This window comes from Pseudochaenichthys georgianus, chromosome 10, assembly GCF_902827115.2.
Source record: "Pseudochaenichthys georgianus chromosome 10, fPseGeo1.2, whole genome shotgun sequence".
NCBI lineage: Eukaryota > Metazoa > Chordata > Actinopteri > Perciformes > Channichthyidae > Pseudochaenichthys > Pseudochaenichthys georgianus.
This window is the reverse complement of record NC_047512.1, coordinates 8,858,527-9,128,380: the sequence shown is the minus strand read 5'-3', so window position 1 is coordinate 9,128,380 and position 269,854 is coordinate 8,858,527. Positions and strand designations below refer to the sequence as shown.

The window sequence follows — 269,854 nt, the reverse complement described above, 5'->3', positions numbered from 1 at the left end:
TTTAGGCTCCAGTCTCTCAGGAGGCGTGGGTTCAAATCCCACCACTGCCATTATATATACAATAATCAAGTTATATTTGGAAACCACACTCAACCTGAAGACATTTAAAAAAAAAACTCAGTCTTGAGTTGGGTGTGACTCAACTTGAAGATCAGTGTGCTTTGGGATGAGTTGCCAAATGTTGGAGAATGTGGGCTCTTGACTTCTTGTCACTGCCTGACGGGCTAATTTGATTCCTGTAGTTTTGGTTGCTATCAAGCTCATTCTTCGTTGATTTTTTTATTAGGTCTATTTACTCATTGACAACAGGTAGTGTGGCCGAGCGGTCTAAGGCGCTGGATTAAGGCTCCAGTCTCTCAGGAGGCGTGGGTTCAAATCCCACCACTGCCATTATATATATAAGAATCAAGTTATATTTGGAAACCACACCCAACCTGAAGACATTTAAAAAAAAAAACTCAGTCTTGAGTTGGGTGTGACTCAACTTGAAGATCAGTGTGCTTTGGGATGAGTTGCCAAATGTTGGAGAATGTGGGCTCTTGACTTCTTGTCACTGCCTGACGGGCTAATTTGATTTATGTCATTTTGGTTGCTATCAAGCTCATTCTTCTGTGATTTTTTTATTAGGTCTATTTACTCATTGACAACAGGTAGTGTGGCCGAGCGGTCTAAGGCGCTGGATTAAGGCTCCAGTCTCTCAGGAGGCGTGGGTTCAAATCCCACCACTGCCATTATATATACAAGAATCAAGTGATATTTGGAAACCACACCCAACCTGAAGACAGTCTTAAAAAAAAAACTTCAGTCTTGAGTTGGGTGTGACTCAACTTCAAAATCAGTGTGCTTTGGGATGAGTTGCCAAATGGCGCTGGATTTAGGCTCCAGTCTCTCAGGAGGCGTGGGTTCAAATCCCACCACTGCCATTATATATATAAGAATCAAGTGATATTTGGAAACCACACCCAACCTGAAGACAGTCTAAAAAAAACTCAGTCTTGAGTTGAGTGTGACTCAACTTCAAAATCAGTGTGCTTTGGGATGAGTTGCCAAATGGCGCTGGATTTAGGCTCCAGTCTCTCAGGAGGCGTGGGTTCAAATCCCACCACTGCCATTATATATACAATAATCAAGTTATATTTGGAAACCACACTCAACCTGAAGACATTTAAAAAAAAAACTCAGTCTTGAGTTGGGTGTGACTCAACTTGAAGATCAGTGTGCTTTGGGATGAGTTGCTAAATGTTGGAGAATTTGGACTCTTGACTTCTTGTCACTGCCTGACGGGCTAATTTGATTCCTGTAGTTTTGGTTGCTATCAAGCTCATTCTTCGTTGATTTTTTTATTAGGTCTATTTACTCATTGACAACAGGTAGTGTGGCCGAGCGGTCTAAGGCGCTGGATTAAGGCTCCAGTCTCTCAGGAGGCGTGGGTTCAAATCCCACCACTGCCATTATATATATAAGAATCAAGTGATATTTGGAAACCACACCCAACCTGAAGACATTTAAAAAAAAAACTCAGTCTTGAGTTGGGTGTGACTCAACTTCAAAATCAGTGTGCTTTGGGATGAGTTGCCAAATGGCGCTGGATTTAGGCACCAGTCTCTCAGGAGGCGTGGGTTCAAATCCCACCACTGCCATTATATATATAAGAATCAAGTGATATTTGGAAACCACACCCAACCTGAAGACAGTCTAAAAAAAACTCAGTCTTGAGTTGGGTGTGACTCAACTTGAAGATCAGTGTGCTTTGGGATGAGTTGCCAAATGTTGGAGAATGTGGGCTCTTGACTTCTTGTCACTGCCTGACGGGCTAATTTGATTTATGTCATTTTGGTTGCTATCAAGCTCGTTCTTCTGTGATTTTTTTATTAGGTCTATTTACTCATTGACAACAGGTAGTGTGGCCGAGCGGTCTAAGGCGCTGGATTAAGGCTCCAGTCTCTCAGGAGGCGTGGGTTCAAATCCCACCACTGCCATTATATATATAAGAATCAAGTGATATTTGGAAACCACACCCAACCTGAAGACATTTAAAAAAAAAAAGTCAGTCTTGAGTTGGGTGTGACTCAACTTCAAAATCAGTGTGCTTTGGGATGAGTTGCCAAATGGCGCTGGATTTAGGCTCCAGTCTCTCAGGAGGCGTGGGTTCAAATCCCACCACTGCCATTATATATATAAGAATCAAGTGATATTTGGAAACCACACCCAACCTGAAGACATTTAAAAAAAAAACTCAGTCTTGAGTTGGGTGTGACTCAACTTCAAAATCAGTGTGCTTTGGGATGAGTTGCCAAATGGCGCTGGATTTAGGCTCCAGTCTCTCAGGAGGCGTGGGTTCAAATCCCACCACTGCCATTATATATATAAGAATCAAGTGATATTTGGAAACCACACCCAACCTGAAGACAGTCTAAAAAAAAAAACTCAGTCTTGAGTTGGGTGTGACTCAACTTGAAGATCAGTGTGCTTTGGGATGAGTTGCCAAATGTTGGAGAATGTGGGCTCTTGACTTCTTGTCACTGCCTGACGGGCTAATTTGATTTATGTCATTTTGGTTGCTATCAAGCTCATTCTTCTGTGATTTTTTTATTAGGTCTATTTACTCATTGACAACAGGTAGTGTGGCCGAGCGGTCTAAGGCGCTGGATTAAGGCTCCAGTCTCTCAGGAGGCGTGGGTTCAAATCCCACCACTGCCATTATATATATAAGAATCAAGTGATATTTGGAAACCACACCCAACCTGAAGACATTTAAAAAAAAAAAGTCAGTCTTGAGTTGGGTGTGACTCAACTTCAAAATCAGTGTGCTTTGGGATGAGTTGCCAAATGGCGCTGGATTTAGGCTCCAGTCTCTCAGGAGGCGTGGGTTCAAATCCCACCACTGCCATTATATATATAAGAATCAAGTGATATTTGGAAACCACACCCAACCTGAAGACAGTCTAAAAAAAACTCAGTCTTGAGTTGAGTGTGACTCAACTTCAAAATCAGTGTGCTTTGGGATGAGTTGCCAAATGGCGCTGGATTAAGGCTCCAGTCTCTCAGGAGGCGTGGGTTCAAATCCCACCACTGCCATTATATATATAAGAATCAAGTTATATTTGGAAACCACACCCAACCTGAAGACATTTAAAAAAAAAACTCAGTCTTGAGTTGGGTGTGACTCAACTTGAAGATCAGTGTGCTTTGGGATGAGTTGCCAAATGTTGGAGAATGTGGGCTCTTGACTTCTTGTCACTGCCTGACGGGCTAATTTGATTTATGTCATTTTGGTTGCTATCAAGCTCATTCTTCTGTGATTTTTTTATTAGGTCTATTTACTCATTGACAACAGGTAGTGTGGCCGAGCGGTCTAAGGCGCTGGATTAAGGCTCCAGTCTCTCAGGAGGCGTGGGTTCAAATCCCACCACTGCCATTATATATATAAGAATCAAGTGATATTTGGAAACCACACCCAACCTGAAGACAGTCTAAAAAAAAACTCAGTCTTGAGTTGGGTGTGACTCAACTTCAAAATCAGTGTGCTTTGGGATGAGTTGCCAAATGGCGCTGGATTTAGGCTCCAGTCTCTCAGGAGGCGTGGGTTCAAATCCCACCACTGCCATTATATATATAAGAATCAAGTGATATTTGGAAACCACACCCAACCTGAAGACAGTCTAAAAAAAACTCAGTCTTGAGTTGGGTGTGACTCAACTTCAAAATCAGTGTGCTTTGGGATGAGTTGCCAAATGGCGCTGGATTTAGGCTCCAGTCTCTCAGGATGCGTGGGTTCAAATCCCACCACTGCCATTATATATATAAGAATCAAGTGATATTTGGAAACCACACCCAACCTGAAGACAGTCTAAAAAAAAACTCAGTCTTGAGTTGAGTGTGACTCAACTTCAAAATCAGTGTGCTTTGGGATGAGTTGCCAAATGGCGCTGGATTTAGGCTCCAGTCTCTCAGGAGGCGTGGGTTCAAATCCCACCACTGCCATTATATATACAATAATCAAGTTATATTTGGAAACCACACTCAACCTGAAGACATTTAAAAAAAAAACTCAGTCTTGAGTTGGGTGTGACTCAACTTGAAGATCAGTGTGCTTTGGGATGAGTTGCTAAATGTTGGAGAATTTGGACTCTTGACTTCTTGTCACTGCCTGATGGGCTAATTTGATTCCTGTAGTTTTGGTTGCTATCAAGCTCATTCTTCGTTGATTTTTTTATTAGGTCTATTTACTCATTGACAACAGGTAGTGTGGCCGAGCGGTCTAAGGCGCTGGATTAAGGCTCCAGTCTCTCAGGAGGCGTGGGTTCAAATCCCACCACTGCCATTATATATATAAGAATCAAGTGATATTTGGAAACCACACCCAACCTGAAGACATTTAAAAAAAAAACTCAGTCTTGAGTTGGTGTGACTCAACTTCAAAATCAGTGTGCTTTGGGATGAGTTGCCAAATGGCGCTGGATTTAGGCTCCAGTCTCTCAGGAGGCGTGGGTTCAAATCCCACCACTGCCATTATATATATAAGAATCAAGTGATATTTGGAAACCACACCCAACCTGAAGACAGTCTAAAAAAAACTCAGTCTTGAGTTGAGTGTGACTCAACTTCAAAATCAGTGTGCTTTGGGATGAGTTGCCAAATGGCGCTGGATTTAGGCTCCAGTCTCTCAGGAGGCGTGGGTTCAAATCCCACCACTGCCATTATATATATAATAATCAAGTGATATTTGGAAACCACACCCAACCTGAAGACATTTAAAAAAAAACTCAGTCTTGAGTTGGGTGTGACTCAACTTGAAGATCAGTGTGCTTTGGGATGAGTTGCCAAATGTTGGAGAATGTGGGCTCTTGACTTCTTGTCACTGCCTGACGGGCTAATTTGATTTATGTCATTTTGGTTGCTATCAAGCTCATTCTTCTGTGATTTTTTTATTAGGTCTATTTACTCATTGACAACAGGTAGTGTGGCCGAGCGGTCTAAGGCGCTGGATTAAGGCTCCAGTCTCTCAGGAGGCGTGGGTTCAAATCCCACCACTGCCATTATATATATAAGAATCAAGTTATATTTGGAAACCACACCCAACCTGAAGACATTTAAAAAAAAAAACTCAGTCTTGAGTTGGGTGTGACTCAACTTCAAAATCAGTGTGCTTTGGGATGAGTTGCCAAATGGAGCTGGATTTAGGCTCCAGTCTCTCAGGAGGCGTGGGTTCAAATCCCACCACTGCCATTATATATATAAGAATCAAGTGATATTTGGAAACCACACCCAACCTGAAGACAGTCTAAAAAAAACTCAGTCTTGAGTTGGGTGTGACTCAACTTCAAAATCAGTGTGCTTTGGGATGAGTTGCCAAATGGCGCTGGATTTAGGCTCCAGTCTCTCAGGAGGCGTGGGTTCAAATCCCACCACTGCCATTATATATATAAGAATCAAGTGATATTTGGAAACCACACCCAACCTGAAGACAGTCTAAAAAAAACTCAGTCTTGAGTTGGGTGTGACTCAACTTCAAAATCAGTGTGCTTTGGGATGAGTTGCCAAATGGCGCTGGATTTAGGCTCCAGTCTCTCAGGATGCGTGGGTTCAAATCCCACCACTGCCATTATATATATAAGAATCAAGTGATATTTGGAAACCACACCCAACCTGAAGACAGTCTAAAAAAAACTCAGTCTTGAGTTGAGTGTGACTCAACTTCAAAATCAGTGTGCTTTGGGATGAGTTGCCAAATGGCGCTGGATTTAGGCTCCAGTCTCTCAGGAGGCGTGGGTTCAAATCCCACCACTGCCATTATATATACAATAATCAAGTTATATTTGGAAACCACACTCAACCTGAAGACATTTAAAAAAAAAACTCAGTCTTGAGTTGGGTGTGACTCAACTTGAAGATCAGTGTGCTTTGGGATGAGTTGCTAAATGTTGGAGAATTTGGACTCTTGACTTCTTGTCACTGCCTGATGGGCTAATTTGATTCCTGTAGTTTTGGTTGCTATCAAGCTCATTCTTCGTTGATTTTTTTATTAGGTCTATTTACTCATTGACAACAGGTAGTGTGGCCGAGCGGTCTAAGGCGCTGGATTAAGGCTCCAGTCTCTCAGGAGGCGTGGGTTCAAATCCCACCACTGCCATTATATATATAAGAATCAAGTGATATTTGGAAACCACACCCAACCTGAAGACATTTAAAAAAAAAAACTCAGTCTTGAGTTGGTGTGACTCAACTTCAAAATCAGTGTGCTTTGGGATGAGTTGCCAAATGGCGCTGGATTTAGGCTCCAGTCTCTCAGGAGGCGTGGGTTCAAATCCCACCACTGCCATTATATATATAAGAATCAAGTGATATTTGGAAACCACACCCAACCTGAAGACAGTCTAAAAAAAACTCAGTCTTGAGTTGAGTGTGACTCAACTTCAAAATCAGTGTGCTTTGGGATGAGTTGCCAAATGGCGCTGGATTTAGGCTCCAGTCTCTCAGGAGGCGTGGGTTCAAATCCCACCACTGCCATTATATATATAAGAATCAAGTGATATTTGGAAACCACACCCAACCTGAAGACAGTCTAAAAAAAAACTCAGTCTTGAGTTGGGTGTGACTCAACTTGAAGATCAGTGTGCTTTGGGATGAGTTGCCAAATGTTGGAGAATGTGGGCTCTTGACTTCTTGTCACTGCCTGACGGGCTAATTTGATTTATGTCATTTTGGTTGCTATCAAGCTCATTCTTCTGTGATTTTGTTATTAGGTCTATTTACTCATTGACAACAGGTAGTGTGGCCGAGCGGTCTAAGGCGCTGGATTAAGGCTCCAGTCTCTCAGGAGGCGTGGGTTCATATCCCACCACTGCCATTATATATATAAGAATCAAGTGATATTTGGAAACCACACCCAACCTGAAGACATTTAAAAAAAAAAGTCAGTCTTGAGTTGGGTGTGACTCAACTTCAAAATCAGTGTGCTTTGGGATGAGTTGCCAAATGGAGCTGGATTTAGGCTCCAGTCTCTCAGGAGGCGTGGGTTCAAATCCCACCACTGCCATTATATATATAAGAATCAAGTGATATTTGGAAACCACACCCAACCTGAAGACAGTCTAAAAAAAACTCAGTCTTGAGTTGAGTGTGACTCAACTTCAAAATCAGTGTGCTTTGGGATGAGTTGCCAAATGGCGCTGGATTTAGGCTCCAGTCTCTCAGGAGGCGTGGGTTCAAATCCCACCACTCCCATTAAATATACACGAATCAAGTTATATTTGGAAACCACACCCAACCGGAAGACAGTCTAAAAAAAACTCAGTCTTGAGTTGAGTGTGACTCAACTTCAAAATCAGTGTGCTTTGGGATGAGTTGCCAAATGGCGCTGGATTTAGGCTCCAGTCTCTCAGGAGGCGTGGGTTCAAATCCCACCACTGCCATTATATATATAAGAATCAAGTGATATTTGGAAACCACACCCAACCTGAAGACAGTCTAAAAAAAACTCAGTCTTGAGTTGGGTGTGACTCAACTTGAAGATCAGTGTGCTTTGGGATGAGTTGCCAAATGTTGGAGAATGTGGGCTCTTGACTTCTTGTCACTGCCTGACGGGCTAATTTGATTTATGTCATTTTGGTTGCTATCAAGCTCATTCTTCTGTGATTTTGTTATTAGGTCTATTTACTCATTGACAACAGGTAGTGTGGCCGAGCGGTCTAAGGCGCTGGATTAAGGCTCCAGTCTCTCAGGAGGCGTGGGTTCATATCCCACCACTGCCATTATATATATAAGAATCAAGTGATATTTGGAAACCACACCCAACCTGAAGACATTTAAAAAAAAAAAGTCAGTCTTGAGTTGGGTGTGACTCAACTTCAAAATCAGTGTGCTTTGGGATGAGTTGCCAAATGGAGCTGGATTTAGGCTCCAGTCTCTCAGGAGGCGTGGGTTCAAATCCCACCACTGCCATTATATATATAAGAATCAAGTGATATTTGGAAACCACACCCAACCTGAAGACAGTCTAAAAAAAACTCAGTCTTGAGTTGAGTGTGACTCAACTTCAAAATCAGTGTGCTTTGGGATGAGTTGCCAAATGGCGCTGGATTTAGGCTCCAGTCTCTCAGGAGGCGTGGGTTCAAATCCCACCACTGCCATTATATATACAAGAATCAAGTTATATTTGGAAACCACACCCAACCTGAAGACATTTAAAAAAAACCTCAGTCTTGAGTTGGGTGTGACTCAACTTGAAGATCAGTGTGCTTTGGGATGAGTTGCCAAATGTTGGAGAATTTGGGCTCTTGACTTCTTGTCACTGCCTGACGGGCTAATTTGATTTATGTAGTTTTGGTTGCTATCAAGCTCATTCTTCTGTGATTTTTTTATTAGGTGCTATTTACTCATTGACAACAGGTAGTGTGGCCGAGCGGTCTAAGGCGCTGGATTAAGGCTCCAGTCTCTCAGGAGGCGTGGGTTCAAATCCCACCACTGCCATTATATATATAAGAATCAAGTGATATTTGGAAACCACACCCAACCTGAAGACATTTAAAAAAAACCTCAGTCTTGAGTTTTGTTTGACTCAACTTGATGATCAGTGTGCTTTGGGATGAGTTGCCAAATGTTGGAGAATTTGGACTCTTGACTTCTTGTCACTGCCTGACGGGCTAATTTGATTCCTGTAGTTTTGGTTGCTATCAAGCTCATTCTTCTGTGATTTTTTTATTAGGTCTATTTACTCATTGACAACAGGTAGTGTGGCCGAGCGGTCTAAGGCGCTGGATTAAGGCTCCAGTCTCTCAGGAGGCGTGGGTTCAAATCCCACCACTGCCATTATATATATAAGAATCAAGTGATATTTGGAAACCACACCCAACCTGAAGACATTTAAAAAAAAAAAGTCAGTCTTGAGTTGGGTGTGACTCAACTTCAAAATCAGTGTGCTTTGGGATGAGTTGCCAAATGGCGCTGGATTTAGGCTCCAGTCTCTCAGGAGGCGTGGGTTCAAATCCCACCACTGCCATTATATATATAAGAATCAAGTGATATTTGGAAACCACACCCAACCTGAAGACATTTAAAAAAAAACCTCAGTCTTGAGTTGGGTGTGACTCAACTTGAAGATCAGTGTGCTTTGGGATGAGTTGCCAAATGTTGGAGAATTTGGACTCTTGACTTCTTGTCACTGCCTGACGGGCTAATTTGATTATGTAGTTTTGGTTGCTATCAAGCTCATTCTTCTGTGATTTTTTTATTAGGTGCTATTTACTCATTGACAACAGGTAGTGTGGCCGAGCGGTCTAAGGCGCTGGATTAAGGCTCCAGTCTCTCAGGAGGCGTGGGTTCAAATCCCACCACTGCCATTATATATATAAGAATCAAGTGATATTTGGAAACCACACCCAACCTGAAGACATTTAAAAAAAAACTCAGTCTTGAGTTGGGTGTGACTCAACTTGAAGATCAGTGTGCTTTGGGATGAGTTGCCAAATGTTGGAGAATTTGGACTCTTGACTTCTTGTCACTGCCTGACGGGCTAATTTGATTTATGTAGTTTTGGTTGCTATCAAGCTCATTCTTCTGTGATTTTTTTATTAGGTCTATTTACTCATTGACAACAGGTAGTGTGGCCGAGCGGTCTAAGGCGCTGGATTAAGGCTCCAGTCTCTCAGGAGGCGTGGGTTCAAATCCCACCACTGCCATTATATATATAAGAATCAAGTGATATTTGGAAACCACACCCAACCTGAAGACATTTAAAAAAAAACTCAGTCTTGAGTTGGGTGTGACTCAACTTGAAGATCAGTGTGCTTTGGGATGAGTTGCCAAATGTTGGAGAATTTGGGCTCTTGACTTCTTGTCACTGCCTGACGGGCTAATTTGATTTATGTAGTTTTGGTTGCTATCAAGCTCATTCTTCTGTGATTTTTTTATTAGGTCTATTTACTCATTGACAACAGGTAGTGTGGCCGAGCGGTCTAAGGCGCTGGATTAAGGCTCCAGTCTCTCAGGAGGCGTGGGTTCAAATCCCACCACTGCCATTATATATATAAGAATCAAGTGATATTTGGAAACCACACCCAACCTGAAGACATTTAAAAAAAACCTCAGTCTTGAGTTGGGTGTGACTCAACTTGAAGATCAGTGTGCTTTGGGATGAGTTGCCAAATGTTGGAGAATTTGGACTCTTGACTTCTTGTCACTGCCTGACGGGCTAATTTGATTTATGTAGTTTTGGTTGCTATCAAGCTCATTCTTCTTCTTTTTTTTTATTAGGTCTATTTACTTATTGACAACAGGTAGTGTGGCCGAGCGGTCTAAGGCGCTGGATTAAGGCTCCAGTCTCTCAGGAGGCGTGGGTTCAAATCCCACCACTGCCATTATATATATAAGAATCAAGTGATATTTGGAAACCACACCCAACCTGAAGACATTTAAAAAAAAACTCAGCCTTGAGTTGGGTGTGACTCAACTTGAAGATCAGTGTGCTTTGGGATGAGTTGCCAAATGTTGGAGAATTTGGACTCTTGACTTCTTGTCACTGCCTGACGGGCTAATTTGATTTATGTAGTTTTGGTTGCTATCAAGCTCATTCTTCTGTGATTTTTTTATTAGGTCTATTTACTCATTGACAACAGGTAGTGTGGCCGAGCGGTCTAAGGCGCTGGATTAAGGCTCCAGTCTCTCAGGAGGCGTGGGTTCAAATCCCACCACTGCCATTATATATATAAGAATCAAGTGATATTTGGAAACCACACCCAACCTGAAGACATTTAAAAAAAAACCTCAGTCTTGAGTTGGGTGTGACTCAACTTGAAGATCAGTGTGCTTTGGGATGAGTTGCCAAATGTTGGAGAATTTGGACTCTTGACTTCTTGTCACTGCCTGACGGGCTAATTTGATTTATGTAGTTTTGGTTGCTATCAAGCTCATTCTTCTGTGATTTTTTTATTAGGTGCATTTTCTCATTGAAAACAGGTAGTGTGGCCGAGCGGTCTAAGGCGCTGGATTAAGGCTCCAGTCTCTCAGGAGGCGTGGGTTCAAATCCCACCACTGCCATTATATATATAAGAATCAAGTGATATTTGGAAACCACACCCAACCTGAAGACATTTAAAAAAAACCTCAGTCTTGAGTTGGGTGTGACTCAACTTGAAGATCAGTGTGCTTTGGGATGAGTTGCCAAATGTTGGAGAATTTGGACTCTTGACTTCTTGTCACTGCCTGACGGGCTAATTTGATTTATGTAGTTTTGGTTGCTATCAAGCTCATTCTTCTGTGATTTTTTTATTAGGTCTATTTACTCATTGACAACAGGTAGTGTGGCCGAGCGGTCTAAGGCGCTGGATTAAGGCTCCAGTCTCTCAGGAGGCGTGGGTTCAAATCCCACCACTGCCATTATATATATAAGAATCAAGTGATATTTGGAAACCACACCCAACCTGAAGACATTTAAAAAAAACTCAGTCTTGAGTTGGGTGTGACTCAACTTGAAGATCAGTGTGCTTTGGGATGAGTTGCCAAATGTTGGAGAATTTGGACTCTTGACTTCTTGTCACTGCCTGACGGGCTAATTTGATTTATGTAGTTTTGGTTGCTATCAAGCTCATTCTTCTGTGATTTTTTTATTAGGTGCATTTTCTCATTGAAAACAGGTAGTGTGGCCGAGCGGTCTAAGGCGCTGGATTAAGGCTCCAGTCTCTCAGGAGGCGTGGGTTCAAATCCCACCACTGCCATTATATATATAAGAATCAAGTGATATTTGGAAACCACACCCAACCTGAAGACATTTAAAAAAAAACCTCAGTCTTGAGTTGGGTGTGACTCAACTTGAAGATCAGTGTGCTTTGGGATGAGTTGCCAAATGTTGGAGAATTTGGACTCTTGACTTCTTGTCACTGCCTGACGGGCTAATTTGATTTATGTAGTTTTGGTTGCTATCAAGCTCATTCTTCTGTGATTTTTTTATTAGGTGCATTTTACTCATTGACAACAGGTAGTGTGGCCGAGCGGTCTAAGGCGCTGGATTAAGGCTCCAGTCTCTCAGGAGGCGTGGGTTCAAATCCCACCACTGCCATTATATATATAAGAATCAAGTGATATTTGGAAACCACACCCAACCTGAAGACATTTAAAAAAAACTCAGTCTTGAGTTGGGTGTGACTCAACTTGAAGATCAGTGTGCTTTGGGATGAGTTGCCAAATGTTGGAGAATTTGGACTCTTGACTTCTTGTCACTGCCTGACGGGCTAATTTGATTTATGTAGTTTTGGTTGCTATCAAGCTCATTCTTCTGTGATTTTTTTATTAGGTGCATTTTCTCATTGACAACAGGTAGTGTGGCCGAGCGGTCTAAGGCGCTGGATTAAGGCTCCAGTCTCTCAGGAGGCGTGGGTTCAAATCCCACCACTGCCATTATATATATAAGAATCAAGTGATATTTGGAAACCACACCCAACCTGAAGACATTTAAAAAAAAAACTCAGCCTTGAGTTGGGTGTGACTCAACTTGAAGATCAGTGTGCTTTGGGATGAGTTGCCAAATGTTGGAGAATTTGGACTCTTGACTTCTTGTCACTGCCTGACGGGCTAATTTGATTATGTAGTTTTGGTTGCTATCAAGCTCATTCTTCTGTGATTTTTTTATTAGGTGCTATTTACTCATTGACAACAGGTAGTGTGGCCGAGCGGTCTAAGGCGCTGGATTAAGGCTCCAGTCTCTCAGGAGGCGTGGGTTCAAATCCCACCACTGCCATTATATATATAAGAATCAAGTGATATTTGGAAACCACACCCAACCTGAAGACATTTAAAAAAAAACTCAGCCTTGAGTTGGGTGTGACTCAACTTGAAGATCAGTGTGCTTTGGGATGAGTTGCCAAATGTTGGAGAATTTGGACTCTTGACTTCTTGTCACTGCCTGACGGGCTAATTTGATTTATGTAGTTTTGGTTGCTATCAAGCTCATTCTTCTGTGATTTTTTTATTAGGTGCTATTTACTCATTGACAACAGGTAGTGTGGCCGAGCGGTCTAAGGCGCTGGATTAAGGCTCCAGTCTCTCAGGAGGCGTGGGTTCAAATCCCACCACTGCCATTATATATATAAGAATCAAGTGATATTTGGAAACCACACCCAACCTGAAGACATTTAAAAAAAACTCAGTCTTGAGTTGGGTGTGACTCAACTTCAAAATCAGTTCGCTTTGGGATGATTTGCCAAATGTTGGAGAATTTGGGCTCTTGACTTCTTGTCACTGCCTGACGGGCTAATTTGATTCATGTAGTTTTGGTTGCTATCAAGCTCATTCTTCTGTGATTTTTTTATTAGGTCTATTTACTCATTGACAAGAGGTAGTGTGGCCGAGCGGTCTAAGGCGCTGGATTTAGGCTCCAGTCTCTCAGGAGGCGTGGGTTCAAATCTCACCACTGCCATTATATATAAGAATCAAGTGATATTTGGAAACCACACCCAACCTGAAGACATTTAAAAAAAACCTCAGTCTTGAGTTGGGTGTGACTCAACTTGAAGATCAGTGTGCTTTGGGATGAGTTGCCAAATGTTGGAGAATTTGGGCTCTTGACTTCTTGTCACTGCCTGACGGGCTAATTTGATTTATGTAGTTTTGGTTGCTATCAAGCTCATTCTTCTGTGATTTTTTTATTAGGTCTATTTACTCATTGACAAGAGGTAGTGTGGCCTAAGGCGCTGGATTTAGGCTCCAGTCTCTCAGGAGGCGTGGGTTCAAATCTCACCACTGCCATTATATATAAGAATCAAGTGATATTTGGAAACCACACCCAACCTGAAGACATTTAAAAAAAACCTCAGTCTTGAGTTGGGTGTGACTCAACTTGAAGATCAGTGTGCTTTGGGATGAGTTGCCAAATGTTGGAGAATTTGGACTCTTGACTTCTTGTCACTGCCTGACGGGCTAATTTGATTTATGTAGTTTTGGTTGCTATCAAGCTCATTCTTCTGTGATTTTTTTATTAGGTCTATTTACTCATTGACAACAGGTAGTGTGGCCGAGCGGTCTAAGGCGCTGGATTAAGGCTCCAGTCTCTCAGGAGGCGTGGGTTCAAATCCCACCACTGCCATTATATATATAAGAATCAAGTGATATTTGGAAACCACACCCAACCTGAAGACATTTAAAAAAAACTCAGTCTTGAGTTGGGTGTGACTCAACTTCAAAATCAGTTTGCTTTGGGATGATTTGCCAAATGTTGGAGAATTTGGGCTCTTGACTTCTTGTCACTGCCTGACGGGCTAATTTGATTTATGTAGTTTTGGTTGCTATCAAGCTCATTCTTCTGTGATTTTTTTATTAGGTCTATTTACTCATTGACAACAGGTAGTGTGGCCGAGCGGTCTAAGGCGCTGGATTAAGGCTCCAGTCTCTCAGGAGGCGTGGGTTCAAATCCCACCACTGCCATTATATATATAAGAATCAAGTGATATTTGGAAACCACACCCAACCTGAAGACATTTAAAAAAAAACCTCAGTCTTGAGTTGGGTGTGACTCAACTTGAAGATCAGTGTGCTTTGGGATGAGTTGCCAAATGTTGGAGAATTTGGGCTCTTGACTTCTTGTCACTGCCTGACGGGCTAATTTGATTCATGTAGTTTTGGTTGCTATCAAGCTCATTCTTCTGTGATTTTTTTATTAGGTGCATTTACTCATTGACAACAGGTAGTGTGGCCGAGCGGTCTAAGGCGCTGGATTAAGGCTCCAGTCTCTCAGGAGGCGTGGGTTCAAATCCCACCACTGCCATTATATATATAAGAATCAAGTTATATTTGGAAACCACACCCAACCTGAAGACAGTCTAAAAAAAACCTCAGTCTTGAGTTGGGTGTGACTCAACTTGAAGATCAGTGTGCTTTGGGATGAGTTGCCAAATGTTGGAGAATTTGGGCTCTTGACTTCTTGTCACTGCCTGACGGGCTAATTTGATTTATGTAGTTTTGGTTGCTATCAAGCTCATTCTTCTGTGATTTTTTTATTAGGTCTATTTACTCATTGACAACAGGTAGTGTGGCCGAGCGGTCTAAGGCGCTGGATTAAGGCTCCAGTCTCTCAGGAGGCGTGGGTTCAAATCCCACCACTGCCATTATATATATAAGAATCAAGTGATATTTGGAAACCACACCCAACCTGAAGACATTTAAAAAAAACTCAGTCTTGAGTTGGGTGTGACTCAACTTGAAGATCAGTGTGCTTTGGGATGAGTTGCCAAATGTTGGAGAATTTGGACTCTTGACTTCTTGTCACTGCCTGACGGGCTAATTTGATTTATGTAGTTTTGGTTGCTATCAAGCTCATTCTTCTGTGATTTTTTTATTAGGTGCATTTTCTCATTGACAACAGGTAGTGTGGCCGAGCGGTCTAAGGCGCTGGATTAAGGCTCCAGTCTCTCAGGAGGCGTGGGTTCAAATCCCACCACTGCCATTATATATATAAGAATCAAGTGATATTTGGAAACCACACCCAACCTGAAGACATTTAAAAAAAAAAAACCTCAGTCTTGAGTTGGGTGTGACTCAACTTGAAGATCAGTGTGCTTTGGGATGAGTTGCCAAATGTTGGAGAATTTGCACTGCCTGACGGGCTAATTTGATTTATGTAGTTTTGGTTGCTATCAAGCTCATTCTTCTGTCATTTTTTTATTAGGTGCATTTTCTCATTGAAAACAGGTAGTGTGGCCGAGCGGTCTAAGGCGCTGGATTAAGGCTCCAGTCTCTCAGGAGGCGTGGGTTCAAATCCCACCACTGCCATTATATATATAAGAATCAAGTGATATTTGGAAACCACACCCAACCTGAAGACATTTATAAAAAAACTCAGTCTTGAGTTGGGTGTGACTCAACTTGAAGATCAGTGTGCTTTGGGATGAGTTGCCAAATGTTGGAGAATTTGGACTCTTGACTTCTTGTCACTGCCTGACGGGCTAATTTGATTTATGTAGTTTTGGTTGCTATCAAGCTCATTCTTCTGTGATTTTTTTATTAGGTGCATTTTCTCATTGAAAACAGGTAGTGTGGCCGAGCGGTCTAAGGCGCTGGATTAAGGCTCCAGTCTCTCAGGAGGCGTGGGTTCAAATCCCACCACTGCCATTATATATATAAGAATCAAGTGATATTTGGAAACCACACCCAACCTGAAGACATTTAAAAAAAAACCTCAGTCTTGAGTTGGGTGTGACTCAACTTGAAGATCAGTGTGCTTTGGGATGAGTTGCCAAATGTTGGAGAATTTGGACTCTTGACTTCTTGTCACTGCCTGACGGGCTAATTTGATTCATGTAGTTTTGGTTGCTATCAAGCTCATTCTTCTGTGATTTTTTTATTAGGTCTATTTACTCATTGACAACAGGTAGTGTGGCCGAGCGGTCTAAGGCGCTGGATTAAGGCTCCAGTCTCTCAGGAGGCGTGGGTTCAAATCCCACCACTGCCATTATATATATAAGAATCAAGTTATATTTGGAAACCACACCCAACCTGAAGACATTTAAAAAAAACCTCAGTCTTGAGTTGGGTGTGACTCAACTTGAAGATCAGTGTGCTTTGGGATGAGTTGCCAAATGTTGGAGAATTTGGACTCTTGACTTCTTGTCACTGCCTGACGGGCTAATTTGATTTATGTAGTTTTGGTTGCTATCAAGCTCATTCTTCTGTGATTTTTTTATTAGGTCTATTTACTCATTGACAACAGGTAGTGTGGCCGAGCGGTCTAAGGCGCTGGATTAAGGCTCCAGTCTCTCAGGAGGCGTGGGTTCAAATCCCACCACTGCCATTATATATATAAGAATCAAGTGATATTTGGAAACCACACCCAACCTGAAGACATTTAAAAAAACTCAGTCTTGAGTTGGGTGTGACTCAACTTGAAGATCAGTGTGCTTTGGGATGAGTTGCCAAATGTTGGAGAATTTGGACTCTTGACTTCTTGTCACTGCCTGACGGGCTAATTTGATTTATGTAGTTTTGGTTGCTATCAAGCTCATTCTTCTGTGATTTTTTTATTAGGTGCATTTTCTCATTGAAAACAGGTAGTGTGGCCGAGCGGTCTAAGGCGCTGGATTAAGGCTCCAGTCTCTCAGGAGGCGTGGGTTCAAATCCCACCACTGCCATTATATATATAAGAATCAAGTGATATTTGGAAACCACACCCAACCTGAAGACATTTAAAAAAAAACCTCAGTCTTGAGTTGGGTGTGACTCAACTTGAAGATCAGTGTGCTTTGGGATGAGTTGCCAAATGTTGGAGAATTTGGACTCTTGACTTCTTGTCACTGCCTGACGGGCTAATTTGATTCATGTAGTTTTGGTTGCTATCAAGCTCATTCTTCTGTGATTTTTTTATTAGGTGCTATTTACTCATTGACAACAGGTAGTGTGGCCGAGCGGTCTAAGGCGCTGGATTAAGGCTCCAGTCTCTCAGGAGGCGTGGGTTCAAATCCCACCACTGCCATTATATATATAAGAATCAAGTGATATTTGGAAACCACACCCAACCTGAAGACATTTAAAAAAAACTCAGTCTTGAGTTGGGTGTGACTCAACTTCAAAATCAGTTTGCTTTGGGATGATTTGCCAAATGTTGGAGAATTTGGGCTCTTGACTTCTTGTCACTGCCTGACGGGCTAATTTGATTTATGTAGTTTTGGTTGCTATCAAGCTCATTCTTCTGTGATTTTTTTATTAGGTCTATTTACTCATTGACAACAGGTAGTGTGGCCGAGCGGTCTAAGGCGCTGGATTAAGGCTCCAGTCTCTCAGGAGGCGTGGGTTCAAATCCCACCACTGCCATTATATATATAAGAATCAAGTGATATTTGGAAACCACACCCAACCTGAAGACATTTATAAAAAACTTCAGTCTTGAGTTGGGTGTGACTCAACTTGAAGATCAGTGTGCTTTGGGATGAGTTGCCAAATGTTGGAGAATTTGGGCTCTTGACTTCTTGTCACTGCCAGACGGGCTAATTTGATTTATGTAGTTTTGGTTGCTATCAAGCTCATTCTTCTGTGATTTTTTTATTAGGTGCATTTTCTCATTGAAAACAGGTAGTGTGGCCGAGCGGTCTAAGGTGCTGGATTAAGGCTCCAGTCTCTCAGGAGGCGTGGGTTCAAATCCCACCACTGCCATTATATATATAAGAATCAAGTGATATTTGGAAACCACACCCAACCTGATGACATTTAAAAAAAACTCAGCCTTGAGTTGGCTGTGACTCAAGTTGAAGATCAGTGTGCTTTGGGATGAGTTGCCAAATGTTGGAGAATTTGGACTCTTGACATATTGTCACTGCCTGACGGGCTAATTTGATTTATGTAGTTTTGGTTGCTATCAAGCTCATTCTTCTTCTTTTTTTTTATTAGGTCTATTTACTCATTGATAACAGGTAGTGTGGCCGAGCGGTCTGAGGTGCTGGATTAAGGCTCCAGTCTCTCAGGAGGCGTGGGTTCAAATCCCACCACTGCCATTATATATACAAGAATGAAGTTATATTTGGAAACCACACCCAAACTGAAGACAGTCTAAAAAAACCTCAGTCTTGAGTTGGGTGTGACTCAACTTGAAGATCAGTGTGCTTTGGGATGAGTTGCCAAATGTAGGAGAATTTGGATTCTTGACTTCTTGTCACTGCCTGGCGCAACCTGATCTCACCAGAATGCGTGACTCCACCACGACTCCATAACACCACAATGCGTGGTGGAGTCACGAACTTTGTTACATTTGCGTGTCGGCACCACGCAAACAACCCCAATGTAAAGTGAATGAGGCTCCTTTGTCGTGGTGCACACACGCATTTCTACAACGTGCATTGTGTGTAATGCAACTGTTATTTTTATTAAATTAGTTAGTTTTTACGGAAGGCCAGAGCTTCAGCTGTGTCAAATAGATTGTTCCCTTCAGTTAACGTTATTTAAAAGATAATGATCATGTCCCCTGTATTGTATTACGAGCGTCCATTCCCATTGGATAACGGAGAATTTTACACCCGGAAGTAAGTAGCCTATTCTCTTTACTGTCGATTGATTTTACAGTGATATCTGCACTACTCATCGACTAAAAAACACCAAATTGTCCTTGTTAATTACACAACATTTATTGGTTTGAATTGTGTGCAATGCTTTTGTATTTTCCCCCTTCGATTCGGAGAAACAAATATATTTTCGGAGTTTTTGGACGGCAGAAGACACTACACTACCCAGAATCCTCAGCTATCGTTTGGGACTACACCATGTGCTTAGCTTGACAAACCCCGTGATCAGTCCTCAACCTCTGTGATTGGATGCGCGACGTTTACACAGAGCGTCCAAAAGGACTTTGAAATGGAATGAAACCCATCGACGGCACCCTATTCAAAACAGGAATCGAACGTGTCCTACCCCCCCCCCCCCTTAGGTCACAGGCTCCTCCAACAGTGCTACGCAATAACACAGATGCACAGAAAAAATAGTGAAATAGTGCAATAAGAGTCTATATACAAGTGATTGGAATATGATATATTAGATAAATAATTTCTAAGTAGCAGCCAGATGAATGTTATTTCTAAGTTCAGGTGTTTAATAGTCTTCTGGCCTGTGGGATGAAGCTGTCTCTGTGTCTGGTGGTTTTAGTCCGGATGCTGCGGTACCGCCTGCCAGACTGCAGCAGACAGAACCGTTTGTGGCTGGGGTGATGGTGGTCTTTTATAATCCTGAGGGCTTTCTTTAAGGTTAACCTGGTATTTTTAATCCACTACATTTATTTTAGTTACTTTACAGATTTGGATTAATGATGTGAAATATAAACAACCCTTAAATCAGACTTTAGTTACACCTGAATGAAATTCAGTGAAGGTGATTGTCAAGTGCCAACAATCAGGCGAGATATTTGATAGTTGGTTGCTTGAGAAGACTAAATATTTATCTGCAGATCTGTTTAAAGCATATTCATTACTCGTTATTCTCTAATAGTTCATTAAAGACTGTATATAATTGCTATTTTGCACATCCCTTTCAAGATTTCAAGATTTTCTAAGGTTTATTGACATATCATATACACAACAGTGTAGTTATGCAATGAATGAAAAACTTGGGTCACAGGTTCATCAACAGTGCATTACAAGACATCTATCAATGTGTGTGTATACTTCCACCATTACACTGTCGTATTCTGCACATTTCTTTAATTAAAGCCTTATTAGTTAGCACATCCTCCTATCAGGCACTAAACTGTTTTACTCTAGATATCATTTGAGTATCTTCTTGATATTTTCTATTCTATATTTATATAATTGACCTTCTACTTTCCCACTATTTTGTATGTACTCTTAATATTTGAATGTTTTCATAAAATATAACACATTCAAAAGTGCGTTACAAAAATGAAAGACATTAAGAAAAAGGCATTTTAAACAGTCATTCAAAAGCAACACAATCTTCCTGCATTGCAATTACTCTAAACGTGCAATAACGTGCTTTAACCAGTAGGTGGTTTGGGTTAAAAGGCTGTCAAGTTTACAGTGTTAACAAAATAAAATATACTGCTGTTTCCGGTTTAGTTTACGACGAATATTATTTTGTTATTGTTTTGATATTTGTAACACAAAAGCGATGGAAAAAACCCATAGCAACCAAAAAAAGATGGTCTTAACATGACCCAGTCGTCTAGTAGTTAATAAAAAACAATAATATCAAAACAAAATATTACTACTAACTTTATTGTGAAATTAAAACAGAATGGTAAAAGAATAGTTTCCGGTGTATTCTGATGCCCGATCTCTGTAGATAAATAAAGAACTAAGACAGATGTGTAATATTTAATGCAGCCAAACCATTTATTACAATGCATTCATGTGATGACTTTCAAAGAGTAAAGCAAGCACTGCTGAATAAAGTATGATTTTCTCTTTTACGAAACCTTTTTTTTCATATGGAATGCAGTTGGAGGTCAACCAATCACAGAGCTTGAGGACTGATCACGGGGTTCATGGTGTAGTCCCAAACGATAGCTGAGGATTCTGGGTAGTGTAGTGTCTTCTGCCGTCCAAAAACTCCGAAAAAATATTTGTTTCTCCGAATTGAAGGGGGAAAATACAAAAGCATTGCACACAATTCAAACCAATCAATGTTGTGTAATTAACAAGGACAATTTGGTGTTTTTTAGTCGATGAGTAGTGCAGATATCACTGTAAAATCAATCGACAGTAAGGAGAATAGGCTACTTACTTCCGGGTGTAAAATTCTCCGTTATCCAATGGGAATGGACGCTCGTAATACAAGACATGATCATTATCTTTTAAATAACGTTAACTAACGGGAACAATCTATTTGACACAGCTGAAGCTCTGGCCTTCCTTAAAAACAAACTAATTTAATAAAATGAACAGTTGCATTACACACAATGCACGTTGTAGAAATGCGTGTGTGCACCACGACAAAGGAGCCTCATTCACTTTACATTGGGGTTGTTTGCGTGGTGCCGACACGCAAATGTAACAAAGTTCGTGACTCCACCACGCATTGTGGTGTTAAGGAGTCGTGGTGGAGTCACGCATTCTGGTGAGATCAGGTTGGCCTGGCAGGCTAATTTGATTTATGTAGTTTTGGTTGCTATCAAGCTCATTCTTCGTTGATTTTTTTATTAGGTCTATTTACTCATTGGCAACAGGTAGTGTGGCCGAGCGGTCTAAGGCGCTGGATTAAGGCTCCAGTCCAACACACTCTCACTCCCTAAGCGTCCAATAGCGACGTTTGGTCAGTGTCTGTGGCGTCCAATTGTGAAGCTCCTAGGCTCCTTCAGCGTCATAAAGGGACGCAAATAGCTTTCAACTGATTGCAATGTATTCCCATCTGCGTCGGGATTTGACGCTCATGGAAGCACGGCATTCGTTTATGCCGGCTGCCCTTAAAGGCAATGTGAGCATCCATTCCCATTGGATAACGGAGAATTTTACACCCGGAAGTAAGTACTCCTCTTACTGTCGATTGATTTTACAGTGATATCTGCACTACTCATCGACTAAAAAACACCAGATTATCCTTGTTAATTACACAACATTGATTGGTTTAAATTGTGTACAATGCTTTTGTATTTTTCCCCTTCGATTCGGAGAAACAAATATGTTTTCTGAGTAAAGGATGGCAGAAGACACTACACTACCCAGAATCCCCAGCTATCGTTTGGCCTACACCATGTGCTCTGTTTGACAAACCCCGTTTTTTTCACCATTCATTCCGATGGCTGGCGTCTATAGAGGCTTCTCAATACTCAAATTTCCCCTCCTCGACTCCCCTCCTCGACTCCCCTCCTCGATACTTAGACCCGCCCACAGGAGATGCGAGCGGAGGACCGAGGAGGGGAACCGAGGAGAGAGGAGGGGAAGCAGCAGACGTTTAAAGAAATGAGAACTCCTCTCCTCTGAGCGGTCATATTAAAGCGACGTCCGTTCATTATTACGTGGCAACAGCTGCATCAGCTGTCGAGTGTTTCGTCATATTTTATAATCTCTGTTAGATCAGCTGCACATTGTTCCCCCACATATTTACTTTGAGTTCATTGAGAGTGCGGTATAATGAGGCAATACCAGGCTACAGATGCGGACACACAGACACACATATATGTATATAAATATAAGCAATTTAAAGTATGAGAGCACTCTCATAATAACGTAACACAATCAGAGACTGGATATATTCCCCCCCCCCCCCTCTCTCTGGTCGCTGAAATGGGGAATTGAAATTACGGGCCAAAAGTTGTATTTGCAAGTATTAAAAGTAAGGACATCAAACCAACTGAGACCCGTCTGTCCGCCGCACCTACACACAGTACAACACACACCTACACACTGTACCACACGCACCTACACACTGTACCACACGCACCGACACTATAGGCCTACCACACACATGCTTGGAACAATCTTCAGCAAGAATTGAAACTGAGCATCTCATTCCTCTGCATGTTTTTAAAGCTAGGGTAAATGAAATGCTTGCTGATACAATGGGCACTTGTACATGTCTATAACTATGTATCCTGTAAATATAATGTATAATGTCCTTATTGTTTTATGTTTCATGTGGGACCTATATGCTGCAGGTCTCCCTTGAAAAAGAGATCTATGATCTCAATGGGACCAATCTGGTTAAATAAAGGTTTGAAATGAAATGAAAACACCTACAGCTCCTAAAGCATAATCAGGCTACAGCCGTTGTGTATTTTATTGTGAAGCACTAAATGTTCTTAGAAAAATATGGACTCTTTGTAGATATCTACTAAACTAAAGCAAAGAGAGTAGGCCTGTTATACTGAGTGATATATATTTTACACACTGCTCTGCTTTCTGCACGGGCCTCACAGCTGTTCTCTCTGTAAACATCGCGTTGCGATGAGAGCAGTTTCTAAAATAATATCCAGGGGATGCATGCAGAGCTGTCATTGGCTGAGATAAGTCCGGCCGTGCGTCACGCCGCCACCGTTCCCGGAAATGCATCCGCGGAGGACCCGTGGAGGAACCATCAGTGTATCCTCGGTTATAGCTCCTCCAGAGAGCCTCCTCGACGCTCGATCCTCGGTCCTCGGTGTGCATTTAGAGAAATGAGACGTCCTTCAAAATGGCACGCTGAAATTAATTTCCGGGTCACTACCGGAGGACCGAGGAGTCGAGGAGTTGAGGAGGGGAAATTTGAGTATTGAGAAGCCTCTTATGTCACGTGATCTTCAAATGTCTCCCTGCAGAAAAAGAAAACATGGCCGAACTTCGTTTTATTCTAGGTGTAAAATGACTATTTTAAAGTTAGTTTGGCCATTAAAATGCGTTTTGATGTCATTTGATGCGAGAAATATGAGTTGTTATTTCAGATTATGTGTGCAGTGGATGTACATGATCTTTAGTTTGCTAGTTATTACGAAGATTACTTCAGGAAATCGTGACGTTTTCATTGTTACCAAGGTGGTTGCTAGGGACGCTGCTATCGATATAATTTCTGTTATGTTGTGTAACTGTTTAATGGTGTTATCTTTATTGCTACCCCTTCCCCGTCAATGTATAGTGTTGGTCCACAGCCTAAACATATTAGTTTAACAAAATCCGCATCTAAAGATAGCCTACGTTATTTCCCCCCTGTGCAATTCCAGTCTCACATCTCAGAGCACATCGTCATTAACAAATACCGGAAACAGACCGAAATAATAATAATACCTTATTCCGAGTGTGCTTGCTTTTCTCTTTGAAAGTCATCACATAACGGCATTGTAATACACGGTTCGGCTGCATTACATATTACATATCTGCCGTAGTTCTGTATTTATAGAGCCCTGATGAGAAGACAAACATGAGGAACTGAAAACGTGACGTGGATCATAAATATATCAGCCATTAAACAACATCTTACATTTCTTTTCACACAATGCGTCTCCTTGCAGTATCAACACTAATTCGGCTCACTTTTATATTTGATCCAATTGGTAGATAGGCTGTATTTACACCATAAAGGTGCACAGTTGATATAAAGGGACACCTGGTGGTTAAAGCATGTTATTGCATTTCAATATTTGTATTATTAGATATTAATACGATCCCTATAAAGTATATTCATTACTCGTTATTCTCTACTAATTGTTAATTAAAGACTGTATGTAATGACTATTTTGCACATCCCTTTCAAGATTTCAAGATTTTCTAAGGTGTATTGACATATCATATAGGCCTACACAACTGTGGTGTAGTTCTGCACTGAATGAAAAACTTGGGTTGCAGGTTCCTCAATAGTGCATTACAAGACATCTATCAATATTTGTGCATACCTCCAGCAATGTTAACTATGTTGAAGCACTTATTTTAACTGATATTATACATAATGTATTATACTCTTATAGATGTATGTAGATATTTCATCTCCGGCCTTGTCAGGTATTGAACAATCAATAAATAAAGAACACAGAATTGTTGAATATAAAACACAGAATTTATGTGATTATACTAAATGACTAAATGATATTTGGAAACCACACCCAACCTGAAGACATTTAAAAAAACCTCAGTCTTGAGCTGGGTGTGACTCAATTTGAAGATCAGTGTGCTTTGGGATGAGTTGCCAAATGTTGGATAATATGGACTCTTGACTTCTTGTCACTATCTGACGGACTAATTTGATTTATGTAGTTTTGGTTCCTATCAAGCTCATTCTTCTGTGATTTTTTTATTAGGTCTATTTACTCATTGACAACAGGTAGTGTGGCCGAGCGGTCTAAGGCGCTGGAATAAGGCTCCAGTCTCTCAGGAGGTGTGGGTTCAAATCCCACCACTGCCATTATATATACAAGAATCAAGTTATATTTGGAAACCACACCCAACCTGAAGAAATTAAAAAAAAAAACTCAGTCTTGAGTTGGGTGTTCCTCAACTTGAAGATCAGTGTGCTTTGGGATGAGTTGCCAAATGTTGGAGAATTTGGGCTCTTGACTTCTTGTCACTGCCTGGCGGGCTAATTTGATTTATGTAGTTTTGGTTGCTATCAAGCTCATTCTTCTGTAATTTTTTGATTAGGTCTATTTACTCATTGACAACAGGTTGTGTGGCCGAGCGGTCTAAGGCGCTGGATTTAGGCTCCAGTCTCTCAGGAGGCGTGGGTTAAAATCCCACCACTGCCATTATATATACAAGAATCAAGTGATATTTGAAAACACACCCAACCTGAAGACAGTCTACAAAAACTTCAGTCTTGACTTGGGTGTGACTCAAATTGAAGATCAGTGTGCTTTGGGATGAGTTGCCAAATGTTGGAGAATTTGGGCTCTTGACTTCTTGTCACTGCCTGACGGGCTAATTTGATTTATGTAGTTTTGGTTCCTATCAAGCTCATTCATCTGTGATTTTTTTATTTGGTCTATTTACTCATTGACAACAGGTAGTGTGGCCGAGCGGTCTAAGGTGCTGGATTAAGGCTCCAGTCTCTCAGGAGGCGTGGGTTCAAATCCCACCACTGCCATTATATATATAAGAATCAATTGATATTTGGAAACCACACCCAACCTGAAGACATTAAAAAAAAAACTCAGTCTTGAGTTGGGTGTCACTCAACTTGAAGATCAGTGTGCTTTGGGATGAGTTGCCAAATGTTGGAGAATTTGGGCTCTTGACTTCTTGTCACTGCCAGACGGGCTAATTTGATTTATGTAGTTTTGGTTCCTATCAAGCTCATTCATCTGTGATTTTTTTATTTGGTCTATTTACTCATTGACAACAGGTAGTGTGGCCGAGCGGTCTAAGGTGCTGGATTAAGGCTCCAGTCTCTCAGGAGGCGTGGGTTCAAATCCCACCACTGCCATTATATATACAAGAATCAAGTGATATTTGGAAAACACACCCAACCTGAAGACAGTCTACAAAAACTTCAGTCTTGACTTGGGTGTGACTCAAATTGAAGATCAGTGTGCTTTGGGATGAGTTGCCAAATGTTGGAGAATTTGGGCTCTTGACTTCTTGTCACTGCCTGACGGGCTAATTTCATTTATGTAGTTTTGGTTCCTATCAAGCTCATTCTTCTGTGATTTTTTTATTAGGTCTATTTACTCATTGACAACAGGTAGTGTGGCCGAGCGGTCTAAGGCGCTGGATTAAGGCTCCAGTCTCTCAGGAGGCGTGGGTTCAAAGCCCACCACTGCCATTATATATACAAGAATCAAGTTATATTTGGAAACCACACCCAACCTGAAGACATTTAAAAAAAAAACTCAGTCTTGAGTTGGGTGTGACTCAACTTGAAGATCAGTGTGCTTTGGGATGAGTTGCCAAATGTTGGAGAATTTGGGCTCTTGACTTCTTGTCACTGCCTGACGGGCTAATTTGATTTATGTAGTTTTGGTTCCTATCAAGCTCATTCATCTGTGATTTTTTTATTAGGTCTATTTACTCATTGACAACAGGTAGTGTGGCCGAGCGGTCTAAGGTGCTGGATTAAGGCTCCAGTCTCTCAGGAGGCGTGGGTTCAAATCCCACCATTGCCATTATATATATAAGAATCAATTGATATTTGGAAACCACACCCAACCTGAAGACATTAAAAAAAAAACTCAGTCTTGAGTTGGGTGTCACTCAACTTGAAGATCAGTGTGCTTTGGGATGAGTTGCCAAATGTTGGAGAATTTGGGCTCTTGACTTCTTGTCACTGCCTGACGGGTTAATTTCATTTATGTAGTTTTGGTTCCTATCAAGCTCATTCTTCTGTGATTTTTTTATTAGGTCTATTTACTCATTGACAACAGGTAGTGTGGCCGAGCGGTCTAAGGCGCTGGATTAAGGCTCCAGTCTCTCAGGAGGCGTGGGTTCAAATCCCACCACTGCCATTATATATACAAGAATCAAGTTATATTTGGAAACCACACCCAACCTGAAGACATTTAAAAAAAAAACTCAGTCTTGAGTTGGGTGTTCCTCAACTTGAAGATCAGTGTGCTTTGGGATGAGTTGCCAAATGTTGGAGAATTTGGGCTCTTGACTTCTTGTCACTGCCTGGCGGGCTAATTTGATTTATGTAGTTTTGGTTGCTATCAAGCTCATTCTTCTGTAATTTTTTGATTAGGTCTATTTTTTTTTTTATAAATATGTTTATTGATTTTCAGTTTACAAAAAATCACATAGGACGAAGACATAGAGCCAAAAGCAATACATATATACACAGGACAACTACTTTACATTAAAGAAAAGTAGCAACACTAAATTAAATTGGTACATACCACAAGGGCACTCTAATACATCTGCAATCATCGAGTTTTCCAGCAATAGGACCGTATTTCTACAGAGGATATCACAGTCATTTACATTTTACCATATTGTAGCACATTATAGAATTATCGCATTATCCTGCCCCAGATTCGTTCATAAATTGAGATAGGTCGTTGTTCTTGGTGTACTCTATAAAACATCCCCAGACCTTCTGGAACAGTTTTTGTTTGTCTTTAAGAATGTAAGTGATTTTTTCTAAAGGCAGACATAAAGAAAGTTCCCTAAACCACTGTGCAATACTAGGTTTGCCCAGCTTTTTCCATGTTAAGGCAATCACTCTTTTTGCTTGGAGTAAACATATATCTAAAAAAACTTGTTTATAACGTTGTATGTTATGTCCATCCGGATATAGGCCAAGTAGGAACATTTTTGGTTCCAGCTTTAAGCTGATCGCCAAAATATTCTGTACTGTTACCCTAACCTCTTCCCATAATTCCTTTATTCTTGGACACAACCATATACAATGAAACAGTGTGCCTTTTCCTTCCCCACATCTGGTGCACGTGTTTATTCAATTTTTCTGGTGTAATGTACACTCTCATTCGCCACTTGTATTGCAGAAGCTTTAGACGCGTATTACCCGTCTGTGTTTGGGCCACCTTACAAGCTGTGCTCCACTGTTCCAATGTTAGATTTTCCTGTAAGTCATTTTTCCAAGCATTGAGTCTAGAGTTCGAGGATTCTGAGGAGAACGCCAGCAGGAGATCATAGAATTCAGATATGATGCCCTTCCCAAAGGGGTTTTTAATTAAAACGTTCTCCAATATGGACAGAGGAGGGGCCAGCATGAGTCGGTCCTGGTTCGCTCCTACAAAGCTCCTGAGTTGCAAGTATTTAAAAATATGTTTACGAGGAATTTCGTGTTTACTGACAAGTTCCTCAAATGATAAAAACTTCTCATTATCACTTCCAAACATGTCTTTTAACTGTCCCACCCCCTTTTCCGCCCATAGTCTAAAACCTCCATCGGCATTCCCTGGCACAAAGAGAGTATTTCCCCATATTGGGCTGAACCCGGAGAGAGAAGAGGGTTCGTTCATATATTTTTTAACCTCCTGCCAAACATCAATCATATTTTTAACTATAGGGTTAGTTGTAGTTTTTTTAAGGTTTTTAGGGTTGTCAGAGTATAAAAAAGTAGGAAGTGGGAGCTTTAAGGAGCAAGACTCAACATCCCTCCATGCCGGAGGCCTCTCCTCTGTGTAGTAAAACATCAATGTCCTCAGCTGAGCTGCCCAGTAGTACCACAACATGTTAGGGAACTGTAATCCTCCTCTATCATAAGGCAAGTACAAAAGAGATAAAGGGAGCCTGGGGCGTCTGTTATTCCATATAAAATTACTAAACATTTTCTTCATTCTCGGAAAAAAATCTGGTGAGGGTGGCAGGGGGATGTTTTGAAATAAATATAAAAGCTTGGGGAGAGCATTCATCTTGAGTATATTAATTCTACCCATTAGAGAGATCGGAAGGTTTGACCATCTATCAACTGATTTGGAAATAGACTCTATAATCGGATTATAGTTAGAGTTCACAATATCTTCCAATTTGGGGACAATCTAAATACCCAAGTAAGTGAAAGTATTTACTGTTCTAAAATGACCAGCATGTTTGGGTGGGTTAGACCTTTCCTCCGAGTTAAGGAGCATGATGGAGGATTTTGAATTATTTACTTTGTAACCCGATATTTGGCTGAACCCTTTAATCAGATCCATAAGAGCCGGTATAGAGTTCTCCAGATTTCTAAGGAAGAGAATCACGTCATCAGCGTAAAGAGATATTCGATGGTCAAACCCTCTCACATGTATGCCTGAAATCATTGTGTGCTCTCTCACAGCAATAGCAAATGGTTCAATTGCGATTAAGAAAAGAAGGGGGGATAGAGGACAACCTTGTCTACAGCCCCTACCGATCCTTATCGGCTTTGATATGATATTATTTGTAATTATTTCTGCATACGGGTCGTTGTATAAAAGTTTTACTCAATTACAAAACTTCTCCCCAAAGCCAAATCGGACAAGAAGTTCAAACAAATAGGACCATTCCACCCTGTCAAAAGCTTTCTCAGCGTCTAATGCCAAGAGAGCTGTATCCGGCGCCCCCCTTTGGTCATGTAGAATGTTCAAAACCCGTCTCACATTGTGAAATCCCTGACGGCCAACCATGAACCCATTTTGATCCTCTTTTATAATTTCAGGCAGCAGGCCTTCCAGTCTCCTTGCCAAGATCTTACAAAGTATCTTCCAGTCTGAGTTTAGGAGGCTTATAGGGCGCATATTTTCGCACTTGTCATTTGATTTCCCAGGTTTTGGCAGAAGTGTGATCAGCGCCCCTCTCAAGGTGGGAGGAAGTATTCCATTTTGAATAGATTCAATAAACATTTCCAAAAGGGGTGCCTTTAATTTCGCTTCAAATTTTTTATAGATATCGATGGGCAGGCCATCCGGTCCTGCTGCTTTCCCCGATTTCATGCTCTTCACTGCCTCGGAAATCTCCTCCAAAGACACTACATTCTCTAATTTCAAACTTTCCTCATCCGATAATTTGGGAATCGTGAGGCTATCTAAGAATGGACTCTGGAGCATTGTCCCCTCGTCTATTTCAGAGCTGTATAATCTTTCATAATAATCCCTGAAAGCTCCAATTATTGCCACAGGGTCTGCAACGGTCTCCCCCTTGTCATTATTCAGCACAGTGATAGTCCTTTCAATTTGAAGTTGTTTTATACGCCATGCCAGGATTTTACCTGACTTTTCCCCTTGATCGAAGATGGATTGTTTAAGCTTCAGTAAGTTAGCTGTTGCTTTAGAGGCTGACATTTCATTATATTGTGCTCTTAATAGTAACAGTTATTGGTGTAATTTAGGACAGGAATTTCTAAAATAGGTGTTTTCCATGGCTTTAATTTTGGACTCTAATAATAGTATTTTTTGTTTGGCTTTTTTAGATTTGGAGCTCGTAAAGTTAATAATCTGACCCCTAATATAAGCCTTAAACGCTTCCCACCTAGTACTTGCAGAAGTTTCAGAGGTGTTAAGCGTAAAGTATAGATCAATTTGTTTTCCCAGAAATGCTATTAGGTCTGAGTCCTGTAACCATTTGTGCTGGAATTTCCATTTGGGGGGATCCCTCAACAGCCCTGGGTCTACATACACAATACTATTCGGGGCATGATCCGAAATCAGAATGCTGTCATACATACAATCTTTAACTTTGCATACCAAACTTGCAGAAACTAAAAAGTAATCAATTCGGGAATATGTTTTATGCGTATTAGAAAAACAGGAATACATTGACAATCCAGGGTATCTGTCCCTCCATATGTCCCTCAAATGTAGCTCTTTAATGGACTGGTGAATAATTTTCCTACTTTTGTTATGAGTCTTGTCTATATGTGAAGCTCTATCCTTAACAGGGTCTAGAGTACAGTTAAAGTCTCCAGCTATAATGTATTGACCTTCGAGAGATGCCAAGATAAAGAACAAGTCATTGAAAAAATGTGTGTCGTCCTTATTTGGTGCATAAATATTAACCAGATTAAGACGTTCTGTGTACAGAGTACCCTGAATTATCAAATACCTTCCCATTTTATCTGCGAGGAGAAAGAAACACGTCTGTCTAGCGCGCCGCCATCTTGGGAGTCCCTTTTGATTAGGTCTATTTACTCATTGACAACAGGTTGTGTGGCCGAGCGGTCTAAGGTGCTGCATTTAGGCTCCAGTCTCTCAGGAGGCGTGGGTTCAAATCCCACCACTGCCATTATATATACAAGAATCAAGTGATATTTGGAAAACACACCCAACCTGAAGACAGTCTACAAAAACTTCAGTCTTGACTTGGGTGTGACTCAAATTGAAGATCAGTGTGCTTTGGGATGAGTTGCCAAATGTTGGAGAATTTGGGCTCTTGACTTCTTGTCACTGCCTGACGGGCTAATTTCATTTATGTAGTTTTGGTTCCTATCAAGCTCATTCTTCTGTGATTTTTTTATTAGGTCTATTTACTCATTGACAACAGGTAGTGTGGCCGAGCGGTCTAAGGCGCTGGATTAAGGCTCCAGTCTCTCAGGAGGCGTGGGTTCAAAGCCCACCACTGCCATTATATATACAAGAATCAAGTTATATTTGGAAACCACACCCAACCTGAAGACATTTAAAAAAAAAACTCAGTCTTGAGTTGGGTGTCACTCAACTTGAAGATCAGTGTGCTTTGGGATGAGTTGCCAAATGTTGGAGAATTTGGGCTCTTGACTTCTTGTCACTGCCAGACGGGCTAATTTGATTTATGTCATTTTGGTTGCTATCAAGCTCATTCTTCTGTGATTTTTTTATTAGGTGCATTTTCTCATTGAAAACAGGTAGTGTGGCCGAGCGGTCTAAGGCGCTGGATTAAGGCTCCAGTCTCTCAGGAGGCGTGGGTTCAAATCCCACCACTGCCATATAAGAATCAAGTGATATTTGGAAACCACACCCAACCTGAAGACATTTAAAAAAAAACTCAGTCTTGAGTTGGGTGTGACTCAACTTGAAGGTCAGTGTGCTTTGGGATGAGTTGCCAAATGTTGGAGAATTTGGACTCTTGACTTCTTGTCACTGCCTGACGGGCTAATTTGATTTATGTAGTTTTGGTTCCTATCAAGCTCATTCTTCTGTGATTTTTTTATTAGGTCTATTTACTCAATGACAACAGGTAGTGTGGCCGAGCGGTCTAAGGAGCTGGATTAAGGCTCCAGTCTCTCAGGAGGCGTGGGTTCAAATCCCACCACTGCCATTATATATATAAGAATCAAGTGATATTTGGAAACCACACCCAACCTGAAAACATTTAAAAAAAAACTCAGTCTTGAGTTGGGTGTTCCTCAACTTGAAGATCAGTGTGCTTTGGGATGAGTTGCCAAATGTTGGAGAATTTGGGCTCTTGACTTCTTGTCACTGCCTGGCGGGCTAATTTGATTTATGTAGTTTTGGTTGCTATCAAGCTCATTCTTCTGTGATTTTTTTATTAGGTCTATTTACTCATTGACAACAGGTAGTGTGGCCGAGCGGTCTAAGGCGCTGGATTTAGGCTCCAGTCTCTCAGGAGGCGTGGGTTCAAATCCCACCACTGCCTTTATATACACAAGAATCAAGTGATATTTGGAAAACACACCCAACCTGAAGACATTAAAAAAAAAACTCAGTCTTGAGTTGGGTGTCACTCAACTTGAAGATCAGTGTGCTTTGGGATGAGTTGCCAAATGTTGGAGAATTTGGGCTCTTGACTTCTTGTCACTGCCAGACGGGCTAATTTGATTTATGTAGTTTTGGTTGCTATCAAGCTCATTCTTCTGTGATTTTTTTATTAGGTCTATTTACTCATTGACAACAGGTAGTGTGGCCGAGCGGTCTAAGGTGCTGGATTAAGGCTCCAGTCTCTCAGGAGGCGTGGGTTCAAATCCCACCACTGCCATTATATATATAAGAATCAATTGATATTTGGAAACCACACCCAACCTGAAGACATTTAAAAAAAAAAACTCAGTCTTGAGTTGGGTGTGACTCAACTTGAAAATCAGTGTGCTTTGGGATGAGTTGCCAAATGTTGGAGAATTTGGGCTCTTGACTTCTTGTCACTGCCAGACGGGCTAATTTGATTTATGTAGTTTTGGTCTCTCAGGAGGCGTGGGTTCAAATCCCACCACTGCCATTATATATATAAGAATCAAGTGATATTTGGAAACCACACCCAACCTGAAGACATTTAAAAAAAAAACTCAGTCTTGAGTTGGGTGTGACTCAACTTGAAGATCAGTGTGCTTTGGGATGAGTTGCCAAATGTTGGAGAATTTGGGCTCTTGACTTCTTGTCACTGCCAGACGGGCTAATTTGATTTATGTAGTTTTGGTTGCTATCAAGCTCATTCTTCTGTGATTTTTTTATTAGGTCTATTTTCTCATTGAAAACAGGTAGTGTGGCCGAGCGGTCTAAGGCGCTGGATTAAGGCTCCAGTCTCTCAGGAGGCGTGGGTTCAAATCCCACCACTGCCATTTTACAAGAATCAAGTGATATTTGGAAACCAGACCCAACCTGAAGGCTAATTTGATGTATGTAATTTGTGTTGCTATCAAGCTCATTCTTCTTTAATTCTTTAATTAGGTGCATTCTTTGCTTGAAAACAGGTAGTGTGGCCGAGCGGTCTAAAGGCCGCTACACACCAACCTGAGACCAAAGAACGCTTACCGAAAGGCGTCCCGACCTTTACGTCCGCTATGTCGCCTGCGTCGGCTGCGCCGCCCGCAGTTGACGAGTGGCAATAACTTTCCTTACCAGCAGGCAGCGGTAGTGTGTATTCGTCATTCAATAGAGGCAACAACCGGAAGACAGACTATACACGAGAGAAGAAGAACAGGCTGCGTGATATATAAACAAACAACAAATAGCGTCTGGGTTCCATTTTCACTCTCTCTCGTCGATCGAAAACATGTAAACATAAAAAAGAAACTCTTGCGTCCAGGTGAGATGAAAATGAAAAAGATTAACTGTCTGTGTGTGCCTTCTTAATTGTTTGTTTTGGTCCCTCACTTCCGCTTCGCTTCTCGCTAGCTGAAGAGCCAATCAGAGTGATTTATTTGTCCCGACTTTCTCTGACCTCCCGAGGGAGGTGTGAAAATGTGCCGTAAAGCAACAACGGTGCGGGACACACCAACCTGAGTAGGGTGCCGCGAATGCCTGACTGCCTCTGACGGCTTCTGACTCCCAAAATTGGGTAGGTGTGTCAGGGCCTTCAGGCGCTGGATTAAGGCTTCAGTCTCTCAGGAGGCTTGGGTTCAAATCCCACCACAGCCATTATGTATACAATAATCAACCTGAAGACAGTCTAAAAAAACCTCAGTCTTGAGTTGAGTGTGACACTTGAAGGTCAGTTTGCTTTGGTATGAGTTGCCAATTGTTGGATAATTTATTTCCACCGAAGGGGCTCTCAGATTTATGTCACTGTGATTGTCATCAAGCTCACCCCACTGTACATTTTTAAATAGGTGCATTCTACCATAGAAAGAAGGTAGTGTGGCCGAGCTAAAACCTCAGTCTTGAGTTTGGTGGGGCTCAACTTGAGGGTCAGTTGGTTTTGCTGTAATGCTGTGTGTGCAATTGTTGGAGAAAATGGCTCCAGTCTCTCAGGAGGCGTGTGTTCAAATCCCGCCATTGCCTTTATGAAAATAAAATCGACGTGAATGCCATCCCCACCCATAAGTGAGGTGACCACCCGGACTGTTAGTGACCAATAAACAATTTCAGCACATGGATTAAGTTTGTGATTTTCAGTGATAATATTTCTGAGTTAGACTGTGCTTTGTACATTTCTCAGTGATTTGGAAGAGCATACTGTCCCTGCAATAAGAAGGTAATTTTCACCTCTTCTTGGTCTGAAAATGTGCCAGCAGTCCTTCTTATTCTCAAGCTTCTGGACTTAAGTATGATTTTAGATGTGATGTCGAGCAGCTGTCAGTAATCTGGCCCAAATCGAAAAACTTCAAGGACTCTCACGCAGTCAGGGTTCAGTGGAAAGCACCAGCTTGTGTTTTCAAGCCAGACATTTCTCAACATGTATATACTATAAGCAGGTGACATTTAAGCATTGTTTCATCTTTAATTTGAGTGTATCCTAAAGTAAATCCATTAAAAGACTTGCACCAAAGAGACCGAATGCAAAGTGTAACCTTTTGACACAACTCTAGAAGGTGCAGAGGCTTTTAAACCATTTTCAAAGACTACTTTTAGATTTTTACTTTGCTAAAGTCATTACATTTTCTTGCACTATTCAACTCTGCTGACTTGCTTTAACCTTCCTCGCCTTACCCATAACCATAATCAATGCTCTCTTACCCTCCTACTTAATGATGTCTTTGTTATAGCTCTCCTGTCCTCTTTACTTTGTTGGATAATGTTTATTATGCACATTTATCTTAGTTGTGCAGTACTTAATTTGTCTGTGTGACCCATGAAAACACATAATCACAGATCTGTTTTTAAGTGGTGGAGCATTGTTATATTTTATGTAGGTATTCAACTCATGCTTGAGCAAACTGCTGCCTTCAGAGATGATTTGTACTCTCTATAAATCCAGTAGCTATGAATAAAGCCATTACTTATATTTCAATGCGTACATTACGTGCTGAACTGTGTTGCAAGCTCCAATGAAAGGTTATCATTTAGTGATACCATGGGTTTTCCAGTAGAAAGGTAGTTTGACAGACAATAAACATAAATCATTGTTGGGGCTTATGCAGGTTAAAAGATGTATTGCACTAGAAGATAGAGCCGATATATTCTACAAACTCAGACGTGGAACATGGGTACATTTGGTTTAAGAAGATTAGAAAGGCAGATACAGTAGAAATATACAGCAACTGGAATCACTCTTGACAACTGTAGGAGTTTTCACAGCCAAATCCAACAGGATGGTCTTACAATTCACAGTTGATGTGTGGCACAGAGGAGTAAATCACACAAATACAACAATTCAACAATTCAGTGCAAAAGTAATTTACATCCATCTGGATCCTCCTTTGTCTTCTTTGTATATACACTATAGACCCATTATCTTGTCTGACATTTAGTCTGTCGACAGTATGTCGTAAATTATCTTTTTGATTTATACGACACCTTCTGCACGTTTGTCTGTCCTGGGAGAGAGATACTTCCTCTCTTGCTCTCCCAGAGGTTTCTTCCGGTATTTCTGTTACTCTGTTATCGAACCTTTTTGTTGTAAACCCCACCTTCTGTATTCAACTAGAGATTTGTTTCCGTGTCCTGGTTCCTGTTTTCCTGTGTCTGCAATTGTCCTGTCATTCTTCCTGTCTCAGAATCTAATTGGACAATTACATTTTCTGCGTAGATTACCTGCCCTGCCCTGTAAGTGTGGATTTTGATATTAAACTTCCTTATAAACTGGTACCTGATATCCATTGTGCTGCACTTGGGTCCTGACCAAGCGACAAACTCTGGGGAACAGCCGGGACGCCAATACGGAAGTGTCACACACTGCAGTTCATACATGGGCCGCTAGGGACTGGCTGCAGAAAGGAACAATTTCCATAGACCCCCATGTTAAAATGCCCAACTTTACAGCAGAAAAAAACATGTTTCTACCCATGGATGCAATAAATATTATTATCGATAGTTAGATTCCACCTTCATGATTATGAATCTGTGAGTGAATTGTTTTATAACACGACCCTTTTATTTATATTAGGTCTTAAATGTTTGCATAAATTAGGGCGTGGTCACTTTGATGGACACGTACATGCCTCACTGTCAGCTAACAGCAACTTGTCCACTCTGCTCGTCTACAACCATAGAGGCTACAACGTTATTTAGTCATAGTACTGTACTTGACCCTTTAGCTTTAGCCTTGTTCGTGGTGATTGTGCCTTTTAGGGAATATTGTTACAAATACCAGACAATTAAAATGTCGTGCTGTGCGCTTGAATGTACTAACAGAACTTCCAAGAAGTCTAAAATGATAATATTATACATGTAACCCCGTTCACAGGTGTTTGTGTGCTTGGTAGCTTATCTTGTTACTTATTACCTTTATGCATACATATACATTTTAGTTTATGATTCAGCCTTGGGTAAGAGTTTTATAGTCTATGGCTATGACGCCCATAATGCTAAAAGGGAGCAAATGTTAATGGGGGACACAATTATCCCAGTTGTGGCCACCGGAGCTACCGGAGCCGCAGGGGGCTAGCTAGCTCCAGCCGGCGTCCCGGAGCTAGCCCACTGCGGCTCCGTTAGGTCCGGGCGGTGGAGTCCGTCTTTTCTCAACGTGTGAATGACAAGTATTAAGAATAACAAAATATAGCTAATTCTCTTGCAGATTGTCTCATTTGATTATGAATGTAACGTGTATATAGGGGAACTACACTGTTAGCAGTAATTTGGTATGCATGTATTTCATGTTAGCTTAGCTTCTTAGCCTGAGCTAGCTCTGTTTACTTTCAGTTCGGAGGCAGCAGGTCCCGCCTCGGCTCTTTGCCCTTATTTGGAGCAGGCGGGATTAGACTCTGACGTCACAGTCGAGCCGTTAGTGGCCGACTCCGCCCACTAAGGGCTTCACGGCAACTCTGCAGAATCCTATGGGTGACGTCACGGACACTACATCCATTGACACAACCCTTTACAGTTGGACCCACTCTCAATCGATTTCAAATCCTTTTCAACCCATTATCTGATGAGCATTGTTGTAGACTAACTATCTGTTACCTGTTTGTCTCACACTGTTGTATAGTGTGAATATGTCAATGTGATTACACAATTAAAGGCCGTGAATCAAACAGTGTGCTCCAGTCTTTTATTTTCCCCTTGCTAGTTATCTGTCCTTGAGCTGTGAGGAAACATTTAACTGCTTGAAGATGCAACCTTGTTGAATAAATGTGATTTTCACACATTTGTTTCTTTTCACTGAGAAGTTATTTTCCGCTCAATGCATTCAGCAAGCTTATATCGATCTCCTTTATGCTCTGAAATGAGGGTTCAACACTTAATCTTGTATCACACATTTTTTCACAATATACAATTTATTACATTTGCTTCCTGTCCCTGTAAAAATTACCGCAGTCCCTCTCTTTACCACCGGCAAATGTTGTTATTGTGTGCGTCTCCCACTGTGACAGCAACATTCAGCCAAATAGTTTGGAATGATTCCCTTAAAGAGCCTGTGACAGCATCCCAACAACTGTTGTGCAATGAAATATTGGGCTACTAGTAATCTCGAACCGTCAGTTTAAAAAAGAAGGTGCGATACCGTTGCGATAAATATCAATAATTTCGAACATCTCGGGGAAATTCCTTCAACTCATTTTGAAGTTTTGGGGGAAGCCGGAAGTGACGTCAATGCGGGAACGCTTCACTGTGCGGCGAGAGAGCCAAACACGGACAAAGTGTGTTGTCATGCGTAGAAATTGTGAATTACTGAGTTTAGGCACGTTAATAACGTTTTAATGAAGTTGACTACAGTATATTCATATTTGTCAGTGCTTTGATGTCAATTCGGCAACATAAACATAAATGATCGTGGTGAAGATGATAATTACATTAGGATTAGAAATCGGTAGTGAGAGCTGCTGAATTTCCTCCCGTAGGATGTGATATAAAAACAAATCGATTATGTTTGTAGTTGTAAACTCAAGTGGATGAAACTACATTTATTAGTGCTTTCATGTCAATTCGGCGAACATATGATACATTAAATGATCGTGATGATGATTAAAAAGCGATTGTTTGAGCTGGTCTGCATTTCCTGATGAGAAAACAAACCGATGCTTTTTGTAGTTGTAGTACACCAACATGGATTAAACGTGTGGTTTTTTTACCACAATGTTGGGGAAATTAATGGATAAAATGCACGGATTATTATTATTATTCCCACTCCGATCGGGACACTAGGTCCACCGTTTCCCCGCAGCGAGGCTCCCCCCGTTGACAGTTTACGTGGGCAGGGTGCAGTGGCGGACTGGCCATCGGGACGAATCCCGATGGGCCGGTACCGAAGTGGGCCGGTCGGATAAGTCACTAGCACATCCATCCCCACTCCCAATTTACTAGCGGTACCGAAGTGGGCCGGTCGAGAGTCCCGGGCTGATTTGTAGTCCCAGTCCACCACTGGCTACATGACCGTATTATCGCCCATATTGACGCACCTCATTCCTAAACTTCTAACAGATACAACATAAACCGATCCTTCAGCCTCATATGAGCTCTCAGACACGTTCAAAATTAAACTGTCATCGCTGTCTGAGCTTGCTGCTGTGTGCGCCATCGTGCGTTGGCATGCAGAAGCTGGGATCCTGAACGGTGCAGCTGGAGCGCTGTGCCCGCAATGACGTCACACATAATTTGGCGGGACTGGAAGAATCCCCGAGAAGATCCAGAAAATGGTCAACATTGAAGGCAGATTAACGGTTATCAAAGTACAAATATCCAAAATCAGTTCAGTAACGATTTCAAGGGGACAATATTTACTCAAATTGATGGGTTTGGATGATGGGGGAAACTCGTGTCACAGGCTCTTTAAATCTTAAAGGAGGACACACAGTATCTCCATCCCCTCCCCGGGGTCTCTCCCTCTCATACACTTTGATGCTTTTAACACATAAATCCTCTGCCGCTTCTCCGTTCATCCCCAAGCTGTGTCAAGCAGCGCTCTGTTGCCATTTGAGTTCCTTCATTTCTTTGTGGCAGTCTCCCAACATTGGCACTGGGAGACTGTGGGCCTGGTGTGAGTTTGTTAATTGCGACGCTTTATGACTTGTTAATGTGTTGGGAGGCTGAGCGGCTTGGAGTGGTTTCTTAATGGGAGCTAATCAAAGCGGTGGGAAGCAGGGAGCAGGAGGGAGGAAATAGACAGATAACAGGAACAAGACGGAGAGGGAGCTGCATGCTTCCACTGCTCAGTTTGCAGTTTATTAGGTGGTTAAAACGAATGCAGACTAATGCAACAGTCCTGCAATAAAGCCCTACATTCATGAATTGTATACTCCATTTGTTTTTAAGAGGTGTTGATTAAACTGTGTGCTCGTTTTGCAGGCTGCAGTTTGTGGTGCATTATACTGAAAGGTGTTTTTATTGTGTCCATCTGATTTATATCAATGAAGATGGGCTGCGTTACAGAAATGCCCTCCTGCATGAAGACACAAACAAATCACGCTATAAAGGACGAAGCATAATCGTTTTCAACCTCATTCATATAAATACTTGGGTGTAATAAAAGACCAGCTGTACTATCATGGAAAGGCCACATTGAATATATCCGCAAAAAAACAATACAAAATAATTGATTTTCTCCACCGGATTAGGTCTTTTCAGCGCCATATAGACTGAGAGTTACGACATCTCCGTTCACTCCAATGGACCACTTTTTTACAGCAATGGCGGATCGTGGAGCCTCTCAATCGTTCCCTGGAAGTTAGCGCCAAGGCTAGCAGAGCTGTGGAGTTGCAGCATAATACACCGTTCATGACGGACTTTTAAAGGTAAGAAGAAGTTTAAAGATTTATATTGCGGATATTATCAGTACATCTGATTCAAATTAACATGTGTATTAAAGGATGTCAGTGGATTATCCCTAAATTAGTAGATTTAGGGAATGTTTACAGATAACAGATTAAGCTAGCATACCGAAGCAAGTTAGCAACACACGTTGAACAGCCTTTTAATTGTAAATTCCGTTCTCTTAATGTCATTTCGTTCAACGTTGTTGAATTAGAGAAGAGGGGCTTCTAAACGGGATTGTATGCGGGGGTGGAGGGAGTTAAATATTAGATAAATATAACTTTGGTGCGTGTAAGAGTGAGTGTTTTTAGCAGAGCCATATTTTGTCCTGTCTGTATAATGTTGCAGCTCAGCTGATTTTGGATTGATGGCAAAGGGAGAGGGACTTAAGTGAGAGTGAAAACACAAGGTAAGTTTAATACTAATGTTTTATATAAGTAAGCATACTAAACATGTATTATATCACTGTATTATATAAGTAATCTTGTTAGTAACCTACTGTATGGCAGGTGGAGGGGCAGTGATGTTACAGGTGGAGGAGCAAGACTGCAAACTCACAAGACAGAGAAATCAAAGTTTGTTCTCCAGAGAAGAGGTTGATTTCACTTCAATTTTTTATTTCATATTTTCTAAAGATGTGGAAATGGCAACAAAAAAAAAACTTGAGAGCTGTAACCAAGACAACTGTAACAACATGAGTAGAGAGCCACCAAGGTTTTTCAAGTCCCTCTCTTACTCCATGTTGCCAACCCAAACTTCCAGATACATGACAGGGCACCTTGCTTGTTTTTGTTGTTTGCGCTCCTCTGGCGAGAGACAGCAAGCGCATTTCGTGGCATCTGCAGGCAGTGGCAAGTCCTTCCGGCATATGCCACAGAGGCCGCTACTCTGTGGTAGCTGTGGCAAGTCCTTCCGGCATATGCCACAGATGCCACAACTTGCCGAGGCATCTGCTGCTGCTCAACGGGAGTTGCCACAAGATGCCAGAGTAAGAGAAGGTTTACTGTAGCTGCCACTCATTTTCATCATTTCTATTAAATTTTACTTGAAGCATGGTTTGCTAAAATAAACAAACGTGCTATATTTATGATGAAATATTGGCGAGTGAGGGTTGCAACGCCCTTGGCAATTGTCGCTTCTTAAGGGGAGTTTCCACTGCTTGCTACGATAAACCAGGTATATGACTAGTAAAGACAAATAATTAACAAATACATATCTGTATGGACACAGCAACTTGTACACTGGTGTTATTAGTAGTGCTGTAGCGACGCGTCGACGACGTCGACTTCAAAATATCGTCGACGACATATTTCGCAATCGCACTTCAAACACAATGGAGACTGAAACGGCTACCACCTCCTCTTCACAGGATTGCGCACGAAGCCCTCAAACGAAAACATCTCGCCCTAGGTCTTCAAAAGCATGGGAATATTTTAAAGTTAGTCCAAAACGCAAAGATATTGTCATTTGCAGTCTTTGCCAAATGGAGTTGGCATATCACATAAGCTAGCTGGACGCTACGGAGCCCAGCTATCCGCCCTCTGAAGCTTTTAGTGCCGACAGGGGGAGAAGAATATCCCGCTAACGCTGTGTGTGTGTGTTTCACATTAGCGGGACACTATGGAGCTCAGGTATCCACCATCTGAAGCTTTTAGGGCCGACAGGGGAGAGGAGAATACAACGATGTGTGTATTTATCGCTAAGCTAGCTGGACGCTACGGTTCAGGTATCCGTCCTCTTTATTGCGGACAGGTTGAGGAGGATGTCCCGCTCCTGTGTGTGTGTGTGTGTGTGTGTGTGTGTGTGTGTGTGTGTGTGTGTGTGTGTGCGTGTGTGTGTGTGTGTGTGTGGTGTGTGTGTGTGTGTGTGTGTGTGTGTGTGTGTGTGTGCGTGCGTGCGTGCGTGCGTGCGTGTGTGTGGGTGTGTGTGTGTGTGTGTGTGTGTGTGTGTGTGTGTGTGTGTGTGTGTGTGTGTGTGTGTGTGTGTGTCGGAGCTCAGGCTCTGATTACAGTAGCTACACTGTAGGAAACAGTTCTGAACTGTTTCCGCCAGTTCTTTAAGTTCGTCGTTCGCGAACAGCTTCTCTTTAGCGGCGACTCAAACAAACGAATCGTTTTGTGGGAGGAATCAGTTCATCTCGTTCACTTCAAAGATTCGTTCAAAAAGAACGAATCGTTCGCGAACGACCCATCACTAGTTGTCGTAACTCTTCTATTATATGGCTCTGGGTCTTTTGGGGTGATGGTATATTGTACATATAGGCTACCATCATGGTATATATTGTACGAAGAGGAATAGGGCCACATATGAATTTATTTTCAAGATCTGACCAATAGTGTTGTGTTTATTATAAATCTGAGACAAAAGTCAGAACTCAGAATTCTGACTTTTTTCAGAATGTGTGGCCCTGACCCGTCCACACAGCGGCGTGCGTTGACGCTTGGAGGTGGGCGTATCTGAAGCTTGGGGATTTTTTGCGAGCAACGCGACCAACAACCAATCACATGAATCTCCCGCCCCCGACATACAGTCGGCGTCGCGTCACAGTTGGGGGCGGGACATTTCGAGGGGGAAAACAATCCTTTCCCCCTCGCCCGGAGCACTGTAAGCGAGCGGATTTTAAATGTTAAACAAACATATCATACATTGATTCATTGCAGCCCATTGACAGGGATAGATACCTTAAAATGTTTTATTTAATAGGATCGGATTCTTGTCCATATCTTATTAAAGAGTGGACGAATGATCCGACTGAATGGCCTGAAGTTTCATTCCCTGATATCTTCTGATACCTGGTTGAATCACCCGGTAAGCGGCAAAATCACGTTAACTGATTAATTAAACCTCACATAATTGATATGTCTGACAAGGAAATTAGCACGTTTTAGTGCATTTGTTCATCACACAATGGTTGTTATTGCACAATAGCCATCATGAGCTGCATATACATATTGGTTATTGATGACTCGGTACGTTATATCACGCAGGGATTTACACACACAGCAGCCTAAAGAACTATAACTGCCTGATATTCAGAGTACAAAGAGATGAGGACTTCATCAGTGGTGCCATTAATGTGATGCAAACATTTTGGTCACAACACATACTACACAAACTTCGAGAGCTGAAAGATGCACAAGTAGGTGGTTGCATTTCCTATCAGTGTAAAAATGGCAACAAATAAGTCACTGTGACAGAGTTACATATTTATTTATACCAATTCATTTTGAAGCATATTATAGCTATTTCATTCAGTATCAACATAGACTACTAGACTATATGTACAAAATCACATATCACAAAGCCTATACATTTATTTACAACATGAAAACATACATAGGCTACAAATAGAATGAATAATGGGCTGTACAATATTGGAGGAAACTGATGTTGCTATGTAATTCATCTCCGTAACATCGCTGTGATATGAAAAAAAACACAGAATTTAATACTAGTTCGGGGCAGTTTTTATTTACAACCCAGGCCTGCATGGTTTGAAATATACTGTATTGTATGGCCCTGATTTACTTTAGTAAAATAAGCAAATTGTGTTTGTCTATACTTGTGACTTTGATACTAATCAGATAATAATTGTTGATATTGTGATGTTGATCAAATTGTTCTTGTGTTCTTTTCAAAGGGGGTGTACTCATTTATGATAAGCACTGTATATGTTTCTGCTAAGTAGGCAGAACACAGTCCAGTCGAAAGCAGCACAGGGAGCGACCCATCAGGCAACACAAGTGGCAGCAGAACACCAGGCATCAGAGGCAGAGCGTCAGGCACCAGAGGCAGGGTGACAGGGTGTGCAGCAGCAGAGCAGCACTGAGATAAGTTCAGGGACCTGTGGAAAGACAAACAACAGGTGGTTTTGATTAGAAAGATCCATTATGTCTCAACTGAAACCTGCTAAATGGCACAATTGGAACAATAATGACTTATTTTTTGTATAAAAAAGTTGCATAAAATATTGTTCTCTGATGCTCATTATTAAATTACTGCACATTGATTTTGTTCTTACTCTCAGATTCTGTAACGGTTGTACATGACACTGCCAGACAAGTTCATTAGTGCTACACAGACATGCACAATCCTATCCATCATGGCCTCTTCTCTCTTCTGTCTTTCATCCTGCAGTCTCTTCACCAGGCGCAGAGGAAGTGGGCCATCCAGAATGTGGTCCCGGCTCTTCAGGGCCCCAATGACTCTCTGCAGACCACATGTCACATGTTTTTAAAATGCTGTTTATCTTCATTGTTATGTTCGAGTTTCACAGGAGTAGCACAGTTGACCGTTATATCATATCGTCAGTGCATTGTGTCCTAGAATTAGTGTTTATTTTTCATGTTAAAGTGAAGAAAGATCCCTGTTAACTTCTTGTTATCCTGTTCTCTTGATATTGCACTAAATGTGAACAACAGTTCAATGTATTTAAATATAGAATAACATGTTTTTAAGATAAAATGTTATCCTAAGACACCCTACAAAGTAGGGATTACACATGTACTCGTTGATCTGATTAATTGAATAACGTCTCAGCACTTGTTAACCCGGATCTGTTACAGTAATTCATCTAGTTAGGGAAATGTGAACCACGTCAGCGGCAAACAGCAACAGTGATTTGATGATGCAGTACACTCTGAATACCAAAAACATTAAAATGTACATACTGTATGCATCTGACTGCTGACTCTATACTTACCAATGTGAATTCTGATGTTCGAAGTCACACGAGAATTTGCAACATCTTCGGCTGACAGTTGTTTTCGGCCCCTCGTGAAAGACGGTGTGATGAGCTGTGCACCCAGAACAGCAAAGTCATCCTTCAAAGCCCCTGTCGGCTAAAATCTGAAATAAACATAACAAATACTTAAAAACACTACTTTACTTCAACAGCAACTCAAAAATGGTAACTATGGGTAAATAATAAATTCACAAATAAGAGTTAAATTAGAAAAAAAAAACAGTTCAATTGTTACCTGATCTCCTGCATGGTGGAACTTCTGAGATAAGAAGTCTGAGTTCCTTACAATATGCACATCTGGAGCCCTCCCTCCCCAGCCTTTGGAGAGATATGTGATTGAGCCAGATGGGTGACATGCAATGAAATACTTCACTGTTGTCCAGTTTTTGTATTTTGAGTAGGTGACATTTTGGCGTACATCAAATCCAACCATCGGGAGAACACATCCAGGAAAGTGCTATGTGCCAGGTCAAATATTCCACACATCATATCGGTTGAGGGGTTCTGCCGCAGTTTCACCAGAGTAATAAAGAGCTGGTCTTGTGTTGACATCTTGGATGTTTTCTGTGACTTAACAAACTGTACCAGGTACTGATGAAGAGTGTCAAATACTGTCCATGACAGGCCTGTCATGACTTTACATTTAGTGTCATTTTCTCTCACAGTGTTTACCGAAATGTTCAACGTCTCCAATTCTCTGATGGCTTCAGCTCGCTCCTTCATGGCCTCATCTCTTTCTCTTCTTAAATTATACAATTCTTCATAAAGTTGTTTTCTCTCTAACTCCTGAAGAGGAATGGGAGCTTCTGATGTTGAGGATTCTGGTGCCGGGGCTTCTGGTGCTGGGCCCTCTGATGTTGGGGATTCTGGTTGGGCAGACTGAACACCCTCACGCTTCCTCCTTCTCTCCAGCCTCTGAAGTACTGACCTGGGAGACTTTGTCTTTTTATGTGGGAACAGCGAGGGTGTGTAGTCTGGGTGGGCTTTGTCCTCGTATTTTAAGCCTAGTTTAAGACAGTTCACAAACAAAATGAGAAGGGGGTGAAATACATTTTAACTGCAGAAAGCTCGGAAGCTACCACCAGTGTTGTTAGCATAGCTGTGTTTTTGTATACTCAAGTAAGGTAGCCTGCATAACGTAGTAGTTAGTTAACTTCTCTTAAAACTAGTAATTGAACATTCATGTTAACTACGAAACAATTAACACTGTTATTGTGTGAATAACGTTGTCATACCTGTAATGAAGTGCTGACTACAGACGTACACATGTTTGGATTTTGGATCCCACAGGTGGCCAAACTCATCCTCCCGACGGATCGCTTGAATCAATCAATCAATCAATGTTTATTTATATAGCCCAATATCACAAATGTTACATTTGTCTCAGTGGTCTTCACAGTTTATACAGAATATCAGTATGACAATACGACACCCTCTGTCCTTAGACCCTCACATCGTACAAGGAAAAACTTCCAAAGAAAACCCAGTTTAAAGGGAAAAATGGGAGAAACCTCAGGGAGAGCCACAGAGGAGGGATCCCTCTCCCAGGACGGACAGACGTGCAATAGATGCCGTGTGTAAATTGAAAAGATAATACATTTGCAACATAGGTAGTCCAAATGTTTGGAAATGCATGTGTGTATAATAGGAAGATGAATCCACGAGGATATCCATCCAGGACCACAGCCACCGGGTTCTTCTCCTGGGCTCTGTGCTCCCGTTGGGCAAAATATTAAATTTTAGATTTGGATTTTTAAGCTTGTTAGTTGTACAAAAGGGCACACAGCAGCTCCTGGGCATTGTGGAAGCCGGTTTGTTTTCCCCCTCAGCGCGAACCGGATGTGACGTTTTATGGGCGTTCCCTCGCTTGCCGACTGTATCTATGGCAATGTTAAAACGAAGTAAACTGGATATAAAATCCCCAAACAACCCTAACCTACCAGTTTCACCCACTGTCTCTGCCTCCTCCCTCCATGCCTCGCTCCTCCGGTTTGTATCCCAGTAGATGAACAGAGACTGATCATTCAGCACCGGGTGATTCACTACCGCTATAATGAATTTTCCCTCCATTTTTTGGAATATGAGGAAATGACCTGCGTAGTCTCTCCCAGCATACACGCAGTTTGATTGGCTTGCGCTTGTACTGGTAAATTTGCATACACGGGATTTCATTGGCTGACGCTTCTGCCGAGGCGCCAAAAGTTGAACATTGTTCAACTTTTGAAGCGAGCAACGCCAGCAAGCAACGCTCTACGTCGCTTCCCAAAATGCAGTTCGGCTAAAAGTGACGTCACCCCATTCAAAGTGAATGGGCATCAAATCATATGCCAGTACAAGCTCTAGCCAATCAAACCGCTGCTTGTGTGTCAGGGGCTTGAGATTCATGTGATTGGTTATTGGTCGAGCTTCAGACACGCCCAGCTCCAAGCTTTTTTTGAAGCTGTAGTGTGGACGGGCCGTAATTCTCTTACGTACAATTGCAATACGACATGGTGCAAGTGTTTTCTCCACCTTTTTAATAGTCAAAACTGCTCTACCAATTGTAAATCTGCTCAGAGATTGTTATTTAACCTTTTAAGAAACTTTATGAACAGCGGATTTGAATTGTTACCATTAAATCAGACATAACATTATATGTCACTTGTTAGATGCTTTTATCCAAAGTGTCTTACACTCAATACTGTGAGCAATCCCACAGGAGCAATTGTGGGTGAAGTGTCTTGCCCAAGGACACAACCATGCTGACTGCAGTGGGATTCGAACCTGTGACCCCTGATCAGAACACCAAAGCACAACACACTGCACCACACGCCACCCTGTGACATAAATGGTCCCCAGTTTAATAAGGTGAGACAGAAGCACTCTTTCGTGCAACCTACAATTTAATACAGACTACAGTAGAGGGTCTTGAACAAATTGCCCTCAGTGATTGTAATGATATGTTAATATATGTTCTCTTGCTTCTAAAACATTTGTACTTGTTCACATCGCAGATGGAGCTGCTTTAATGCAAGAACAAATGTCTTTATAAATATTTATATTGTGTTGTATCGTTATTTTCCAATGATTTCCTCTTTTGTTTTGTGAATAGATGAGCTACCCATACTGAAACCTATCCTCTTCATGCTGACAAAACATGTGCCTTGTTTCCCTTCTGGATGAAGATTTAGCACTTCACATTAGCTCTAACAACAGTTTGAAATATGAATGCATGATCGCCCTGCAGGGGAAATAATAAACACGCTGTTCTTCCTCTTTCCTCAGCCAACACTAGATGTCCCTCTGAGCATTTGATAAAACCGAGACAGCTCCAGCTCTGGGCGTTTCACTCACAAAAGCATCATTTAGATAATAAACATGGATTTTATCAAGCCTTCAAGAGAGGATGTAAATGAAACGATACACAGAGAAGGAAGCGTCCAGACATTGCCAAAGGGAACTAAAATATCCGGCTAAATGCAGGAGTGCAAGAGTACATCTTGTAGAGAAAGTATGAGCTCTGAAAACAAAACCCTGTGTATTGTGGGTCAGCTGATCCAGACAGAGGATTACACCGTGAAGCTTGAGGGGTGTAATGTCTCAGATCTCACATCAGCTCGCCCTAAAGTGGATTATGAAGCTGATATTGGTGTCAGGCGTTTACTGCTAGGCGAGAGATGGGAAAAGAAAAAAAAGGTGGCCGGGGTAATCTGCTGGTAGACAGAGGAAGAGACGTCGATTGGCTGATGTGGGATAAACGTACAGCTCGCCTGGAGTTAGACTTAAGATCAGCGTGGTGAAGCAAAAACTGTGATAGTGTGATACTGTAGAGGCTGCTGTGAGGAAGAAAGGTTTTCACAGGAGGGTGAAGCTGTGATTACAGAGGGATTGCAGGTTAAATCCCAGGGAATCACAGGCATCTGTGCAGGTGGTTTATTGAGGTTTTACTTTCATGGGTGTGAGGAAACAATCAAGATGGGGTTGGGGGAAAAATCAAGAGCGGGATTGACACATCTGTGCAGGGACTTTGGGCTGGAAGGAGGAAAGAGAGTGTGCTGTAAAGGTGCCAGATGACATTCCCTTTTGACTTCATGGTAGTTAATTAAGTCCAAAAGCATTAACATCACATCCTCTGAATGTCCACATCGCTCCATCTTCTATAAAGTGCTCATATTAATTCATGTTATTTATAAAAGTGTCTAAATGGTCTATCGTGTCTTTATTTAATAACAGCTCAAAAGTGTATTCAATGTTTATTCTCTCTATAGTATACATAAATATAATATACTATACTTTATCTTTTGTATACGTCATAATTGAATACTTATATTATACACACATATATCTCTCATTGTCTTAGTACTTGTATTGCAACGACAATAAAGTAACTAATGTAATCTGATTTAAATCTTACGACAAGATACGATATACTTTATTGTCCCTGTAAGGACATTTGTTCTGGACTCCGTCCTGCAGTTCCGCATACATGTACATATACAAACATAGTAGACATTGAATTGAATTGATTTATTTAAAACAAGGGACAGTGTACATTAATCAACATATTAAAAACATGTAAAAGTACTCGAATTAGCCAAAAGGCTAGTTTTCATCGATAGTCCCTTTGCCAGATGGTGATAGACATCCTAAAAGCAATAATAAAAATACCACAACATTGTTATACCATTGTACACATTTACAATAGATGACATCACTGAATACAGATAAAAGCAAGTCATGATAATAAATAAATAAAACATTTACAATACACACTCATACACACACCTACACCCACACATCAGTGCTGACACTGTTAAGAGACATACACATATCATCAGGCATACACCGTTTGAACAAACACAATACACAGACGCACATACTGACAATGGCGACCTATTGCACAACCCTCAGGGCCAACATTTAAAAAGTACATTTGATTACATTTGATTACATTTCATTTCATTTCATGTTAAGAGGCTTAATGCACATCGGTAGGAATGAGTGCTTATAGCGGTTCAGCCTGCTCTTGGGAACCCTGAATCTTCTTCCAGAAGGTAGGACCTGGAATTCTGGGTGGAGTATGTGGATGGGATCAGACACCATTTTGTTTGCCTGTCTGATAATGGACTGCTCGCATATGTTTTGGAGAGATGGGTGTTTTTTAACCCCCATAATTTTCATAGTCTGTACCAGGCGAGCGATCTGTGACTTCGACTGCACTGTCAAGTCACCAGGCAGTGATACCATACCTCAGGATGCTCTCCAACACTGCATGATAGAACAGTAACATGCACTTCTGGTCCACTCCGATTGAAATCTTCTGATGAACTTAGACACATTTCACCACCAAGTCTCATCAGTTCATTAGCATATTCCTCCCATCACTTGTTTTCATTTGCAACACTACATCGTGGTGGATGAGGCTACTTTAGTTTGAAATGACAAAGTGATGAAATAAATGCTTGCTTTATTTACAGTTTGCTCATAGATACACTTGAATGTGGAATTATGTTACACTTCAGTAAAGGAGGCATTGAGACGTTAAAACAGAGATTGTGTGTTCAGAAGAATATCATAATAAAAGATGTGGCAATAAAAGCAACGTTTTCTGCTCAGTCCCACAATAAGGAATCTTGGAGAAAACAGTAACGCAAGAAATGTCACCATACGTCTACGGTCTTCTTCGATACATCTTAGAATTGATTGGGAAAGAAAAGCCACTACATTTTTATGTGCAGTCTTTTCAAACCATCGGTAAGAATGCATTCCAGTATATGGCTGTTCCAGGGCCATTTAGCACTTAGGAGAAGACATGAATGCAGGTTTTTCCGACTGATAAAACAAGATTTAATTTTAAACTTTTGATGTTCTGTTCACAGTCAGAAACCGTAACAAGATAACGCCCTGGAATCTGACCGAGGTTTGACATTTACAGCCAAATATCACCCAACAACAGCTTTGTAGATTCAGGTGTTTCAGACTCTTTCTAAAAGAATGACTTGCTGCCAGATGCCAGAACAATGATAAGCCAAAAAATAAGCAATATTTAAAAAAGGTCCTGCCTGACTCTCATCATACTTCCCTGATGGCTCCCACAGGATTGTTGACATCCTCGTGGATTCATCTTCTTATTATACACACATGCATTTCCAAACATTTGGTCTACCTATGTTGTAAAATGTATTATCTCTTCGATTTACACACGGCATCTATTGCACGTCTGTCCGTCCTGGGAAAGGGATCCCTCCTCTGTTGCTCTCCCTGAGGTTTCTCCCATGTTCCCTTTAAACTGTGGGTTTTCTCCGGAAGTTTTTCCTTGTACGATGTGAGGGTCTAAGGACAGAGGGTCTAAGGACAGAGGGTGTCGTATTGTCATACTGATATTCTGTACACACTGTGAAGACCACTGAGACAAATGTAACATTCGTGATATTGGGCTATATAAATAAACATTGATTGATATAATGCTCATTTTCAGGTTCATATTTGTATTTGTGGCCTCTGACATGTCTCCATTCTTTAATGTTCAAAAAGCTCTTTATTTTGCTCATACTGCCTGTGCTGCAGCACCTCTTTTCACCCTCTGTCTGAAACCAGAGCCCAGTCTGCTCTGATTGGTTAGCTGGCCGGCTCTGTTGTAGTCAACCGCTTAGAGATGTCCCGCCCCTTAGACTATCACTACATGTGTAGGGTGGCCAATAGAAGCACGAGTGTCACCATGTTAAACAAAGGGGTCCAATTGAGGGCGTTGCAGGCAGGGGGGCAGTGTCTTGGAGAGAAACTCCCTCTGGAGGTGGTGCTTTAACGAAAACTTTGGGGATGTGCAACACTAAAGCAGAATGTCACCTGACATAAAAATGCCCTTTATAATATATATTAAGGGTATCATTTGGTCTGAATCTAATTTTAAGACCTTTTACAGTTTAAATGTTGCATACATTAAATCAGGGACCATATTCCAGCTAAGAACACTGCTCACTCTGCACAGAGAGTGGAGGATTTGAGGATTAATGGGTGCAGAATGTTTTTTTTGCGCAATGGGCCTCCTATAAGGTTAATCCAGCCATAGACAGCCAGGTGTAAGTTCTCATCCAAAGAGCAAGTCTGCATATTTCAAGGTGTGAAAGGACAGAAATTGTGAATTAAAAAGCCACAGTGGCTTTTTTTTTTTTTTTTAAACTGGCTCCTCCTTCGCGTCGAAGGGAGCCAGTTGAGGTGGTTCGGGCACCTAGTTAGGATGCCACCTGGGCGCCTCCCTAGGGAGGTGTTCCAGGCAGGTCCAGCTGGGAAGAGACCAAGGGGTAGACCTAGGACCAGGCGGAGGGATTATATCTCTTCGCTGGCCTGGGAGCGCCTTGGGACCCCCCAGTCAGAGCTGGTTGATGTCGCCAGGGAAAGGAACGTTTGGGGCTCTCTGCTGGAACTGCTACCCCCGCGACCCGACCACGGATAAGCGGGAGAAGATGGATGGATGGAAAAAAGTACTCAGACCCCATTAAAATATCTAAAACAACAACAACAACAACAACAACAACAACAACAATGTTTTAAAAAGTCCTGCAAAAACATAAAAGTAACCATATAAAAAGAATGTGATGGCCCCTGTGAATAATATATAAACCTATATTATATTGTTGGAATGTAAATGTGATGCATGAAGGTTTAGTTAGCATGTAATGTTGTAGCTGATCAACATGTAGGGCTTCGACACACATTCAACAAATACAAACTGCATGTTAATACATCACAAGTTTCCAAAGCATCCCCAAGTTCATCATCACCAGTTGTGTAGGTAAATGACTCCAATCCTCATGATATTTGGCCGAGTTCTGTTTTAAAAAAGACAAAGCATGGAAACAACTCTCAGTCAGCGACCATCAGCTTTATTACATCCTTCCTACAAAGAGAGATCAAGCGTCCTGTTTGTAATGGACTTCAATCATTCGCCTGGCGTTTAGTCACTCTTTGAGAACACTTCTCATTACAAATAGAAACATCATCAACTCGACCTCAGCTCACTTCTCTCCCGAAAGAAAAAGCAAATTAGACAAGCCCTGTCAGCACTTCTGTTGCTTGTTTTGTTTTTGAGCAAGTAACAGAAGTAAGTTATTTAGGGTTCCCTCGTAGCATCCAGACTGAACAGCAAGGGCTGTCATGTTCGCTTGCTCTGCATAATAAGATCTGATCACAATATGGACAGGAGGCAGGCATGCATATAAATCATAGATGTAAAGGCGTGATTGGATTGTTCATTAGCTGCGCAGGAAATCTAAATTCATTGCGCTGCGTGATGAAAACCAGGTCTTCAGGTCATGATGAATAACCTGTCAAATCAAATCTAATTTACAAAAATCCAGATTTTAAATGATAATCTAAAGCAGGGGGGTCAAACTCAAATACACAGTGGGCCAAAATTAAAAAAAGGGTACTAGTCGAGGGCCGGACTGGTTCAATGTTTATTACAAAACGTATTGAAATGAACTCATTGCACATATTAAACCTGGAATTAACAAAGCTTAAATTATTGCCTATAAAAACAACATGAAATAATCAGTTGCATTAATTTCTTATGGCTATATCTGCAGCTTCACACATCACATTTCTCCACAGGCCAACAACAGAAGGAAACATCCATTAAACTCAGTGTGCTGCTCTGATGCTAGCTCAAGCAGATACTTGGCATCTCATCTCGGGTGCAAGGTCATCAATGTTTGGGCTCAGGCTCTGAGCGGAGGAGACCCTCAGGATGGAGTGAAGGTGTGCGTGCAATATACCGGCGGGCCAGATCTAATAGTAATTAGAAATTATCCTGCGCGCCGAAATTAAATCCACCAAGGGCCTGATTTGGCCCCGGGCTAAAGGCTTTAAATATGACTCAAAAATGTGTTTTTAATTAGTCATATGTCCGTGCTAACAAAACACATAAGTTATGCTGCTGTGACAAAAACAATTTCCCAAATTGGGATCAATAAAGTACTATCTTATCTTATCTTATAGTTTCAATCTTCTTACGTTTTTAAGCTTACTTTTTTTCATGACCCTTATTCCAACCCAGTCTCATGGCATTTCGTGTTCACCAACACGATTTGCCCCTTTTTTTCGTGTTGCACAGCACGATTTGAAAAGCAATGTATTTCTACTGGTAATGTGTTTCGTGCCTGCAGCACGTCTTTTTCTCCGGTCGGGTCGTAGAAGACCGGAAGCTGTGTGGTTCATAAAAACATGTTCTTACTCAATATCAAGCCACAATTATTGCTTTTATTTTAAATCGTATAATTTCGGACTTTTGTTGCCGTCTGTGAGGAAAATAAATGGGGCTCAGAGCCTCAGAATACTGAAATCTGTATTTTTAAATATTTTTTTCCTTCTAATTTGTTATTCTTTTCAAAATAACACACTGTTATTTACTCACCAATAACATACAATTATCCTTGCTTTTATTTATTGGTTTAATTCCATAATCTCGGGCTTTTTTGGCGTCCGTCAGGAACTGAATTTCAAAATAAAAATAACCGGAAACAGACGTAGGCCTATAAGGGACATTTCGAGCATCATTGTGATTGTCAACATTTCTGAGTTTAGGATGGCCGAAGACACTACACTACCCATAATCCCCAGCTATCGTTTAGGACTACAGTTCCCGTAAGGTTGCAGAGCGTCAAACAGCTGTGTGAAATGGAACGAAACCACGCCAGACTATCCAAAACTGGAATCGAACGCCCCCCCAGAACTACACATGCTGGCTATTGTGTGTCGCAAAATGTTCTATGGGACGTCTCTACTGAAAGTTTTCGTTTTTCCCACAATTAGAAGTTGCCATTATTAAACACATTGGTGTTATCAAATGTAAAACATATAATTAATAAATGGGTGAAAATCGCTTGTGTCCATAATGCGCAGCATTAATATATACCCACATGACAGCTCATTGTTACTTTGTAATTCTACTCCACGACAATTCAGAGGTTAACCTGGTATTTTTACTCCACTGCATTTATTTGAGTTACTTTGCAGATTCTGATTAATTATGTGAAATATAAACAACCCTTAAATCAGACTTTAGTTACACCTGAGTAAAATTCAGGTGAGGTGATTGTCAAGTGCCAACAACCAGGAGAGATATTTGATAGTTGGTGCTTGAGAAGACTAAACATGTATCTGCAATTGACATGAATGGAAACAAGTAATAAAGTATATTCATTACTCGTTATTCTCTACTAATAGTTAATTAAAGACTGTATATTATGGCTATTTTGCACATCCCTTTCAAGATTTTCAAAGGTTTATTGACATATCATACACAACTACGGTGTAGTTATGCAATGAATGAAAAACTTGGGTCACAGGTTCCTCAACAGTGCATTACAAGACATCTATCAATATGTGTGTACCTCCACCATTACACTGTCATATTCTGCACATTTCTTATTCTATCTACATACATAAGAGTATAATTAATGTGTATAATATCAGTTAAAATAAGTGCTTCAACATAGTTAACATTGCAGGAAAGCAATATATTAGACGTTAATTACTTTGTCAGGCTTAATATTTAATATTTAATGTTTAAATAAAGGTTAATCCGTTTTTCTGTTTTGCACCTCCTCCTATTAATATCTGTGTACATCCTGCACTAAACTGTTTTATTGTAGAGATCACTTATAGTATCTTCTTGATTTTTTATATTCTATATTTCTATATTTATACTTTCCCCCTATGAAAGTATGTACTCTTAATATTTTTGTAATCAAATATAACACATAAAAACAATAATTCAATAATGTGCTTTAACCACTAGGAGGTGCACACAAGGTACACACAGCCATAATAATAATAACTGTATTATTAGTGTGTATGTACATCATCTGAAGATGTATAGTTGTATGCATGCTTTCACATCATTTTACAGCATATTGCTATACTATTTCAGACTCAGTATTTACATTCTTACATTCAAAGAAAATCAGTAATATCTTTGAAAACTACAGTCCTTTTCTATCAGCTGTGCACCGTTATGGTGTAAATATAACCCATCTATGAATTAGATCAAATGTAAAAGTCAGCCGAATTAGTGTTGATACTGCAAGGAGACGTATTGTGTGAAGAGAAATTGAAGATGTTGTTTAATTGTTGATATATTTATGATCCACGTCAAGTATTCAGTTTCGGCGCCATTTCTTCCAGTTTTTCCAAAGGTCTTCTCATCAGGGCTCTCTAAATAAAGAACTACGGCAGATCTGTGATATGTAATGCAGCCGAACCGTGTATTACAATGCCGTTATGTGATGACTTTCAAAGAGAAAAGCAAGAGCACTCGGAATTAAGTATTATATTATACTTTTAAAATGTTTTCCGGATTTCATATAATATAAACACCAAATCCCAGCATGCATTGCGGCTAACACATCCAATCAGCGAGCTTAAAACCGTAGCTGAGGATCTTGGGTAATCGCTCGAAATGACTACGTCTGTTTCCGGTTATATTTATTTTGAAATTCAGTTCCTGACGGACGCCAAAAAAGCCCGAGATTATGGAATTAAACCAATAAATAAAAGCAAGGATAATTGTGTGTTATTGGTGAGTAAATAACAGTGTGTTATTTTGAAAAGAATAACAAATTAGAAGGAAAAAAAGATTTAAAAAATACAGATTTCAGTATCCTGAGGCTCTGAGCCCCATTTATTTTCCTCACAGACGACAACAAAAGTCCGAAATTATACGATTTAAAATAAAAGCAATAACTGTGGCTTGATATTGAGTAAGAACATGTTTTTATGAACCACACAGCTTCCGGTCTTCCACGACCCGACCGGAGAAAAAGACGTGCTGCAGCCTGCAGGCACGAAACACATTACCAGTAGAAATACATTGCTTTTAAAATCGTGCTGTGCAACATGAAAAAAAGGGGCAAATGGTGATGGTGAACACGAATCAATAGATTAAAAATCGTGTTGGTGAACACGAAATGCCGTGAGACTGGGTTGCTTATTCTGACCGTCTCTTTTATGCTACAATCTTGAGACCCTGCCTTGTGTTTCGTTTGCATCATAACTGACGTTTTTATTTCTGCTGCTGTGTGTGTTGATTTAGGAGACTTTCTGCATTTCATATGTGCTGTTATTAAGAGTAATGATTTAGCATATCTCTGAGGTTGTTTGTGTGGCATCTTGGGGCATTTACTTTTGGATTATATGGGTTTATACTCCTGTATTTATAGTCCACGCTAAACACACGACACAAACTAGGGAGAGGTGCTTATAGCCTACTTGTCTTTTACTGTTTGTGTAGTGGTATATATTTATAACTGTGACTTCTTCTGTTCTCCTCTGGTTATAGAGAAAGCTTTTCCAGTTGCAAGTATTTACTTACCCAAACTTTGTTTCAGATCTAATTTCAAGTAACATTTCGTTTTACTTTCTGCCAAGGATCTCATTCTTGACCTGCTTTAAATCTGGACCATGTCTCTTTATGTCAAATAACTGTTTTTCATCCGGCGAATCACTTTACTTTGCTTCCACATCCTTTGGGAAACAATGCTCGGCTAAGAAGCACTGCAAAAGGCTACGCTGCAGTATCTACGAGAAAGTTTTGATCAGTGGTGATCCACTTTTTTAACTCCTCACCCTCTGGGATAAGTGTTTGGCGAGAGTAGAAGGTGTCGAGATGTTTACGAAACACTTTCAAATGTGTCTGCAATTAAAAAGATGTCCAGGAGTAATTCACTATGCAAGAATAATCATCCTTCTTATAAGAAGCATGCAAACTGTCTGCTTGTTTCCCTTTAGAGCACTCGCGGCCTAATTAGGATACATATTCAATCTGTTGTGCGCAGATTCATTTCGCCATGAATGCTGGCCTGACGCCTTTGACAAGATGCGATGATTTGAGTGTGTAGCGCTGGCCGCAAACAAAAGCAGAGGTGGCCTGGAAGCAGCGTGGGGGCATGTCCTACTCTTTGGGCTGTTTGTGTTTCAGGCTTCTGCTTTAGGAGAAATGTTTTCCCTCCGACCTCAGCGAGCCAGACACAAAAGCTTTCAGTCAAAGTGGCGTGACTGCTGGCATTATGAATGTTCCCGCAGAGTTTTCCATCAGCCCTGACTCAGCAAAGACTTTCACTCTTTTCTCAAAGTATCACTCTGTGCATAAGTGACTGGAGCTGAAACCAGGCGTGAGGGAGGTCTGCTGAAAGCATTGGAGAGCACTGAATCACGGCGGCCTGGAAACAGAACGCTGGAATTACATTTAGGGATTCATCTGACTTAATGTTCACTGTCAGCGTTAGCGATGTGCACTCGACTTCTTTCATAGTGTTACTTTGAGGGGATGTAACTGCATCAGACCTTTGGACTTTTTAAACTTTTTGCATAACATGGTGTCCGTTTCTCTGTTACCCTCTGCTAAAAAGTCTGACCTGAAATCCAGTTACATATGACTTTGCAACGATAGCCAGAATCTCACTCATGCCGGTAAAACTCTCAGATTTGTAGCTTTCAGACAAGGCATTCAGACGAAGATCTGCAACGCCACAGCTGCTCTGATTCACAAAGTTCGAATGGAAAGCCTCTGCTCGGGAAGATGGGTCCAAACTAATGTCACCTTGTTTGAGTCAAGGTCTGCAGAATGGAGAGTAGGAGTCGTATGCTGAGTCCTAAGGCAGAGTGAATGTACATCCAGGTGACCTTGAAATGTAGAGCCGTGCACGACACCCCTAAAGTTGACCACATAATGGGGTGCAAAACTGGTCACATGTCATATCTGTGCGAGCGCACCTCAGCTGAAGCTCAATTTGTCACAATCTATTGCAGTGTCCCCACACACACACACACACACACACACACACACACACACACACACACACACACACACACACACACACACACACACACACACACAGATTATTCTCACTGCCACTTCTGTGTAAATGCACGCCGGTTTAAACAAGCATATAACTGAATTCAAACCCACACATATACATAAATGGACTTTCAACCACTCCATTTTGTGCAGACTTTCAAACCGACACACACACACACACACACACACACACACACACACACACACACACACACACACACACACACACACACACACACACACACACACACACTATTGTATCATCCAATTCAAAAGCCTGCACACGTTACCCAGAGAAAGACACACTAAATGAGTTCCCTGCTTGCATAAGAAACCACTGCAACGTGCTACAGAGAGAACTCCTTCCCTCTCTTCCTTATTTAACACGCAGGGCATTAATTGTCTGCATGATAAATCACAGCCTTTTCAGCAGCACCCATGTGACATACACACTCGGGTTGTTTCTAAGCACAGAACGTCAAGGGAGAGCCATCTCTTCCTCGCCTTAATGAACCATGCTATAGCTGCATGTTGCTGGAGCAACCACACGGTGTGCATACCGTATGTGGTGGATGAGCACGTGCTTCATTTGATTATGGTGATGCGTCTCCAGCAGGATATTTAAACATGATGCACAACGCTCATGACATGCTTTCCAGGATTTACATGAAAGCGTGTTGTCATTTAATTTGGGCAACAGCGCTTGTGATAAATTATCATTATAGTCCCTACATGACACATTACAGCTATTTAATTAATGTTACACTTTGACATCTTGTCTGGAGTAGAAAGGGATCATGCTTCCGATAAAATAAGAGTTATTGATTTTAAGGGCTGAAAATATACTTTTAGATTGAAATAGGTACAGTACACAACCTAATAGAAAATAAAAGGCTAAAGGAGAACATTTGGAGACGACAATTGCAAGGTAAAGTGACAATGGAGTGGTAGTGGTTCAGTGGGGCGGCAGTGGTTCAGTCTGTAGGGGATTGGACTTTGGACTGAACGGTCGCCGGTAGGGGTGTAACGGTTCACAGAAGTCACGGTTCGGTTCGTACCTCGGTTTGGGGGTCACGGTTCGGTACGAGTTCGGTACAACAAGAAAAAGCAAAAAAAAGTCCCAAATGCATAATTCCAGGTTTATTGTTATTTAATTTGGACAGTAGTGCAAGTTTCAGTTTAAAAATAAGGAACTCTGACATTTTGAATCATTAACTGTATTAAACAGTTAAAAACAAACCACAAACGCACACACCACACACACTCAGATGGCCATATTATCTATAATGGCTGATGTCAAACAAAAAGGTTTCATCAAGCTGTAAAACTAAAAAGAATGTCTCGAAAATATTACATCATAAATAATAATAAAGTGTTTCAAGAGCGCATAGCCGTTGAAAAACATATGCCAAAAGCTACCGTTATTTATTTTGGTCTCTCGGCTTTTATGTCTATTGGTTCATTAAAAACAGCGGGGACAGAGCCCTAGGCCCTTTCTCATTTCATCAAATCCCCCTCCTCGACTCCTCGGTCCTCCGGTAGTGACCCGGAAATGAATTTTAGCGCGCCATGTTGAAGGACATCTCATTTCTCTAAATGCACTTCGAGGACCGAGGACCGAGCGTCGAGGAGGCTCTCTGGAGGAGCTCTAACCGAGGATACACTGATGGGTCCTCCACGGTCCTCCACGGCTCCTTCGTGGATGCATTTCCGGCAACAGAGATGTTTCAAAGAGTCGTGACGCTCGGCCGGACTTATCTCAGCCAATGACAGCTCTGCATGCATCCCCTGGATATTATTTTATTAACTGCTTTCATCGCGACGCGATGTTTACAGTGAGAACAGCTGTGAGGTCCGTGCAGAAGGCAGAGCAGTGTGTATAATATATATCACTCAGTAGAACAGGCCTACTCTCTTTATTTGCTTTAGTTTAGTAGATATCTACAAACAAAGAGTTGATATTTTTCTAAAACCATTTAGTGCTTCACATAATAAAATACACAACGGCTGTAGCCTGTTTTAGGAGCTGTATGTGCGTGTGGTACAGTGTGTAGGTGTGTGTGGTAGCCTACAGTGTGTGCGTAGATGCAGCGGACAGACAGGTGTCAGTTGGTTTGGTGTCCTCTGCTTACTTGTAATACTTGTAAATACAACTTTTGGCCCGTAATTTATTTTCCTCATTGTAGCGACCAGAGGGGAGAGGGGGGGGGATATATCCAGTCTCTGATAGTGTTACGTTATTATGAGAGTGCTCATAATAATAATGTGTGTGTGTCCGCATCTGTAGCCTGATATTGTCTCATTATACCGCACTGTGTATGAATGAAAGTAAATATATAAGTCATCATGAACACATCTGTCCATCAGACAGAGGGCTGCTGCTGCCTCCTGTCATCATTAATGGACGTCTCTTTAAAATGACCGCACAGAGGAGAGGAGTTCTCATTTCTCTAACCGCCTGCTGCTTCCCCTCCTCTCTCCTCGGTTCCCCTCCTCGGCTCCTCCGCTCGCATCTCCTGTGGGCGGGACTAAGTATCGAGGATAGGAGTCGAGGAGGGGAGTTCGAGAAATGAGAAAGGGCCCTAGAGATACTGGCTCTGAGCGGGGATAAGCTGTTGAACTGCTGTGATTGGCAAATCTGGGTGATGCCTTCTGATATGATTTAGCATGTTTGGCGTGTGTTACCATTAGCATACCGCACCGCTGTAGAACAACGCCGACACACCGTCCTCGTCCGATCCACCACTCGCACACTTCATCGTTATTGTAGCCCACAGGGAACCCGAAATGTTCCCACACAGCTGATTTAAAAGAAGCAGGTGGGTTCTAGCTCCTGTGTGTTATCTGAACTCGCCATACTAACTTTTCTTCTTCTTGTATTTAGTTCGTTTTGTTGTTTTCTTCTTGTTCTTCATTTGTTGTTTAAGGGCGGCTGGCAAACAGCTTTTAGGCACAATACCGCCCCCTGGATTATAAATAGTGTAGTGGATACTGCCCTGAATGACAGACTTTTTTCCCACTCGTAAAAAAAAAAGGCGTATTCGTCGTGTGACTGCATGTGCCGAACCGTGACGTTCGAACCGTGACGGTACGGGACGAATACGGATACCGTTACACCCCTAGTCGCCGGGTCACGTCCCGATCGGACTAAAAATACGAGTGTGGACTGGTACTGGAGCGGGACCAGTTCACATCCTGGGCCACTGCCCGAAGTGCCCTTGAGCAATGCACCTAACCCCCAACTGCTCACTGGCGCCGGCTAGACTGGCTGCCTTCGCTCTGACCTCTAAACTGCATGTGTGCATATAACTGTGTGTGTATTTGTATGTGCATGATGTAAAAAGTGTGTACTGTATGTCCGTATAAAAATAAAACGCATAGTGTGTGTGTGTGTGTGTGTGTGTGTGTGTGTGTGTGTGTGTGTGTGTGTGTGTGTGTGTGTGTGTGTGTGTGTGTGTGTGTGTGTGTGTGTACGACACGAGTGGAAACTGAATTTACAATCTGCCGTATAAAGGTATTCTTCTTCAATAATGATATAAAGGTGGATGTAGGAAGAACAAGATGTCCACTGAAGCTGTTTCGGGACAGATGAGGCGCCAAAGAAAGAAAACCTCAGCAGGGGAGATTGCTCTCTCGGTCAATACTCGACAATAACGCTGCTTATCACAGCAATGCAGAACACCCTCAGATCAACTGAGCTCTTTCAACAAGTGAATAAAGTCACTCTATCAACGCTTTGAATAAGTAAATAGCTGGATAAAATACTGTGTCTGAAAAGACAGAAAGCTGCCTCCTCCTGTCCTCTCCTCAGGTTCAGGTTCACTGGTAAAGATGACATCTTCACCAGAAAACAGCACCATCGGTTGGATGCTCAAATGCTTACAGTAAAATGAAATGTGTTCCTTACAAGTGACCTTTGTGGTAAACATGGTCTGTCCTCTCCAGAAGCAAGTGGAAAAGGGCAGTGACAGGATCTTGGTTAAGAGGTGTTCGGGTATACAAAGCATAGTGTAGTAGTGGGATACCTTCTTCATCAAATTACAATAAGGCAAGGCGTCCTGTAGAACAATGTATAATCTGATGGCTTCAAGTGTGAATGGTGAATGGAATAGAAACTAGATGAAACAATGGGCGAAACAGAAATAAATACATGAATAAGTAATGATAAAATACATAAATAGCTGCATTGGCAAAAGACAAATACAACTTTTGAAGCAAATGTAGCACAAAGTCATGCATCATAAACAGCATGGACCTCATGCAAGTTATTTTAGGCCGTTCTTAACCCTCCTGTTGTCTTCGGGTCAAATCTGACCGATGTACTGCTTCCATCAATCATAACCTTTTTGTTTTACATTATATTGCATTAAGGCTTCATGATATCCTTCACAGTAGACATTTGAACATATACAATGGCTGATCACCACTTCCATTGAATTTTGGATGATTTAGTCAACTTTGTAACACCATGGTGTTCCCGGTCAAAACAGACCGCCATAAAGAAAAGGAATTAGTAACCATCCGGATCAGATAAAACACACGCACACGCACACACACACACACACACACACACACACACACACACACACACACACACCACACACACACACACACACACACACACACACACACACACACACACACACACACACACACACACACACACACATGCCCCCCCCCCTTATGTGACCCTCCCCCCACATCACACCTGGCACACGCAATACATGTTCAGTGTCTATTCTTTGTATATGTACTGCAGTTGTTCATGTGTACCAGTACTCTGATACAATATGTACAGTTTGAAAGGGTGTTAAATTACATTTGGTGATGATTATACCGCGAACACCAAAGTAAGGGGGACGACGAAGACAATAGGAGGGTTAAAGGGGGCTTTACATGTTAAAGTATGTTCACATGCACTTTGTTATAAATATTATTATAAAAAAATATATTGTATCCGACATGTTCAATAAATAGAAAAAAACTAATAAATGGTTTGTTTTCAGAATCTGCTGTAGAGGACAGGCTTTGTTTGAGGTTATACGATTTGACTTCTATTTGTATTGCGTTTCATATGGTTTAAGGTAAATGTCCTTCTGGTTGGTTCTTTATAACAAAAAGTTGGATGTTTTTGTTCAATTTTAATTGAAGAGCCTTGGATGATAATAGGAAGTCTTTATTTGCAATTGAAAGAGGGTGAACAAAAAAAAATTGTCTCAAGTTGTACTTAAGAACTATTTTCAAGTACTTTGTATTTCTATATTTTGTTTTTCATTTTAAACTCACTGCTCTCTATTATATATGTTTGACAGATGTTGTTACTTTACAGATTCAATTTACATTAATAATAAAATAATATTCTAAAATATAATGCGTATTTATGTTTTATCATTTCATCATTATAATTTGTTTTTATTATTTGTGTATTTACTCCATTTAATATTTGTATTTGTACACACACATGGTCTTATTCTTTATATTGTATGTGTCTTTTGTCTTTGTCTGGGTACTGCTGTTGTCCTATCTTCGTTTCCTTGCTTGCACTTGGCCTTGTTATCGTGTTGTGAATCTGTTCTATTTAAGAACAATCAATAAAAAGGTTGTGAGGGAAAAAAAAAAAATTGTACTTGTGAAAAATATTGATTTGTATCTGTCAGTCTCACTCGTGATGACCCCCTGGAGGTCATACAGTAGCAGCACAGTGTGGTAAGGTACTCCTGAATAAAACAGTGCATGCAGCACCTTTTTATTCAACAGTAAAGCATGTGCACGTATGTCTTTCCTCCCCCTCGCAATTGATATTTCATTTCCTATGTGTCCTTAATTCTGCTGCTGTAGTATATTGGTTTATCCAGACAATTTGATGTTGTGTATTATTTGTGATATATGTCGTTTTAAACTGTATGTATATATTTGCTGTTTATGTTTATTTTAATTGTATAATGTTCATACTTTATCCCACCTTTTAAATATTTGTTCTAAATGTTGTTTTAATGTTTTTAATTAAACTGTGTATCTTTCTTGTTTTATTTGAGTCTCTTTGAGCACCCGATAAAGCGCTTAGAAATACAATTGTATTTATTATTATTATTATTATTATTATTATTATTATTATTATTTGTATTAATAATAATAATAATAATAATAATATGATTATAATTATTATTTTAATGCTTGAACACAATTCTGTAAGAACATATTTGAATTATCTATCTATCCATCTATCTATCTATCTATCTATCTATCTATCTATCTATCTATCTATCTATCTATCTATCTATCTATCTACCTACCTATCTATCCATCTATCTATCTATACTTTTAGTGAAGTGCAGTTTGGCTCTGGTACATAAACGCCTCACATTCCGGGTGTCAGTCTGCCCTGGTTTGGTTGTTTCTACTGCCTTCTACGGGACGTTTATGATTGGTTCTCTCCTCCCTCTGCCCCTCCCTCTCCCCTCGTATGTAAATCCGTCGGGACTGTGCCGGTAGGTGAGGTTGGGGCTGGTGGCTCCTGCCTCGTGCACAAGAGACCTGAGTGTGGCCGAGGTGAGATCACTGTGCCTCCGGAGCTGTCCTCTGTACCGGTGCTGAACTCCACATCGCCCTATTTCCCCTTCGTCCTCCTTCACCGGCTCTGCTGTGCACGGGTGATATTTTTGGGACGGGATTAACAACCTTCTTTTGGGCTGTTTTTAGGTGCAAACTTCACCTCTCTAAAACACATCGGAGATTACACACTGTGGATTTGAAGGAGATTACTACTAGTTTGTGGGTCTTTTCACCTCTAAACTCGCTTGGATTATACTCCTGGATGGTTAACGTCAGGACACAAAGGTAAATAAATGTTTTATTTGTTGTTGACTTTGTGTTTTAGATAGACGTCCCCCCTCTCTAGCTCGTTTAACCCTCATCGTCTGCGAACTCTTCTCCAATAATCCGCCAGGTCACTCTCTTTAACTCAGGGAATGTCTCGCAACCTCAGGCTTTCCCCCTTCTTGTCTCCAGGTCCCGTAGGCTCAAACAATTTGATATCAGAGATGTGAAGTTCAGACTAGTCACTTCCTTCCCACTGTAATGCAATCAATGCGTTTGCAACGATTGGAGACACGCCACGATGCCCAGAGTTTTTAATTCATCCGCGTAGTATTTAGTGTGTTATTTTTTTCCTTGCCACGCTAATCCTTGAGTGACACCGTTAGCTGCAGAGGGATTATACTTTTGTTTTTCATCCTCAATTTTGCGCCTGACTCATTTGGCACTGCATTATAGGCTCCATCGCAAAAGGGGGTTGGACATTAATTGTGTTGTTTGATGGTTTGCGAATTACATTTAGGGTTTCTTTTTGTTGTTTTTATCGCCCCGATCGTGCAGCAGATGGAGTCAGAGCTATCGTAAAAGCAGATTAAGTTCTGCCATCGATACGACACAGATTTACTGCCTGAAATCCTGCGAGGAGCTCTCTGTTGATGGGTATAGAGCAGCCTTATCTGTACATCCGGGAAAACATATGTTGATGCCTATACATATCCTATAACTGAATTCCTATAGATATGTTTTAAAAACACTTTATACAACAACACACCAGAGTATTCAAATCCCCCCATACATACTAACGGCAAGCTACAGAATTACATACTTACATTTTACTCACATAAGTACTCATTTCATTGAGGTAATTGTGCAACTGTTTAAAACACTTTAACATTTCAAAGCAATATCATTTGACATCTTTAGTTCCGTGTTGCTTCACTACACCAATAATACTTTACTATACAAACAAATCATGGGTTTATGCAAATAATGATACTTTGTTCACATTCAACTCACCATTAGTGTTTATTTTGCTTTATATATTTTTTATTTATTTATTTATAGAAGGACCATGCATACAAAAACATTAATCTCAGCAAAGAGATTGAAAATAATATAACAATATGACTTTATGTAACACTCACAAAGTCATTATTCTGCATTCAATGGGCTTTTATTTGAGCGACATTTCAAACATGGGATTTGTCCTTGTAATACAGTGTTTTGTATAGTGCATAGTGCCTCCATCAATGAATGTAAGAATATATATTATGGTGACTTTCATTATTCCAGATGTTTGTCTGCTATCAGATTTATGTATTTACAGTAACAGGTAAAGGTGACAAGACAAACAACGTGCTGGTTGTTCATTAAAAGAAAATCAGCACTATATGGTGTTTACTTGACTTTTGCATGATCAACCGCGCATGCACCAACACACATCTGATGCCGCCAATATGAGTGTGGATCCTACAGAATCCGTGCAGTTTGAACGCTCAGTCGTCCGTGTGCTTTTTACAATCCAGTTTCAATCCATTTATTCCCACAATGCATTTACTTTCAAAAGCTCTTTGAAACCACACGATATAATCTATTTCCAGTGGCGCATTGAAAGAATGAGTGGGTCTGTTTTTCAAGGCTGCACTCCCTAATTGATTCTGCACTTGAATACAAAACAGAGACTGACTATATGATTCATATTTAAGCTATGTGATGTACTGTATGTATTGCAGAACATAGGTTACTTGATAGTGGTGCTTGCCTCAATATAACACATACATATGATACATATGGCGGTGGTGGCGAAGTCGATAGGGACTTGGCTTGGCAACTGGAAGGTCACCAGTTCAAGTCCCGGCAAGACCAAGTGCTACCGAGGTGTCCCTGAGCAAGGCAGCGTTCCCTACACTGCTCCCCGGGCGCCGTTCAAAATGGCAGCACACTGCTCCTAACACTAGGATGGGTCAAATGCAGAGAAACAATTTCCCCACGAGGGATTATAAAGTATATCAAAATTAAAAAATACCAAAGTTCTCAGTTATTTTCAAGCTCACGAGGACAAAGCCAAACAACTGTTCACAATATTCTCACAGGGAAAACACTTTACCCACTGTGTCTAGAAAAAGCTTTTCCCCCACTCCCCCCCCCCCCCCATCTCAGATCCAATTAAGCCATTTAACAACAGGTAGGAAATGGTGCCGGCTGAGCAGGTACCGGTGTTAATGGAGCTGCTCTGCTTTTCATTTCATTACAATGACTTTCTCGGAGCACCGTGGGGAGGCAAAGGCTTTTCAGTCAATAATTCTTTTCACTAGAAAGAAGGAAATTAATGATGGGAAACTGTTCAAAGCGTTTGAGATGTGAGAGGAAGAGTACAAAGTGCCAGTGCAGCTGGCAGCAGGTGAAGGCAGATTGGAAGAATAAGACAATAAGGCTGTATCTTTAGGAGGACACATGCACTGCTACTGAAAATAACACATCTCAGATGCCTAGCCCTTTAAATATATCTTCTTATCACCCTCAGAAAAGTGTTTATGATGATTCTTTAGAAGCATATTATACTTTTATGGCTTTCTGCAGAGCGCTTAGATCCATCCACATTCAGCAGCTTCACTTTTTAATGCTAAGTTAGGTCCGAAAGGCTTTTCCATTCCTTGCCATTAATATTATGATCATGCATTAACACTTTTTTGGCTACCGTGCTATCTATTTAAAGATCCCGGTCGTTTCTACTCTGGCACTGAACAAAAAGGAGATGAAACCACGTTTGTATCGAATTAGTTGGTCGAGAGATGCACTTCACTCAGAATACAAAATCATGTTTTACAGTAAAGTATAGGCAAATCGCAATAAAGAAACAAAACATATAATTAGATGACAAAAACAATTATAAATAATAGAAATAAAGGCGTTTAGCTGGAAACAGAAACTCTGGCTTTATTTCCACTTCTTCTGAATATCACTTACTAGCATCTTACTTGTGTAATCCACACAGAGATAAGTCTTGATATGAAGATGTTCGCTTACGTAAAACAACTGGCAATGTGTTGGCAACTTGCAGCCTCCGAATGTTTTCCGGGCAACCTCAAGGTGAGGAGAGGCCACTGATCCAGCTGCTGCCAAGAAGCTGTTCCAGCACAAAGACAAAGACATTCAAACATTTTCATTTTCACATGCAAGTTAAGTAGGAAAACTCCCAGAGCGTTATCGGTCCTTTCATCTAACTTTAGCGAGAAGGTTAATAAGCCCATTTCAGAAAACATCAAACTTGAATTTGTTTCATTGACATAACCAAACTTTATTGACACTGAATTATCCATAGTTGATTTTCTGAGGAAGAACTGATTCCACATTCGCAGTCTTCTTTCTGTAACCATAACTCTAAGCGACCCATTGGCCACATTTCACAAGGTCACCGATCCCCTCCACTCAAAATGTGTTTTTCTGAATGATGTCACCCAAACTAGGTACAGTCGGTAACTCACATATTTGAAAGGAAATATCTGAATGATATGCAGAAATACGAGCAGTCAGAGCGGATATTACCAAAAGAGTATTCTCTAGCAGGAGGAACGTTTTGTCTGCAGTGTGCAGTTCTTGGTATTAAACTGGACCCTGGTGCTTCCTTTCACTATCGATCATATAATCCCACTGGATATTATTGTATGTTTTACAGCCACAAATGCCGTGTCAGCTTTCCTCTTATGGAGAAAATACACCAGATGCCAAAACCCATTGTTCCGGAGCCAAACTAGCGCGAGCAATGAGGGAGAAATTAGGAAGTAGATGTGCTTTCAGACACATTTTAAAGTAATGTAGGTAAAACTCATTTTATATGAATTTCTAATCATAGCAGGGACATTTTACAAATTTGAAATCGTGTCTTGAGGCGGACTTTAAGGTTTGATGATTGTATGTCTCAATAGCTCGGCCCCCACCCACCTCAACAATAACACTTCTTACTCTGATTTCCCCTCGTCCGTCTCCCCTCTTCCCACTCTGAGCTAAGCTGTAACCGCTGCCAACTCCCATCTGTGTCTCTGTGTCTGTCTTTGTTGTTCCCTTCTCCAATATGTGCAATCTTTATTGTGCAGACCCACACACATTGAGATATGTTATCATGCTGCCATATTTAGATGACACTACCCCCTGACATCCGTATGTCTGCTGGGAAGGGTTTGTTTGATGAAGTGAAATCCAGTTTTTTCCTCAACTGGGCACGATGCGTTTCTCTTGTCCATGTGAGTGCATTGTCGGTTGACGCATGCGGTCCAACAGAAAACTTCTCAGCAGTTACAGATGAGAACACTTATAATGCAATTTAGATTATTAGCACGTGCTTAACTTGCTGTAATGATGTGTGAGAAGTCTACTATGTGCAGTGAAGTCAGGCGTTTCCCCGGATCACAGCCGATTTCTCCTTTCCTTTCGCTCCCATGATCAATCTCAACGGTACGAGCCTCTGAGTCCGGACTTTTCAAACAGCTCTGGACTTCTGAAGCATGACCTCCTCCCCTTCATGTCTTGATTGAACTTCGAGTGGATTGTTACATTGTTATAGTCATAACCCATTTCAGAACAGCGCTTTTGTGGCTACTTTGAAAGCCGAGGCCGGGTGAAATATTGAGACGGCTCTTTCTCTGTCTCAGTGCTCTTTGGCAGATGGTCAGACAATAATAGAAGTAGCAGAAACACTAAAGGGTGAGGGTCAAACGGCTCTCGGTTTCTGCACTAATCCTGTCAGTCTGCTGCTGGCAAGTTGAGGAGTGGTACTATAAAATATGTTTCAGTTCGTAGGGTTGTTGGTTTCTGTGTATTTGGAGTGTTTGACACTTTAGGAGGCGGGTGCTGGCCATGCGTTGCGTTTTAATGGCAGGTCGCGGTTCAGTTTTCACTGCCGCTGTGGGCCAAGTGTGACGGCATTGTTCAGTACAGTAGATCAGATCGGGCTGATTATGTAATGATTGTTAACAATGGGAGGGCCATGTGCCTCTGCCAGGCTTCTTTCCTGCACAGTTGTAGCCGCAGCCTGTACCTCAGGACATTCAAAATGGCCTATAAATTAAAGGGCTATAAAAGAAGAGTCGAGGTCTTACCTGCCACTGCCTCGTATGTCGAGACTCCTGCGATCATAAATGATTGTAATGTGGACAATATAACGCCCAAGTCCCCGCTGTCAACCCTTTGTCATTCAAGACGTATAGGTGCTCTCTGAACTCGGCCCTCTGATGTGTAAAACATCCGTTAAATACTTTACGGTGTTGTAATTGTCACTCATTGTAATTGTTAATAACTGTGAAAGAAACCCCGGGTGGAGTCAGAGCTGACGGCCGTTTATACATCTTAGATGTTTTGCCAAGCGAGACAGAAACGCTGTGCATGACAAAAGATATATTTAATAATCACTTTTCTGTGCTTTGATGAATAATGTCCACGCTCTCTGAGGATGGATTTGTTCAAATTATCATACAGTACAACTGGCAGCCGAGCAGTGGTCACACGCAGCCAGGGAGCCGTCTGGCACTTCTTACAGCACTGATCAAAGATACATTATATAGTCTGAGGAAAGAAAACTGCATCCTCTTGACACAGCACCATCCATTCCAGAAATACAGTCTGCAAAAAGAATGGAAGCTAGTACCACGACATGTGTTTAAAGCTCGGTTGGATGCTACACAATCAGATGCTGTTGGAACCTGTACATGTGGTTAGATATGTACATTGTAATCCCTGTACATGTTGCTGTATGATGTCCTTTTGTTGTTCTGTTGTTTATGTTTTCATGTCTTCTTGTGGAACCTACTGCTGCAGGTCTCCCTTGAAAAAGAGATCATTGATGTCAATGGGATTTCACCTGGATAAATAAAGGTTTTGAATTGTATTGAATTGACAACAATTAAGACACCAGAGGCTCATTAGCGTTGACCAGCTGAACTCCCGTTACCCTCACCACTATCTTAATGTTTTCACGGCTGCATATCCCTCCGCCTCCGTGTCAGAATACCTGTTTTGGTTCTCGAGACTGTCGTTAAATCCTTGTGAAGTACCTGCTTTCTGAGCATGAGGATCGTTGCAATTCAACGTTTGATTTCAGAGGTGTCTCTGCCTAGATTTGGGCTGCCTGCTAGGACTTAAAGCAGATTAACTTTGAAAGTGAATTAGCTCTCAGCTTCTGCAGTTGCTACAGTTTTCTTACCCGCTTTTGCCATCACCACTGGCTCACACATATTCCCACATTTACTAAATATTCCAAGCAATGCAACATATGGTCTGTTTGTGTGACCCTAGCGTTGGCGGAGTATATGAAAAAAAAAATTAGAGTGTAAAAAGAGATAATTAACAAACACGGAGGCATACACATCACTGTACAGGCGTTATCTAAAAACACACACAAAAAGACACGTAACATGTATCTGTGGTGCACAAGGGATTTAGTGGGAAGTTCAAAGCTCAGTGTAACCACATGTTATGCCTTCGGATAGCTATCTGAATGAAACAGCCTCATAAAAGGACAGGGGATAATGAAGTATGTCATCACAACAGGCTGCCAACAGATGTACACGAGGGCCTATCTCCATCATTATCTGCTATCCGGTGGCAGGGGATGCTCTGCTGTTATCCGCTTGGCATTTGGAGCTTGGCATCCCGTCTAATGAGTCGGAGGGATATCGGTGTGCGTGTTCAGAAGGAGAGGTGTACACGCTTTGAACTCATGTGGAAGTGAGGGTTCACAGATCCTAAGAAGTCCGCATGAATGATGTAGTGCGGCAGTGAACTCAGACTTGTAGATCACAGTAGGGTCTGTGATGTAATTGGTGTTAGGGGTTTTGAATGATGAGACCAGTTCTTCTCTGAGTTTCCTTTGTGCCGGTGTTCAACACAGTTAAAGGGCCGTCCGGATGATTTCCACGTATTGCATAGTTGATACAACTATCATTTAAAGTATTGACAATTTATTTCAAGGCCACATACTAAATTAACCATCGACTTGACTCACAATATTTATTGGAAATGATTGTATTGCATTTTTTTCGTATTCGTCCGCAAATAAAGTCCGTTCCAGGGCGCACCAACGGCTGAAACTACGGCACAACAACGCAACTTAAACTGACTGCAGTACTGATTGAAGTTTTCTGCAACTGTCCCAGTCCATTTTCTTTTTCATTTACCAGCCTTCAAACAAGGCCAGACCGTGTTTGTGTTTCCTTCATGTGTGTCTTCTTCTGTTGATTTTTCGAACCATCCAAAGTTTGTGCTTTTCACAAATGTTGACTGTTCAAAAAGAACTCCACATTGTTCTCTGATTATTGAAAATGAATGTTTGTTGTCCACAGCTGACGTTTAATCGGCCATGCTTCTTTTGTGTGGATTTATATGAATGCACTTTGTCCCTTGATCCTTCTAAGCAACGGGCATGTTATGCTTAGCAGTGTCTGTTAGCAAGTATTAATAAACTCCAAATTGAATCAGAATAGAGTATTTATATCAGTTAGTGCAAGCGTGTGATCCCTCACTGGCTTCCCCAAGTCCTCGTTGGATGCAACTCAAAACAATCTCACCCTTCAGGTCCGTTTAGTTTCTGTTCTGGATATTTTAACAGTCACCTTTAATTGCCAATCGTGTGATTAATTGCCATTGTGATGGGTGAGTGCTGTGTCGCACATGAAACCCATTTTCCATTCACAATTAATGTCACTGAAAATTAAAGCGATAAGAAGAACAATGTGTTGATCTGTTCTCAAAGTCTCTGATGTCAGCAGCTTTTAACTTTAACACTTGTGGACGAGGTTCGCCGAGGGTGAACGCAACAGCATGCTTCATAAGACGCAGTCACACGAGAGCTGCCCTGAATAACCAACGTTTTTATCTACTTCGCTGAGCGACCCCTCTGGAGCCATCGGGAGGTTAAGTGCACCTCAACAGCAGGCAATGAGGTGGCGGAGGTCCCTCAGTCTGTCACACTCACATTTATCTCCATATCAGTCTTATTTTGGCAGCTTCTTGGATCTCACTGGCTTATTAATAAAGAGGCCCTCTTAGCTTTCCGGGCCTGTTCCTGTTGTGTGGCCTTTAGCGTGTGAATGGTCAGCAGAGGCCCTGGGAGTTTCTCATCCAACGAAGAACCATACAAACACTCTTTGCCTTCAACTGCATTACTATGAATTGTAATTTACAAGATACAAAAGATGAGGAGATTAACGATGAATTACTTACTGAAATAAATCACAATCTCTTGGTAGACACAAATATTTGATATCCTGCTACTCACATGTTTGTTTACTTAAATTACACGAAAATAATAAAATTATGAGATGAAAAGACACCCTTATTCATCCTGCCCTTTTTTCAAACAGTAAAACACTTTGCTACATCTTCAAGTACTTGTACCTACAGTACTTATCAGTTTCAATGCAGTACTTTGCATATTTTACAGTGTTGTATTGGCACTTTTCATTACAGTAAAGGATCTGAATACTTCCTGTTAGGAACCTTACAGACACTTGGACTCAAACGCACGACTCAAAAGAATAAAAGAAAGTTTGTTCAAAAAAGTCTTTACTTTGGAAAAGTATAAAGTTCAAACAAAACATCACTCCTAAGAGGCAAAACGTAGCAAAGCAAATTACAAACTAAATAAACTTGACTATGGTCACAAAATACAATAATCTCTGGGCGAGACAAGCTGGCTCTCTAAATGGCACAAGGCACAAGACGAACTGGCACAGGACAAAGGGAGACAGGACTATTTATACATGAGGTAAGGGGGAACAGGTGGAAACAATCAGGGGCGGGGCAGACACTGACGATGGCGGGAAAACACACAAAGGGAGGAAGTAAGGGGACCTGAAATGAGACCAGAGGTAAGTACAACATAAAACAGGAAGTGCAATGACAGGACTAGACAGGTGAACAAAAAGACTTGACTAAACATAAATCTAACCTGGGCTATGAACTAAACGTGAAACAATAACATGAACCTGATTAACATGACATGAACAATTTAGCAGACATGACGGGATGTTACACTTCCTGCACAACTGCTAAAGTCTTATACCTCATATTTATACTGCGGATTATTGAATGGTGTGGTTAGATGTGTGAGCACCTCGATGCATACCAATTTGGACAAACTCAAATTAGTTCAGGCCCGGTTCTACGGGGGTGCATAAGGATGCATTGCACCCTCAGTTGAGTCGTTATGCACCCTCATTTGAAAAATGAAAAAAAATAAAATATTTTTTTTTAAATATTACATATATAGGCCTAATAACAATAATAGTAGTAATAATAATAAAAAAGAATATAGTTGAAATAAAATAAATTGTAATTGTGGTTAAATAACATTGTCTGCTGCATTTATTTGGTCAATTTAAACGGTAAGTAACGTTATTATGTCAGGAGGTGCGCGTGACCTGTGCCGCTGCGCGTTCGTCATCTGCAAGGTGCTTACACAGCAGTCAATGATGGACATCAGAAAATGGTTAAAACAACCAGCCCTTATCGCCAGCAGTAACACTGCATCTACTGCAGGTAATAACAGTTCAGATCATGGGGACATTACGTTACCCGCAGTCCTCCCACCCGACTCGCCGGCTTTGCCCGCCTCGCCCACGGAGGCGGAGCAGCCGCAGCCGTCTTCGTTGCCCCAAACACCGCCACCCCTCGGCGGCCCGCAATTTAGTGTCGGAGGACCTCGGCAAAACAGAGCCTGCTCAGGTGTATTTAAAAAGTACCCAACTCGCCTGTACAGTGGGGTAAGGCGCTCATTTTGCAACTCATGGTTTCAAAACAGAGATAGGCTGGAATATTCCTGTAAAAAAGATGCCATCTTCTGTATGTAGACATTTCGGTCTTGAAAGGGGAGTGATTTGTAAAATATCCATAAAGAAAAATTTAATCTGCTTCCAGTTCTGTTTCATATGTGTGTTGAGATGTATCCATATATATTTTAATGTTGCTCTCACAGTACACCAGATTGATGCTTTAAACTTAAATACTTTAATAAAAATCTTCCGGGGGGAGCATGGACCCCCCTAGCGGGTATTAGGTCCACTCCCCACTTATAAAAATAGCACTTTACCACTGCACCTTCTCTAATCTCAGATGCACCCTGAGTCATTTTGTTCTGGGACCGGGCCTGAATTAGTTTAACTCCTCCATGCTTCACAACACCACACAGAGTCGTTTTTAACACCCAAATGTTCTATGATGACAATTATTATGACGTAAAATATACACAAATTAAGGCTAATATTTCAAGCTAACTCATTCATTAAGTTAATGAATTAGACAATTAGCATTAGTGCTCATATTAATATATCACGGTGATTATAGAAAGACATTAGGAAGTCAAGTGCCTCTTTTTGGATGTGATCCAGAATATTTGAGAGATGATTAAGGCTGTGCCAGGTTTGGACCTCTGCTTTTTTGAAAGCTTGTTCAGATTTGGCTCAACTATTGGACTCATTTTAAGCTCCACAAAGGAATCCCATTTTGTGAAAATTACTCCTCAGATGAAAAGAAATACAGCGAAGCCTCACTTTGTAAAAAAGCGGCCCTTTTCAACTATTTTCTCATGTCGTGTTCACAGCTCATTATTTTAGCTGCGAATATCAGGATACAGTTAATGAACACTTCAGCTGGCATTTCACGACACCCTTTGAACATAAGTCTGTATGAGGTGTTTCTGTAAGTTAGTCTGACATAAAACCACTAATTTACTTATTTCTAAGGTTAAAAGTAAAGAAAATGACTTGGTTTTCACTCCTCAGGTTTTCTTATACATCAGCAGAGACTTATTATGAAGTAAACCTGGAGCATAATCTAAAGGTCACATGAGTCTATGAAGAAACCATAGACTGTATATAAAGGAAGAAACACAAGCTGAATATGCTAAAAGTAAGATTGTCTTCCAATTATGGAGATGACAGGAAATTGAGAGGCTGCACACAAAGCAGAATGCACGCTCGCTGTCTGCAGACACAGCTGCCTGCACAGCTGGGCGTCTGCAGAGGAAGTGCTCTCTTAGCAAAAAGACGCCGTACAACCCCTCACCGAAACATCTGTCACCGTGTCATTTCAGATGAATGGCTGGTGATTACACAATGATGGTTTTGTGTTGAAGGTGGCCTCGAATCACCTAATTCTGGGCAGATTGAAGATTGTTCATGTTGCCAAATTGTCCTAATGAAAAAGGGGAAATTATGAGATCTTGTCAGGATCTGAAATCCATAAAAACTCAGATGAAAAACGACTTTTTGTTCAGTTCAGTTAAGTAAAATCAGGATAATTACGGGAGGCGTGTCGCGCAGTGGATAGAGCCTTGGTGTTCGGATGGTGGTCACAGGTTCAAACCCCACTGCAGTCAGCATGTCGTTGTGTCCCTGAGACACTTCACCCCAAATTGCTCCTGTGGGGATTGTCCACAGTATTGAGTATGTAGGTCGCTTTGGATAAAAGCGTCTACAAAGTAACATGTAATGTAATATTTTGGGACACCAAAAGCAGGAACTATTTAAGGAACTTAAAGTTATTGTGGTGTCGTTGGTTTGCACTTCCTTAAGAACGGTAAGAAGGGTTTTGAGGTGTTAAGTTGTTGTTTGGAGTTTTAATCAAGTCCCCAGGAAGTGCGCCGGGAGTTGAAGTGAATGTTCATATTGTGGCCAAACACTGATTCTCCAACTTCCCTGTCCATGTGTGACGTCATTGGGCCCGAAAATACTTTCCCCATTGACTTACATCGGGAAAGAGATTTCTGTAAATCAGTTGATGATTTTTTTGAGCTAAATCAACTACCCATTACGATCACTTAAATAGCCCTAATTTAAATCGTTAGATAAGTTGTAAAATGTGCTTACCGCCAAATCTAGAGTTATTTTACCTCTCAATTCATAGTCGATACCAGCCGTGAAACAGCAGATTGAAAGCTGGAGGTAGCAGGTTCACATAATCACTCTATGGGCCTAAATTATCCGGGTGTTTTCGTTCTTGAGGGACTGGCCATTTTGGCTTCATGCGCACAACTTTCGTAGGATTGAACTGGACCATGCCTCCAATGCCATATCCAGTTTTCTTTATGTATATCCATGGTTTGCAATCAGAAGGCAAGTCATGCATCTGCAGAGCAAACATTATTACCGCTTAAGTTAATTTCCTTATACAATTTTGGAAAATCAGCTGTACAACTGTGATTTACACATTAAAAACAACAAAACCAATACCCCATACAGGCAGACTGCTTCCTGTCAGCCTGAATGAATGCTGCACCAGCCTCTAGACCTGTGTCAGTGACCTTTAGTACAAACACCACTTCAAAGTCCTGACCCGTCAGATAGTACTACCTCGGGAGCAGGAACTGTGATCCAGGGTTGCTGCAGTCAAAATACTTTCTAATAATATTCCTGGGTTCAAGAAAAGGTTCCTGCTGAAAAAAAGAAAAGCGTTTTACTCCGTATGCCAATTGATATCTCAGAATTGTGAATATCCTGTTCATGACAGCTTTCAGTGTATTGGTGGCTCTAAGCACCTGGTTTATAGTAGAGTTGTTGTTGTTTTTTCTGAAGAAAATATCCTTAGGCGCACAGGAAGTAATGCATTTTATGTTTGCAGCTGCTGCAACAGCTTGGAATAAAGAGGAATCGGGCAGTTATGATGTGAGATGATGGCTACCATACCTGGAAAAACATAACCACAACCTCAAACTTCATCAATAAAAGTCTGACAGTATTAGCCTGACATTTTAGAAGGCAAGTTATCTTTGCAGTGCCAGAATCCTGCTAAATTAAGGACGTATCTCAAAGTTGTTGCCCAAAAGGATAAGAAAGGTAGATCAGTAGTCTCCTTTAATGCACATCGATAAACTCAGTGATAAACAACTAGGACTTAAACTGCAAAGTAAGACACCATTTTATTTAATATCCTTAAAACCATGTAACAGCGAAAAGCAAGCTATTTTATTGGAAAAAATGATTTACCTCAACAAATTCCAGCTGAATAATGTCCACTTATATGCTTTTTGGAAACTATTAACTATATCACATATTGGTTATTATTTCCATGGCACTTTTAAGAATTTCTAGAATTAATAAATGCAAAAAAATTGAATTATATCAATACATTCAATAAGTATGTAAATAAGTAAACCTCTGAGCCAACATGGACTTTGAGTTGGTATTGTTTTAGTTTTTTGTTGTTAGAATTTCTAAACTTAGAATTGGGCAAAAATCAGTTAAGCACATTGAAAAGGTTGGCAGTTGTTCTTGAAATTAACAAAATCTAATGTATTCTTCATATTACCATCAATGAATTACCAGCACAGGCCTGTCATCAGAGTAATTGTTGTTACATTTGTTGAAATGAGCAACTTTCATTTGGGCAGCCTGAAGCTGAATTGAAGAGCTTTATGGAGCGATGTTTAAATCTTTTTTCCTTTAATACTTTTAATAGATCCATTCTTAAAAGGTACATTTAAAGATCTGACCCGTAAAAAACTTTACAGGCAATATAAGTTACATTTGTAATTTATGGTTAATACTTCACAAAGCGTCTCTGCACAGTTTATAGTTTAAAGTAATGACGCCTGAGGCTGGAAATATGGGATGAAATAAAAACGTTATTATACTCTTTTAAAAACCTCTTTCTTCACCGTGTAACACATGGGTGAAATATAGGATTATCGTCTTTTCTATAAACATGAAGGCAAAGCTCAATGTCTTCCTCATGCTGTTGAACAGCTTGTAGCTTCATAGATTGGGGTTGAGTGTTTTGCCCAGGAGGAAACTCGCCAGTATATTCTGAAAGAAACAATAGTTGAACCCCAGCTTCTCCGAGCTTATATGGGCTTGATATAAGCTTACAGCCTGACATTCACCAGCCGTGGTCTCCAACCTCTAGGCAAGTGTTGCTGTCCCTTTTATGAACCCACTCGCCATTTATTAACTGACTCCCTGACTGCAGGTCTTGCACAAAGAAACGTAGCATGGTTTGTTTGAGCTCTTTATTTCTGCAGAATGTTGAAAGGTGATCGTTGTTCTCGAGTCCAGGAGGAAGTTAAATAAGAGACAATGTGAGAACAAGCCAGGATATCCCTGTATATATCTGAACACTGGCTCCTCCTCTCAATGGCGGCTATAGAGAGGCGAAGTCCCTCCCCTTCCGGGGGAGCTCCATGGGACCTTATTTCTAAAAAATTATGTATTGAAGTCAATGGAGAGAGAAAGATTATCTTTCTATCCCGTTTGAATTGTGCCACAAATTACACATATAATGTTTGTCAATTTAAAAGTTAATTTTGCAAGTCAAAACAATTAAAATGTGTCGTAAAACTGTGACGTAACACATTTGTTTGAGTGAAACGCTTAATGAACTACATCTCTGGTCTCGCAGACTCTCCAACCCAGTCTCACAAAAAAACGTGTAATAACTACGTTGGTCCACAACGTAGGTCGTAGTATTTCTACAAAACCGCCTCTGAAATTGTACGATCCCTACGTTTTTTTTCACCATTCATTCCAATGGCTGGCGTCTATGTCACGTGATCTTCACATTTCTCCCTGCAGAAAAAAAAAAACATGGCCGAACTTCGTTTTATTCTCGGTGTAAAATGTCTATTTTAAAGTTACTTTGGCCATTAAAATGCGTTTTGATGTCATTTGATGCGAGAAAGATGAGTTGTTATTTCAGATTATGTGTGCAATGGATGTACATGATCTTTAGTTTGCTAGTTATTACGAAGATTACTTCAGGAAATTGTGTCTATACAACGTTTTCATTGTTACCAAGGTGGTTGCTAGGGACGCTGCTATCGATATTATTTCTATTATGTTGTGTAACTGTTTAATGGTGTTATCTTTATTGCTACCCCCTTCCCCGTCAATGTATAGTGTTGGTCCACAGCGCAAACGTATTAGTTTAACAAAATCCGCATCTAAGATTGTGGCATAGATACGTTATTTTCCCCTGTGCAATTCTCCATTTACTCAACAATAACACATAATTATCCTTGTGTTTATTTATTTGTTTGATTAATAAACACAAGTTGGAGTCCGTCAGGACCGAGGGTCGGAGCAGCTCATTTGCTTTACAGAATATTACACCCGGAAGTAAGTATTCTCTCCGCTTCGCTTGACAAACCCCGTGATAGTCCTCAAACTCTGTGATTGGAGAGTGTGCAGAGCGTCGAACAGCACTTGAAATCCAAATCCAAATCCAAAACTGGATTTGAACGGGTCCACCCCGTCCCCCCCTCCCCCACCCCGTCCCCAGAACTACACATGCTGGCACATGTGTGTTTCGCAAAACATGCTCTATGGCACTCCTCTACTGGGAGTTGTAGTTTTAAAAGACGTTTTCATATTTCCCATAATAAGAAGTTGCCAGTATTAAACTGTGTACATTCCTGGAGGTTTAGGGGATAGGAAACACTAACATATAATTAATAAATGGGTGAAAATTGCTTGTGCCCATAATGGGCAGCATTAATATATATACACACATGCCCGCTAAGGTCAGAAGAGCTTTATTTAACAGCTGGTCTTACTGTATGTCTGTGACCCCTCCTGTTGTTCATTGATGAGCCTGAAACATGCACTCAAGGTTCAGAGGCACATTTTGCAAATATGGCAGTAGCCATCGATCAGCTTAAGATAAGATATACTTTATTGATCTCAAGTTGGAAACATTTGCGTTACATCAGCATGTGTAACAGTTGTAAATATGCAGTTGTGTTTATTTGTAAATCATTTAGTATAATCACACAAATTCTGTGTTTTATATTTAATAATTCTGTGTTCTTTATTTATTGAATGTTCAATACCTGACAAGGCCGGAGATGAAAAACTTTGGTCGCAGGTTCCTCAACAGTGCATCACAAGACATCTTTCAATATGTGTACCTCCACCATTAAACGTATTCGTATTCTGCACATTTCTTATACTATCTACATACATCTTATATAAGAGTATAATACATATGTATAATATCAGTTAACATAAGTGCTTCAACATAGTTAACATTGCTGGAGGTATACACAAAGTTTTTCATTCATTGCATAACTACACCGTTTGTGTATTGATATGTCAATAAACCTTAGAAAATCTTGAAATCTTGAAAGGGATGTGCAAAATAGTCATTATATACAGTCTTTAATTAACAATTAGTAGAGAATAACGAGGAATGAACATACTTTATAGGGATCGTATTAATATCTAATAATAAAAATAATGAAATTCAATAACATGCTTTAACCACTAGGTGTCCCTTTTATATCAGGTGTGCACCTTTATGGTGTAAATACAGCCTATCTACCAATTAGATCAAATATAAAAGTCAGCCGAATTAGTGTTGATACTGCAAGGAGACGCATTGTGTGAAAAGAAATGTAAGATGTTGTTTAATGGCTGATATATTTATGATCCACGTCACGATTTCAGTTCCTCATGTTTGTCTAGAAACATTCTCATCAGGGCTCTATAAATAGAGAACTCCGGCAGATATATGTAATATTTAATGCAGCCGAACCGTGTATTACAATGCCGTTATGTGATGACCTCCAAAGAGAAAAGCAAGCACACTCGGAATAAAGTGTTTTCGGTCTGTTTCCGGTATTTGTTTATGATGATGTGCTGTGAGATGTGAGACTGGAATTGCACAGGGGAAAATAACGTATCTATGCCACAATTTTAATTGCGGATTTAGTTAAACTAATACGTTTGCGCTGTGGACCAACACTATACATTGACGGGGAAGGGGGTAGCAATAAAGATAACACCATTAAACAGTTACACAACATAACAGAAATAATATCGATAGCAGCATCCCTAGCAACCACCTTGGTAACAATGAAAACGTTGTATCGACACAATTTCCTGAAGTAATCTTCGTAATAACTAGCAAACTAAAGATCATGTACATCCATTGCACACATAATCTGAAATAACAACTCATATTTCTCGCATCAAATGACCGATGCTAGCGTTAGCATTTCTCCCCCGGGCTTAAATTGTGTATTATAGAATGATCACACCGGTGTGACAGTACTCTTCAAAGGGTTCACGAAATATGACTACTACTCTTACTGTTTAACATTTTGGGTTACTTAATGTTACTTCATATTAAGGCTAATAAAAATGACAAGGCTGTAATGCTAACTAACATGCTAGCTACTAGCTAGGTAGCTAACTTGATCCAGCCACTCCTGGTCCTTTCATCAGACGGGAAGCGATAGAACGAGCAAGACCCATTGCTGGTATGATAACAACCTGGTACTAAGCACACAGGCATCTTGTTAAAGTTATCTTATCTTAGCTATCTCTTATATTTAGCGGAGGAAAACAGTTGTGACATCAGTTATGACATCACTTACGCGACTCTGGGATGTGTAGTCTTTCTAGTTGCATATTTTTCATAGTCTTATATTTCAACAGTTTTACGACAAACTGTGACTTTTTTGACATGGGAATAATTTTTTAAGATTGAAAAACATCATATGTGTAATTCATGGCACAATTCAAACAGGATCGAAAGATAAGTTTTCTCTCTCCATTGACATCAATACATTATTTTTCCGAAATAAGGTCCAATGGACCGGAAGTAGATGGGTGTGACTTCGCCACTCTATGACGATGGGGGTCCTCCCTCCACATTCTTCTGTGTCCGATATTGCGTAAATCAGAGGATTTAGACGTTGTGTGTTCATTGTATAAATCCACACGCCTTTTCTCCTCAAACACTCATTCATGACTTTTTATTTAATGCGTTTTAACGGCTGTAATCATTGTTAACGTAAAAACAGAAGTGACATCACTGTTGACAACGGAGACGCCTTTCAATAAAGCTTTTCAAAATAAACTGTACATTCATTTAGCAACAACGTTAACCACAAGCCAATGCTAACCGGAAATGTTTTCAGAATAAAACAGTTTTAAGCTTACTGTATGTTTAAACTAAATTACGTCATTAAACATTGATTTTAATTTCTTACAAGAACCATAGAAATCGTTTTCAACGACCATTTCATGCACATCATAAACTTCTGGACTACAGAGACGGATGATGTAGCCTTGATCCTTTGTAATAATCTCACCGTATGATCTATGGAGTTCTTTGAAATTATTCCTACAGACCCAGGGACATGCAATATGAGAGCTATTTCAGATGTTCATTTATAGGCATGACATTCAAAGGGATCCCTGTGTTCCTTTGTTGTAAGGAACTGCTCTTTCTGTAAGATTGGCACAGCATTTTCTGCATTAAGGGAAGAAAAAAGGCACCAAAACGGAAGCACTACCCTAGGGGAAAGAGTGTCGCCCGTGGTTTTGGACGTGCTTTGAACTTGAAGGAGCCCTTTATCAGTGCATAGTGCTGCCGGGGATGTACGGGTATGAGAAGTGCCGTGATAACTCTGCCAAATCAGACATACTGCAGCAGGGTGCTTGGGCAGCAAACACGTAGCAGATGCAGAAATACCGCTGAGCGCACTTAAAGCGATGTGCACGCGGGAGGTCAGGACTGTGTCAGCTAAAGCATGGAGAGATGGGAAAGCAGAGCCGTTTGTCTGCTGACTTCAAGTTCCCCTCCAGTGACCTAGCTGACTTTCTGAATAAATTCAAACAAGCTTCTAGGAAATCATTGGTTTAGAGAGCAAACTGGGAGCGCCAGTGCTTCCCTGCTACTGTCCCATGTGCCACTGCTGCAATGCAATTTCTCAGCTGTACAGGTGGGATTCATTTTGACTGGATAAAGCCTGGGGAAGATCATATTTTCTACAGTAGAGAAGAAGCAGAAGGATGTTGAAACATTAATAAGGTTAGGTAAGTCTGCTCATCCAGTCTGACTTTCACATGTTTATTATTGGTCTGCAGCGTACAGCAAAACAAATAATAACAAAATAATCATTTCTGGTTGTCCTGAAAATATCAACACTTTTTGCTATAGTTCAACATTTCTATGGTCTGAGTCAAAGTCAACTTTAATGTCGATCTTTCAGTTTGTGTGTAGACAGAGAGATCGAAATAACGTTTCCAACAATCCCGAATACAAAAATACAATAATACAAATATACAAATATGTATACAAATATGTATAAAGTATGTATATCATATATACAATCAACAGACACATTTACACATATGTTCACATTAAAGGCCCCATGTCATGCTTTTCCGGTTATTACCCGTCCCCTTGTTGTTATGTAGCTTTTTCTGCATGTAAACGGTCTGCAGTCACAAACCCGGTGCGGGTGCTAGTGGAGCCTCGCATATGGGGGGTGCTGCAGCCCTCTAAGCACCCCCCCTTCCCGCGTCCATTCGCGATGTCTCGCTGTCTCGCAGATCCCACGCAGCAAGCGGGAAATGAACCCAGCTCACACTGTCCGCTCTTCACAGCACCGAGCCGCGCAACGTCCCACCAACACGGCACCCAGACCCCACGCAGCATTCTCATCTGTTTGTCCTTACTGGTGTCATTTTCTGGTTGCTAACGCCATGGTAACACATAATCACTGATGTTCCGCTGTAACAGTGGTAGACTCATCAGAACAGAGTGGGCAAACTGACCAATCAGAGCACAGTGGGCTCACAGGGAGGGGGGGGGGGTTATTCTGGTTTACAGTGGACAAAGCAAATAGACAGTATCGTAACTAAAATGGGAAGGAGCATAGCTGTGACGAGAAAATGTACAAAGTATGTAACACCAACCACTTTGAAATAAGTCATTCAGTCTCTGGTTTTGTCACATCTTGAGTACTGTCCGGTCATATGGTCAGAAATTACAAATAGCTCAAAACAACGCTGCCAGACTAGCTCTCCACTGTTCGAAGCGCACTCATACTGGAGTTATGCATAGAAACCTGTCATTGCTTCCGGTTGAGAAACGTCTGCAATCTCGTGTTATCACTTTTCTAAAATGTTTCCAATTTAGCAAAATACCACTGTATTTTTATGATCAAATAGTTTACACAAGAGACGAGCATGACCATAAGACTAGACAAGCTACATCAGGCCATCTACTGGCACCTAAACCCAGGACACATCTTCTGAAATCTTCTGTGTCTTATAGAGCTATAAAGGAATGGGACTCATTGCCAAACTACCTGGCTGAAATAGAGTCCAGAGCCTCTTTCAAGAAGAGATTGAAGGGCCGTCTACTAATGACCATGTTGTACCCTTGTGAGCTGTGAACCCTAATTTAATTTGATCTCATGCTTTGTACTGGTGGGTGTCTAGTGCACTCATCCTTGGCTGAGATTGATATTGAAAGTGGATGAGATTGTTGATGATGTTAGAAATTGTTGATGATATTGGTGATGTTGTTAATGATGTCAGGAATTATGTCTTGAATTGTGTTGTATTATTGTTGTATTGTTTTAAGTGTCGGACCCCAGGAAGAGTAGCTTTTGTCAAGAACAAAAGCTAATGGGGATCCTTAATAAACATAAACATAAACAAGCCGTGTAGGACAGAGAGTGAATACACATGAAATGTATTCTAGTATACCTCAACAATGGAATTATGATCAGTAGAAATGGCCATGACATGGGACCTTTAAGATAAGTGCACCAGCAAAAGGAAAAACACAATGGCAAAAGTGAAGCAGAATAATATGAGGTTAACAATACATGAATATACCTGATGGCAATGCAGAAACAACTAATTTAATTGAGTTTGAATATACAGTCTATGGTTTTAACTCACTTTGCAGGCAGTTTTACCTACATGCGCATGCTAGATGCAAAATGTAATGGAAAAGTTAAATATATTGAATAAAGCTTGAGAATATGGAAAGACACGTTATAGAATGGAATGAAACTGAGAGTATTGCAGGTCTTGTATACATGCTGTGAAATAGCATTCATTTGTTTTTTTACAAATACAGAAATAGTTATTAAATACCAATATTTAAGTAATTAAATAAAAATACAATACTGTAACAGCAAACAAAAGTATACGTATAGGTATGTACCATACATACTTGGCACATATTTCAACCTTTAACAACATCATTAGATAGTCATTTAATTGTTGTCATCAGATTTCTCATTGACGGTTTATATATTAAGCCACATAGTACCTTTAAAATATGGTATGTTAAAGTAATATAATATATTATAATTGATATAATATACTTTAATATAATATCATATACTTTACAATAATTCAATATAATGTCATATAAAATGCACCTCATATTGTATATATTTTACTTTTACTGTTGATTTATTAGCACTTGGCCACAGGTGGCAGCACCGAGCACATCTTGGCTTTCCACTGCTCTCTTTTGCAAAATTATCTTTTAAATTGACAAACATCATATGTGTAATTCGTGGCACAATTCATAATAATCTTTCTCTCTCCATTGACTTCAATACATAATTTTTCCGAAATAAGGTCCCATGGAGGTACACCGGAAGGGGAGGGATCTTCGCCACTCTATTCACCTGCACTGTGTTGTTGTTAGTTTACCCACCGATACGACTTCTCTTGGAGTATTTGTGCACATAAACTTGCCTTTCTATGGCTTTATGTTTTTAAAGTTCCTTCAAAAATCAACTTTATTACCACCAAATGGCTGAAATGGGATGTACTAAACGATAATGACAGGTAAGTCGGGTCCAGCTGCTAACATTTAACTGTGTACATCCTAATGCATTAGCATATGTTTAATATAATTAGCCTACTGATGCATTAATGTGTTTTTCACAGCTGATAAACGTGGAGTTTATTTTAATCTCTTTCAATGCTGCAGGGTAGCTTGTGAATGTTACTCCAGATTTATTGCAGGGTTAATTATTATATTTCATTTTAATTTCATATCGTGCCTTTTATACATTTACTCAAGTACTGCACTTAAGTACGATTTTGGGATACTTGTACTTTACTTAAAGGTAGGGTAGGTAAGAATGGAGAAACCAGCTCGAGTGCCCTATAATTTGAAAGTACGCAGCTGAAAACAATCTGCCACTTCCTTCAGACTTCCTCACAGAGCCCCTCCTCCAACACTCACGAACGCACACATGACCAATGAGGGCACGAGATAAGTTTGTGCACAAGGCTGACAGGCAGGTAGGCCATCCAGTCATTTACAGCGCTATGGCTTCCACAGATGACATTTTGTAATGTATTTATTGTCAAAGCATTTAATATATTCATTGCTATCGGGATGTTAAGAGCATTCCATGGAATATATAAGTGTTTCTGAAGTGAAATACCCTACCTTTAAGTACGATTTAGGGATACTTGTACTTTACTTATTTACCAAGTTATGCTACTTTTTACTCCACTACATTTAACGAAACTCCTTACAAATGACTTTAAATGTTCACATTATAAGCAAATATACATAAACTAATACATAAACGATGATATACAATGATAGGTTAAGATATCCAGCTGCAGTATATCATGTAATTAAAATTAGCTCCACCTTTGCCAGCAGTGATGAACAACATTAATGCATCAATAATCGAAATGTAGGTATTAAATACATATGATTCTAAATTGGGACATTACACACAATACGTACCTTAATTGTGGTACCTTAAGTATAGTTTGATGCTAATACTTTTGTACAAAGATTGGTCATTGCTAAGATAATCAGGGAAACTGTTAAGCAAGGCTTTAAAGCTGTAGTAAGCAGCTCAGCTACATGTCTTACTGGACTGATCTGGTGTGAATCTGCAAAACTGGCTGACTTTAAAAGCAGAGTGCTTGCAAACCCCCAGCATGCAAGCTCAGCAAAGTGGATAAATAACAGTGTACAAATGGAAAAAGTCGTTTCTCCTTTGACACTTTGCACTTTATAATACAAACATGGAGATATGTTAAAGTGCTGAAAAGTTGCTGCGACAGGAAAGTGATGAATGAAGCTTTACATGTAATTTTAACACTTGATGTGTTTCACACACCGTTGCTAAAATGGCATTTGAGGACACTATTCAGAATAATAGAGGTAGAAAGAAAATTGTCTATCAAGCAGAACATGCTCTGATTTTCAAATAATCTGCACGGGAGGCTCATACACTTTTCCGCTACATCTTTCTATTATATCTGTTTGTTTTGTGGCAGCATAAGAAGAGAAATAAAATAAGCTAATGTGCCCCGGGTGTGACATTGGGTTTTCATAAATGGGTAGCTCGCACTTGAAGGAAGTGACACAGACACAAAATAATATTTGCTGGTTTGATTTAAAGCATGTGTTTTACCATATTGATATCCATGTTATATCCAGTATATCAGAATGATGAAGTATGATGCACTACTCATGTAATGTGACATAATTCAAACAGCAAAGTGAACTTATGCTTGATCATCCGTTCGTACTGCACTCACACTCAGCAGCTGTGCAGTGCAACCAAAGTGCATCACTGGGTGTTTCTCAATGTCGAGGAAAGCTGCTCCAGAGCCACTATTTCAAGCATACTATGTCATCGAGTCCCGCCGAAGGACTCTTCCAATGTCCAGGAGACTTGGAATTCTACCGAGGCCGGCGTACTTCGTTGCGGGAAATTTCGAGGCTGCACATGTGTATCCTCCGCGGTCTTAAAATACCCACAATGCTTTGCGCACGGACCAATTTCCAAAATCTTTGGCGGAAAATGCAAGGCGGGGCCTCTCATATGACGCACACCTGCACACCTGTTAGCCTGTCCCATTCTTCGTTCTCTGAATGAAAGGAAGGATTCTTGCCTCGCTTCTGAAGGAACTGACTCGGAGGGACATGTTCTACCAAGGAAGCCTCCCCGACATTGAGAAACACCCAGAGATTACTATTAAACTAATTAGAACTTAAGAGGTTTAACAGGTGTAGAAACGGGCGGCCTTGCATAACTTCAGCTCTAAAAAGCATCAGGAAATACTTTCAATGTTGAAGCCATAAATATTGAAATACATAATGTCTCCTCTAACTGGTCACCATGTTTATGTTACTAACCTTAGAGGAGTCATAATCATTGAGGGGTTACAAGATGCATATGAGGGTTTGCAACATGATAAACGGGGTGAGGAAGAAGCAAAGAAAAACATTCCCAAACGTAATGTTGTTTTTTAACGAAATAAAAATAATCTTGTGTGTTAGAAATACGGTGAATTTAATAATGTTAGCCTCTTATTGCTGGAATTAGACACTTCTATCTGTTGCTGCACCACACTGTGATTTAGTTAAACAGGTGTGCTTTAAGGATAATAGTAATGATAAGGATTTGTTCAAGTGCAACTAAATAGCAGTAAAGTACAGATATTTGTTCCTAACATTCTAAAATGACGCTTCTTCAGGACTGTTTTTCTTATAGTTGTTTTAGAAGTTATAAGCAATCATGTTGTTGTGAGAAACTTTGCAGACGGCATTACTGTATGTGCAGAACAGATGCCTGAGGAAAGCATCGGCTGCAAAAGGTCGACATATCTTAAAGTGTGCCTTATGTTGTTCTGATTTTTGAAACTATACATTTTTCTCCGTGTTGTTTAGAAGTCATGAACTCTACTGTGGCGCGTACATCTCTGCTGTCTACTGAATAAGCAAAGTGTTCTCAGTGGACCATATTCAGAATGTGTTCAATTATATTTAAGTAAGCTGCCTTTTTAATTACACAGTGGTACATTGGAGAGTTAACAGCAATACATCTGCATTAGCCTAAGCTGACTAGTAATAGTCATGTGGTGGAAAAGTATTTCTGAATTAAGGCTCTTCATGCATAATTCCAGGAAAATGTAGCATATTTTAATTATGTATTGCTATTTTCCAGACTTATAACCGACCAAACATGCATGACAGCTGATAGTAAATTACAATGTGTGCATGTGTTTGCACCCAATGAATGCCCAGTGTGTAGCAGGCAGGGGATAATGTATACATGTAGTAGCTGTAAGTCGAGCTCCACACTTCTGTTGTTGCTCGTCCCGTGACCAATGAAACTGCAGAATGAGACAGATAGGGGGGTACGGACAGCTTGTCCGACTTGTCAAGACATGATGCATTGTGTACACAGTGGGAAATAGGTAGTCTTCATTTGAAAGTCAATACCAAAGCTCAGACGTGCTCCAGGGAATTTAAAACCATGAGCCAAAGTTATGATGACAATCCGTGAGGGCTGGGAGTCCAGTGAACACCTCCAGACTGTTCCTGCCTCCTGTGCTTTTCAGGCAACTAAATACAACTATGTACATACACTTACTCTCACACAACTTGTACATATGCTTATAGCTTACACTAGAGTTGCTGTCTGTTACATTAAAGACCATTTACACTAAGACATCTGACTTCTTCTAAATATATCTGTATTTTGCTTTGAACCTTTTATTAAGAAAACCTTACAAGTTGTACCCTCAGTTTACTTTAAAAAGAGTGAATACAAAAACCTACAAGTGTAACCCAGGGGGATATTAGGTTCTGTGACAGTTGCATCATATCACCTAGAAGTACAAATGTCCAAAACAAGGCTGCATTCACTGTTGGCACATGTGCACTAGACATTATAAATACATATCAGATATTATTTGGAGGTAGTGTTTAGAGAGCAGAGACTTTCATGGGGAGAAAAAGGTTCCAATTTCTGATAGGCTGGGCGAATCGCAAACCACGGCCCGTAAATTTCGGAAAAGTTTTGTTAAATCCAGGCTGAAGACTTTTCTTTTTGTCGCTGCTTTTAATTGAACTGTTCATATCTTAGACTGCACTTTAACTCATATCCATGTATTTTTTCTTTTTATGTTTATTTTATTAGCTTTTCTTTTTAATGACTGATTTTAAATGCCATTTTCTGAATGTCTTTCGTTTTTTGTAAAGCACTTTGAATTGCCTTGTGTTGAAAAGTGCTATATAAATAAACTTGCCTTGCCTAAGCCGCCTGTATTTGCTGGCATTAGCATTATTAGCATTAGCATTAGCCCAGCGCACCAAACGGAGAGAGAATAACTTATGGCAACACAACAAAAAAACATGGGAGCGGTGGAGATGAGGAGGTGTCGGCGTTCTGCCGATTTACTCGGTACTCCGGGGACTTCCGGGTGGCAGTATACTTCGTGAAGTTGTTTGCGGTAAACCAAAAGCAGAAGAAGAAGTGACGTCAGCGGCTTCATTTGCCTAATCCTCCCTCAGGGAACTTATTCCGGTGTGAACGCGATATGCTCTTTAGTTCCGATGAACTAAGTACTGGGAACTAAGTACGGCAAAGTGCTTCGTGTGAAAGCGCCTATTGTGGTTTTGCCTTTGACAAGCCTTTGCTCTTGCTTATTTTTCATCTGTGTAGTTTGTAAATGTTCCAAAAAGCTCTATGAACCGTAATGGTTCATAGAGGTAAAATGAAAAGAAACATTTTAGTCAATGACAAGAATATTAGATAACTAATGGCCACAAAGACTCTTTGTGCAGTCTAATGTGCAACATAAACTATGTCATTGTTCATTGTTTAATCCACAGTAAAGACAGTTGTTGCTCTTGGCTTCTGTTCCCTTTGAATAAAATACAGAAACATATGGTTTGCTGTTTAGGAACTGAAACCAGAGCTCCGAGGAAGATTACAAATGAGTCAGTAGAAGAAGAACTGTAAAGTTGTTTAAGTCGTGACTAATCATGAGTTAACTGCCTGGGAAGCTGTACTGTGTGACACAGTAGAACTTATTACAACTATGCATGTCTCTGTCTCTAACACAGCATCCTGCAAAAGTTAGTCCATTAATAACACATTTAACTCTGGGACGCCGCAAAGAAGTTGATGGATTGCGCTTGCAGATATGGTAATGCCCTGGTGTGGCTCAAAGTGTGTGCTAGCAGAGAAGTGGAGCAGCAGCAGCTGCAGGCTTCCTACCTGGATCCGGAGAGTTTAGAAATGCAGCATGAATATGATCACATTAAAAAGGCAATAAGGAAGAAGTGCAGTTCCCATAGCCCAAAGCCACCGTTATATGTCTGCAGGGGTTTGGCAGACTGTCGATCACTAACAGAGTTTTAACGATTACTTTGTCAGGTTCAAATGTCTTTTGAATTTCTAGGCTCATAATGTAGAAGAAAACTCCCTTATGAAGTCATTTTCAATGCCTCCTGCCCACAACACAGGCAGCAATAAGAGTGAGGGACTGGTCCCCGAGACCTTTCATCTACAAAGGTTAAAGGCTTTTGATCTGAAGGAAGAAAGGCCAAAGACCACGGCTCAAAGCTTCTGTTGCGTTGCATATAAACTGTATATTTGTTTCTTTGTAGATGTTTCCTTTGAAAACAAATGGGTTCTTATTAACTAGTTTGTTTCCCTCAGTTGTGCAAATGTGAGTGTTTTATGTAAATTGAAGACGGCGAGCTGGATGTGTTGGTGGTGGTACAGCAGCTTGGCTCGCAATCGTTTCTATACAGGTTGCCTTTGACAAGGAACGTAGATTTTTAAATGTCAATGTTTCTGAAGGTTAGGAAAAATGTCTGGAAAAAAGACTATTGAATCTGGCAGACGGTTACATGCGTACCCTGCTGTTAATGTGTGCTCCTTTAATTGAAAGTATCATACCATAGGGTGAAAAGACCAAGTTCTTCAGATCTTTTCTAGAAAAACCAAATAAAGACATTGAATTTCATGAGAAGATGTGCAGGGATCTCCAGGCGTCAGGCAGCTCAGGAAGGCAATAGAAATTTCATAAAGTCAAAGGAATAAAGTTTTAATGTTCCCTCTTCGTCTGGCACATCACAGCAAAGTGCTGCTCTGCCGGCATGACCTCCTGACCCTCGAGCATGTGGGCCCACCGAGCTGCCACAACAGCCATTGTTGTCTGACTCTGTGTCACTCCAGAAGAACAAGGAAGCAGGGTCACCATCCTGCTGTCAGTCAATCTTCTGCTGCAGGATGACGAGCAGGCACTGGTGGTTTGACACGGCTTAGAAAGTACAGCTGGGTGTTTGCGCGTGGAAATCAACAAGTCAAGTTGAGTGAAAATTATTTATACAGCTCTTCCAACAAAGGGGGATTTTTGCGACGTGCTGCACAAAGAACTGAAGGCATAAATGCAGATAAAGACGCGGGATAAAAATAAGGGAGGAACAAACGCTTTCCAGATCGTGACATTAAGCTTGTGCGCATGTGTTTGTGTATTGTCAGTGTGTGTTCAAACCCTGCATTAGGCAATATGAAAGCACTGACTAAAGCATATCCTCCATATGTGTACTGCATGTATATTACACATGTGTTCTCTGTGTATCTCTTGCTGTTTGTGGGACACAGAACATTCACTGGGCATGTTTTTCCCCCACAAACACAGAGTTGTTTAATTCATGTTGTGCAAAGGTCAAACTTTTTTTTTCACAGCGCAATGAATTATTTAAAATGCACATTAGGGGTGAAGAGTGAGTATTCTCTCTCCCTTTTAGATACATATATTTGGGCTACATCTCCGTGAGGTTGTGAGGAAACAGGTTAAGATGTAATCTCACCGCTACATCACAGTTGATGACTTAGACACTCAGACTAATTAATCCAAAGCCCTCACTCGAATTGCATTAATATATTGGCTCTGTATCTTCGTTATCTTGATTTTTTTTTTCATGACATCTTCTTCCCGTTAATTGATTCAAAAGGAGATCCTAATCTTCTCTGAACCAGCAACAGTTTCGTGTTTCCCATTGTCTGCACTAATTGGCCGACTTGATTCGTTATCTGTGCCAACAGGTGTTGACCCTCCAGGGTTTCGGAGAAGAGCACTCACCTTTCCCGTTTGTTTTGTTGACAGGAAAGGCCCAATGAAGACGGCAGGATGGTGGTCGGCGGCAATTTTATTGTTGGGGCTCGCTGTGCTCGGCGCAGACGGGAGACCCAACAAGGAGGAATTCAGGTCGCCGCTCTATCGACCAGTCGTGAGATTCCGACACAAGGTATTGATCGCCGCCTTTTTTTATTTGCTCTCCGTAACAAGAGGACTTTGTGCTTTTACCAACTATGAAACTAATTACCGTGGGGCTTTCTCCATCCATCAGATGACTCCCCCGAGTTTGTTGTTTTACTGCCCACTGAAAAATACTCCATGAATCATTAACCTTCCTCTGTGTCAGGGGACTGTCTTTTGAAAGACAACATCGGATTTATACGAGCCACAGCTGGGCAGAACCCTGAATGATGTGAGGATGTTTGTATGTAACATGTAATGTATGTCATTTAAGCTGAATGTTGGAAGTACAAGATGAAGTTTAACACTTATTGGGTCTGCGACAAAGGGTAGGCCCCAAAATATAAATCTGCTGCTCTTATCAAGCTTTTTTCCCTCTAACGAGTCTGTTTTTTTCTGAATCGGTACCAGAACACCAGAGTGAGAGAGATGGATCAATTAGAGCTGGACTGGGCTATACATTTACTGTTTTGGCAGCCCAAGACTTGAGGAAAGCAAAGTGTTTTGTCAAGAGGCATTGGTTGGATTGTCCTCCTTCAGTACACATTTCCCATAAGCCCCCTGTGCAACTCTGCACACCAGTAAACACTTTTCCTCTTTACCCAATCCAAGACAAAATGTAGCAGCGACAATAAAGAAGATGTGTTGCGTTTGCTTTTACTTCAAGGCTGTCTACTAACTTTTGAATTTCAGATTTGTTCTAGTCACGTCTGCACTAGAATGAAAGGCAGTGGTACTTTAAAGGGGACCTATCATGCAAAATGCACTTTTTGATGTCTTTTATACATAAATATGTGTCCCCGGTGTGTCGGGGAACTCACGCAGCATCAGAAAATAAAACCCTCTCCCTTTCCGTTCGCAAATCTCTAAAAACAGGGCTATAACGGAGCTGATCCAGATTTGTGTCCGATATGATGTAATATCTGAAATGTGGACCCACGGCCCAATCAGAAACGTTGCTGTCAGAAACAATGCCCGACTGTTTTGGACGTAATATGGTCGGTGTTTACATTAGCATCGCTAACACTCAGAGCTAACCTGTACTGGAGAGCATGTGTGTGAAGAAGCAGGAAGTAAAAAGGAACTCACCTTGTGGCATAACCAGCAAGAGAGAAAGACTTTGAGCTCCAGACTGTTTCAGATCCTTGATAATCCATGATATGGCGTTTCATCACGGCAGCATTTAGTTTAGACGGTAGCTGCCGGCCCCTCCTTTTTTTTTTTATAAAGCTTTATACCCCAAATCAGCACTTTATACCCCAAAACAGGAAGTGAAATAGAGGGATACGAGGCATGGCTGGAATGGGTGATCTGTTTGGTATTTTGAGCAAAACACTTCATAGCCATGTTTTTTATATATTTTTATATCTGAGACCGATATCTATTGCCTAAAAATAGCATGATAGGTGACCTTTAAGGGAGGGTGATTTGAGAGATGGTGAGAAGGAGGTGGAGATGGAGAGTGATGCAGAGGAAAACAGATGGGAGGAATGTCATTGGACCGTATCCGAGATGAGCGGGGGGCCGGGAGTGATGCAAAGCTGTCAAATCCACAAAATGGTCAACCGCGTTCTGACCTTTTGAACACGATTTATTCAGAGAGTTGGTTCTTAACACTCAGACTGCAGCTATCCGCTATGCAAGAGTTCTGCTTCTTTCAAATAGAGCTAGTCTGGAAAATAGTGTTTAGGGAGTAAAGAGATTTAAACTTCAATACCCAAGCATCCTGTAATATGATCTCCGTAAACTGCGGAGATAGCACATCTGTCAGAGTGGGATGCTTTGTACTAAAGGGAAGGGGGAGGCAGACCATCCAAAGACCGCCTCTGCCTGGACAGTGTTGGATTTCTTAAAGGACCAGATCACTGTTTTGTTTATTTAACCTTATCTCTATGTACAGCGTGGTGTTGTACCTTGCTTTTGTTATCACTTAGTACATCTACAGATCCTACATACCCTGGGCTTAGCAGAAGTAGAACAAGAGTCAGAATTTGTGTTAAAACATCCTTCCATAATTCCTTCAGTGTTTCCCACAGATCTGAAATATACTTGGGCAGGTGGTGGCAACAACATGTTTATTTATTGACTTTTCATTCCTGTTTAATCATTTTGCGCAAAGATGGCACTGTTTGTCAGAGCACTTCATCCTTCTGGGATTTCATGAAGAACAGCTCCAACGCCTGTGTGTATGGGAACACCTCTGGTCCATTAACTGCCAGTGTTTCCCACAGATCTGTTTCCCACATCTCTGAAGTATACTTGGTGGGGTGGTAGTGGGGGGGGTAGTGGGGAGGTGACGTGCAACAACATTAACCTTTCTGTTGGTCGCTTGTTAGCAGACCCTTCACGCGATGGCAGAGCGAACAGGTACAGGCAGGGCCCATAATGATAGCCCTATAGTTTAATACTACCCACACATGAACATATGGAAATGGGTTACTATTTAAAAAAATAAATGTATTTATAAATGTATTTAGGAACCTATCCATGTGATTTTTAGTGGGGGTCGACCTCAAATCCTCTAGGGGGTCCAGGGGCATGCCCCCCCGGTAAGATTTTATTTTTTATTTTGGAGTTAAATGCATCAATCTGTCCTTTTTGAGGGGAAAATAAAGATACTAGATCTATGGAAACACCTATATTAAACAGAACTGTATACATTTCAATAATCATAAAATCATGGCCATAACCAATAACATACCATTTCCAATATGAAAAAAACACTGAAACTTGTTTATAAATTTATTTTTGGTTCATTTATAGTTGTGAGTGTGTCTGTGCTCCTGAATCAGCCTCTCCTGTCTCCCCCCTCTCCCCCCTGCTCCTCTTTGAGGCAGCAGCAAAGACTAGTTTTCTCTCAACAAGTTTTAAAAGTGTATCTTACCTTTTTTCACCCAGTTAACTTTTTATTTATTTATTCATGCATATTTTACTAATCATATTACATTTCATTTAGCTGACGCTTTTATCCAAAGCGACTTATAATGACCGATTACAGGGACATTCCCCCTGGAGTAACTAAGGGCTAAGTGCCTTACTCAAGGGCACACTAGTGGTGGTGTTCCAGGCGGGATTTGAACTCACAGCCTTCCGATCTTCAGCCCACCTCAATATCCATTAGACCAATCACTACCCTCTCAAATGGAAATATGTGTTTACATAAATGGTGACCACACCGTTTGAGACCCACTGAGAACTTAAACTAAGTTAACTATCTAAACACTCAGAGAGTCCTTTACCTCACCTGAGCTGAGCTTATCCCGAGCTTGAATGACACACAGAGACCAATCAAGGGCTTTGATTTATGATCTGTATGACAGTGGCCATGTCGGCAGGCCACATCATGTGGACAGCCAGTCACCCTGTGTGAGGCAGGCCACTTAACAGGCCAGAAGGAGGCGAGATCAGAGCAAGAGAGCAAGGGATCATTGTCCACAAGTTAATCGATCGCAGATGGAGTCGTGGTCACGTACGAATAAAAAAAAAACCTAAATGGGTCGCGAAATATACTTGGGCGGCCGTTAATATACCTGGGCGGCCCGCCCAAGTATAGTCTATGTGTGGGAAACCCTGTCCGTTCCTTTCAGTAGTTCACACATTTTGGAAAACCATTTCTCAGAGCTTATCTCAGAGTTAGTTTAATAGACATGGAGACACTCATCTTAGTTAGCTCTCCTGTGTTGACTTCAACATGTGCATTTCCCCCCCCCATAACACTTTCTGGCTTCTGCTTTAAAGTGGACCTATCATGCTATATTTGAAAAATATATTGTAGGGCCATATCTATACAAAACATGTCTGTGAAGTTTTATTTTCAAAATACCAAACAGATCACCCATTGTAGCCATGCCTCATACTGCTCAACCCCCTCTTTTGCAGCCCTGTTAGAGAAACGTGGATCTTGGGTCCTTTACAAAAAGAAAAGAAGAGGAGGCGGCGCTAATGCCTGATCAGAATTCTACCGGAGATAAAGTTAAATTCGGTTGTGATAAAACGCCATCCTGTTTAAACCACGTCAAGGATTATTTCTGAAATAGTATGGAGCTCAAATGCTTTTTCTCTTCCAGGTTTATCATAAGGTGAGTTCTTTTTTTATTTCCTGCTTTTTAAACACGTGCTCTACACAGTACAGGTTAGCTCTGAGTGTTAGCGAGGCTTGCTAATGTAAACAAAGACGAGATTACGTCCAAAACACGTCAGGCATTGTTTCTGATAGCAACTTTCTGTGGGTCCGCCGACGTCACAGCGGATGGACACGTCACAGTGGATGGACACGTCACAGCGGATGGAAATCTGTATCCGCTCGTTGTACACCCGTTTTTTAAAAGATTTGGGTACGGAGGAAAATAGAGAGGGTTTTATTTTCTGACACTGCATGAGTTCCCGACACACCGGGGACAGATATTTATGTATACAAGACATCACAAAGTGCATTATGCATGATAGGTCCCCTTTAATCTTTCTCCCCCCAACACTATCCCTGCTTTCACATTATTCTCTGTTGTACTGCGCTAAGAGTGCACTTGTGTCCTTTTTGTTGCAATGTCGTGTCATTTGAATAAAGCTATACTCTATTTAAGTAGCTTTAGTTCGACCAAAGGCACATTTAGAAGGAGGTGTTAATACTGCTGTACCTTCTTCCAATATATCATGTAACTCTTGTTGAAACTAACTAGATTTGACTTTCTTTTCATTGGCCTGGTTTGGAAGCAAAGTGACTTTAATAATTAAAGTAATGTATGTCCACATTTAGCGGGGATTTGACAAGAGCTACAAAAGTGATGTATTTGCTTTTCCACTCTAATGAAAGTAATGTGCCAGGCGCTGTAATTACATGGCAGAGGAATGTCGTTAACGCATCTGCATACTATTACAATTCATCCTGAGAGAGGACAGAGGTAAACTCCGCTCATCTCGCCGCCTGTCCAGAAACACTGTGGAAATTAAAAACCCTTTGTTGAAAAATTGCCACATTGCAAGCCATTTCTCCAAAATAAGCCTTTATTTTTGCCTCGAGGATTCTCATTTCTTTATTTTGATCTACATTTCAGAGACGCAGTTGTTTCAAAATGAGATATCCAAAGATTGTAGAAGAGCAATAACAAGTTTTAAATTATGGCTTACGGCTCAGAAATAAAATGATGTTGGTACTCACAATCTCAAGTTACAAACAAACAACAATTAAAGCTTCTTTGAAATTAAATGTGTATCAAAAACTCGACAAAATAGTTCAGAACAATAATACTTCTTCTATTCGATACATTTCCTTATCTGCACATAAGTGCTGAATGTCCTTTACGCTCAGCACCTACAGCTGTGATACAGTTTATGCTACAGTATGCGCTCTCCTTTGCTTTGAAGGACAGTGTTTGACAAGGGTAACAGGATCATCAGATACGACCTTTTATAGGCTTTCCTCACAAAGACTTAAATCACCAGGAGGCATTCGGCCATAAACAGCTGGTCACATGCTCTTCCCATAATTCCCATGGTATTGTTTCAGAAATTCAGTGTGAAATCCTCCACATGGGGTCAAGAATAGGACGCAGTTCCCAGCCACCATAATCCAGTTTTGATCATGTTTCATCATAACGGGAATGTAGATTATATTTTACACGGTCTTATTTGTCTGAAGCTCAAATGTGTGGAATAGTGGCAAGGCTTTCTCCACACGAAGGACGAAAGCAATTTCTGAGAATCTGTCGCCCTGACATCAAGCTGTTATGTCAGGTCAAACAAAATGGAGGCAAGGACAACTGTGTGAAAAGCCCCATCCATCCAGCACCGGCTTGGCCACATGGCAAATCTAGATTAACAGGGGATAAGCAGAGAGAAAGAGAGAGAGAGAGAATGAGTGGGAGGGGGTAGGGCAAATGAGATTGAGATAAAGAGACAGGGTTCCAATTGGAGAAATAGCAGGAATAAATCATACAATTCAACATGGCTCGATGTACAGTAGCTTAAGTTAAATCTGCAAAGACAATGTGTTCCTCACATGTGACTTCTGTCAGTATTATAATCACCCTCCTCCTCAGCTGGTCAGCTTTACCCCCAACCCTTGTCACTCATTTTGATGAGCTGTCGACTTTCAAATGGCAGCCAGCCTGAGGCCGAGGTAACCAGCTTCCGTAAAGTCTCCACAGGGGCAGAGGAAGCTGACTCTGTATGGAGCCAATCTGATACCACAATAACAAGATGTCCATGCAGCTGTTAAACCTGGTGTGTTTTTCACAGGTCTGTTCAGCTGTGTGCATGTTCATTGGCTGGTGACTTTGTGTAGGTAATGCCAACAAAGAGGTTAAGTTTTTGTGTATCTGGTTGTCAGCAGGATGTTGTACAAACTACTGATTTCAATGAAACTTGGTAGAATAGCATGGGGACCAATAATATTTTAGATCGAATATGAGTCACAGGCGGATACAGAAAGGATTTTTCACGCTTGTTAACAATGTGAGATGTCTGAGTGCCCTCCTAGTTGTTATTGATATGATAAAATACTGTCAAAGATAAGGTCTGCACTGGTGTAGGATGGTTTCCACTGGAGAAGAAGGTGGATGGGTCGAAACTCCAATTGGATAGAGGATGATAAAGGGCAGACAAAAGAAAGGGAGAGGGTGTCTGCAGATTGGTCTTTTTTTCCGATAGATGCAATGTTTTGACTTCCTCTGTATAACCACAGGAAGCCACACATCTTTTCTGATAAGGCACTTAACCTGTCACTGCAGTACGGCCTCGATAGGCTAACTGTCTTAACAAAACCACATACCTGGCCAGATCTCATAAAATAAACACACAGCAACAAGAAACTCAATCATTAATTGATAATAAGTGCTCCTTCTTTTGCCAAGCGATGTTGTTCTTCAGCCACATAGCTAACTGGTTGCCAAGCAAAACATGGACGCTGTGGAGCTAACATGATTACATCATATTAGCACTTTTCATGCTGGTTCAACGTTTGTTGTATCTGGACAGGTGCAGGCTCTCTGTTATTTATAATAGGAGAAAAGAAAAAGGCAGTTAATATAACAATATATATTTATATATTATATACCATCGGCAACTATACAGTAAGTAACTACAACTCCAACAAAGCAAAGTGAGACAGTAGTTCCCTGCTTCTCAAATATGAACCACTGTTTTTTCCCTCACCTATTTCAGTTTCTCACTTTGTTTTGTAAATGTAAATGACAGTTGTAGGGGCATAACACAAATGATGTCAATTGTTAGACGCTTTTACCCAAAGCGACTTACATACACTCAATGCTGTGGGCGATCCCCACTATCTGTTCACCTTTTAAAAATGCAGACTTGAATAACGGCATAGCTTCTGAAATATAAGTTTGAAATCAAATTGCGAATCTAATCATACACATTTGATTTGGTGAATGTGAAAAAAATCCTATATAAAAGACACATTCACACCTTGCTGAGTTGGAGTTGTACATTCTACTCTTCTGTCACACAGGTATGAAGCCATTTGCAGTCATACGTTTCAAATTGAAGTGTACTTGGAAGTTGAGGGTGTGGAGGAGTGAGGGATGTGAGAACTGAAGCAGGCGAAGGAGAGGAAAAGGCGGAGATAAAGCCAGAGAGAGAGAGAGAAGCCAGAGGAGAATGTGGGCGGTCAGCCAGCTAGCTGTGACAGGTGCAGATGAACCGCGGGTTGTACAGCTGGGTGCCTCCTCGTCCCCAGAGTCTCCGGGCAGCAGAGACAGGCCCGCCAGCTGCCCTGGGGAAATCATTATCTTCAAACAAATGAAGTGTGAACACTCTCTGCCATATGCAAATAAGCACCATTTGATATCTTCTCTACCTGTACTGTTCTAAATGTCAAACCCTTCCGGAGGGCGGGGGGATTCGAAGAATGTCACACAGCCACGGGTGTTGTGGTTTTCTTTTAATTGTGCCTACTGGGTGGTTGGTCAACAGTGTTTTGTTTAATATCAAGAAAGATGATGTTTGTTTACTAGATCATGGTTTTCATCGATTTATTTTTGACTTTGTATCAACCTACTTTTAAATTAAAACACATAGTATAGCATGGCTTCACACATAGTTGTGACCATTACTTTGTGTATTCCAAATATATATAATGACCAACATCGTTTACTTTTAGTGCTGGCACAAACAGTTGATACATTGACGTATTGATTGACTGAAATTAATTACTGCAATCTATTTACTGTTAGTAAATGTATTATATTTGGACTGTTGATCAGAAGAAATGGCTCTTTGACCATCTTTCAACATTTTATAGTTTGATCAATTGTATAGCTGATAGCTTTGTTCAATGACCCAATCTAATTTTGATTCGAAAGTAATGTTGTTATACTATTCTCAAACATCATCTTAACAGACTCAGTACAGTATACAACATGGATAAGCAGGACGATATGGAGAACATGGTACAGACAGTATCACTGACAAGTATACACAATATAACAAGCGAAGAAGAAAAAGGCGATTTAAATTAGTCTTGCAGTCAAGATTACATTTTAATGGATGAGATCTCTTGTGTGTAAAAATCCATACAATACTCTAAATGCATTGCATACTAACCTTTGTCAAATCAAGCTTATCGTATTGAGATAAATATTCAGTATTCACATTTTCTGTTCAGACCCAGGGATTGGGTAATCAGCTATTTTCAGTAGGCACGCAGGGACCGCTGTTCATATTGACTGTAGACCTGTTGCATAATGCATCCACTTCATAACGGCATCTTGCTCCAAGTAGTCAGAATTTTCTGAACGAGAAGCATGAGTGATGCAGATTTCACTGTAGAGAAATCAAATATTAATGCCTCTTCCACGGTTCTGTGGGCAGCAGCTTCTCAGAATAGTCGTCCTGATAACAGCGCTTTTCACCACCGTAATCACTATGCATGCTCTAAATGCAGTTGATTTTAATAGCGCTCCTTCTCAAAGGGTCAAGGCTATTTGCTCTTCTTTAGAAGTCTCTATACTATGAAATATATTTTTTACGAGTCAACTATTTCTTTCTTTTCTTAAATAAAGATCAGTGATGTTTTGGGAAATGTTGAACTGCAAATATGATCAAATGGTGCAAGATACTTTGAAAGCCATATATGGACATCCACTCAAAAGCAGCAATACTGTTGGAGATCCTAACACTGCGAGTGCGATAACATGTAACTTTTAATTTGTGTTAGAGAAAAGATTGTTAAGAAATTATTAAATATCCCTGAATATATATATATATATATATATAAATACTACATATACTGCCTTCAGCTGATCATTAAATTAAATCCTGTATGTATGAATCAGTATACATCTTAATGTTGAAATATTTATACAAAAGATTTTGTTATTTTAATCATGTTATGCTGTTTTTCTGCTTCTTTTAAATTGTGTATGCATTATGTAAAGCCGGTTTGTGTATGACATGTGCTCTACACAGACCTTAATCCATAAAATAAGAAAGAGGTGCTGTGACAATGGGAAAGGTTTATCATTGTGTATGTAAGTGATGCAAATACCACCTAATATAACCTAACGTTAATCTCCGATGTATGCGTGCATAAACTGCCATTTAAACAGACAACACTACAATGTGTCGGACAAGTGTTTACATTCAGAGTGAGATCTGAACGTCATGACGGCACAGACACGATCTCACTTGAACACTGAGCTGTTGATTACAATTTCTACGGTACAGCACCAAGGTTGTCCCCCTGATTTAAATGAAAGCATGTTGATGCTGTCATCCTGTGATTTTTTAATACCTGTTAACTCTTGTCCTTTTTTCTTTTTGTGCTTCTTGTTCCTGCAGGATGGGATCCCTGAGAGCTTGAGGATGAAGGGTGAGTTTCCATTTCTCATTTCTTGCTCTTCTTTCTTCTCCGATGACATGCAATATACCCAGCATGCATTGTACACAATAGAGGCTGGGTGTAGGGTTGGTGTCTGATGGAGGCCACAGTATGGCTTAACCTGTTGAGCCCGAGCCTGTTTCTCAAGCCTCTCGAAAATGACATTCCCAGAACAATTGACTATATCTTCACTTCTAAAAGGGGTACATTAATACTCTTTTTTCTCAAAGCAATGATAAACCTGTGAGTTGGATGTAGAAAAGTCAGAATCAATAGAATTTTTTTTATTTTAAAGTAAATTCAGATTGAACATAGTAAAAAAATGTTAATTATTTTGTCCGTCCAAAAAAACAAAACATTACTTATACAGTAGTGAAAACCACCCTTGAATGATGGGATAGTAGACAAAAAGCTTTAGGAATCCAAACTATAACATATAATAAGTACCCTGTATCAAAATTGATGCAAAACAAGTGACATTTGACCTTTTTAGAGAGGTTCAGCCAAAACACTTCTGGGGTCATTTGGGTGGATTTTCCATATCTCTGGAACCCATCGGTCGATTTTGATGATTGACACCTGTTTTGAACCGTTAGAGCCAATGGAATCGAGGGGAAGTTCCTAAATTAATCTAAACATTACCCATTGGTGAATGAGTGATGCGTAGCCAGAATGCCCCGGAACCGGAAGCTATACACTCTAGTAGCTATCGTAGCAGCTAATATGAAATCTCCGTTATTGACATACAAATGGAATGATGGATTATCAGTAATCATTTCAAAGTGACACAGACACATTGGATTAACACATCTGCTGTAGGATCCTTTGGACTGCCCTTGATGTAAAGGATTTCATTTTTGTATATCAGAAAACAGCTCATACAGAGCACCTTTAACTAAAATCTCCACTCTAGGAAATCCATTTGGAGCACAGCACTGTATCTTCTTCCCCCTCTGCCTCAATGTGAAGATCTCACAAGATAATCACATTTTGAAACACAGTCAACCAACCCTGCTCCGGGGCAAACATTTCCTATGGTGATTTATGCTGGTTTTCACTTACTAGGTTCTTCTAAATGCATAAAACAAGCATACATGTAGTTTCCCACAGTGACAATTACCAGCCACTGACGCGTGATATTTGTTGAGACATTGTTTAATGCCAGAGTCATGTGTTGTACTGCAACATGTATGAGTAGTGAACAACTTATTGGACAGATTTAGGAAAACAACCCGAGTGTTTTGGTCACTAAACACGTCAGCACAAAAATCATAAAATGTCTACGACTTAAATATGGGTAGTTGTCTAACGGGCCTCAAAACAAGTCGAAGAGAGCGAGTAAGGATGGGATCAGAGATAAACAATGTTTTTTAAATTAAGCTCAAGGATATACTGTACACAATGTACCTTTGTATCAGTTTAGCAGCAGTGTAGTGGCAACAATACATTCACATTTGATGAGAATGGAGTTTTGTGCTTTAGTCGTGTAAAGTACAGCAAACATTTTTGAATTAGTGTTTTGGTTTAGCTTTGTAAATGCAAACCAGTAACTCATCATCATTAATACAACGTTGTTTTTCTTCATCTGCGTATACATACAATCTCCCCTCTAAAAGCTATGTAAAGTCTGTAGTGGAATTAAGTGTGTGGATGTACCGATTTACTTTATTCAAAAGGTTACACTTTATACCAAAGAGAGGAATTGCAGTTTAATTCTCCGCTCCAAACAAAAACAATTTGTGCAGTGAAGATACCATCAGAAACTCCTACTTAACTTTATACAATTTTGCTACGAAGGAAACGTTAATTCGCTAAATACTAATAGTTCTGTCGATTTCTGTTTTTTGTACAAGATTAAACTGGTGCAATAAAAACCGTCAGAAACAGCATTATCATTATGACACATTCTGTAAAATGAAGGAATAGCCTACATCAACCACCATTATCTATTGTCATTTAAAACAGTTACTTTAAGAATAATCAAAAAATGGATTAACCTATAGTGAAGATAACAGTAGCAGGTGTAGTTGGCACTATAATCCCAACCAGCCTCATGTTCCCGCAGGGTCGGCTCTAGAACAAATCAAATGGGGGGGCAATAATTTACAAAGGGGGGGGGGGGCACACACTGCCGTCAACAACCAACACACAAACACCAACGCAACTTCAAAAAACATGCTGTGAAGTCTATTGTCTTTCACACACATTGCAGGGTGTAGTGCTATTGTATAGCGCACCTATGACCTGTGCATACATGCACGGTTGTGGAACGACCACCAACACAGAAACATATGGACATAGGCCACCATATAAAAAGTGTGCATTGAAATGTATTTAGTATCCTATCCATATGAACATGTTTTAGGTGGGGGTCGACCTAACCTCCACTAGGAGGGTCTGGGGGCATATTGAAGTTAAATGCATCAATCTGGTGCACTTTGAGAGCAACATTAGGAGATCTATGGTTAGCCTACATTTATCAGCATCCATATGAAACAGAACTGTACACAGATTTACTTTTTCTTTATGGATATGTTACTAATCACTCCCCTTTTAAACTGTATTATTGTGTTACTGTCCTATAGTATTTCATACCCGTTTTTTATTTATTCTCTTATTCTTTAATAACTATAATGATCATATAAAGGTATTCCTCGCAAATACTGGTTTACATAAATGGTGACCAAACCGTTTGAGACCCACTGAGATAACTTACACCAAAGTGAACTATCTAAACACTGAGAGAGTCCTTACCTCACTGAGCTGAGGTTATACGATCCTCTCAGTCTGACAGGAGAGGACTCTCCTCCACCTTGGTGTAGAAACAGCTCTTTATATCCGTTAGCATAGCTAGCTAACCAGATGCTAACAACAACATTCCACGTTACCGCTTGCGCACTCACAAAATGCGATCGTGCCCCACACACACACACACACAGAGCCGAGCTTGAATGATACACAGAGACCCAGAAGTAGGCTACTTGTACTGTACTGTATATCATATTATTTTCGATGGCTTTACTGTATAATCAGTGTAACAGATGAACAGATCGCCACCGGGCTTTCATCTAAACACACAGCCACGTAATGATAACAAAACAAAGGTCGGGGGTCATTGGTCAAGCAACACACCAATCAGAGAGCAGCAGTGAGCACACCTCAGGCTGTTTTATATGTGTATTCTTTATTTCACGTATTTCACACAAAAAACCTTTAGTGGAAACGTTTTCACTTATATGATTAAAAAAAAAACGGCAAAGTGGCAAGGCTTGCCCACCCTGCGTTGGGGGGGCACAGTGACTCATTTGGGGGGGCATGGCCCGCGAATGACCCCCCATGACGCCGACCCTGTGTTCCCGTGGCACAAGGCGGTGTGGAGGCATTAATGCGCTTCAGTCCTCTTGTTGTCTGAGGGATGCATCTCATCTGTCAACCTGCCACCTTTCTAATGTCTTCTCTGTCTCCTCTAAACAAGAGTCAATGTCAGGCAACAGGGTGATCCCTCTGCCCAACATGTCTGCCACTAAGTGTTTGAAAGGGCCGCTAAATGGACGTCTCCCCATCTTTCTTCACCAGGGAAGGTCGAAGCAGTAATTGTAGAGGGTACATTACCATAAAGGGCGGCCCCAGCTGTCTGCTGTGATTCACTTTAACGCGCCATGTTCTGTAAACTGAAAAAAAAGAAGGGATATCTCACTTTGGCCAGTTTTCAGCAAACTCATTTCCAGGCCAGTTAACGAGAAGGAGAGCGAAGTGTTCAGAAAATCATAAATAATTCAAGCGTCACCCCGTACATTGGAGGCTTCTCATTATTACACAACAGGTCAGTTTAGTGTTACAACTTCAATTTTACAAGCTACGTAACAATGTACTTTTCAAATGGACATCAAGCTATACCGAAATTAGAGAAGACACAGGAACAGCTGAGCTCAGGACAGTAATACAGTTAATTTGTACAAAAAAACTTGCGAACAAACTCCGAAAAGGTAAGAATTAGGTCTTTGTTTCAAACTCCTGCAGAACACATTCATTATATCTGTGGGCTTCCTTCATGTCCATAACCTAAAGCAGGGGTGGGGAACCCCTGGCCCCCGGGCCGTATACGGCCCACGAGACCATTTGGTACGACCCTCGAGGTAATTTATAAACACACGCAAAAAAGAAAAACATTTAAGAAATCTAGACCGCAAAAGAATTAAACAAGCGAGTGCCTGTTTTTCCTGACCACAGTCAGGGTCCTTGAACACAACACGAGGCTAACGTGTCATCACGTGGTATATCTCTCGTCTGACGGGTGCAGTACTGACGGAGAGCACCAGAACGCGGCTCCGGCACTTCAGAAACTGCAGTACCCATAAGGAGCCGTACACATGCTGCAGTTTCTGCGTGCTGTGTCTTTAGTTGAACGCCCAGTGGCGATCTGCTCATCTGTCATCCTGATGATACAGTCAATAACTTTGTTGAGACTTTTAACATACTTTGCTTCTTTAAATTCATAACCAGTTGACATCCTGTTTGATTTTGGGCAAGTTAATTCCCCTTCAGTCTTGCTCTGTACTCAAACACACACACACATGACTAAATATGTATATATGTTCATTTTAATGCATTTCTTATTTTATAGTTATTTACCTATTGTTATCTTTGATTTATCCTTAATTGTATTAATCTGTGTTAATCTGTGCTGTCCTATTTTTCAATCCTACCCTGTTGCTGTTAAACTACTGAATTTCCCCACAAGGATTAATAAGGGTCCATCTTATCTTATCTTATCTTATACATCAATGTGTTGAAATGTGCACACTGCACACACTACACACTGTAATATGCATTGCACTGCGATAGACTGGCAACCTGTCCATGGAGCGCCCAACTGCAATCATTCACGTAATGTGTGCTACAACCCTGAACAGGATGAGCCGTTTAGAAAATGGATTGGAGGATATTAAATTCCTACATTTAGTCTGGATGAGGAAAACAAAAAATAATTATAGATCCGGGAAATGCAGCGCCCTATAAACTCTCCAAACTGAATGTCATCACGGAGGAGACAAAGACAGACAAATGCCAGCCGGATTCCCGCTCGCTCAGTAATTGGAGTCCCAGAACGAGCGCCTGTTATGAAGGCTGGAGCGAGACCTTGGGCTGCCGGTGAAATGCAATTTTACCTAATAAATTGACTGATTTGGCCATATGAAATACCTCTTGGAAGTTTTCGAGATAATCGAGCTTTCCACATTACGTGTAAAACCTGTCGGCGATGGCAACACCGTTATGAAGGATGATCGGAATGCGGTGCAAACGAGACACCGTTAAGGCTGGTGTTTACGACAACGTTCAGTGCTGCAACTTGTGTTATTTATTATATGACAAATCGGTTTCGGTGTGAATCAGGTTATTATGCTCCCAGGTGACTGCTCAGGTTTTCATTTCATATTTGCTTGAGAGTAAAACTAGACAATATGTATTCCTTGAAAGTGTGTGAGTTTGAGGGTAAAGAATCAATAACTTTGAAGCTTTTTTTAAATTGACAATTTATATATAGTTTGTGCAGAATAGAAGTGCTCGTTTTACATTCTCACATTCAATCCTCTTTCTCTTTAATTGTTCTCTGTGGGCTTCTGTTAAGTCTGCCTCAGTATAAACATGCTCAGTCATACAGTAACACTTATTAGCCCTGATCCTTGAAGGAATTGGGCCTTGGAAGTCGTTGATATTAATGTTTAAGAAGGTTTGGGAACCTGAATACAACTTCAGTGAATAGAGCCGAGCATAATTTCTAAACACTTACATTAAAGGTCCCCTATTATACTGTTCTTCATCAATATATTATATATACAGATTTATACAAACGTGTCTCTGAAGTGTTTGGCTCCAAACACCAAACAGATCATTGCAGCATTACCCATAATCCCCTCTGTTTCAGCCCTGTTTCAAAAGTGTTGATTCTCTGTCTGTGACTTTAGATGAAAATAAGGAGCCCCTCCCCACGCCCCTCTGAGAGACATTTGGTTAAAAAGAGGAGAGGAGGAGATTCAGGTGGGGGGGGGGTACCTTGGTTGGTGATTGGCTAATGGTTACACAAGCCAAACATCGTTATGACATCATAGAGTGGCCAACATCTGATTTTCAGTTTTTATATAAATGGATCAGGACAAGAGTGAGAGAATCTTTTTTCCTGAAACGTTCAGAATCTCTTTCCACAGAGGGGACACATGTTGATGTAGAAGAGACATGAAGAAGAGGGGACACATGTTGATGTAGAAGAGACATGGAGAAGAGGGGACACATGTTGATGTAGAAGAGACATGAAGAAGAGGGGACACATGTTGATGTAGAAGAGACATGAAGAAGAGGGGACACATGTTGATGTAGAAGAGACATGAAGAAGAGGGGACACATGTTGATGTAGAAGAGACATGAAGAAGAGGGGACACATGTTGATGTAGAAGAGACATGGAGAAGAGGGGACACATGTTGATGTTGAAGAGACATGGAGAAGAGGGGACACATGTTGATGAAGAAGAGGGGACACATGTTGATGTAGAAGAGAAATGAAGAAGAAGAAGGGACACATGTTGATGTAGAAGAGACATGAAGAAGAGGGGACACATGTTGATGTAGAAGAGACATGAAGAAGAGGGGACACATGTTGATGTAGAAGAGACATGAAGAAGAGGGGACACATGTTGATGTAGAAGAGACATGAAGAAGAGGGGACACATGTTGATGTAGAAGAGACATGAAGAAGAGGGGACACATGTTGATGTAGAAGAGACATGAAGAAGAGGGGACACATGTTGATGTAGAAGAGACATGAAGAAGAGGGGACACGTGTTGATGTAGAAGAGACATGAAGAAGAGGGGACACGTGTTGATGTAGAAGAGACATGAAGAAGAGGGGACACGTGTTGATGTAGAAGAGACATGGAGAAGAGGGGACACGTGTTGATGTAGAAGAGACATGAAGAAGAGGGGACACGTGTTGATGTAGAAGAGACATGAAGAAGAGGGGACACATGTTGATGTAGAAGAGACATGAAGAAGAGGGGACACATGTTGATGTAGAAGAGACATGAACACGTGGATTTTGAATAATAGGTGACCTTTTAAAGAAATAAACAGTTCAGATTTGTTCAGAATAAGTTGGTGTGGTGTAGGATAGTGCTACTGGAAAACAGGCATATTGTGATATCTGCAGATGCTCTCCATAATCTGCTTTGGAAGGAGATTGAACAGGTTTGTTGGGTCGCAGCTGGCCAGTGGACGGAGCCAAAGCAGTCCATCTTCATCACTGCAATGCAACACGCTCATATTACTGGAGCTGGATGGCCAGTGACATTTTCAGTGCATACTAACGAAATGTGACACTATACCCCTATCAGCCTTGCAGTGTTATTGTTTTTGACAGGAATTTAGATTACTTTATATATGGCCATGAGAATAACAAAATGGTTATCTATAAATATGAATATGCCTCATGCTTTGCCGTGGTTCTTTACATTCATTTGATTTAACAGCTTTTTCGCAACTTTTGTTAAGAGGTCTGATTGTTGAAGGACATTTGTTTCAAAGGTGCATTCGTTTTGAACCTGTTTAACTGAATCCAGTTAAAACACGGTAGGCTGTTTAATGTGGATGCTATCTTAGTAGCTGTTAGCTGTGCACCAAACTCTTTATCTCTCTCTTATTAACTAAGCTGTCCACCAATATTCTACAAGTTTGCATTACACAGTTAATCCATACCACAACAGTTATATTGTGATAAAGATAAAAGTACTTTCTGCTTGTTACATTTGGGAAATCCAGCATTTAGGGTTGATTAAATAAGAAGTTGAAATACAGAAATCACCAAGCATGAATATATGGCCACTAACGACAGATTTTCCCACGGCAACAAATAAATAACTAATGACAATAAATTACAATCATAAACCCTGGACTATCTCCATTGGGATGATACAACCTTTAAGGTTTGACAGGGAGCAAACATCTGGTTTTGTTGCCTGGCACCAATGTTTACATTTCCCCTAATCTGTAGTCTCCCATTCTTTCATTTACTGACATAATATATTCATTTGTATGCATAGCATCTGCCTTACCCCAACTAGACCGGAGCCCCTTGCTGAAGCTCATATGAATAATTCACAGGCTGCAAACACCAAGCGCTAAATTGTACATTCATTCTAAAATTACCCTCCAGCCCCTGGGCCCGGGATACACTTTTAATAACTCGTCACAGACGTCATGTGTGAAGAGCAGTGAATCCTGCCTTGCATTGCACTTTCCTCTCACAGTGAGAGGATAGAAACACAGGGAGTCTTCCAATATAGGGCGGTGGTCCATAGGGACTTGGCTTGGCAACTGGAAGGTCACCAGTTCAAGTCCCGGAAAGACCAAGTGCTACCGAGGTGTCCCTGAGCAAGGCACCGTTCCCTACACTGCTCCCCGGGCGCCGTACATAGTGGCAGCCCACTGCTCCTAACACTCGGATGGGTCACATGCAGAGAAACCGTTTTGTTACATAGTACCTGTACTACGTAATGACAATAAGTTGAATCTTCAATATATTGTTTTGCCACAATTTAAATTGAAAAGCTCTCATACAGTAAATCTTAATCAAGTAACTGTACTTTCAAAGAGTCTTTTTCCTGGCAGGGAGGAGAGACTGCACTGCACCGTCTGCTTATGAGCGGACACGGCTAGCCTTAGATGAGTTTCAGAGTAAAAAAACCCAAGAAGGCCTTAGGATTTTCCCTTTCAATCCCCTCAGGACTTTTTTTGGGTAACTTCACGGGCCACTTATGCTACTTGACCCATTAAGCCATAAGAGGACAGTTGTGTGTGTGTCCTAAATACTTTACAGTACAACTCCGACACCTCCTCAGGGGAGAAATCCGGCTGTGCCTTTCATGGTCACGCTGCACTTTAAACAGCATTAGGGTGTCCATGCTTCGTTTTCAATTGTTGATCCTATTTTTTTGTAGATGGTTATCTAAATCCTCGGATAAGGCAAGGCAAGGCAAGGCAAGTTTATTTATATAGCACTTTTCAACGCAAGGCAATTCAAAGTGCTTTACAAAAAAAATGAAAGACATTAAGCATTAAAAAAGAAAAGCTAATAAAATAAACATTAAGGAAAAATACATGGATACAAGTTACAGTGCAGTTCATGAGGATAAGGGGTTTTAAGATACCCGAAAGCAGCATGACACGAAAACACACCTTCAAAAATATATGTTTTGGTTGTCTACCAGTCTTTGTCTAATTGTTTTCGCACCAAAATGTAGATCTCTTGTTCAAAGTCACTGAAAAGTAATGAAAGACTGATTTCCGTGGACTTTACTGTGGCATTTGAAATCTTTGATAACCAAATGAGCTCCAGACTCCAGTCCTGTTATCAGTTCTGCTGTAGGAAATGCACTGTAATCTCTCCAGGAACCAAAAACCTCTGGGCCTTTTTACGAGTTACCATATATTATTTATCTGTCTACAGATTTTGAATCCTCATCATCCACAAAGTTCAAAAAACAGTCGTCTGTCTCCTGACTTCGAATGGAGTTACGAATGCTCGTAAACGTTGACTGATTGATCACCCTCGGCCATAATATTAACATTCATGAGCCTTTGCCGTAGTATACCGTTATGGCATGCCATTTATTTTCAGCTCTTTGAATTGCTTAATGAACTTAAAGTGCTTATTTGAAAATAATAACACGCACAAGGGTACAAAGCAAGAGTGATAGGTGTCATGGCGATCAGCAGCACTGCAAAAGGGAAGCATAATGTCCTGCACACTTAGCAAGATCAACACTTTCAACATCACCACTCATCTTCACCGTACAAATGACTTCCAGGATGTTGATAACCATACTTTTGGCAAACCATATCCCGAATATGTAGAATTAAACGGAGTGAGACGAATATAATTGAGATTCATCAATAATTCTTGGCGATCTGCGTGAACTCTTGGTACTTACAGTGGATAATGATGAAGGCTTGGCTGCAGCGGTGCCTCTTTCCCACCTGAAGGTCAACACAGTAATCAAAGGAAGGAACATTATCTTGAGGAACGTTTCCTACTCTCAGCCAAGTTTCACTTACATGTGTTTTTTATCTGAATGGCAGGACCGCATCAGTGTCCAGACATTAAGAGATAAACCCATTTTCACAGAGCTATTCTATTCATTTGATTGTACAGTATGTCCAAAATGAAAATGACCTCCTATATGTTGCAGCTTGCTGTACTAAAATGAATCTTAAAATGTCTCAGGAGTTTTTAATCCAATTTCTTCCAGGACCTCGACATAAATCTCCTCACAGCAGTAACAGCAGCCGTACTATCTAAGACGGCACATTGGGTACATTTAGGAAGCTCCAATATACCATATGAGTGATAAATAACCGAGGCTTTAGTGTCTCTAACTCACTCATATTCCACATTTTATTTCAAAGCTCCTTTTATGTTGTACTGTTGGGATCACTGTTTGCATGTAGAGAGCTATAAAAAGTCGATGTGACTGACGGTAGACTCTTGTCTTGTTGTATGATCTTGTACTCAGCAGGGGCTTAGCTTGTTTGTGACGACCCAAAAACATTTCATTGTCTTTCTTGAGTTGGAATCAGACGTTCTTTTATGTGTTTCATCATGGCAAAGAAAAAAATCTCTGCGCAATGTGTGCTGTAATCTCTATTCAGTTCTTGTCCTATTTTTTGGGCAACTTTTTCTTTTATTTTTGCCCTTTGATAAAGGCCCCTACTGAGTTTAAACGGTATAACACTACAGAGGCTATGTAGCAAAGTCCTTGATCCTTGTCTAGCTTTTGCACTTGTGGCAGAGACAAATAACCCTATGAGTTTCATTACAAATAAAATCACTTTTGGACACAAAAACATAGTCTTTACGAATAAGCATTGATCTCATCATTTTAAATATTAGACCATATTAGTAGTAATAGTTGTACCACCCGAAAAAAGCGGGGGATGCACACCATATGCATACATTTAAAATGGGATTATGTTAAATTAATAAATGTTCTATCTAAAATTCAATGAGTTCTTCTTCTAAAAATACGTTTCTGGTGTCCATAGAAACCATAACAATTGCTTCCTCAACCAAAGAAAGCAGCTATTCTATTATGATGATTTTCTATATCTAATTTGTGAACCTTCATACCCTCAAATCGCGCACACTGCAGCTTTACTCTGAACACGGAGGGATCTTTCAATGCTTTGGTTGAATGCATTCAGCATTGGAAGTCACATTTACTTTGAGTGCTCAGATCAAATTATAACTAAACATATATTCATGGTATTAACAAAGAAGGCAATCTATCCAGTTAGCGGTCTCTTGTATCCCCACATAAGCTACCCTAAACCTATTCCTAACCAACATGTGCTGTATGTGCTTGCTGTAAATCTACAGTAATGTACCTTTTTAATTAAAAAGACATGCGTACACATACCCATCTGTATATAGTTGTTTAATTCAGATTGTAAGACATACATTTTTCATTACATTACATTACATTTTTCATCCTCCAGCCTAAAGAAAATCTCTACAACTTTTCTTTTAATCCTCCTTTCTTCTTTTAATCCTCCTTTCTTTTATGACAGACCACTCGTTTCTGCCTGCTTATATTTGATCAAAGAAACAGACACTGACACACATTCACTAATCTAAAAAGCACTACCACAAAATAGTAAACTCAACAATTCAGAATAGGCAAGATACACTTCCCAACTTTCTGCCTACCAACCAGACGGCTCTGTGTAATGTGAAGTAGTAATGGGAGAAGTGTGGGGTACTTACAATTAGTCGGCAATCCCTGATCAATGGGGCTGTTAGTGGAAACTCTCTCAGTTGTGCATCCTGATGTGGAAGAGAGACGAGCCGGGCCCACGTTCACTCATTAGAGGGGGGGGGTGACATGGGACGGAAAGTTTCCAAGTGGCTGCCAGGTGCTCTCATATCCACTCTGCAACACACACACTCAGCCAGAGACACACTCACACACTCAGCCAGAGACACACACACACACACACACACACACACACACACACACACACACACACACACACACACACACACACACACACACACACACACACACACACACACACACACACACGCACACGTACACACACACACACACACACACACACACACACACACACACACACACACACACACACACACACATACCATGTACACATCACTTCAGGGGACATTACATTGACTTACATGCATTTCCTAGAGACTTATCCTAACCTTAACCATAACCAACACATGCCTAACCCTTAACCTAACCAAGTCTTCAGCCTAAAATTAATGATCCCCCTCATGGGGACCTCCATTTTGTCCCCATAAGGGAGGTGAGTCCCCACACGTGACTGTGTAAACATAGTTAGGTCCCCACAAGTATAGTAATGCTAACACACACACACACACACACACACACACACACACACACACACACACACACACACACACACACACACACACACATACCATGTATACATCACTTCAGGGGACATTACATTGACTTACATGCATTTCCTGGAGACTTATCCTAACCTTAACCATAACCAACACATGCCTAACCCTAATCCTAACCCTAACCAAGTCTTCACCCTAATATTAATGATCCCCCTCATGGGGACCTCCAATTTGTCCCCATAAGGGAAGCCAGTCCCCACACGTGACTGTGTAAACATATTTAGGTCCCCACAAGTATAGTAATGCTAGACCACACACACACACACACACACACACACACACACACACACACACACACACACACACACACACACACACACACACACACACACACACACACACACACACACACACACACACACACACACACACACACACACACACACACACACACACACACACACACACACACACACTGTGTGAGAGGGTGGAAGTAACACATTTCCTTTAGTCTTGTTACTGCAATTCAATACGTTTTTGGATCCTCTTGTCCATAATGACTAAGTATCTGACACATTTCCAAATCAAATCCATATAGTTATATAACCCCTACAGTATGAAAGCGTTGCACAAATTGAATAAATGACAACATTGAAGCATCTGCTGAGGCACATGTAAGTGTTGGAAACACTATGTGTATCAGTGGATTGTAAAAGCTGAAAGGAGATGCAAAACGTAACTCAATAAAAAGCAGGTGCACATTAGAGTGGTTGATTTGCGGTGATATTAGCTGATGTCTCGGCCACATTGTGTCATCTTAAAAGTCAAACAAAAAGCAAAGACTAGCTGAGCAAGTGGATGTTCAGAAGTAGTAGTAAACAAGCATGGCATTGTACTAATGTGCTTGTGAAGGGATATGGCAGAGTGATTCGATGTTATCCACATATCTATATAACGTAATTCGTGTGTTAATGTGGTAGCAAATTGGTATCAGAATGGTTGAATATTCCTTGTATTGGTATCAAATACTTAGTTCCTGGTATAATGACATCCTTACTTGTGGCTTTGAATGCTTTTTTGTATTCTTGATTAGCCTTAGCTCGTTAGTTGCTTCTTTAATTTCATTGGAGCCTTGCTTATCGTTAAGATAAAAGATATTTTTATCGACCAAAAACATTGTTATGCCTGCTTCTCTAATCTCTGCTGCAGGTTTTCAGTAGAATATATGCATTGGGTTTAGGGAGGAAAGAACTCAAATCATCTTTGTAGTACACAGCAGTGTTGTAGTCAAGTCACCAATTCACGAGTCCAAGTCACTCTCCAGTCACCACTCTTCGAGTCCGAGTCCAAGTCCGAGTCACCCAAGGAGTGTCCGAGTCGAGTCCGAGTCATCATTACCTGTGTTCGAGTCCGAGTCCAAGTCCGAGTCACCTAAGAAGAGTCCAAGTCAAGTCCGAGTCACCTAAGAAGAGTCCAAGTCAAGTCCAAGTCCCCTAAGAAGAGTCCAAGTCAAGTCCAAGTCCCCTAAGAAGAGTCCAAGTCAAGTCCAAGTCCCCTAAGAAGAGTCCAAGTCAAGTCCGAGTCCCCTAAGAAGAGTCCAAGTCAAGTCTGAGTCCCCTAAGAAGAGTCCAAGTCAAGTCCAAGTCACCTAAGAAGAGTCCAAGTCAAGTCTGAGTCCCCTAAGAAGAGTCCAAGTCAAGTCCGAGTCCCCTAAGAAGAGTCCAAGTCAAGTCCAAGTCACCTAAGAAGAGTCCAAGTCAAGTCCGAGTCCCCTAAGAAGAGTCCAAGTCAAGTCCGAGTCCCCTAAGAAGAGTCCAAGTCAAGTCCGAGTCCCAAGTCTTCATGTATTAATCTTCGTGGATATATGTGTTGAAATGCAGCTGCTCCTCTACATTGCATTTATCCTGGCATGTTATACTAATCTGTCTATTGAACTCCTGTGAAGCGAGTTTGGCTACAATTCTTGTAATAGGTGCTATACATATAAAGCTTATTACTAATATTAATATTATTATTATTACATATAAATAAACTATATTTAAAATGAGTTACCTTTTAGAGAAGTGATTATATTTCTATGCCAATATTTTTCTATGGTAAAGTTTGCACTTTTATTTTGATAGTAATAAGATCGGGACTCTTATTCTGAAGGAACTTTTACGGTTAAATCCGTTTACTGATAAAGATCATCATTCTGCATGTTAAGTAGCCATGTGCTTTCGTGTTATCACTGAATCTTTATGTATTGATTAGATCACGTTACTCTGATGATAGTGTTCAAGACAGCCTATATGTCTGAACTCGATCCTTAGAGTAATGTGTTACGGAGCCTTCTCTTCTATATTGTTTCCACATAACGAGCATTTTGCGCTGCTCTTTTCCAATGAGGAAGCAGAATGTGTGAAAGCATACAGCACGATGTGGGGTGTGTCTGTAGACATCTCTAGACTGGAATAGCGGGGCCCAGTCCGTGAACTCGCCTCGCAGGTGCACACGCCAGGATAGAGGACATCAGACTGCAGAGAAAATTTGCTCGAGTCCAAGTCGGAGCGTCAATGTACAAGTCGAGTCCGAGTCATCGTGGCGGGAAAAATTCACGAGTCCGAGTCCAAGTCATCGTGTGCGAGAATTCACAGTCCAAGTCCGAGTCGCGTCAATCAGTGCGGGAGTCCGAGTCAAGTCACGAGTCCCGAAAATCGGCACTCGAGTCCGACTCGAGTCCGGGTCCAGGACTCGAGTCCGGGTCCAGGACTCGAGTACTCCATCTCTGAATAAGCACACATCTTTCTCAAAATGATATTTTCATCAAATCAACATTTTCCAGTGTTTGCACCACAGGCAATTAGTATGAATAAATAAACATTATCCTGCAGCAGCAATTGCAGTTTAGAAACAAAGGGTATAATTCATATCCTGGATCAAAGTGTATTCTGGCATTAATGTGTGCATACATTCAGATGTGTTGTTTTTATTCTCACAGAGATGTTTTTTAGCGATGCATTAAAGAGTGTTTATCGCCCTCTGGGGTTAGTGTCAAAGGGGAATGTGCTTCCGATGCATATTTATCAAACAATCAAATATAAAAGAAGTTCATAGCTTTTTAAAAGACACTATCGAGTCATTGTGGGGCTATAAATTAATTCCCGAGCCAATAATAAGCTGGAGAATATTCCACATGCCGTATATTTATATGGTTTTAATTTGTATTTACAGTATGTTCTTTGTACTTTGCAAAGTGCTGTGTGATGAATGTGTCAGCCAGCCATTTATGAATATATTGGACGTGACTTGATTGTGTTGTTAGAATTCGCTAAGACCCGGCACGGTGTATTCATGTCCTGACAGCTGTGTTGTGGAGAGCTACAAGATGGATGTGCAGTAGTTAAAACTCCCCTATGCCATATATGCCTTCTATACCTTAACTGAAATTGTTCCTGTCTTGTTTAAAAAATGGAATACAATTCCCCTCGCTGTATTTCTTTATCTAACTTCTTCTATCGAAGGTGATAATTCAAGGCAGACACAAACTATGTTGTGCTGCTACTCCTGTCAGCACATGGAGCCTTTCACACGTTTTCACCGGCAGATTCTACCGTCAAGCGAGATGTTGCATTTGACTGTTTGGACATCTTGTAAAAGAAGCACATGTCTGGAACGTGACTGTAACTGCTGTACATGTTTATAGTTAGGAAGCAAGGATGCATCGTTTCAGATCAGCAGGTTGCAGAGATCTGGTTTCATTTAAAAGGAAAATACCTGCTATTAATATGGAACATGGAAAAAAAGAAAACAGGGCCACCACACACATTACAAACAAAACACTATCTTATCTTGCTACAGTGGGAAACTGGGACTTCAGTTGTTTCATGTATTATTTACTAATTGTTACATGACTATTGACGAACAACGTGTGTACTCACTTAAAATAAGTCAAAGCACCAACTCTTGTGAAGACTTCACTCGAGCTTTGTATTTCCGAGGAAGTACTATAGAGCGGACTCATTGAGGTGGAAGTAAAGTCATCAATGTTTTAAACATCGTGGGCTTGATGCGAGGCGTGGGCTCGTCTCCCAAGGGTTGAAAAAGCTCTTGTGCCTCAAATAGTTTCTCATAAAATGTTCACGACTTGTTTATGCCACCAGGAGAGAAGTGCTGTCACAGTGCTGCATATAGCATACGTTGGAGGAAGTAGAGGAGGTGCATTTGAGCAGGTGATAACACAACACCTCTGTAACATTGCCCATGGATAAAGGTCTCCAGTCGACTCCTTAAAGCCAGAGAGACAAGTCATGAACTTTAGATTAGTCATTTGAAGATAACAAAGCTTCAAATGGCTGTCTCTCTGATTCTCAACACCACCAGACAACTTTCTTTTTGTGCACAAGGACCTTTGCCAAGAATACTTAAAGTGAAGCGGCTGCATTCGTCTCCATACATCAGCACAGAGGAGCTTTCTAAATGAAGGCGTGACAAAGTTATAATTCTGCACATTTACACACTGCACGCATGACTCTGTCCATTAGCTGTACATTTTTAACCGTTAAACCCTTAAGTAGCCTCAGTGAAATGTGAAAGTCATGAACTTGCATCATTTGGCGCGGAAGTTGTTCTGGGAACGATTATGAATTGCTAGCCCAAGGGTGTATACATTGAGCCGAAACAGAAATAATGATTTCCAAATGAATACGAGGGACATTTTCACTAACTTAACCGAATGTAGTGCACACACACACACACTTACGGTATTACCGATAATTATGGAATTTGCTGTGCTTAAGACATCTTTTATATCTTTCTGCTTATTATGTCCTGATAATTACATGTTTGTGAAGTATATATGGTACAAAGTGCTGCATTCCTACAACTCATACTGGCTGAAAATAAAACGGGCTTCGAGACATTAAATATAATTCTCCATATGTCACGAATAATTTATTGTAAACAAATTGGTGACATTCAGCAGCTTGCCGTTCCCTGAGACGCTGCTAATGGCCTCCCTTTAATTCAGTCACTGTGGCTGAAAACCATGCGTGATGGCAGAATGAAGGCATACATTAAACTGTTTCTTTGCATGACAACCGGTTGGCTAAAAATACACTATATGACTGCTTGTTATTCCAGTTGTTGCTGCACAGAAGCCCTATGTACCGGCGCAACATCTGCTGGGACTTTTAAGTTACTAAATGTCGCAAAGTGTCAGCGTGTGTTCGGGAAAGTGACATTGTTTATGTGCAATGTAAAGTTTCAGCATTGTTTTAGTAGTTGTTTATTCCGATTTGCATCTCCTTGTACTCGATCGTGCGCCTTGTGGGCCAGATCAACTGTGCACCGAGTGAGCGTAGAGCCTCTGACTGTTGTTTACCACACTGTGCTCCCTCCCCCAGGACTCTGAGCCGCTGTAATAGAAAACATCACATGGATACCAGGCAAACATCCTTAGTTTAGGAAGGGAAGAGGAACAAGCCACGGCAGAAATAGGAAACGCAGTATAGCTTGTTAAGAAACAAGACGCATATCTAAGAGTTCTGCAAAACAATGGGGAATATTGTTAAAGTGGTTTTAACCATTTTTAGATTCAGTACGAGCAAAATAAATAAATGTTGGAAGGAAGTACAAGTGGCGTTTCAAAGTTACACTTCTCTAAAGAGCAGTTTACATTATATGTGTTTGTGTAGCTGTCTTTTGCTGTGATAGCGAGGATTTAATCCATCGGCAACGACCATCTCGGCCATGTTTATGTGCGCCTCTCTACACAGTGGTTACCTCATTATGCATGGGAGGAAGGATGATGCCCTTCACATGATGGACTGGAGCCTCACATGTCAGGACCTTGGTGTTACCGACATGATTTGACTAAAGGTTAACAGTGTACCCGTGTAAGGGCGTGTTTTCGTCCTGCCTTTGTTTTTAATGAGACAATTAAATTAAGTGCACAGTGTTGGTAAAATAAGGTTATAGATTATCAAACTGTCTTTTGGTCACATACAATTGTATTGATTTAACAAGGGCAGTGTACATATTCTGCAGACTGTAAATATGACATTCTTGACCCACTTGTGTTGTGTTCTCTCACTATTAATAGTATTTCAAGTGTATTGACTATTTCATACACTCCGTATCTTAAGATAAATAATGTTTGTTGTAGTGTAATCCAAACAAACCCCCCCCCTTACCATGATCTATGCCCCGAGCAGGTGTTTACACATGCAGTTACAGCTCATCATTCTCATAACAACCCACAGGTTCACATCCAACTCTGAACACCACGTATTTCGGTCCACGCACTGGGAAAGTAATAGGTCATCAATAAATGAATGACTGTGCACAACTCCTCATTTGTCAGCTGATGACTGGACCGTTGGATGTGCATACTGATACCAAATGACTGCGCCCTTCGCTGACCCTGCTGGTGGCAGAGGATGCCTGGCTCTGCGACACAAATCCACTGAATAATCATTATGCCCGGCTACCGCTGGGATTTAATAAACTAGCAAATTGACTGTCTCCAATCAGGTCACAGTGTACACACTCATATCTTGTCTGAACCCTCTGTGACGGCAGCACTGAGTGTGGGGAGATGTTAGGGGTGTGCGTGAGGCATAACACTTTACGTTGCTCTGTTAACTGTATCGGCAACCTGCTAAAACATAGCTCTTTTCGTAATTGAAAGATGCATGCCTCAGAAAAGTGATTTGTATAACCTGCTTTCTCAGAAGAAGTTCTACTTGGAAAACAGAACTCTGCTTCTATATAATGAAGTCTGTGGAAAAGTAACACCTGTTGTGTAAGTGAGGCAGACGCTGATAGTAACTTCACAATGTGTGATGGATCTGAGCTACGAAGCTAAACCCATTTCTCTAATGCAGGGGTTCTCAAAGTGCGGCCCGCGGGCCAATGGCGGCCCTCGGAAATGTTTCTGGCGGCCCGCGATAGTTAATGTGACACGCTGAAATGCATGCGTTATATTTTAATCCTCCATGGTCGTATCTAGTAAGAATTAGAATGGAATTTAAGAATGGTAAAACTGCGCCCCCTGGGTTGTCATTCCTAAATTATGAATGACAGCTTGTGGAAAGTTTGCTAGACTACTGGTTGCATGGCAACTAGGCATCTCGCGAGTTGCGGTAATTGGTTAGTACAATAAAGAACGGATTTGTTTTGGAATTATTTTGTGTTCCGTTTTTTCTTGGGCGGCCCTCAATCCAATATTGGGTACCTAAATTGGCCCTCACTCATCAAAACTTTGAGAACCCCTGATCTAATGCAATGATATCAACAGTTGCTAAGGCCTGTCTGTGAACACTGGATGTTGTCTTGCTTATTGTTTTAGTTGAAATATCAGCATACTATTATGTTTAAAGCCAAATTCATCATTGATCCTAGTTAATGCTGTGAAGCACCACTCGCTAGTCAATATGTATTGATCAGTGAAGAACAGTGTGCTTTGTGAGAGTAAAGTCTGTGGATGCCAGTTTGTGCAGTATGTGCCTTCGTTAAGTCGTCTCTGTAAATACAGCACAACCCTAGGTTCCATGAATTACAGCCATATGCAAAGGCTCGTTTTCTGATAACATGATCCATACATGTATTATGACTTTGTTCTCTTTCTCAAGTTAACCATGTTGTGGTTCTCCTCGACGTAATCATCATAACAATAATCTTGCTTGAGGTTTCAGGGGTGCATACGTAAAGGAAAACAGATATTTTTATTATAATATTTTGCAAATACAATTGTTCTGAGCTATCCCTTTATACGTCCATGGCACTGGTTGCACAGGTTGTCTCTGGACATACATTTCCAAACAATTAAAACAGGTTAGAGAGGCAAACTATTTCGCAACATTTGACACCCTGATATACATGTTCACTTGTCAGAGCTTTCATTCAGAAGCACTGTTGAAGTGAGGAGTGGTCTGCGTGTGAGGATGTGAGTTTAAACACTTTTTCTTTAATTGTAGAAAGAAATGTAGAAATAGTGACCTCTACACAAATAGAATGAGCCGTGGACAAACCCATACTAATATTTCTTAATATATTATGTATTTTCAGTCGTCCCTTAAATCCATAACTGTATGTAGCAGCGCAGCCTTGAGAGGTTTCCACTCTGATGGTGGTTGAGTTGTTGTTTTTCCCTCCTCATACCCTTCTCTTGAGGAATATTCCAAAGGGCAATCTACAAGTGAGCACGCTGCTTTTAGGAAGCCAATATATTAGATGTGGTTCATGAGTTACAGTACAGACTGATCTGTGGCCTGTCAAGACACATTAGTGTTCATGCAGGTTAACATGGCTAACCACAACAGAATCCTTCCCTCAGAGAAAATAACTCATTTCTTAAAGGAAAATCTCGATCTCATAAAACCATTTATGAATGAAGTCATCCTCACAATCCTGCAGCACATCCACATGTCTTTATAATGCTGTAGTGTCTACAGGTTCTGTCTAAAGCAGGGGTGTCCAAACTACGGCCCGGGGGCCAAATGCGGCCCGTGGGCCATTTCGAATCGGCCCTCGGCTAATAAAAAAAGTCATATGAAATATGGCCCATATATGATACTTGTGCTTGTCTTATATTATACTTCTTAAATATATATGTACAAATATATGACACAGCTTTCATGTGTTAATAAGCCCATTTTACAAATAAATTCAGTTAATTAAAGTAGAATTTTTTTTTTTCTAACAAATCTAAATTGATAAGAAAAAAACCCAATAATGTATCTACATAACTCCCTTGAAATCTAGCCTTCATATTTCCTCTTATTATAACAAAATATTGTCAATAAAATAAATTCAACCCTTTGGAGAGCTGTGATGTCGGCTGTTAAGCATCATTTACCTACATTCGATTGATTTTTCCAACTTATAACTTAACTGATAAGGCGATATACGTCACCTCTAGTGAGCGGCCCAGCCAGATCGTATATTTTTCCGTATGTGGCCCTCGGAGAAAAAGGTTTGGACCCCCCTGGTCTAAAGCACCATTCAAGCTGCTCTGTTATTTATCCCCTTTATTTTTTTACTTGCTTCTCCTCTAACCCCCAAAGGGAAATTCTCCTTTTCTCGCCGCCGTCTCTCCTCAAAGTACACTCTAAAAACGAATAGAGGCGACCTTTCACCTCCACTTAATTAAATGCATGGTTGCAAGATAACAATGTGAGATAATTGATTTATATAAACATTTTAAGTTGCAAACATTAATTTATAAGTTGTGTTGACGTAATAATGTTGGTAATTACATCAACTTAATAGTGTGTGTAATTTGAACTCTGATTTGTGCGATAATTGACTTAAAACTAAATTCAAGTTGTAGTAAGTAATGCAATTGGCTTGATAACTTCAAGTCCACTCCCACTTAACATGCCTGGACAAGTTCCCACAGTTAAGACAAATAGAAATATACAAAGGACATTTTAAGGTGAGTGTCATCTTTAGTCATTCAAATACAGTAGATGGCCTTGTAGTTGCACTGTACAGGCAAACTTAGCAGCCTTTGAACTGTGAATAGTTCTGTGAGAGGGTACAAAGTAGTAGAGGCTACTGTGAGAGTAAAAATACTTTGGTTACTATTGTGATATCGTTTTTTATTAAAAATGAATCTCGGTGAAGCAGATCAAGGACATGCTTCTTGAGGTAGGATCGTTATTTAGAGTTGTCATTGAAATCAAGTTGTTCCCATTCAGAATATATTCATTTAGGTCATTTCTCTTTTTTTCCTTTTTAAAAAATAGCACAATACAATTGAAGTATGCAGAGAACTATAGCCATCCGCTGCCTTGTCGTGTACCTTGGAGAAAGGGAAGAGGACCTTTTCAAGGAGTTTAGCGAAGTAATTAAAAATATTGAAATAACATAAAATCCACAGGACAAAAGCACTGCTCTCTGTCAGTTACATTTTGAAGCATATTGCACTTTTGGCCTCACCCCCATCAATAGTATCTTAGCAACGTTCAGCATGGATAGGTGTTGACAGCAATGGCATGGGAAAAGGATTGTGTGAAATTTGAAAAGTGGCTTCTGCTCTTCACTTAACCAGTTCACATATTGTATGGAACCTGCAAAAAAGATGAGAAGTTACACTAAAATGTGCACGGTTGTGATTGACAAAATCTGTCCACATGCATTTAAAGTTTACACTAGGCAAAGTACTCAAAAGCACCTCTGTGTGTCTTCAGGACCACATTGCCATGACGACACACACATGCAGACTCAATAGGTGAAAACAATACCAGCGTTGCTTTAGCAGCTGGTAATAATGTCTCTGAATTAGCTAAGAGTGACAGTTTAAAGAGTGTGCAATTACCTAATTCATTATCTCTTATGCGCTAACCTATTATTTAATGTGCTTCGAAAGGACATGAATATCGCCTTCATCAGTGACCGATCGGTCCACCCAGGATCTGACCATATGATGGCAACCATCGTGGTCGAGGGAAACAAATGAATGTGAACAGATTTTACAGATTTGGCACTGGTTTTAAATCTGCAAAGGCCTCTAACTTCGATGTGATGGCAGCATGTATTTGCTGTGTCCCCATGTCCCATGGTAATACGGCTAATGTGTTTATTTATTATTTGTGGGGCAATTTAAATTTGTGTTATCTTTTTTTTCAAGATTGAAATGAAGCTCAGCGCAAGTTCTTTCAGGAAGAGTGGGTGTACATCCACTCCGCAGCTGCATATAATCAGCTCATCACAGGCGTTCTCTTTAACCTATTACATTTCACCTCAATCTCCAGCAGCCAATCAACGTGCTGCAGCCAAACTATAAAATGGTTCTCCTCTCTCCTGCAGTCAGCAGCATGTGTCAATAAATGTTCAAACAAAATGAATTCTCTCCTGATTGAAACATCATGTGTTGAAATAAACAACTGCAGTTCAAAATAAAAGTGAATTGCCTAATATATTTGTTGTGGTATCAATTAATTTCTTTCTTTAAAGGCAAAAACATGAAAAAGCTAAGAAAAAAAACTATTGAATACAATATATTTGGAGCAACTTCATTTATAAATGGTTGTCAACTTAAAAACGTGTTTTCACAATGATGGCAATTAAGTACATACAACTTAAAATTCCTTTTAAATCATGTGGTAAAACAAGTTGGAACAAGTAATCAACTTCAAAACTTGTGTTTATGCTACCAATTATTAAGTAAGTGGTAATTAAAAACACCTCTGATTGTAGAGGAAAAGCCTTCTCCCCTACAGTAACTCAAATAACTTTAAGACAATTTCATTAGAAGTTGTCTTAACTCAATAAACATCGATGCAAACTGTTGCGTTGATTTTCTTTGTTGAGCCATGGCATTTGTTTTAGAGTGTAGTCAGGGGTCAGGGTCTACTTCTCCCCAGCAGCAGCCTGGGAATAAGGGTCTTGCTCAAGGACACTCTCCCCATTTATTTTCATGTCAACGCTCAGCCCTTGGATCAATTGAATACTTGATACTGTTTTAGCCTTCACCATTTCAGCGTCACTTTGGATGAGAAAGTATTCCTTACTGCAAAACCCAAATCATTCTCTCCCCTTTTAGTCATTCACTGTGGAGAGTTATTCACTTGAAGTCACACTCCCAGCAAGGGGGATGGTATTATTGATGAATGTAAGAGGTGGAGAGGAGGTGGAGAGGTAACTGTGGGGCAATCTGGCCACTGTAACATACTATAGCCTCGTCTACATTTTGTAGGGCACTGCTCTTTGCTGTAGCTCATGGAAATGCTGCCGTTTCATATTTATATGTGTATCATTCTTAACACCTCTAGCATGCTATAGAAAAATAAATGTTGCTTTTTTTAAACATTTGGATTTTCAGAACATATGATCCATGAGTAGACTTGTTATGTGATATTTAATATGTACACGACAAATTATTTTCATTGATAAGTAAATAAATTGAACTGCAACTTTTTCAATGAATTAATCTAAAAGTAAAACGTGTCACAAGTGTATTACATTTTTGTATAGATGATGATAATATTTGTTTGGAAAAGACAGGAATAGAATATAATCGTTTAATGTCATTATACATGTACAATGAGAGAAAGAAATGCTTCTCCCTTTCAAAAGGTGCCATCAAAACAAAAAAACATCACAACATAAGACAACAAATACATGCAGCATATACTTAGGAATAAGGAAAGGCAAATAAAGCAATGTTTTATTCTTGTTTGCAATGCAGAATTGTAACTTTCACTAAATTGTGCTCCATCTGTTCTAGATACACATCTTTCACTAATGGTCTGTGTTCAGACAACAACGTAACTTGTGCTTTCTTTCTGTGTGTTTTTCACAGGTTTTATGGGACACAATGTAAATCCAAGTCCATGTGAACACAAGTACTGTGGCTTGGGGCGTCACTGCGTGGCTAACCATGAGACTGGCCAAGGGGAGTGCAAGTGCTTGGATCATTGTAAACCGCACTATAAACCCGTGTGCGGCTCAGATGGAAAGCTGTACCAGAACCATTGTGAGCTCCACCGGGCCTCCTGTCTCCAAGGACACAGGATTACCATCATGCACAGCGAGGAATGCTTCTACAAAAGTAAGAGCTCATGTGACCTTTCTCTAATGGAGGATGTGTGCGGTCCAGTGAATACTGTACATCTTGCTCCGTACCCTTTGCAATGTTTATTAGGTCCTGTTGGCCCTGAAACCTGCGGGATTTTATTCAATAGAGTTTGCTTCCCGCTTTGACAGGTTCTAAAAATATTTGGAAAATAACACCCACATATGGTTTGGGGATTTTGACAACTTCACATTTGAAGGTGGCATATTTTTACTGGAAGGAAGGGGAATGACCTACAAAACATACTGCTTATCAGGTCAGGGATACTTTGATCCAAACAGTTTGTCCCTCCATGGGACATACATGCTCGGCCTTGGGCATTCTTAGTGCCATGTCTGACCACAGTGACACAAGACTGCATCTAGGTTACTTATGATCGAAAGAAATAGGGAAATTAGGTCTTTCTTTCATCGTCAAAGAAGAGGACTGACTGAAATTGGGCTCTCACCATATATATAGCAATATTAATAGGACATTTGAAAAAGTATAAATCAATTTCGTCTTTATTTTGTTCATATTTGCAAATTAGTTACAGTCAAATTACGACTGTTAAAGGTGGGGTATGTCATTTTGGAGAAATCAGCTCGAGAAATTTGAAATTACACAACCGGAGAAAATCTGCCTCTTCCTTCAGACTTCCTCACAGAGCCCCTCCTCCAACACACACGAACGCGCACATGACCAATCAGGGCACGAGATAAGTGTGTGCAAGAGGCGGAAGGCTGACAGGCAGGTAGGCCATCCAATCATTGGGCTGGCTAAAATGATTGGTCATGCTTTTTACAGCGCCACGGCTTCCACAGATGACATTTTTTTAATGTATTTATTGTCAAAGCATTTAATGTATTCATTGTTTAAAGTGTTTCTGAAATAAATGACATATCCCACCTTTAAGAGGTAGAGTGTTTGACCATAACATAATAAAGCAGCCTCCAACAGCAAGCGTTAACTTGCTCTCCTTTCAACAAAGATTGTATGTTTACATTCTTACATTTTTAAACATCATTCTGTTTAAAACTATCTTCACTATCGGTACGTTTTGACACCCTCAAACTGAAACATCTGAGTCATCTTGACGGCTGGCCCGCTGCAACCAGATTCTTGACTATTAAGCAAAAACATTAAAAAGTGCCCTGATAATCCAATGCTACTTGGTTGGTAAAAGAGTAAAAGTCTCTATTTTGGCTCTAAGAAAATCCTACCCATGACCTGAATGGCATATCGAGAACAATACTTTGATCACTACGCTTGCTAAATTGAATAGATGATAGTCAACCAGTTGGAAAAAACTTAATTTAGTATCGGCATCAACAAAAAAATACGAAATTACAATACACTCTGTACCCGTCATTTTCACACTTGTGTTTTGGTGTGGATTGATCAAACATGATATCAATCCACACCTGTTATTGAATGAGATTATAGAGGTGTTTTTAGTTAAATGCATTTATCTTAAAGGTGGGGTAGGTAAGTTTCAGAAACCGGCTCGAGATACAGTTTTTATTATATTCCATGGAATGCTCTTAACATCCCGATAGCAATGAATATCTTAAGTGCTTTGACAAAAAATCCATAAAAAAATGTCATCTGTAGAAGCCGTAATACTGTAAAAAGTACAACCATCAAGTAGTACAACCATCCAATCCGTTTAGCCGGGCCGGCTAAACGGATTGGATGGCCTACCTGCCTGTCAGCCTTCCATCGGGGCACAAACTTATCTCGTGCCCTCATTGGTCATGTGCGCGTTCGTGTGTGTTGGAGGAGGGGCTCTGTAAGGAAGTGGCAGATTTTCTCCGGTTGTGTATTTTCAAATTCTAGCGATCTCGAGCCGGTTTCTCAAACTTACCTACCCCACCTTTAAGTGGTATTGCCCTACCCATTAGCTTAAGATAGTTAGCAAATTAACTAAACTGTTGAACAGCAGAAGTGAAACAAATTCACACATACATTTTGACCTTTGATGCAGATCTCATGTGTTTTCTGCAACAAAATGCCACTCTGAAATAGATACATCTTGTATCTACTGTAGATACTAAATGTCAAAATATAAGCACATACAATACATCAAATACACAAGAGCACATACAAGTATATCACAAACATCCTGTGTAGCTAGCACTGCCAGGAATGTGTAGAATCAATGTTATGAAATATTGACAAAACCAATAGTGTATAAAATTCATGGGGGATGCAACATAAAGAACAACAGACACAATATAAAACCAGTGATGTAGCTCCATGTGAAATTCACAGCTGGGTTTAGAGTCGGGAGGAGGTGGTGGTGCTGTAGAGTTCATATTTCCCCAGAGAAGGTTGCCTTCTCTCTACCATTGATTGTATAAACAGGCCAATTATTCCCAGTCCATCGAAACAAGGCTACTCTCCCTTTGGTGAACCCAAGGTGTCGCTGAAGTAAGAGACCCTGACACACACATTCAGGACAAAGAGGTTTACGGCTGCAAAGTACTCACAGACGGCGTATTCATAATATTCATGAGCCATTGAATGAATCTCTGAAACATTACATTACATTACATTACATTGCATTTAGCTGACGCTTTTATCCAAAGCGACTTACAATAAGTACATTCGACCAGGAAGACACAACCTTGAGGAAAACAGAATCATATAAGAACATCAGGTTTCAAAGAGCCAATCGTTTCAAGTGCTGCTCAACTGGCTAAGCCAGTCCTTTATTAGTATATAAGTGCTCTGTTAGCAGTTCTTTGTTAGTCATTCTATCGCTCGAAGTGGAGTCGAAAGAGATGAGTTTTCAGTCTGCGCCGGAAGGTGTGTAAGCTTTCTGCGGTCCTGATTTCAATGGGGAGCTCATTCCACCATTTTGGAGCCAGGATAGCAAACCCACGTGTTTTTGCTGATGGGAACTTGGGTCCCCCTCGCAGCGAGGGTGCAGCGAGCCGTTTGGCTGATGCAGAACGTAGAGCACGTGCTGGGGTGTACGGTTTAACCATGTCCTGGATGTAGGAAGGGCCAGATCCATTCGCAGCATGGTACGCAAGTACCAGTGTCTTGAAGTGGATTCTAGCAGTTACCGGAAGCCAGTGGAGGGAGCGGAGGAGCGGCGTGGTGTGGGAAAATTTTGGAAGGTTGAAGACCAGACGAGCCGCTGCATTCTGGATGAGCTGCAGAGGTCGGATGGCACATGCAGGTAGACCAGCCAGGAGGGAGTTGCAGTAGTCTAGGCGTGAGGTGACGAGAGCCTGGACCAGAACCTGCGTCGATTTCTGGGTCAGCTGTGGGCGTATCTTCCTGATGTTGAAAAGCGTGTATCTGCAGCAGCGGGTTGTAGCAGCGATGTTTGCAGTAAACGACAGGTTGTTATCTAGGATAACACCCAGATTCCTTGCAGTCTGGGTCGGGGAAACAACAGAGGGGCCGATGTTGATAGTTAGGTCAAGAGAGGGACAATCTTTTCCCGGAAGGAAAAGCACTTCAGTTTTGTCAAGGTTGAGCTTGAGATGATGAGCGGACATCCACTGAGAGATGTCAGCTAAACAAGCAGAGATGCGTGCGACGACCTGGGTCTCTGAGCGGGGAAAGGACAGAATTAATTGGGTGTCGTCAGCGTAGCAGTGGTATGAAAAACCATGCGGGCTAATGACAGATCCGAGCGAGTTTGTGTACAGGGAGAAGAGGAGAGGACCAAGAACAGAGCCCTGAGGGACCCCTGTAGTTAATTGACAAGGGTCGGACTCAGACCCTCTCCAAGTAACCCTGTAGGTGCGGTCTTTGAGGTATGAGGTGAGGAGGGAAAGTGCAGAGCCTGAAACTCCAAGTTCTTGGAGGGTGCGAAGGAGGATCTGATGGTTCACCGTGTCGAATGCAGCAGACATGTCCAACAGGATGAGGACAGAGGAGAGGGAGGCTGCTTTAGCAGTGTGCAGTTCCTCAGTGACAGCAATGAGAGCAGTTTCTGTGGAGTGACCTGCCTTGAAACCAGACTGGTGCGGATCCAGAAGGTTGTTCTGATGGAAATAACGGGAGAGTTGTTTAAAGACAGCGCGTTCAAGTGTTTTAGACAGGAACGGGAGGAGAGAGACAGGCCTGTAGTTTATAACATCAGACGGGTTGAGAGTGGGTTTCTTCAGGAGAGGGTTTACTCTCGCCTCCTTGAGACTGTTTGGAAAGTGACCAGAAGTTAGAGAAGTGTTGATGAAATGGGTGAGAAACGGTAGAATATCAGGAGCGATAGTCTGAAGGAGGTTTGAAGGGATAGGGTCCAGAGGACAGGTGGTGGGGCGGGCAGAGGTAATGAGGGTAAGAACCTCACTTGGAGAGAGAGGGGAAAAGGAGGTTAGTGTGCCGGTTGAAGGTGGCTCAGGTGATCCGGCGGTGAGTAGGGGTGAGTCAGAAAAAGAAGAGCGAATGTCGTAAACCTTTTTTCAAAGTGGTTAACAAAGACGCTTGACAGAAGGGAGGAGGGGGAAGGGGCTTTGGGGGGGTCCAAGAGGGTGGAGAAGATGGAAAATAGTTTTTTAGGATTGGAATAGGAAGGTTGGATCTTATCTTGAAAGAAAGTGCTTTTTGTCTGAGAGATGGAAGCAGAGAAAGAGGAGAGGAGAGCCTGATAGGTTAGGAGGTCGTCACGGTGTTTGGATTTCCACCATTTCCGCTCTGCTGCCCTCAGGACGGTTCTATTAGCACGCAGTGCTAAACCCCTGAAACCCCTACAGTCAGCCTACAGAGCACATCACAGCACAGAGACCGCCCTCCTCAAGATCACTAATGACCTCCTTCTCGCTGCTGACTCCGGACAAATCAGTATTCTCATCCTCCTCGACCTCTCTGCTGCTTTTGACACTGTTTCTCATACAGTCCTCCTGAAATGCCTCTCTGACAACCTTGGCATCACTGGCACAGCTCTGTTATGGTTTCAGTCCTATCTATCAACCAGGTCTCAGTTTGTTAGCATCAGCGGCTCATCCTCCCCCTTGGCCCCAGTCAACCATGGTGTCCCCCAAGGCTCCGTGCTTGGTCCCCTACTTTTCACCATTTACATGCTCCCCCCTTGGCCAGATCATACGTCAATTCGGTCTCAATTTCCACTGCTACGCTGACGACACTCAGCTCTATCTCAGCACCTCACCATCCGCCCAGCTCCCTCCACAGTCTTTGGTCAACTGTCTCCATGCCATAAAAACCTGGATGACAGCAAATCTACTCAAACTCAACAGTAAGAAGACTGAGCTCATGGTTGTGGCCCCCAAAGCACTGCTCCGGAAGGTTGGGGATCTCCTCCTCCACATTGACGGCTGTTCCATCTCCCCGTCTCCCGAAGTCCGTAACCTGGGTGTCATCCTTGACTCCACTCTCTCATTTCAGTCACACATCAAATCCGTCACTAAGTCTGCCTTCTATCACCTCAGGAACATCTCCCGTCTACGACCATCACTCTCTGATTCCGTGGCCGAGACCCTCATTCATGCATTCGTCTCCTCCCGGTTGGATTACTGCAACGGAGTCCTGTTCGGGGTTCCCAGTAAAGCCCTGGACAGGCTCCAGTATGTGCAGAACTCGGCTGCCAGGGTGCTCACTCACCCCCACCCTGATCCACCTCCACTGGCTCCCAGTCAAGCACCGTATCACCTATAAACTCCTTCTTCTGATTTACAAATCCCTCCATGCCCTCGCCCCCCAATACCTGTCTGACCTTCTCCGCTACCACACTCCATCCCGGAAGCTAAGATCATCTGGACAGGATCTCCTCTCCACCCCCCGCACCAGGTTGCGGACTTTTGGTGACAGAGCCTTCAGTGTGGCATCCCCCACCCTCTGGAACTCTCTCCCCCCCGATATCCGCAGCGCCCCAACCCTGGACATTTTCAAAAAAGCCCTCAAAACGCACCATTTTACCAAGGCTTTCCCCACTGTATAGTTAGTGTAATAGGTTTATTTTTCCACTACTTCCCTCCCCAACCCCCTTAACCTGTCTGCCTTTTTTCCCCTACTCCCCCCCCCCCCCTACCCGACTTGTAAAGCGACCTTGGGTTTCCTGAAAGGCGCTATAAAAATATTATATATTATTATTATTATTTTTGAATGTATTCGACATGGTTCCTTAGTAAACTTATTCCCTTTGTAAACATAAACTTCTTTCAAGGCCGGGAATGGCTTTGGATCTGTAGCCTTTAGCTGATGAAAGTTTCTACGGTCCTTCCAACAGAGGTTTTTTTTTCTCCGGGGGCAACCTCCTCAGATTTTAAAGCCAAAACAAACAAAGAGCACATCCGTCTCACCAAGTACACTCTTTCTCGCCACGGAAATGTTCAATTTAGCCAACATTCAAAACAACTAAAAACAGCAGCCTCATGACTTGGCATGAATAAAGAGCAGCCTGCAGAAACAGTGTCGGTGAGCCAATGCTAACAATCAAAGCATCTGTTTCATCCCACTCACAGAAAAAGATCCCAGGGTGGGTGACACTCCTAATCAGCCTCTCTCATGTCCCCTATCCTGTCAGAGTGCCCCCCACCTAAACCCCTCCTCCTCTACATTCAATCAGCATTTCCCCGCAATGCAGAGTGGGATATTTGACCAATGTCAAGCGATCAATATCAGATCAACAGGAGCCGAAAGAAAAAGAAAAAACCTCTTTTTTCTCTCATCTCCTCCCTCGCTCAATCCAGAAGTTTTTTTCTTCAAACTGTGACTGAAATCGAATCAATTTTTCATTGGTTGAAAGCTCCAGGGAGAAGACACGTGGGCCTGTCTGCTAAAGGAATTGTTTTCTTTCAGGCATTTTCAAATATATTTAAAACAATAAAATCTAGAAATGTTGTCCAGCTTTAAAAATCCCTGTACAGGTAAACAGAAAATATTACAAAGCCACTGGGGACTTGGTTCTTTGTTGCTACAAAAGGCGCCGTGGCAATCAGAGGAAATATATAATTGAGCAAATGTAATGGAGCTTACGACCACATCTAGATGTAATTATGATTCAGGTGTTATTAGTGGGTAAAGTACCCTCAGCGCCATGTTAAATATGTCATTTGATTATTTGTCCTCCAGGTAATAGGCTCACTTTACCTTGCAATATGGAGATATCGCAGCATAGGAATTAATTTCCCTCAGTTAAATATTCATTTTTACCACTGAGGAGCTTATGCTTGGGCCTCATGTCTGCCTCTGTCTGTTAGTCTGTTAGTGACCAGGATATCTACTTAACAGATTTCAATTACATTTAGTAGAAGGTCATGCCACTGGCAAAGCAGCAGTAATTACTTTACAGTCACACGAGCAGGTCTGTCAGTCGGTTAGTTTGTTCTCTACGTTGGCCCTGACTGTAACATCTCAACAACTAGGTTCAACATGTCATTACATTTTGTGCGGACAGTGAGTTCCTGGGAGATGAAGCATACTCACTTTGAATCGCCTGGCCTATATTTTGGCAACACTGCTTTCAAAGAAAAAAGCAATTTTGGTACATTATCCATTATCATGAATTGTACTTGAATGAACCTTTACTGTCCCCTGACCTTATGTCGAGGTACATTTCCTATTTGTTTGATAGTCTTTTTACCAAATACATGCAAAACCAAAGACAAGTCCATCAGTAATTATCTTCTTACGTGTCAAGAAGTGCAATGCGTTGCAGATCCAAAGGTTGGTATCAAGGCTGAATCGATCAACTCTAGTAGTGTCGTCTTTCCTGGACTCGCCTGTGTTTTGCTTACCATATAAAGGTGATGGGTACATGTGCTTCGGATCAGATGTTGGCCTAAACAACAGCACCGATATCATCAGTATATCTGGCCCTCGGTTGTTGACACATGTACTGCATGGAAGGCTTCTCATTACAGCAGCAAGGTCTTCCTCTTGTCCAGTACGTGAAACACTTTGGCTGTTAAATTCAGTAAACAATGCCATACAAACAACTGTCAATGCTACAGTAGATGGATGACATGCTGGTTCCACTAATGCTCTGCCGATTGCCACAAATTGCCTCATACTTTCCTTGTTGTCGGATATACAGAAGCTAATGCAACGTCCATCAACCTCTTTCACACCACAAAGCATCCAGGGGCCACACAATCAGTGCAAACCGGGTTTTAATTATGGATGTACAAGTTCACTTATTTTAGGCCCATATGTGTGCAATAGATCTAAAAACATTACACTACTGCTGATTAACCTCCTCCAGCATTCAGCAAAAAATAAAAAAGTTTAAAGGCAATACACATTTCACACTATGAGATTTGTTTGGTATGTAAGATATTGCTAAAGATTCAAGATATGCCTTTACCATGCTAATTTGAAAGGGTTCTTTAACGTTGATTTATAATGGTTATTTTTTACAATTTTCATTTACCTGTTTACATGCTTTTAAAGTAAAACAAAAAACGGTTTTATATACCTGTATTCACCAGTCTTAACATCTCTATGTTCGCCCCTGTCTCTTTTAGCCTGCCGACCAACTAAGGCCGCAAGCAAGACAACTTGCAGTGGTATTTTTCAATCCATTGGTGGCTATAATCAGATGGTGGATTATATTCTAAAGAGTCTCCATGTGACATATGAACATCTGCCAGATCTGAACGGTTGTTTGCAACGCATGTTTGCTGACCTAGCCAACCAACTAAGCTGTCTCACAGGTTGTGGGTCAGTGTTCACTTCAGACACCAACATATATGTGCTCTGAAAAAAATACTTTTTCCAAAAATGTTTTATAATATGTCCCCTTTAGCAGAACCACTAATATTGTACCATTAGCTAATGTACTAGTGATGTCTTAATGAGACCACATTTCATCAGCCGACAGGTCCAGGGCATCTGATGATCACTGAAAAGATTCTGCCTCATATTAATTTGATAGACAGACAATTAGTCCCCTGGGCAAGATTAAACTTATAGCGGTTGGAAATGATTGCTTTTGGACAGACACACATATGCAAAGAAGCCGAGCCATTATTGGTTCTGTTCCCAGCGGGTCGGTGTGAGCTGGAAACGGAGAGGCCTTGTCAGCCATACCTTCTCTGTAACTCATATAGACAGGATACAAAATGACAGCCATGTGTTGACTGAAGCTTCTCATTAGCACTTGGGGAGAGCATATGACCTGCATGTTACCCCTCGCACTGCATGGCAACTTAACCGGGATTGGATCTGATTGTAAATTATGTGGTGCACAAAAGTCTGTCCTATCTGCGGGGGAAATGTGTGCATGAAGGTGAGCAATCTCTGCAACAGGCAATTGTCATGAGCGGAGACAATCAGAGCTAAGGTTACGGCACATCAGGCAAGTGTTTTCACGACATTCAGCACATCCAATTATAGGGGAATCATACATTTAGGAAACATTCAGACATTTCGCTCGCATTAAACTTTCTTTCCCAGATATTCTCAATTTGTATTTACTGCTTGCTGTTTGGTTGCATTGCATCATTTATTTTCCCATTGCATCAGGACTTTGGCAGACGTGGATCAAAGCTTTACACTGGATCTTCTTCAACACTAAACTGGCGTTAGATTACATCATACCTGTATGAAATAAAAAAGCCTGCCAACTACATGTAGTCACATGAAACATTGGGTTTGACACTTTAGAGAAGCAAAGATATCTGTAAAAGAGAAACAAACACGGGCACCATTCATGTAGAGTTTCCGATCACTACCGTGAAGTACCTCGCCATTCAAGGTTTCAAATAATGTGTAAAAGAAAACTCACATAAGATGTACTTGAAAGGTAATACATAAGCGTATTACATTCACTTCCTAAAGGGATGGGTAGTGCTATAATACCGTTTTTAATTACAGTTATGGTTTCATTCAGGAAAGGGTTGCTGAGAATACATTAGAATTACTGCCAAAAGGTGATTAATATCGTAGAAGCTAGAATAGCACTTTCATAATTACACTGCTGTTGCTGCTGGTTGACTACCTTTGCTGCATTAATGATTTCACCTGCATGCTGCTGCTCATGGCTCTGAGCCTCTGAGAGGCATCTATTAGTCGGTTATCTCTGTAGGGCTGCAATTTACTTTACCGTTAGTCTGCTGATTGACTTTCTGATTAAACAGCTGGTCGTTTTAAACATCAGAAAGACCGTGACTAGTCTTCATTAGGGCTCGCCTTAGAGGTGACATCTTCAAATGGCTTTTCAGAGCAACAGTAAAGAAACGAAATATGTTGATGTCATTACAACCAGGGGAAAGCTGTACTTCTTCACATTTAAGTACATGATGTTGACATTTTACCTTAAAATGTTGTTGCCTAATTGTTTTTTAATTCATGTTTAATTAATCAATTAATACACATATTATTTCAGCTGGGATTTAAAGGCTTTAATCACAGCTGCTGTACTCATTGCAGAGTCTGAACTGTTTACTATAGCTGCAGGTTAATATGGGAAATATAATTGTGTGGTGTTGCGATGTGATGGACAGAAATAGAGAGATAGGGGTTAGACGAAGATTCAGCCCTTTTGTGGGCGAGAAATGACTCCGATGGAAAACCTCTCTGCTTTTGAATAATCATTGAGAGGGAAAATCAATGGAGGGTGGACATTGATGGGGCCATGTCCCTCACTTTCCCCCTGAGCGGTCACAGAGTGTAATCTTTACTTTCTCCCGTGTAATTGGACTAGCTCAGATGTTATGGAAAATAACTGGTTGGTTTCGGCCTTGTATGTGATTGCAGGTATCAAGCAGGCATTCATTACAGCTATTTAATTTAAATGTTAATATATTTGTTCTGCGATTAACATTAATTTCATCATATATTTAGGGTTAGGGTGTTGGTGATAGTTGTAGAGAGTAATGTGGGCAACAGTGTACCATGTATATTTCACTACTGCACAGCACAGTTACATTTATATTTTGCACCAAACGAGGCACATCCTCCTGATTACATCATTATTGCTGTGTCTATAAGTAGAGCTTGGTGCACCGCAGTGCTTTTGTTGTCGGCTGCCTCTCTGTAATCTCAGTAGAGCAAACTCTTTGTGTACGAATCCCCTGGGCGCCAACAAGAAAAACATGCTCATGAAGCATCAAGCTTCTGGCCTCAAGAGACCATCTACCTGAGCGATATGTGTGTGTCTTTCCCCACCGGAGGCGTTCCACCGAGATCAGCGTGTGTACAGTAAAGGGCTTCTGAACCTCCTGTGCGTTTTGGCTTTCTTCTAATGACTCTGTGGCGCCACTGATGCTGCGACCTCTGTGGAGACCTGGCACCGTCATCGTCAGCAGTGCCAGAGAACAAGCTGCTCATTAAAATCTAGACCTGTGGATCATTAAGTTTGCAAGGGCATCCAAACCATTGTCAGCTGCAGGGTGTTGGTCGACTCGGAGCAGATCATGACGTACAAGGACTCTAATTAAATCTGCATTTTCTGCCAAAACGAGATTTACCTGACACCAGTATGCAATGAAACTAAATGTATTATTAAGCTAAATCAATGTGACTTTTACAGGGAATCCTTTCTATATTGTCGAAGCACATCAATTTACTTGTTTGACAAATTAGTTATGCCCTTTGGGATATACAGGCGGACGGCTGTGGCAACCAGCTGGATGTTCCTGTTGAATTGTGCCGCACTCAAAGTCTGAGGAGATTAATGTTCCAGTTCAATCTATCCAGATTATGAGCTCATCGGCTGTGTATCAGATCAGTTGATGCAGGATTGGGTTTTTATGTAACTAAGAAGAAACACACACACACACACACACACACACACACACACACACACACACACACACACACACACACACACACACACACACACACACACACACACACACACATTGGAGCACTAGACTGTGCCACTCTCTTGTGTGTATGTCATTTGACACAATACAAAAACAAGTTTATATGATACTGTATATTTTTGGAAGTTTGATTCTCCAAATAATTGTATTTGTGAACTTGTCAGTCAAGAAAAAGACAACATACTAACCATTATTTGAGAGATGGAGTTGCTACAGTAATAGAACATCATATTTTTGGCTCTGAAAATCCCCGGCTTGCATAAGCTTAATTCATTGGCCATCTTCAATGGACGATAAGAGAATGGATGTATTACAGGATGCCGTGAATAGAGCAAAGCAAGGCCTGGTCCTTGATATAGTGCTTGAAGGCAATGAATGAATTGTTTGATCATGAATGAATGGTGTCTCTATGACTCACGTTGTCATGTTGTAATAGAAGCCATTGAAAAGGTCTCTCCCCTTGAGTAATGGCGCTGAGCATTCATACATCTCTTTCTGTTGGACGAATCGATCACAAAAACTGATCATTGAAAGGCGTTGACTAACAGAACAGAGCCTCCTATAATCAGATGTTGTCATTTCATTCCTCCATTGATCTTTCGTCCTTTTCTATCTCTGACACAGGCTTCTGCTAATGGTAGTCATATCACTAAATGCAAGGCACCGTTAGCCTCTTCTATTATCACTGGATGAAGACAGATGCAGTAGAAAAACAGTGTATATGTTAAACATAGCTGTCGCTGTAGGGAGTGGCGCTGGACAATTTGCTGAAAACTGATAGGTCTGGGATATTTCAGAGCACAATGGTCTCATCACTCTTTGTGTCTCGCCGTGCAGGAATAGCTCCTCTCATGCAGGAGACGACAAGGAAAGCGAATAACCAATAATAATACACATTCAATTAGGTGCCGAAATGAAAGATATGACGCGAGTGAAATGTTATGTCAAGGTGAATCAGAACTTCACACTTGAACACAATTGAAAACCTGTAATCTCATTGTTTTCCCCGAGTAAGGCACTCACTGTTTATTACGCACTTATGTTGTTCTTTATGACAACAACATTTCCACTTTTCCGCCCAGGCCTACAGCCACCAACCGATGTATTTGTCTACCTTGTTTTTTGGATCAAAAAGCAAGATTGCTGAAACCTGCAATCATGGGCTAAGCTGCAGACGATATGTGGAGCTCTTTTCTACAATGGGGTTTCAAAGAGAGAACGAGGGTGAAAAGTCACGGCAGATGATGAAGACGGTTAATGTTTACTGAAGGACACGGCCTGGAGCTGCTATCCACTGTGATGTACGAGAAGGATGAGAAGCTACAGTGTCTTCATTTTTTAGAGGCTGCAGGTTCAGTTTGTTTATTCACAGCCCTGACTCCGGTCAATGTGACAGCTGAACCCCCAACATGTCACCTGAATTAGCCACAAGTCATTGGTTATCGGTGTATACAGCTTCCCCTGTCAGAAGTTGATGCCCTCAGAGCAACATTAGATTTCAGTTTTCTAGGTGCTCACCTTCTTTTTGTTGAAAGCCTGTTTGCCCAAAATGCACAACTCCATTATCCTAATGTAAATGCATCTAGCATACCATTAACATGTTAAACAAATGTGGCACTTCCTGTCACTCCAACGTTGACAGGTCCTTTAACACTGGGTGCCACGGCCACATTGGGCGCGTTCACACTGCGGTACTTTTCCCACAAAGGTTCATGCGAACTTAGTTCATGATCGCGTTCACACCAAAAAGAGCCGGTACTAAAATTAGTTCATGCGAACCTTTATACTCCCGAACCTTTTTACCGGCTCTTTTGTGAGAAAATAGCTATATTTCTGATTGGCTGGGCGGATTGCAAACCACGCCCCGTAAAACTCCCAAAATGTTTTGTGAAGCCGCCATTTTATTATCCTCGCATTAGCATTATTAGCATTAGCATTAGCGCAGAAACGCAGAGAGACTAACTTATGGCAACACAAAAGAAAACATGGGAGCGGTGGAGATGAGGAGGTGTCGGCGTTCTGGCGATTTACTCGGAAGGCTTCAGTAGAAGCTGCTGGGAGTCCCAGCAGCTTCTTGTTACGCTCCTCGTAAAGAGACTCAAAACTTGAACCCGCTATGCAAGAACACTTGGGACGGAGACTTAGGTGTAGTGTCAAAAAAACTAGATTTATTTACGTTCCTCAAAAAACAGGCAGGAGACAAAGTAGACTCTCAACAGAGTGGGAAGAACGTGGAGCAGGGCTGAGACGGAGGTTGGGCTGGACGTGGCAGGCAGGACGGAATGGAATATGGAGTATCTGGAACAGGCACAAAACAGAACAGGATTAGTATATGAAAAATCCAACTGGAAGAGTAAACAAAAAGACTAGCAATACTAGTCAGCCGGAACTGGAGTTTACCACTGTGAGTATACGAAGAACTGGCGAAGTCTGATGATCGAACCGGAGTTTTAAGCAGCAGCAGGTGAGTAGTGGTAATCAGTGATGATGAGAAACAGGAGCGGAGGTGAGTTGGCGGAAAACGGAAAGTAGGTCAACCACGCCCAGCCAGGAAGACAGACAAACAGATAGACAAACAAACAGAAACAAGGAGAAGGAGATACTGCAATTCCTCACACTTCAACTGAAGCCAGTCCCCAACTCCGGGGACTTCCGGCCGGGGACTTTGGGCGGCAGTATACGCCGTGAAGTGGTTTGCGGCCTGCCAGTAAACCCAAAGCAGAAGAAGAAGTGACGTCAGCGGCTTCATTTGCCTAATCCTCCCCCAGGGACTTATTCCGGTGTGAACGCGATCTGTACTTAGTTCATGAGAACTAAAGAGTTCTCATGAACCTTTGTGGGAAAAGTACCGCAGTGTGAATGCGCCTAATGCTCCTATTGGTTAGCACTGTCACCTCTCAGCACCTGAGTTTGAACCCAACATATTCCAGCTGTAGAGTCTGAATAATATCCTCGTGTTTGTGTAAGTTCCCTCGAAAACGTGCAGTTTGGGTAAATTAAAAACCCAATTACCCGTTACACTGGCTAAGTATTTTCAAAAGACATCTCGACAAAATATGTTCTTAAAAAGACATAGAGATTTGAAAATGAATTGCTGCTTCTCATAAAAGGTTACAAACCTCTCAAAAGATAGTTTTTACAAACTGTGGGTGTATCTTTGTTTCTGTTTCTAGTACTTTCATTAGTGCCACTGATGCTTTGTGTTAAACAGAGATGAAAAACATCATTTGGAAGTTTGCAAACACAAACAGTACATGATTAGCAGGACATGCTTGTGTCTGAATAAATACAATTAGAGAATGACAATGGGGAAGATAATGAAACCTTGAACAACCTGTTGACCTGTTTGGTGCAGTGCAGGTATATCTTATTATATTCAACATATTCCTACAATATTCCCTTTTCTCTTTCATGCTACTATATGTCGCTCTCTTCTTCCTTTTCCCGTACATTATGTAAAGCTGTCATTAACCATACTGCACTGCACTGTGATAACGAGATACACGGGTCGTTACCGATGTCTTCCCATACTTTAATTTGATGCTTAGTAGTCATCATGCCCTTCCCTTGAATCTACCCAATGGGCTTTATTCTTATCTGTGATAATGGCATGTTCCTTGATTCCTACATTTCTCTCTTTTTTTAAAATCTGTTTTGAGTTTTCATGGAAGTTTCGACTTGTAGGTAGAGTTCTTTATAGAGCAGCTTTGATTTGTTGACGGAGTGAATCGACCTGCGCTAATTGTTCAGGGAGTTTCTACACAGGAAACTTAGCAACCTTATCACTGTGTGAGGCTTGTATTCATTTGTGTCTAATTGCAACATGTAGTTCAGACACTCAGGCTGATTAAATCACACTAATACACTATAAGCTGTTTATACTTCCCACGCATTGATCTATGCGGTATGCTAGAAAATCTATTCCACATTGTTTCATGCATTTAATTTAGTTCTGTTGACTCTTCGCTGAGTGTGCTGGATCTATTCTTGTGTCTGTGAACTTTACACCAATTCCAGGTATATCCTCAGATATCTGCTGATGTGTGTTCAATTAAGTCATTTGAAAAACATTTTTCAGTTGAATGAAAAACTAACAGAAATTAATAGGGAGATTTTTACCTGACATGTCACTTATAGACGCTTTTATCCAAAGCGACTTACACACATGCAGTACTGTGGACAATCCCCACAGGAGCACTTTGGGGTGAAGTGTCTTGCCCAGGGACACAACGACATGCTGACTGCAGTGGGACTTGAACTTGCTACCCCCTGATTCTAAGTCCAGCACCCTATCCACACTCACTATCCACTGAGCCACAGCCTCCCATTTGGTTAGTATGAACGCACACCGTGTTATCAACACTATGTTACAGTTTTGATTAAACTTGTCCCAGGACTGCCATGTATTCGGGTGTAACCATAAATAATATGTATGAAAGTCCTTTTTTCAAGAAAGAACCCTTGAGGGTTTTTCCATGAAAAGACTTCTAATGTATTCAGTATGCGTTTATGGGTGGTGTGCCTCCCTATCTTTTATTATCTGTATGTGTTCCTCAGTAATGTTCAGCGTGAACACCAGAGGCTTGGTTTAACCTATTCATACGAACAATTAGCTCCAGCTGTATCAACAAACGATTATTTGGGCAATTGCAGTTTGCTTTATTGTGTATGAGGTTGTGGTAGTTAATTGCGTTGGTTTAGAGTTCTTATTTATAAGCATGACTTAGACAAATTGAAGGAAAGATTACACATATCTAAGTTAAAATGGAAGAAAACATATTTAACAAAAGATCCCAACTCTTTTATCTATAACCACTATTTCTTCACACATTGAGCACATAAGAAATTCTCACAAAAGCTCTATGAATAAAACATCCAAATACTTTGCATGCGGCCTGAAACATATAACACGCTTGGCTTTAATTTAAAAACATGAGCATATTCTTTTTTAAATGAATGTTTGAATTAAATATTGCAAAAAAAAGATAATTTGGGAAAATGTAATTCTTCAAAAGGATCATCTGAAATTCCACATTTAAAAAAACGAAATAAATGCCATGCCTTATATACATAAACAGTTCATAGTTCATCCGATGTCGGCAAAGCCAAAATCCCTGCGGGTCGGTACACTTAAAGACAAAGAAGTGGTGTCTTTGATCGATGGGTTTATTTATAGCTTGCTCAACTTCAAAGCATCCTATATTCATTTGCATGTTCATTATGTGCCTAAAATGGCCAATTATTCCATCAGAGGTGTGTGCTGATTGCTGGGCCACAGATCCCGAACAATCATATGACAAATTGGCCAATTAAACGTCTTTGATGTCCCTCCCCCTGTCGTGCTGAATAGGAGGTTGACAGTGCATAATCATTTAATTGATGTTCACAAGAGGAATTTGTGACAAAGATGAGACCCCATATTTAAAACATTCTTTAACATTTAAGCATAATTGGGTAAATATGGACAAATCCAGCATATTTTTGCACAGTTATTCTTTTTAACTACAGGTTGTAATCTTTTCCTGGAGCAACCAGAGGCTAAATGATTTACTAGAAGGAATTTGGCAGTGGCTGATTATTTTGCAAACTTTTTAATCTAAAAAATAATTGAACTAGAATGTGTTGAACCCACAGTTTGTTCTGTCTGTTAAAATGTTCTAGTACATTCATAAACTATTCAAAAACTCTTCAGACTATTGATGAATCTGCCACCTACAATACATATGGTTTACTGTGTTTACTTTAACCCTCCTGTTGTCTTCGGGTCAAATCTGACTGATTTACTACTTTCATCATCATAACTTTTTTGTTTTACATTCGATTGCATTAAGGCTTCATGATATCCTTCACAGGAGACATTTGAACATATACAATTGCTGATCACCACTTTCATTGCATTGTGGATGATTAAGTCAACTTTGTAACACCCATGGTGTTCCTGCCCCCCCCCCCCCCCCACACACACACCCACACACACACACACACACACACACACACACACACACACACACACACACACACACACACACACACACACACACACACACACACACACACACACACACACACGCACTCTAGATGTGTTCCCCCCCTTATGTGCCCAATCCCCCCATGTGAATCACACCTGGCACACACACACACACACACACACACACACACACACACACACACACACACACACACACACACACACACACACACACACACACACACACACACACACACACACACACACACACACACACACACACACACACACACACACACACACACACACACACACACACACACACACACACACTCTCTAGATGTGTCATCGTCCCCTTATGTGCCCAATCCCCCCATGTGAATTACACCTGGCACTCACAAACACACACACACGCACACACACAGAACAATTTGATACATGTCCCGCTCTTATGTGCCCATCCCCCCACATGGATCACACCTGGCACACGCAATACATGTTCAGTGTCTATTCTTTGTACTGCAGTTGTTCATGTGTACCAGTACTCTGATACAATGTGTACAGTTTGAAACGGTGTTAAATTAAATGTGGTCATGATTAATGGTGTTTGTGTTAATGTAATAGCAGTTAAAACAGGACCGGTCACATTTGACCGTGAACACCAAAGTAAGGGGGAACAAAGACAATAGGAGGGTTAAATGGCTCCAAATGCATTATTGCTGTATTCACAATATGCTTTATCTTTAAACGATTGGTTAAAAGCAATTTTTCTGTCACAACCATTTACCTGTAATGTTATCATTTCATTGCTCTCTGCTTCCACCCACTTTCTCCATTCTGGATATCTAGCCTTTGGACAATTTGGTTAAATAAGTGAACAATAGCTGCCAACAGTGCTCAGAGCGGTGTCTTATGTGAGGTGTCTTATATGAGGTGTCTTATATGAGTGAGACACAGAGAGGAGAAGTGTGGGGGGGAAGTTGACTGGGTTCCTGCGTCGTGGGCGTTTTTTAATATCAAAGTGTTGACTTAATTCTATGTATAGCTCAACCCATCCGACCCAGTGATGTGACAAATGTGGTGGATGTTCAGGTGATGGACACTTCACAAATGCTTTCAACGGAGGTCTAAAATAAATAGTGAAAAGCTGATGAATGTCTTTGTAATACAAGATGTAGGTCGTGTTTTTGATTAGCCTGTGGAAAAAGGATCTGCCAAACATGTTGTGAACACAGACATGGGCAGCGTGAGATAACGATAAACAAAACAACCTATTCTATGATTTGTTTTTCAAAATATGAGATTGTTCCATTGTGTTTTTAACTGTTTTATTGGACGTGCAGTACAACTGAGGTAAGCTGCATGTAACAGGTATTATTCTCCGTAGATAACTCACTTAAAGTAACCCCTTTTGCATTGGCATTTAATACATTCTTGCTATAAATATTGATTATAGTAGCTTTAGATTTTTCGTTATTCCGAGAATATTGTATATTATGGTAAAGGCTGTATAAAAGGGTGGACAGCTCCAGAATAAGGGGGTTTAATGGACCTTAAATACAGATAGTAATTGTTGGAAAATCTGCTGAATAGATGTCAATCAATCAATCAATGTTTATTTATATAGCCCAATATCACAAATGTTACATTTGTCTCAGTGGTCTTCACAGTGTGTACAGAATATCAGTATGACAATACGACACCCTCTGTCCTTAGACCCTCACATCGTACAAGGAAAAACTTCCGGAGAAAACCCACAGTTTAAAGGGAACATGGGAGAACATGGGAGAAACCTCAGGGAGAGCCACAGAGGAGGGATCCCTCTCCCAGGACGGACAGACGCGCAATAGATGCCGTGTGTAAATTGAAAAGATAATACATTTGCAACATAGGTAGTCCAAATGTTTGGAAATGCATGTGTGTATAATAGGAAGATGAATCCGCGAGGATGTCAACAATCCTGTGGGAGCCATCAGGGAAGTAGTATGATGAGAGTCAGGCAGGACCACAGAGACAGGTTCAGCCATGACTCGAAGTCCAGGACTCAGGACTTAGGATCAGCCACGACTCAGGATCCCAGCGTAGACAGACACCAAAAATAAATGTGGGGGAAGCTGGGTTATTCGGAGATGTATGGCTCAATGTATGGTGGATATGCTAAATATTAAGGAACACAGTTAATAAAATGATCAACCTTTTACAATTCCTCTAATGATTTGCTGAAACATTATAGCTTCTACTATTTTCCTGGTTTTCAAATTGCAAAAGGTTTGTTCAGTAAATGCAGTGCACATCAATTCCATTTTGAATTTTGCTCAAGGAGCATTTTCTCTCACAGCTTCTATCAGCGTGAATGTGAGTCTGTCAACAGCAGACACGACTGAGCAGGCTGCCAATGTGGTAGATTACTCCATACATCAGAACACATTCCCAATTCCTGACAAAACCATCAGCAAGAACGATGTTCTGGACACCGAAGAAATGCTTTACGATCCAGCTGACCTGGATCTGTTTACTCCTCCTTACTGATGGCCAACATGATGACAATGCACTGCAAGACAGAAACATAAAAATGTGTCAAAGTAAGAAGTGATTTGCAGTTAAAACTGAAAAAAACATCTGTATGGGTGCTGAAAAAGTGGCAGGTGACTGTTTTGACAAAGTAGTCCCTGTTTGTGAAGCTGCATGCGTTAAGACCAAATCAATAAAGGCTCTAGAGTATGCTATATCTGAGGCAGCAGACCTTAAAGGAAGTCAACTTTATGGTTCCCAGCTATGACTCCAGCGGCTTAATGGATGATAATAGAGTCCTAACCTAATGCTGACCCCGCTGTGGGATGAAAAGCAGGGCTCAGGAGGAATTGTGATAATCAGAGCGTTACTGCCGGTCAGTGGAAGGATCTGCTTTATACTCTGAGTAGAAGACTGTGGGTGTGCGTGTGTGTCCATTAGTGTCTGTAGTATAATGCTACCTGCTACATAAAGCTGGATGGATTGTGTCAAACTGTAATTTTATTCACGTGCTACAAACATTTCTCAGAGGCTAGGCTGCTCTAGGGACCAACATATAATCAGTGGTTGAGGTAAACACTCATATGCTGAGTCAAAGAAGCTAGCTGGGTGTAAATGTTAATGTCCTTTTATGGTCAGCAGAAAAGTACTTCTCCACTGATACACACTTCACACAGTATCCACGACAACCAGAGCCAATCATTAGCTGATATGCATATAAACCGTCCTGGGTTGACACAATGTTCTCAACTCATAGTCCACTTTTTTGCTTTCCAATTGTCGATGCTCGCATTTGACAAATATCTCAGATCAAGGTTCACATATACCTCATTCACACCAACGGTGTTTCAGGGCCGGTTCGGAGCTGGAGCTTGAAAAGCACACCGCAGCGGAGCAGCCTCTTAGCTCCGGAATCCGGTTTGTTTCAAGCACCAAAAAATTGTCCGGCCCGAGCAAAAGCACCACATGCGTAACGCTTACGTCGAGGCGGGGGCAGGGGCAGGGGCTGGATCAACTCCTGAACAACAACAAAAAGCCGGCGTTGTATCCAGTTTGTACACAACGATGGAGAAACTTAACAAGCAGCAGTGGTCCACTGAAGAGACCAGCTACCTACTGGGAATCTGGTCTTCCGAAGAGGTGCAGAGGAAGCTGGAGCACAATCGGCCATTGTTGTTGTTGTTGTCAGCTGTGAGGGGTTTCTGCGCGGTTTGGCTTTATGAAGCAGGCACGTAAACAGTTACGTCATGACGCAAACGATGACGCAATGACGCAGCACCAGTCGGGCTCTGGGCGGTGTGAAAAGAGCCGGAGCTAAACCGAAGAACCGGTTCTGAACCTGAAAAGCTCTAGCACGGAGCTTGAACTGGAGTTGCGTTGGTGTGAATGAGGTAAGTCTCAATTAGCAGTGCTGGGTTTTTGTGGACTCAGCCTAAACTGTACTAAGCTCACTTCTTCACAACATGTGCTTCGGTGACCATTTAGCACATTTCTAATTGATATTAAGTATAACTATAAGAATAGTAATATGAGCTTCCCCTTTTGAAGTTTTTTTTGTCCATGGAAATGTGAATAAAGTGCCCAATAGGCGGAGCAAAGTGAAGCACAATAGAATCTGAACACGGGAAACCAATCCAAGCCTTCACTGTGTGGCAAGGTTGCTAACTGGCCATCCCTGTGAGCCACTATAACTTGTTCAATCATCACCTGTGTTTATCTAATCATGGCAGGTTACCATTTTCTTTCGTAATTAACAAAATACGTGTGATATATACAACTAGTGACATCAATAAAGCCCAAACTCTTAATCAGACGGATGTTTCCATGCCTAGACACCTGGAACACATCCTTCTCGGGGTGTGGATGACCTCGAGCCATAAGCGACAAAAAATGTGATTCAGTGTCCTCAGCGGTTTAGTCTATCTATTGAAGAATGTTGATTGTTACACTCTCTAGTTAAAGCCTGGAGCTACAGGAGGGGTCTTCAGAATTGATTGTGGCATCTCAACCGTGTGGTCAACTCGTGGCCCGTGACATGTCGTGTGCATTCTCCGGCCGAAGCTCCAAATAAACCATCAAAGCTCCAGCTCTCCTCGTGTCTCTCTGAGTCCTGACTCCGATTGCTTCAGAGGTTTCCCCCACACATACTATACCAAATATAGACATAAGCAGTGTTTTGATTTGATTTCTCTACCTAGGTGTGTTCAGCCCCTGGGTCACTGTCCTCTATCATGTCATCAACAAGGGCTGCCACTGAAGGAGTAAGCTCGATGTAATCAACTCCATCGGGATCAGATTTGAGAAGCGAACAAAGCCTCTCTTCTGGCTTTGTCCTCTTCTTCTTTCTCTGTCTGACTCTGTAACTCAGTCCACCTCCATCTCACTTTCTTTTGTGTGGGTGTCTGAAATCTATAGTAGACAAATCATTTTACTCACATTTTTTACTCAAATCTGGGTGCTTCCCCCCGAAAATGACTTGAGGCTTATAAATAACTTAAACTTGAAAGTTTTTAAATCTGTACCCATCTAATGCTTCGCTAACTTATGCATGCATTTTGATCATTCAATATGAGCTCCAGCATACAGCACATTCAAAGCATCCTGTTATCACAACGATCAAGATGCATCACATGTTTTCCATTCAATGCCAGCAAAAAGCACACTTTAGAGGAAGTGGTCTTGATTTCTAAAAAAAGATAGTTTCGAAGTCCTAAAAGAAAATACAAAATTCTCCATGTAGTCTTCCAACAACTGCTATAGACGTTTTAAAATGTGGTCTCTGCTTAATTGGGGGAAAAAGGGATAATATATGCACTATAGGGACATACTGTATTGGGACCATTGTTTTTATACCAATAAGTGAAAACAGTGCTTTAAAAAGTGCTTAGTTTATTGTCATATTAAAGTGCATTGAAATTATACTAGTGATCCTGATATTGATCAAATAAAAGGTATCATTATGTTGATTATTATCGTGCAGCTCTGCTCTGAAGGATTCTGTCAGGAGCCGGGGTAAATTATGGGGGGGGGGGTGAGGTGAGGTTGGAGATGTGTGTGGTGAGGTTGGAGTAAAGTCTCCTGGATGATAATGATCCACTTCAAGGTGAGAGAGGAGGGGTGGGGGGGGGGTAATACATCAAATATAAAGACATGAGGAAGAGCAGCAACCCTGATGAAAGATGGGAGGGAGAGAATTACAGCTGCATCGGAGGAGGTAACCGTAGTGACAGAGACAGAATGAAGGGAGGGAGTCTGTCTTGGGCTCTTACTAAACACTGAGAAAGTTTTACTCAAACTAAGTGAAGTTTCCCAAATAAAGTGCTGTCTAGAAACTGTCTTCAACAATGAACTGTGAATAAGAAGTGTACATTGGTCACCGTGACATCATCCACAAGTTCTCCGCTCTTCAGTCGCCATGTATTTTTAACCTAGTCATGTTACGTTCGCGAACGATCCAATTCTTTTGAACGGCTCTTTGGTAAGAACGAAGGGAACCGAGTCGTACCAAAGAGCCGTTCTTTTTATAGTCGGTTCACTGCCTGCCATAAATCCACTCGCTTTTACGTGAACTTGCTTTCCTGAATGCAAATTTGCCATACTGTGTCGATGATGGCATAACGCATGCTGCTTGAGTAGTGTAACCCCTAGTTTCCACTGGGTCCGTCTGTGGCGCGCTACGGGCGCTTAGCGGCTATGCCGCGGCGTCCGCAAGGATCGTGGCCACTTGGGTGCTATTCCACCAGACTCGCCACGTTTCACCGCTGGGCTCTGCTCGAAATAGGATTGAAGTCTATTTTTCGACGCGACGCAGCCGTAAGGTAATGTCGGAACGGTGACAGCATCCGGCCCACCCCCCAAAACTGGTTCCTTCTCCTCCCCCCATCCCTCCTCTGTAGTCTTTCCAGTAGGAGAATAAAGGCCAGCGTTCTCCTTCGGTTTACAGGCACTGTGTGTAAATTATATAAAATAATTATGATGATGAATGCTTTTTTTGTACCACTAAAATACAGCAACCCATCTTTGATTCATGTTGTTTTTAACTCGACTTACAATTATTATTAATTGTGTCTGCAGTCTACAACACAACAAAATAGGAAATAACAACAATAAACACGATTTAAACAGACACAAAAATAAAACATTTAACTACGTAGCCTACTTGCTTTCTTGTAGAAGTACAAATGTCCAGGAAATATGCCCAAATCAACAAGAACTGCGAGCCGGCAGGCACGACGCTCCGCTTCCGTAATGCTTCTGAAACGCTTGTGAAACGCGCCCGGTAGGGTATGACGCCGGAGGAGGCCGGACCAAAACCGCGGCGCAGCCGTAACGCTCCGCAGACGGACCCGGTGGAAACTAGGGGTAAGGGAAACTTCTGTGTAGCAATGCAGTGGGAGTCACCGACTCACGAAGGAGACACAGGACGAGCAGGAGTTCTGATGTCAAACACTGGTAGTTTATTACAAGCCTCGGTCGGAGAATTCATATCACAAGTCACAGCAGCCAAAGGTTCTGACTGCACGGGTGCGTTGTCATGTCAATTCTGCTCAGCCTATCATCTTGGCAGACCTTTTAACTAGCTTCACTAAGAGTCATCCCACATATTGGGGGAAGGTGTACGTGACCACCTGGAGGCACTGAATCACTTATTTGACCGGTCATAAAACTGGTAATGTCAGCAATAGCAAAGATTTCCCATTCCTTAAGACAGATAACAGACTTAGGGTTCGGTCGTAAAACGTCAACAGGCCGAAAGGTCAAATATCTTAAGTAAAGACTAAATTAATCCTCACAAGTAGTAGTTTGGCTGGCGGAGAGATGTAACAAGTTATACATTTTTCTGTGAGTAAAAGTAGATTTCTGGCAATACAGTCAAACATTATCTTGGTGATTATTTCACAGATAAACCTAGTAACCCCGCCCCCTTAAAAGAAAAACGGCTCTGTTGAAGGGCTCTCGGAAAGGACCGGAGCCATAAGATCCGTAATGCCCATCACTAGTTTAACCATAAGGAGCATGAGAGGGTTAAGTTAAGTACTAGTGAACACTTTCGGTACAAAAGAAAATGGCTTCAGTGAACAGAAAACATACGGTGAAAGTCATAAGCACCCTCAACAAAACAATGCCCTGATAGAGACCTGCCAATCACAAGGTGGCATCCCCCCAAAGCATGCCTTGTTTTATCTTCACTATTACTCTGAAAAGGACTATCATTTATGAAATGAACAACAACAAACAGCGATCAACTAATTAGGAGCATGTTTACTAAGGTAATAAATCAAGTGCAGCTGTGCAAACAGTGATGTTCTCTCGGTTTCAGGGATGGTACTAGAACAGAGGAGTTTGGGTTCTATAAAGTCTGTAAGCAGGTTATTCGAGTTTGATCCTGGATAGCTCACATTAAAGTTCTTGTCAATGTTCTAAATTAGCTCAGAGAACTTGGTTTGGTTGTTTCCCTATCATTAGTTAATAGCCATATATTTGACTATCCATGCATTAACATTTACAATCTAGAGAGCGAAGGTGTTGCCCATATTGTGCTTCAATGTTGGTGGTTGCTGTTTGGATATTTATACACTAGTCAAATGCTGCAAATCTGTTTGTTTAAATCAGGGGTGTCAAACTCAAGGCCCGGGGGCCAAATCCGGCCCGCGACTTCATTTGATGTGGCCCGCAAGAGCTTCCAAAGAATATAATACGTTATTATACGGTTACATGCCACTTTACAGACGGCATGTCCCACAATGCATCGCGCACTGTGACATGCGCACTGAAGAGAGAATTATTTGCCCTGCATTTCTGCTTTCAGACGTAGTTAATTACTAAGTTATTACCCTATCCGATAATAATCCAATTCAGAGGCAATAATGTAATATAATACATTATTTTGTATAATTATATATATGTATATTTATATAGTTACAACCGGCCCTTTGAGTGCAACCATAATGCTAATGTGGCCCGTGATGAATTTCGAGTTTGACAACTTGAAATGATCTTCTCCAGCAGCCGCTTTGACATGTGACTAATCCTCATTCAGAGACTGTATATACATATCAGCTCAGCAGGTGAGCATATCGTTTGTAAAAACTGCATCCGCTACTGTATATCCAAACTGCCATTTACAGATAGGGAGCAACTAGTAAATAGCTCTTGTATTAAGATTCTCTCAGCTGTTTCTAAGGTCAAGAATGAACCTTGAACGTCCATCTTGTCCGTCTTCACCCTCATGTTTTGTAAAGATGCACAGCTCTTCAGCATGCTGGTCAGAGACTAAAAGTTTTCTTCTTAAGTCTGGAGTATTGGCAGAAGTCTGTTATCTGTGCCTGAGGTCTGTTGTGAGGTTTTTGCATTCCTATCATCCCGGGCAGAACGGCTGTGAGGAGTTTGCCGCCCTATTGCCCAGATATCCATTTCAGATTCAGCCAGGTGTTGCGGCAGTGACACCTCTAGTTGCTCTTAAAGATTGCAATCAGTGACCTCTGATTTGGGTAACCCAGTTGTCACGGTGTGCTGTCGTGATGTATCGTGAGCCATGGCAGTACCCAAGGCCCTGGAGATGGAGATGGGAAAGCTGGAGGAAGGTGATGGGGGGCAAAGATGGGACAGTTTTAGCAGAGTGGATTGCGGCAATTTTGCTAAGCGACCATTTCTTTCTTTAAATTAAACAGGAGTGCTTTTAAGGAGGCAGATGGAGGCATCCCTCGTGGTTATAAAGCCTATCAAAGATGATTATGAAATACATATTGTCATACATATTTTCTTTAAAACACCTCGAGCTGTTTTAATGATGTATTACACATTTTGTATATTTGTATATTTGTGAAGTTAAATAGGTCATAATTCTGTCTCTGATATCTCGTTCTATTTGCTGTGAAAACATTTCCTTCAAACTGACATCGTTACGTTTTTGGCAAAAACTACATTTGACAAGATGACATTTGAACACATCATGATAACGTAATATCTTACCTTTGCCCATGTTCAATTCTTCACCAAGCTTTAAAGTATGAGAATCTAAATGGAACCTATGTGGACGTAAGCAGTAAGCTTCCTTTCTGGCAATAGACTCCTTCCTAAACAAACTGTTTTGCGTTACATCATTGTTCATGAGCAACTGTGGAAAAGCATCGATAAGAAGACTCGATTGTCACAAAGCAATGTGAATCCAAGGAATCAAACATCTATGCAGCTTCTTTGGCTTTTCATCCCTAATCATAAGCAGAAATCTGCCAGTTACAGAACAGTTTTGGTTAGTTTTCAAAGCAGTGGAAACCACACAGTATCCGCCGGTGCCACCTGTATTTACCGTGATATGGGATTAAGCAGGAGATGCTGTGCTTCTCGGCACAGCGTGCATCAAATGGCTGCAGATTCCTGCGGCACAGCGGCGCTCTTCTCGGTGGTTAGAGAGCAGGAGCTGTCATCTTGCCAATGTTCAAAATATTCTCCTCCACGCTGATAACTTCTCCATTTCAATACTCACATGTCTGAACATGCTTTTTAAAACAAATCCTTTAAAGCAAACATTGTGGTTAGCCTTCGTGCGTCATCTATAGTGGTAGCCTTCGTCTGTGGATAGGCGATATTGTTCCCAGGAGAATGACATCATGTTCTGGTTTGCATGCCATGATCTCTTTCCTTGTTTTAAAAGGGTTATTTAAGGGCTATATTTCTCCGTCAAGGGAACACAAAAACAAATTTAAAACGCTACAAATGAACCTGTGGGATTACACATTATATCAGAAGTATCTGGATTAGGGTTGCACAATTCCGGGGATGTTCAAAGATGGAAACTTTCCATGGGAATGTATGGGAATAAACTGGGAATGTTCAAAATTGAAGGTTGCCTCTTCATAGGGAATTTAAATATAGTTGGGGAAAGTATATTTCAGCATAATCTTGACTAAAACAAACAGATACTGGACCACACTTTTGAGCCCAAAGCACCAGACAAATGAAGCCACACATTGAGCCTGTGGACTACACAAAGTGAAGTAAGTTTTGATGATATTATGGGGTAATATATTTATGTAATGTTTAAATTGCAATTCTATAACACATAGGTTTGAGCAAGCTCTCTGATTGGTCAATAGGCGTGTTTGATTCCACGATCAAACAACGATCAAATAGAACGTGCCTAATCACAAAGTATCCAGTGGCCTACACACGCCACTAGCCTACTGAAACTACTTCCATGAGCCTACATCGTGTGGTTTCCATTGACGTTTAGCGACACACAGCCGTTACACTGTCGTACCAATAATGACGTTCAAGAACGGCCTCTCGTGTATGATTGCTTAAATATCACATACACATGTATTCATCTAGTACAGTGTTTCTCAAATGTTTTCATACCAAGGACCACTTAACCAATACAATTTTTTATTTATTTCAAATATGGAATATTTCCAAAATTCCCCGGTTTAACTTCCCATGGAAATGTTCCGCCCCTTTGTAACCCTAATCTGGATTGACCTAGATGGTTTATTCTAATCATGTTGTTATTATACTTCATGAGCAGTCTCAAAGTTAACCGATGGGCTTTCACCGGTCATGGGACGGTTATGTGTATGTGTGTAGCTTGTATCAGAGGTATTTAAAAAGAGTACTTCCCTGATATAACATTGCAATGCTATAACATGGTCACACTCCTGATGGACTGTTTGAATAAAAAAAGGTAGACTCAGCAGAATCAACGCTATCGTCTTTTTTCCATCCCACACATTTCGATGCAGTACTACATCTCTTCTTGACCTATAAACACACATCTGAGGAGTTCCCCTTTAACATAAAATACTAGTCTGTCAACATGCAGTTTGTAAGCCCTCTTCATGCTAAATCAAGGACATCCAAAGATTTTAAAACACAATTTAATAAAGATTTGCCATTAAAACAAAACACACAACAAATCCAATATTATTTTGACTACATCATAACTAACTTATAATGCTTTCATAACCGTACAATCCTGTTGTAATTTAATGTTATGGCCCCAAAACACATCACACCACATAGTGCACACGTGCATGTGTGTGTTCAGGTTCAAGTGTTAGTGTACATATACTTTGAGAAAGGTGGAGTTCCCGTGGGGGGAGGGGGCCAGAGGGCGGGGAGACCAGGTGCATGTTGGGGAGGGGTGTCTAAAGTCAAAGATGAATATTGATTGGGCCAAATTTGACCTCGAGTCACCCACAACAATTCTGCTGGGTCTCCCCAGATTCGAACACCAAATTATACACTACGCAAAAATGGTCAAAATCAGTTGTGTAGTGTTTATATATCTGCTGTGGAGGACATCATGAAGCCTTGTTCCGACAAAAAAAACTAGAGCGTAGTTGTTATATAATTGTAACTTGAAACGGGTCACGGGAGACCCGGACACAACATAAGGGTTAAGTAACTTCTAAAGGGTGAAAAACTGAGTCAAGCCACATTTAGTCCAAGTTATAGTAAGTAAGCAAGCATATCAATAAAAGTGAGTGTTGGCGACAGTAGCTATTAACTCTTGGCTTTGCATTTATATAACAACGTTCTTTACTTACAGCAGAGCAGCCTGCTGCTACTGTACTGCTATGTGTCACAAATGGCTTGAATCAGATGGTTTGCTAACAATCTGCAAAGCGCATACAAGTCCTTTCACTCTGACTTTTCTTTCTATCCAGGTTGGGACTTGACCTCCACATTAAATGAACAGTTCAAGGCAATTAATAGGAGGCAATTGTTTTGCACAGTGTAACCTGGCCGGCCGCTTGCCACATGAAGCCTATGTGACCATAGACATTTGTCCCAAGCAAGGTCACTGAGCAGTCAAAGGCAAACAACACGTCTGTGAAAATACCAACATACGCTTTGTCCTAAAGATAGTTTTAAAATGTACCATTCCAAAGATGTTCTAAACTGTGAAGGTGAAATATGAAGTCTCCAAGCTCCTGTAAGTAATTTCATATTCAAACCAAACTACCAAGTTCAGTTTCAGCTCCTTTCTACTGAACATTTCGTCCCTGGAAAATGTAATTTTATCCATGAATGATGTTGACTAAGGCAGCATTATACTCAAGTGTTCCTGTGGGAGTCTTACAGTTGATGGTTCTATTACACCACTGTTACTTCGTCTCGAATGGTGTTTACCCAGCTTGTAATTGGATGTTTCATAAAACAGCTGAGTCGTCATTAGTATGTATTACAAAAGGAGCGGATGAGTGAAAGGAACATTCTCAGATTGCTTTGGGGAAAAGGAAAGATTGGGTCATATTTGGTAATTAAGCTACCGTAATTCAAAACACACACATTCAAGACTGTCGATGATTGAATGAAAATCCACCTCGCGTCTCTATAGCCTTTAGGGAAAACTACAACGACACAAAGTAAAAAAGACATTTCAATATCAGCCATCCCTCTTCAGGTTGTGGCTAAATGAAGTAGGACTGGCCTTTTTGTAAAGCAGCTTGTAAGAAGTGAATGTGAATGAAAACACAACATGGTATTTCTCAACTCCTGCCAAAATCACACTTGTCCTTCACGTGGGCTAAATCTGTGTGCCAGGAGACAGACGGGGTGTCATGACATGCAAGAGACAAACACGTATAGTTACATACAGTACAGCTGCCACACCTTTTGCTGCTTCTTAAAATACCACACATTCAAAAACATCCGTTGCAAAAGAAAGATAAAAAAAAACATGTTAGTCCTGATAGTGGTTTACTGGTGATTCCCAGAGACATGTTTGATGGATGTTTGCAACCTACCCATCATGTGTCTGTTGCCGTGTGCACAATGACACAGCAGGAAAAGGCAGATGATTTGACGGAGTTAATTTGAGGTTTAAATCTTGGCATCTTGACAGACTGACAATCAATCAACATTACGATTGCAGCCCTCGCTTGTCAAAAAGCTGTCATAAAATCAACAGACATTGTTTTTCTAAAGTGATGAATGTTAAATAGAGAAAGCAGGCAGGCTGCTCGAAAGCATACTGACTTTTCCCCTAAATGCCTGCTTGGATTAAGGACATTTTTGGTTTAGTTACATTTGAGAGAAATTATTTAAGCCACTGTTTAATTAATGCTGCTACTCCCCTGTGTGGACATGTACTGTTTGGATGCAGTGTGGCTGGGGGACTGCTTTTAAGTGTGTGTGTGTGTGTGTGTGTGTGTGTGTGTGTGTGTGTGTGTGTGTGTGTGTGTGTGTGTGTGTGTGTGTGTGTGTGTGTGTGTGTGTGTGTGTGTGTGTGTGTGTGTGTGTGTGTGTGTGTGTGTGTGTGTGTGTGTGTGTGTGTGTGTGTGTGTGTGTGTGTGTGTGTGTGTGTGTGTGTGTGTGTGTGTGTGTGTGTGTGTGTGTGTGTGTGGTGTGTGTGTGTGTGTGTGTGTGTGTGTGTGTGTGTGTGTGTGTGTGTGTGTGTGTGTGTGTGTGTGTGTGTGTGTGTGTGTGTGTGTGTGTGTGTGTGTGTGTGTGTGTGTGTGGGGCTGACCGACCTTCATCTCCCCTGGTTGTGCCAGCAGCCATTTATCTTTTATTCATTCTGCCATGTGTGACCAAAGCAGCTTCTCTGGCACCGACACTTGTCAAAACAGACCCCGTCCCATGATGTGCTGCAGTGTGAACGGCCTGCACTATAACAGCTGATGCTCATTTTGACTTGCTGATGCCATTCCTAAGATTTCACGAGACACTCATGCAGTCAAAATATAATGGTAGGATTTAGTACATCCTCCTATTTGTCTGCAGTCGCTCGTGGAAAAGACTAGCTCACCAGTCCCCACCGTGGTTGTTCACCCTGCTAGTGTCATGACGCTTCAGACTGAGCATGCAGCTCCAGCACCTGTCAGCAACGCAGTATGTGTCTCAGTGACAGGTGTACCCGCACCGGAGGACATATCCTGGGCTCCTTGCTTACTGTATGTTTAATACTCTCCACCTGGCTATGTGAGCTTTACATTAATCAGTTTACCAAGTCGCTTTTAGAAAACAAAGCATAACGAGATGTGATTTCCATTTTTGGCTTCATTTCAACCGGCCGGAAACAACTTATTTTTATAAAAAACACAAAACAGGCCCATACTAAGCCCCCAGACCCGCTCCAATGCTCCTTGGCTTTACTATACAGTACGTACTCCGGAATTACCACTTTGTCTCCAAAACAGATTCCCTCATTGGATGTGTCGATGATAGCCGAGAGCATTGTCAGTGAGCATTTCCTAAGGGTGTGAACTGGATTGAACGCCGGTGACTGCAAAAGGCAAATGATTCACATCATTTTCAAAATCATCGAACCATTCAGCGAGCGCTCGCGTGTCAAGGCATTTGCATTCGTCGTGTTTCAACTCTTTTCCTCAGGTTTTCTACTTTGTATTTCACCCAACTGTAACTTAAAGCGTTTGGCACTATTTCTGCGCTTGCCCTCTGCAAAATTGCTATTGACCTCTCAGAAAAGAGAAAGCGTTCTAACTCACCTCAAATCAGTTTTAATATACAGTGAGGTATTTTTCTTTGTGGGGTAGACTATCAAAAAATCCACACATGCTTTCAATATTATGTTCAGCTTCAAAGAAAGGCTCATAGCTGCTGTTATCACACCTGTTTTGGCCACAATAATACATATTTCAATACCAGTGAACGAGGTTTTTACACCTTTGGACTTTACAAGCTCTCACAGAATAGAAATGAAAGAGAACATGGCTGGAAATAGCCTCTGTGGAACCCCATTGATTTTACTGACACGATGATAAGAGAACTTATCTCAGCTTCTTAAACCTCAGTGATGGTTACCACCAAGATAACGTCTCATTTAAACGCACGCTGATATCTCAAGTTGTTTCGCTGAAGGAATAAGGACAGACATTTTGATGGCGTGATTCGTCTCTAGGGTCATTCTGAGTCTTCCTCACTAGTCCACCGCTCTCAGTCAGCTCCGAGTTCGACTTTGTGAAGATCTCATTACCGCTCTCACTAAACCCATCTCCCCTGATCACCCCACAAAAAAGTTAATTAGTCTTTCAGAAGACTCCATACAGCTGTTTTATCTCTTATTTCCCCGAATAGGTACGTAGGAAGTGGCAGTACTGTCACCTTCCTCCTCTGGGATCTGAGAAGCATCTCGGTGAACAACAAAGCTCTTCGTGTGGGTTGGTTCAGCTAATACAACCGTTATTAGAGGAGAGACACTTCCAGATCTAACGATGCAAACTTGATGTGACATGTGTCAACCTGTGGTTCTAGTCATTATGTTCTCTTCGCCTCGACTCTACCCCGCTGAACCTTTCTTGTCGTTGACTTCTTTTATCTGCAGCCTTTGATGGCGGATTGTAAATACAAGGCCATCGTGTGTTCCGTTGCTGTCAGGGTTAGCTCTTGACACCCGGATCTGTTCATCCGTTTCTTTGTGGTGCTGCTCTTTCAGTCTGCACGACTGTCACTGTTTGTGCTACCCTCAGGAAATTAATCCTTAGCATTTGTCATTGTGATTCGTACAATCATAGACAAGCTCAGATTTAGCTTTTTCTGAATGCAAACAGCGGCTTATTGTTGAGTCGTATGCGTCTTCAGGGGGATTCCGGTATTCAAAGGTGCTAATTGGCTGACATTTGAAACATTGCATCCAATTCTCGAAATCACAAGTTCAATGCCTTTTCAGCACATGGGAGTTATTTACATATTCAGAACATATCTGTCTGTATGCATCCGGCCAAAATACAGACATTTTTAATTATACAAACAAAACAACTTCACTCTCAGCTTTAACAGTTCTTGTTTTGAATAAGATAAGATAAGATGAACCTTTATTAATCCCCGAGGGGAAATGCAGTTGTACAAAGCAGCAACAGGGTAAGCGTGAACAAAAACAGTACAGCAAAGATTCACACAGATCAATAACATCTCAAATAAATAATAAATAACATAAAATCAAGGAAATAATGATAATAATAATAAAAGACTATGAAAATAGGAGATGAATAAAAATAAGAGTAAAATAACTGTCAGCATATATACATATTTGGTCATCATCTAAGTTATAAAGTGCGGAATAAGTTAAAGTGACAAGTTAGCATGGGTTGTGGAAACGGTGTATATTTACGACCAGTGATTTAATTTGATTTATTTTTCATCATTAACCCCTTGTTGTGCCGCCTGATGGCTACAGGCACAACGGACTGTCCGAGGCGCTTGGTGCGTTGTCGTGGAGGGATGAGTCTGTGGCTGAACGTGCTCCTCGTCTTCACTAGCTCTGCGTGGAGTGGGTGGGAGGGGTTCTCTAGGATGCTGTCGAGCTTCCTCCTCGCCCTCCCCTCTGCCACCTCCTCCAGATTGTCCTGTTGTACTCCCACTACAGAGCTAGCCTTCCTCACGAGCCTGTTCAGCCTGCCAGTGTCCCTAGTGTCTGTGTTTCCACCCCAGCACACCACGGCAAAGAAGAGCATTATGTATATACTATGTATTATGTTCTGTCTCTTCTAACCATTGTGCCTTCCCTCTTTGTCTTTTCCAGATGACAACTGCAGACTGAGTGAATACCGTCGACTGAAAACCAAGATCTTGGATCTGCATGACAAGCGATACATGGGGTCTAACATCCACGGGGCCCACAAGGACAACATGGCCGCCAGGAAGCACCTGGTTGATCTGATGTTCAAACGTTTTGATGCAGATAACAATGGTCAAATCGATGCCAGCGAGCTCTCACAGGTAAGGCTATCAAACAAAAGAAGAGCTTAAAGCTTGGCTAGGTAGAAGCCAGCAAGAGTAAGCTAGTTCCTTTTTTTTCCCGCCCATCATTTGCCAGCTCTATTGCAAAGAAAGTAGCTGTGAAAAATGCAATATCGGGCAAAATAGACGCATAAATGTCAACCCTGACAGCTTGCAAGCCACGACTTAAACAGCCTTTAGTAACATGATTGGATATATAATAAAGAGTATTACCAATAGGCCAACATTTTTCTCAATTACCTTAACCACCTTAGCCTTAAAAGACAATACATATTTGTTTAAAAAAAAGAAAGTGTAAAATGTACTAACCCTAACCCTAATGGCATTAAGTTAATATACAATAACTAGAGCTGATCTTATGAGATTTTCAAATGTATTATTTATTCACAGGAGACCTTGTAATGTAATGGTTTCCCCCAAATATAAATGTAGGGTTACTAACACGACACAGCCCCTCTGTAGTCTGTCAAAACCACATTTCATTTATAATTTAACATCCCTCCAAATGGAGAACCCAAAAGAACCAAACATCTGTATGCTCTGGTGTTTAAACAAGCAGCTTTGATGCCTGCCATAATTGTGTCCATTTTACTCCTCTTACCCTTCCCTCTGGTCGCAGTGGTGCGCCGCTCGAGGTACATCTTTTGAAAAGCAATGTGGGTAAAAGGAGCCTTGTGCTCACGGGAGGCTGCAGCCTTTTCACGGTTAGAAAGAGTCTTTTGTGTCTGCCACGAGGACGGAAGATTCTCTGCATAACAACATCTCCCGGTACCTGAGGACTGACTTAATGCAGAAAGTATTTAAATAATTGAAAGTGTAAGCAACCTCCAGTGGTTTTCAGAGACATGAAACCACTTCCTGTCCTGAGGTCAGGTTCCTGCTGATACCGTAGGATCTCCCATCTGCACGGGGGTGACCTTGCTTAGCTCTGTCAGTGCCCTCATCTTGCTCAACAGGCGAGCTCTCCTCGGATTCATTTGAATATATTTCAGTATTTTAGGCTCAAAGCATCCAAATAGCACTTCAAAAGTAGTGATATTCTTGTAATATTATTTACATATTTTTACATGTTTTTACATTTACTTTGTGCCCCACGCCTGCACGACAGAAATCGATGTTTAGTGAATGAAATGCAAAGTCAACAAACCATGTTGTGCTGTGTTTTATGGAATAATATTATCAATATGCCCTCAATGTGAATTTAAATATGCCCTTAAAAGCTTTTGGATATTGCACTCATTCTCCTGCATGCCAATCCGTGTCACTCCTCCGAGGTGTTTGAAAGACACGAGCTCATCAGCAATACTAAACATCCAGATGGAGAATCTCTTTCTGGGGGCTCCTCGAGGGCTGCTTTTAGTCCACATCCCTTTTTATCCTTCACACATATGGGAATGTTGGCAGATTTCACACTCTTCATACAATTCAAATCGATAAAAAATGCTGAGAGAGGAAGATAAGTGATTTAAATATTAGTAGATTGCAGGCGGCCCTTTTAGGATTTCCAACTGAGATATTTTTGCACGCATGAATACATTCATCTCTCTCTAGGTCGTCCGTCGTCGCTTCCAGTCATCCCGGTTCTCCAAACATCTGGCCAGTTCATTGGCACTTTGTGCTGCTGCGTCGTTCTTGAGTACGTCCACGTATGTTTGTGCGGGACGTCCTCGTGACCGATGCCCGCGTGTTGGTTCCCACAGCACCAATTTGCCGGCTGGCAGCTCTTGATGCTTTTGGCAATGTCCTGCAATGTTCTCGCTCACCCTTGGTATTCCCTCGTTCACGGCCCTCTTAGACTTTGAGGTGCACATAGCTGTTTGGGAACACTGGGTTAGAAACGTTTCCATGATGTTCTTTAGCTTTTACATCAAGATTATGGGTATAAGCTTTGTGGTTTTATTTACACACATCTATAGCCTAAACATTGTTGGCGAAATTGAGCTTCTGCTTGCTTTCACCTCACATCCAAATTACTGCATTATCAATTATGAATTATTGCATGATTAATATCTAAGCAAAATAGCTTCATCAATCTGTTACATGTTGGTAATAAACAAAGGCGGTTAGATAATGCCTCCACAGAAGGGCGCCTGGATTTAATTATGGAATGGGTGTTTAATGAGTTTTTATGTTGGTGTATTAAAATGTTCCGACGTAATGTAATTTCAAAGTAATTAATTGCTCAGGACTTGCCGTTTGCTTTCCTCTTCAGACGAGGTGAGTTGTACAGATCACACACTATGTCTAAAGATTGACTTGGATGTAATAGTCAGGGAAATATGCGTAGTACTACAGAGTGTTGCCTTATTGACAAAAGTTGAAAGGGTATTTAATTTATGCAAAATCAAATGTTTTTCCAAAAAATAACTATTGCGAAGAAAACCACACTCTTGAAAAATACACACCAGTGAAAATAATGAAACCATGGCGGCTGCCCCCGTGCCCTGAAGCGCCCTTTTATAATTGGAGTGTTTTTTTCTCACATTTGAAATTCTGGGATGTAAATGTCTCACCCTGGCTTACTTGACTTGCGAGTGTGCACATGAAGGGGCACAGGGAGCAATTGTCCCTGCCCTTTGATTCTTGGGTGCCCTTTTCAAATGGCAAGTCAAAACGTTCTTTCTTCTTTCATTGCATAAAGAAGGTCTGCTTGAAATGATAACTTTGAGCGACTGAGGTGTGTCCGTCCTAACTGTGTCTAAAAACAAGGAGGATAATGAAGTAGATCGTAATACACACATATCTGATTTTCCTGATTTTCCTATTTTTAAACTTTTCAATTGGAGACACTTAAAATAAAAGGCAACTGGCTTTGAAAATAAAGTGCTTGTTTGTCCTTCAACACAATTATTATCTGCACCTATCTTGATAAAGATTTGGATTTTAATTATGAAACACTTTAAGCACCTGACCAGAGCAATTACGGTGGTAATCATGGCCCTTGTCTAGACCAGAACATTTTTAATGAATGCGCAAAATATTTGAAAATACTGTGTCCGTGACCCACAGACGAGGTCTGCACTCCAACGTCCTTCAACCTGCTCTTAACCATGCGTGGGATTTTGGCGAATTCATGCAGAGGTTTAACACAGGTGACATTTTCTACAGTAACATAGGACAAATTGGATAAGCATGACTTTGAAATGTTGTTGAAGTGTTAGGGTATTGTTCAATTTGAGTAAAAAAGGACAAGAGACCATCACATTGTTATCCTATCAACTGATCTTAAAGAATGAACAGAATTATAGTATTAAGCTTAGTAAGAATGCAGGTTCAGAATCAAATGGTTTTATATAGAACTAGTAAGAGACATGCCTTTGGCTGAATGTCTTTCATTTTTGTAAAGCACCTTGAATTGCCTTGTGTTGAAAGGTGCTATATAAATAAACTTGCCTTGCCTTGCCTTGCCTTGCCTTGCCTTGCCTTGCCTTGCCTTGCCTTGCCTTGCCTTGCCTTGCCTTGCAGGATTCAGATACACTTTGATCTTGCCAACAGCCTTGAACGTATAATGACTGTGTTTTTTAGAATGACATACACCAACTTGTAGCTATAGATAGATAGATCATGCTTATGATACCAACTAAGTCCTGTGTATCACTCAAATGACTATACAATGTTATGAAGCTATATAGGGCTGTGCGATTAATCGCGATTACGATGTTGGCTTGCAACGATTACGAAAACAACGTAATCAAAATAAAACGATTATTATTTTTATTTAAAAAAAAAAAATGTTATTATTATTTTTTAAAAATGTTTTCAGTTGAATTATACTTAAAGTTCAGGGTAATCAACTCTTAAAAACATACGGTTCACTTTTTTTTTTCAATAAATGGATGTTTTCAAAGTAAATGGATAATCGTTTTTTAATAATCGTGATATCAATTATTGACCAAAATAATCGTGATAAAGATTTTTGCCATAATCGCACAACCCTAAAGCTATACTAATGTATGTGTTTGACATGTGTTGTATTCAACTAACCTGTCGATGCTCTATCTATTGGCTTTGCAAATCATGCTTAGTTTTGCATTCTCAATAAACATTACATTTGGTATGGCTTCAATGATGTGTATCAGTTTTATTCCGCTCAAGGAAATGATGTCCTTGCTACTCCTACTGTGGTTGAATAATCACTTGCCACAGAAAGAAAGTTATTGCAAATATCTGCAGTTACCAACATTAATCTAAAGTGTGTGTGGGGACTAATGTCATGTCAGGAAATATTTAAGAAATGGAGTTTAAGCATCAAAGCATGCGACTCCTACACCACTTACACATCTCTCAAAGGCCACCTACATTACTTTAAGTCAAAGCAAGGCCTAGGGAGTGAAGAATATTTTAGAGTTTCAATACCTGAGGAATTTGCCGAGCATTAGAAGTGTTCCTTACCAATAACTCAATGTCGGATCAACTGAATATTATGAAATACTTTCAAGACAGAGGAAAACACATTTACCAGCTAATAATTCATGTACGAAAGAAGCACACAGCTCTTGTGTATACCACCGTTAGTTGTGAGGATATGCCATTACAGGTGACCCCTACATTGTGGTCGGTCCTCAGGGAAGGGAAGTGCAGCGATCCGACGGACGATGCATGATGTATACAGCCGTCCGTTGTGATCAGCATTTTGACAGCTGATTTCATATGATGGATGTTTCACTGCCAGGGCCATGCGGAGGGGGATAAGTGGGACCAAGCTTTAGCAAGATGAGGGTAACATCTGCACAACGTTTGGGGCCTAGTCTCCGTCTGTGTTGACGAAGCTTCAGTTCGGATGACCGCACATACTGTTTGTGTTTTATCAGCTTTGACATTCAACACGGTGACACCTAACGTTGACTTATACCGACAGCGTATCCAAACTTTTCAAAGTAAACGGTAGATTTTAAGAATATACAGAGTTAGCAAACTTTAAGTACTTTTTCTAATGTACAATATATACTTGTTTTAAGTGTTTACTTTATTGTATATTGTCTTTAATGCTACTTCATGGTTGTACTCCTCTTCAGAGGATAATGTGTTACCTTTAATAGTATTTAAAGAAGAAAGCGACACTTCAACAAAACTGTTTTCATCAGGGTTCAGACACTCAATGCAGATATTAGAAATATGTATCCGTGAAATACATTCAAATCATTCTAATTCAACTTTGAAGCATGCTTAGTTTTATGTTGTCTGATACTTGATGAGTAGATACAAAAGTGGCCATCAAATTAAACCAGGTGACAATCTCGCCTTCAAACTAATCCTGTTCCTAAATATAGCTCTCACAACTTGAATGGCTGTTGTAGTTGTTACGAGCAGATACTACATTGCAGATCAGATATTAAGGCCGTAAACAATTACAATATGTTGTCAGGGAACATTTTGTTCAGTATTTGAGACTTGCCAAATACATTTATCTTTAAAAAAATGTCACTGTTGAAAAAAAAGTGCTGTCTGCCGTCTTTAACAAAACATACATTCTTTGTCCTCCAAGGTTATCAAGCAAGAACGTCTGTCCAAGGATGTCTCCGAGTGCACATTGTTCGATCTGCTCAAGTACAACGACGTCAATGACGACGAGCACCTGACGAAAGAGGAGTTTTATACGGCTTTGGGTAAGTGCAAAGTTTTCTGGGTAAAAGTTTTATACCGTTAATTAAGTTGTGATTGTGTTTCGCTGTGCTAATCAGTCTGTTTCCCTACCTTGGGTCATTCCAATGTCACGATGTTGATAATCTCGGAATAGTGTTAGATTTCCCGCCAAAGGATTACTTCACATTGATGCCAACTGAATTGTCTTCAAACGTCTGCTTCTCTTGTGAAGATGGATGAAGGCGTTCGACATGGAGTTAATGCCAGAGTAAACAGGTCATGACTAATGGGAAACAGAAGTTCAAACCCAACCCCTCATTATTATAATACGACAGGTACTCCACCACGTCTGAGACCAACACATGCACTGGCTATTTCCTTTTCTTTCCTCCTCATTCTCATTTTCAACCTTCCTCTGTCTGACATTTTCAGTCAGCTCAATATCTTCTGACAGAATATCCTCTGACATTTGGCTGGCTTGACACATTCAGCAGGGGAAGAGAATTCATAATCAAGCTTCATCTCATTAGCCCTTTGTGTAAAAGCATTCCCCAGAGTAGACACAATCACGAGAGCAACGTGAAGGAGTCTCATCGCGGTTGCTTTCTCCACATCATGCGTGAATGTGTGGGTGCAAACCCCTTTTGGCAGAACATGGAGATAAAGCAACCAGAGAGAGAGAGAGAGAGAGAGAGAGAGAGAGAGAGAGAGAGAGAGAGAGAGAGAGAGAGAGAGAGAGAGAGAGAGAGAGAGAGAGAGAGAGAGAGATAGAGAGAGAGAGAGAGAGAGAGAGAGAGAGAGAGAGAGAGAGAGAGAGAGAGAGAGAGCTGCATATCCTTGAAGAGTTGAGTTCCTCTAACTCCCAAATACTTCCTCTTCAGCTTTCATATCTTTTAAGCAAGCTTCCAGCTCAACTCCTCACGAGGAAATGGGATATTTAATGGTATTAAATCCCCCCTCTGTGGTGGAGTTTCTTTCAACGTGTCTTACTCCGCTCTTTAACTCCTCCTTTCCATTTCCATAAAGTACTATGTAATATGTAGCCGGTTCAATCGAGCTGGAGTGTGCTCAGGATTATATGTTGTGTTTTTGCCAACTCCTCAGTTTGACGCAAGAACTTCATGCAAACTCACCGTAAAAGCGTTTCACCTCTCTTCACCCAATAACACGTTTATTTCAGAATTGTACATTCCTGGAGGTCATTGGTGTTCTCAGTTGGTGTCCTCACTTTATTCATCATTAGACCTGCTTCACTCTGTAGGCTCTGGTGCTTCAAAGATAGGCAGACACGCTGATAACAAGGTCATAAAGGCACCTTCTTTCAAGTCTAACGGCTAACAGCTCTATTGAACGTTTCAGTTCACCTGATTTTAAAAGAACTTTTCTGATCAATCTATCTATATATTTATGTATATATATATTTTTTTTTTTGTAAAAATTGTAAAAAGACCAGGCATTTTACAATAAAACAAAACTAGAAATAAACAAGAATAGAAAGAAAATAAAATAAAAAATATACATGTTGAATTTGACAAATCTATCTTATTTTCTTTTCTTTTCTTTCTATTCTTGTTTATTTCTAGTTTTGTTTTATTGTAAAATGCCTGGTATTTTATGCTGCTGCAACAAAAACAATTTCCCAAATTGGGTTGAATAAAGTACCATCTTATCTTATCTTATCAACCAAAGAAGAAGCAGTTGAGGGACAAAGGATCTGAGGCCTTTCAAAACCACAGGGACCTTGATTTGTCAAAACATGTTGACTTGTCGTGGGATTTAAAAAACCAGACCCTCGTGTTGATTCTCATTGGATTCAGCAGTATTAGCAGCTCTTTTAAATCATGGGGAGCAATGTATTACATTTTAAATCCATACAACCCCAAACGTCCCTGGTTAATCCATGTCATACCCCTCCTCTTTCTCTCTCTCACCAGTTTCTGCACCCTCCTCTGTCAACTCAATGTAAATTGGCAAACAATAAGGCGGTCGGACACCAAACAGGTTAAATAAGTTTTTACCGGGAAGATAAACACCAACAACTATAATCCATACTTTTTTTAAGCATCTCATTTAGTAAGGTGCTTCCCAACATGGAAGTTGAACTGCTCTTATCACCAGATTACAGCTTTGCATAGGTTCACTGTCCTGATGCTCGAAATCATCTATCTTAGTCTAAAAGATGCACCTCGACAAATACATGCTAAATGGGAAAGCATTACTTTTAAAATGATGCTTTTTATTTTGTTAATCATGATGTTATTGGGTTGACTAAAACAGGCTAGTCAATCATGGAGCGTGGCTGTTGTCTTTGTATGACGGTGCGTCCACACAGCAGCTTTTCAAAAATCTCGAAAATCTTGGAGCTGGGCGTGTCTGACAGCTTGGGGATTTTTTGCGACCAACAACCAATCACATGAATCTCCCGCCCCCGATATACAAAGCAAAAAACCCCGGGGATTTTATGCGAGCAATATATATATATAAACTCCCCAAACAGGCGAAACCCTACCAGTTTCACCCACTGTCTCTGCCACCTCCCTCCATGCCTGGCTCCTCCGGTTTGTATCCCGTTAATAGTTCTGGTCGTAAAGAACCGGGTGATTTGCTACCGTAATTTCTCGTTTGGAATATGAGGAAATGAACGGCGGTCTGGTTCTCCCTGCTTACACGCGGTTTGATTGGCTAGCGCTTCTACTGTCAGATTTGCATAAACGTGTTTGATTGGCTGGCGCTTTCAGCTCAGATTCAAAAGTTGAACATTGCTCAACTTTGGAATCCTGGAGATCCTGGACATCCTGGAAATCTTCGCTTCGCTCCCCCACAATGCAGTTCGGCGAAAAGCGAGGCAAAGTGACGTCATCCCCATTCAAAGTCAATGGGCAGAGAAGCGTTGGAAGCGGTGGAAGATTCTTCTAAAGCTGCTGTGTGGACGTACCGTGACTGTTCTTTCGCACACATTTATAACACAGCTATAGAACCATTTCACAGAGTTGGAGCTGCAGGTTTTTGATATGAGTCGCACAGGTTCGTAAATCCTCTTCAATGGTGACTCGAACCTTGAACATGTCATTTCACGACTGTGGATGCCTGTGGCCAGAAGTTATAGTTTTTTCACTATATTGCCGGCATAACCTGTGAGTGGCAGCTATAAAAACATTTATCAGATACCTTAAGTGCTGTTGTAAAATGAGCAGCGCCATAAAGTCAATCAGTTGATCCAGTGTCCAGATTAATGTCTCTGCTCGGAAACGAACAGCAGTAAAAACAAAGTGACTCCCCGTGAAAACGGCACCTGTCTGACTGCTCTGCTAATAAGGAGCCTTCGCACACCTTTGTAGAATATTCAAAGCGTGGCAGCGTTGTTTGTCAGGACAGCAGATAAGACTTTAATACCATGCATTATTCATTTCCCCTTTGCACAGACTAGCAGGGGGTTGAGAATCAATTTGCTTCAGCTAGCAGTAAGGCAACTGTCTGGCAGAAGTGATGTATTTTAATTAGATGATGTTACAGATATGAATTATATCTGCCACGCTACTGATAGTCAGCCCCTTGTCATCGTTGAATAATGTGGTGATTGATGGCCCAGTGCATCATGGGTAAACAGATAAGGAGTCATCTATCATAAAGTGTCATTAGCGTTTGGTCGTAGAGTGTCACGATGCACCGAGGCATTGACTGTCAGACATTGACTTGCAGTCCACAGAAAGTACATGAGAACATTACAGTAGTGCACTGACCTTGAAGTTACTTTACTCCGGCATGAGTTTTGTGAAAATGAATTTATAATTTAGTAAACAACATAAAGCAATCACCCTATGCGGTCTGCAACATTAGAATGAGTTTGGGTATATACAGTTTTCATTTCATTTCAAACCTTTATTGAACCAGATTGGTCCCATTAGCCGCGTTCACACTGCGGTACTTTTCCCACAAAGGTTCATGCGAACTTAGTTCATGATCGCGTTCACACCAAAAAGAGCCGGTACTAAAAGTAGTTCATACAAACCTTTTTACCCCCTCGAAAGTCCCTGCTAGAAAGCAGGGACTTTCGAGCGGCTCTTTTTTGAGAAAAGAGCTATATTCCTGATTGGCTGGGCGAATTGCAAACCACGCCCCGTAAAACTCCCAAAAAGTTTTGTGAAGCCGCCATTTTATTATCCTCGCATTAGCATTATTAGCATTAGCATTATCCCAGCGCAGAAACGCAGAGAGACTAACTTATGGCAACACAAAATAAAACATGGGAGCGGTGGAGATGAGGAGGTGTCGGCGTTCTGGCGATTTACTCGGAAGGCTTCAGTAGAAGCTGCTGGGACTCCCAGCAGCTTCTACTGAAGCCAGTCCCCAACTCCGGGGACTTCCGGCCGGGGACTTTGGGCGGCAGTATACGCCGTGAAGTGGGTTGCGGCCTGCCAGTAAACCCAAAGCAGAAGAAGAAGAAGTGACGTCAGCGGCTTCATTTGCCTAATCCACCCCCAGGGACTTTTTCTGGTGTGAACGCGATCTGTACTTAGTTCATGCGAACTAAAGAGTTCGCATGAACTAAGTTCGCATGAACCTTTGTGGGAAAAGTACCGCAGTGTGAACGCGGCTATTGAGATCATAGATCTTTTTTTCAAGGGAGACCTGCAGCATATAGGTTCCACATGAAACATAAAACAATAAAGGACATCATACATTATATTTACAGGATACATAGTTATAGACATTTACAAGTGCCCATTGTATCAGCAAGCATTTCATTTAGCCTAGCTTTAAAAACATGCAGAGGAATGAGATTGCTCAGTGCAGAGACAGTGCAGTTGTAGTGCAGTAGTACTGTGCCTCAGTGTCATGGCTATAGCTGCAATATGTATTTCACTATTTCGATGGAAATATAAATTACTCTGTGTTGAATGTGACTGGAAAAGCCATCATTGTTGTGCCTCTCATATGTAGTAACCTGCATTCATGCTGCATCTATCTATTATCCCAAATATCACGACAGAACCACACATGTATTGTACATCTATGAATAAAACCCTCACACCACTATATTTACTTTTACATATCATTTCCTTTATTTCACTCAAACAATGTCCTAATAAATACATAAAACAAATTCTAGTTCAGAAAGATAATGTCGAATGTAGGAGCACATTTTACCGGTGCATGTACAAAAACACATATTTTGTACATGTTTCCATGTTTCCCTGGTTTGCTCTCCAGCTGTGCACACTGCCCAAACAGGATAGTGGAAACTACTCTGTGCAGTGAGTGCTTGGAGGGAGGTCTGCTATCTGCAGCAGAGCAGTCAACATCTGTGATAACTGCACAATACATGTATGGAAAGGTCACGTTCACAGTTTGCCACAAGTAATACCTCAACCCGACTGTAAAGAGGGAACCTGCCACATTGTACTCTTGACGTTTGAGTTGCCAGTGAGTGTAAAGGCTACGAGCTAAGTTAAGGTTCAGATGCACTCAGACAGAGCGTTTTAAAGCTGCTTCACGAGAGGCAGACTGTGACCACTACCTTGAGCCAATGTCCTTTAAAGCCCTTTGAAGTTGGCTGAACAATCACGCTGTGCACCACACAGTTTAAATGTTATTCGTTTGGGTACACCTACTTAATGCATTTTCTAAGCCTCGAGACATGCCACTTTACAGACAACAAAGAAAATGAATGTGCAAGTGTTTGGAGAGTATCCTCTGACTGAATGCTCCCTCGGGCTAGTTTGTTGGCTTGAATCTAACCGCCAACAACACAGCTTCTCAGGCCCGTGCATGGCAAGTCTGCTCACATGAAAACGCCTCATCCAAAGTAATACATCTAAACACTTTCACAGTAACATTTCTGTCCTTCTTGATGTACTACTTTTTTAGTACTTGCTTGTCTGTCAGCTTTGTACAGTTTATTTATTCAGCCGATTCACAGTAACAGCCTTAACTGTCGCATCAAGTAGAGTGGTCATGCTTGTTGTGCTGCACTGTGGGACATGTATCACCCTTGCTTGTTGTTTCTTGGGTGCTAAGATATTGATCTGAACCCTGACAGAACACACAGCTGGGAGATGCAACTCTTTGATTTCTGCTGAAGCTAGAAGCCTTGGTGTGCCAGTTAGATTGCTGTGGGGCTACTTGGAAAACTTAGATGGACTGAAATGTGATCCATCATAGTGTGATGTTGAAGTGGTGAGTTCAAGGTTGGGACTGCCCGTGTTTTTTAAGGACAACAGCATTGTAGGCACAGTTTGATACGGGATGATTCTTCATGTCCATCGTTCATACTCAACGTATCTACTAGCATACAGTATGTGTTGAACAGTGCACAGAAGTCACAGTTTAGGTTAAGGAGTTCTGTTCCCCCGCAAATGCATTAGGATAGGTTTCTTTTCATTTATGTTGAGCATGCAGTGCTTCTCAAAGTGCGGTCCGCGGACCACTCGTGGTCCGTCAGCGCCCCCTAGTGGTCCGTGAGTATATTGGTAAAATGTCACATTTGAAATAAATACATTTATTTAAGTTTTTTGCACTCTCGCGGGAATATCTCCGCAATGGAACGAGCTTAAGTTTCACTTTTGATTGCATGATATAGCCCATATAAACACCTTCATCACACAGTTGCCACTTGTTTGTACCATTTTCAGGCGATTTATAAAAAATGATGTGTTTTTGGATATTTGTGGAGTTAGGTGGTCCGCGAGTGTTTTTGTATTGGTTAAGTGGTCCTTGGTATGAACAAGTTTGAGAAACACTGGCATAGAGTGATGCTAGTAGATCAACAGTATCCTCTTGTTTTGGGACTGAGATGGCATTTTGCCCGTTGGCAACATTGATATGCTTTTGTACATGGACCTTAACACCCTTGTTATCCACTAGCATTTATATTCAATGTACTTTCAAAACTCAATACCTTTTTGACAATCATTACCTGCACTCTAGCAACACATGTTTGTCCAAGTTGCCTTGGGTTATGTTTTTAACAAAGGATGCATCTACAGTATACCAAACATAGGGTTAGGGTTGGGAGTCATTATCACAATAAAATGACCCCAACCGGAAGGGCAGTTGGAAAGTTTTTTGGACCTATCACAAGGACGGAAATGGCTCATCTGTGTTATATAGGGATGGTCCATACAGTGACAGAAACAGCTTGATTCAATTGATGTCCATGTTGTGGCGTCACAGCCTTAAAATACAGTTAGAGTTGCTTTATTGACTTTGTGAGGATATCATTTTCTCCACACCGTCTCTCGGACAATACTGAACTTTGAACGTCAGTACTTTGTGTTCATAGTCGAAGTTATGAGAGTGTCCAGTTTATGGCTAAAGGGAACTTAGCATTATTGATTAACAGTCTGACTTGCCAATATGTGAAACGTATCAGGACTCCCTGGAAGAAGAGATCTTGTATCTCAATGGGACATTCCTGGATAAATAAAGGATAAATAAAAAAAAAAAAAATCAATTGCTGCTGAACAGCTTTGATGTCCTTCTTCTATGTTTTGGTTTATTTCTTTTTTTACATTATCCTCCTTGACATTGTCTTTTGTTTTAGTGGACGGCGGCTCCACTCTTGTGTGCTGTGATCCTTATTCTTGCAGAAAGTTGTCCAAGCTCGAAATGTGGTTGACTTAAACTCCCTATTTCAGTGATTATTATAATTAGTCATCCAGACCAAACGCCGGGCCTCCTCAAGAAAGAAGGCTTCATCTATTACGGCAAATTCTCTGTTATTCAGCATCAATGGCACAGCGACAATAAGTGGATACTCAAGCTTTTACTTGTTAAACCCCCTGCTGAGTATTCCATTCACAGGCGGTGAGAAGTTATATTAAAATGGTTTCATAATTCCAGCGTGAGACTTTTTGTATCTCAAGAATGTATTAGAAAGATTTAAATAAGTTGAATCCCTTTTTTCTTTAATTCCAAGTAATCCTCAACTGAAGTACAAGCGCACATTTTCTCAACAATTCTCAAGGGAGGATTGTTCTTTCCTCTTGAACTTTCTGACAAAGTGAAGTATTTGTGTATGTTTAGCAATGATACGTTGACGTTAACACACATGCACACAGAGCTGTTTATGTTTGTGGGGAGATACAATAAAGTATTCCATATCTATTATTTAAGACAGATAATCCTGATTGGGTTCTAAGCTTCTCATTTGTTTTGGATAAAGGGAGCGATTTCACAATTCAGCGTGGTGCAGTTAACATGAAAAAAATGATGGTGAAGATAATGGATTCTAACTGGTGAGGATGGTTTGGATGGCTCTGGATATTAAAGTGAACAGTTTTAAGCCATGTATTACCGGAAAACACACAATGCATCTATACCAGTGTTTCTCAAACTTGTTCATACCAAGGACCACTTAACCAATAAAAAAACACTCGGACCACCTAACTCCACAAATATCCAAAAACACATCATTTTTTACAAATCACCTGAAAATGGTGTGATGAAGGTGTTTATCTGGGCTATATCATGCAATCGAAAGTGAAACTTAAGCTCGTTCCATTGCGGAGATATTCCCGCGAGAGTGCGAAAAACTTATAAATACATGTATTTATTTCAAATGTGACATTTTACCAATATACGCACGGACCACTAGGGGGCGCTGACGGACCACCAGTGGTCCGCGGACCACACTTTGAGAAGCACTGATCTTTACAAATGAATGATAACACAGAATATCAGGCAAACGAGACAGTTGGATGCATTTCGTTATTGTCTTGGTCACCGACGAGAAGCAGTGATGTGAACTGTACACTGTCATTGTTGTGGTTGAAGTGTAGAAAGCCAATACACCTGACAAAAATCTGATTTGCACTTTGAGGGATAGCAACAGGAGTTTATTTAGGGGTTTCATCTGAAATATAGACGCTAGAATTTAGGAAAATATAGCTTTTTTTCAAAGAAGAATTCATCCAATCGAAGGCCAATTCTCACCAGCATCCTAACTATTCACATCCACTCCACAGAGAAATACAACGCAACACCCTGCATTTTTTAATCTCAAAGTCTATGTTTTTCCTTTGGCATGCTTTGGGAAGTGTAGTCTCCATCGGAACTGTAGAAACCACACAAATCCCAATTCCTCTTTCTATGTTGTGAATTGAATAACTGAAACAATAGTGAATCCCAGTAGTGGCTCCTCTCGAGTTGTAACGCCAAGGTGAAAACATCCATTTTTTTAAGGAGTTCACTTGAAAAGCTTTTTTTAATTGTTGAATTTGACTGATAAAGAAAGTGTGTCCTTCTACTTGTTCTGAATAGAGCGAAGCCAGTATAGAGGTGTTTGTGGATTCAAAGAATGAACACTTTGGTATCTGCGAACACACCATTGACAGCTCTGGTTTAAATTCACAGTAGGAAGAAACCTTCGCTCTGAATACATTTGAGTGCCCTCTGACTGAGAGAGGCTCCATGTGCTTTTCTGCCAGGGTTGTTTAACAGCTCAGTGTAAACAAAATGCTGCATTCATCCTCTTTTCTCAACAGTTAACATCTCTTTTCATCCAGTGGAAGTTGTTGGCACGACCCACCATGTGTTGTTGTGAAGCTATCCAAGCGTGCTGATGTAAAACTAGAAGAACAAAGACAGTAGTTTGGAAGCGTAAAGTACTGTAAGGTGACGTTAATGGTTGCATATACTCAATATACTGTCGTGTTAAAGCACATAAACAGGTTTCTGATGTTGCCCAGAATAGCAAAGGAACAGATGTCACTCAACATTAAGCCCTCAATATAATAGAAAAGCAAAGCAACGAAGTCTTATGTGTGTGAAATTTGAAGGAACAATATAAGCGCCGCTTCTCGTGTGATCTTAAGTGCTGTATGATTTAGTTTTCGCAGTAAGATAAAGGTATTTTTCATTAGTTGTTTTCCACAAGGAAGCTGTGATAACAAATAATCCAATTAGAGCTCCTCTTAGGCTCTGGCGCATACTAATGCTGAGCGTCCCTCAGGATCTCTCCCAACAGCTGCTTTCGAAACAGACTTGATCAGCCGGAGGTAATGCTCTCACCAAAGCCGTTTGTTAATGTTTTACAGCCAGCTTGATGTGTATAATGTTTGTGGGAGGAGAGAGGAAGGGAGTGATAATTATCCTCTTGCCCTATCAACACCTGTAATTTCTGCATTTTTAAACGTGTTAGAGCCATAACGCTTCACAAACAGTGTTATTTTCTTCTGGGTGGCTTGTTGCAGAAGGATGGGACATGCAGGTCACTATGGCTGTGCCTGGGGTATTTTCTTTGGATTGAGACCGTTCAGAGCATTATAACGTAATCTCATTGAAGTGGAAACGCTCAGAATCCACATCAAAGGTACGTCTGCCCTCAGTAGGATGCCAACGTTCTTTTACCTAATGTTGTGCTGCACAGTTTTCCATGTACACAGACACAAATATATTTACATTGATATAGAGACTCGTGCAGAAGATGTGTCTCAGCAGTGTTGACTAGATGTGACCTTTGAAGATGCTAACTGAAGCTATGTGATGTTGAGATAACAGATGTTGTATATTTCTCAGTGAGGGTTAGTTTGTTTTGTATCGCAAGGTATAGCAAACTAGAATATACTGGTTCAATTACTAGAGCTTACATGGGCTCATGAAGACATTCTTCTAAACAAGTGAACATTAGACACTTCATGTTTCAGGAAACTTAAAATACATCCAAGGTCCCAACATATAGTCTTTCAAATGTTTTGTGAGAAACAGCTCCCTGTAATTGTTGACATTCTTACCGTTTTATTTAGCAGGGGTGCACTTTGTTTTTCACTGCGGCAAGTGTCAGCAGTTCAACATTAAAAGCAGGAATGAGAAGTATTTCGAGACAAAGGGGGAGGATGTGTGTTTCAACGTTCAAACAATGTTCCTTTTCTCTGTCAAACATTTGTGTCCACAGTCGTTCGTATCAACAACGAAATTCCGCTGCTTTGGGAGAAAGTTTGAACAAATCAAGCATCCAAGATCAAAGGAGGTTCACACGTGTCTGTTTCTTGGCATGTGTTCTGTGTGAGTCTTTGCATGTGTGATATGAACACTCAGGGAATCAGGGAACACTCTTATATCTCCTCTACGAAATGTCAAACTCAAAGCAGTTGGGGTTATACAACCATTCAGCCTTAGTATTAAACATCATTGAGAAAGAGCGGGAGAAGGAGCGACTTCGTGAAGAGAGACAGAGCAAGCAAGTGTTGGAGAAAGCGAGCGACAGAGCATGATAGAGGATGGAGTTAGGGGGTTGGCTAAGCAACCTTAGTGCAATTTGTCTTCATGCAGCTGTCCCCCTTCGCAACATCCTGCAGCCCCAGGCTATTTTGCCTGACAAGCTTGTTGCCTCTAGTGCAATCGGTGATTTACCTCTCTCGCCGTGGCACTGCCCAACATCCCATTCTGGGAGCAGTGTAGAGTCAATCAAAAGTCTGGACTTCACCGTTAATCACTAATTATAGGTTGGACTGTGAAGGTTGATCCTTCCCAGGGGGCCGAGTCCCTCAGGCCTCAAATCAGACCCAAAAGAGGAGCCAAGGCCACTCCATCCTCTGATAAATCTCTTACAGCGAGGGCGCTGGACTCAAAGTGTTTGAGTCGGCTCCAAAAACCCAGACTTCCATCTCTCTGGGGAGTTTCTCATTCAGGTCGAACTCAAGCCCTCTCTCCTTCTCCTCCCTCCCTTCATCCACCAGCCTCAGCTATGATGGAGCCTGCCCGGTCCTCAGTCTGCCCACTTTGTTCTTTAAATTCCTCCTTTAACTCACATTTCTATCATCTCGGAGGAAACGGGAAGAATCGAGTATCTTGCTTGCAGGGTATTCCGAAGGCATTAAGATACAAGCCGGCTGGAATTGAATGGTTAGGACGTTATTGAGGGAGATGTTTGTCAGCGTATCCACCCACCACCATCACCCCATCACGAAGAGCACCAAGTGGTTGCACGGTGTGTTGATGGGCTGGCTGTGGTGTGATCAGTGTCAGGGGAGGAGGAGGACTATGGATTAGCCGTGTGTGACTGATGGAATATCCATTTCCCTTAATTATTCACTTTCTGCATTAGATTTGATTTAATGTGCTTTGCTTCCCCCGCTGTGCTGTTTCCCTCATTCTGCCATTTATTGACTTGTTTGGTCAGCTTAGGTTTTTGTTTGCTTGACATCTTGATTGGTTCCAATTTGTTTGCTTTGGTTCTTGTTATTTGACTTACATTTGGTAAACGTCCACCACCGTGACAACATGGGAGTCAAATGGAATCACCAGTGAAATTATTACCCAAAATCCTTTATACATCCATTATGTATACATTTGTACTTCTTATCTTTATACCAATATGTTTATTCTATATAGTTTAATTTGTATGATTAACAATTAACAGTCAGACTTGTTGGTTACATTTGAACCTGCCTTACGGCCCCGTCCACACGGCGGCGTGCGTTGAAGCTTCAACGCTTCTGCCCATTCACTTTGAATGGTGTGACGTCACGCTTGGCCGAACTGCATTGTGGTTCCGTCGCTTCGCATTGCTCGCTTCAAAAGTAGAGCAATGTTCAACTTTTGAAGCTTCGACGGAAACGTCAGCCAATCAAATCGTATGCCAGTACAAGCTCTAGCCAATCAAACAGCGTGCTTGTGTGTCCGGGGCGGGATATTCGTGTGATTGGTTGTTGGTCGAGTTTCAGACACGCCTGCCGGCAAGCTTCAACGCACGCCGCCGTGTGGACGCTGCGTGACTTACTGCAGCTGTTCTTGGGCAATGATGAGCCGTTAGCAACATTACATGTGCGTTTACATTTGGTTTTACATTTATTAACAATAAGTAACTAATCTGGCAAGACATTTAGCTTGTAAAGGAAATTGAACAACTTGTTTGTTGCCATTGTCCAATATCACAGCCTGTCCAATGTTATCTGAACCGCAGACCTGTGAGCCACAGCTACAGAAGTATAACCTCAAAGTTCTTTAGAAGTTGTGATGATAAACAATATGTTGCCCTCTCAGTGAGCCTGTGACGAAAGAATCCAAAGGTCTGATGGTGTTTAGTTCAGCGCCCTCTGGAAGGAGCACTTACTCACCTCAGTTCGACAGCTTGGGCTTGATTAGTCCACTCCTTGCTTCAAAGAGGGCGATGTGTTGTTGTTCTCTGCTGCAGACTCAGGCTGTTGAGGCCTTAACGGTCAATGTGATCAAACCACAGCTATGTACAGTAGCATGTCTTTAGACCCTGAAACAATCAATGTAAACACGTCTTTGAAAAGGGTTGCTCAACATGAACTGAATTATAGTTGCGCCGCTATAGCCTCCCTTGAAAAAAAGTAGGTTTGATGATGCCCTGTTAAAGCAGAAACTTGAAGTCTTTCATCTTCCTTCCAGTCATTCATGTCCTCTCTGTCCATGCTGGCTCTCACGTCGCCCCTGATGTCTGCCGTTGTCAATTCTTTATTAGATACAAACAGCTCTTAACCGATCACACACGCTCCATCAAATGATCTCGGTCACATTCTGAGGTCCCCCGGGGAAATGTTTCAGTCGCTTTATGAAGTCGGTTATTTATTTTCATGTACCATTTAAACCCCCCCCCCCCCCCTTTCATACATCAATACCAGTCACGGGTTATGTTCATGACAAGAGGATTTCCCTCAGTGCAGGCCATCACAAGACATTTTGTATCATCAATCAATGAACGAGACATTTAAAGGAATGGGCTCGTGTTTGCTTTTCGGTAAAAAAAGAAAGACTGATTGGCTCATTACTGAATGTTTGAACCTGCTAAGCTGTTTTTTAAAGGTCCCGTATCACGGCCATTTCTACTGATCATAATTCCATTGTTGAGGTCTACTAGAATAGATTTAAATTGTGCAATTTTCCAAACTCACATTGGTTTCCCACAGCATCTCTGTATAGTATGTGTATTCACTCTGTGTCCTAAACGGCTTGTTGGAGCTCCTGCCCCCCCCCCCCTCCCTGTGAGCCTAGTGTGCTCTGATTGGTCGGGACGTTGCGAGGCTCGTTGCTGCGAGGAGCAGACAGGTTTACGGGTCGGCGATACAGCAAGAACAAGCGAAACTCATCCTGAGCACACACACACACACTCACAGCCGAAGTAAAAACAATAAGTGTGGCTTGATGTTGAGAGAGAAAAGGTTTATAACGCTGTGAGAACGGGTCTGCGGAGAGCATTTCTCCGCGATCCCAACTCGTCTATTGCCAGCGTTCAGGGAGCTCTATGCAAGTCAATGGGACTCCCTGTTAGTTAGCCAAGGGATCCTGGTGTGTGAGGTGCTCCGCGGATTGGTCCATTTGGGCCAATCCGGTCTTTTGTTGTTGATCTGGGTGTTCACACGTCACAGAACCCAGGAAGCAAACAATGGAAAAAGAGGAATGTCCAACGAGGCGTTCTGGGGCAGCACAGACGGGTCTTCCCTGTGTTAGAGTTTTACTCGCTACAGGGTGTACTGTGAGGGTTTGTGACTGCAGACCGTTTACATGCAGACCTTCATAACACACAAGGGGACGGGTGATAACCGGAAAAGCATGACATCGGCCCTTTACTTGTTGTGCAGAATTACATTTTGAAATTTGATTTGATTATTCTCAACAAAAAAGGTGCATCACTCAAGCTAAAAAGGAGTATCAAATCATTCAAAGCTATTTGATATTTCAATGTGCAAATGGTAGTCGGCATAGCAACATGAACACTTGTAACATATGACACAATCTGATGCAATAGCTCGGCAATATACACCGACTTCATGGAGATGATGATGTTCAACTTCTGTCAAATCTGTCGCAGGAGCAACACTGTTCGCTTCTTGAGGTCATAATTGTTGCATTACAGTGTAAGGTGTTTTGGTCCACACAGCCGCAGCTGCTTTCAGTTGTTCCTGTTATGTGGCCTTCTGGGTTTTCACAAAAAAAAGTGATACCTAAATACATATTTATGCAAATAAATACTAAATGTATTTTAAAAGTAACAGCGTTTGCAAAAGCCGTTAACACCTTGATTATGTGTCCTGCAGGATGACATTCTGTATCACAGAATACAGTATTATTTCTTATATTAAGGTGTAATCATAAAACTGAGAGACATGGAACATGCACATATAAAACAAAACTGTGAATGAGCTGCTGATTACAATCCGTACTTTTCTAGCACTATGCTGTAAATAGTTTTTAAATCAGATTTTCATCAGGATTATTTGGTTGTTTGGTTTTAATCCACCAGTTTATGTAATCAAATCAAAACAGTTAAACTCATGGATTTCTTTACAGCAACTCAACATCAAGACAAACTATCGAGTTGGATCAACTGTCCACTAACAGTATAGTCATCCACATTTCGAGTTGTACTCCACTCCGAAGAAACGGCTGTTATTAATCCTCTAATTTTGATGTAATCCTGGCAGTGATTTGCCCGGGTTTAAGCAGGGTTTCATTGGGCCAAATGAGGGATTAAAAGACTTAACTCGGAGCTCTCGCTGAAAAGAATATTAGTCGTCTCACGGCTCCGAGTGATTGGCCTGGATCTATCAGGCCTGTAGAGTTCACACAACAAGAGGACCAAGCATCAGACGTGAGTGAGACGTTTAAAGAAGCATTCAGAAGCCGTCGGTACCGGCCCACCAGGGTTACGCTGTAATTAAAGGTGATCTCATCCAGATTCTCCGGGCTGTGGCGAGCGAACACTGGGTCTGGCTCTTTCATTAGGTTTTGTATTTCATGCCCTCAGGAGCAGAACACATCGAGTCTCTGTTTCCTTTTGCTCATTACCCAAGAGAAAGATTAAAAGGCATTTTCTCACACGGGCGGCGTTGCATAATACCACAGAAGTGTACACTGTAGTCTCATCAAAACACACAAGGCAGCCATAGCCGCGCTAACCTCTAACGAACCAACCCTGGATTTTATTTGTGGCAATGTTTTCTCTCAGTAATAAGTATAAATCATCCAAAGATCCAAAAGCTCATCTCATCATTACAAGAAGCATTTCTTTTGAGGTATTGCTGAAATGCCAAATTGGAAATGGTCGAGGTCGAGGGCTACGTTTCTCCGTGGAGAGCCTCTCTGGCAGTGCAGGCATTTGTATGCATGTTACTTTCATCACAAATAATGCACTTCTGGGCTTTTACAACAATGTGAAGAGCCCAGCTTGTTTTAAACTATTCCAACTTCTCGATACAAAGCGGCGTACTGCCGATGAGGTTTCAGCAGACCTCAGACCAGCGTTAGTGCCTCCAGATAGTGCTTCTGCTTTACTGCTAGCTAAACAATACGGTTTATGTGTGGTGGTGAACCAAGGGTCCTCAGAGAGACACACTAAAGAAAGTATAACTTCCACGATAGCGCTATTACATAAATTATGCAAACTATATGCAGAACATTTACCTGAATTCCTTCCCATTACGTTGCAAATTGCAATATGTGTGCTGGCTCAGAGACTGTGTTTTGTTCTGTATTCATGCTTTCAGGCTTCATTAGGAGGAACATGCAACTGATTGCATTGTAAAGCTTCTCAGTGGGTTTATTTCTATGAATTATGAGCTGTTTCAAGCAACAGAGCACAGCTTATTACTAAGTCGTGTTAAAATTTGTACAGTTTCACTTTCACTTTTCCCAGAGTCCGTGTCCTTAAGCCGAACCGTCTGACATTGTGTTTTGTTTCTCCTCTCAACAGATGTGTACCTGCTCACCCTGCCCGATGACCAGAAAGTGAGCGTCACCACAGTAACCGTCGGCCAGAGCGCCGTGTTGACGTGTGCCATCGCAGGAGAGCGCAGGCCTCCCATACTGTGGAAGAGAAACCATCAATATCTGACCTCCCTGAACCTGGCAGACATCAATGTAAGAGCCGGCATCGGGCCCCCTGATTGTATCGTTTATAGATAGATCCACGGGTAGATAAGTGAATGTGTAGGATGCACGGATACATTCTATATGAAGGCACATCATGGGATTCAAAGTGGAATGGTTCGAACAAATACAGTGTTATTATTGTGTGTTCATGTTGGGACGCATCATTAACTCTTAACGACGGAGCGAGAGCTGAACAGTTCACATTATATCTCCCTATATTTCTCTCCCAGCATATGTATTCTTTATTCCTTTGGCAGTGGCTCAGATTGTCACCACTTTTTATTTGACTGTTGGCGCCGGGCTTGTGTATTGTGGGTCTGACGGTAATCCAGGATGTCAGTTTGTGTTCTTGGGGTTTAGAGACGGCTCGGAGGGACAGGGATTTCAAGAAATGAAAGCAGATGAAAGGGGGGGGGGGGGGTTCAGCCCTAGAGGAGGGACCTACTTCTACAACTCTGTGAACGACGATGTGTGTCTTTCTCTGCTTTAATCTGCATGCACAGCCCCGTGTGTCACTTCCATCCACATCAAACGGAGCAGGGGCACTTAACGTGGAGAGGTGCAGCGAAGGCAGACCTCTCCGTCCCCTCACCCCTTTATGCTCTCTGTGTGTCACTGCTGACCAAGATGAGTGTGATACTGCTCTGCATAATTAAGTCAACACTGTCGCAGTAGATAAAGGGAGACCCAGTGAAGCCACTAATGTAACATTAAATGTTGATGACCCTTCAAATGAGTAAGAGGCGCCCAGCTGTCGCCAGTCATCCTTGGCACCATCAACGGGCTCTAAACCAGTGCCTCTGGTTGATGGTGATTCCCTTAAAGGGCGGCGTCCAAGCCATTGAGTCATTTCTGGTAGCTTTCCTACCATTTTTCAGTCATTTATTTATATAATATATTTTGACTGCTTCCAAGTAGTCGGAAAAGATGAATACAAGTGCTGGGTGTGAGAAAAAAAAAAAAAAAAAGTCTGATTATTTTCTGAAGACGCTCTGAATATCTTATGGAGGATTTCTCGGAGGAAAAGACGGATGTGAGGTCTTGTAAGGTCAACACACGCTTTGATCTATCTTTCTATTCCACTCCTCGAAAACTGTTTGACGGGTTTTTTGTTGTTGCAGATTCGATACATCGAGCTTGTGTTTCATCTCTTGATTTTGCCTGAAAACACAAAGCGGAGTTCAGGGGTGGTCTCTGTCTGCTTCACACAGTCATCAGTTTCACGGTGTCTAACATCAAATCTTGCTCGGGTGTGTTTTAATTCAAATGTCAGCTCAAGGATGAAAGCTTCTGCCGACACATGCTGTTCAGAACATCTATTGTAGCTAAAGACACTTTGTGTTAAGTTCCTTTATGGAGGCATGTGGCGCCTTGGATAGAGCCTTGGTGCTGGGATCAGGAGGTCACAGGTTCAAACCCCGTTGTGTCCCTGGGCAAGACACTTCACCCCAAATTGCTCCTGTGAGGATTGGATAAAAGCGTCTAACAAGTGACATGTACTGTAATGTATACTTGGACTCGTGAAAGCATATAGAACCATTCATCCTTTTGTATTAACACTTTCTCTGTGGAGTCATACAGACTTACTTTGCTCTCCTTTTATTTAGAGGAAATAAAACATGCTGTGTTGGTATCAAAGCTGGGCCTTTTGTGGTTTGGAACAACCGGGAGAAAACATCCACATTTGATTTCTTTCCACTGAACCCATAGCACAAGTTATACATCAAAGATGGAGACAGAGCAGAGAGAAGGATGCAACTAACTTTGCATTTTAATTAACCCCGAACCACTTTAGTACCCTCAGGATCCGCATATGGATTCGATGTTGTTGCATAACATTACCATCCCTCTCTCTGCGGTGCAAGAGGGCATGCTGGGTACATGCCAGTGCATTTTCATGGAGTGAGGCTGTGTTAAACTACTACAGGGACTAATCCATCTCCTCAATCTGAGAGAACGTGCTGCACTTTGACCCTGGAGGTCTGCCATTGTCAGATTACATTTATTGTTGTTGGTGTCTAGCAAAGCCTGAGTTTACAACCTCTGCTCGGGCACAGATTACCTCCAGAACCCCACACGGCACCAGCATGATTCAGCATAGGTCTCCTGTGGCTCGTCAGGAAGCTGTGTGCAAGCCACGCAGCACAGAGAGAAATTACCAACGGAGCATTCGCTGCACGCAGACTTAATCCAGATGTATTTTTGGCTCTCAGACTTCCAGTCAATCATTGTCATCCCTTCCAGAGAGGAGAGTGGTTCGCCCGCACCTGGCATCCACAGACTAATTCTCAATTGCCTCGCAGACACTTTCTGTATAATTGCAGGCTGTTAATATTTGTGAGCATCCACTGCCAGCCTTAATTAGAGTAATATTCCTGTGAGTACACATGGGAGCTGTATGCAGCCTGATCTTGATAGACCTTCCTATTTTAAAAACGTGGTTATTTTTGCCGTGGACATCCAGACTTAGTGATGCGCACATTAATCCCAGTGGTGCGCTTGTTTCCTGGAGTTCAAGAGAGCCTCTCGAAATTTTGACAAAGCAGCTTACCGTATTTCCGTGAAGTTGCTGTTGCATCGTCATCCAAGTCTGTCAGTATTTCAATCCTCCCTGAGTGGCCAAAGAGAGAGAGAGAGTGTGTATGTGTGTGTGTTTTGTTTTAAGCGGCTACTTTTTGTCATCATTTTCACTAGTCAGTCAACTTGTTGTGCCTTTATTGATTTATTTTTTTCTTATGAAGGACCAACATCGTGGACACTGTCCTAAAAATGGCAATATTAAAAGTTAGAGCATTTATTTAAAAAACTATTCCCTCAACAGGCATACATATAAACACGGCTTAATCTTTATTTCTCCTTTCTTATCTTATCCTTTGGAATATTTGTTTTTATCTGCAATTATGTTTCAGTGAACGTAACATTATCTTTAAATTGCGTGGATATACATGATAATAGTACAGTAGTAGTAGCATCATTTTATTAATTTCCGCATACGGTATGGTCTTGATAAATGCCATCGTGTTTTATACTCAAAGTCGTTCTTTGCCATTTCTAGAGGGTTTTGTTGTGAATAAAGCTGTGAAAACGAGACATTATAATATGGTCGATAACACATTGTCCTCTTTTATTATATCTACAACTTCAATCAAGAGGTTGTATTGTGTTAGTCCTTGTTGAATTAATCATGTTGATCAGGAGCTAAGAACCAAACTCGTGGATTATTATGTACTACTTATATTCTGTACTATCCTGACAATAGATCTACGTTCAGCTTTGTCTCGAACATCATGCAATTGTGCAACAACAGCAACACCGCTGTGACCTTTCTGCTTTAAAATCTATATTTCTTCAGCTTTTAATGAACTATCCTTCCTAATGTTTGACCTCTGTTTTACTCCCCAACAGATCCCGTCCCAGGTAGGGTGTATTTGGTTTTTCTTCACAGCCGACTGACATCGCTTCACTCTTTAATTCATTTTCCATTCACAAAGAACACACCCGATGCATGACGCTGTTATCAGAAAGGCACACGCTGAGTACATCACATCAATTGAACATCTCATGTTTCCACAGTGGCTGCATACTGTTCATCCAACACATGCTAAACCGAACGGAGGAAGGACGAGGCCTGCTTAATATATGTGCATTTTAGTTATGGTCAACACATCTTGTGGAAAACACCAATCAGATCTCTGTGGCACGCAACATATTCAATCTCCTTCACGACTGACATGTTCCAATGATACCAAATCATTTCCTAAACCGCTTGGCAAACAGTGGAGGAACATGTAACCCAGTGCAATAGTGTGGCTCGTTCATGTACACAGCATCGTGTTGGTGATGCTCACAGCATGCATATATCCATAATACTGTGAGCAATACGTAAACACTGTGAACACGTTCTGGTGGGACTGTTACATTGGTAAGTAGTCTGTGTGGGTGACAGTGGGGGCTGTGAATGATTCAGGCAGAGTAATGGGACACATCATTTCCTGACAAAACATGCGGCTGAATCTTTAAATGCAATTTCTTTAAAGCTGTGAGCACCACACATTGCATTCCTCCATTAGAATGTGTTGCATGCGAAATGCTGAGTGCGGTTGAATACCAGAAACCAGGGAGAGAAAATGACTTTTGTCGTTTGTGTCAACCTGACTTATAATGTCAAACCCCTCTGTCATGCTTTGTTACCTCGGTATACTTCATTTTTAAGGAAACATGTTTCTCTCACTGCGAAGGGTATTTTCACTCCACTTCTGTCACAAAGTTTAAAAGGGCCGTTCTACAGAGGCTATGTTCTGAAATGCCTCGTCACTGTAGCTGCACTCTGAGGTGGCTCTTTAGTGTCCTTTCAGTTGACCCGGCACCGACAGCTTTATTAATTATAGTTTCTTGAGGGCTATAGCTATTTGTAAATCCACCTCTACCCGCCCTTGTCTCCCTTCCCTCTGAGTTTCTGCTACACCGGCCTGCTCCCTCTGCAGAGTGCTGCTGATATAGCTAAAGCACGGGTGGTGAGGTGAGGTGGAGGAATCATGTCGACAGCCCCCGCCGTGGCTCGTTCCACCCTCCGACTTTCATTTCTACCCCCATTCATTTTTCATTTAAGAAGGTGACACAATATGCTCTCAGCCCAAGGGGCCAGAAACGCACCATCGATTTCCCCTCATATTGTGAAGCTCTGATGCTTCACTCAGCTCGAGCCGTTACCGAGCTCTCAGGTTAGAGCACACCGGGACGAACTGATAGACACAGCATGTTCCTGTCAACACGACGGAGGGCTCCGCACCTGTCGACAGATATTTAAAAACAAGCTGAATGAAAAGATGTAAACAGAAAGCAAAGATGTGATCAAAGTGTTCAACGGCCTTTAATGAGAACATTCAGTTTTTCTTTGATGAGCTCTCCTGACTTAGGACTGGTAATTAGGCCTGAGTCTTTTTAATATAAGAAAGCTGTTTTCACTTATAAGCAACGTGGAGCACAGGGCGGACACTCTGTCATGCTTCAGAGCAAAGGGTCGCCACATTAAGGAATGATTTCCTATGCATGGCAGTGATCAGGAATGGACACGTTTTTGCACTTGGCCTTCATCGTGTTAGTGGGCATTGACGAAGACTAATGAAGGCAGAGTGCTGGAGCGAGATCACTCCTGGATATCTGCCGTGCATTTAAAAGTGGGGACAACCTATAGTTGTGAGCACAGGCGCAGTTATTGTTGTGTCCATGGAGATTTATAATATAATCACTTGATATACTAAGGAAGGTACGCACTGTATTTGAAATGCAGGGACACTCTGTATCTGAATATTGCTTTATCTGCTCTGAGTATTAAGTGTGCTGTAACATTGAATTGTGATAACCATACCGAGGCCAATGTAAGAGTAAAACAACATTTTAGAAAAAGGAAAATAATATACATTTCTTAAAGGTGGGATAGGTAAGTTTGAGAAACCGGCTCGAGATCGCTAGAATTTGAAAATACACAACCGGAAAATCTGCCACTTCCTTACAGAGCCCCTCCTCCAACACACACGAACGCGCACATGACCAATGAGGGCACGAGATAAGTTTGTGCCCCGATGGAAGGCTGACAGGCAGGTAGGCCGTCCAATCCGTTTAGCCGGGCCTGAAACTTACCTACCCCACCTTTAAGTGCTTTGACAAAAAATCCATAAAAAAATGTCATCTGTAGAAGCCGTAATACTGTAAAAAGTACATCCAATCCGTTTAGCCGGGCCGGCTAAAATAACTGGATGGCCTACCTGCCTGTCAGCCTTCCATCGGGGCACAAACTGATCTCGTACCCTCATTGGTCATGTGCGCGTTCGTGTGTGTTGTAGGAGGGGCTCTGTAAGGAAGTGGCAGATTTTCTCCGGTTGTGTATTTTCAAATTCGAGCGATCTTGAGCCGGTTTCTCAAACGTACCTACCCCACCTTTAAGTGTTTTACTCTTAACTAAGCTAGTATGTATACAAGTTGAGTAACCTTTCTCAGTTACTCAAGAGTGAAAGCATACATTGATCACACATAAGGCAGGGATAGCTATGTTCCTATGAAATTGCCCTATTTTTGCAACAACTCCTGTAGAAACTTACCAGAAATCTATTAGAATTATATTATAAAACAATATAATACATCCATCTATAAATAGGGATACAATTAAAGCAATTGGGCTTAAAGGAAAATAAAATGAAGCCTCTCTCAAGTGTGGAAGAGAAGTCTACATACAAAAAATGCATGGAAAGTGAAAACAAATTAATACTACCCTACACTGAAAACGAAGTCCATCCAAAGGTTTGAAGTATCTTATTGTACATTGCTTAGAACTAAAACTAAATTGTCATCACGACCAATGCTGTGTTCTTTAGTTATCTCAAAAGGTGTATTCCCCACATTCTCTGTATTAGAGCCATGTAGGACGCTGCTTTCAGCCCACTCGTTTTAAGTTAGAAGGTGAAACATATTATGTTATTCTAAAGTTTCTCGGTAGAAGTAAGCATTTCACATGTGTACTTCTTATACAACAGAATAGGAGGACTCGTTATCTGAAACAATCAACACCTTCTTGATGACTTCCCATGAGAATAACATCAAGATAACACTATAACATGTCCAAAAGTAATTACCGGTACAATGATTTGCCAGGATGGTTTTTACTGCAGTGCGATCCTAAAAAGTTGGCGCACATTCGCTCTCTGTCAGACGGATTCCTCTCACCAGCACTCATTAGCGTCAGGAGCTTCCTTCTGAGCTACACCCGCAGAACGTATTCACCTTCTCCTTTGTGTTAACTCACTTCACCATCACAGCATGAATGAAGCTTGTATTTAGCTTGTCTCTGCACACGTTCACATCATGGACATCGTAGGTTTTGGTGTAATACCATCTTTTGATTTGCTTTAAAAAGGCCACATGAGAACCAAAGTTTTGTGTATTTGTGACACATGTTAATGAAAATGGGGACAGTGACATGATACGATACACGATGGCACTATCTGGCCCTGTTTTCTATAAGCAGCTGACCTTGTGTAACTTCCATGCTAATCAATTATAACCTCGGTCCCTCCATTAGATCAGTGTCCTCTGATAGTAAACAATCACACATTTCAGAAAAGAATTTTGTGACTTCAACGGTTCTCATTTGTCTTACATGGCACCAAATAGCGTTAGCGTATGACTTTGATTGATGAACATTATTCCACAACGTGCCGTGTTGGACTATTGTAATGTTTTTCATTGTCTTTGCTATGAAACATGTTTACCTTCTCATCTGCACACCGTTCATTTCCAGATGTCCATGCCTTCTAACCTCACTGCTGCACTGTGAAGACCACTAAAACGATCTGTAAGTCATTAAGACGTTTCTCTTTCTCTCTCTTGGTAGGACTTTGGGGACGATGGATCACTGTACTTCACCAAGGCGACCACGACCCACATCGGGAACTATACCTGTCATGCTGATGGCTACGAGCAACTCTTTCAGATCCACACGCTTCAAGTGAATGGTAAGATGCTGCTTCAACTATAAAATACACCTTTTTTTGTTTATAACGAAGTCCACTGCAGTAGGTGCATGACCCTTCGTTACAAGTCTATCTCATCCTTTTCCCTTTTCCTGTCTGCTGTTACAAATCAGCGCTTTCAAGCATTTGTGCTACTCCTGCTTTCATGTGGGTAAAAACTCAGAAACAATGTGCAAAGATAGCATCTGTTATCCGTTTACAAAGATTGAGACCTTAAAAAGCCGATTAAATAGTGCACAAAGCAGAAGCCTCATTGTTCTATCATATGGACATCGAATGCACACAACAGCCATCGGCCTGGAACAACAACTCGCATTAGTGTTCCTGCTAAAAATCCATTCTTATCTGACTTACAAACATGAACCCAACGTGTCTCTAATCCCTCCGGAGCAACACTACGAGCTGCTGTCACTCAAACCAGAGACTGACACTCCCCTTCAGGGTGAACACTAGGGATTCTGATAATTCCCTAAAGACCTTTTCTTCCACTAATCAATAAATACTATCAAAAACACATTGGTATTAATGTGCATTTGATCAATGTATGGATCTGACAGCCATTATATACTGACAGATGGAAATGGATATTTGGATTCTCATTATGACCTTCCCTCTTTAAATGAACCACTGACAGCACCTTCTGTGTTTAACCCCTTTTACCTTCTGCGCGACAATACTTTGATTCACTATATCTTTTTAAACCTCTATACATATTAATTAAAGCCCGAAAGATTCTTGAAAACAAAAAAGAAAATGTCAACCATTGGCTTATTTTAGCTTTGAATTGTCATCCCATAGAAACCTATGATCTTATGTATACTTTATATTGTGTCATTCCAGTCTTCACAGCACCTCAAAGTGCTTTTATAAATACATTCAGCATGCACACACATCCATACAGAGGTTGGGGCTGACATACTGCTCAGGGAGACGTACATTCACAATGTAAGCAATTTGGGTTTAACCATCTTGCCCAAGGTACATTTACATATTGTATGTGGGGGCTGGGAATCAAACCATTGACCTTCCGATTATTGGATGACTATCTCACAGCCAGAGCCACCCGGAAAGACAAGTCATTATTCTAGCGCTGTCTCACTGCCTTGTTCTTTGCAATCTAACCTTTACAGACCAGAAACTGCAGCACTGATCTTACATGTTTATTGTCTAGTCGTCCGTGCTTCACATTTATTCGTCACCCACATCGGACTAGGGCTGCACGATTTGGGAAATAATCTAATTGCGATTTGACAGATATTGCGATTGCGATTTAGATTTGCGATATTTGTTTTTAAGCGACCCGACGGAAGTTTATTGTAAAATGCGGCCATATCTCCGACTAGGAAGGTCGCATCAACGTGCTCCCGTCTCTAGCACCCCCGCAGCCCGAGCTACGAGTGAAAGAACTAAAGTTACATGAAACTTCCGTTGGGTTGCTTTAAAGTCAAGCTTCAGTTTCAGATTCACCCTGTAATAGAAACATGTGATGGAGCCTCACTAACCTGACTCAGATGGTTTGTTTCACCAAACCATCTAAAACTCCATTGGAAGCCATTTGGAAAGGGCAGGCACTTTCAAAGATACTTGGCAGGTGATTGGATCAATCTGTCAATCACCTTCTATCATGGGCCACTTCTGATTGGTTAACAATGGCTGGCACATGTGGAGCACAGCACTTCTGATTGGTTAACAATGGCTGGTACATGTGGAGCACATCACTTCTGATTGGTGTGGATGACTGACACACAAGAATAATAAAATGTGGGATTTTTGAAATCGCAGGCTTTGCGATTTGATAATTGCATCATTTCAAATTTCGATTTGAAATCGATTAATCATTCAGCCCTACATTGGACCCATATTTTCACATCTGTTTGACGGAAGGGCTGTACTTTAAGTCAGGCTCGTTGCCAGGGGTGTCCAAATGCGACCCGCGGACCATTTTGAATCGGCCCTCAGCAAATTCAAAAAGTATAATGGAATACGGCCCACAAATTAAACTTGTGCTTTTCTTATATTGGACTTCTTAAATATAAATGTACAAATATTACACGGTAGTATTCATGCGTTAATAAGACCGCTTTTCAAATAATGCAGTCAATTAAAGTTGGAAACATTTTCTAACATATCCTAGTTGATAAGAAAAAAGCCCAATGACTTATTTACATAACACGCCCTTCCTATTTCTCCTTATTATAATCAATCTGAGGCTTCTGTTTTAAGGGATGAGCTGCCAACACTCACAAGCATCCTTGACCTACATTTGATTAATTTTAATTTATGAGGTTATATACCTGTAGTGAGTGGCCCAGCCCTTCGTATATATTTCTGTATGTGGCCCTCTGTGAAAAAACGTTGGACGCCCCTGGTCGATGCCCATTATCTGTGGAGAGTTTCATATTCCCCTTTCTTCTGATGAGTTGGTCTTCAGTATAATGAACCAGTAATGTAGAGCGCACAAAGAGGGCAAAGGCGAAAGAGCCCGATTCTGGTCCTAATGAGTCGGATGTGAAGAAACTACAATGTGTCGATGTGGAAACCTCTACATCCTCATTACAATTGACAGACAGTCAGTTCATTAACATTCTTCATAAGGATTACTCCAAGGTTAATTGCAAGGATCTACTGGTCAAATTATACCGAGTATTGTGTTTCAGAAAACAGAGTGACTCTCTTGAGACCCCGTGACTTTTGGTGGTAATTGACACTGAAACTTCCAGCTGACCTTTAAGGCAGTCTATGAATTTCACATTTGTAGTCTGGCTAAAGTCTCCAAGGAGCATCCTATCACCCTGCCATGACTGCAGAGCATTTCTAAAAACTCAATTTAAGAAGCAGCTGAAAGACTAATTGTGAAAAATCGGAGAGTGCCGTCCATCCCTCGGAGCCCGCATGAAAACAACAGGATATACAGTACGTTGAGTTGTATTCAGAAGAGAGGATGAACATGAGACTGGATGTTCTTTAGAATAAACTTCCTATCAGCAGGAAGAGAGATGTCTGTGCTGTGAGCTTCTGAAGTGCGAGGATCATCCTGCATTTCCAAGCTGTAATCCCTACTTTTGCCACTGACACATGCTGACTCATCGCTACGTCCCTGTGGATCTTACACACGTGTGCTGTCCATGTGAGCCTCTATAGCAGGGGTGTCAAACTCAATTTCATCGCGGGCCACATCAGCATTATGGTTGCACTCAAAGGGCCGGTTGTAACTTTAAGACTATATATAAATATATCATATATATAAAATAATGTATTATATTACATCATTGCCTCTGCATTGGATTATCATCGGATAGGGTAATAACTTCATAATTAACTACGTCTGAAAGCAGAAGTCTAGGGCAAATAATTGCAAGTCTTTTCAGTGCGTATGTCCCAAAATTATTTAAAAAGAAAAACCAAATTCTGGAGAAAAAAGAAATAGAAGTGACATTTTGAAATAAAAATCTAATTCTGAGAAAAAGGAATTCTATGAAAAAATGCATATTTTGAAGAAAAAAAGGCAAATTCTGAGAAAAAAGTCATATTTGAGATGCATTGTGGGACATGTAGTTTATGGGCAACGTGCTTCTGTAGCATGTAACCGTATAATAAACATATTATATTCTTTGTAAGCTCTTGTGGGGCCACATAAAATAAAGTCGCGGGCCGAATGTGGCCCCCGGGCCTTGAGTTTGACACCCCTGCTCTATAGTATCTTCTACCTCATGCTGATGAAAACACTCACGCTTTATTCGTTACACACTATCTTTGTAATTGAGTTTTTATTAGTTATTATCTTCTGCTTCTATGATGTACTGCCCTTTCTTTGTTGCGGTGACCCCACTTAAGCAACAGTGATCAATAAAGTTGCATCTAATCTGTCTAAGTCTGTCCACTCCGCCGGCCACTTTAGCAGAAAATAAAGTGTTGTTTGAGGTAAATTAATGAAAGTCTCTGTTCAATCTTCAAATACACCAACATGTTCTGCTGCATGTCGTGTTCTACTTTAGGGAGCTGCATCCATTTTGAAAGCATACTTTGAAATGTAAGTGTTTGTGATAGGTAAAACGTAACAATATGGGTCCTAATGTTGCGTTTACTTTGGCATGGCAGCATCATCTTTCAAGCTCAGGTTGCAGATATAATAATAATACATAACACATTACCGATGCCGCTTACATGTGCAGTTATTTGTCAATGTCATACATAATCGCCCTCTCACTGTTTTTGAGAATGATCTATTGATACTGTTCAAAGAATAACCGCCTTATCCTGGTGGGGGATGTGAGCCCCTGTAACTCTGCACTCATGCCACTTCAATCTCCTTGGATTCTCAAGTGAGGAGTGGGGCTCATTAGACGTGCTATAAAGGCCAAATGGGCCTTGTGGACTAATCTATACCAAGCCCCCAGGAATTGCATTGGACAAATGGTGCTTCCGTGTCAGTTTGTGATGTCATTGGTCCCATACTTTTTCCATGGACTTACACGGGGAACGAGACGTTTATCTCTCACAGCATACATATGTATACCCAGTAGGAAGACTTGAATAACCCTTATTTACATTATTAGGTCCTACAAGTTGTAAAATGAGATGGAAGCCGAAATTAGAGTTATTTTCCCTCTCCATTCATTTGACTGAGGCGAGTCCCGCCACCCTCCAAATATGTCATTGTACTATTAGGAAGGGGCCAGAGCTTCATGTGGAGCCATACAAAGCATATATGGAGGCGTGTGTCACAGTGGGTTGTGCGTAGGTGTTCGGATCAGGGGAGCACAGGTTCAAACCCCACTGCAGTCAGCATGTCGTTGTGTCCCTGAAGACACTTCACCCCAAATTGCTCCTGTGGGGATTGTCCGCAGTACTGAGTATGTAAGTCGCTTTGGATAAAAGCGTCTAACAAGTGACATGTAATGTAATATATACAGTAGTTGAGCTCACCTGAATGAACAGCAGCTCAAGAACCAGAATCCTCACACAGGGCAGGGCGGTCTCTTGTAGCTGAACTCGTCTTGACGTTTTCCCCGGAGAGCAGACAGTTGCCCTGTACTGTATATTGCATATTGCATAAGAGGAGGGCTCCGAGTGTTACCTTGCCAAGGCACCGAACAAGAGTAGACTTACCTCAGAGAGTGTGAGCCACTTGGGACATGTTTGTTTTGTTTTTCTGAAGGGGGGTTTGGTTTACGGCAAAGAAAATGAGATAACATAAATGTGCGTTGAAACTGCATCTATTGAGATTATATCACCTTATAGTCATTACTCGAGGAATAAAGCCGCATATTCTGTTGTTCCAACTTCTCAAATGTGATTATATTCTCTTTGTGTGACACTTCATGAAATATATATAACGGGCAAATTCAATGAATAATAAAGTGAAAAACTAGCCTGCCAGATACTGTACAGTATACCCAAGGTTATTTGAGTTTCTCTCACTCGAATATAAACAACATGTTCAGACATGAAGTGGTTCATAAGTGTACCTGCCAGAAGACGACCTGAGGCCAATGTTCAATGATGGACTTTGTGGTTTTTTCTTACCTGTGGCCTTAGTGTTGGATCACCACTTTGAACTAAAGGTATTCCTGCTGGGAATGATCAAAAACATACAGTCTGTATATTTACATTGCTTTCGAACGCATGTCGATAAGTTGATAAAAAAACATTTCTTGATAATATTGGTCATTTCTCTCGGCTTATTCAAACAAAAACACTGTATGCAGTCCAATACTTTTCTAAATGTTTTATATTTGCACTCCCATCATATTTTATTGAAATAAATATTATCGTATTATCGATAGTGATAGTATTATCACTATGGTAACCCTGGTTATATCCAGTACAAGCGGTGAATTGAGGGGGTCTCTATACTGTATATCAGAATCATGAATATTTCATGTTATGGTATATTAAGCTATGTTTTTTCCCATGTCTCGTTGCCTCTATTTCACTTCTATTATTTAGACTATTTGCAGTAAATAATAAATAAGATAATGCGCCTACAGAAAAACAGAAAATTAACAAACACTGAAGACGACACCTTGGCAGTGGTATTCCCTGAAGATCAATTATACTTCTCAATTGCAGTCGATAGTTTCTAAAAATAGCTCCAGCCGTCTTTAGTTTCATCCTTAAAAAATCCTCTTCCACCAGCAACGTGATGCACATGTGATGCATCGGATTCCGGCTCCGTGGATAAAAGAGCTGGATTACTCCCACATGTCCCTCCCTCTGAGGCATGACGCTCAGGTGAGAGAGTGATCGCAGCTGAGAGGGGAGGCTTTCATCACTATGTGAGCATATTAGTCATAGTGTGTGTCTGCGGACGTCAGTGTGTGTGTGTACACTCTGTCATAGGAGTGTATGAGTGATTGTCTGTATATGTGATGGAGAGGACACTGGATGGTGTGTTTTGTTGCTTTCTGCACGGTTACCTGGTCAGCTTTCACAATCCTATGGTGTTGACAGACATGTGTTTCACAAACTCGCCTTGAGTTGAATGTTTAAAGCGTTGTAGCACGTCTTTAAGGCTTAGCTGGATATCTTACAGTATTGTGATGGGGAAGTGGAGTCCTGCCATGGAGTTCACGTGTGTGTCTGCATGCTTCCTCGTCTTCTCGGGCACCATGGCCGATTGGCACCCTGCTGAGTGATTGACGACTGGCTGGGGAGCGTTATGATGGAGCTGTCAGCCCCGCTGTGTCGCATTCTCCTGGCAGTGGCTCTCCTGACACCCTCAGAAACACATCAGAATTAAGCTTCTCTCACATCTTGTCTGAAACGAGTTGTGAGTGGAAAAATCCCACCGACCGTCTCGCCCCCTTTCATATTCACCGCTGTCCGGGCAAATGAAATGGGGAATGGAGTTAACACATTGGTGGGGTGTGGAAGTGAAGCATTTTCAAAAAGCAGGGAATACACTTTTCCTTTTGAGAGGGGAAAAGAAGAGTTTCATGGCTCTCATGGTGGCTTATGACAATGCAGATGTACTGCAATTGATGTCTTCAAGCTTAACAAGTGGAAGCTTCAGAGGCATATCGGTAGTTTTCCTGCGAGCCATCATTATCGGCAGGTAGAGGTGTAGAGCTCAGAGACAGCAGGGTGCCGGCTGATTGCTCAGGTCTGATGATGTCACAGGCCAATCAACACCTGAAGCGCCAAACTCACTTTGAACCCCTTTAGAGCCAAGACACAGTGAGACACCTTTCTCAAGATCGAATATGTTTTTAATTGTTTAGTTTCTCAACTGGTGAAAAATATGTTGAAAATCAAATGTATGTCAAGGACGAAGGATTTCTGTGTTCGGGTTGCGGTCTCTGCCGTCCACCGTCGTCTCATTTGAGGACACATTTCTGAACACATTTCACATTTGGAGCTAATGGATGAAGGATGGGATTATTTGTTTTTGAAACACATTCTGGCCCGCCATACGCAAATAATAAACATTTCACAAAAATGTTTAATAGGTTAAAATTATGAATACATATATTTGAAAGAAACTGCAGCTTGACGTGTTGCTCGAGGCATATACTGTAATTGCAAGGTTTTAATTATGGTAATAACATCCACTTACTCTCTCCTCTTAAATGTTTTTGAATGACTCATCTTGAGGCATATATTCAATTATCCAATCAAAAAGGATTTGGGGCAACTAGCTTATTCTGCCCATCATATACAACCATACCTTCCTTGTGGTTTGTTGTAGTTGGAAGAGCCTTTTTGGAGGTGAGTGTATTTGTTTAATTCCACAAATATATACGTTTATGGAGAGAGGACATATGTGCCGATGCTGCCCCACAGTCTGCGTTTGTTAGACCATATCTCTTTTAGATTAATCAAATCTGAAAGACTCTGAAAGACTCCGTTCTGGCTTCTGTTTCACTGTTATTTTTATTTGATCCCTTAACAAATCCAAACTAATATTATGAAAACAGTTAATTAAGCCACTGAGCTTCAGCTGGCACACCTGTTGTATCTAAGCAACCTACATCTGCGACTGAAATAAAAACACATTCTCCTATTTTCCATCTACTGTTACACGTTTTCGATATCAGTGGACCACTACGTTTTAAAACGCAAATAAAATCGTATTAATACATTTGTTTCACTCTGTTAATGATTGTTTTCATTTTAGTTTAGTTTTGTTTTAACTTTCATCCATTAATGTCGCTCAACAAAATGTAAAATTCAGTCTAAGTAATTGTGTTAGAGCCATTGTTCCTTTTGTTATTATTGTCTGAATGTTAGGCTTAATAATAATATAAATTAGATTATACTGTAAATTATCGGCTATTTTTGTGAGTCACATTATGGTTTAAAATGCATTAATTTACGGCTCACCTATTATTTGTTACATGTGCGTCAGTATCACGTGCATGGCGATGCCCATGGTAGATTGATAGGACACAGCTGGGGGTGATAGACGGGGAAAAGTCTTTTGAACGTGTTCTTTGAGTTACTATGAAGCCTCCTGTATGCACCGTGTGGATCAAGGAATAAAGCTCATCTGATTCAACTACGATCTCCGCTGAATTGTTTGGAAACAAAGAGAGGCGCGTCAAAACCCACAACCCCGATAGAGGTGGCTATTAAATTGTAGACAAGGATTAAAACGCCACCACAAATTGCTTTAACTAGTGAAACAGTGCTTATACTAAACTAACAGCAATTATCCCAATTCTCCTGATAACATTGGCTCAATTTGTTTTGAACTTACATTGAAGATTTAATTTGAAAGATTTTAACATTTTAATTTACAGTAATTCAAAGCCTTAACGTCTCTCTGTTTTAGTTTTCTTTGTAACCCTCCTATTGTCTTCGTTTCCCCCCTTACTTTGGTGTTCGCGGTCAAATTTGACCGGTCCTGTTTTAACTGCTATTACATTAACACAAAAACCATTAAACAGCACCACATTTAATTTAACACCCTTTCAAACTGTACATGTTGTATCAGACTACTGGTACACATGAAAAACTGCAGTAAATATACAAAGAATAGACACTGAACATGTATTGCGTGTGCCAGGTGTGACCGGGAACACCATGGGTTACAAAGTTGACTAAATCATCCAAAATGCAATGAAAGTGGTGATCAGCCATTGTATATGTTAAGGATATCATAACGCCTTAATGCAATCGAATGTTAAACAAAAAGTTATGATGATGAAAGTAGTAAATCGGTCAGATTTGACCCGAAGACAACAGGAGGGTGAAATAGATGTACCCTCTTGGCTATACCCCCCTTTTTAATATTGTATTGTACCTTGGGGGGGATTGTTGACCCTTATCAGTGTCCAGGTTTACATGTAATATAATCAATAGATATCCACAGCAGCTCAGGATGTACTTTCTCTCCCTTATTCACAGTCATGGGGGAAATTCACTGACATGAGTTTTTCCTGAAATAACAAACGAATGACCTTTATTGAGCTCAATGGGCAGCTGGAATGGGATTTCAGCAACATTTATAAAACTTGTCTCTTTCTACACAAGTCTCTGACACACCCCTCTCATCCCATCCCCCTGAGTCACCATCAGTCACATGTTCACAGTAGCGATAGGTAAGCTAGATATTCACAGTGAATACCTGACAGGAAAATCTATACAAGCTATTTCAAAAAGCTTCTCAGGCTTAACATTAAGGTGAGAAGTGAAGCGTTTTCTTACAAAGGCAGACATTCGGCACTCAGTGAAAATGTATCCATTGATGTGTATCAATGATAATCTACATACAGCCTGCTAAACGCACTTAAAGAAGACGTGTTATGAGTTGTATGTTCATATGTTTATGTTGTGCTTCTACATGCTTTAATGTGCACTGCCTGTGCTGCAGAGATGTGCCGCCCCTTAGCTTATCACGTACAATATGTAGGAACTCTAGCCAACAGGTGTAACATAGTGATGTCATTATGTAACAGAAGTAAACAAAGCAGTCCAATTGAGGCGTTTCAGGAAGGGGGGGTGGTGTGTGTGTAAGAGATCTCCCTCTGGAGGTAACGTTGGCATTCTAGCCTTTGCAGACCATTCAAACAAAAGTATACAACACACTACAGGAAAGGGAAAACCCCAAAAAGCATAATAGGGCTCTTCTAAAACATTTTACGATGACCAGAGTAAATACTGATTTATTTGTTATACTTGTAAATTGACTTATACAAACTCTTACAGGTCTGTCCATCTCAATCACAGTTTTTTACGTCACTATTTGATTAAAAAAGCTTATCCCCAACATTTACTTAAACAGGCTTAATTGAATAGCATAACATTTCAAAGAAAATCTGGAACCAGGCTCAATCATTAGCATACATCCTTCTGTGAAGCAATTTCAAATTCCAAACCAAATACTAAGAACATTTAAATGTGCCTTTCGTTGTAATATTCACTTTTTCCGTACACCTATTACCTTTTTAATAATACAGAATCTTTAATATAAACCAGATCAGGCTTAGCCCATAAGCTCAGTATTCATACACATATTGAAACAGTGTCTAAACCTAGCAACACCGTTATGTGTGTAATTATGTCGTGCTGAACTGCAGAGGAACCTCTCTTGGATGTTTCATGGAACTACTCTGGGATTGAGTTGTTGGCAGGCGGTGTGACCCTCCCATCACAGATGTTTGGTTGAATTAGGTCCATGAAATCTACAGAGGACTGGAACTTCTGCTCTCCCTCAGCCAAACGTAGACTCGTTCACAGCCCTGATTGCACCTCACTTGCGTGCTCTGTAATTGCACCTCTCCACACACTGCACGTACTCTTGTACTGCAAACTATCTGACACCTGTAGTGGTGCAGCTCTGATTGGTGATCTTCAGCACAAAGTACCAACCAGTTCTATCTTCTCAAATCTCACAAGCAATTTACCCAAAATGGTGTATGCGATGAGGTGTGGGCTTAATGCCATGCTATCTATGTTCTATAAGTTTCAAAAGCATTGAAAGATGTTTCTATATACTGTATACTGTATAGGACCCTACAAAACACCATCCTGATCATAAGACCCATCTCACCTGTTTCCAGATAGACTCTGAAGGATAGAAAAACATGCAATCACACACACTTATATACATATAAACTATTACTTTTGAATTTAGTTTATTATGAATGATTGGAACTTCAAAGTATTTATTGGTCAAATGTACTTGTGCAAATAAGTGTGTTAAACCCCCAGGATACATTTCCCATTTTTTTCCCTTCAAAATATTCACCAATTTGCTTTGAAATTAAAAACAACGTTTATTGAAATACTTCAATATAACATGAAACTGCTTTTTTCAAATGCAGTTCCTTGGAAACCCGTTGAATCCAGATCAATAGAGCTTATTGTAAAGCATCCAGTGGAGATAATGCATTTAAATTAGTGCTGTCAAAATTATCGCGTTAACGGCGGTAATTAATTTTTTGAATTAATTGCGTTCAAATATTTAACGCATTTAACGCATGTGCAGAATGGCCCGCCCCATACGTGATACCAGTGGCAGCGCCAGGGTATGGCTGGGGTAGGCTACACCCATACCAAGAAATGGCTTAGCCCCACCATGAAAAATGATGTTAAAGTAAGCAAGATAAAGTCTGCCAACTCGCGGAGTAAATTGCACAGACAGCAGTTAGTAAGATTGATTTCAGTAGCCACGGTTTTGAAAACTTTTGTCACGTAGTGATCGTCTTCTCAATAGAACATCTTTGATAACGGCGTGGTGTTGTTGCAGGAAGTCCCGACGGAGAATACTTTTGCTGTAGTACAGGGCAGAGCCATATAATAGTAATAATATGGCTCTGGTACAGGGGTGCACATAACTGGTACGCAGGGTATGTGCGTAATCTGAAATGCGTACCGTCACTTGTGTCACAAAGCGCATTTGCGTACCGACGTACTTGTGAAGCTTTTCCAGAAGGCGGTTAGATCACCGGACGACAGAGTCGGTCTCCGTGTGCACAGACAGGGCTGCTGTTAACGTCGGTCTGTACAACGGAACTGTGCCAACCGGCTGCGGAGGGAGACTCCCCCCTTCACTGGAGAACTGCAAAACAGCTGATCACAACGTTCACACTCTGTGGTCCCGAAGTACTCCACTAGCGCCCCCCCCCCTCTGTCGACTTCCCTGAAGTACTCCCCCGTTGATAGAAATCAACACGTAATGAATTAAGACCCCACGGTTTGATGATTGATAGGTGTGTGGTTTGTCTTTCATTTTGACATGCAGAATTTTTTTATAATAAACATAGATAGCCTACTGTATGTTAAATGGATATATCCGCCTTCTTTCATTTATCTTTCCATTCCCACAACAATATACATAAATAAATGGCATATTTTGGACATAGTTCGAATGGTGATTAATCATGATTAATTAATTTTTAAGCTGTGATTAATCTGATTAAAAATTGAACAGCCCTAATTTAAATATATGCTTATTTTATATATCTTATCTGTGCTTAAGCCCTTGTTCAACGGATGTGTCTGTCGCTGACAAATGAACCGATACTGACCAATGTGACAGTAAACGTTTTTTCTAGACTTAAAAAAAACTCTTGTTGATGTATTGTGGTTTAATTCAAACACACTAATTAATGCAACATTGTTAGATTGCCTGGGAGGTTTTATTAATGAGGCGCTCGAGGGAGTCTGACCGGTCTTGCTAGCAGAATACAGCTGTTGATGTATGGGCTGTTGTGGTTGTGGGCCAGCAACATAGGTTAATGCCATGTGTGCCCTGACCCCCAACTCTCCCCACAATCACTGCCATACTCACAGAAACAATTGTGGAAATAAATGTGCCTCTACAATATCGTCTTGTACAGTGACATTTAACAAATGATCATTCATCTTAAAATACTTAAATACTGCTCAGAACTTCCCATCAATTTGCAATAGTTTGATTAAATAGTTTGAGCCTAAGAGAATGGAAGTGTTGCCTTGGCTTCATAATGAGCACTTTACATGTATATGGACTGTACTTGCTTAGTTTTTGTGCAAAGAGGAACCTTATTATCTTGGTTGTGATCATTTGGGTCAGTGCAGCTTCATCTGTAATATTTTAGACTGATTGAGTGAGCTCAACAGTCGAGGAATATTTGGTTTCTTTAACACTTTTCTAGATGTATTAAGCTTTGCTATCTTCAGTAATGTAAGTTATCCTCTGCAGGGCTGCAAGCACTATTGATTAATCTGAAGAAAATCGTTGGTGGATTTGTTTTTCATGTGAACAGCATTAAGTTAAAGTCTTCAACGTACTTGTTTCATCCAATCTAAAAAAACTAAATTTGAAAGACAGCAACTTTCTAATTGAACCTCCATGAAATACAGGGTAGAGAAACAAATCATCATGTTTGAGCTAGCAAATGTTTGGCATTTTTAATTAAAAGTAAATCAAATAATTGATCTATCAGAACTGTAACCAGTTACTTTCAAAGGGGACATCCAATAACCACGACTTAATATTACAGCTCTTAATAGTCTGTATTACTTGTATCCAGAGTTGGGTGTAACGCATTACTGTAATAATATTACTTTTGTCGGTAACAGAGTAGTGTAATGCGCTACTTTTACAATTCAGTAAGCACACTACAGTTACTAACATTGCCCCGACACGCGTTACTTCGTTACTTACTAAAATCATTCATAATCACACTGACATACAAGAGGGGTTTCCGCCGCAGGTTTATATGTACGTAATCTACGCGACTTGCGCGTCCACATCTCCACGTGCAGTGCTGCATAAACATGACTGAGTCAGCGATAACTTTCGAGGGGTGGAGGTATGCCCATTATTTTGAGTTTGTCCGAATAATAGACAGGAATGTGACGGCGAGGTGCAAACTGTGTCCAGGCCAGAAGCTGTTATCCACTGCTGTGAACACCACGTCAAACCTCAACACACACCTGCAAAGAACACATGCTAATGTGAAGCTAACGCACACGCTATCTGTTTGTTTATATCACGTAGTCTGTTCTTCTTCTCTGTCTTCCGGTTGTTGCCTGTATTGAATGACGAATACACACTACCGCCTCCTGCTGGTAAGGAGAGTTATTGCCACTTCGAATGCGCAGTTCGTACGTGCTCGGCGAGTAAAGTAACGAGTAAAGTAACGAAGTAGTGTAATATATTACTTTTTTTTAATGTAATATGTAATATATTACATTTTTTTAGTAACGACCCCATCTCTGCTTGTATCAAACTTCATTGTATAGCTTCATTTCAGAATTTCTCACCATATGTATGTGTTTAGGTAACTAGCCAATCTAATTTGCCAGGTTCCCTTATGGTGAGAATATAGATTCTAAGTGCCCGTTGGATATTGCCTGTAGTACATTTTCTGCCAAGAAACAGGCAAGTTCTTGGACACACAGTACACAGAAAAAAAGGAAGGATGTTAAAACCAGAGGAAAAACATGAGCTTCACACACACATAATAGGCAAAATGCACTTTCTTTCAAGATAAGATCCAATCTTACTATTCCAATCCCAAAAAACTATTTTCAATCTTTTCCACCCTCTTGGACCCCCCCAAAGCCCTTTCCCCCTCCTCCCTTCTGTCAAGCGACTTTGTTAACCATTTTGAAAAAAAGGTTGATGATATTCGCTCTTCTTTTTCTGACTCACCTTTACCGCCGAACCACTGGGTCACCAGACCCTCTTTTCACCCACACACTGACCTCCTTTCCCCCTCTCTCTCCAAGTGAGGTTCTTACCCTCATTACCTCTGCCCGCCCCACCACCTGTCCTCTGGACCCTATCCCTTCAAACCTCCTTCAGACTATCGCTCCTGATATTCTACCGTTTCTCACCCATTTCATCAACACTTCTCTAACTTCTGGTCACTTTCCAAACAGTCTCAAGGAGGCAAGAGTAAACCCTCTCCTAAAGAAACCCACTCTCAACTCCATCGGACAACCTTCTGGATCCGCACCAGTCTGGTTTCAAGGCAGGTCACTCCACAGAAACTGCCCTCCTTGCTGTCACTGAGGAACTGCACACTGCTAAAGCAGCCTCCCTCTCCTCTGTCATCATCCTTTTGGACCTGTCTGCTGCATTCAACACGGTGAACCATCAGATCCTCCTTCGCACTCTCCAAAAACTTGGAGTTTCAGGCTCTGCACTTTCCCTCCTCACCTCATACCTGAAAGACCGTACATACAGGGTAACTTGGAGAGGGTCCGAGTCAATTAACTACAGGGGTCCCTCAGGGCTCTGTTCTTGGTCCCCTCCTCTTCTCCCTGTACACAAACTCACTCGGATCAGTCATTAGCCCGCATGGTGTTTCATACCACTGCTACGCTGACGACACCCAATTAATTCTGTCCTTTCCCCGCTCAGAGACCCAGGTCGTCGCACGCATCTCTGCTTGTCTAGCTGACATCTCTCAGTGGATGTCTGCTCATCACCTCAAGCTCAACCTTGACAAGACTGAACTGCTTTTCCTTCCGGGAAAACATTGTACCACTCTTGACCTGACAATCAACATCGGCACCTCTGTTGTTTCCCCGACTCAGACTGCAAGGAATATGGATGTGACCCTAGACAACAACCTGTCCTTCACAGCAAACATCGCTGCTACAACCCGCTGCTGCAGATACACGCTTTACAACATCAGGAGGATACGTCCCCACCTGACCCAGAAAGTGACGCAGGTTCTGGTCCAGACTTTCGTCATCTCACGCCTAGACTACTGCAACTCCCTCCTGGCTGGTCGACCTGCATGTGCCATCCGACCTATGCAGCTCATCCAGAATGCAGCGGCTCGTCTGGTCTTCAACCTTCCAACATTTTCCCACACCACGCCACTCCTCCGCTCCCTTCACTGGCTTCCGGTAACTGCTAGAATCCACTTCAAGACACTGGTACTTGCGTACCATGCTGTGAATGGATCTGGCCCTTCCTACATCCAGGACACCCCAGTGCGTGCACTACGCTCTGCATCAGCCAAACGACTCGCTGCACCCTCGCTGCGAGGGGGACCCAAGTTCCCATCAGCAAAAACCATGGGCGGCACCAGAGATTTTCTGTTGGGGGTGCTGTGGGGTAGCTTGCCGCTTCATAGAGGTTGCTCAAACATGTAAGGTTTCCTATGGGCTACAGTGAAATGTTCTACTGCAACACTCCCCACACGCACATACAGCTACACTCGCGACTGTTGCAATGAAGGCTCGATAATCAGCTCAAGGCATATAGGTAGGGTAAAAGTGCTATTTTGTACAAGTGGGGGGCAGGCCAGCCTCCTAGGGGGGTCCGAGGGCATGCTCCCCCGGGAAGATTTGTTTTTAAATTATTGAAGTTAAATGCATCAATCTGGTGCACTTTTGAGAGCAAAATGAAGAGATCTATGGATACAACTCTCAACATCCGTATGAAACAGAACTGTAAACAGATGTACTTTTACCCTTTTAAACTGTATTCTTGTTTTACTGTCATATAGTATTTCATACCTATTTTTCATTTATTCTCTTATTGTTTTATAGCCTAACTATAATAATCATATGAAGGTGTGCCTCGGAAATACTTGTTTACATAAATTGTGATCAAACTGTTTTGAGACCCACTGAGATAACTTAGACTAACGTTAACTATCTAAACACTGAGAGAGTCTTTTACCTCACTAAGCTGACGTTATCTAACAGGAGAGGACTTTCCTTTCACTTAGTTGTAGAAACAGCTTGAATGAAACACCCATAAGTAGGCTACTTGTACTGTTGCATATCATTTTCGAATCAATCATTTTTCAAATTATGAATTTCACAAAAAAAAAACATACATTTCTTGGGGTTGCTTAGCAGTTGCTAGGCCAATTGTTGGTGTTGCTGTAGCAACTGCAAGCTACCGCCTTGCGCCGCCCCTAACAAAAACACGTGGGTTTGCTATCCTGGCTCCAAAATGGTGGAATGAACTCCCCATTGAAATCAGGACAGCAGAAAGCCTGCACATCTTCCGGCACAGACTGAAAACTCATCTCTTTCGACTCCACTTCGAGCGATAGAATTACTAACAAAGAACTGCTAACAGAGCACTTATATACTAATAAAGGACTGGCTTATCTATAGCCAGTTGAGTAGCACTTGAAATGTTTGGCTCTATGAAACCTGATGTACTTATATGATTCTGTTTTCTTCAAGGTTGTGTCTTCCTGGTCGAATGCACTTATTGTAAGTCGCTTTGGATAAAAGCGTCAGCTAAATGCAATGTAATGTAACATAGAAAGTGTTGTATTCTCGTACAGGCGTGTGTAAAGATATTTAGTGTCAGTCATAATCTTCACTCAAAAGATCGTAGAAAATAATTGTCTCCATAGGCTCTATTCGGTGAACATTGTTACTGCTGAGGGTATAAGTGTCTCCGTCACTGTGATTGGTAAAGTAACCTGAGTGTCTTCAGAGTCCTTGGTGGCCCACTCTGGATGGCGTGTTGGCATCAGGTTGACACGAGCTCCAAAGCCCGGGAGTTACCAGATGGCCGTGGCAACAATCTTCAGTCATTTCGCTCACCTTGCCTAGAAGACTTCCTCTGACCCAGCGCCCACAGGAAATGGTCTCTACAGCACGTAATCTGCCTTCTCACCTCCTGCCAAGACGCTCGCTTCCATCTCACGTCTCTGAAGTCTGAAAGGAGGACACTGATTTGGGCCACAGAGGCTACGAGAAAGTGCTCAAAACAAGATGGCAAGATGGAGAAATGTGACGTCCCTTCTTAAACCCCTGCCAGGATGACGTCTTACGTCTTAGGATGACAGGAAGATTCTTTCTGTGGTCGCTCTGTAAACATTTAATTGTCACAGTCCAAGTTTCTGTCACCATTTCTTTGGGAGAGTGTCCTCAGAGATACTGCTATCCTTTTCTTGAAAGGTTGTATCATTGTTATGCTACCCAAAGAAGGCTGCTTCCTTTAAAGGATTATTCAAATTCATTCTCTTGATATTTTCCATATTTTGTGGAGGAAGACTCTAACTATTTAGCCATCGGGTATAAAGCGACACTTGTGGCATATCCTCAGCCATTGCATAAATGCATTATTAATGTTTTTGTGTGTTTTTTTTATTCATGTTGATTTTTGGTTCTTGGAAATACAGTATGGAGGATTGTTCTTAATGTTTGTTTGTTTTTGCTTCGGGGTAGGGTAATGTGTGCAGTCAGCTTTTGGCACAGTTTGCAGCAGTGAGCGACGTTTCGTTTTTGCCTTTTTTGTTCATCACACATTTAGTTTTCTCCACTTCTATCCCCTCATTCCCTGCCTGACAAAAAAGGTTACATAAAATCAATGTCTACCAAGTGAAATCAATAACTTCCGCACAGAGGTTCTCTCCCTTATTTATCTATCTGATTAGTTTGGCTTCACGGAGCATGTTAACCTTTTCTTAAGGCATTGCCGAAAATAACACTCGTCCTTATTGATAGTGTATGCTAATGCCAACCCATAAGTTAAAGCTTGGCAACTTCTCATTCAATAAGGTTACCTCCCTCCTCAAGTGATACTAAACAAACCATTTATTCCTTTCTCTCTTTTTTTTACCATAATTCAGTTCCCCCCATCATCCGGGTGTACCCAGAGAGCCAGGCCAGGGAGCCGGGCGTCACGGCCTCTCTGCGGTGCCACGCTGAGGGCATCCCCAGCCCGCAGCTGGCCTGGCTGAAGAACGGCATGGACATCACCTCCAAGCTGTCCAAACAACTCACCCTGCAAGGTACTCCTGCTTCACTGCTCTCTGCATCTACACGTGTGTTAGAAAAGTATCACTCGTCACCGGCTTGAGCTTCAATAACAGGATACATATTTATTATCCTTGCAAGAATGGAAGTAGTCTTCACATACAGAGCATTTTGTACAACTAGTTCCTGAACAACTTCAAATGCTGATATACAAGAGAGGGAGTTACACAGTCACAAGATGGTGGAATACCGGTTCAAAGCAGTATACAATGTTTAGTTTAGATTTAGTCTGAGATGATCGTGCTTGTCATATGTCTAACTCCATAGAGGCTGAATCATCATGTTTGCCTAAAACAGTCCTGATGCTCTTCTAGGTAATCATACATCCCGTTACGTACACAGCTACGTAGGGCCTTTGTTATCATGTGCTACTCTGATTCCTATTCACACCACTGCTACTTCCATTATTATGTTACTGCACCTCTTACTTACACTTAACTGCTGCAGTTACTTTTACAATTGCTGCCACTATCAGTATAATAAATTGATCGTATCACTATATGACCACGACTACTATGACTGACGCTATTGCTGTGTGTAAAGCAGTGCTGGCGATAAAAACTAAAAGCTATGTCAAGATGAATGAATGGCCATCAAGAACACTAAATGCAACCATTAATTTTCTATCAGTGCATGCAATCCTTCTCTCATTTTGACTCAATCCTAATATGGTTTTAATGCAGTCGATGAGGCTGGCCTGTTTTTGATTAATCGGTTTAACTTTGGGTTCATGGTGGCTTTTTTCGTTTTAAAGATGTTGGCTCTAAATTGCAATATGTTAAATCATCAAGAAATGTGGGTGCTTAATACATTTGGCTTGTTGTCTGGCCCCAGTATCAAGTATTGTGGAATAAAGCCTCATACATTTTCCAATCAACACTGAAGCCAAATGTGTTCCCTTTTTAGCTTGCACACAAACCCATTAAAGCAGAAACCTGTCCCAGTGCTCACACAAACAGCATGTGGCTGACATGTGCCACATTCTCACTTTGAACTCCTACCTCCTCATAGTCTCAGAGAAACAAACCTCTCACCTCCCTTCCCAACAAATTAGAGAAGTCTTGTGTAACCGAGTGATGGTAGCATGCAGGTCTCCTTTTATCTCTTTCCGAAAGTCATTCCTTGTCTGTTCTCTCTGTTGTCTCTCAAAGCTAATGGGAGTGAGGTTCACATCAGCAATGTGCACTTTGAGGATACGGGCGCTTATACCTGCATCGCCAAAAATGATGCCGGCATAGACGAAGACATCTCTTCGCTATTTGTGGAGGACTCTGCACGCAAAACTCGTATGTATAAGTCATGATGTTCCTCTGTTTCTCTCCAAGGGATAATGGAGCCATGCAAATGGAGCTCTAAATAATGAATCCTGTCAGATCCTAATGGTTTATATCCTGTGATGCGATGATAGAGCCTCTGCGAGGGAAGTCATGAAGATACTATCTTAACTCTTTGTCTCCGGGTTAAGAAGCAGGAAGAACTGTTCATGCGCTAAACGATAAATGAGTCAATGACAATAGGTTGACTCATTTATCATTTGGTCAACAGATAATATATTTTTAAGTGGATGTTTTTTTCTTGTGGCCTGTTAGAAAGACAACAACAGTATTCTGCATCTTGGTCCATGAACATTTAAAATGGGCATTTTTTCCACACTTTTCTGACAATTTGCTAAACAAATATTGAAATAATCAGAAATATAATACATATATATATACACTTAAATATATATTACAATTATACAAATAATCACGAGTTGCAGACAACATTTTAATTAGTGATTACTTGTGCTTTTTAAATGTTCAATTAAAAATGCGTCACATCTATAAAATGTACAAACAAGTTGGAATATACCCATTAATACTATTGGCCAAATAATCCCCAGAGCCTGAGGATATCTGTTGTCTTACAGATGTTCATATTACAATTAAATAAATGAGGGAAAAGGAGCTAAGCCTTCTTATTGTTAAATAGGTGATATTGGCCGGCGTATAGCTCCCAAGCGGAGGAGCCGGGTTTGTATCCAGCACTATGTGCCACTTGTCATTCCCTCTGTCCCCCCCTTTCATAGCTATCACTCAAATAAAGGCACTGGTTAAAAAAAAAGGTGATGAGGTGAGATGTTTAGCAGTCATGCTTAATCATTTTATTATGAAAGTTGTTGTCAGTTTCTCTACTGTCAGTTCATTATCGACTAATTGACCCACAGTTTCCTCTCCGGCACATCAGTGATTTTTGGCACGTGTATCAATTGATTTAGGTGGTATTTGGCATTGTCAATATGTCACCGTGAAACATAAAGGTTGTGACACCAGGAACCTTCTTCAAATTTAGAGGCATTTTTCCACCTAAACAATCTCCTCTTGTGTGAACAGCCTTGCACGGTAATTAGCTCTGACCTTCTCTGAAATGTCAGAATCTGCCTTTGGGGTTGAGGACCAGTTGTTAGTGTGTTGTTCTTTCCTTTGGCTAATTAGGCTTCCCAAACAGCACTCTTAGCAACTTTGCAGTGTAGTCACACACCTGTACACACTCCTGCGCCTCTTCTACCCCCCCGCCGTGCTTAGATGTCATCCTGGAAGTACGACACTGCCTGCACCCTGCCTGACATGCATCAGAGGATCATTCTCGCCGAGGTCGGAAGTCAGTCGTGTGCTTTGAAGCTTTTGAAGCTCCACCGCGGGCTAAAAGAGGGCTGGGATATGGATATTGGAGACCATTTTTGGTGTGAGCAACCCCACAGGACACGAGTTCAAAGGGATGTCAGCAGACACACAGACGTGGCTGCACTACTTTATCACGAAGATAGAGGGACAGAAAAAAGATATTAGTCTGGCATAAATATCTGCCTGATTGCATACTTGACCCACTCTGGTTTTCCTAAGAGGATTCCACCTTAATTCAGAAACTAGTGAAGTGAACTAAGGGAGGAGGACTTTCTACTATCTGTCTCTTCGAGCCTGAGGCTCATGTTTGGTGTAATCACACACCGCCTGCAGCCCTCAACCTCTGAAACCCTCACCTCCGCTCCCACAATTATATCCCGGAGGCCATTTAGTTCTGCAGGTAGTCTTCAAATGTCATTTTGTATTTCTTTTCACTAAATGTTAGCTCCTTTTGATCAACTTTAACTTACTATTTTAGGCTCAATGTTGTCACTATTGTGCCGTGGGATAGCTAAGTGGTTAAAGCTGGCATGTATGCCATGTCCGCCTCCTGAGTGCGCTGAAGCTTCAGGCAATGTCATCCCCTCTATCTCCCACTGTTGACGCTGTATCTCCATTAAAGGAGCTTTCTGGCACAAAACATGTATTTGAAAAAAATGGTCACTACTTACAGAAAACCTTCTAAAAGGTGTATTCAGCATTTTCCTTAAAACAAGATAAACCCTAGATAGAAGTTGTTCAGGTGTCTTGCTAAAGAGAGACCCTGTTTCGACCAACATGGTGTCCATCCATCCATCCATCTTCTCCCGCTTATCCGTGGTCGGGTCGCGGGGGTAGCAGTTCCAGCAGAGAGCCTCAAACTTTCTTTTCCCTGGCGACATCAACCAGCTCTGACTGGGGGATCCCAAGGCGCTCCCAGGCCAGCGTAGAGATATAATCCCTCCACCTGGTCCTAGGTCTACCCCTTGGTCTCTTCCCTGCTGGACGTGCCTGGAACACCTCCCTAGGGAGGCGCCCAGGTGGCATCCTAACTAGGTGCCCGAACCACCTCAACTGGATCCTTTCGACGCGAAGGAGGAGCGGCTCAACTCCGAGTCCCTCCCTGATGACCGAACTTCTCACCTTATCCCTAAGGGAGACACCAGCCACCCGGCGGAGGAAACCCATCTCGGCCGCTTGTATCCGCGATCTCGTTCTTTCGGTCATGACCCATCCTTCATGACCATAGGTGAGGGTAGGAACGAACATGGCCCGGTAGACAAAGAGCTTTGCCTTCTGGCTCAGCTCCCTTTTCGTCACAACGGTGCGGTAAAGCGACTGCAGTACCGCTCCCGCTGCTCCGATTCTCCGGCCCATCTCACGCTCCATTGTTCCCTCACTCGAGAACAAGACCCCGAGATACTTGAACTCCTTCACTTGGGGTAAGGACTCATTCCCTACTTGGAGTGGACAGTCCATCGGTTTCCTGCTGAGAACCATGGCCTCAGATTTGGAGGTGCTGATCCTCATCCCAGCCGCTTCACACTCGGTTGCGAACCGATCCAGTGAGTGCTGAAGGTCACAGACCGATGAAGCCATCAGAACCACATCATCTGCAAAAAGCAGTGGTGCAATCCTTAGTCCACCGAACTGCAGACCCCCCCCCCCGCGTGCGTGCGTGGGTGGATGGATGGATGGATGGGTGGGTGTGTGTGTGTGTGTGTGCAGGGCCAGCCCTTGGCATAGGCTGTATAGGTGAATGCTAAGGGTGCATCAATCAATGGGGGGCGCCCCATTTCATAACAACACCACTTCTCGATTTTGGATCAACAAAGTACATCTTATTATCTTATACTAACAGAACTACGCCTATATTGCGTACAGCGTCCATAAACTACCCCCCCCCCCCCCGAAATCAAGTTGAACTGCCCCAGCCCCAGTAAAAACCAGAGGTTTATGTGAAATAGTTCTTTTTTTGAAATAATGGTTTTAGTGTGCAATTATAGGTTTTAATGTTGTATTTGTGTTAATTTTAATTAAATCAAACTCCAAAAAAACGTATACAGCTTCTGTGTGCTTTTATTAACATTGGAATTTACTGCCGCGGGGGGGGGGGGAGCTTTAGAGAGCTCTCTCTTGAAAGACTGAGAGGCTCTGATAACCTCTGCTCAGTGAGGAAAAGGCACACCTTTTATGATCATTATAGTTATAAAAAAATAAGAGACTAAAGTAAACGGGTATAAAATACTATATGACAGTAAAAAAAAAGTTGTTATTAATAAACAAGAATATAGTGTGAAAGGGGAGTGATTTGTAAAATATCCATAAATAAAAAGAAAATCTGTTTACAGTTCTGTTTCATCTGGGTGTTGAGAGATGTTTCCATAGATCTCTTCATGTTGCTCTCAAAGTGCACCAGATTGATGCTTTTAACTTCAATATTAAAAAAAAATCGTGTGTGTGTGTGTGTGTGTGTGTGTGTGTGTGTGTGTACTTTCAACATATACATATGTGTGGTAAGAAGATAAACGGAATATAGGATGTAGGCTGCGTGTTTGATTGTTGACCCACTCTGTGCATGTGCATTGTATTGGCATTTGATGAGGCACTGGAGATGGACATATATCTGTTATTGGGCTCTGCAATGAGAGGTCGCCAGGGTGAGATTTTCTAGGAGAGCTGCCAGCTGCCGTCAATACTTCCGAGTTTAAGTCCAGGACAGATTTCTGTTGTTCGTTGTTAACACAGCATAATTCATCAGGCACAACAAGTTTCATTAAGTACAGCAGCTGTTTTTACCTGAGTGTTTTGTCCTTTTTATGAATATTAATATGTATGACAAGAAGCTGTATTGACAAAAATATAAAAAATAAAATCACCAGTGGAATATCAAAAATGCATGATCTTGCTGTGAAGCTTAGAGAAGTTGTTGGATGTGCAATACTTCAGATATGTTGTGAATCTCTCACACTTATGTATGCATATGTCCCCACTGTAGTTATGCTCTTCTTACAAGTTCAAATATTTAAATTCTATTTGATAAAAAAATATCTTCAATAATGATTTTAAATGTAATCCCCACATTCAAGTCTTGATCCAAACGTTTGAAACATGTCTGATTAAAGAATGCATGGTCTTTTTTAGTAACTTACATATAAATACAGCAAACAGAATCACATATGAATCAAATATGTTTTACTTACTTAAGACAGGATCATCCAGATAAACAGAAAGAACACATTTTAAAGCTAAAATACAGATATTGCAATACTTATAGTTAATTGTAAAAATATACAAAAACAAACAGACTTCTCAAATATGAGTGTATGCTGTTCTTTGTCAAAGTAACCTGACCTTAACAGAACAAGTAGGAAGATTGATTGATCTTTAGGTCACCCGTTAATTATCTCTTTCTCCAAGCACCGTCTGAATCACCGCTCAGAGCATTGGACATTCTTTATGTGTACTTTGAAGTATGGGATTGTCCATCAAGGCCTGTAAAGTGTATTGCTATTCCCGCTTTCACTGTTTCCATTTCCTGCCTACCTTCCTGGAAATGTGTCTGGCCATGATGGGGAAGAGGTAACTTGCACTTGTAAAGCAGATGGAAAACGCAGCGAATGCACTTGAAATCAAATTAGAAATAAAAAATGTATTTGTAATGTTGTTCGCCGACAGAGACATACACATTAGCAATCAGGGCGGACGTCACCTGTGCTGAGTATCTTCCTCCGATATACAGCACCGTTTTCTACTCAGTTTGTTTTCGTACACTTGCCATGGCATTTCTAATTTATTAAATGGCCAGTTTCACCAATCAAGACTGCGACAATGTAATCAAAAAGTAACATCTGGGTACCCCACTTATGTCCCATACATCACAGTTGGTCAAAATCCTCATCTGGACCCCCAGGCTGGAGTACATGCAGTGTGGATCCTGACGAGCTCCATATGGCCTCATGTTCTGGCCAGAGAGGCTCTCTAAATCACTGGTCCACTTAGTCTGTAGATCCACATGTGGTCACATCCTGGTTTCAGGGAGAGGCTACAGGGTAGGAATTATAGAAAAAATGCAATCAACAAAGATTGGATTTAAAACATGTCAAAAACAAATCCAGCATTATACACGTTTAAAGCCAATTCCCCAAATCCTCCATAACGTACATACCATCTAAACAATGACTGCTATGCATAAGCACAGTCAGTGTTTAGGTGTTATGTACCACCTGTGTTATGCCACTACGTATAAACTCCAATATTAGCATTTTTTTTATTAAGATGTGGTATATTCTGATGTTAATAGGGTTTAAGATTACATTACATTACATTGCATTTAGCTGACTTACAGTAAGTGCATTCGACCAGGAAGACACAACCTTGAAGAAAACAGAATCATATAAGTACATCAGGTTTCATAGAGCCAAGCATTTCAAGTGCTACTCAACTGGCTTTAGATAAGCCAGTCCTTTATTAGTATATAAGTGCTTCGTTAGTCATTTTATTGCTCGAAGTGGAGTCGAAAAAGATGAGTTTTCAAGATCTCTCTTTGAAAATGGAAACATTTCAGAATAACCCAGTTTGCGACAGACTCCCTCCTTCTTGTTTATGGTCATGTCTGTGCGTCGTAAAAAAAAACGACTAGCCGACAGATTGAAAGCTCGGGTCGTGATGCATATCCAAATATCTGGTCGGAAGGAAAACATATACACACCTTCTTTTAAACTTCATAAAAGACTTCATTATCAGGCTTCTGCATTTTATAATAAGCACTTTTTATCAATTCTCTAAATTTGACCTTTTTAAGAAATGAGTTGAAGAAATATAGATGCAGCTGTGTGTTTCATGTTCAAAGTAATTTGCAACCATGGACATTTTGGATGGATCAAAAGCGATTTGAGCATGGCTGCATGTGTATGGTCATATACTTCTATAGTGTTCATGTCGACAGCTTAATAGTCTCTTTTTCACAATAAAGGGAAAAAGGGCATATTTTGAGAACGTTGACAGTCATTGACTTGCCAACAATACAAACTGTTGGCGTGTAATCACATCCCAGAAGACCCAAAACAAAGCTTCAAACTGTATCCATCTGTCAGAAGAACTACTACTTCCCCACATGTTTTTGAAGTGTTAGTCCCTTTGGTGTTCTAGCTTTGGCAGAAAGTATTCCATGTTCACAAGTACTAACTTAAATTGTCCTCAAACAGTGGCATTGCCTTTAAGTCCCAGAATCCAGGATGCTTCAAACCAAGAGTTTGATGCTCTGATCCAACACACATTGAGCTGCTGGTGGGCATGTTGTTGCACCAGACTTCCCTTGATCTAATACCATTGATCTGAAACAGACGCAGATTCAAATGGCACATTGCGATTGTACTTGGAAGTATTGGAGAAATCTGACTATGTGGAAAGTAATGATCTCATTGTGTGTATGACCTGCCCGAGGCTCCTCGTTCAGACACTGGATGGGAGACAGGGCTGAATATCTAACTAACTAAGCCCGTTGTCAAAGGGCTGAATAAGGTATTAGGCCGGAGATTAACTGAAAAACATGATTTGATGAGAGAGGCAAGAATGATCTTTTTTAGATGAATTCACCTCCGAGGAGCTTGAAGGTCAAAGCCTCCTCAGCAGAGGCGCTGAAGTGAATTGTTTTTCTCTCAAATGTACCCGACTGCTTCATTGTTTGGGTAAATCTGAGCAGTCACCACTCTTGAGATCTCTTTAACAACGTCTGTCACCAGCTTGCACAGCACCATCCATCTCTGACAGTCTGCCGCTAAACTGGCATAAATAACTGCCCTTCAAAAATGTGCCAATTATTCCTGCAGCATCAGAAGATCGGCGAGGCTCCGAACGAGCGTTTGTTGCTTCAGTTTCTCCACTTAATGTACATTATGCTGCTCTTCATGCCTCACATGAGGGATCTTCAAAGGACTGAGTGGTGTATATACTGGCTCAATCAGATGCCCCTCTGCTCTCTTTAGCTCAAGTGCCCTTCTAGAACAATTAAAGATGTGATAGTTATATCATTATTCCAATAGTGTAAGTGAAAGTCTCATAACAGTAGTTGAAATGAGAATATCATGGTCTTTAGTGCCACCCTTCCATCTGTTACTTAGACGTATTGTATTTGCGTATGAATAATCTCAATATAATATTTTCTTATTATGTAGGTGATTTACTGAGCAGTTATTAGTATGTGCCCTAGGTTTCACTATATGGTTGTAAATTGGTGTCCTTTGAAGGTAATTAGTGTAGCATAGAGGACACATGGCAACAGCACTAGTGTTGTATTTGTGTGCTGTAACCGTTACCCTTGAACTCTGGCAAATAATTAAGACTTTAATAAGATTTGAGGAAGCTTTCAGTGTTTGTGTTGCTAATTAATGACTTTACTACATTACATTAGACATCTGGGAACTCATAGTCGCTGAAACATTTTAATGAGTTGTCCCTTTACCTAAGGTTCATGTATCTTTATAAATGGTTTATGCATATTATGATAGGTAACGCATGCAAAGATTCAAACAGTTGGGGGTTCGCGAGTTCTGATCGCTCAGAGATGATACTGATATTTCTGGAATCTGTGGAATCTCAGTTTGCTAATCGCTGGATTGGATGTGCAGTTACGATAAGTAATAAGGGTATTTATACCTTGAGTTCTGTGCTAACTGTGTTAGCATCTTTTCGCTCAGGCCTCATTTAGACGCTTCTTGTGAGACTTGTGCTTTGTTTCCTTAAAATGGTTCGTATCTTCAGTTAGCTGAGTTTCTAACCGTTAGGTGAGTATGACACATTAAAGGTGGGGTAGGTAAGTTTGAGAAACCGGATCGAGATCGCTAGAATTTGAAAATACACAACCGGAGAAAATCTGCCACTTCCTTACAGAGCCCCTCCTCCAACACACACGAACGCGCACATGACCAATGAGGGCACGAGATAAGTTTGTGCCCCGATGGAAGGCTGACAGGCAGGTAGGCCATCAAAGTGTCAAAGCACTTAAGATATTCATTGCTATCGGGATGTTAAGAGCATTCCATGGAATATAACAAAAAGTGTATCTCGAGCCGGTTTCTGAAACTTACCTACCCCACCTTTAATAGGTTTTTAAATATTAAGAAGCCCTGAGACACAGTTTCGTGAAAAAACTACCCACCAGACCCGGATTAGGGTAGTAGTTTCTACCCTTAACTATAGCTTATTTTGTAGATTTAGTGCATATGTAACATAACAATACACAGTAAGCCTACATTTGACGGGTCAACGGGCATCAGGTAGAGAGAACTGCTTCATATCTTGTTCTGGTCTCCACTCACGACTGCAGTGCGAACTCTTCACTTCATATTCCTTTTTCTTTACTCAATACTTCATGACTCACTGTCGAGGCCCGTTAAGTAATATATGACCCTTACGTTCTTCAGCGGGAACACAAAGTCTTGAAACTCTAGTGGGCTGGAAAGAGCTGCACTGCAAAACATCCCCACTGAGTCATGACTCATGAGTCACTTACGAGTCTCATTACATCTGCAGATTTTGTGTGATTTTTCAACGATTTAGCCATTTTAGGTTTTGATTAAATACAGAGTGGTTTGTTTTATGTGAAGGTACTGACACTTAAAAACAGGTAACACATGAAACCTAATGGACACAAATATATATTTTCAAGAGTTAGCTGGTAGTATGAACTTGGCAAATAACTGTTGGATCACTATTATTGATATGTAACCCTCCCGCCTCCCTCAACCATGAATCATTTTTCGCTAGTAAATCCTCTCTGTTGTTCCCTTTTCAGCCTTTTATTGTTTTCTTCGTATAGACTATGAAATCTTTGCTATGTGTTCTCTATACTTTACCCAAATATATATTCTACATACTTCACCTGCCCAGTGCTGAAATGTTACAAATTACATTAATACAGTTCTGTATTTAATACAATTTTGAGGTTATTTGACCTGAGTATACTTCTACTACAATGCAGATCGAGATATTGGACTTTTTACTCCACTATATTAATGTAACATCTTTAGTTACTAGTTTTTGCAGATTCATATTATTGATACAACCTCATTAATGGTTTGTTGATAAAGATTACGTTACCCAGCACTATATAAAGTAATGCAACTGAGCTCAATCTGCAACAATTAAGTGATAAACACATTTTAATGCATCAATAATAACAAAAAAAGCTAATAATATTTCATTTAGGATTCCTTAATTTGCCATAATGAATATTGAGTACTTTTGGTAATTTAGGTAGATTTGAAAGCAAATAATGTTTTGCTTATAATTAAGAACACAATTTCACTCAGGACGTCTTTAACTCAAGAACATCTGAGTACTTCTTCCACCATTACATTCGTCTTTACAGACATTTTTATTTTTGAAATGTTACCTTTCGTACATTTTCAAACAGTTTAATTTCACACATCCAGGCCGAGAGGAAGATCTAATCAGGGACATCGGCTGGTGAAGTGATTGGTTGGGAGAAAACAATGCAATCACTCAGATACGATGAAAACCACCACTCCACTCTAACGTCTGCTAAAAGATTCTGTTTTACTCTGTCGGCCATGCTGTCTGCTCCATATCCTCTGAATAGAAAACATCAACTCGTGCCAAAATAGCGTCCATGTTCCCATCCGAGGCGTCCTTCCCCATCACAGCGGGCTTTCACACAGTGTTGGACACGCTGTCAGCAACAAGGAGTCCACAGTCCCAGCAGCTCCGACTGTCGGCTGAGTTTCACGCTACGAGCTTTGCGAAATAAATATTGTAAATCCAACAGGAAGTTTAAAATACATGCAATCCCCGGTTACAGCAGTGCAGCTTAAGAACTTTGTAGATCATGCATTCTGTAAAATACTGCCAAAACGAATTAATCAATGCAAAACATAAAGCAGGGAGGACAAAGCAAGCACACAATAATCTCAGAAAAATGTACAATTCCTTATTTATGATGATAATTTTACACAGAATAAAACAAAAATAATGTTAACATAACCTGGCTAAAAGGTCATGTTGATATTGTGACTTAAAATGTATATATTATATTGAAAATGCACTGTTGTTAGAAGAAATCTGGCCTTTCCTATCATTGTAAGGCGGTTCATATTAACTCTCCGTGTCTCCTATCGCACTTTACGTGTGTGATGAGCACAGACACTTTATTGTTCATGCTTCAATGTTTCAAACTCTCTCCAGTAGCTTATATATTTTGTATAACTCTCTGGTGGTTTTCTCCAAGGATTAAGTTGAATCCTTGTCCTCATAAAAAGATGATACAGCCCCCAGTCCTCCACAGGCTCCCGGCTTTAATTCTAGCGCGGTCAGAAAGCTTCCTGACTCTACCTGCCTGTAAATTGTACTGCCGGGGACTTGCCGTTGAAGTTGGCCGTCAATCTTTACAGAGGTGCTAAAAGCAATGAGAAAAGTCTTGAAAAATGTTCTACCTGAGAAATGGATGGGTAGTACATAAAAGCTCAAAGACTTTTGTCAGAAGGGGGACTTGATCACTATGTGAGTCACGACTATGTGGAGCAGAGAGAAGAAGTCAGGGGAGAAGCATAAAGTAGTGAAGCGCTTTAGCACTAGAAAGGCCACCAGCAGTTGGTGGACGCTTTGAATTGGACATGAAATATCTCCCCGTTTAAATTACCCTTTGAGACTTCTCCTCTACTGTATAAACTATCTCTTTCATTTTTCAAATCATGCAGGAAAATATACCTTGTAATTCTGCTTTTTTTCGGAGAGTTACAATTTCATGACTTCCTGTTTGACCCCCTATTATTTTTTAAGTCACTATTATTTATTGATATGTACAATTTTAGCAAGTTTTTATATTGTCCTGTTCCTGTAAGCCAGTACAACAAAATGCCGTTGTAATAGTACACTCTGTGTCTTGTTGAAATGACAATAAAGTATGTCTAAGTCTAATTAATCAGGGTGCTTTCAAGTTGATGCAAAGAAATACGTCACAATGCTTTATGATTCTCAATTCCTTGCACTGCATTTTTCTACCTTTCCTTTTGTAAACTACATATTAAGCAGTTTTTATTTTTAAGATGAGGCTGGTGATATTCTACGTGCGTCTAATTATATATGTGGGGGAAACTTCTGTGTAGCAATGCAAGAGGAGTCACCGACTCAAAAGGAGACACGGGGAGAGCTCGAGCTTTGATGTCAAACACTGATGGTTTATTTTGAGCCGGAGAATTCACAAGACAAGTCAAGAGTCTGAGGTTCTGACTACACGGGAGTTGCCACAATCAATTCTGACAAGACCTTCCTTTGCATGAGGTTATAACTAGTTTGGAGGAGGCTAATCAACAGATAGACTAAACAGACGGGGACACTGAATCCCTTGCAGCTGACGCTTATGGCCTCGAAGATTTCACACCTTGGAGTCAACAAGCCCCGAGAAGGATGTGTTCCAGGTGTCCCACAACAATAACTATCTCTGACCGAGAGTTGCCCGGTCACAAACTGGCAACATCAACAATATGCTAGGGCAGCCCCTCCTTATGGGAGATAACGGCTGCTCAAGGTTGGTCAGCTGCGTCAGAGGGCGAAGGAGGACATGCAGGGCAAATTATTCCAACAATATACAAATTATTTGAATAAAAAAACAAAACAAAGAGGAATTGAATAAGTATTGCCTGTAGTAGAGCCAACGCCTGATATATCTTATCCCTCTGTGCCATAGAGGTGCCATTGTTAAAAAAATATTCAAAACATTTCTGACAAATAGTCAATATTCATATCATTGGTCCTCAAAAAACAATATTAACAGCAGTTTGAGTAAAGTCAAATTCAACTACAAAGCCCAGACATAGTTAAAAACTGTAGGAACCAATGGGTTTGGGGTTAAAAGCAACAGACAGGGTAGAAAAAATAGTATAGGTATGGACCGGCACATTGTGAGTTATGATCGTTAGGGTTGGTTGAGACTGTAATATTCATCATTCTCTGTTTCCTTTATAGGTGGGGAATGTAAGTTTGAGAAACCGGCTCGAGAAACACTTTTTGTTATATTCCATGGAATGCTCTGAACATTCCGATAGCAATGCATATCTGATTAAGTGCTTTGACAAAAAATCCATAAAAAAATATCATCTGTGGAAGCCGTGGCGCTGTAAAAAGCACGACCAATCATCTGAGCCGGCCCGATTAAAGTAACCGGATGGCCTACCTGCCTGTCAGCCTTCCATCGGGGCACAAACTGATCTCGTGTCCTCATTGGTCATGTGCGCGTTCGTGTGTGTTGGAGGAGGGGCTCTATAAGGAAGTCTGAAGGAAGTGGCAGATTTTTTCCGGCTGTGTATTTTCAAATTCTAGCGCACTCGAGCTGGTTTCTCCAAAATTACCTACCCCACCTTTAAATGTTATTCTCCTTTTCTCTTCATTTGGGTCTGCGTTGAATGTCTTTTGTGTGTTTTTCAGGTGTTTCCTTTTAAACTTGTAGAGTTTTTATGAACTGTATGCTATAAAGTGCCTCAAAACAATTGTAATAATTATGAAAATTATTATTACTAAGAAAAATATGGTATCACCAGTTGTATACCTGAATGCCTCTTAAACTTAGTTTCAAATCAAAGTATTTCTCCATAAAATAAAATAAAACATCCTCAGGTATAACACTAAGTATACTGTAGCTCCCTGTTGCATTCAGTAGGAAGCTTATTTTCACAGCTCTCTCAAAGTCAGTCCTCTTAATCCTTGATTCTAATAAGAACAAATATAAACAGGACACTTTCTTTATAGAGAATCAATCGTGAGAAAATTTGAAAAAGACAAGACATTGATGCAAATTCACATTTCTGCTGATGTTCAGGTTTAGAGGCTTTAGCTAAAACCCAAGGCGGGGGGTCCTGAGGCGTTTTAATCCAATGTGCTTTAAGTGGGAGCTGGCAGCTGCATCTGAAGTCTTGTTAGCATTGCTGCAGCCATGGATATCTGCGTTACCTGTGCTGCATGTAATGAGTCACTGCACTGAAACGGTTTGTATCAATGCAGATGAGGAAAAAAGCAAAAAGACAGAGATATTTACTTCCCCTTTGGAGTTGCATTTCTGTTCTGCTTCATCATAGAAAGTGACTACTGCATTCTATAATATCTGTCCTTATGATTAAAGCAGCACATTTCCAAGAAACTTCTGGAAGACGTGGAAAGCCTTCACACCGCAGGCTCCACAGTTACATTCTGCATATGCGTCTACTCCGACACAATCACTCTTTTATTATGCATCCGCTGTCATCCTGTCATGCCACTATGGTAAACACCAAAGGCGTTTTGGCCCACTGCCACTGCTCCCGTAAACAAATTGGATTTATGTAACCTTGCCGATGGGCAGGAAGTGCAGAGTCCAGGCAGAGCATGGCGTTCCCAATGTTTGGACCCCGGTGGAAACACAGTTATTACGGCCAGAAAGAGTGAACTCACCGCCTACAGTGGCAGCCGGCTTGTTCTGTTATATGGATGATGACGTTGATGTATGGGCTGCTTGTATGAGCAGAACAGCCACAGTCTCTCTGCCAAGTGATGAATAGCATCAATACTGTGGGCTATTGGAAAAGACCCGGGCACACAAGATCTCATCTCAACTCCTCTTTCCCATTTTCTCCATTCTCCATTTTTTGGCACATCTCAAATAAATGGTATTGTTTTTGCCCTTCCCTTCCCTCCCTTCCGTCTCTGTCCCTCCTATCTATACACCCTACTCCTTTGTGTGTAACTTTTAATGAGATGAAGGTATGCAAGAGTGCACAGGAAACACTTGACGAAGCACTTTTGAGAGATTAAGGCTGACTAACGACACACGGTGTCTGCTCGGCTTTGTCTCCCCGTTTCCCTCTCTGCATGCGTCCACCCGAGCACGAGGCTGCGGGAATGAGCATTGCAATAGAGGCGAGATTAGAAACGGATGTGAATTGAGCTGGAGATTGGTTTGTAACCTGAAGACGGGGAAGCAAAGGGAAGACCGGGGGACGGGTGAACAATGAGAGAGAAGGTCACGGTTAAAAAGCCAGCGTGAGAGGATAGTACTGCGGCTGCTGTGGCGGAGGATAAGAATGATTGAGCAGCAGAATTGACATCCAAAATAACTTTATAATAGCTCTACTTTTTCTCCTTAGCACATCCCTCCTTAGTCATGTAATGTTAAGTGATGGCTTATTTTCTCTCCAGTGGCTGCTTTTGAAATCAAACAGCTGCTGTGCTTTTCAGGTCAGCCACTAAAGCACTCAGGTTGTTATGTGGCTTTCATTCGACATTTCCCCGTCATTAGTTACCTTTAAGTGAATGTAATGAGAAAGGACCCGCTATGGGAGCAGGACTGGGTTTGCCACCGAAGAAGGAACACACTGATCCCTCTTAATGACGTATGATAATCATCTGAGCTTGAAACCTGTGGACTACTCATGGGTGTCTAAGGTGTCTTATCCATACGGCCCGTATTGACGATCTGATGTCTTGGATTTTGAATGTATTAGTCTATTTTCATGTCTCTCAGTGTAACGGGTCATAACCTGTTATCCTTCAATTAACGACAGCGAAGCATCGGGGGAGTTTTCTGGCATTTATTCGGAGAACAAAAACAATGTTCTCCTTGAACACTCACTTCAATGTCAGGGGAAAGCGGAAATGACATACAGGAAATGGGAAAAGATGTGCAACGGGAAAGTGTTCCCACCAGAAACAGAACTCAAAAACATCAAAAGGAAACAATCTCATAAAAATGAAATTCACAACCTATTATAAATCGTAATTTATAACTAATAATGATGTCTACACATGTTTAACTCCACAACATCAGCATACTTGTGGTACAGCAAAAACCATACACGCTTTACAGTACTTGTGTTGTGTTGACTGCACTCCGTTTTCCAGTGTTTGGTATCAAATGATTTCCAAGCAGAGGGCTCTATCGATTGTTTGATGCACGAGGTGTGGTGTCAGAGAGTCAGTTTCCATAAAACTTTAATGCGGCCCGCTCTCCTCTCTGCCTCAATAGGAGTTAGTGTTCGGGTAGCTCTCACAAAGGGACCCCATTGATTCTTGCATTGATTTTTAACCACGCTTTCCTCTTTTTCTCCCTCACAGTGGCAAACATTTTGTGGCGAGAAGAAGGTACGTCTAGACTGCTTCTGCTTCACTATAGGATTCATTAAACTGAGTTAATTGAATTTTTGTAATAGGGTTACTGAACTGTGATGAGGGGGATTAAATGATTTGATGCTTTGAACGTAGATAACAATGTTGTCGGCTTATTTCCGTTGCAAATGTTCACACTGTGCAGTCTCATATGCTATTTTGGGGTCTTCACAGTGTGTGACAAGTCTGTTTCTGCTTTTTCGTTCAGGTCTCGGCATTGGAAACATGTTCTATGTGTTCTATGAAGACGGTATTAAAGTCATTCAGCCTGTGGCGTGTGAGATACAGCGACACATTAAGCCCAGTGAGAAGCTGCTAGCTCTGCAGGTGAGTCAGCTTTTTGTTTTTTTATGTTTTAAAGATGAGTTAATAATAATAATAATGCATTGTATTTGAAAAGCACCTTTCATTGCTAAAAGCAATCCCAAAGTTTTACAAGCGGCGTAATGGAATGGAAAGAAACACAAGTTTAATAAAAAGGCTTTTTTTTAAAGAAAGGTTTTTAGGCCTTTCTCTCCTATTGTCTTTGTCCCCCCCCCCCCCCTTACTTTGGTGTTCGCGGTCAAATTCTACCGGTCCTGTTTTAACTGCTATTACATTACAGTTGTTCTCGATTGCTAACACACATTTGTTTTGTAATTGCTCAGTTTCTCAGAACACTAAACACAATTCACAAAACCCCACACCCAAAGTGCAAAACACCTCATGTCTCCTGCTAGGTGAAGAACTGCACTCAAAACTACATAAACACTTACCTGTTGCAAACGTTAGCACCAAATATGGTTTGACCACCCAACTACACACTGCTGAGCATACTCTAAAGCACTTTCATCTGTTCTGGGCTATGCTCGGCACATAGAGGTTTCTGCGGAGAAAGATTGCTTGAGTTTACAGAAACACAGTAAAAAAAATCACAAAAAAAATCACATTTTATTCAAAAACAACATTGTGCAACATCTCAGCACATAGTTACTATGCTTCGGATCTCTCTAAGTGTGATGCATTGTTTGCCAAAACCCAGTTTGTAGCTGCTGCTTCCTGCCTCATTGGAAACCCTTAGCCTTCCACCTCTTTGTTTCTCAGTCCTCCAGATAAACAAAGACATAGTGGTCGGTCAGTGTCTGTGTTGCATAAAAGTAAGTGTACCACAGTACATTGTGCAGGATTTGTGTACAGTTATAGTATGCAACATGCCAACAATTCAATTACAGGAATGAAGTGTTTCACACAACAGATATAAGCTCTGATATATCATGAATTATGCAGAGCTACAAACTGGTAACTAACCTGTTATCAAGTCTTAAGTGTCCGGATTACAGAGGCGACAGTACATCGGCTTAGATTAGGCTCAACCCTCTGTCCAGCCTCTCTCATCGTCAAATAATGGTTGATAACATTTCATTTAATTTCATTAGAGAGTACTCTTCCTCCTCCTCTCACTCTCAGCCCAGCTCTTCCTCCTCCTCTCACTCTCAGACAGCTCTTCCTCTTCCTCTTGCTTCCATGGTGGCTTCCATTGTTTCTGTAAGAAAGTACTCACCTGTGGTCTTTTCATAGTGCTAACATCCTGATTGATGAGCCAACAATTATGCTACCAGGTGTTTGGTCAGGTGGAACGTGTTTCTTGATCATTGGTCCATGTGTGAGACATTTTGAATATCAGTGTTCTAAACCTGCCAACACGTGACTTTATGTCAGATTCCTGTGTCTTACGTGGAGAAACGTGTGCAGTGTTTGCAAAAAGTGCCATGTTGATTTGCAAATTGTGTGAAAAGCTGAAAAGGTGTTTCGAGTTTTGGAGATTTGAGCCGATGTTTTGCTCTTTGAGTGTCAGTTAAAATAATTGTGCTTTATGTAGCATTTTAGTGTGTTAGCAATCGAGAAAAACTGTAACACAAAAACCATTAATCATTCTCCAAATTTCATTTAACACCCTTTCAAACTGTACATAGTGTATCAGACTTACTGATATACATGAAAAACTGCAGTACATATACAAAGAATAGACACTGAACATGTATTGCGTGTGCCAGGTGTGATCCATGTGTGTGTGGGGACCTAAATCTGTCTACACAGTCACGTGTGGGGACTTGCCTCCCTTATGGGGACAAATTGGAGGTCCCCATGAGGGGAATCATTAATTTTAGGGTGAAGACTTGGTTAAGGTTAAGGTTAGGATAAGTCTCCAGGAAATGCATGTAAGTCAATGTAATGTCCCCTGAAGTGGTGTGTGTGTGTGTGTGTGTGTGTGTGTGTGTGTGTGTGTGTGTGTGTGTGTGTGTGTGTGTGTGTGTGTGTGTGTGTGTGTGTGTGTGTGTGTGTGTGTGTGTGTGTGTGTGTGTGTGTGTGTGTGTGTGTGTGTGTGTGTGTGTGTGTGTGTGTGTGTGTGTGTGTGTGTGTGTGTGTGTGTGTGTGTGTGTGTGTGTGTGTGTGTGTGTGTGTGGTGTGTGTGTGTGTGTGTGTGTGTGTGTGTGTGTGTGTGTGTGTGTGTGTGTGTGTGTGTGTGTGTGTGTGTGTTTCGATCCGGATGGTTGCCAATTCCTTTTCTTTATGGTGGTCACACCATGGGTGTTACAAAGTTGACTAAATCGCCTTAATGCAATCGAATCTAAAACAAAAAAGTTATGATTGATGAAAGTAGTAAATCGGTCAGATTGAGGGTTAAGGTTGTGTTTATATTATAGTGATTCTTCTGAACTGAAATACCTCAGTCATCTGTGTAAATGGAAGCTGTGAGGAGCCCTTGACATAAATCGTCTTTTACTGATGTTATTATTTCCATATCTTACTGTTTATTTTATATTATTTTAAGTTAACAGGAAACACAGCAGTCACCTGGTTAATTTAACTTGTGTTTTTGATTATCAATCTTTATTATTTCAAGTTAGTTTGTTATTAGTCACATTCTACTCATTTGGTTGGATTTGGTACAGTACCCATGATCCTCAGCTATTATGGTATATACATACATTCAGATAGAGGTTCATCTTTTGTTCACTGGAGATAATTAATGTAAGAATAACCTTAAAACATGTAAATAATTGTTCAAGCCTTCCTAATTTTACAAATCATACTTTAACATGTCCCCTCTTTTACTCAGGCATGCAACCGACATGTTAGCTCTGATTGTTTTTAACCAACATCCTGTTTGTGATTCTACAATTTCTGTCATTTCCATTAAGCAGTTTAGTCTTTCACCTCATTTTTGTTTTGCTTTTATAGCCAACAACAACAACAAACTCTAATTAACCCACAGTACGCTACCTGACAGCAGAAAGAAAGGTTTGCAGCATAAACACATGTTTTCTTGGGAGTTAGTGGAGAGTGAATATTGGGATGTAACACAGCAACTGTTTGCAGACAGGGGGAATTCCCCTTGGAAAGTGTCACTAGTATTCAAGCATTATACTCAACAGTATATCAAAACACAATGAACAGCACATTTACTGCTTAAACCCTGAAATATGGATATCTTAAGAAAATCAGACAAGCATTTGCAACATAATCTGTATCTAAGAAGTCAGTGCGCAAAACACATGGACATCTTTCACGTCCAAAGAAATTGAATTATTGATGCTTGGCAAAAACTCCCCATCACAATCTTTATTTCATTGCATTAGAAAACCTTGTAAAGAACCAGATAATCTCTTGAAAAAGTGGGCGATCAACAGTGGCATAAATCAGAAGTCTACATGTTGCACTATGAAGCAATACATACTAAAACATTTATGATAAATCCTTTTCTCTTACGATGAGCCACTGTGAGTAAACAGTTAACTGGGAATGGTAAAATGTGTTAATGTGTGACCGGTGTGATTCATTATCCGCTGGCCTTGACGTGCGTCCTGTTGGCTGACCCAGTAACAGCTACTGAAATCAATCATGAGCGTCAATATAGTTTATACTGGGATTCCTATTCCAATGCAGCCGAGCAGGTAAAGACTCAGCGTCCTGACCTAGAAACCCCTTGCTGTAAATGTAGTCACAGCCTTTAAACATCATGCCAATAGCTTAGTGCATACAGATATGATGTGCACACAGAAAATGTGTTTCATTTATTGAGAGAACCTGCATGATCTCTATCTTTAAATTACATTAAAACATTACATGTCACTTGTTAGACGCTTTTATCCAAAGCATCTTACATACTCAATACTGTGGATAATCCCCGCAGGAAGGAGCAATTTGGGATGAAGTGTCTTGCCCAGGGACACAACGACATGCTGACTGCAGTGGGGTTTGAACCTGTGACCCCCTGATCCGAACACCTACGCACAACCCACTGCGCCACACACGTAAATGTGTTGAAGTGCAATGCATGTGTCATGATTTGTTTGATATGATGTCAACGAGTTTGGAAGTCTTTATACAAATAGCTCATTAGGGTGTGGCACCATTTACCACATCGAGTAAGAATATTTTCTTTAACGAAAATAATGTATGTTGTGGTCTACAAGTCAAATGACATGTTCCTTTGTGGATTTAAGGAATGTGTGGTTTTCATGAAACAGAGATGAAGGATATAGAACATAGAGAAAACAATTATAATACTAAAACACCCAAGTGCTATGAAACTATTCAAAACTATTTGAATTTTTGTTTAGCTTGATGTAAAAAGGGGCTGCACACATCGGGTGTTGCAGACACACAATATAGACATGTAACGTCAACATGTGTATGTTTTGGAAGAAAGGCTGCACAGAGAAGTCGGTGCAAACAGATACATACATGTAATATGGAAATGTCACATTATAAAGTTGTTATTGTGTGTTGCCTGTTAAACAGTTAGCCCTATACACATCCAGCAGCCCCAGAGCAACATTAGCATTCATTAAGCGTCTTGTTTATGTCCGCCTTGTAATTCCAACGTTCTCTCTCTCACTCTTAGCGCTGTTTGTTTACGGTCTGCCCTTACTCCTGAGGGAAATATCTGGCTGTTCGGTGGGTTTATCAGAATTCTTATTTATATGGAAGCTGCTGCTGTTGATCGGGGTCAGACTGAACCAAACTTGTTAAAGTTTAACACCACATTAATGATCTGAAAGATGCTAAAGTGTGCTGTGGATTTAAGAAGATCCATAGCTGGATGATGGAGCTGAGAGGGTTTGTCTTTACAAGCGACCCCTTTCTTATAATGCGTAGTAAATGTGTCTGCACACTTTAAAACCATTGATTAGTGCAGATATAAAGTGGGAGCTTAATTATCTGCAGAGGTCTCCTCCTCTCCAAATCAAATGGTGAGAGCTGGTTAAACGAAAAATAGAGCAGTTGTGCTTCTTAAAAAAGATGTTTTCCACGTGAACCGGTGAGACAGCGACTCGCTAAAGGCCACATCTGCTCACGTTATTACTCAAACAAATAAGAGTTTTCTGATGACTTAAATCCTACCTTGTTAAAAAGTAAAGTTATCCTTGACAAGCATAACGAGGTCCAAAAAGGTAAACAAAGTACGCCCTTAAAGAGCACTAAAGGAAATGTACCTTTTAGCTTAAAGGTCACATGTCATTTCTGCTAATCGTATTTCCATTGTTGAGGTCTAGAATAGATTTATATTGTGCAATTTTCCAAACTCACATTGGTTTCTCAAACAGCATCTCTGTGAAGTATGTGTATTCACCCTGTGTCCTAAACGGCTTGTTGGAGTTGCTGCTTGTTGCTGCCCCCCCCCCCCCCTGTGAGCCCAGTGTGCTCCGATTGGTTGGGACGTTGCGAGGCTCGTTGCTGCGAGCCACTGCTGCGAGATTCTGCGAGGAGCAGACAGGTTTCCGGGTCGGCGATACAGCGGGACACAGCGAAACTCATCCTGAGCACACAAACACTCACAGCCGAAGTAAAAACAATAAGTGTGGCTTGATGTTGAGAGAAAAAAGGTTTATAACGCTGTGAGAATGGGTCTGCGGAGAGCATTTCTACGCCATCCCAACTCGTCTATTGCCAGCGTTCAGGGAGCTCTATGCAAGTCAATGGGACTCCCTGCTAGTTAGCCAAGGGATCCTGGTGTGTGAGGAGCTCCGCGGATTGGTCCATTTGGGCCAATCCTTGTTGATCTGGGTGTTCACACGTCACAGAACCCGGGAAGCAAACAAATGGAAAAAGAGAAATGTCCAACGAGGCGTTCTGGGGCAGCTAGACAAGTATTTTCTGTGTCAGAGTTTTACTCGCTACAGGGTGTACATTGAGGGTTTGTGACTCTGCAGACCCTTTACATGCAGACAAACCTTCATAACACAAGGGGACGGGTGATAACCGGAAAAGCATGACATGGGTCATTTAAATAGATTTAGTTTTTCTGGGTTTGAAATGTGTTATATATACATTTGGAATAATCTAAGTTTAAATCAACATCTTATAAAACATAAGACTAGTTGTTCATGCAGAAATGTGATATATTACCCGTATAATGTAATCACTGATTCAGCCGACCTGATTTCCCCGGGCAGATCGTCACAAGTTCTTCTGTCTCATATTGCTAGCTCCAGAAAACGAAGCCCAGTGGACTCGAAGGCCACCGTACACTGGTGTGTTTGCTATTTAAAGACCACATGCCGTCAGAGGGGGCTTCACCTCTCAGAGGAGTCTGTACACCCGGCCTCCCCCACCAACGCACAGTTTATCCCCAAAGCCTCTTAGCAGAAAAATATTCAAAGCGAGTCGCTGATGGATACCTGTTAGATTTACATGTGTTCTTGAACGGACGCTTTCCCCTGAGCAGCTTCCCATCCAGGAGCCGGCCGCTGATTGGATGGCTGTTATACATGAAGCGATGCCATGAATGCACAACAATCAGCGGAGCGTTCCTCCGAGAGGTGTGCTTGTATTAGGATATCAATCACTGTGAACGCTGTGATGCCAGCTCCGGTTCTGTCATGTGGGGATTGCTTCACGAACACATGGAGCTCACGTTTCTTCCTTCACTGAGGAGCATTGATTGATTTGTTTATGGTAATAACACAGCCAATCCATTATCCTTAAGTACCATATAGTGTTTTACTGCGATACACACAGTAGCGGGAAACACTGTGTTGTCCAATTGTGTTAAAGTCGGTCCGGAAGGTATATTTGTCTTTCATCCCTCTGTGACCGATAAGAGGCGTACATGTTTTCAAGCTTCCACAGCATTGTGTGGAGTCCTGTTTTGATGTTCAAAGGTTTTCTTTATTAGTCAGACATTTGGAAGTATCGTGGGTATGTATTGAAAATGTACAATGTTAGCCTCGCCTCTTAAAAATGACTTTCCCAAAACCTACATCTAATCAAATCAAAGTGCAGGGAGGAGGTTGGGGTGGATGAGAGGGTCCAACTAACCCAAGAGGCCGCTATTCATGTCCTGTGTGCAACCAGAAGTCGGCTGCCTAACGTACATGCTTTAAGCCACACCCTCATGTTATACTAAGTCGTTTTGATGAGGTTTTGTTTTGATTCAATTTACAACGTGTGTTAAAAATGAAACTCGAAATGCAGTCTATAATGCAGATTAATTGTAGGAAAAAGTTTGCATTATGATTATTTAAATACAAATTTAAATAAAAATACAGCATAATTGTACCTTTTTAAATTTCATTTTTGTTGTTGTAGCTTAACCGAAATAAAGTGCTCTTACTTTAGTTTCTTACCCATCAATTTCAACGGAAGCTTTTTCTGAGCTCCTAATTTTTCCATTGTGCTGATTCACAATTTAGTATAGAACAAAAAAAGAAAGAAGAATCAGGGTGTAAATCTATAAACAATGTACATAGCCTTCTGTCTGGTAATTATGTATTGGATTAGGGTTATTTAAAAATGTGGTTATTAGGGTTGTAAGCTTAAATTCCATTTGAGTTGTCAACCATTTGACAAACAGCACATGCTGCAATATTCTGAACCCGACACATCCCATCATTCTCCAAGTTTACAGCAGTTTGGATCGAGGCGTTACAGAAACACCTTTAAGAAATAAAAGCAAGTGTTGCCGCTTTTGAATTCCTCTGTCTGACATTTGAGATGTTGCCGTTTCACTTTTTACCGCAGTTCCCCTCCCCACAGATGACGTTGTTGATGTGGTGTGGCAAATATATTAGTACTACAAATCATCCAGTGGCATAGCTGGGGAGAAGCATACACATCATTTTGTCAACACAGCTCTTTAAATATCATCACATTTACAAGTGAGAGCAATATAAAGCAGTAGTTTATACGCATTTATGATTTCTTTTTTCCAAACAATACAATGCAGCATTGTGCTTTCCCTGGCATGGTTCCAGTGCTGCATAATGCCGTATGTGGTATGGATTAAAGTGAATCCATGAAATACACACAGTGCTTTTTTTCTAAGGACATTTCCATAATAACGGGAACATAATACATACATGCATTCTTTAGAAGCTGTCAGTCACCACATGAATCATATACATGCATTTCCCCCACACATTTACAGACATATGTAATACCAACTGTGAAATATTACAGCCGCCTCCGTCCACACCCTCAGCTGGGCATCAGATGTTCGATTTCTCTCTTCTTGAGGTGCATAAAGTCAGATATGTACAGCACAACATGGCCACAGCGTGTGACTGCAGGAGCTTCACGGGGTTCAACAGTGCAGAATCGCTGTATAGTTTAAATCTCCTAACAATGTTGTCCATTTTAGACATAGGCCTATTATATTTACAGCCCTTAATAACATTCATTTTCTGGGCTCAATATGTGTCTTGGCTGTTTTCGTTGTGAAAACAAATGGACCATAGATACACGGATTGACCGTCCTCATCTGCGCTCTTATTTTGAAAGACAACTTCCGGTAGCAGAATATGAAAAACGCAACCTGATCTCACCAGAATGTGTGACTCCACCACGACTTCTTAACACCACAATGCGTGGTGGAGTCACGAACTTTGTTACATTTACTTGTCGGCACCACGCAAACAACCCCAATGTAAAGTGAATGAGGCTCCTTTGTCCTGGTGCACACACGCATTTCTACAATGTCCCGCAGTGAGCTTTTATTCTATACAACGTTTTTTAAATCTACTTTATAGCTTGTAGTAACTCACGGGAGGCTTCTTTTATTTTATTTGTATTCATAATTATTTTTATTTTTCGTCAGAATGTAAAAATTACATTAATTACGAATTTGTGTTCTCAAAAAACAGTGCATTGTGTGTAATGAAACTTTGATTTTTATTAAATGAGTTAGTTTTTAAGGAAGGCCAGAGCTTCAGCTGTGTCCAATAGATTGTTCCCTTTAGTTAACGTTATTTAAAAGATAAAGATCATGTCCCCTGTATTGTATTACGAGCGTCCATTGGATAACGGAGAATTTTACACCCGGAAGTAAGTAGCCTATTCTCCTTACTGTCGATTGATTTTACAGTGATATCTGCACTACACCAGATTATCCTTGTTAATTACACAACATTGATTGGTTTGAATTGTGTGCAATGCTTTTGGATTTTCCCCCTTCGATTCGGAGAAACAAATATTTTTTCGGAGTTTTAGGATGGCCGAAGACACTACACTACCCAGAATCCTCAGCTATCGTTTGGGACTACACCATGTGCTTAGCTTGACAAACCCCGTGATCAGTCCTCAACCTCTGTGATTGGATGCGCGACGTTTACACAGAGCGTCCAAAAGGACTTTGAAATGGAATGAAACCCATCGATGGCATACTATTCAAAACAGGAATCGAACGTGTCCTACCCCCCCTCCTCCCCCCTTAGGTCACAGGCTCCTCCAACAGTGCTACGCAATAAAACAGATACACAAAAAAAATAGTGAAATAGTGCAATAAGAGTCTATATACAAGTGATTGGAATATGATATATTAGATAAATAATTTCTAAGTAGCAGCCAGATGAATGTTATTTCTAAGTTCAGGTGTTTAATAGTCTTCTGGCCTGTGGGATGAAGCTGTCTCTGTGTCTGGTGGTTTTAGTCCGAATGCTGTGGTACCGCCTGCCAGACTGCAGCAGACAGAACCGTTTGTGGCTGGGGTGATGGGGGTCTTTTATAATCCTGAGGGCTTTCTTTAAGGTTAACCTGGTATTTTTAATCCACTACATTTATTTTAGTTACTTTACAGATTTGGATTAATGATGTGAAATATAAACAGCCCTTAAATCAGACTTTAGTTACACCTGAATGAAATTCAGTGAAGGTGATTGTCAAGTGCCAACAATCAGGCGAGATATTTGATAGTTGGTGCTTGAGAAGACTAAATATTTATCTGCAGATCCGTTTAAAGCATATTCATTACTCGTTATTCTCTAATAGTTCATTAAAGACTGTATATAATTGCTATTTTGTACATCCCTTTCAAGATTTCAAGATTTTCTAAGGTTTATTGACATATCATATACACAACAGTGTAGTTATGCAATGAATGAAAAACTTGGGTCACAGGTTCCTCAACAGTGCATACAAGACATCTATCAATGTGTGTACCTCCACCATTACACTGTCGTATTCTGCACATTTCTTTAAATAAAGCCTTATTAGTTAGCACATCCTCCTATCAGGCACTAAACTGTTTTACTCTAGATATCATTTGAGTATCTTCTTGATATTTTCTATTCTATATTTATATAATTGACCTTCTACTTTCCCACTATGTTGTATGTACTCTTAATATTTAAATGTTTTCATAAAATATAACACATTCAAAAGTGCTTTACAAAAATGAAAGACATTAAGAAAAAGGCATTTTAAACAGTCATTAAAAAGCAACACAATCTTCCTGCATTGCAATTACTCTACACGTGCAATAACGTGCTTTAACCAGTAGGTGGTTTGGGTTAAAAGGCTGTCAAGTTTACAGTGTTAACAAAATAAAATATACTGCTGTTTCCGGTTTAGTTTACGACGAATATTATTTTGTTATTGTTTTGATATTTGTAACACAAAAGCGATGGAAAAAACCCATAGCAACCAAAAAAGATGGTCTTAACATGACCCAGTCGTCTAGTAGTTAATAAAAAACAATAATATCAAAACAAAATATTACTACTAACTTTATTGTGAAATTAAAACAGAACGGTAAAAGAATAGTTTCCGGTCTATTCTAAGCCCGATCTCTGTAGATAAATAAATAATGAGATCAGGTTGGAAAAACGGGTTTATTTTTGGTTTCTGTTTTCTAGTGATTTTATTTTTTGTTTTGAGAAGTAGAAAATGAAAATCATCCCGTTTTTTAAGTTTAGCAAATCCCTTTTTGACCATGATAAAGAAAAACGCCTTGTATTTAAATGTTGGTTTTTCAATTTGAAAACGAAAATCAAATATCCAGTCGTTTTTTTGTTTTTGAATTTCCATTTGTGAAAAGAAAATCCAATGACCAAAACATACACCGACCACGATTACTTCAGCCGGAGCAGGGATTTCTGTACTTTAAAAACAGACCTTCCTAACTTGTTTCAGATCTAAAACACTAACAGATGGTGCTACAAATGTTGTGAAGCCAAACATGCCAAAGCACTGCCATCGTTTAGTATTCTGAACAACACCACGTCTCTAGATGTTAGTGTTGCATGCCTTCCCAAATTAACCTTCCTTTCAACGGATAAAACATAAGCAGTAAACCAAAGAAGATAGTGCTGCGTTAATTAATTTAAAAAAAAAGCTGCAGTGTCATCTATTGAACGTCAAACAACAAAAAAAGGTCCAGAGATTTTCTTTACTTTCACTTGGCACTTTGACAGTCAAATAAAAATATGCATGGCTTTAGGACATCCACAGAGAGGACACACATCAGAAACAATGGGTCAGTCAGTCATCACATCTGAGGGAAAACCCTCATCACAGGTTAATTAGGATGCTAATGAGGTCAATCGTCAAAGTAAACTGTTATAATGTTAAAAACCTCACATCACACTCGGGTCATTGGTCCACTCCTCCACCGACAGACTGATTGGACATCAATCCCCTGTGATATCTCCGTTTTTTCACCATGTTTTGACACTAATCATTGATCCTTAATAACATTGTGAAATGGTTTGCACGAGAGACTAGTGGGCACCATATTGTTAATGTTTTTGTATCCGACTGGCAACGACCTCAGAAACTGTATTTACCGGCAGTCAAAGGACAGATATTTTCACCCAAAAAGGGATTAGAGCCCTGATGTAGAGGGAAAGTACCCAGATGGATTGCTTTCATATACAGTATGGCTGTTGTCGCCCTGTGGAAAGTCATTTGACTGTGAGGTTGTAAATATGGAAGAAAGAGTTCATCCTTCAATGCCGGAGCACTCTATTCATCCTTCCTGGCCAGCAGCTCGCTAAATCGTCCTACAGGGTCTGAATGTTTGATTAACCGGGGGGGGGAAGCTCCAGAGACAGCAGGCCGGTTGAGGTTCTTGTTGGCCGGGAACGTGAGAGCTGCCAGGACTGAAAGCTGAACCGTCGTATGCAGGCTTTGTGCCGCGTGGACTATATATGTGTCAGCACCCTGCAACGCTCATTTATCTAAGTTGCCAAGATAACACGACTCACATCAGCACGGGAGATAAGACCGCTCGTCGTAAACAACACAGAGTAACGTCTGGATGAAGATAATTGTTTTTTAATGAGACGTGTTTCCCCGTGATATGAAAAACAATTAACTGAGAATGTGTGTGTGTGTGTTTTGTTCTTCCAGGAGGAGGTGTGCCCCACCTCGCCAGGAGAGGAGGTTCAGAGGTGTGTGTGGTCATCAGCGGTCAACATCAAGGACAAGTTTATTTATGTGACGCAGCCAACCTTGGATCGAGTGCTCATCGTTGACATCCAGTCTCAGAAGGCTATCCAGGTACTGTTCGGGATAAATTGGAAAACAAGGTCCATGTCAAATCTGTCAGCTCCGCACAACAATGTTTGATGATGGAGGAGTTATACACAAAGTATTTCCGTTTTTTTTTTTTTTTTTTGGCCTCCATATGGGTAAAAAAAACTCACGGTTGAAGGAGGAAAGTGTATTATTTCTCTCCATCTTATTCTAACAATCTAACCAAAGACTCCCATATGTTCCCACGGCCACATTTCTTAAACACAACATTGAAGGAATGAAGGACACCGTTTTCACAGATTCATTTTTGATACAATACATTGTCCTTCACCATGATTTGAGAATGTTGTCTTTTATCAAACATATACATCAAACTTTGTATTTCTTGGAACAGCTTGCACATTAGTTACGCTTGCACATAAAAAATTCTACTTCTTTTATAATTTATAATCCTCATAAATAAGAGCGAGTGCTGGAGTGTGCCGCAGACATGGAGGTTGACTTAAAACGACACATGGCTAAATAATCTTACATTTTCTTGTCGAAATGTTGTTGTCATTAAGCGCTGTTCTTATCGGCAACCTTTCCGAAACAGCTTACCTGTTTTAGCAATGTAGAAAAACAGAAGCATTAAAGTTTTTAATCTGCAATGTTGCTGGTTTAAATATCAACATGTCACACTAAAATCAAGACCTCTAGTATTTGGACCTTACGATGCATAACGTCCCCTTTTATTATAACGTGATGTACATTTAATCATCATTTTACATCTGCTGACACATTAACCAGGCTGCCACTCAATAATTATCTATTGTTAAAATGTATTTGATATATAATTGTATGTCCCTCCACATTTTGACCTTATGAATTTAATATAATACAATTAATTCAGGTTTGATAAACCCCTACACTAGTTGGACACCAGATGACAGGATGTTGTCTCATCAGGTTCAACATCTATTGGATTTTTCCGCATTATAATGTGTTTTTGTTTTCCGCTCCAAAGCCCCGTAAGGGTATCGATCTGGAGTGCTGTTTATCCAGCTTTAAGATCCCTTTTCCATCCGTTAGTTCACCTACTCACCCCTGACCTGACCGGTTTTATACTTACCGCTGAAGTCAGGACCTACACTTAACCGCCCCATCGATGTGGTAACCAAGTAACCCCAAGACGCACGGATACAGCAACCTGGCAACCCTTCATAGATATTTTAACAACTGCAGCAAGAAGCAATTCCTCTAACTCCCTGCCTCCCTGCAGCACCATTTATTTTCCTGAGGGAATTTTATATTTGCGAGGCATTCTCAGGAAGGAGCTCCTTCCCTACATGACAACATTCAGCACATTTCTAGCAAGCAGCGCTGAGTTAAATCCTGGGTGTCAGTACATTTCAGGGAGTGCCATGGTAATGCAGGGCTGCTGCACAGATCCCTGCAGATGCTCCTGACACCGTGTTGGCTGTTTACAGATTGCCAGCCTCTCGGGGACCTGCCAGTAAGCAGATTGGCTCCCAGAGACTGTCACAGGCTCATTATGCAGGTGCCTGGAGCTTTAGCTTCATCGCATTATATTAGCAGTTGGTAATTAACCACCTGAACCCGCCTTTCGTCTGGAATAGTACGAGAGACACGAGTTTTGGTTTTCCAGTTCCAGGTTTCACTGAATTATTAATATGATTGACGTGCGTAAAGTCATAATAATGAGCAAATAGCAAAATAGCATCCTGAAATTTGTAACCAATTAAATGCTCGCTTTTTTGAATGAGCAGATTGCATTTGTTGCATGTTATTACCAATTAATTGCAAAATGCACACGGGTAAATGTTTGACGCCGCTGTGGTGAGTTTTCCCGCTCTTCTTCGCTGTCAGATCGTAAAGTTACACAAACATATGGGATGCGGATCTTCATAGTCTTCCTCAGCCGGAAGAAAGTTGTTAGTGAAGGGAAAAGAACAACAGGAACACATGTTCCCTCTGATGACTACATGCTCAGAGATTAGTTAGAATTCAACAGATATCCTCATCTTATGTGCAATAAACCTCTGAGGAGCTGTTAGCGCTCAGTGATACAATATATATTTTGCCTAGGTAAACAATACTATTAGTGCTGCGAAGCAAACGGCAAACAAAGTAAGTCAAAGGGGATTGTGGGAATACAGGCTGGCAATAATTTTCTTTTAAAAAAGATGATTGCTTTCTCTCGCTGTTGTTAGCTACTGCATGCATGCTTGTCCCCTGTGATCTGCCTATTCTCTTTGAGCTGTCTGCTTTCAGGTGGACATAATGCACGAGGAGGGTTTTCTGTCACATGCGACTCATCCATTGTTCTCTCTCAGAGTATTGCCGCCGTGTGTCGGATAAATACTGAAAGCCATTATTTCAGTGGTGAAGAAATTGTGTCTGTCACCACTTGATTTGCTATGCAGCTCGACAGCAAAAACACCTTCTACATAAAAAGCCCACCTCCACACAGCCTTGTTAAAGGAGCGCCGCTGCTGTCAACCCCTGATGCATTAGTCTGCAGGAAAACTTTCCAAAAGCATTACCACCGCACATCAAAGAAGGATCTCTTCAAAAGCAAAGTCTGGATTGCCTTGAATTGTTATTCTGTGGACCTGCTGTCTTAAAAGGCTCAGTTTGGTTTGATTGTGTGTGTGTGTGTGTGTGTGTGTGTGTGTGTGTGTGTGTGTGTGTGTGTGTGTGTGTGTGTGTGTGTGTGTGTGTGTGTGTGTGTGTGTGTGTGTGTGTGTGTGTGTGTGTGTGTGTGTGTGTGTGTGTGTGTGTGTGTGTGTGTGTGTGTGTGTGTGTGTGTGTGTGTGTGTGTGTGTGTGTGTGTGTGTGTGTGTGTGTGTGTCATCAGACTTTCAGCACCGACCCTTATCCCGTGAAGCTTCACTACGACAAATCTCATGACCAGGTGTGGCTGCTGAGCTGGGGAGACGTGGAGAAGAACTTCCCCACTCTCCAGGTGAGTCCACCATTTCCTGAATAAAACCCCCACATGATATTTATGTGAAAAGGCAGATAATGAGATACTCTAGCACTGATATGATGACGTTCAGCATTGTCAATATTTGATCAAAAGTTCATTTGCAAAGGGCTGGAATATGTGTGTGTGTCTTCTTGACAACATATCACAACATATGTTAATTATTTTCACGAGTGATAACACATTTCCATCACAGCCAAAGTGATGGCTTTAGTCCTACACATATTGCAAAACTGATTCACCATCTAGTGCTGTTAACAATATCAAAATGTTGAATTCTTTATTTATCAAGGTCAAGCCATTGGAAACACAATAAGCAGCCAATGAAATCTTACTTCACATCAACAATAAATCTTTCATTACAAGTATTAATCAGAAATTGAACTAGCTCAACTAGCCTGTGAAAGATTTTAAACGAATGTCAACAATACTCAAAACCTTTTACATTAAAAGTCTAAGGGAAGAGTTTATTGCTTAGGAAATTGAAAAGTCACATTGTAATGATTGTGTAGGTGATGTGGAAATGGACACTTACTGATCTAACAAGACATCAGGTAAACATGGAGGAGGGTTTGATGTTGCATCAACTGAGGAAATGACAAATAAAAGCCTGATTCTCTCTGGCACGGAGATAAGCAAAGGACAATTTACTGCTAAACGCTAGGACATCAACAAGACCAGCAGAGCGGTCCACCATAGTGGTCACATCAATGATAGCCCAACAGGGAAATAGTTGAATATTTATATATGTTTCAGCAGGTCAAAAACATGGTTAGAAGTCATATAATGTTATCTAAATATTGGTGTAAACAACTTCGTGAATAGAAGAGTCACCTTCCTTACACACACAGACTGTGTCACCCTGATACAGATTTGAAGATCATGCTACAAATAGAATCAATAAATATGTAATGAAATGGTAATACATTTCAAAATAAAAACATATTTTTCTTCCTCTGAGGGTCATCTCGATGCAGCTCGAGCGGTTTTACTTGCTTAGAAAATTCAGCTTCTCATCGCCTACACAGAAATTAATAATGCAAGGTTTGGTCTGTGGAAATTAGCTTTGTGCATTGTGGCACAATCAAAGCAGACCTGCACACCGATCACATGTCTGCGCCGCATGCACACGTGTTATTTAGAAAGTGGTGACAACAGCACACACTCTGAAGCTCACACACCTCAGAAATAAGGAAACAGACTGAGGGCTTGTATCTCATATCAGAAATCTACATAATAGCAATAAATTAACTGGTCACTGCTTTTAAAGAATGACAATCAACACGACATCAAAAATATTGACCAGTATTCCTCTAAGCCAGGGGTGTCAAACTCAATTTCATCGCGGGCCACATCAGCATTATGGTTGCACTCAAAGGGCCGGTTGTAACTATATAAAATATACATATATATAAATATATAATATATATAAAATAATGTGTTATATTTAGGGCTGTCAAACGATTACAATTTTTAATCAGATTAATCACAGCTTAAAAATGAATTAATCATGATTAATCACCATTCGAACTATGTCCAAAATATGCCATTTATTTATGTATATTGTTGTGGGAATGGAAAGATAAATGAAAGCAGGCGGATATATCCATTTAACATACAGTATCTATGTTTATTATAACATTTTTCTGCATGTCAAAATGAAAGACAACCCACACACCTATCAATCATCAAACCGTGTTGATTTCTATCAACGGGGGAGTACTTCAGGAAAGTCGACAGAGGGGGGGGGGGGCGCGCGCCTAGTGGAGTACTTCGTGACCACAGAGTGTGAACGTTGTGATCAGCTGTTTTAGCGCAGTTCTCCAGTGATGGGGGGAGTCTCCCTCCGCAGCCGGTTGGCGTAGTTGTGGCACAGTTCCGTTGTACAGACCGACGTTAACAGCAGCCCTGTCTGTGCACACGGAGACCGACTCTGTCGTCCGGTGATCTAACCGCCTTCTGGAAAAGCTTCACAAGTACGTGACGTCGGTACGCAAATGCGCTTTGTGACACAAGTGACGGTACGCATTTCAGATTACGCACATAACCTGCGTACCAGTTATGTGCACCCCTGTGCCAGAGCCATATTATTACTAGTATATGGCTCTGCCCTGTACTACAGCAAGAGTATTCTCCGTCGGGACTTCCTGCAACAACACCACGCCGTTATCAAAGATGTTCTATTGAGAAGACGATCACTACGTGACAAAAGTTTTCAAAACCGTGGCTACTGAAATCAATCTTACTAACTGCTGTCTGTGCAATTTACTCCGCGCGAGTTGGCAGACTTTATTTTGCTTACTTTAACATCATTTTTCATGGTGGGGCTAAGCCATTTCTTGGTATGGGTGTAGCCTACCCCAGCCATACCCTGGCGCTGCCACTGGTGGCACGTATGGGGCGGGCCATTCTGCACATGCGTTAAATGCGTTAAATATTTGAACGCAATTAATTCAAAAAATTAATTACCGCCGTTAACGCGATAATTTTGACAGCACTAGTTATATTACATTATTGCCTCTGAATTGGATTATTATCGGATAGGATAATGACTTAGTAATTAACTACGTCTGAAAGCAAATAATTGCAAGTCTCTTCAGTGCCATGGCACAAAACGAGATGCATTGTGGGGCATGTAGTTTATGGGCAACCTGATTCTGTAAAGCGGCATTTAATCGTATAATAAACGTATTACATTCTTTGCAAGCTCTTGCGGGGCCACATAAAATGAAGTCGCGGGCCGGATGTGGCCCCTAGGCCTTGAGTTTGACACCCCTGCTCTAAGCTTATGTTAGCAAAACGTTTGGCATTGCTTCAAAAGGGACTCAAACGATTAAGTCATGACGTGGACTGATTTGAATAGATTACCATCATTATAAAAAACATTGCACATCACTCGACAAGTGCTGATTACAATATCAAAATGATTTCTTTACATAGACTCTGACATAAAGGTTTGTCAACAAAACAATGTAATAGTCATACAAACACAATGTTTAGTTACGTTCAATCTTTATTTTACCCGCGACAACTTTTTCTCAGCAACACAGGTACAGTTTATTTCAAATCACCCGAAACACGACTGTCTTCTCAGAGGACTAACTATTCAAATGACCAGATGTTCCCTTTGTTCCAACATGGAATGAATGTTGCAGTAATCATTGCAGCCTCTCAGGGATTTCCAATCCTGGATTTGTTTGTCTTGCTTGATGAGAGGCGCTTAATAATCACTTTCAGTTCAGTGGGTAAATATTTGGAGAGTGACATATTTCCAATTTTTTAAGCTCCAGAACATTTGGAGTGAGATAAAGTGCTGATATCCATAGTGGGACGACACAATATACAATTTAAAGTGGCCCTATTTATATGTGTCTGCTTTCCCTGTATAGAGTGTTATGTCGGTTTGTGTGCATGTGAATAGTCTGCAAAGGCTACAATTATATGTAACACCTAGCGCTTCTATTGGCTAGCGCTCCAACACATTGTGCGTGATAGGCTAAGAGGCGGGACATCTCTAAGCGGTTGACAAATCACAACAAAGCCGGGCAGCTAACCAATCAGAGCAGACTGGGCTCTGTTTTCAGCAGCACAGGCAGTATGAGAAAAATAAAGAGCTTTTTGAACATTAAAGCATGGAAACATGTCACAGTAGAGACACTACATACTGATATGAACCTGAAGATGAGCAGAATAAGACCTCCTCAGTTATTGTTTAAGATATGTGATCATGATCTTTTCCAAGCAATATGTTTATTACTGCTGATATATACTCCATTACAGATGTTACCTAAACTAGTTTTTTTCTTAGCAACACATGATAACCTCATAATAATAACTCTCTTATCATGTAAATTACCTAATGAATGCCTAATTGTTCCTTTTTAACATCATGATATGTATATTCGACTACAACAACTCATAAGCTACAGTGTGACTTAAAGACTTAAACCTGCAGCACTGACTGTATTCATCACGCTCATATTTAACGCCCACCTTCTTCTTCGTGCTCTTGGTGCTCACCAGGTGATCAATCAGGCCAGTGGGCGAGTCTCCCATCACACGGTTCACACGCAGCCCATCGGCAGACGCTTCGACCGGGTGGACGACTTCTTCCTCCCCGCCTCCAGCCTCATCATTAACCACATCAGGTGCGTCCGGCAGGATCCAAGAGCGCTGCTAATGCAAATTGATTTGCAAATTACATTCACCCCATTGGCATTTCATTCCATTTTTTTTCTGCTAGACTCAATACTGTGATAATGATTTGGACGGGCATGTGGTGTGAAACTGAGTGTGTGTGCGCCGCTCCGTTACGGCGTTAATGGAAGTTTTTTGGAGAACGGCCCAGCGGTCGTCTGTGCTGCAGAAACCGCAGCCAATCACCTGGAAACGATCTAAAAATAAACCCTGAGTTACATTAGCTGTGGAATTAACTTTTTATATCCCATTTTTAAATCCAGAAGCCAGTTACTATCCCCATAGAACATGTTCTTGATTAAAAATGTATCAGATCGAAGAAACAAATCTATTTCTTAAAGCTGCTTTCGTGCACAATTATCCAAATAGACACAGCAAGGTAATTTGAGTTAAGCTTCACACACCACTTGTTATTGTTTGCTATCAGAATCAGAATAGTTAGATCTAAGGGATGAACACTTCCTCTGAGCGAAGGTTACAAAAATCCAAGCAACCTTCAATATAAGAAGCTTTCAGACAGATTAGGTGTGCATAAGACTGATCTTTAAGCCACAAAGACGACGGCTAATGCCTCTTTTCTTCATTCACTTCTCAGTCTTCAAAATGTCAGGTCATAATGACACATTTGCAGATATTTATTTGCCATTTTCTTTTTTGGTTTTCTTTTTGTGAGAAACCTGAGTGCTGTGAAGAATGTTCTCAGTGTTTGAGCACACTGCTGTAACCCGCTATGTGTCTAACACAAAGGTAGGCAGTGCAATTATGTTGCTAAGCACCATAATGATGAGTACATGCAGCAGTAACTCAGCGCTGCTCGTTTCAAAAGCCATGCAGGGTTGTGTTTGCTCGTTCTTTAAAAGTACACACACATTGTTATAAACTTTAAAACAACTGAATTAGACAGAATGTGAATAGCTGCTGGCATTTTTCTTTTAAACATTATCAGAGACACAGTGATTGAACCACCTCCTCAGTGCTGATGCCGAGGTGTGTTGGCATACTGTATGGTTAGAGGCAGGTTATTTTCCCAATAAAAGTAACTCAATAGGTCATTAGTGCACTTAGTCTTGCATTAATTATTTATGTGTATTGCCCCAATTATAAAGCTATATGTTTCCACACGGGGACAGTGGGCACTTTTCCTCCTCTGACATGTCAGTTAATCGAGCACAGATGTTCTGCTGAGGTTGTCTCACTCAGGTTAAACTCGGACAGTAAAGTCGGTCCCTAACGTTAGACTGAGAGTCCAGGAACAAGCAGGAGGTCTGCGGGACTTCCGGATGTTAACGTTCCCCTAGTGAGGGTCCAGGGTGGTGTGGGGGGTTGTCTGCCTCGACTGTAATCAGACCCAGTGAGACCTGCAGGAAACAAAACAGTGGTGTTTGGAAACGGCTTTACCGACTAGTTGCTCATCATTTTAGAAACTCTTAGAAAATATATTTTAGCTGCCAGGTCCATTCAAATAAGTTTAAGTGGCAACATGTAGATCACAATACCCAAAGAAATACTTTGACATTGTTTGAATGTTTTGCATCTTGCATTGGTCAGCTCATTGCCTGGTAGATGATGTATTCACCTTTACAAGCATGAAGACTAAATAGCAACTTTAACTGATACTAGGTCATTTTGTCACAGAAGTGTTTGTAGTTATTTTACAGAAAATAACAAATTATTACGTTTAGTAGTTTAGTCAGAAAACTGGAAACATTGCCATTGTAACCTTTCAAAAGTTTGACAGTATACATTCTAAAGATATTCATTTTACAGCAAATTCTCATTATTTGGAAGCTATTAAATTGTAAAAAATGAAAAATACTGACAGTTGACCAAAAAATGACAAAAACAACCTACTGTACACCAAGTAATGTAGTTCACACATTACACTAGTCCTGCAATACGCACAGCTTTATGAAGTGTGTCTTCATAAAGTACATACAACGGTGTATCTGGCCCGTACTTCAGAGGGATGTTTTCTTGGATTGTGTCAACGTTATAGAAACGTTTCCACCTCATGTCCAGTGGTGGTTTATTCTGATAACTTGGGTCTCTATGCATGATGTGATTCACTGCATTATGCTAAGGCAGATGGAGGAAGCACACTTAGTTTAGAGTTGGCTCTGCATGTTCCAATGTTATTACACACTCATCATTTAGACTCGTTTACACGGTGACATAATCTGTATATTTACTCTGAACATTCAAAAGTATACAGCTGAAGTACACATAGCGCTTTAGATCACCGTGTGCATGAATGTTGTTGTTTTGCAGAAACTTGGAGCTGAGATGTCCCGCCCCGTGGGCCAGATTTGTATATTTCCGGGTCTGGTACCCAGACAGCCATTTGTCTGTTGGCAGGAACGCAGCATTGATTAGGCGATGTAGCAACATGAGCAGAGTGTGAGCAGCAGACATATTCAGCAGCTTCCGTGGATTGTTTAATGACTCGGGATTCCCTCAGCAGCAACTAGAATCCAAGCAGGACATTCTGTGGGCTGTCATTCATTAAACCATCGACCTACATTACATGTCATGTTGTTATTGAACTCTGCATGTCAGCAGAAAACCCTGTTTATTATTTGTACTCGCCGTACAGCACCCTGCAGCTGCATGCCCCTTTCCTCCGCCCGCCTCACGACAACAAGCCGGGGGAGATGTTGATTCGTTGTTTTTTCTCCAGCTGAACAAGAATTGCTGTGTTACCGATATTTGTAACTATGCAGCAGTTATCGTTCTGTTCCCCGTTTATTAATTTAGCCCTCAGGAGCCGTGACTGGACTGCAGACCACAGTGTTGAGACCCAGTCACTTTCGTAAAGTGAAAATATTGTCATGAAGATGTGTCTTTAGTTAAACGTAGCCCTGTTGTCAGAGCAGGGGGAATCGTTCATGTATTAATCATCGGCACAAAAGACAAACAGCAGCTGTCAGTTTGCTGAGAGCAATCTGCGTCTGCCAGCCCAGCTGTGTGTGAGGCCAAACAATGTCTGATTATTAATTTACAATACATGAAAACACATCCTGCTGCTGGTGAAAATACTCTTTCCATGGCAGGATCAATGCAGCATTGACCTTTAACTTCCTGCCCATTGATCTGTCACGACAGATTAAATCCAATCCAAGGCAAAGCTTTCTCAGCCGAGTCTGACGGAGCGGGAATATTAAATCAACAGTGGAGGAAAAAGATGTAGGTTTAAACTGCACAGGACATTTAAAGGTGTTTGTCTTTTGGAGCTTTTTATAATGATAAAGGTGGGGTCAACTATAATCAAGAACCTGATAAGTGTCAGAGCGCTTGTGTTCGGATGTATTCGAACTGACAGATACCAGTCACATAAAGCCAAGACATACAACCTCCTCATTGTTAAATGTTCCATGTCATTCACAGCATTATTAAAGCGGCACACACATATATATATATAAGATATATAGATAGATAGATATGTAGAAAAGCAGAACCCACAACCCTGGATTCTCCCACAGGTTTGCACCGTTAGCTAAAAGCAAATCATCAATTATAGTTTCCTATTTTAAATGTCTTCATTAAGTTCAATTTCTTAAGTGTAAACAAAGGAGAAATACAAGCTCACTATATTGTATAGCAGATGTTTGTGGGAAATCACAGAACTACTGTAACTGCAAGAAATCCTAACACACTTTTTGACATGCCAGAAACCCACCAGATAGTCCAAGGACAACAATTCTTAGAAAGGGAAAAAGACATTTGGAATACAATTTGGACGTAATCCGAAAAACTTCTACCTGGCATCACACCATTTTAAAGATCACCTTTATATTCTCCTCATTTTCGTCTGAATCAGCTCAGTGCTGCCTCCTGTCTGGACCCAGTGGTCTGAACGATCTCTGGATCAATGGCTCCCTCCGCGGGGATAATAATGTGGCTTTCAAGCAGCCATTTTCTGTTCGCAGGTACAGACAGCTTGGTGTTCAAATGGCATGAAAAATGATGAATGACGGCACGATTGAAGTGGCTGTCAGCATCGATCAGTTGGTATTCACATTTAATTGAGGCCTGTCGGCTCCTTGCATATTACCCGTCTACTTGTTCAGCTTTTAAAAGATAATGTGCCATTAGGATTCTTTGGGTTTTTCTAATGAATAGTTTTCTCACTGATCCATGGCCACATATAAAACTGCAATAATTCTATTAGAGGGGAAAGTCTAGATGATGCTCGGCTGTCAATGTGAAGATTGAAAGGGACCACTGCTATTAGTTTAATGGATCTCTCAGAGAACTATTGGATTGTTCCCTTAACATGTCTTTAAAGAAGGTTTGCCAGTCCAACAATACCAAGTGAAAGTTATAGGTAATTCAAGTTCACTACTTTTTTTTCTGGCACATTCCCGACTTATAAGTGGATGTTCTAACACAATGCATGATTGCTTTAACTTTAACTTTGGCGTCTTGTCTAAGAAGAGTGTTGTTGCACACAATTAAAATGTATTTTAGTTCAATGTGTTTCTTGTTAAGTGTGGCTGTCTTTTAATTGTTAGATTCTCTTAAACACTTCAGCCAAGGTAAGATTTAAGAGGTAAAATGTTTCCCATTGTACTGTCTTTGTTAAGAATGTTAAGCATGCTAGGTAGCACTAAACGGAGAAGATGGGATGGCGGTATTTTACTCATGAAATGATCAGATATGTTAACCATATAACATTGGATATTAAGGATCATTCTCATGGATCTCTTCACAAAGTTTCATGGCTCTCGATCCAATATATGTTGGACTTGTTCTGGACTAAAGAGGTCATTCAACCGATTGCCATCTCTCGAGCCATGATGTTAACATGGCCGAAAATCTGTCACAATTCCGCCTTCACAAGAAGTCAAAATGTGATATTGATTAAATAATTGTCTCTGTTTTTCTTTTGTCTACAGATATGGCCTCATCCTTCACAGAAATGAGCCTGTCCTCCACAAGATCGACCTGGAGACGATGTCCTATGTGAAAAACATCAGCCTACGGGAGTTCAACTGCATGCCCAAGTCCGTAGCCTACACACACCTCGGCGGTTATTACTTTGTCAACTGCAGGCCCGACTCCACCGGCGCCTCGCAGCCGCAGCTCATCGTGGACAGTGTGACGGACAGCTTGATCGGACAGAATGGAGTCGTCACCGGCACGCCGTACGTGTCTCCGGACGGCCACTACCTGGTGACCGTGGACGACAGCGACGGGCTGATGAGGATCCAGGTGGTCTCGGAACGCGGAGAGATCCAGGATCCCTTCGACATCCACACCAACCTCCACCTGTCCGACCTGGCCTTCCAGCGCTCCTTCACCGAGCTCCACCAGTACAACGTGTTCGGCAGCTCGGGACGCCAGACGGACGCTCTGTTCGTGGAGCTGAGCAGCGGCAAAGTGAAGATGATCAAGAGCCTGAAGGAGGCCACCAAGGCGTTCGAGTGGCCGTGGAGCGTCAGGAACAGGGTGATGGCCGGCAGCGGTCTGTTCGGACAGTACCTCATGACCCCCTCCCGAGACTCCCTCTTCGTTCTGGACGGACGGCTCAACAAGCTCAACTGCGAGATCACCGACGTCCTCAAAGGCAACGTGGTGGTGTGGGTCGGCGAGTCTTAGAACGCCCATTGAGCTTTGTTTCACTCAAAGGGTACTGTTGCACTGAATTCTGTTGCAGATGTTTTAATTGTTGGACCGTGATACCACAGATTCAGAAACCAAACGATTTGTATAAAAAGAAAATACACATGAGGGAGTAATTGATTGTTAATGTCTTAAAGCCAAGTTAATCATGGGTGGTTCACATTAAAGTCAACATAAAGATATTACTGGTGATCTTTTTCAGGAAAATTGGTAAACATGTGCAACGTTGCATTATTATTCACAATCGGTTATATTTAGTGTGTGGGAATGCTGTAGATAATCTCTGAACAAAACTAATATCTATCTGAATTGGCAGAAATAGATATATATATATATATGAACTGTATATGTGCGAATTTACTCTTGTACTTTTAGTTTTCCCATCCCAACTTTTTCCTGTGCCTTCAAGGAAAATTCCCCTCCGTCAGAGGAATTAGCGTAATTATTCCCCGTGTGACTGCCGACTGCACCTCCTCCTTTGACCCTCCATTCGTGGTGAGCGTGGTTCCTCACAAACCCTGCGCTCTCGTCTCTCCGCCCGTCACTGATTCAGTCTAATTAAAACGAGCCCTCGCTGTGATCCTATCCCGAGGGCCGAGTGGTCATTACGCTCTGTAACCTTTAATCCAAAATGCATAACCAGCGTTGGACGGTTCTGAATGATATATTTTCCTTTTATTAGTCCAAAGCAGAAACATGAGCGTCGGTGGCAGTGTTAGTTTAATCGTACCAGCTTTATACACTCCACATTGTGAAACTAGGGATTTAGAGCACGAGTGTGTGGGAAGAAAATCATAACTTTAACATCTCTGGACCAAAAGAAAAGAAGATCGGAAAAGCATTTAGAGTGAGCTTTTGATGACATGCATTTGCAGCATGTTTCGATGTGAAGTAATGAGGGTGGGGTTGGATTTAAGTAGAGGGTCTTTGACAAACAACTCTTTCTGGAAGCTCCTGCTGTAGACGCGTAGCCGAAGAGTGAAGCGGTTTCCTAGCTGGACACATTTCTATGCATTTTCACCCTAGCACTCTGACTCTGTGAATCACAATGGGCAACTGTATTCAGATGTAGTAAGGACTTTTGAGTTGTACAGATTATATAAAGTCATTCCGTCTCTCCCGTTTAATCTTAACTCGTATATATTTTAATTTGATTTCCAACCTTTAAACCTGACTGGACTGTACTGCTGATGATGACCTCTGACCGTGTCTCTCTATTTATGTTCTGTACATAGCGGTGGACCGTGAGTCCATTACTTTCCCATTGTATGTACAGATTGACCCAGGTTCTGTTCATAATCAACACTCTCCTTTTTAAGAAATTAAAACACAACACACAGCTTTCATTATCTGCATCCTGTACGGGCACCTTGTGATCACTATCACCGCTTTCACCGCCACATAGCCATGTCTGTATGTTCCTTCATGTGATTGTTATTTATATAGAGAAAACACGCTTGTCATTTTACCCAACAATAAAAAATAGACCATGAAAGAAAGTGTGTTATTGTTTCTTCTTTTCCTCATTAAATCCTGGAACACAAATCACACATTGACACGTTTCCTTCAGGAGTTAAAACAGCCGGTTGCCAATTATTATGCTTCAAGAACAAGGTCAAGGCTCAGTTGTGCCTTCGGGTCTGTGTATCTTGCAGGGAGGCATGACGTATAATTATAATTAACAAACAGAGAAAATACAATTGTAAAACATGAAGATCTCTAAACTTAATCACAAAGAAAGCAGGGCAGCATGGGTGATAGTAGCTTATCATGTTATGCCAAATATATTTAAATAATGTATGAAAACCCTGAACTGTTGAGGATGCTTCTGAATCAAACTCAACAACAGCTCACCCACAAGTGATAAGTATTTAAGTTATTTAAACAGAATAACTCTCCAGCCTTGTGATCACTATAAGTGCTTTGCATTTTATTCTCATTTATAGTTATACAAACATAATTAATAGGTTGTTAAAACATGACTTGGTTAAGGATGTCACAAACACTTAGTATATTTAGTATATTAGTACACTAGGTATTTGAAAAAAAGTCATACAAATATAATATATTATTTAAAATAAACAAGTGGCATAAAATGGCATGGTATAGTATGTCACAAGAAATGTCAGAGTAAGTTATAAGAAACCATGTTATATTGTGCATTTTGTAATGAGGTCTTTATGACAGACCTTTCTTAAAGGTAGGGTAGGTAAGAATGGAGAAACCAGCTTGAGTGCGCTAGAATTTGAAAGTACACAACCGGAAAAAAATCTGCCCCTTCCTTCAGACTTCCTTACAGAGCCCCGCCTCCAACACACACGAACGCGCAAATGACCAATGAGGGCACGAGATAAGTTTGTGCACAGATAGAAGGCTGACAGGCAGGTAGGCCATCCAGTTACTTGAGCCGGGCCGGCTCAGATGATTGGTCGTGCTTTTTACAGCGCCACGGCTTCCACAGATGACATTTGTTCGTGACATTTATTGTCAAAGCATTTAATGTATTCATAGCTATCGGGATGTTAAGAGCATTCCATGGAATATAACAAAAAAGTGTTTCTGAAGTGAATTACCTACCCCACCTTTAAGTCATAAAACAAATCATAGTAAAGTATTTCATAAAAGGAGTATGGAACAGTGTAATATAAAGAAATCTGTCAAATATATACTAAACAAGTTATAGTCAGCATAGTATTGTCATAACATCGAACATGGTAAAGTGTGTCATAAATTGATAAAACAATAAATGGGTGTAAGCGAAGTATGTCATTACAATTTCCAAATATTATAGAATGTAATTACATATGAGTATGAATTAATGTGACTTTTTTAAAGACATTATTAGGACATGGGTTTCTATAAAAAAAATAAAAGTAATAGGATAGTATGTCGTCATGATGACCGAAAGAACGAGATTGCAGGTGGCTGGCGTCTCCCTTAGCGATAAGGGGAGAAGTTCAGTCATCCGGGAGGGACTCGGAGTTGAACCACTCCTCCTTCGCGTCGAAAGGAGCCAGTTGAGGTGGGCACCTAGTAAGGATGCCACCTGGGCATTCCAGGCACGTCCAGCTGGGAAGCGACCAAGGGGTAGACCTAGGACCAGGTGGAGGGATTATATCTCTTCGCTGGCCTGAGAGCGCCTTGGGATCCCCCAGTCAGAGCTGGTTGATGTCGCCAGGGAAAAGGAAGGTTGGGGCTCTCTGCTGGAACTGCTACCCCCGCGACCCGACCACGAATAAGCGGGATGGATGGATGGATGGATGTCATTGAACAAGTTGCCTTACACTGGCTCCCTATAGAACACAGGATAGAATTTTAAATTATTCTTCTAGCCTACAAAGCCCTTAATGGGCAGGCGCCATCTTACCTTAAAGAACTCATTGTACCCTACTGTCCTACTAGGGCATTGCGTTCCAAGAATGCAGGGTTGTTGGTTGTTCCTAGAGTCTCTAAAAGTACAATGGGAGCCAGAGCCTTTTCTTATCAAGCTCCACATTTGTGGAATCAGCTCCCAGTTTGTGTTCGGGCGGCAGACACCCTATCCGTTTTTAAGAGTGCGCTTAAGACCTTCCTTTTTGATAAAGCTTATAGTTAGGGCTGATTAGATTCAGCCCCTAGTTTTGCTGATATAGACTTAGTTTGTCGGGGGACATCTTACTTCTTCCTTCTCTCTGTCTGTACCTGTGTACTCTCATGTTCCGATTAACCCAGCTTCCCCAAATGTCTTTCTTTTTGGTGTCTATATACGCCGGGATCCGGAGTCATGGATGATCCTGCGGTCCTGTGTCCTGGATCGCGAGCCCTGGATCTTGAGTCGTGGCTGTGGTCCTGGATCATCGGTCCTGGATGGATATCCTCGTGGATTCATCTTCCTATTATACACACATGCATTTCCAAACATTTGGACTACCTATGTTGCAAATGTATTATCTTTTCAATTTACACACGGCATCTATTGCACGTCTGTCCGTCCTGGGAGAGGGATCCCTCCTCTGCTGCTCTCCCTGAGGTTTCTCCCATGTTCCCTTTAAACTGTGGGTTTTCTCCGGAAGTTTTTCCTTGTACGATGTGAGGGTCTAAGGACAGAGGGTGTCATATTGTCAAACTGATATTCTGTACACACTGTGAAGACCACTGAGACAAATGTAACATTTGTGATATTGGGCTATATAAATAAACATTGATTGATTGATTGATTGATTGAACAAGTCATATTGAAGTATAAATAGTAGTGTGGAAGAGTTTAGTATGTCAAAAATAATCACTGTAAAATAATTCATAAAGAAAATTATTAAAAAAATTATAGTATTTATGATATGTGGATACAACTAAATTAAAGTATATTATATAAATGAAAAAAACAGTCATAGTAGCCTATATGTTTTTATAACTTTTTTATTTTCGTATGATATGATATTAATATATTTGTATGACATAGTATATTATGGCTATTTATTTACATTTTTGATAACGCTTTTTTTGACAAAGCCTATTTTACTAGAAATATTATATAGTCAAAAACTCACAGTATAGAAGTCATAGCACAGTTGTAAGTCTATATCATGCATATACACATAAGTATATGTAATTGTAAACTATGTCATAAATATATTTGTTGGGGGGTGTTACGTTCCCTGGTAGATCTAGGGGTACCAAGGGAAGTAGCGACACACCAGATAGCTGGACGAGAGAAAAAGGAGAGGAAACTCAAGGCTCAAGGAGTTTAAGTGAGGTTTTAATAAGAACATAAGTGAGGCGGCTCACCAGCCAAATTACAACACAAGACTACAATAAACATCACACAACCAAGCTGGGTCTCACACAGAGACATGCAGCCAGACGAGAAGGAGAGAAAGAAGGGGCCTCACTGCCGTCCTCCTCCGGTCCTATATGGAAGCCGTGATTGTTAATTAGGAGCACCTGGGGAGAGGCTGCACCTGGGGACAATCAGAGGGAGAGAGGAAAACACACACACCACCACACACACACTACGGCACGTAACACTTCCCCCCATAAAACACACCTTATACTGCTCACCAGCAGCCAACACCGGAGCAACACATGGAATACATGGAACACACACACCACTCACTGAACACAGATCCGCATCGCTCTGAGCTAGGTCCACACCCACCGCTTCAGAGACGGAAACACCCACAGCACTGTCACAGACGGATGCAGAACTTAACTGCACCACACCACTCTGTCGCATCGCAACCGGGTGCCGGTCTTTTGGCTTTTCCAGAGCAGTTGCCACCTGCTCCTTCCGAGCTACACACTCTGCCTCTAGATGACCAGGATCAAGACAAAAGAAACACAATTTATTTTTCTTGGGTCCTGGAAGAGAAGCAGAATGAGCCTGTGTGGCACGCCTGTTACGAGCTTTCCGGAAACCAAAACGATGAGGAGAATCGCTCTGAGCCAAAAGCTCAAGCCCTTCCTCATCCGCCATAGTGGTGGCCTGCTTTCGCTTCCAAGCTGCACAGTCTGCTATCATATGACCTGGGTCAAGACAAAAAAAACAAGCTCTGTCTATCCTGGGACCTAACAATGGAACACTGGCACAGGGAACATCATTATTAGGAGCTCTCCGATAAGTGTCCCGCTGAGGAGGGTCCCGCTGAAACAAAACGCTCCTGTGTATCAGCGCACTCTCGTCTGCCAGAGTGGCAGCCTGCTGAAGGGTAGTCACTCTCTGCTCATTGAGGTAGACTACCGTACGCTCCGGTACACAGTTTTTGAACTCCTCTACCAGCATCAGCTCACATACTGAAGCGATGTCATCCGCTTTACATGCTCTACACCACCTGTCAAAGAGGACTTTCTTCTCCCTCGCGAAGTCCACGTATGTTTGGCCAGCAGCTTTCTTCATGCCGCGAAAACCCTGCCTGTAGGCCTCAGGCACCAGCTCATATGCCCTGAGAATAGCACCTTTCACCTTGTCATACTCCAAACTATCCTCGACAGAAAGAGAAGAGCAAGCCGCTTGAGCCTTGCCGACTAGCTTGCACTGTACGAGTATGGCCCACACGTCTTCTGGCCAGAGCAGGGCAGCAGCAATGCGCTCAAATGCACTAAAGAACATCTCCACTTCCGACTCCAGAAAGACAGGGACCGGCTGAATGTTGCTACCAGCATCAAAAGCAGCAGCAGAACCTGAAGGTGTAACGGCAGAATCACCCACCACAGCTGCTTGGAGCTCTAGCTGACGCATCCGGACAGCAGTGTCTGCCTCCAACTTCCTGATCTCCAGCTCCTGCCTGAGCTGAAACTCTCGCTCACACTCACGCTCCTCCCTCTCACACTGGAGACGAGCCATACGCACTTTTACCCTGGCATCTAATTTAGACCCCATAGTAACGGCTACTTACAAATATTATTATTTATTTATTTACAAACTTCCCCAGATCCTGCCCACCAAACTTTACCTAACTATCTTCTGGAGCGTGCCGGGCTCGAGGCGACTTTAAAGGCAAACATCAGCGGCCAAAACCCTGAATCGCCTGCCCCCAACAGGGAATGAATCCCCACCCAGGATTACCCCGAAAATAAAAAAGGCAAAATAAAAAATGAGTGCCTGAAGGAAGGACTGATTCAGTCCAGCTAGACACTCCCCTGTCTAAACTGAGGAAGCTGTTCAACAGGAAGACACTTCACAGCCACTCTTACACCTATATACACACTACTGCTCACCACCACACACAATATCAACACTAACCAACAACCAAATACTCACTCTTTGTCTCAAAGATTGGACGAGCCCCCATGTTACGTTCCCTGGTAGATCTAGGGGTACCAAGGGAAGTAGCGACACACCAGATAGCTGGACGAGAGAAAAAGGAGAGGAAACTCAAGGCTCAAGGAGTTTAAGTGAGGTTTTAATAAGAACATAAGTGAGGCGGCTCACCAGCCAAATTACAACACAAGACTACAATAAACATCACACAACCAAGCTGGGTCTCACACAGAGACATGCTGCACACATGCAGCCAGACGAGAAGGAGAGAAAGAAGGGGCCTCACTGCCGTCCTCCTCCGGTCCTATATGGAAGCCGTGATTGTTAATTAGGAGCACCTGGGGAGAGGCTGCACCTGGGGACAATCAGAGGGAGAGAGGAAAACACACACACACCACCACACACACACTACGGCACGTAACAGGGGGCAACATTTCTGTGCTGAAAACATTTCAACATGTTTCAGTCAATGACACTTTCAGACCGAGTGTTATTCTCCTCTCCGGGTTTATTCATCTTACAAAATGTATGTGGCTGCAGGTTGTGTCAGGCGTTTTGGATAAAAGTATCCTCCAAACTGCACGAGGCTGCACACTTATCTTTGGATCCACGTGGAGAGATGCTTCCATGTGAACAACTCCTCCAACAGATACACATGTTACACCGGTAATACAATGTCCGACACTTTCCTCTGTATTTTGCCACCACTAAAGCCGCTCTATAGCTAGGTCGATTATTTTTTAATCTGACTCAATATATTTCAGAAGTCACTAATTATAGCACCATTAGTCTGACCACCAGCAGACACCGACATCTTTTGAAATGAATAGTGACATTAAAAGCGTGGCATTTGAAGAAGAAATGTGTTTAAAAAAAGGGCAATATAAAGAAATTGTCCAGGTTGGTACGCTGTATAGAGAACCGCAGTGACGCGTCCTAAAACCCGGAAGTAAGTTAGCATTTTTAGCACTTCCGGTTCCTTCGTCAAAAAAGCAATGTATTTTCTCCATAGGGTTTTGGAAAATAGCTCGAAATAAGGTCTGTGGTTGACACAAATTTAAGAGATAAATCACGTTTTATTCTACGACAGTAGATACATCAGCAGTGACCCCACTAGTGATTTGTGAAGAGTTTACGTGTCTGAAAAACGATGGTTGTTACCGAGTGGCTGAATAGGACTACAGAAATGGTCGAGTCCGTTGTACGTCATTACGCCTACACACGTAAACACTCCCGCTAAGTTTGTTTTCCCCTGTGTTCTGCTTGAAAGCAAGTACCTGCCTATCTTTAGTAGCCTATCTGTAGTCTCTTTAGTATCTGTATATCTATATCTTACCATTATAATCTCTATTTTTGAAATGGTCATTTTTAACACCGTAGTTTTATAAATTATAGAACAATTAATTACCAGTGTTTTCCAATTTTACTCGGCAGTTCGTTTCGTTGGCTAACGTTAGCTAAAGCTAGCGCTACTAGTTAGCTACGCAATGGTTTGTTGCTTTGCTCCGGGTTGCAGCCACAGGTCTTCGCATGAAACGTGCTCGTTCTATCGTTTCCCGGCCAATGTTTTCCAAAGGAGAGTCTGGATTCGTGCCATGAGGTAAGCTGACGTTACATTGTTGTCCATGTCACGGTGAAATGTAAATGATGGGTAGTGTATCGCCGTTTTAGAGATGGCACTGCTGAAAAGACCGCAACATAAGTAAAGATAATGAATACATCCTATTAAAACCTGTGTGGCTTATATGATAAGTCTAATTAGTACAAGCAGCATAACGTTTCACCATGTAACTAAAGATTGTAGTCAGGGAAATCAGTTTGACATATTGAACTAATAACAAATCACCTCTGGCTGGCAGAGAACTCTCTGCTCCATAGCTTCTCTTGGACGTAACATCACATGTACATTTTACATTTATACTCAATTTAATATTCCATCCCTCACATACTTTTGTATATATAATAACTTATATTTTGTTTTTCTTGTTATGCTGCTGCAACACAAACATTTCCCCAATTGGGATCAATACAGTAATATCTTAATTAAGAAATATAACTATTATAATCAGTGTAGCAGCTGACACCTATTTTCAATATGGATTAATCTACCTTTATTTCTTTAGTTCAATTTTGATCTATAAAAATGTCAAAATAGTGAAAATGTTCACGAGACAAAGTGCAAGGTTATATTTTTAGATGTTTTGTTTTAGCCTATGTACTGTATGTCTTAATGCTCTTATTTGTGACGATGTGACTTCCATGGAACTAATATTTTATATCTTCCCAACAGACGAGCTGACAGGAAGCCTAACCCCCTAAACGCACCAGGAGCGTCTGCGCCGTGTTACGGCTGCGCCGCGGCGGTCGTAAGGATCGCGGCCACTCTAGTCAATGGGTGCTGTTCCACCACACGCGCCGCGTTACGGCTCAGACGCGTCCCAGAAGCGGCTCGGCGCAGCGCTTCTCTAAAATTAGGATGAATCCTATTTTTGCCGCGGCGCAGCCGTAAGGTAAGGTCGGACAGGCAGCCCCCCCCTCGCAGGAAGTGGAAAGGTGAGCATCCGGGCCAGGCCCATCCCGCGTATATACTAATTTAGCAGACCCCCCTCCTTCATCACAACACCTCCACTACGATACGCACAATGGACGACGAGGAGTTCATAATGGAAGTGGAGAAACACACCATTGTATACGATGTAACCAATGCTTTTTACAAGGACAACATCAGAAAGGACAAGGCCTGGTTTTTAGTCGCTGCAGTTTGTGGAGTGGAAGGTAACAACTACATATTAATGTTTTAAAGTTAATTAAGAACTGCGAGGCTGCACACACGACGCTCCGCTTCCGCAACGTTTTGAAACGCGCCTGGTGTGTTAGGTCGCAGGAGGAGGTCGCAGCGTGGCGCAGCCGCAACGTAACGCGGCGCAGACGCTCCTGGTGCGTTTAGGGGGTAACACTCTAACAACCACAATATTGCAAAGGCGAGTAAATGTAAATTAAAAACGATTCACAATTTCTTAATTTCTTCTTCTTTCTTGCAGTGAGGTGAAGCTGACCTTGCACTTGGTGCCAGTAAGGATGCTCCTCACGCAGGCTGAATGTTTCTCTTCCTTACTGTCACAGAAGCCCTTGATTTGCAATGCTTCACTAATTGTCATTTCCCTGGCTCCGTAGGGACACTTTACCTCCAGCACAGCGGGAGACCCTTCCAGACCATCTGGAGATGCCCCCAACACTCCTGATTGGGAGAGTCACAAACCTGACTCATGGACCTGCATCTGGGTTGCAGTGGTGAATGCCCTGACGCCCTCACATTCATTCATAGTCCCCCACTGTACAGACAAAACACCACCAAGGGTCTGTTGTTGCCCTAGCACCCTGGCAATAAGGGAAGCAGTCACACGCTTTGACCTCAGGACAGCTCCAACGTTGCTGCCAGTCAACCTTCCTTTCCTGAACAAATGCCAGTTCGGGTTGGTTCGCTGACCAGTGGTAGCCACCTGCATTGCCCTCTGTTGCTCCTCAGACAATGCCATGCTTGCCACAATTGCCTCAGGTCCCTGATGCCCAACAGATTTGAGAATTTCAGGAACAGTAAGTGTTTCCAAGCTGTAGTGTTCCTCTTCTGGCTCGAGGGAGAGAAGCCAAGACATTCCTGAGATCCTGCCCCGAGTCTGTCCCTCAGCCAGTCACGATCTTCGGAGGTGGGCTCTCTTGTCAGCGGGTTGAATGAGTTATTGGTTGGAGGAAATAGCTCCTCCACTGAATGCGTACGTTTAGCTGCCTTTGGCTTCTCACTGACAGCAGGGGGTGTCACGTCAGTGCAGCTGAAAGTGTGGATGGCAAAGGTGGCTAATGCAGCCGCATGACTGCATTTCCATTCTCCACATGGGCATTCACATTTTGTGGAGAGAATTCCCTCTTCTCCTGTAGATACCTGTGGTGGTGGGATTGTTTTATTATTTAAAATATATTTACATTTGTAATGCCTTCCCAATTATCCCTTTAATTGTTTATAGCCTACTGTATGTTTATTTCATGGATATTTCTGTGTTTTCTGGTGTGTAAAATGTGTAATCTTGGGGCCTCTTCTCTTTAACGTCTACATGCTACCACTGGCTCAGATAATGAAGAACAACAAAATAAGTTACCATAGCTATGCAGATGACACACAAATCTACGTAACCATTTCACCAGGAGACTATGCTCCAATTCAAACACTGAGTTAGTGCATTGAACAAATCAATGACTGGATGTGTCAGAACTTTCTCCAATTAAACAAAGATAAAACTGAGGTAATGGTTTTTGGAGCCAAGGTGGAACGTATAAAAGTTAGCGCTGAGCTTCAGTGTGCAATGTTCAAACCAACAGATAAAGCCAGAAATCTAGGTGTAGTCATGGACTCTGACCTGAGTTTCAACAGTCACATTAAAACAGTTACTAAATCAGCCTACTATCACCTAAAGAACATATCTAGGATTAAAAGACTAATGTCACAGCAGGATTTGGAAAAACTTGTCCCGTTATCTTCAGTAGACTGGACTACTGCAATGGTGTCTTCACAGGTCTCACTAAAACATCTATTAGAAAGCTGCAGCTGGTTCAGAACGCTGCTGCTCGAGTCCTCACTAACACTAAGAAAGTGGATCACATCACTCCTGTTCTGAAGTCTTTACACTGGCTTCCTGTGTGTCAAAGAATAGATTTCAAAATACTGCTGCTGGTTTATAAAGCACTGAATGGTTTAGGCCCAAAATACATTTCTGACCTCCTGCTAAACTATGAACCATCCAGATCTCTCAGGTCTTCAGGGACTGGTCAGCTTTCTGTCCCCAGAGTCAGAACTAAACATGGAGAAGCAGCGTTCAGTTATTATGCTCCAAACATCTGGAACAAACTCCCTGAAACCTGCAGGTCCGCTGCAACTCTGACTACTTTTAAATCCAGCAAGAAGACTTTTCTTTTTGCCGCTGCTTTTAATTGAACTATTCACATCTTAAACTGCACTGTAACTTTTATCCATGTATTTTTTCTTTTAATGTTTATTTTATTAGCTTTTCTTTTTAATGATTTCTTAATGTCTCTGATTTTTTGTAAAGCACTTTGAATTGCCATGTGTTGAAAAGTGCTATATAAATAAACTTGCCTTGCCTAATAAAGATTTCATGTGACACATAAAATGGATTTGTTGATGGGAATTAATGTGAATAAATTAACTCTAGGTTAACGGTACTCTTGCTATAACTACTCACCGACACTCTATAAACCTTGTCCCTCATGCTAGCCCTGACAACACCGGTAAGCACACCTTCATCTAGGCTGCCCGTGTCCTGACTTGTAGTGGTTCTCTCCTCTATCTCCATTCTTCTTGTCATCTTTGTAAAACGATATCAGACTGGTAATTGACACAGCCATGACTTCTAGTTAAATTCAGTGTGGCTAAAATGAAAAGCTTTGTTAAAATATGCAAGCACGCGGAAGTCAAAGTCAGCTTTATTGTAAACAAATTCTACATGTGTTATACATCCAGAAATATCGTTTCCCACAGTGTGACATGTAGCCTATACATAAAACAAAAAGGGCCTAGATAAACGGGGTATACAGTTTAAAATGTTAATATATTTAAAGTGTTCAAAGTGCAGTTTCAGTGCAAGTCAGTTGAAACGATCTTAAGTTGGCGTGACGTTAAAGTCGTGCGACCCTGCTGCTGTACTGGCTTGTAGTTCGTTTATAGCATAACGTTAGCATTTCGCTTTTGGCGACTAGATTTATGATTCAAAAATTATAAAAGTAGGAGAGACATGTGGAGATTATCCGGCTGAACAAAACGTGATCCTTCTCTTAAATGTGTGTCAACCACAGACCTTATTTCGAGCTATTTTCCAAAATTCTATGGAGAAATTGCATTGCGTTTTTGACGAAGGAACCGGAAGAAGTTTACATCCGGGTTTTAGGACGCGTCACTGCGGTTCTCTATTGCTCTGGTATATATATGTAACAGTGTAAATAATGAATGTTTGTTTTATTAAATCCTGTTAAACTGGGACGACAGCCATAGTTTTGTCATTTTATTTTATTTTGAAAAGCCGCAGCCGGAAGCTAGTGTTGCGCTGAATGTGGTGCATTTTGGGAATCCGTCAGTGTCAGAGGATTCTTAGCTTTGGGTGAATTGCTCTGTTCACTCAGTTGTAAATATAATAATAATTGTGATATACGTGTACTATTCTGTGTATAATCCATCTGCATTTATTGGTTATATTTAATGTTTAGCTAAATGTCTTTAGATTCCGTAGTGTATCACTTTTTAAAAGAATTGTACATAAACAGAGTGAGCCGTTTTCCAGCTAACTAGTTAGCCGCTAACGTTGTGGAGGAGTGCATGTGACATTTACATCACTGATGAAACTTTCCTTTGTAGAGCAACATCTCACTGAACTGTGGCTAAACTGTGGATCTGTGTGTCTATTCCATGGTTTGCAGGTATGTTTATTTTGAGCTGTTAAATGTGTTATTGAATACTGTTCATCTAAGTAATTTGATTAATCTTTATTGTCACAATTACAAACTAAATTGTTTTATGTTTGTAATAAATATTATTGGGTTTCATTATATTTGTATTTAGAATCCTTTTTCTCTAAACAAATGATAGCACTATACAATCAGTGTAAAAGTGTTAGAGGATTCTTAGCTTTGGAATAAAAGCTGATTGATATCTCAAACTGACTCCAGTGAAGTACAAGAAAGCAACTTATTTGTTTAATATTTGTGTTAACACTGCAGTACTTGCAGTGAATGAAAAACAGTTGAACACCCTTTCTTTGCACATTCTACTCACAAAACCAATACAAAGATAAGCACAAGTTAAGATGTATATATGATACACATATGAATAACTTAAAAATATAATTAAATGTGTAGACAATACTCATGCCTTCTCTCACATACAGATAACTGAAGCTAAAGCAAAGAAGTTATTTTAATTACTTCAAGTATCGTTATTGAACTTAAACAGAAAATGCTATTTCAGTTTTTTAAATGTTTATATATATTTTGTATGTGTACATACAGCAGTATAATTGTTAGGGATGCTCCGATCGCCAATTTCGGGGCCGATCGCCGGAATCAGTATCGGCCGATACCGATCGCCGATCCGATCGAGTGGGCGGGGCCTAAATGGAAGATTTAAACATCACTTTAAATCTTCCATTTAAAGTGATGTTTAAACTCAGTTAATGGGGCTCATTCACTGGAGCTTCCACAAACAACAATCAACTTAATTATTACATTCAAATGAAGTACATTATTCAAGTTTACATTCACTTTGGAGAATAACACGGGAGAAATGAGCGGAATCTCTCTCTCTCTCTCTC

The 269,854-nt window shown here is 41.1% G+C and overlaps 1 protein-coding gene, 1 long non-coding RNA gene and 53 other non-coding genes across 55 annotated transcripts; all 55 read left to right on the top strand.

Annotated features, from left to right (window-relative positions):
• The first annotated feature begins 308 nt into the window (after positions 1–308).
• Positions 309–390, top strand: trnal-aag (transfer RNA leucine (anticodon AAG)). Its single transcript has one exon. It is a non-coding gene; the product is annotated as a tRNA-Leu (tRNA).
• Positions 391–649: 259 nt separating this feature from the next.
• On the top strand, positions 650–731 carry trnal-aag (transfer RNA leucine (anticodon AAG)). Its single transcript has one exon. It is a non-coding gene; the product is annotated as a tRNA-Leu (tRNA).
• A 638-nt stretch (positions 732–1,369) lies between these two features.
• Positions 1,370–1,451, top strand: trnal-aag (transfer RNA leucine (anticodon AAG)). Its single transcript has one exon. It is a non-coding gene; the product is annotated as a tRNA-Leu (tRNA).
• A 446-nt stretch (positions 1,452–1,897) lies between these two features.
• trnal-aag (transfer RNA leucine (anticodon AAG)) lies at positions 1,898–1,979 on the top strand. The gene has a single exon. It is a non-coding gene; the product is annotated as a tRNA-Leu (tRNA).
• A 639-nt stretch (positions 1,980–2,618) lies between these two features.
• trnal-aag (transfer RNA leucine (anticodon AAG)) lies at positions 2,619–2,700 on the top strand. Its single transcript has one exon. It is a non-coding gene; the product is annotated as a tRNA-Leu (tRNA).
• Positions 2,701–3,336: 636 nt separating this feature from the next.
• trnal-aag (transfer RNA leucine (anticodon AAG)) lies at positions 3,337–3,418 on the top strand. Its single transcript has one exon. It is a non-coding gene; the product is annotated as a tRNA-Leu (tRNA).
• An 824-nt stretch (positions 3,419–4,242) lies between these two features.
• trnal-aag (transfer RNA leucine (anticodon AAG)) lies at positions 4,243–4,324 on the top strand. Its single transcript has one exon. It is a non-coding gene; the product is annotated as a tRNA-Leu (tRNA).
• Positions 4,325–4,957: 633 nt separating this feature from the next.
• On the top strand, positions 4,958–5,039 carry trnal-aag (transfer RNA leucine (anticodon AAG)). The gene has a single exon. It is a non-coding gene; the product is annotated as a tRNA-Leu (tRNA).
• Positions 5,040–6,051: 1,012 nt separating this feature from the next.
• Positions 6,052–6,133, top strand: trnal-aag (transfer RNA leucine (anticodon AAG)). The gene has a single exon. It is a non-coding gene; the product is annotated as a tRNA-Leu (tRNA).
• A 635-nt stretch (positions 6,134–6,768) lies between these two features.
• trnal-aag (transfer RNA leucine (anticodon AAG)) lies at positions 6,769–6,850 on the top strand. Its single transcript has one exon. It is a non-coding gene; the product is annotated as a tRNA-Leu (tRNA).
• An 822-nt stretch (positions 6,851–7,672) lies between these two features.
• Positions 7,673–7,754, top strand: trnal-aag (transfer RNA leucine (anticodon AAG)). Its single transcript has one exon. It is a non-coding gene; the product is annotated as a tRNA-Leu (tRNA).
• Positions 7,755–8,390: 636 nt separating this feature from the next.
• On the top strand, positions 8,391–8,472 carry trnal-aag (transfer RNA leucine (anticodon AAG)). Its single transcript has one exon. It is a non-coding gene; the product is annotated as a tRNA-Leu (tRNA).
• A 257-nt stretch (positions 8,473–8,729) lies between these two features.
• Positions 8,730–8,811, top strand: trnal-aag (transfer RNA leucine (anticodon AAG)). The gene has a single exon. It is a non-coding gene; the product is annotated as a tRNA-Leu (tRNA).
• A 448-nt stretch (positions 8,812–9,259) lies between these two features.
• On the top strand, positions 9,260–9,341 carry trnal-aag (transfer RNA leucine (anticodon AAG)). The gene has a single exon. It is a non-coding gene; the product is annotated as a tRNA-Leu (tRNA).
• Positions 9,342–9,598: 257 nt separating this feature from the next.
• Positions 9,599–9,680, top strand: trnal-aag (transfer RNA leucine (anticodon AAG)). Its single transcript has one exon. It is a non-coding gene; the product is annotated as a tRNA-Leu (tRNA).
• Positions 9,681–9,937: 257 nt separating this feature from the next.
• Positions 9,938–10,019, top strand: trnal-aag (transfer RNA leucine (anticodon AAG)). The gene has a single exon. It is a non-coding gene; the product is annotated as a tRNA-Leu (tRNA).
• Positions 10,020–10,276: 257 nt separating this feature from the next.
• Positions 10,277–10,358, top strand: trnal-aag (transfer RNA leucine (anticodon AAG)). The gene has a single exon. It is a non-coding gene; the product is annotated as a tRNA-Leu (tRNA).
• A 257-nt stretch (positions 10,359–10,615) lies between these two features.
• On the top strand, positions 10,616–10,697 carry trnal-aag (transfer RNA leucine (anticodon AAG)). Its single transcript has one exon. It is a non-coding gene; the product is annotated as a tRNA-Leu (tRNA).
• Positions 10,698–10,955: 258 nt separating this feature from the next.
• On the top strand, positions 10,956–11,037 carry trnal-aag (transfer RNA leucine (anticodon AAG)). The gene has a single exon. It is a non-coding gene; the product is annotated as a tRNA-Leu (tRNA).
• Positions 11,038–11,294: 257 nt separating this feature from the next.
• trnal-aag (transfer RNA leucine (anticodon AAG)) lies at positions 11,295–11,376 on the top strand. The gene has a single exon. It is a non-coding gene; the product is annotated as a tRNA-Leu (tRNA).
• A 256-nt stretch (positions 11,377–11,632) lies between these two features.
• On the top strand, positions 11,633–11,714 carry trnal-aag (transfer RNA leucine (anticodon AAG)). Its single transcript has one exon. It is a non-coding gene; the product is annotated as a tRNA-Leu (tRNA).
• Positions 11,715–11,973: 259 nt separating this feature from the next.
• trnal-aag (transfer RNA leucine (anticodon AAG)) lies at positions 11,974–12,055 on the top strand. The gene has a single exon. It is a non-coding gene; the product is annotated as a tRNA-Leu (tRNA).
• A 256-nt stretch (positions 12,056–12,311) lies between these two features.
• trnal-aag (transfer RNA leucine (anticodon AAG)) lies at positions 12,312–12,393 on the top strand. The gene has a single exon. It is a non-coding gene; the product is annotated as a tRNA-Leu (tRNA).
• A 258-nt stretch (positions 12,394–12,651) lies between these two features.
• trnal-aag (transfer RNA leucine (anticodon AAG)) lies at positions 12,652–12,733 on the top strand. The gene has a single exon. It is a non-coding gene; the product is annotated as a tRNA-Leu (tRNA).
• Positions 12,734–12,991: 258 nt separating this feature from the next.
• On the top strand, positions 12,992–13,073 carry trnal-aag (transfer RNA leucine (anticodon AAG)). Its single transcript has one exon. It is a non-coding gene; the product is annotated as a tRNA-Leu (tRNA).
• A 256-nt stretch (positions 13,074–13,329) lies between these two features.
• Positions 13,330–13,411, top strand: trnal-uag (transfer RNA leucine (anticodon UAG)). Its single transcript has one exon. It is a non-coding gene; the product is annotated as a tRNA-Leu (tRNA).
• Positions 13,412–13,995: 584 nt separating this feature from the next.
• Positions 13,996–14,077, top strand: trnal-aag (transfer RNA leucine (anticodon AAG)). The gene has a single exon. It is a non-coding gene; the product is annotated as a tRNA-Leu (tRNA).
• Positions 14,078–14,333: 256 nt separating this feature from the next.
• trnal-aag (transfer RNA leucine (anticodon AAG)) lies at positions 14,334–14,415 on the top strand. Its single transcript has one exon. It is a non-coding gene; the product is annotated as a tRNA-Leu (tRNA).
• Positions 14,416–14,673: 258 nt separating this feature from the next.
• Positions 14,674–14,755, top strand: trnal-aag (transfer RNA leucine (anticodon AAG)). The gene has a single exon. It is a non-coding gene; the product is annotated as a tRNA-Leu (tRNA).
• A 258-nt stretch (positions 14,756–15,013) lies between these two features.
• On the top strand, positions 15,014–15,095 carry trnal-aag (transfer RNA leucine (anticodon AAG)). Its single transcript has one exon. It is a non-coding gene; the product is annotated as a tRNA-Leu (tRNA).
• A 256-nt stretch (positions 15,096–15,351) lies between these two features.
• On the top strand, positions 15,352–15,433 carry trnal-aag (transfer RNA leucine (anticodon AAG)). Its single transcript has one exon. It is a non-coding gene; the product is annotated as a tRNA-Leu (tRNA).
• A 244-nt stretch (positions 15,434–15,677) lies between these two features.
• trnal-aag (transfer RNA leucine (anticodon AAG)) lies at positions 15,678–15,759 on the top strand. The gene has a single exon. It is a non-coding gene; the product is annotated as a tRNA-Leu (tRNA).
• A 257-nt stretch (positions 15,760–16,016) lies between these two features.
• Positions 16,017–16,098, top strand: trnal-aag (transfer RNA leucine (anticodon AAG)). The gene has a single exon. It is a non-coding gene; the product is annotated as a tRNA-Leu (tRNA).
• Positions 16,099–16,356: 258 nt separating this feature from the next.
• On the top strand, positions 16,357–16,438 carry trnal-aag (transfer RNA leucine (anticodon AAG)). The gene has a single exon. It is a non-coding gene; the product is annotated as a tRNA-Leu (tRNA).
• Positions 16,439–16,695: 257 nt separating this feature from the next.
• trnal-aag (transfer RNA leucine (anticodon AAG)) lies at positions 16,696–16,777 on the top strand. The gene has a single exon. It is a non-coding gene; the product is annotated as a tRNA-Leu (tRNA).
• Positions 16,778–17,032: 255 nt separating this feature from the next.
• trnal-aag (transfer RNA leucine (anticodon AAG)) lies at positions 17,033–17,114 on the top strand. Its single transcript has one exon. It is a non-coding gene; the product is annotated as a tRNA-Leu (tRNA).
• A 259-nt stretch (positions 17,115–17,373) lies between these two features.
• Positions 17,374–17,455, top strand: trnal-aag (transfer RNA leucine (anticodon AAG)). Its single transcript has one exon. It is a non-coding gene; the product is annotated as a tRNA-Leu (tRNA).
• Positions 17,456–17,711: 256 nt separating this feature from the next.
• Positions 17,712–17,793, top strand: trnal-aag (transfer RNA leucine (anticodon AAG)). The gene has a single exon. It is a non-coding gene; the product is annotated as a tRNA-Leu (tRNA).
• A 257-nt stretch (positions 17,794–18,050) lies between these two features.
• On the top strand, positions 18,051–18,132 carry trnal-aag (transfer RNA leucine (anticodon AAG)). Its single transcript has one exon. It is a non-coding gene; the product is annotated as a tRNA-Leu (tRNA).
• Positions 18,133–18,388: 256 nt separating this feature from the next.
• On the top strand, positions 18,389–18,470 carry trnal-aag (transfer RNA leucine (anticodon AAG)). Its single transcript has one exon. It is a non-coding gene; the product is annotated as a tRNA-Leu (tRNA).
• A 6,735-nt stretch (positions 18,471–25,205) lies between these two features.
• Positions 25,206–25,287, top strand: trnal-aag (transfer RNA leucine (anticodon AAG)). The gene has a single exon. It is a non-coding gene; the product is annotated as a tRNA-Leu (tRNA).
• A 258-nt stretch (positions 25,288–25,545) lies between these two features.
• Positions 25,546–25,627, top strand: trnal-uag (transfer RNA leucine (anticodon UAG)). Its single transcript has one exon. It is a non-coding gene; the product is annotated as a tRNA-Leu (tRNA).
• A 256-nt stretch (positions 25,628–25,883) lies between these two features.
• Positions 25,884–25,965, top strand: trnal-aag (transfer RNA leucine (anticodon AAG)). Its single transcript has one exon. It is a non-coding gene; the product is annotated as a tRNA-Leu (tRNA).
• A 257-nt stretch (positions 25,966–26,222) lies between these two features.
• On the top strand, positions 26,223–26,304 carry trnal-aag (transfer RNA leucine (anticodon AAG)). The gene has a single exon. It is a non-coding gene; the product is annotated as a tRNA-Leu (tRNA).
• Positions 26,305–26,561: 257 nt separating this feature from the next.
• Positions 26,562–26,643, top strand: trnal-aag (transfer RNA leucine (anticodon AAG)). Its single transcript has one exon. It is a non-coding gene; the product is annotated as a tRNA-Leu (tRNA).
• A 258-nt stretch (positions 26,644–26,901) lies between these two features.
• Positions 26,902–26,983, top strand: trnal-aag (transfer RNA leucine (anticodon AAG)). The gene has a single exon. It is a non-coding gene; the product is annotated as a tRNA-Leu (tRNA).
• Positions 26,984–27,240: 257 nt separating this feature from the next.
• trnal-aag (transfer RNA leucine (anticodon AAG)) lies at positions 27,241–27,322 on the top strand. The gene has a single exon. It is a non-coding gene; the product is annotated as a tRNA-Leu (tRNA).
• Positions 27,323–31,777: 4,455 nt separating this feature from the next.
• On the top strand, positions 31,778–31,859 carry trnal-aag (transfer RNA leucine (anticodon AAG)). Its single transcript has one exon. It is a non-coding gene; the product is annotated as a tRNA-Leu (tRNA).
• Positions 31,860–32,117: 258 nt separating this feature from the next.
• On the top strand, positions 32,118–32,199 carry trnal-aag (transfer RNA leucine (anticodon AAG)). The gene has a single exon. It is a non-coding gene; the product is annotated as a tRNA-Leu (tRNA).
• Positions 32,200–32,449: 250 nt separating this feature from the next.
• On the top strand, positions 32,450–32,531 carry trnal-aag (transfer RNA leucine (anticodon AAG)). Its single transcript has one exon. It is a non-coding gene; the product is annotated as a tRNA-Leu (tRNA).
• A 257-nt stretch (positions 32,532–32,788) lies between these two features.
• Positions 32,789–32,870, top strand: trnal-uag (transfer RNA leucine (anticodon UAG)). The gene has a single exon. It is a non-coding gene; the product is annotated as a tRNA-Leu (tRNA).
• A 257-nt stretch (positions 32,871–33,127) lies between these two features.
• trnal-aag (transfer RNA leucine (anticodon AAG)) lies at positions 33,128–33,209 on the top strand. The gene has a single exon. It is a non-coding gene; the product is annotated as a tRNA-Leu (tRNA).
• Positions 33,210–33,704: 495 nt separating this feature from the next.
• On the top strand, positions 33,705–33,786 carry trnal-aag (transfer RNA leucine (anticodon AAG)). The gene has a single exon. It is a non-coding gene; the product is annotated as a tRNA-Leu (tRNA).
• A 6,927-nt stretch (positions 33,787–40,713) lies between these two features.
• LOC139434569 (uncharacterized) lies at positions 40,714–41,437 on the top strand. Its single transcript, XR_011643890.1, has 3 exons — positions 40,714–40,776; positions 41,144–41,204; positions 41,287–41,437. It is a non-coding gene; the product is annotated as an uncharacterized lncRNA (long non-coding RNA).
• Positions 41,438–65,893: 24,456 nt separating this feature from the next.
• Positions 65,894–257,226, top strand: fstl5 (follistatin-like 5). The gene is made up of 16 exons (XM_034092166.2): positions 65,894–66,210; positions 94,884–95,025; positions 104,832–104,862; positions 129,600–129,848; positions 164,563–164,759; positions 170,266–170,386; positions 187,021–187,187; positions 194,587–194,707; positions 213,223–213,384; positions 214,561–214,695; positions 230,152–230,178; positions 230,411–230,529; positions 242,815–242,964; positions 245,801–245,908; positions 249,953–250,077; positions 255,022–257,226. Exons 1-16 carry the CDS (start codon positions 66,188–66,190, stop codon positions 255,722–255,724), a joined length of 2,580 nt encoding a protein of 859 aa, XP_033948057.1. The 5' UTR covers positions 65,894–66,187; the 3' UTR covers positions 255,725–257,226.
• Positions 257,227–269,854: the final 12,628 nt, after the last annotated feature.

What these genes read in the sequence shown, in the direction of transcription:
- fstl5 (XM_034092166.2), top strand. Translation starts at nt 66,188, where the DNA reads ATGGTTAACGTCAGGACACAAAG. An exon ending in GTTAACGTCAGGACACAAAG is followed by an intron (nt 66,211 to 94,883) that starts GTAAATAAATGT and finishes TTTTGTTGACAG; the next exon opens with GAAAGGCCCAATGAAGACGG. An exon ending in GGAGTTTTATACGGCTTTGG is followed by an intron (nt 170,387 to 187,020) that starts GTAAGTGCAAAG and finishes TCCTCTCAACAG; the next exon opens with ATGTGTACCTGCTCACCCTG.